Here is a 227,956-nt window from a genome sequence, read left to right as displayed (position 1 = left end):
CCTGATTGTCCCGTCTGCCCCCACTGTCACCAAGACGATGCGAAGCAGACGGGGTCTGCAAACTGCTCATCGGGGCTCCAAGCTTCAAAGCATTCCAAAGACCTCCTGCCTGGCCCCACCGTCGCAATACACAATCACGCACACACTTAAAACATATTGTCTGTATCTTGTGCTAGGAATATGTGATTATAAGTGGATCCCGTATATGCACGCGTTGTGTGTACGTTCCCTTGTATGAATTATACTAGTTACAACTTTCTATTGTACATTAGGTAAACTTTAATTACCTATAATTAAGTGTATAAGTGTATCTCTACTTTCCTACCTCCTAAAGGTCCCTTTCTTGGTGTCAGAAGGAACTTCTCTTTACTACTGGAACAGTGATGCATACCATGTGATCACAAAATACATCATACAATTCCTATAAGGTAGAAATTGTAACTGCAACAAACTACAGTCTCTCTCTGGACCAGCCATAAACATTCCGGTCAGTCGTAAACCCAGACAAAGGGGAACTTCTCCCGCCAAAATGTCACACTTGTGATTGGCTATTCAGGCCACATGATGGGCGTGCCAGAAAACATTCAAAAAGGAGCGTCACACAGGCACGAATGCTCAGAACTTCTCTTCTTCCTTCCGAGACACCTTTTCTTTCAACACTTTGTTACTCTTTGGCAATATTTACCTTCAAGGAGAACCTCCAACGCCAGACCTACGGATCAAGGATCGTGACCCTACAGCATCAGGACTCTTTGCATGAAATAAGGACCAATGCAAGTAACTATGCACGTCTAAACCCCTTTTTAAGGTGAACATAAGAATTCTCTGACGATTCTCATTAGGCTGTGGTTAATTGATGTGTAATACTGCCATTCTCTTTTCATCACTTTCCTTTACCCTGTATGTATATGTTTGTCTAATTGTTGTATGTTAGCTATAGCCGTGTTTATTAAAATCTTTAAATTCACAATCGTTTGTTTCTGTGTGCTGCTCACAGCTGAGTCACTGAACGTTGACCTTTTAAGCTACATGCTAAGTTACTGCTAGCACGCAGAGTCAGGAAAGCTACCTTTCCTGGCCAAAGGGGGGATAATCGTTCCCAGAATTGATAGATAATTAATTTATCTGCTCCGTGAACGGACAGATCAAGTAATTGTAACATTAATTCTGCTACAGCTTATCCCCAAATCTAGTCTAAATGTCTATTATTAATTATAACCAGTTATAATTAATTCTAGATATTTCCTCTTGAGCTAATTCGTTACATTTGTTTTTACTTTATTCACCCTGTATTCTATTTTATTTATTCTATAACTTTGTAACTTTAACACAGCTAAAAACAGAGCTGTTCAGGGTGTGTTTCACTGAATAAAGATCTTGAATCTTGTGCAATGGGTGAGAGTCGTCCTTAATTATTTTTCTGGCTCTGTTGTAGCAGCAGTCTGGAAAATGTCTTTCAGTGCGGGTAGGGGCACACCGGTGACCTTCTCAGCTCCTCTCACTTTCCGCTGTATCTGTTACCGTCTGAAACATTACAGTTTGGATGCAGCTGGAGAGAAGAATTTCAATGGTGCTGGTGTAGAATGTCAGAAAGTGTTGATGTTGATAAGCACCTCCGGAATGCTGAGATGTAGTTGGTCTTGATGAAGCCACAGTCATGTCATCTGCATCGATGGCCTAGCGGTTAAGGAATCAGAAGGTGCCGGTTCGAATCCCGAATCCGCCAAGGTGCCACTGAGCAAAGCACCGTCCCCACACACTGCTCCCCGGGCACCTGTCATGGCTTCCCACTGCTTGCTTAGGTTGATGGGTTAAATTCAGATGGCAAATTTCACTGCGTGCATCATGTGTTGTTCTGCTGTGTATCACATGTGACAATCAATTCACTTTTTTTTTTTTTTTGCAAACCTAATGACCTGATTTGAGTCAGCAGCAAGAAGGGCAATGGGCTAAGCACACAGCCCTGTGGTGCGCTTGTATTCAGTATGATGGTTTTGGAGGAGTTGGTGCCAGTTCACCAATGGGGTGTTTAGGCCCAGCCCACTCAGTTTAGGTGACAGTCTCTGAGGGATCATGGTGTTAAAAGCTGAACTAAAGTCAATGAACAGCATCCTAAAATTGGGAGGTGGTAGTTGCCTAGTGGGTAACACACTCGCCTGTGAACCAGAAGACCCGGGTTCAAACGCCGCTGTAAGAATGGACATCGCGGGAGCCTTCTTTGTCTTGCATAACAGTTGTCTGCAGGGGGAAGTGTAACATTCCTGTGTCGACGGTTGTGGGTGAAGATTCGACACCCCGGTTTTTACATGTCTTTTGTCCGACGTCAACGTGCGAAGTATCAGCCGTCAGGACCGCCCACCCTCTTTGTCTTCACCAAATGGGAGGCACCGGGGGCGTGACATCAGAAACAACAGGTTCTGATTGGTCAGTGACAACTTCCTGTAGGCCAGTGACAACTTCCTGTAGGCCAGTGACAACTTCCTGTAGGCCAGTGGTATAAATGTCTGCACACATGTGGAAAAGGGACCTCTGAGCTATCTTGCTCAGGGGGGTTTTTCCCTCAGAAGCCGGAAGGCTTCTGGGACTTTTATCTTCCCTTCTCTTTCTCTTCTCCCTCTTTACTCTTTCTTCTCATGTTTACTTTCTCTATAACCTTGGTACCTTTTTACATTCAATATTCACATGTAACTACAATAATTATTTACCGGTGTTAATAAATTAGAAACTGTTCATTTTTAACCTCTGTTGTGCCATGCCTCTTTCTGCCAGGTAACATCAAATTGGAGTGGTTAAATACAGTGCTCTGTGTGGAGGGAGAAAGAGTTTTGTCTTCACACTCTATTCTCTTCTCCAACACCACATGGTCTTCATGTGTGGCTTTTTACAAATGGTGATCCCGACGTGATACCTTTGCTCGGATGTGGATCTGTGACCGTAAGTCTCTTTTATCTGAATTTTACTGCATAGGGAGGAATAGAATCTATGTGATTTAATTTAAATAAAAAGGATCTACATATCCTAAAAGCCCGGGACCGTAGAAACCGAGGCATTTCTAAATCCAGATCCACTCCGACAAGGTATAAAATGAACATAGACTAATTACTGTATCACTTACAATGTGGCATGTAGATATGGCTGGCACAATAGATGAACCCACAAACCAAACTGTAACCAGTAATAACCAGGATTTGTGACATTTTAGATTACTGGTATCACATTGAACATCATAAACCATGTCCCACGGTGAACAATTTGATAATAACTGATCAGGGATTGGAAATTGCACTGTTAAACTTAATTGTTTTTATTTTAAATTCATGTTCAGTATGATCAACATGTTTAGGATCAGAATTTAAATTTATGTGAAACTGTTTCTCTCTCTGAACACCTCAACAATGCCATAATCTCAAATAATAGCTTTTAGTGATAAAGGTGTAATTCTCTAATCACATGGCAACAAGCGGGACTTTTTTATTTATTTATTTGTATTTATTTTCCCAGCCACTGTTGTTGATTAGACTTGATAAGCCGATGCAAATTCGCAGAGTTATGAATTCCCTGATATCATTTTAAGCCTCCCACTATATTTACATGTTTTTGCATTACAGTATCTGATCATTGTTGTCATTTGTTTTCCTGGTTTGGTTTTAATGTACGATGAACACTGTTTTTCTACATGCACAATCTGTATGCAAACCTCATCACACTCCAGACAAAGAACCCAACCAAGTGTGAAAAGCCCTGGATCAAGTTGAATATTCTATGTATGCTGCTGTGTTTGATCTATGCCAAGAAGACAGGTTTCCCTACAAGGGTGACCTCAGACGCCTGAGGATCACAAAGGACACAGAACCACAACTATCGGCTACATTTGAATTCCCGACTGACCAGGAAGCAAGCAGATACACAATCATGACCCAATTGTGATCCCCATGGACCCTGAATACTCGAGTGCCCCAGGGGATCAACCGGCCGTCTGTAAGAATGGACATCGCGGGAGCCTTCTTTGTCTTGCATAACAGTTGTCTGCAGGGGGAAGTGTAACATTCCTGTGTCGACGGTTGTGGGTGAAGATTCGACACCCCGGTTTTTACATGTCTTTTGTCCGACGTCAACGTGCGAAGTATCAGCCGTCAGGACCGCCCACCCTCTTTGTCTTCACCAAATGGGAGGCACCGGGGGCGTGACATCAGAAACAACAGGTTCTGATTGGTCAGTGACAACTTCCTGTAGGCCAGTGACAACTTCCTGTAGGCCAGTGACAACTTCCTGTAGGCCAGTGGTATAAATGTCTGCACACATGTGGAAAAGGGACCTCTGAGCTATCTTGCTCAGGGGGGTTTTTCCCTCAGAAGCCGGAAGGCTTCTGGGACTTTTATCTTCCCTTCTCTTTCTCTTCTCCCTCTTTACTCTTTCTTCTCATGTTTACTTTCTCTATAACCTTGGTACCTTTTTACATTCAATATTCACATGTAACTACAATAATTATTTACCGGTGTTAATAAATTAGAAACTGTTCATTTTTAACCTCTGTTGTGCCATGCCTCTTTCTGCCAGGTAACATCAAATTGGAGTGGTTAAATACAGTGCTCTGTGTGGAGGGAGAAAGAGTTTTGTCTTCACACTCTATTCTCTTCTCCAACACCACATGGTCTTCATGTGTGGCTTTTTACACCGCTTACTACCATTGTGTTCCTGAGCAAGACACTTAACCCTGAGTGTCTCCAGGGGGGGACTGTCCCTGTAACTACTGATTGTAAGTCGCTCTGGATAAGGGCGTCCGATAAATGCTGTAAATGTCAAATCCTTTTCTAGGTGGGTCAGTGACAGGCAACGTACATTTACAGCATTTAGCAGTCGCCCTTATCCAGAGTGACTTACAATCAGTAGTTACACAGTCAGACGCTTGGAGACACTCAGGGTTGTCTTGCTCAGGGACACAATGGTAATAAGTGGAGTTTAAACTGGTTAATACCACCCTCTACCACCCTCTAGCGGCCAGTCAGTGGACCAATTGTGGCGGTCGATAAGCTGGAAGGGATCAAGTGAGCTGGGAAAAGCATCTTTGTTGTGACTCATGACTCGTCTTTCAAAGCTCTTCATTATGATTGGTGTGAGGGCCACAGGCCGGTAGTCGATCAGGCAGAGTTTTGATACTGGGATGGTTGTGCTGGTCTTAAAACACTCTGGAGCAACCGCCTGACTCCGAGAAGTGCTGAAAATGCTCATCCGGCAACTGGTCGACACACGCCTTTCAGCACTCGTGTTGATTTTACTGTTTAGACTTAAACAAACTATAAAGCCATTCTGGCTTCTTCAAATGGTAATCAATAAATCATTGTGCTGTGCTCTTTTTTTGTTGTTTTTTTTTACTCATCCCATTTTGTGCATTCATCTAGTTTCTTGGTTTCTACTCCTTTCACACTGTAGACAAAACTGTTTATACTTTGTCATACTTTGTCCAAATATGATGTGATCGTATTTGACTGATTTTTAATGACTAAAATAGAGTATGGAATTTAGTTATTTTTTATATTAAAAAAGTATTAAATAAAAACTATTTAAAACTGTTTATATTACAATTTCATGGTAGCATGTTCCAGAAATGATGATTGTTATGGTAAATCTATGTGGTAAATGACAACAGGAGGCCATCAATTAGAGGAAATTTTGTGCATATTTTTTTACATGTTAAATGAACAGCAAAGTGCATCAGAATGAATGATTTTACACACTTTTACTAATAGCACACATCTAATGACAAAATGTATTATTTGTGAAATGAAAGGAACACAATGCCCCTGAAATGTCACAAAAAAGTTTTAGGCAATTTAATTTTACCTAAAGGAAATTAAGATGAATCTGTTTAAACTCCAAGAACAACAAAAAGGCTGCTGTGAAATACACTTCAGTACCTGTAAACTGGCTGTTGATAACGCTAGATGTTAACCTGACCGGGAGAGTGATGTGTCAGACTGTGCTGAACGTCATGTGAATGTCAAGGTTTCTGACTTCAGCTGTCTGGCCCTGCACATAGTGTTCACCTCGGCCACCTCACAATGTACTGACACTGGTAGCAGCAGGCCCGAGGGTCTGTCCTAAATTGATGAGGAATGAAGAGATGAGTGTGTCTGTCTTCATTTCTATTGTGTGCTTGAAAAGGCAATCAGAGCCAGTAAATCAAAAACTTGCAAGGCCTCCAGTCACATTTCAGAGACATAGCCCCAACTTCAACACACAAAAACAGCAAACTCTTTTTTTCTATTCCTTGAATTTAGAAATAAATTATTTGCACAAATTATATTTTCCTCTTAAAACAGCAGGATATTTGTGATTCATCATGTACTCTGGACAGTAAAAAAAATAAAGTACAGGCTGGGTGGCAGAAGCTCAGGCTGGCTACAGTAGAAAATTGGGCCCTCATTTCGTTCTCCCGTGGGCTCAACCAACTCAAACATTTAGGAGGGGAGACCATCCTGGGATGGTAGAAACCATACAACGCAGGGGCCGTGCTGTCAGATGAATGGATAACGCAATTCATATGAAGATTTTTTATGTATAATTATCGATTTTTTTCCAGTCGGAAATACGAGGTGAATACGAGATCCGGCCGGTCGCGAATCCCCCCCCGAACGTCCCGGTCAGTCGCGCCGGGCCGAAGAAGACTGACGGTGGCGTCACTGTCAGCAGGCCTGACCTCGGCGGAGCTGGCCGTGGTTCTGAAAGGGCAGCATTTTAATTTAAAAAAGCGTGAATTATTGAACAGCTGAGCAACTCTGGTGAACAACGCTGACGTTCTAAGGCCTACGGTCTGGTTTTCTGGTTTGTTTTAGGTGACACGCCTCGGGCTGTCACCCTTCCACGCCAGTCTGGACGGTGTTACCGGTTCCGCGAGGGAACACGACCTGCCTGCTTTCGTTTGTCACCGTAATTATCCGCGTGTCGTGGCTGTCTGTGCCTTAAAAGCCCTGCGACGTCAGATCCCGTATCGTTGGGCGGCGCTCGGCCATTGTTCTGCCAAGAAGCACAATGATGCCAAAATTGCTACTCAACGAACTGTTACTATTAAAATGAACGAACAGAAAGCTTTCTATGAACTAGTTCTAATTTTGAACTCGTGAGGTACTTTTGGACATTGTTAGTTATTAATACTGTAGTAAATAATGTAAGGAAATTGCGTCTGTATAATATTACGTAATACTAAAATAAAGGAATCCCTGGAACGCAGGCTGTGGGTGTCAGGTCGCTCCCGTGTGCGCATGCGCACTCGGGCCAGCACTGCAGACAGCGGCCGCCGCGAAAGCTGCTCGTGATCCACATGCGTGTCCGGTAAGGATGCTCCCATATCGGCTTTCCCTCCTGCCCAGCCGAGCCAGCGGGCGACCGCACCGCCATCGACGGGCCCCGGGGCGCGCATGAGGAGGTCGGCTACGCGGCCGCACGCCAGCAGAGCCGAGGCGATGTCGTCCTCGGCGCCGAGCAAGGGGGGCGACAAGTGCGGGCAACGCAAGCACCTCTCGTTCCTCTTCTACCAGGCCGTGCGCGACCTGAAGCCCGTGTGGAAGCTGGAGGACATGCGCACCATGGAGACCTTCTACTGGGAGGAGAACGCGAGCCAGAGGACGTACAGCCCCTCGGAGGCGCTGCTCTACGCCATCGTGCACGACCACCAGGCTTACGCGCAGTACCTGCTGAGCCACTACTCGGACGGCGCCCTGGCCATGCCGGGCGAGCGCTTCTGCTGCTGCCAGACCTCGGCGCCGCACCTGGCCATGGCGGTCCGCTACGACCGGAGGGACATCCTGGGCCTGATCCTGCAGGTGGCGCATCGGCTGCCGAGCCTGCGCACTTACCTCAACCGCGGCGGGTGCTTCCATCTGGAGGACGGGAAGACCCCCCTGCACGTGGCGTGCGAGCTGCTGCGCTCCGAGGCGGTGGTCCTGTTGCTTGGCAACGGAGCCTCTCCTCAGGTGGAGGACCACAATGGCATGACCCCTCTGGACGTGATCCTGGAGCAGCTGTGGGACTCCAAAGTCAACGCGGCGGCTAAGAAGGTGTGCCTGGACCACCTGCTCATGTTCATGCCCGAGGTCCACTTCAAGATGAAGGGCGAGCTGCAGAAGGATCCCGCCTGCTGGTCCAGGCTCCTGGGGGAGGACAAGTTCAACTACCTCGTCGGAAAGAACCCGGCACCGCTGTTCCTCATGGCTATGCAAAAAATCCTCCAGCAGCTGCCACCGGAGCAGTTCCCCAGGAGCCTGGAGGAGTTGCCCATCCCGCCTGCCCTGAAGCCCCTGCCAGGTTCCTGCGGCCAGCCGGGCAAGCGGAAGGTCTTCTAGCGCCACAGACACCCTTCACATGACTCTTTTTAGCATGAAGTATGTATTTAAGGCATGAATTTAATACCCTCAAATCCGCAAAGATCCACTTCCCAGGGGTATGTGGCCAATACTGAATGAAATAGTCCGTTTTTTAAATCGATCTTCATAAAAGCAGTTCTAATGTTACTGTGTTTAATTAACCCTCAATTAAAGAGCATTAAAATTGCAAAAGTAAGTAGATATGCCTACAAAGATATGATTAAAAATAATAAATTGGGAGGGAAAGGGGTCAGAAAAAGGCTTATGCAACAAAACTAAAACGAAAATGCAGGTCAAGTGTCAAAGGTCATTCTAAGTAAAGAGCAGGTCATGCTAATACTCCCCACCTCCCAGAAACCCCCCATGAACCCCTTTTAGAAATCATGAAGCAATGTTCTCTAGAGGAGAAAACCTCACATGGTCAATTATCAGTGTCTTTTTTTATAATGGAAATGCAGCTACTGGTTCACCTTTGATCCTTGATCAAATAAATCGAATCAATGTTTAAAAGCTCATCAACATGCAGGAGACTGTTGAGTAATATATGGTTTACATTTGTGTGTGTGTGTGTGTGTGTGTGTGTGTGTGTGTGTGTGCGTACGATAGGGAGGCAAATCTAATGTTTTAATATATTTCTAATGTAATATATGCAGACTGTGGGAATACTGTGGGAACAGTCAACCTGAAATGTTTTAAAATAAAGAAACTGTAACTAAATGAACACATGTAATAACTCTGCCATGGTGATGTCTGGGCTCAGTGACTGATTTATCAATAACACAATCTATATAGCAATCTGCCTGTGTTTACTGATTGATTGATTGATTGATTGATTAAGTGTATTGGACATCATTACCATAGAGAGCCAGTCTGGTCCAGCAGACAAAGCAAATGGGATTTCACTGGGTTTTGTTTGAGTGTGATAAATATACATGTAAAAATAAATTTATTATACATGCATTTCGCCAAACATTCCCATGACAGTGTATTGCTATTGTCTTGGTAAGTGACAATATTTCCAGTTAACGACACTTCCAGTGTATGTGTACCGATGTAAACCTGAAAAACTGAGGGGAAAAGTAGGAAGAGAAATGTTTCTGAAACTGAAATAGAAGTGCATGGCAGTGAGCGGCAAAAGGTAACGGATGCTGTGAATGAAGTGAGTGCAACAGACTGCACGGCACAGTTCGGCACATAGCTCCAGTTCAGCACATAGCTCCAGTTCGGCACATAGCTCCAAAAGCACACATCCAGGTATTCTAAATGGGTTTATGAGCCAGTCATCATCATGGATCAAAAAATCTTTATGGTCCTTTAGCATGCATTTTCTTCTAGTTCTGCCATCGGCATAATCTTCTAACAACAGCAGCGCATCAATTGCGTCACATTACGGGTGTTATTGTGTTATTGTGGTGTTTGTAATAATCACAGCCACAACATATCCTTCAACTGCAATGCAGAGATTAAAAGTGTAGATTAAGTTAAGATTTCATTCAAAATATATATTTTACTTATATATTTCATGTTATAAATATGCGACTAAATAAGTTCAATTAAATGTGCAGGGTATTACTTCACTAGCACAAGGAATTATTATACATAATTTTGTCATGTTTTTATATACATCACAGCATATGCATAGAAAGAGCCGTCCCCACCCTCACTTTCCATGACAGCTTAGTCCTACACAAGGTTGCAGCTGGGTCGCTCAGGGAAACCGGAGAACCCAGAGGAGACCAGTGCCGACACAGGGAGAGCATGCAAACTCCACACATGGAGATTCAAACTCACAACCTCTCCATGCTCTTGGGGCATGGGACAGGGAGACAAACTTGTGAAGATTTTATTATTTTGGTACACGCACATTATGATGTTAACATATATATATATATATATATATATATACACACACACACACACACACACACACACATATATATATATATATATATACACACACACACATATATATATATATATATATATATATATATACATACACACACACACACACACACACACACACACACTTATACAAATTTTTTTTTAAATATGTTAGTGTTTCCATAGACAACTGGAACATTGAGGATCAGTAAGGTATGATGCAGTTTTGGCAACCTCATAAAAACAAGTGACAGTTTGTACCTTGCATGTTGACCAGTGATTGTAGATAATCCATCACTTCATTAAATGAACAGCCCAGGTAACGTAAAAATAACTCATGATGTATAATTGGATAATCTTTGACTTCTGTGCGTCGTTGGTATGCTATTTGGCTTTTTGAGCATTTTACTATTGTTATTTACTACCACCTCGTAAAATGGTAGTCCCCGCCTTGTCCTGGGTTGGGCTCAGCAGCAGTGGGGCTCAAGTTGTTAAAGTGAGTGAGTGGCTCATAAAATCTGGGCCTTGGTGTCACTGTAACATGTTGCTCATTGAGCTTTCTTGTTTCATCAGCAGAGGGAGACACACGCACTGAGAAAAAAACAGTCTGAGTCTACAGTCTGGGATTTACTATGTCACATGCCAGCTGTATTGCACTTCTGATGCACCACTTGGCTTCTGATCTTCTGATTGGTGTTTCATAGCATTTATTAATGTCATTTCCTGGCGTGCGTTCTGTCATTGACTGAAGTCATCTTATGTTTCTCAGAATGCTTGAAAGCTGCTAGTCTACATGTCAGACATTCAAAACATGTTGTAACTGTTTTGTAAGAACCATACAGGAAAGCTTTTTATATTTTAATTTTTTTCCTGTTATGGGAAATTATCTTAAAAACACACGATCTCACATCCAGTTTTGATGAGAGACTTGAATGCTTTGGACATACTTAATGTGTAAAACCTTTGATTAATAGTAAGTAAAGGTTACTAATATTTACCTATTTTTATACCAAACAAAAACTACCCTTCAAAGGTTTAAGGTCATATAGAAAATGTTCTTGTTTTGCATGAGAGAAAATGTCATTGTTAACCATACTTAAATAAATAGGGCTTGTATGAAAAATGTAATTAAACTATAACTTGTAGATTGGTGTCACGCCGGAGTCTTGCTTGGGAAAAATGACGGATGGCGGGGTGACAAGGGGAAAACAGTTTATTTACAAAAACAAAAGTACGTCAGGGAAAAAAGGTCAAAAATCCAAAGAACAAAACCACGGCGCCTTGCGCTGAACCGAGGGAAGGGGCGGAGTCCCACTCGACCCTCGGGCTGGTGCGGCGCGCGTCGGCGGGGTCCTCCTCACGAGCGCTCCTGCACAAACGGCCAGGCAGGTTCGTGAGACTCCGCAGGGGTCTGGGGCGTTCGTACACACGAACACACTCGACGAACACACTCGACAGACACAAAGGGGGCTCAGACTCCGGTAGTCGCGTTGGAGAATCGCTCTGTAGACTCTGGATCACACGGGTCTTTTATAATGAGGCGGATTAGACTAAACCAGCCGCACCTGACGCTCGTTAGCCCGTGAGGATCACTAGCCGTGCCGAAGGAGCCTGGAGAGGGAATGTGTTGAGGAACCCACGACCCAGGACTGTGATAAGGGACACGCCCCGTGCACACTAGGGAATTGGGACTTACCCGGGCACCCGCGGCTACACGACATGACACGCAGACACGGACACACAGTCTAATACTCTGGGGAGGGTGAGCGTGTTGGGGGGGGGGGATCCGGCACGGACGTGACAGTACCCCCCTCTCCAGGCACGCTTCCGACCCGGAAGCGACGCCCTCTCACTGATCCTGGGCGTGGGCGCGAGGACTGTGATGAACCGGGAGGTCGGCCCCTCGGCCGCGGGGCTGGGCGGCCGGGCCGGGCTCGATGGAATTCTTCCACCAATCCCGGATCCAGCACATCCCCGGCTGGTACCCAACTCCGCTCCTCCGGACCATAACCTTCCCAGTCCACCAAGTACTGCAAGACCCCTCCCCGCCTCCGAGAATTTAGGAGCCTCCGGACCTTGTAGGCAGGGGCACCAGCCACCTCTACTGCCACTGGGGGAGTCACGTCCGCGTCGTCCGAGTGCAAGGGTCCCCTCGTGACTGGCCTAAGTAGGGAAACATGGAACACAGGATGAATGCGAAGATCTGAGGGGAGTTTCAGTTTAAATGTTACTGGGTTTACTTGGGACACAACAAGGAAGGGGCCGATAAATCGCGAGGTGAGTTTGGTGCAGGGGAGTTTGAGGCGCAGGTCCCTCGTGGAGAGCCAGACCCGGTCACCTTCTCTGATAACAGGCGCAGTCCGCCGCCGACGGTCAGCTTGGACTTTGAAGCGATGAACCGCTGACCGCAAGGCAGTATGAGCTCCTTCCCAGACCTGCTCAGCCCGCCGAAACCACTCATCCACTCGAGCCACCCCAGACTGTTCCCCATCCCAGGGACACAGAGGAGGCTGGCGTCCAAGCAGGCACTGGAAAGGAGTCAGACCCGTGGCAGAGTGACGCAGGGAGTTCTGGGCGTATTCTGCCCACACGAGGTACTCTGCCCAATCGTGTTGGGTGTACTGGCAGTACGCCCTTAAGAACCTGCTTAACTCCTGCACCATCCTCTCTGCCTGTCCGTTGGACTGTGGGTGATACCCCGAGGTGAGACTCACCGCAACCCCCAGCCTCCTAAAAAATGCCTTCCACACCCGGGAGGTGAATTGGGGGCCTCGGTCAGAGAGGATATCCTCCGGGATGCCATAGACCCGAAAGAGATGTTGGAAAAGGGCCTCGGCCACCTGGAGGGCAGAAGGGAGGGAGCGAAATGGTATAAATTTACACCCCTTCGAGAATCGATCCACGACCACCAGAACCGTAGTGTAGCCTTTCGAAACCGGCAGATCCGTCACGAAATCCACTGCTATGTGGGACCACGGTCTTTCTGGTATGGGAAGAGGCACTAATTTCCCGGCGGGTAGGCTACGTGGACTCTTTGTGGTGGCACAAACAGTACAGGAGGAGACACTGGTCTGCACATCTTTCTGTAACGAGGGCCACCAATACTTCCTGGCCACCACTTCTCCCGTTCTGCGAATGCCCGGATGGCCAGTAGCTGGTGTCGTATGGGCCCATTCTATCACCCTCCCACGAAAGCGCTCCGGTACATATGTTCGCTCTGGAGGACATCCAGGAGGAGCCGGGTGATTCCGGGTCTCCTGAATGATCTCCTCGTCAAGGTCCCACATGACCGGGGCAACAATCATGGAAGGGGGTAGAATGGGGGCAGGTTCTTTAGGGACCTCGCCTGCAGAATACTGCCGGGAGAGTGCGTCCGCTCTCCCGTTTAGCTTCCCGGGCCGGTAGGTAATTTTAAATGAGAAACGGGAGAAAAACAAAGTCCACCGAGCCTGACGAGAGTTCATGCGTTTCGCCTGCCGGATGTATTCCAGGTTCCGGTGATCAGTAATAACCTCGAAGGGATGTTGCGCTCCCTCAAGCAGGTGGCGCCACTCCCCCAACGCTGCCCGTACGGCCAACAGTTCCCGGTTTCCCACATCATAATTAATTTCGGCCTCCGTCAATCTTCGCGAATAGAAGGCGCACGGGTGAAGCTTCCCGGGGTTACCATGATACTGTGACAGTACCGCCCCCAATCCCACCTCCGAGGCATCCACCTCCACAACGAACGGCTTCGTCGGGTCGGGAATTTGTAGAACCGGTGCTGTGACGAACCGCTCCTTCAGGGCGCAGAACGCCTCTTTTGCAGCACCGGTCCACTGTAACGTCTTTGGATGCCCCCGGAGGAGGGATGTGAGCGGCGCTGCCACAGTACTGTAATTTCTGATGAATCGACGGTAGTAATTGGCAAACCCCAGAAAGCGCTGCAGCCCTTTGATAGACGTGGGCTCCGACCACTCAGTCACCGCCGTTACCTTAGGTTCCTCCATAGCGATTCCCGCTGAGCTTATGTGATACCCCAGAAATGTCACCTCCTTCATGAAGAAGGAGCACTTCTCAGCCTTCACATACAACTGATGCGTAAGCAAGCGGGAGAGGACCGCCCTCACATGCTGGAGGTGTTCCTTACGGGTTTTGGAGAACACCAAGATGTCATCAATATACACTACTACAAACCTATCCAGCATGTCTCGGAGGACGTCGTTCACGAACCCCTGGAAAACGGCCGGAGCATTCGCAAGTCCGTAGGGCATCACCCTATACTCGTAATGCCCCGACGTGGTGCTGAATGCCGTTTTCCATTCGTCTCCCGCTCGAACACGCACCAGATTGTAGGCACTCCGGAGGTCGAGCTTCGTGAAGAAGGTCGCCCCCCGGAGTCGCTCGATGGTAACGGGGATCAGTGGAAGAGGGTAGGAATACATCCTCGTGATCTCATTAAGCCCACGATAGTCAATGCATGGGCGCAGACCCCCGTCCTTCTTCTTCACAAAAAAGAAACTGGCGGAGGCGGGAGAGCGTGAACGCCTAATATAACCCTGACGCAGGGCCTCGGCAACATATTCCTCCATTGCCCGCTGTTCAGGTTCAGACAATGAGTAAATACGAGACCGAGGAGGGGTTTTCCCTGGCAGGAGGTCGATCGCGCAATCCCATGGACGGTGCGGCGGTAGACACATCGCCTTATCAACAGAGAAGGCCTCGTGCAAATCCTGAAATTCGGGGGGAATGGCGTGCGCTTCCTGTGCCCGCGGGCTTTCGACCGTCGTCGCGTGCACAGGGGTGGGTGGAACAAAACACCGGGACGTACATGTAGGGGACCATGACAAAATGGTGTGAGTGTTCCAGTTTATGTGAGGGTTGTGTGTACGTAACCAGGGCAGACCTAATATTAGTTGGTGGGGGGACTGGGGTAGAACCATAAATGACATTTTCTCTACATGAAACGGGGGAATGGAAACAAAAAGGGGGTCGGTTGCTATGGATAAGGGTTCGTCCCCTAACGGTCGCCCGTCCAGGGCTTGTACCGAAACAGGGGACTGCAGAGGATGGGTAGGGATATGACAAGTAGACACAACAGACCGTGCGATGAAATTACCCGCTGATCCGGAGTCTACAAGAGCAGGGAGAGAAACACAAGGATGGTCAGGAACACACACAGACACTTGTATAAGAAATTGTCCATTGTCATTGGGGGAGAGAACCTTTCTTGCTTGCCCCTCTGATCGGGGGCGCTGTGGGCAGCTGTCCCTCCAGTGAGCTGGACTCCCACAGCGAAGACACGCCCCTGTCCAGAGACGCCGCCTCCTCTCCTCCCGCTCCACACTGGCCGTGGCGACCTGCATCGCCTCCGGGGATGGTGAACGCCTGTCACCTCTCGTCGCTCCGAACCGGGACCTGACTGTGCCCTCCTCCCGGACCACTGCAGACCTTGGAGCACGCTGGGGGGAGCGCCTTGGGCGCCTCTCACGAAGGTGGGCGTCCAGGTTGATGGCAAGGTCTATAACTTCATCCAGGCCCCGCCCAGCGTCCCGACACGCCATCTCTAGCTGAATCTCGGGCGCCAGGCCGGCCCGGAACATGGTCAGCAGCGCGTCCTCCCCCCAACCACTCTCTGCTGCCAGGACCCGGAATCGGAGAGCATATTCTCTCGCGGTAGACCTGCCCTGCTGGATGGTGTGGAGGCGCTGTCCCACGGACCGCCCCTGCTCCGACTGATCAAACACCACCTTAAAGTGGTGTATAAAATTCTCATAAGTCCTCACCTCTTCGCCCCCCTTTCTCCAGAGGGCCCCGCCCCAATCCAGAGCCGGCCCGGATAGTCTTTGCAGCATGGTACTAATCTTTTGATGGTCCGTGAGCCCGGTGACGTCCGCAAAGTATAAGTCACACCCCAGTAAAAAGTTCTTACACTCTGCGGGGTCACCGGAATATCGCTCTGGAAGACTAGCGACCCGGCGAAGGGGGGGCTCTGGAACCCGAGGGCCTTCTCCTGGAAGGTGGGGGGTGGGAGCTCCACTGGGGGGCTGGGCCAGCAGCTGCTGGACTGCTGTGGTGAGCGCCGCGATCTGATCCCGCTGTGCCACCACTTCTGCCAGGGAGTGGGTTAGCCTACCCAACTGGTGGTGATGTGCGGCCACCACTTCCTCCAGGGTGGTGGGGGGGGGGGTAATCCGGCGGCAGGGGCACTGATGAGCCATCCATCATGAGAGGGAGAGCGATTCTTCTGTCACGCCGGAGTCTTGCTTGGGAAAAATGACGGATGGCGGGGTGACAAGGGGAAAACAGTTTATTTACAAAAACAAAAGTACGTCAGGGAAAAAAGGTCAAAAATCCAAAGAACAAAACCACGGCGCCTTGCGCTGAACCGAGGGAAGGGGCGGAGTCCCACTCGACCCTCGGGCTGGTGCGGCGCGCGTCGGCGGGGTCCTCCTCACGAGCGCTCCTGCACAAACGGCCAGGCAGGTTCGTGAGACTCCGCAGGGGTCTGGGGCGTTCGTACACACGAACACACTCGACGAACACACTCGACAGACACAAAGGGGGCTCAGACTCCGGTAGTCGCGTTGGAGAATCGCTCTGTAGACTCTGGATCACACGGGTCTTTTATAATGAGGCGGATTAGACTAAACCAGCCGCACCTGACGCTCGTTAGCCCGTGAGGATCACTAGCCGTGCCGAAGGAGCCTGGAGAGGGAATGTGTTGAGGAACCCACGACCCAGGACTGTGATAAGGGACACGCCCCGTGCACACTAGGGAATTGGGACTTACCCGGGCACCCGCGGCTACACGACATGACACGCAGACACGGACACACAGTCTAATACTCTGGGGAGGGTGAGCGTGTTGGGGGGGGCGGATCCGGCACGGACGTGACAATTGGGTCCAAGTGAAGCAAATGAAAGTCATATTTGGAATTAATAACTTTTGTTGTAATAGTTATTTTATTCAAAGAATCCTCCAAGATAATTACAATAACTTAGTTAATTAATTAACTCTTACAGACTTGCGTTAGTGGATACAGTATCCCACTGGAATGCAACTACAATTGTTGCCTCACTATGTTCCATATAGTAACAGCCATTTAAAGCAATAGTTATAGGTCCCCTATTATGAAATTTTCACTTTGTTAGTTTATTTAACATTAATCCGAGTTCCCCTAGCCTGTCTATGGTCCTGCAGTGGCTAGAATTGGAGATATGTATAAAGAGCATGCTTTGTCTGGCCAGAAATTTCCCACCCCTCTTCTAAAAAAGCATCTCCACTGTTCCTCATGGTTTGTAAGGCATTGCAGTTGCTCGGCTAAAAGTGTCTGTAATTCTGCACTACGCCTAAACTTCGGAAAGATACATTTCAGATACATAGAAGCAAAACAAAACATTCATAATAAGGGACCTTTAACACATTCTGGACAAATCAATTAAATTGTTTTATTTTACTGAACAAACAAGTAAAAAAACAAGTAAATTAAAGTAAAGGACCCTAACATTTAAATGGCAATGAACATACAAATACATTAACAATACATTCAAAGTAATTTTCCATTCTTCCTAAGAGAAGGATATACAGGATTCAGTTTCCAATGGAAAACATACATACATTATTGAAAATATGTACCAAATATAGGCAATTATGGCTCCTGGTTAACTACCAGCATTTACATATGAACATAAATGTATGTATATTATACATAAATATACAGATTGGCCAAAAATGTATGTATCCTCTACTGCAGTTAAAAACACATGACAAACCACAACAATTTTAATAGCTCTCAGATGAAGCCATGTGCATCTAATGGGGCAGTGGATGGTCTAGTGTGTAAGGAAACAGACCCATAATCAGAAGGTTGCAAATTCAAGGTGCCACTCAGGTGTATCAGGATTCAAACCGGCAGCCTTCTGATTACGGGGCCACCACTGCCCCAATTTACACTTCACTTCGCTCCAAATAAAATTTCAGTTATTGCTAAAGCTGTGTGGCCACAACTTCATTATTAGGATCATTGATGACAGGATGATGTAAACCGATGGTGTGATTTTGGCAGGGTGATAGTTTTGGTGTTTCAGTCTGAGCAGCAAATGTGGTCAAAATGTTTCTGAGGTGTGCAGAGCTGTCGCAGAGAGCTCTGAAGCACTTTGGCACTAAGTGGCAGAATATGATGCCAAAATTGGAGACCAGAATGGCGGAGGCCTGCACTACTGGCCGCGACTCATTCCTGGTGATGTAGATGGGGATGAAGCACAGCCACACAAATAGGTGGATGAGCATGCTGAAGATGATGATGCCTGTCTCATTGTAGTCTTGTGGAATCTTTCTGCCTTTGAAGGCCAGCAGGAAGCAGATGAAGGCCAACAGGGCAATGTAGCTGTGCATCACTGCAAAGCCAATGTTAGATCCCCCAGTACATTGCAGCACATGGATCATACTCTGGTTTGATGGGGGTGTGTTGTCCACATCCGGGGAGTCATAAGTTAGCCACAAAGTACAAATGAGGCCTTGAAAGGAGGTGACAGTGATCATGGTGACAAACGGATTGTAGAGTTTCCCCAGTCGTTCCTGTCTTACAGGATCAAAGGCCATGAAGGCCAGGAAGGTGCGGAAAGCCTTGACCAGGATACAAGAGACACAGAGAGTGAAGCCCATGGCATACATGGTCTGCTGGGCACGACAGAGGTGAATGTTGGGCTTGTCCATGAAGGCAATGACGCTGCCGAAACTCACTGCCAGTCCAAGCATCATGAAACAGGACATTTGCAAGTTGGCTGCCTTTATGAAAGGGCTGTCCCTCTGCACGATGTAGCAGGTCAGCGATAAAATAACAAATGCAAACCCTATTAGTGCTGCCGCCAGCAGAGTGATGGGGTAGGGTTCAAACCACTGCAGATATTTTACAGTGCGGGGTGCACATTTAGTAGTTCCCTTCAGAGACCAGGTACCAATGGGACAAGTCTGGCAGCTGCTTTGATCTGAGGGGGAATTGGTAAAACAATGGTAAAAAAAAAAAACATTGCTTACTGTGCCATTTTGTAAATTACAGCTCACCTTCACTGTTAGTGTAGGTTCCTTCGTCACAAGGTATGCAGGTGTAGCAACAGGAATTGTTGTCTGATTTCCGGGTGCCGGGTTTACAGGACACTGCGCACCTGGACACGGTTATCTGCAGTAGATCTTTCATTAGATTGATTAACAAATCAAAGATTCTGTTTTTATTTTCTTTGGGGTTTTGTGCTTACAGTATTGTTGGGGTTATCCCAAGTAATCATGTCCAAGGAGATGGACATTTGTCTGTCTTTTATGCTGTATTTTCCACGAGTTTTAAATATTCTCCTATTGCCAGATCTTTCCCAGTTAATGAGATCGTAACCATCATTAAAGTCGCCATTTTGGTCAAAGAACAATGTGTTGTTGTCGAGTGTAAAATTAAGACTTTTCAGTTTCGCAAGAAGCTGTCACATGGAGGAAAATGAAGAATGACATAAAAACATTTAATAAAGAATTTCATTGGAATAATATTTTTTACATTTATTGTATTATTGGTTATCATAATTACCTTCCATGGGGGAAAGTTCATCTCTCCGGGGCAGCTGCTGTCATTACACTCAAGTTGTTCTTTCAATGCATGAGCAATTGCCCAGATAGCCACGCTCTCACTGTAGAGTTCTGACAGTTCCACTTTGTTCAACAGGTAGTCATCATTAGCTGATAGTGGGTCTGGGATACTGCAGGCTAGGGGTGACTGAAAGGGACTGGAAGGAGAGGAGCAGTTGAATCTGAGCTGCTTGTACTCTTCAATGTAGCTGTTGGTCTCTCCTGGACCAATTGTCAGGTTCCTCAGGTAGTTTTCCAGCCCTTCAATCCTCCCTGTCGTGAACGTGAAACCAAACACGTCGCCCACTTTGTTGATGTCTTTCATGGTGGCCAAGGGTCCATACATGGACCAGGCATCACTGGCAATCCAGGTGCGTGTGGTGTTGGTTTGGATCGCTTCCTCAAACAGGTTCTGTACCAGCTCTGGACGGAGAATCAGCAAAACAACTTGGGCATTGGAGGCTCGGACCTTCGCTACCACCTGCTTAATCTTCTGTTTGGTCTCCCCATTACCCAGGTAGTAGGGGATGACCTCCTGGTAAGCCACACACACATGAGCCTTCTCCGCATTCAGAAGGAAGCTCTGAAGAGCTGATTTGCCATAGTCATCATCAATTGACACCACGCCAATCCAGTCCCAGCTGAACTGGTCCATGAGTTTGGCCAGAGCTTCTGTCTGGTACAAATCACTAGGGATAACCCGGAGGAAACTGAGGTAGCGCAGTTTATCACTGAGTATAGTTGCAGAAGCAGTGGTGCTTATCTAAGAATGGTAACAACGCATTGTTATTCAGGTTGCCATGTGATTGATTCTATGCCTTTGTGTAAATTGTTGTAAAGTGACCAGAAGAACTCCTACCTGTGGGATCATGTAGAGACTGAGGAGCTTGGCCACAGCGATGGAAAGCTCGGAGTAACGGGAACCAAGGAAAACTTTCACATCTGGTCGGAACTCTGTATAGTCACACATGACAGGCAAAAAGTTGTTCTCAGACAGCATGTCCACCACACACTGCAATGATTTGGTAGCATCTGCACATGGATCGCACACAGTGTAGCCAAGACGGACGCCAGGAAGGAAGCCGGAATCATTGATGACGTTGATGGTGTAAATATCAGCGAGCATCCGGGCAAAGGACACCAGATCAAAACTGACAGACAAAGGAAAGCACAACAATTTTTCCTTGGGAACACAATCCAGAACATATTTCAGTTAATGAAGTTACTTACTCTGTGCAGATATACTCTTCAGGACGGGTACGGTTGTAGAGATCAAGGACCTTGGTGTGGCTTGAGCTTATGATCCCAATTATGATGTCTCCTGGGGCATAAGCTTTATTGAGAGTCATTTTACAGTTGGACTGGACCCATGAGGCGAGCAGCGTACATAGACCGAAGGTAAGGAGACCACGCTGTGATGCACGGAGCCACATACTGGACAGAAATGAACGAGGGTTGCATTTCCAATGTTTTATGCAGACAATTAGCATGGGGAGGTGCATGAATATAGGGGAGGAGGAATACATTTTAATCCAATTCACAGCAGGGATTCTGGCGGCACAAATGGAATGTGTTTTTGCACTATCAGCAATGGAATGAAGGCCCAGCAGGACTTTTTTTGCTACAGAGGAATTTACGTGAGTGAGCTTTAACCGGAATAAAGCTCAGCAGGACCTGGGGGAATAACACACTTCCAGTTTTCCCATTTAAATTACACCAAGCATAAAACAGACTCTCCAGATTTATATTTAATCAGTGTAAATCATGGGACTAAGGAAAGAAAGGATGAGGCTGACAAAGACACATACAGATTTTGACAATAAGGTAAATAAATAAAGATGCTTCCAACAATACTGGTCTTTATAGTGGGCACACTTATTTTTTCCCATTAACATATTTGTTTGTTTTCAAGTGAACTGTACGTGTTATAGGTCACATTAAAGGTGATTTATTATGGTTACGTTTTTGCGCCACAAAAACCTGCCATTTCATCAGGGGAGTCAATGTAACACTGACATGTTTCAATAAGAAAATAAAGAATTTACAATGAAATTACAGCTGAACATAAGAGACATCTGGAGGAATTAATATATTTTATAAAATTGCATTGATTTGCACTTTGCACCTCATTCCAAGTACATAATGGACTCTAAGCTATATAATTTCTATCAACAGAATTTAAAACAGCAAATGTTTATTCTAATGCATTATAATGTAAAGTTAATTGAGTTAACATTTGTATAAAGTACTGCTCCACATTTGTTTATATATATTGTATGCAATTGAAGGCACACATTCAAACACAACCCCATTTGTCCCATTGCTCATGATGACTTTCTTTTTCATTAATGTGCCCATTCCAGCAGAGCTCTTGAAATACCGGAAAGACGCTGAATGGTGAACATCCTGTCAGTGCCTGGAGCTTCTTATTATCATGGGGATTTTTTCTTACGTTCTATTTTTTAATGCTTGAAAAGTTTTTTGGATGCTTAATACAAAGAATTCTACAGCCTGATTAAGCTACAATGAAATACATCCTCAATTTTGCCAAATCCATGTGGCTTTGCTTTGTTATCTATTCATTTGTTACACACTTTTTTTATGATTTTTATTAAACAATCCCAAGGCACTAAATCATCACAATTACAGTCAGCATACGTTCACCAGAAACTTTAGTTATTGCAGTATAATAAAATCATTGAAATGAAACTGACTCTATGAAATTTAACCAATTTCTGATAACGTGACAGCTCCCAAACAGCAGAGCGCTGACAAAGATCTCCTCGAGAGTAGCGTGAGTTGCTCCACACGCTCTAGTAATTAATGGAATGCTGCCACTACAGGTTTTGTCCACAGATTAAATGTGTAAGAGAAAGCACACACCTTATTCAGGTAAACAACCATTCGCGCAAATTGTCTTATGACGCTGAACCAGAACGGTAAAAGCAGATGAAGGACAGTAAGATAAAGAGAACTATGCAAACTATTTTCATTTGAAAGAATTGTTTGTACTTGTATTCATGCTCGTGCCCCTGTCGACGCGATAAGATAGATAACAATAAATGTAAAGATACAATGATGTTACTAATTATAATGCTAAGCAACAAAGTATACCCAAGATAATTATAACACTAACGTTGAACACAGGGGTTTAAAATGTAATCACAGCCCATCCAGGCTGAAGCCCCATTCCAGTGGCAGGTATCGTGTCTTTTGCCAGCACCTGACATGGTTTTCACTTTCACCAAGGCTTCATATGAAGGGTTAAATCATTAGCTGCGCTACTCACAGACCCGTGCTCTCGTTCACAGCTGCCTCCCGGCCACACCCAGAACTGACCCGAAAGCACCGGCACCATGGTTTCTCTTCTTATCTTCCGATGCTTCGGGCTTAATTACACACTAACAGTAGTAGATGGCAAACTAACCACGTGCCACTTGCCTCTCTATTTATTCAAAGATATTAAACTTTGAAGCAAAACAGAAGCTTTGAAGCTTCAGGATTTTCAGGTCTATCAGTCATCTGAGCGTTTCTTTTCTCTGACGTTTCTCAAGCATTCCAAGGAAACTCAATATCCTCATTACTTCTCTTCAAATACTTGACAAATGATGATAATTTAATTTTTGTTTGGCTTTCTCTTGTTAAGGTGTTTATATATAAGCCCATTTTCATTGTAAATTCAGTGTACGTTCATTACTACATAAACATTATTACATGTAATTAAATGTAATAATGATTGTTGCTTCAAAAATTGTTTTGGCTACACTGGTACTCTGTGTGAGGTTTTGTGATTATTCACTTGGTTTACAAAGTACAATCGACATCTTTACTGGGGTAGAAAGGGACTTTCCCACAGGTTACCAGACGTCATCTCCGTCTCTGCTGAACAAAGGTGCAAATTCCCACACCCTGTGCCAATATATAAAGCTGGTCACAGCGCCACATATTAGGTTTTCAGTTTGGCGATGTTGCTCAACCACTTACCGCTTCTCTTTGGGCTCTGCATGTTGGGTACCCGAGGAGCCCAAGCTGATAGGAAAAGCTCGCTATGTGGGGCTCAAGCTGATGGGGACGTCCTGATTGGGATTCTAAGCTCATGCCATGCAAACGTTAATAGCCTGTATAACCGTACACGTCCTCAAGAGTTTGTCTGCAGTAAGTAAGTAATGGCATTGTGTAGTGTTTCTTGATTGAGTGTCTGTGTGTGTATTGTGTTGGTGATTTCTTTTTCCTTTTTCAGGTTTGATCTCGTCAGCTTTGTCCGAATGCTTGCAGATATCTATACCATTGACGTGATCAATGATTCCGGCTTCCTTCCTGGAGTCCACCTTGGCTACATTGTGTGCGATCCGTGCGCAGATGCCACCAAGTCATTGCACTGTGTGGAACACATGCTGTCCGCCAACGACTCTCTGCCCATAATGTGTGACTATTCAGAGTTCCGACCAGATGTTAAAGTGTTCCTAGGATCTCGTTACTCTGAGCTGTCCATTTCTGTCGCCAAGCTTCTCAGCCTCTACTTGATCCCACAGGTAAGAGAATTTCTTACAGTTCATATACGTTCAAGTATAACCTACAGTACAGGCCAAAAGTTTGGACACACCTTCTCATTCAATGTGTTTTTTATTTTCATGAACATTTACGTTGGTAGATTCTCACTGAAGGCATCAAATCTATGAATGAACACATGTGGAGTTATGTACTTAACAAAAAAAGGTGAAATAACTGAAAACATGTTTTATATTCTAGTTTCTTTGCTCTGATTACTGCTTTTCACACTCTTGGCATTCTCTCGATGAGCTTCAAGAGGTCGTCACCTGAAATGGTTCTCCAACAGTCTTGAAGGAGTTCCCAGAGGTGTTTAGCACTTGTTGGCCCCTTTGCCTTCACTCTGTGGTCCAGCTCACCCCAAACCATCTCAATGTAAATGGTCATGAAAATAAACAAACCACATTGAATGAGAATGTGTGTCCAAACCTTTGGCCTGTACTGTATATATAAAATTCTAAAGCAATTTCAATTCTAAAATCGCTTTAGTGCTTTTTTAGATAAGCACCACATCTTCGTCACCAGCACTTAGCGATAAGCTACGCTACCCATCTTTTGGACGTGTAATACCCAGCGATGTGCATCAGACAAAAGCATTTGCAAAACTCATGAGCCGATTCAGTTGGGACTGGATTGGGGTGGTGTCAGCGGACGATGAGTATGGTAAGGCAGCTCTTCAGAGCTTCCTGCAAAATGCGGAGAAGGCTCAGGTGTGTGTGGCTTACCAGGAGGTCATCCCCTACTACCTGGACCATGATCAGAGCAAACAGCGAATCAAGAAAGTGGTCACGCAGATCAAAACTTCCAAAGCCCAAGTTGTTTTGCTAATTCTCCGTCCAGAGCTGGTACAAAACCTGTTTCAGGAAGTGATCCAAACCAACACCACACGCACCTGGATTGCCAGTGATGCCTGGTCCATGAATGGACCCCTGGCCAACATGAAGGACATCAACAAAGTGGGTGAAATATTTGGCTTCACATTCACAACAGGGAAGATCGAAGGGTTTGAAGACTACTTGAAGAACCTGACAACTAGGCCAGGAGTGATCAATAACTATATCAAAATCTACAAGAAGCTGAGGTTTAACTGCACTACAGATTCCTCCCAAACATTCCAGTCCCCTCAAGCTTGTAGCATACCTGACCCCCTGGAAGCTAATGATGATTACCTAGTAAAGACAATTGACCTCTCAATGCTCTACAGTGAGAGTGTGGCGGTGTGGACCATTGCCCATGCTATAAAAACTTTACTAGAATGTAATGAGACTGAATGTCCAGGAGAAAAGAACTTTCCTCCATGGAAGGTAAAGTCATATTGTTTCAATTGTAGTGCAATAGTTAAGAAACTTTTTGGATCTTAAGGAGATTTTTTGGGTTGTTTTTCAGCTTTTGGAAAAGATAAAAACTGTAAACTTCACCTTGAACAATCAGAGCATTTTCTTCAACAAAGATGGTGACTTTGATGATAGTTATGATTTAATAAAGTGGCAAATAAGTAATGAGAAGACAATTTTCAAAGTGGTGGGAAGATACAACTTAAAACAGAGTGAAGTGGTGATCAACCCAAATGCCATTCTGTGGGATTTGACTGCTGATAATACTGTAAGAACAGAAAATAAATATCATAATAGATTTTCTGTAATACAGCATGTAGAATGTTGTAATCATTGCTAATGAGATTTTGTGAACTCTGCAGAACACTCCTGTGTCCAGGTGCTCTGACTCCTGTAGTCCTGGGACATCGAAGAAAGTTGATCAAATTTCCTGTTGCTATACCTGTATACCTTGTGATGAAGGATCCTACTCAGACAGCATAGGTGAGTCTTGCATTGAGGTATAAATTATTTGTGATATACTGCAGTGTTGCCAGATCCTAAATGTTGAAGTAATATACCAGCATCTTAAAATGACCGTATATTGGGAAAAATGATTGTACTCATGCAATTTCCATTAGGGGGCGGATCTGCGGATGCACTCATTCTACGCTGCTATGCATTAAATGAAAGCTTAGATGCACATAAACAAGCCAAGTACGTCTGCATAGCCAGATGAAAACAGAGATCTGTACTTTGTCATGCTAATGGAAGAACTGAAGGGATGAAATTATAGAACATTATGGGCTTTTTGGAATTATTTATCATTCAGAGGTTAACATTATCATACAAATATGATCATTATCATACATCTGGCAACACTGATGTACTTTTAATGATATGAAATGGCACATTTGGATATGAAATGCCTGTATTTTAAAAATATTATCAGTTTTATTAAACCACGGTTTCACCATTTTCCAGATCTAAACACCTGCCACAGTTGTCCCAATGGTACTTGGTCTCTTAAGGGAGCAAGTCAATGTGCATCACGTACCATAAAATACCTACAGTGGTTTGAACCATATCCCATTGTTCTGCTGGTGGCAGCAGGAATAGGATATATGTTAATCATCATAGCAGCAATATGTTACACTGTACACAGGGACAAGCCAATTATCAAATCGTCAAATTTTGAAATGTCGTGTCTCATGATGCTCGGACTGGCAGTGAGTTTTGGCAGCGTCATTGCCTTCATGGACAAGCCCAACATTCACCTCTGTCGTGCGCAGCAGACCATGTATGCCATGGGCTTCACTCTCTGTGTCTCTTGTATCCTGGTCAAGGCTTTCCGCACCTTCCTGGCCTTCATGGCCTTTGATCCTGTTAGACAGGAACGACTGGGGAAACTCTACAACCCGCTGATTATTGTGGTCCTTGGCACTGCAGTCCAAGGGATCATATGTATTTTTTGGCTAATTTATGACTCTCCAGATGTGGACAACACACCCCCATCAAACCAGAGTATGATCCATGTGCTGCAATGTACTGGGGGATCTAACATTGGCTTTGCAGTGATGCACAGCTACATTGCCCTGTTGGCCTTCATCTGCTTCCTGCTGGCCTTCAAAGGCAGAAAGGTTCCACATGATTTCAGTGAGACAGGCATCATCATCTTCAGCATGCTCATCCACCTATTTGTGTGGCTGTGCTTCATCCCCATCTACATTACCAAGGATGAGTCACGACCAATAGTGCAGGCCTCCGCCATTCTGGTCTCCAATTTTGGCATCATATTCTGCCACTTAGTGCCAAAGTGCTATAGGTCTGTATGCAGTAAGTCCTTAGACTTCAGGTCCCGGTTACAGACATTTGTCCGTCATCAAACAGCAACCAATGTACCATCAATACCAAGAACCATCCAGGAACCACCTCAAACTATGGGCAATGGAATGTAGCTGAAGGCATCTGTTGAATAGCAGTTGTTGCTTTATGTGTAACTATACAGGTATGAAGATCAGATATGGACTACAAAGCACTGATGCCATAAATGTTCCTTGCTCTTCCTCCACTTCTTTGACTGTTAATGCCAATTAAGTGAAAAAACGTATGCATTTAATTAATAGAAATAAGCAATGTAGGTAAATGCATGAAAAAATACAGTTATGATACGGTGACATTCAATGGGATGTCTTAAATTGTTCTATTTATGAGAGCTTTTATTTTTAAAATATAAGTATTGTTTGGACATGACTAATTTGGGACAAATGTAATTCATATTTACTTGAAAATCCACTAGAATGTGTGCAACTCCATATAACTATTAAATTACCTATATACTGCTATAAAAGCAGTTACACTCAGCAACATCACTAATATTTATTTATTTGTTTATTTGCTTATTTGTACAGTGAACTTTTATATTATACAGTCGACATAGTGTCTGTGGTATTGTCTTATGCTTCTCTTATCTTGTACTGTCAACTTCCTGCCGTGACAATGTACATTTACCACTTGTGAGACTAATAAAGGATCATCTTATCTAATAATTGAGCATTTTACACATTTTTAATCAATCTATTCATACTTATATAGCCATGCAGCCTTCGACAAAAACTATTATGGCCAGAAGTGTTCTGTGCACAAATAACAATAATTATCACAATACAAGAATATTATTAAACCGTGCCATAACACTGGTAGCTTACTGACACACGGTCATCAGTTGTTTTTTTATTGTATCAATAAATTTGGGTTTGTACAATTTACTTGTTAATGAAAAGTTATATCTGAGAACATAAATAAAAGGGAGGTTAGTATCAGTCTGTCCGCATGAAGTCTTAAAAAACTCAGAATAGCTTATTTAGTTGCCACTAAAGCTTTCCCTTAATCACATCAGCTCACAAGCTTCATGTAAAGTGTTGGATTGTATGTAAAGTCCTGTTTTGAAAAGAAATATATGAAGAGAAATGAAACATACTGAACAGATTTAAAAAAAAAAACTTCACTGTCTACACATTTAGTGTAGCTACATGTAAACTCTTTCAGACAGTCCAGAGCAGCATGCTGACAGACAGAGCTATCAGAAAGGCCAACTGATTACCTTGATGGGCTTATGGTCTTATGTGGGTGTTTTATTCTCCTGACGTGACCATCTGTTGGTAAAGGTAAAGGCTTTGAGGGAGGAGAAGGGGATCTCCAATCCTCTTTGTGCACTCAGCTCCTCTACCTGGTGAGGCAGGCCGTGTTTCGACAAAACGTCTCGGTTCATCATGCTAACACCGAGGAATACAACAGAAGATTAGGCACACCAACTGAATCACGTCTCGACAAGGCAGAGTTCGGACTGAGATGAGCATTCTTTACAAGAGACTTTAAGCATCTGTAACCAAATGCAAGGACTTCATCTACTACATCCACTGCCAAATGAAAAAGACAACCACAATGGGTAAATAGTTTTTTTTTTTTTTCCCTCATTTGCTGTTGTCCTCTTTGAAAGCCTAAAAAGCTTGGACAATATATTTTCAGTTATTTCTTGGTAACCATACTACTGGCTAAAATGGGCTGCTCCCCTTCCAAGGGTCAGCTTTTTACTGGAGTGAGCAAGAAGGCTCTTATGCCAGCGCCACCAAAGTCTGATAATGATTGTGCACTATCAGAAGAGAAAGATCATGCACACACTGAAAAAACAGCAAGTGTTTTGCTGGAGGAGCCTTTATTGTTAGATGAGGGTGAAATTCATGAAAACCTTCAAGAAAACTTTGATGAGGTACTCTGCAAGACATCTGCAGTTGTTTGTGAGGGTGTTAAAGATGAATCTGGTGAAAACATGGCTTCTCGGTATGAAGTTCTTCAAGAACAGTCTCAACCACAACAAATACTACATGAAGAAAAGGTGGACAGAAGAAAGAAAAAAGTAGGGAGAAGGATGAAACTAAGAGAAAAAAACAAAAAGACATTTCAGGCTAAAATTGACCTTCCTGAGGACATGGTAAAAGCCCACCAAGCAGCATATGCTTTCCTGAACCCCAACATCTCTAGATATGAGGCCCTCCTTCATCTTCTGGACCAGGCAGCTCAAACCCACCTCTCCTTGCAACCTATGGTAGCCATGGTAGTTATGCATTATGATGAAATCAACCAAACCCTAGAAGAAATGGCTACAGAAGGTGAACAGATGTTGAGATTGCATGGGGACCACATGGCATGGCCAGCGATCCTGAGAAAGGCTCCTCTGCGTCATTGTGCAAAGACCAGTAGGGAAGCTCTAGGGCCAGCAGAGCCTCCACATCCAGACCTGCTACAGCAGCTTCTTCAACACTCTACTGAAAAAATGGGTCTCGTTGCAGACTCTGTGACAGGCCTGAGCACTACTGCTCTAGAAGAGGCAATTGATTACTTTGGTTCCCTTTCTGTGATGCTAAAGGAGAAACTGCAAGCTAAAAGGACTGCAGAAGGCAGACTAAAACAGATTCTCATGCATGTAGAAGGAGCAGCTGTGCGTAAACTCAATCCAGAAGATGCAGCATTGCACAGTGAGGACAGTGGGATTGGTGGCGAGAATGAAAGCTTGACCGGGTCGGAACGACACCAACGGCACAGGGAGAGCTGTGGATCCACCAGTTCCAAAGCACAGAGTCCCCCCAACAAGTCACCTGATCAGGTAACCCTAAATGGTGAAGAGGAAGATGAAGATGGTGATGATGATGACGAGGAGGAGGAGGAGGAGGAGGAGGAAGATGAGGAGCATGTTAGCGTTGATCAAACAAATAGAAAATGCTCAAACTCATTTGTGCCATCCCCTGGTCAGATGTGTATTACTTCAGCTCTCAAACAAAGACAGAAAACCTTGAGAAAAGAGAAATTGCTCAAACGCCCCCAAACTGCAGACAATGGCAGTAAATCAAAAATGAGGCACATTCATTTGCGTCAGTCACGATCTCTTGAGTCTTTACCTTCCAAGGTAGAAGACACCTTGTCATTGAGAGACAATATGAGGAAGATAGAAACGGCCGGTAAATGCCTGGAATCAGAGAGAGCAGCTGGAGGAATAGGGATGATAAAGGCAAGGCTGCGGCGGCATTCATCCGGGGGTCCGAGTTTGGAGAGGGGGCCCATGAGGGCCAGCCAGCCATCCATGGCATTTCAGGTGTTTGCCCCTCAACCACCTGGGCGTAATGCTGTAAAGAGGCTAATCAACACTTTTAGCCAAGGGCAGGACAATAAATCCAATCCTGGTTGCTCAAGTGTTCCCACCCATGTGAGAATTCACAGGAAGAGTCGTTTTCCTATGCTGTCAAGTGCTCAGCCCAGCCTGGTGAACAATGGCAATAATAATAACAACCGCATTGCGGGCCAGAACAGAATTCTTGACAGGTCTGAAGACATGGATATGGACAGCCTTCCACCACCTCCACCCGAGGTGTTGATGGACAACTCCTTCGAGAGTACAGAGGACTGTCCTGGAGATGGTGATGAAAGGGAAGGTTTGAGCAGAGGTCGCGCCGCCATGAGAAAGAAAGGTGGTGCATCACAGAGATTACAGATGTCAGTGAGGTCCATGATGGCACTGCCCAACCGAGGCAGCATCCGGCAAGGCTGCCTGAGACAGGATGTTGTTGTAGGGCTACATGAAGACCAGCCACATGGAGCAGACCCTGAAATGGTAGAAGCTGAAACACTTTATCGTCAGTCACGGAAGATCATCCACTTACGTGATGCTGCCGCATCTCCTGCAAAGAAAAAACAGGACAATTTCCAGAGATCCTTGGCCAGTCAAGGGGCTGGTTCAAGACAAGGAAGTCATGACACTGCTGAAGGTGATTCCTTGGCCCCACGCCCCTGCAACGTCCCACCGACCACACCTCCTGTATCCCGGGCTCGACTGCCACCATCTTCATCTTCCGTGTATCACAGTCTACCCAACCAAAACTTCTCATCTGGAGGCCAATTCACAACGCCCTCTTCCCCCACATCACAGAGGTGGATGAATGAAGAAAACGTCCCAATTCTGACGTCTGTCTCTTTTGCCAGTGCCCGCTCTGTGTTTTGTCAAGACTCTCAGTCAACCCTCCAAAATAGAACTCCCTCCTGCACCTCCACACTGCCTCGGCCATGGGGGGAGTCATCCCGTGGAAGACTTTTAACCTCTCGCACTCCCCAGGCCTTTATCAAGCGCGGCTCATCAGGCAACAGGGAACCAAGTGACCAGACCTGCAATGATGCAGTCAGAGAAGAACCAGCGGAGCACAAGACTCCAACTGAGATGTAAGTTTCATACCAATTTAGCAGATGACCTTATCTAGAGCAACTAACAATCAGTAGCATCTCAAAGTTAAGTGCCTTCCTCAGTGAAGTTTGAACCTGTGACTTTGTGGTCTTCAGGTTGAGTGTGTTATCTCTAGGCTACTACCACCCTTAAACTGATTTTATTACAACTATTGAGGTAACTAACAAAATGTACGTAATTCCCTGAGAGAGAGAGAGAGAGAGAGAGAGAGAGAGAGAGAGAGAGAGAGAAAGAGACCGCATTTGGTACAAGTCAGATGGCAGATTGTGGTGGCTTCAGTCAACCTGTCTGTCGGAGCAATAAAGCCATACGTCATCCATCAGTTGTTTACTTAACTTCTTGAATTATCAGCTTGACCCATATCTGACCATGATGTCAGATCTGAGTACACAAGGAATGGGTATGGCTTGGATATATTATTTCCTGTACCAATTTTCATATTGTTATTATATGGGGGAAAGTTTCCTTCTAAAAACTAAAATTTATGACAAATGCACTTAAACACTTATCACACTGATAAGTGTATTCTAGTAGTGTTTGAACCTGACAAAATGAATATCTCCCTTTTTACCTTTTTGTACACCTAGTCCTTGTGTAAATAACACTAGTTCAAGTTAACATTAGCATGTAAGCTTTTGTAAAGTAGAGGTTCTTGCAACGCACACCTCATTTTGATCGAAAAGCTTCATTTTCAAAATATAATTATCATTTTTTTTACACTTTATATTCAGTTTCATACATTTGTTTTAAAATGAAGACAACAATTACACACAAACTATGTAGTATGTAGTTCTGTAGACATAAGTCCATCAACTCTCTGGCTTTAAATCTTCTTATGAGATATACTAAGAGAATGGCCAACACTAAGCTTAATCCCGCTCAGATTTAGCCTTCCCCTGTTTGCATCCCACAGGTTGTTTGTGATTGGACAACCTGTTGCTTAGCTACAGTAACTGGCCTGATGCCCTAGTTCACCTTTTCTTATACTTAAGACCTGCCCTCTCTGCCATGTGACAGGACGGAGTCTAGTCCAATGACAGAAGAGGTATAGCTGGACAGCCAATCGAACCACAGGGAAAATGAATCCCACAACAAGCCTTGAGGATCAACACAAGGAGGAGGAGAATTTCCATAGTGTGTTATCAGGTGAAGAGGTGGATCCAACGCAGATTATGGATTAACAGGGCCTTCGGGTTAAGACTATTTCCCGACTTTCACTCCATGTGTGGAAGCTGTTCCTGGAATATTTCAGTAAACCTGTTAAATTTTCTCCTGTTTGTAACAGTAAATAGGCATCATTACATAGACATTCTTTTTATACTGCCTTTTTGTGGTTACTTAACTTTTTAAGAACCTTCATACGTTTTTTTTTCCCAGAAGAGATGGTGGAATCTCATTTCAGTGAATCTTTCTGTGGAAAATTAAATACATTGAAATGAAAAAAAGAAGAAATTCATGTTTACATAGATTTAATGTTATAGGAGTAATTAAATGTATAAATAAATATTGATGAAATAGCCGCATATATAATTCATAAATAAACTGTAACTTTTTAACAACAAAATCATAAATTATCAAATTATAATATTAAGTGCTGTGGTCTTTTTTAAGTGTTATTATTAAATGTTTATTTCATGTTCATCTTTGTGTATTCACATTAATACAATTAAAATTGTGTGAACTGTAAAAATTCTCATCTGAATTATTTTGCTGAGCATCTACAAAGAAAAGGTTATTCTTGTAGATTATGATATATTATTTAATTCTAATTAATACATCATATATTCCGAGCTAAATAAAGCACCAAATCAGTCTGTGAAATCAGTAATTTTACTACAAAACAGGACAGTCATTCATCAAAGTAGGCAAGTGAAAACAAAAGGTGAAGAGACAGATAAAAGGGTGGTATGTTAAATAAACTATAGCTACGGAGTTTGATTTTCCATCTAAAATTAGATATAGATTTGGTATGGAGAATCTCTTATAGTGGTAATTTAACACATTCTAATGTGCTTTTAACTGTATGCTGGGACTAATGCTCTGTGCTTAGTTTGTACTAAATTACTATCCTTGAAAAAAGGAGGCAATGGAAATAGAAATCATGGCAATGCAGTGGAGTAATTTATGCCAAATGAGTGTGTAATAGTTGTGCAATTTTCAAAACTTTTAATTTGCCTTTTGTTTGTTCAGATTTGATCTTATACAAAATCAGAGGCAAAGTCTTGTATTGAGTAGACTTAATCAGGTGTAAAATGTGGTCCGTAAGCAACTCCTGAAGTGGTCCGTAAGCAACTCAGGAATAATGTATAAAGTTGGATCAAGCCCAGTGTCAAATTCACGATACTGCACACTATTAATAATTTAGATCCACTGTAATCGATATGCTACACTTCTTACTCTAGGGAGTGAAGTGTTAAAGCATGAGTTTGCATTTCAAGTATGAGCATCATAAACTATTAATGAGAGAGCAATGGACCAACCTTTATAGTTTGATTAAATCAATTGCCAAATAACTCCTTAATATAGTAAACTGTCAGAGTGCATGTGGTTGGAGTTCATCATGCATATTAAATCCACAAACACAAACTAATAAACACAGACCACATCTTCTGCACACAGAAAAAATTAAACTATTATATTATATTTAATGTCATATTTAATGTTGTATTTCAGTTTCAATGCTGACAAAAGGCCATTAATTTGCCTTTTAGAATGTACACTCAGTCACGCCTGCTGAAAGATTTCCACACACGAAACAAAGGTGCAGGTAAGTGGGTTCTATTGGGTGTAGGGTTTAAGATGTATTGTGCATGGTGATTATACTGTGAAGCTTGAATGGTGCATTTGAATTGGTTTTATTGGCTTGTGTTCTAGAGCTTAGGGACGAGGAAATGTTCCACTCAGATATTTGCACTCATTTGTTTCACTGCCAGGCACATTATGTGTACCTATATGTATATACACTAATAGATAGATGGATGGATGGATGGATGGATGGATGGATGGATGGATGGATGGATGGATGGATGGATAGTTAGATAGATAGTTAGATAGATAGATAGATAGATAGATAGATAGATAGATAGATAGATAGATAGATAGATAGATAGATAGATAGATAGATAGATAGATAGATAGATAGATAGATAGATAGATAGATAGATAGATAGATAGATAGATAGATAGATATCTTGCACATCCTGAAATCAGCTTAATAAAAAGCAATCCTTTAGAAGAGGAGGGTTTCTAGGTCCCCAAAACACAGACTCAAACTTCCCTGCCCAACTTCTCCTCACACACTCTTTTCTTCTTTCATCCTTGAGATTGCAAAAAGCAGCAAGGTGGTTGTTGAGCCTGTGAAGCTCTTGGAAAGCAATCTTCACATCCAAGTTCTCCTGCGAAGCCTTCAGTGTGGCATCATTAAAAGGAAATGTCAGTATGAAGTCTCCCACCCTACAAGGAGGGACACTCACATCTTGGGTTTCAACCCATGTAATTATTTGTCGCTGATATTTGTGAATTGAGGGTAACTTGCACATATTAACAGTTTTATGTCCCTCCAGATTTGAAACACACCTGTTCTTGGACTTTGGCATCAGATGTCTGCTCTGAGGACAATATAAGGGTTCCTGTGCACAAGAGGCAAGGAGTGTCCTTTGACAGGTCTCTGAATAGCATAGCCCACCCGATTGGACCAGTTTGTCCTCATTCTTCTCAAAGCTGGATCTTGGTTGACTGTGACTTCTTTTCTGTCTAGTGAAACCAGGTGTGTGTTTGGGTATCAGGTACACTGGAGAGGTTTTAGTCTGCAAGGCCTGACTGTAACAAAGGTTAATGAATCTCTTTGTCAGGTACCCCCTCTGTCTAAGGCCATCCATCTGGCTGTAGTTCATCAGATCAATCAGGTCATGGATCAAAGCCTTCTTCACAGTATTGTCAGCTGGACAGTCCAGAGACAGAGCAGGACTGTAGTTCACTTCCAACAGCCATGGCTTGAAGTTTTCGTCTATCAGGACATCAAACCCCAAGAGCTCCACACAGTTGGGACTGAAGGGTGCTGAAGGGGTGGCTGCAAGTAGAGTCAGAGTGACAATGTTGTTTATCTGTTGCCAGAGGAGGAGTTCATTAGAGTTTTGGCTACGAAGAAAGCAGCGGAATTTGTTCAATGTCCACTTACAGCCTTGTCCCACATGTTCCTTATCAGTACTATAGCGTGGGCCAAATTTGTTAATGCTCGTGTTGGTCAGGTGAGCAAAAACGTTGTCCAGTGAAGTAAGGCTGAACTTCTCAGTGGCAAAGCGAACCAGGCCCTCTTGGTGTATGTAAATGATAAGGGGACAAAAGCTCTTCACACAGACATAGATCCGAAGGTCAAATTTGTAGCCTGAGATCAGAAGAGGGTTGCTGATGTACTTCTGTACGACAACTGGGGAATCATACACCAAGTCTTTGATGTCCCTGAAAACAAATATGCCCCGACCTCTCGATAGATCAACTGGCTTGCAAATCCAGTATGTGGCCCTTCCTCCATTAGCAAGATGGTGCACTGTGTAAGCCTCCAAAAACCTTGTGTAATCATTTGGTAGGATAAAAGCAACGGGACTAAAATTGTACAAAGCGGACCCAAATGCACCCTTCATTCTCCTCAGGTTTCGTGCCAGGCTGTCCTTCCGAGTGATGCCCACCACCTTCGGGTGGTGATTGAGCCTCTGCCATGGCTTTAAGTTCTGATAGTCAGAGTTGTGAAAAGCCGACACTCGCCAGTACAGGTTCCAGTCATCTTCCTTGTGCATCTCTTCATCATACTCCTCCCATCCCTGCTCAAGAAGGACCTTGCGGACAACTGAAGGAGTGCCCGCATGAAGTCGGAATACCAGTGGGGCACTGTCAGACATGCTGGATGTCATTTCGAAGCCACAAACTGCAATAAATTACCAAATAATTACCAGATAACATATCATACAAATAGTCATAATAACTAAAATATGTTGATTTTTATCCTAATATCAGCACTGCTGGTAGTTTTCCTGGTCAGTTCTTGTAATACTGATTAGTACAGTGGAGATGATGACGCTTTATTCTGTGCACTATTCCTTATATGCAAGCAATAAATATATGATTAGTCATAAAGTACGCGCAAATCTTCCCCGGAACGGATAACGCATTATTGCACGGAGAATGAACATGGACAAGAGTTTAAGACAGCTTTATTGCTATCACGTGACTACCGAGTCCCGAAGCGTTTTTTTTTTTTTCGATTAAAATAATAAGCAGTCCATTCTTCAACATCGCACTGTACACCTTTTTTTTTTTTTTAATTCTGAACAAACGAAATTGAGCTCAGAGTATCTTACCTCGATCCGGGCATGCGCGCGCCTCCCGGCTTTCACCTCGCGAGGCTTTCGTCTCGTTGCTAGGCAGCGCATCGATGACCCCTGCGCGTGCAGGTCACCTGTCTCCACGTTTAAAGGCGTGGCCTACTCAAGTAATAGTTCAAAAGTACTGTCAAAGTGTACTATTTCGATATTGTTATTACTTAATTGTTCAAGATTTCGGACGTAATTGTTCAGTCACTGTTTTTTGGTGAAAAATATATAGAGTAATTCTGCTTTATTTTAATCAGGTTTTGAAGATACCCCATATATTGGCACATAGACAGACCGTACTGTACAACTGTTTAAGGCATCAATAATGAAAAATGCAATGAAAAAAAATTAAGTTTGAATACTGATTTAATTTTGATTTATCAAAAATTCCCCTTTTTCATTGAAATACATTGTATTTAAAGATATCTGCAGATGTTCGCAAAGGTGTGACAGTGCAACATGCGACATAAAATAAAAACAACATATACCCTCTCTGCCACTGTTAACTATGACTTTTTCTTTCTGAAGTTACAGACTCGTTTGGAATTTAAAACATCCCATTCAGTGTGCATAGATAGCACAAGACTTTAAGGGAAATTGTTCAAAGGAAACACACCACATTTATAGTCTTGATAAAGCCAGCTGATTCAGGTTCCACAGGCTGGATTAATAGACGAGAACATAGGGGAACAAAGGTGACATTAAAACAAGGCAGAAATTAAAACCATTAGCTGGCCAACTGACAAAACTCCCACTCATGCTGACCCAGTTACGGCAGGCAAATCTCCTGAAGCACCTGGGTGTCATCGAGGAATCTGTTTTGAAGCTGAAAAAGCGTGTTAACGCTTTATCAACAGCAAAGACAAAGCTGCCAAACAACATGTCACCTGACATAATGGGGTGAAAGGTTGCAATTTTTGCGTCCCACAGCATATCCATACCACATGCTGCTGGTTTAATGCAATTTGAGATAAATGCCTTTGTTTCAATATACTCATTTTTGCTCCTTTGGTGGAGTCTGGCAACATTTTAACCAACTAGGACAAATGAACAACCGTTTGCAACCAGTTCCAGTCTAAACTTCACTTGAGTGACAATGCTGGTACATAATACTCTTATGAAATAATAATAAAAAAAATTAATTATTTAAAATTTGAATTAAAATGCTGTCAGTTGTCAGGCACAGGGAACTGGCAATGAGCTGAGAAGACAGACAGGTTTCAGGGGTAATTCCAGTACAACGTCCTCCTTCTAAACAATGCTAATGGTATGTACTGGTGCATTCCAACCTCAGCCACTAGTGTGCCTACCACATAGTGGAACCTTCCAGAAGATCATTAGATTTCACGGGATGCATTTCTCTAAAATGTTAAAGAAACATAAGAGTCTGTTGAGAAGAGTTAGTCTGCGGCAAATCGCTTCTCCAATTTTCCTAAGAATGGGTGAAATTGTCATAATACCAGGCAAAACAGTATACGATTGTTTTCCCAAAGCCTGTCGGGACATACTGTGATTTTAGAAATAAACGATATTCAAGAAATCAACCTTATCTTACCCCACTATGGAACATCAGCCAAAATATTTGCACAAGATGTCAGTACCTATAAAATTAATACAGTTTTATAGCAAATCAGACTCTACTGTGGCAATGATGGTGAAAGGCACATTAAAACATTACATTTACATTTACATTTACATTTACAGCATTTATCAGACGCCCTTATCCAGAGCGACTTACAATCAGTAGTTACAGGACAGTCTCCCTGGAGCAATTTAGGGTTAAGTGTCTTGCTCAGGGACACAATGGTAGTAAGTGGGATTCGAACCCGGGTCTTCTGGTTCATAGACGAGTGTGTTACCCACTAGGCTACTACCACCCTGTAAAAATGTCTTGTATTCATTAACATTTTATGCTGTGATGCAACACCAACATACTATTTTTGCAAAAGAAAAATTGTCCCAACATTTTACTAAATCTATTTTCTTATTATGGCTAATGGTAAAACTAGCTTGATGTCAGTTTTTGTCCTAATCAAACCACACTTTATCATTTACAGCATTCCCAGATTCTCTCCTGAAGTCTGGATCCTGGGGTCAGTTTTTACTTTTTCACTCCTTTCCAAAATTTCCAGTAAGCTGAGGCCTACCACTCCGAGCAGGAGAACTGCGAGACTAAGGTACAGTCTGACCTCCACACAGATGGAGCCACACATAGCGTAGGACACTGAGGAGGCCACTCCTTTCCACAGGAGATAATTGGCAAATGCTGCCTCCTTCTGGTCACCAAACAGAACAGCATAGAGTCCTGGAATTGGAACGGAAAATTGAGAACAATTTCCTGGCAAGCTAAATGACAGGCCATCCAGTCTATATCTTATCTACATTAATCACTAAAATAAATTGAGGTATATTTGCATTTAGTACTATAATTGAAATACATGGGTAGAAACATCCTTTAAGTATGTGAATTGAATGCAGTTGCATGATGGTCTTTGAGCTAAGACATCCATATCATGATCATGAATGGTCCATGTAAATGACAAAAAAATTGTTTATATATAATAATGTTACTATAATGTTACTAATAATGTGACTATAGATTTTGCATTATTATTCACATTTAGTAAACATGTTAAACGTGAAATTCCATCATGTGCAAACCTGCCAAATTAACAAATGCGTAACCAAATAGAGTGATCTGGATACTGTGTCTATTTATTTATATACTTTCCAAAAACTTTGGCCTTTTAATTATTTTATGTCTCATTGACTTCATTTATGACAAACATTATTAAACATGCATCATGATGAGTGATACTGTGATGCTGTAAAGTGGTGGTTGTAAAGAGATCATCTGCTCATTGTGGTTACCAGGCACTGTAAATAGAATTGCTTTAGTACATCAGCAGCGACGGTGAAGCGTCTATAAAGCATGTGCCACATAGACAAGCGATACAAAGGCCACTGAATTCTTTTTTCTGCATTTGCCTGTTTATTGATTTTAAAATGTTCCATTGTTCATCCATTTTTTTTCAAATATCTCAGACAATGTCAGACAAAAACACTTTTTTGTTAAAATAACAAAATATATATGTTGTGTACATATTGTGTACAGAGCAGCGTTAATACTATAAACTAAATGTGTTAATAGAAAAACTGAAAATAAATAATCCAGGGATATCAAATGCCTGAAACCACATATGAAACATAATATATTTACCAAATGAAATGTGAGTAAAATATATGTTTAATCTTGGAATTACTATAATTGGTGAATATTTTTTCATAATATTTTATGAATTACTATGCAAGTATTTATGCATTGGCAAAAGAACATATATCAGAAGATTAGAGATATTGAAACATTCTGCTTTTGTGCTGTACAAGAAATTGTTGTTATTGTCTCTTAAAGGATTTACTCCATAGTAAGTACATATTTGGGACATATTAAACATCATAAATTATGAATGCATGTATTGTGCTCTACAGTAAAGACTTTACAGACCCAAAGGATCATGAATCCGAGGTCATTTATAAGCAGTTCGGCCAAACTTCAGGCCAGAGTGTCGGTTTGTAGAGTGTAGGATGGCTGGGATGACATTTTAAGAGGACAGAAACATAAATGTGATGCTAGTGAGTTTAAGACTGAATTAAATGTAGCCATTTATGTTGTCTCAAAACACATACAACACACAACGTTAATCAATATCTATTTTGTGAATCAAACTCACAACTTTCTTATCACGTATAATCGTGCTGTGAGCTGTGGCCAGCAACAAGGGGAAATATTGAGCAAAATTCATATTAAAGTACCAAATCTTACATCAGAACCTAAAAATAAATACACTTTGAGCACAGACTGATGCTGGATGCAGCAATATTAGGCTGACATGGCACTTTCATGGTAGTGACAACGTCTCATGATTCTGAATCTAAATAGTACCTGCACCCTTGGCCAAATAAAGCTGGATGTCCCTCATCTCAGAATGTACCGAGCGTAAATGAATGCCTGAATCAGACCACACATTGTTTTCTGCAATTGTTCTGTAGCATGTCAGCTCTACAACTTGGACTGCGCCACAATAACGGTGTCTTTGCCGAGCTTGTCTTTGAACTCCTCCTGGTTTGCGTGTGTTTGATAGGTGGCCGGGGCCTGGGACTTCTTGTGTAACTGATACTCCACCCAAAGGTACGTTATCATGGTGAGTATGAGAACAGAAATGAGAATGTAGAGCTTGGTGGACAGGCAAATGTAGGTGCTGTACGCGAATGCTATGACAAACCCCAGGGATTCCCACATGCGATAGTTGGCAAACGCCGCCTCCTTGTGGTCAGGAAACAGAACTCCATAGAGGGCTGCAATTTGAATGATCGGCTGTTATTTCTGTCCTCTTCAACACAAATTTCCTTTTTCTTTCTCTCAACAACAGGCATATGCGGGTGTGCTGATTGAGGGTTTTTTGTGTTTCGGTTTTTGCTTACCATTAGTTTGGGTCTGCCATATTGCATCTGACATGCCCCAAAGGGCAGGGTACACAAAGAACACTGCGAGCTGGTCTGGATGTGGCCTCCAAAACAGCAGACTGATTATGCAGGAAAAGTTTGTTACAGCAGCTACGAGAGAACCAAAGAACATAAACCGTGCCGCAGTTATGGGTTTGAATGTTGTTTCATTAAATGTAAAAAAAGAATCACATCATTACCCAAACAGAACAATGGCATTCTTCCTGTGTAGCGTGCCAACTTTCCGAATGCAATGGAACACACTGAATTTGTGGCACCAAAGCAAATCATTGCAAAGCCAACATAATGTATGCCCAGCGCGCAAGTCACATAGTTCTGTGAAAAGAGGGAAATGGTACATGCATGTTTACTTAGATGACATTGCAGCAGCTTATTACATTTACACTTTACTTTTACAGTGTCTTGCTCGGTGACACAATGGTAGTAAGTGGGGTTTAAACCTGCGACATTGTGGTCTTCCGGTTCATAGGGCAGTGTGTGACCCACCAGGCCACAACCGCCCTATAATTAGCATTCTTATCTCTGATGCCAAACCCGGGAAAGGCGTAAAAATACTTGCAGCCTAGTCCTATTCTAAACATCACAATGGCAAATTCATGTTCTGTCAACTGGCAGCAAAGGAAGTTCTGCTCCGTCTGATGGCACACAGGACATGAGAGTTGGGAAAGATGATGATTCAGCATTACTTTAACAGGGCATGAACAGGCCCTCCAAAAGTTACTTGGAAAGAACCTTATGTGTATATATATATATAAAAGAGGATGTGTGACTAAGTAATGTGCAAAATGTGCACAACCCAGATAAGATGCTGGTGGTGCCCCATGAAAAGCAGCCACAAGAAGCCGTCCCATCACAGGAACACAAAATTTGAAGACGTACGTTAAGATTTGGGTTAGGGTGTGTTTCAGGCTTGGTATTCATACCTTGGTGTATTCTCCAGAAAGGAAGCTCTGCTCAAATCCACTGTACATAGTCAGTGGAATGAGGAGTATCAGTGTTCTGTTCTTCAGGAGCTTGAAGGTGGCTAAGAAAGTTGGCCAAAATGAGGTTCTGTTGCTCCTGAAATCCTTGGCCATGTCCCTGTCTATGTTGTCCAGCAACACAGCCACCAAGATGATGGCTAAAACCCCAACGCCTGTTAAGAACACGAAAAGAAACCATGATATCTACTACTCTTACAACACCATGATGGCTCACTTCAGTCTGTGCCAGTCTATGGTTGCTTCAGATTTACTGATAATCAACAATCTATCAGTCTATTTTCTATCGTTCACAGTTCCTTGCATCTATGATGTGTTGTGAAATCTAGTGGTGCACCCATCTGCTCACCTATGTAGGCACCCAGGAGCGTGTTGATCAGGTTCTGCGCTGGTCGTGTGGTATTTGCTGTGGGGATGAAATCCTCCTCACATGAACCTGCCCCACAGTACTTCAGATTCTCCTCTGGGATTTCAGCTACAAACAACATCATAATTGAACAATTGAACAATAAAATGAACAATAATTCAGTTTGGCAACATGGCAAATCATATATTTCAAACCAATGAATTGAATTACTTACTTATGTTAGCATCTTGACCAAAAATGAGAGACGACATGAGGTTTCCCCACACGGCAGAGGACTGGAAGATGAAGAAGAAGATGCCAAAGTACATATTAATGACATCCTCAGCTTTTTTGCTTTCTTTCTCCGCCTGCCTGTTGCCGCTGATGGTGAGATAGGTGCATTTGGCCGACCACAGGGGAGACCCTCCCAGCCCCAGTATTGCAGAGGTCGGGATCAGAGTGGCCCTGGGACACAGAGGGGTGGAAGGTCACAGTCTGGTTTTATTTTAGAACTTTCCCTGAGCAATAGCAGGTCAGGTCAGCACTCAAGATTGTCTATTCTTAGGCATGATCTTGGTGGGGTCATTCTCGTGACACACCACTTAATCATTTTGTTAAGGGCCACAGTAGATTAGAACATAATCTTACTCCACCACACAAAACACACAATTTAAGTATTTATTATTACACTTAAAAAGGGTTTACATTATTTATTTACCAGCCTGGGTAAAGATTCCCAAAGGAGTATGTGACATAGCAGCCCATGGACACCACGATGGTCCACTTGCAGCCAATGTTTTTAATGAGAATGTGTGGGAGGAACATGGAGGACAGGATGAGTGCTCCGTAGATGACACTCAGAGAAATCACACCCATTCCTGCCTCGGCATTCAGACTGCTCTGTGGAGATGGAAATAAAGTTACAAAACTGTAATGTGCTCATTTACAGATTCTTAACTAAATGTAGATGCCTTTTATTTCTTCCATAGTGTGTACTGGACTTTCAAATTCCCCATGTTCAATTTATAAATAATGTATAATATAATAATAATATAACAAAAAATCTGCTTATAGAAATACATCTTTATTAAATGTAATCATTTATTTCTTCTCCAGTGTAAAATAAAAGGCTGTATTATGATGTTTTAATCTAAATAAAAAATTCCATATTATCTGAGAATAAATTTTATACCATTTATATTTTGCTATCATGACCTAGTTGTGTTCTTTTTTAATCACTTATTTTATTTTTATTACTATGATTTGTATACTTTTTCTAAAGGTGTGCATTGTAATTCATTACAATTCATTACAATGCAAAGATACATAAAAAAAACTTACCTGCAAACTTTGCAGACCCCCATATGCCGTGAACAGGGATAAAAATCCAAAAGATACAACAAGGACATTTTTCAGATTTCGAGAAATCATTTTTCTCACTGTGCTGTGTTTTACTGAAGTGCAGTAGAACCAAATGCAGCTGATCTAAAAATGTCTTCATATACTCAAGCCAGCCGGCCGTGGCAGTCAAAGTTCACTGCGCGGAAACCATAAAACCGTCAACATGAGTGTTGCCGAGCAAAAGGTTTCTTATCAAAATGTCTTTTTTATCAATCATTAAATGCAGAGTCAATATCGATGTTTGACCTCTCAGGAACGTGCCGCTGTGGATCACTGGACAGGCTGCTGTGACTGTGTGTGGTGGAGTTACTGTAAATAGAAGGTCAGGATCTGGGACCCTGACACAGTGTCATACGCCGTTCTTCTTGTCAGACTCGCGTCTTTATGACTTCTTGGAGTTTATCGGTCCATGTTGAGGATGTCTTGGCATTGACCTCCTAAGATATGCTGAGCAAAGGTTAATACACATTCTGTTGTTATGGGGTTTGCAGGAAAGAGATACGGATCTGTCATGATTTCCAGAACATTGTCCCTTTCCAGTTTTCTATGAATGTTTTTTAATTTAAACATACTATACTGTCTAATTATTTATTCAACATTAGTGATACATTTCAATTACAGAAAATGAACAATAATAATAATAATAATTCTGATAATGTGTCAAAACCATTGTGTATAGCTCTTTAAATTGTATATACCCAGACATCACAATTCTCCCAGAATTTCTGTGAGTCTCCTTCATATTGATTATACAAATTTAATAAACTAACCCAGAAACTAGAGGAAGCAAACAAGAGAATGCAGACGAGTAGCATGTGCATCACGCACTTGAGAGAAGCGCGCCCAAGATGGAATGAGAGAGAGAGAGAGAGAGAGAGAGAGACAGAGAGAGCTTATGTGGATCACTGCATGTGTTGCCTGTTCATGTAGCCCATGCTAGACAAAGAGGATCCTAATCAGTTTACTTAAAAAAGATTGTGATTGGTTGAAAGGACGAATCTTTGATTGGTTAAAGCATTTGTGAAACTAAGAATGTCAGGACTGTCAAAAATAACAAAAGCAAATCTGCATAGAGAACCAACAATTTACAAATTAAAACATCCACACAAGAATTTAATTCTAAAAAATATGTTTGTACAGAATACAATACTACATTGCTCTCTGCATTTCTGGATTTTGGTTAGTGTACGTTTGATTAATGGCAGTGATCTGATTCCATAAAAATAACACAATCCGATTTCAGTGCCGGCAGGATTTTATTCTTGTTATGACCTATGTTATCTCTTATAACAGTTATGATAGCTGTTATCAGTTCAGTGGAGCATCGTGGCAGAGGGAATATATATATGAAACTCATTTCACCTCAGACTTAATAAAAATGTATATTTGTTTAATGAGAGTGAAAATAATGACTGTGGGGTTGGGTGACATTGCAAATCTCTGGGGGTTAACTTCCCTGAAATGAGTCTTTGCAGGTTGGGGTGTCTGTTTATCTACCTCTACCTTAAAGCCAACTGAAATCTATGTGGGACGGGCCTAGGTGTAACTGCTTTCCTTCATCAGGCTAATGAGTGTTCTGTACAACTGAATCAGTATATTAACACCAGTTAAGGTTTAATCCAACGCTCACTATATCTTGTTAGATAAAATATTAGTTTGCAATGCAAGGGTGATTAAAAACAACAATGCAGAATTTATAAGCAGCTCAGAAGATTTTTCCTGAAAAGGTCATGCAGCAAGACCAAAGATCACTACTGCACGTTCTTTTAATTCACCCACAATTACAGTGATTGCAAATGAAAATGATAAGATTACGTTGTGGCTGAATGGCCGAGGAGTGCATTGCCGTGCCAATACAAAATAAAAAGATACATCTTCTTTTCTTTTTACAGGCACTTATCATTGTAAAGTTATTCTCATACACTTAAATACATTCTTTCAAGGCTATTAAAGTGTTGAATGGGTGCTCCACCCTACAACAAGGAAATAATCCCTACAATATGTTAATGGATGTCATTTAAAAAAACCTTTCAACTTTACTGTAGTTTATGGCCCACTATTTTAATCACAGACAACAGTGAAAGTAGAAGCAAAAAGTCCGGCCGTTGACTTTTTTGATTTACCCAAATTTTTCAAATAGTCCTTTCAGTAGTTCATTTTAGCTCAACTGATTGTTGCTTTTTAAATTGTCATTATTGTAGTTAGTTGTTGTTAGATGATTTCAAAGTTGTCCATCGCATTCACTACTCTCATTTATGTGGTATTCTGAAATACTTGACAGCAATAGCAGAATTCGTGGAAACTGAAGTGAGAACTTGCTTTTATCTCATTATATGCTGTCTTTTAATGTCCTTCGCCAGAGCAGGAAGTCAATCAAGCCAGAGTGCTGCATCCACTGTGAGGTGTGGAGCTCTACAATAGACAGAAACATGTGACCTCCACAGTAAGTTGAACTTAATTCAGGGTTAGGGTTAGGTTTAGGGTTAGTGTCAGTACCCAAACTGTACCCCTTGCTTGATAGGTTCCACACATCCATGAGAATGCATACTAAACCTAACCCCACCCCTAAACCTAACCCTAACCATTGGGCATGTGTTCGCATGCATGGAACGGATAGGGAAAGTGGCGCGGATTGGGCACTGACAGTTAAGTTAGTGATAAGGGTAGGTGTGGCGATCACGTGTTTCTGGCTACGTGTTGGGAAGAAAGAGAAGTCAAGATCAAGCAGGGTTGTCTGATCAGATGTCAGTCAAGGCAGAGGTACCATGCAGGGAGGGTCAACGAGAGCAAGTGGGCCTCGTATCGAGAAGTCAGTGTAGCAAACCAGAGGTTAATCCAAAATGCAGTCGTCCAGGGAAGGCAAGTCGCAAGCACGGGAACCAATCAGGGATAGCGGCAGTAGCACAGAGTATAAACCATCTAGTGCCGAGAATGTATTATCTTCTTCTTTGACTTAATTAAAGCAGTTATCCAAAGAAACTGCAATAGAAATGGGTAACACACTTTTCCCTCCCAACACTTCTGTCAATCACAATTGCCTGTATTATATTTTCCTCTAAATACTGTTCAGCCCAGTGTGTCCAAAATTAAGTCAAAATTAAGATTCCTCCCGCACTCTCATCTCATCATATTTTTCATTGCATTTTATAAAACCGTTGTCCTTTCCTTTCTTCACTTTCTGAATATGCAAGTTTTTCATTTAAGCTTTTCATCTAGCCACATTCCCCAAAACTTGAAACATAGGGTGGTAGTAGCCTAGTGGGTAACACACTCGCCTATGAACCAGAAGACCCAGGTTCGAATCCCACTTACTACCATTGTGTCCCTGAGCAAGACACTTAACCCTAAATTGCTCCAGGGAGACTGTCCCTGTAACTACTGATTGTAAGTCGCTCTGGATAAGGGCGTCTGATAAATGCTGTAAATGTAAATGTAAATGAAACATTCTGATTGTAAAGTTTCATTGTAAAGTTTCAGTTTTAAATTACTGTTGTTACTTTTCATTGTAAAAAAAATAAAATAAACATACTTACATTTCGTCGGCTGAAAATGTAACACCCCACTTGTATAACCATTTCTCTGTTTTGTAATGGCCTCTTGTAGTTTCCTTACAATAAACTCTACATTCCTTCCTCTTTTTAGATTGCACCATCACCTGCAAACCCCAACACATTCTCAGCATCATTTAGCCTGAGAAGTTTAATTAACAATTCCTCCTTTCACATCATATCGAATGATTACCCAACGTCAAAAAAGACAGCTACAACACTTTCTCAATTGAAAGTGATTGTCATTGTGAAACACTGCAGCACAGCCCATGGTGACACAACGAAATGTGTCCTCTGCTTTTAACCCATCACCCTTGGTGAGCAGTGGGCAGCCATGACAGGTGCCCGGGGAGCAGTGTGTGGGGACAGTGCTTTGCTCAGTGGCACCTTGGCAGCTTGGGATTCGAACCGGCAACCTTCTGATAACTGTCTGCTTCCACATATTTCATGTTCTAGACACACAGGTGATCCATGGTGTTTTTTCTTTCCTAAAACCACATTGATATTTGGCCATATATCCTTTAGCTTCCGTATAATATGTGAACCTATTATTTATCTTTTGCTCCATTACTTCACAAATGTTAGATGTTAATGCTGTCACGACTCAGGGTGTAAAGGGGAGGAGCCACAGAAGCTTGAAATAATAATGAGAAGGGGATTTTATACAAACAAAACAGGCCAAAAAAGGGGAACAGAAATTAACCTAAACTAACCCATGGGCATGTGACAGGACAGGACAAACAATATGTTTATGCTATTGTGTCATTATCTTGCAAAACTTGGTATCCATACTTTCTTTTAATTCCTTTCGTCTTTTTTCTTAATTATACCTTTGACATTTGAGTGTGGGCCCGAACTGGGAAACTCAGACACCCTAGCCAATCTAGGCTTTGTCCAGTAAAACCCACAACTTAAACTCCAGAAGCACAGACATGCTTTGTACTCTTTGGCCAAACATTTGTTTGATTCTGCTCACTTCGTCTCCATAAAATCTTCATTTGAGCTTTTCCAAGTCCTGAGCAACCGGAATGCCTGTTATCATTCCTTGTGGTAACTCTATGTCTTTCACACATACATTATGTCAATATATATAGTTATCATGCATAACCTTAGTTCTCTGCTTTTTCATTTTACATACTATCAACAGCTTCCCATCTCTTCCCAAGAGTTTTAGCCATTTCCACCCTTCCATCTTTTTTAGACAACACAATTTGACCAACACTCATCCTCCATTCTAAATCTTAAGATTATTTTGATGTCCTCCATCCTCCAACCTTTGTACAGACAGTCCTGCCTCTTTCATCTTAACTTATTTCTTTCCAGCTACTCTGGCTAGCAATCGGGTTGTGTCTCCTGCCACCTGCCAGTCCGGTCACCAAAGTTTGGGTTATCACCCTCGTCCTACCCCCTGTTCTGTGGTGGAGGCCACAGAACTGCCAAAGTACCATCCCCACACACTGCTTCCCGGGTGCCTTTCCTGGCTGCCCAAGGCTCACTAAGGGTGATGGTTAAATACAGATGCAGAATTTGCAAAATTGCATTTTGTTTTGTGCTGCAGTGTTTCACAATAACAATCACTTCACTTTCACTTCTGCCATCCCATTCCAGTCACAAACCAGTTTATGCCAACCGCAGACTCCCTTGAACAGATCTTCAGCACTCCTGACTGGAGACCAGAAAACATTACAAGATTACAAGACCATGGTGGTCTTCTTCTGAGCTCGGTGGGGTTCAGGATTCCTCGGGGGGTGTTCATGTGACAATTTTCTTTCTCTCATTTTGACTGTATTGCTGCAATGCTTGTTGAGTGCCTTACATGTTGTTATTTTAAATGATTGCTTTCCACTTTTCTGATTATATATGGTTTAATTGTGTTAATGTAAAAAAAAAATTACAATTGTATATATTATTGAATAAGAATTGTTTTTAATGTGTAAACAAATACAAGAAAGGCAAAGGCAATGCTGCTAAACAGATTATTATGCAAATTAGACCTTTAAGCAACTACAAAATGGAGATAGCCAAGGTTGGTGGGCAATTAGGATGGCTGTCTTTATTAGTTCACCCCTATGTATTGAAGAAATCTTCCTATGAGTTGCCATGCCCATGAGATGCTTTTGCACGTCCTGGTTCACATTTGGCCCCATGCTATGTGATGCTTATTATTATCCGTTTGGTATGCATGACCTATTCCTGTTAACATTCACTGTAAATTAAGTGTAGTATGTGCATGGGTGTATTTGCATAAGAAAAGAGGTGTGTGCGTGTGTGTGTGTGTGTGTGTGTGTGTGTGTGTGTGCAGACAGACATTCCAGAAACCTAATATTAGAAGTGCACAAGACCATGCAAATCTAATTGGATGAGTCCATACAGCTCCAAGTACCAATGCTGCCATTGCAACAATCACCATGGGAACCATGGTTTCCAGTCACACAATGGAAAAGGAATGTTCATCAATTAGACCCCCCCCCCCTCCTTTTCCCACCCTTGCTTCTCAACGTTCATCCCATTCCTTTATAAAGAAGCTCCGACCCGGTCTGGGCCCCTCTGTCTGCCCCTCTGAAGTGGGCCAGTGCAGCTGGTGATATTGTATCTTCAGAGCCAAGATGGTTACTTTCCTGGCACAAGCACTGCAGACAATCTGAAAAAGACTGGTGAGTGGTGAGAGGCGGCTGGCTGCATTTCTCAAATTCGAAAAAATACTTCAGTGCAATAACTGGAAAATGTGAAGAAAGTAATAAAGGAATGCAGATGAGCTTTCATATTACGCATGTCAGAAAGGATGTTAAATTAAAATGTTCCTCGAATCCCCTGCAGGCTTTCACTGAGTCACAATGACAGGAGACAGCTTGTCCAGGCAAACCGCTGAGATTTCTTGGCATGATCAGCAGGTCGGGATTTCATCTTCAGGCTCTGCCCCCACCCCACCCCACCCCCCGGCACAGATTTACCTCCACAGACAGAATTATTTAAAAAAAAATCACAGACATACAGCAAGAGGGCAAAGAAAATGTCTCCGGCCAAAAGTTTCCAAAAAAGGACAGCAGAGGATTGTCCCTTAAATAGTTCAAAAATAATAATAATATAAATAATATTTCAAGTAATCTAAGTATTCTAAAGAGTATTGATGAAAACAGTATTCATGTGTAAAAAATATGAGAATATGTTATTAGAATGTCACAGTTTTGGATAATTGAGATTATCCTTGGATTATTAACGATGTAATAACTATGGGCTCCAGCAGCCACAGCGCTATTTTAGGATTAGTAAAAAAAAAAAAAAAAATTTTAATCTAAATTAAATCTGGTAGACGTTATATCTGTTTATATTTTATCTGTGGATATTTTATGCAGCTGATGCTCTTTTTTTTTATTCTAGGGCTCTCAAGGCATTCCCATGGGGACCTTCTTGGAAGGCCCTGGATAGTTAAGATGCCGGCCGTCTTGTGGAATGGCGGAGAGGGGGGCAGTCGGACCTTCTGTCCAGCACGCGTCTGGAGACCGAAGTTCTCCCTGCGCGGTCATGGCTGCCAGCATAAACAAGCACAGAGAGTTCATCACCTTCCAGCGTCCTCCCCAACTTCCCCGTAGCTCGTGAGCCTTAGACATGTTGCAGACCGCCAAGTATTTACTCACAAACTGGAGAGGACCCCGGGGGGGCTGCCCTGACTCCCGCCTGTTCATTAAAACCGGCTAAAGTGTACCTGTCATGGTGGCTCAAGCTCATTTTCCAAGAAAAAAAGAAACCCTCCGAGTAGCTCCGTTTCCTGAAGGCTTTTAGATGCAAATCTTCGTATCCACCACTAGGGGTGGGTGTTGAACGGCAAATGTTAAATCTTCACTGCAAAAAAAGTTCTAATCAGCAGTCAGTCATGATTCTTTTACATAGTCATTGATGGGCTTCTAATGGGTTTTCATCAAAAGCTGTTTCATTCATGAAAGTTGTGTATGCAGCATGGTAATTGCATCCCCCATACTATCTTGAGAAAGCAAGTTTGCTGTAAACTCACTATGGGGTATGTTCTAAACATACCCCCCCCCAGTAGATTGCTGTTTTCCAGCCTCACATGTTCCATGGGAGCAGAAAAGTTTTTCCCTTTATTCCGACCTCCCGCTCCCTCCAAATCCCCTGCGGAATCTGAGACACGCAAAGACCTGAGTGGACGTCTAATCCGTCGGGGGCAGGAACACTTTCAGCCAGCCTCTGGGTGTACTCAGGCCTCTCATGGAACTGGAAGAAACACTTAGCAGAATCTGATCACTCCACAGACAGATGCTGTCTTGGGCTCTTGCCCTGTGCCTCGCCCTCTTGGTGTCACCTACTTAGCATCTAAAAGCAGATGGCTGCGCTGGCCTTTGCCTTGTGTTTCACTGTCCCTCTGCAGCTCAAACAAGCACATTTTAGGTGAACTGGCTGTTAATTTCATTAGTTTTGCAGCAGAATTACACATTTCATCCTATACTAAACGACATGACATTAATAACGGCAGATGTTCTGAGACATCAGATACTAGCTGATTTGAAGATCATATAAAAATAGTTTAAAACTTTTTATGCTTCTAAATTCTTTATAACTGTGCAACTTTGTTATGTGAAATTTGATATCTTAAGTCATGAATCATACAGAAACTCTGATGCATCCGATAAACCAGCTTGGAAAACAAATTCATTGGTTCTCATTTGCTCGTTCTGTGTGTGTGCAGCGCGTAACGCGTGTACAGTGTGGTAGAGCGGGTGAGACGTGTTTTTCCTGCCAGTAGCTTCCCGTCGTGCACTGTGACTCACTCTGGGCTTGCCCATTGTTAACTGTTTGCTGATCTCAATCTGGATCTGTAGTGCATTTTCTGTTGCTGCTCCCACACAATGGACAATGGTCGAGAGGTGCTGACACCCCACAAAAATGCCTTTATTTGGCATAACTCCAAACCTGAAATGTCAGTGCTGCATAGACACAAGGGGCAAAGAAATGGAATGATGCTGTACAGTTATCTGTTTATCATTTATCACATATTAGGTTTCTGCTGCACTAATAATACATCTCCATGCGATGTATAATAATTAAATAATAAATAATGAGAAACAATAACATGCTATACTTCATGGCCTTGTACTTCCGCAATGAAATTCATACATTCACAGTTCCAGCTGTTGCTAAGCAACCTCAATCCAACAGCAATTGGATCGTGAAAGTTGTAAGTTGTGATCATTAAAAGTAAAAAAAAAAGATATGAATTGGGAAAGAGCTTCTTGTCTACACTCCACATTCATTTGTTCACATTTTCAGAAAGCTTGCATACAGAACCATAGGAAACTGTGGGGACAGTATAACCAATTGTTCAAAAGAGCCTCAAAGAAGACATGATGTAACTTTTCGAAGGGACGTTGTACGACATAATCACATAATCACAAGTTGGAAGCTTCTACATGATGTCACTTATCTGCCTCTAGTGGATGTATTGCGTAACATCAACCTCAGCAGAATCATGTTGTTGGATGGTAGAAATTATTGAAATTGTCCTTATTCTTGTCTGCAAATGAGACATAAATGTCCATTTATCCAATTACAATGGGATATCTGTGCCAACTTTGAAGTATGTGTCGTGCTTTGAGATTTGTTAGAATTTTTAAAGTAACCAGTGTCATCACGTCACTTCTGGAAACTTCACCCCACAGCACTGAACCTAATTAGCCTCCTGGTTTTCTCGCTCTGCCTGCAACAAATTATATTTAACTGTAACCATGGAGACATAATGAAAGGTGCGTATTTTTGTAGCTGCCCGTTTTCATTTCCTTCCTGTGCATCCTCACCATTACATAATCTTTAAATCGAGGTAATGCCGAGGCCGCTGTGACCACACTGCACATTGCAGACAGCGCTCTCATCCGATGGTCCGAGGCCGTAGAGGGACACGGAAGCACAGTTTATGCCTCATAGTGTCCCGCACTGCTGTAGGTGCCTGTTTGTAATAATGTCTTTTCTTGACACCCCTCAATCAGCAGTTACAGAGCAGACAGTAGTGTGGTTAATGGCAGACTTGTGTGTCTGATGCAGTGAAAAAGGAAGCACACCAAGGTCAAAGTTTGTGTGTGTGAGAGAGAGAGCGAGAGAGAGAGAGAGAGATAGTAGGAGTTTTCTGTGCCAAAACTAGCATGAATTATTCAACTCGCCTCCTTTGTCTCTTGCTCTTCTTCATTGCTGTGCTAAAGCGCGCCTCTGACAGGTTTATTCTCAGTCCATAAATCGCATGCCAGCGTCGCCTTCACACTTCTCAGAATGGCTTCTTAATTAGTGGGCAAATTACAGGCAACGAGCACTGTCACTGCAACCGGGTAATGTGGGTAGTGTATGTGTCCCAAGCATGCCTAGGACAAGTGAAAAGTAAAGTGAAGTGATTGTCATTGTGAAACACAGCAGCACAGCACCCGGTGCACACAACGAAATGTGTTCTCTGCTTTTAACCATGACCCTTTGTGAGCAGTGGGGAGCAGTGTGTGTGGACGGTGCTTTTCTGAGTGTCACCTTGAAGCTTCAGGGTTCGAACCAGCCACCTCCTGATAACGGGTCCCGTCAGGCCAACCACTACCCCAATCATTTTTACAAACATTTTAATTGACATGTTTCATTCCAGGAAACCACTTCCATTATTAGATGCATTTTGTGAATGTAAAGTTTGTGAATGATTAAAATATTTAAAACAGAAGAGGCAATAGAGGTACTGAAAGATCAAGACTACTGCATGGTCAATCAGAGTGATCTCTTTTGTGCATGTGGGAAGTGTCCTCTGCTTTTGACCCTTCACCCTCGGTGAGCAGGGGGCAGCCATGACAGGCGCCAGGGAGCAGTGTGAGGGGACGATGCTTTGCAAAGTGGCACCTTAGCAGCTCAAGGTTGTAGCCAGCAACCTTCTGATCATGGGACCTTCTGATTACAGGACCCCCTTAACCACTAGGCCACAATTGCTTCTAAACGCACCGCATTGCCATGAGCTCATCGCCCCGTGAAAAGTGATTGGTGGATGGTGTAAGGATCACAGCTTCAGCTCTGGGGTCACCATGCTTGGACACCCACCTTCCCAGGGACGGTATGCCCCACAGTCACCAGACAATGACTGACAGGAATCTATCCCTTTTTGCCACTATTAAAGTGCTGGAAGCCAATCTCCAACCGAGACGGAACATTTGCCAGGTAACTTTCTGACCAAGATGCTGTTAGGGTGTGATGATGTTGTTCACAGCACCTTTAATTGTTATTTTAGAACAAATTAACTTTCTCTCAAGTAAATTGCTGAAACGTTGGTCAGGCCAATGAGGTGAAGAAAGTAAAATATTTACTGAGTCTGTTCACCACAGTGTTTGCATCTAAATTCGGTGTGCAAAGCTGTGTAATTATTAACGCTGTGTTAAGCTTATGATGAATGGAGGAGCTTGGACCTCCTCCACGTCCAAGCCTTTCTGGCTACATCCAGAAACGCAGGTGGGGAGGGGGCTTCTCCGCACCCATCGCCCCAAGAACCTGTCCACCTTCAGCCCGCCTCATGAAAACCAATGAGCCACGAACAGTCAGATGTAGCTCCCAGCCGAAAGCGCAACATCTCTCTGCCGGGCAAGTTGACGTACACTCGCATGAAGCCCCACACCCCTCATCTGCCATGGGGTGGCTGGAGTTGGGACTTCTGGATGGCAACTTTTTATAAAAGATGTGCCTGTGGAAATCTGGAAATCATCCTCTGCTGCCTGAGTGCGCACCCTGACACTCTGCACGCAACCCCAGAAACTAGAGTGCGGCTTGGGCAATTAGTTTCGCATGGTTTTGCTAGCAGTGTGTGTGTGTGTGTGTGTGTGTGTGTGGGTGAGTGCATGGCATGTCTTCACTAGGTGTACCGCAGACGCAAACTCAAGCAAACCGCCATAGTTACCATGAAAAATGTAATTAGCAGGTGTCATTTCTACGGTAGATGATTCCACTGCCCAAGGCTTCGTAGGAGCAGTGCATGCTGGGACGTCATTCAGCAGCAGGAATGCACTGCATTCGCAAAACATCACTTAAGTGCTGCGGTTTTTAAACAACAGGCCTATTTTGGTCGGCACGATGAGCATGTCGACAGGTTCTGCTTAACAGGCGCTGCTGAGGCTGAATGAGGTGAAGCACTCGCCCCATGCCAAGCCATTGCCACGGAAACGGCACTCGGTGCCAAAGCACATCCTCAGGGGGAGTGTGGGCGGGCACACCGGCCGCCCACCACTTCGCTCTTCATTTAATCAGCAGACTCAGACAGGAGCTCTCCAGAGTGGCCCTTTTTCTGGGCCCTCCGGGTGGTTGAACAAGCGAGTGAGTGTAGAGTCGGGGGGCGGGGCCGCTGACGCATGGCCTGGCCTATAAAAAAGCACTGATATCAAGCACAGCTGGGCCCACACACCGGTGGCCCACAGTTGGTTGATGGTGGAGGTGCGCAGCTCCACCTCCTTTGCATTGTCAGACCCCACCAGATTTTCAAGCCAAGGGACGGATATAAGTGAATCACAATCGTGACCCTACTCTGGAGCAATTTGCAGACTCATTATTACAGCAACAATGGGAGAAGAATGTCAGAGCAGCTGTGGTTTATGTGAGCAATAAACACAGTTTAACACAAAGACCTGGGGTGGGAGAAAGTGTCTTCTTTATGAGGTATTTAACAGGGTACGAGCAAACCAAGCAAGTCAAGAGTCTGAGTGTGTCTGTGTGTGTGTGTGTGTGTGTGTGTGGGACAAAATGAATAGTTCACCAGGAATCATGTCCCTGAAGATATTAGTAGTGCAACAACGTAAAAATACATAGTTATTTTATTCTTTATTTATCATTGAGGAGTGATATGTAACTGAATCCACATAATAAATCCAAAGCGTCATCATAACAACTTAATTTATTTAAATTTCAGAATACCAAAAGGTATACAGATGGCACAAAATAAATAAAAAAGAGCAGTATCTTTGTCATTTTAAAGGTCCCTGACATAAATATAATTTTTTTTGCTTTTATATCGGGCTTTGTTGTCCCCTAATACTGTGTCTTTCAGAAATTCCACCGTAGTGCAGAATTACAGCCAGTCCCACAATGAGAAATGGTAATGGGTCAGATGAAAGGCGGGACAAGGAGGACTACGACCTGTGGTTGAGAAGACATCTCCAACACCATTCACCAACCACATTGTTTGGTGTAGGCAGGAAGTCCAAAACAAAAAAATCCATTGTGACCACATAAGGGGACAAATTCCAGATCTGTCCGTCTGAGTTGCCACTCTCTGAACGGTGAAGCAGAGTGACCAAAGCACCAATGCCACCTATCACCATTTCTAGCCACTGGAGGACCATAGACAGGTTAGGGGAACTCAAATAATCTCACAAAGTGTAATTTTCATGTCAGGGCACTTTTAATATTTCATCTATCAGCTCTGTTGTATAGGCAGCATACGTCTGTATATTTTTTGCCTCTATACAAGCTTCTACAGATCTAACCTATCTATCTCTTTATCTCTCTATCTATCTATATATATGTATGGAGGCATAAACTGACATTAGTCCTGTGTGCATCCTAGGTGAGTTTTGAGCATGCTGGCTTTTGGGCTCTGACCTGATCCTTTTGTCATTTCCTTATTATTTATTATTGAATATCACTACCCAATCTGCAATCTGTTACTGCTATGGCTAAATTGGTCATTGCACAATCAATGCACAATTCACTTTAGTTGGAGTCTCTACACTGTAAATCATAATTTTATTTGATTTTTACATTCAAATACTGTACTGTGTGAGTGCAGTAACCATAGACACAGCCAAGTGATGTCTGTGTTTTTTTGCATGCATTTTAGCTGGCTTACTCTTTCTACAAGTCTTTTCCCTTATTTATTTTTATTTTATCTAGTTTATAACAAACCTATCTATGCACAGTCAAAAAATACAGCGGATCAGGATGCATTTCACTGTGTGTCCCCTACAGGTATAACTATGCACATGATAAATACAAATTCTTAAAATCTACTGCAGTTAATACAGCTATTTGAATGACCTGTACAGCCTTTGAATGACCTGATTTTATTAGTGCTTTATTGTTACTTTATTGAATTAGCTCCTGTGTGTGCAATTGAGACAAAATGCTCACATCTCATTTTTCTATATGAACTTGCAGATAAAATGTGCTGTCTATAGAACCTATTAGGTCTATTTTTAACAGCATCTGCTCTCAGGAAAAAAAAATAGATCAGTTCACACTCAGACATATTTGCCAAACTTGGCGATGATATGGCAAGAATATGCATGTCTCAAAGCTCTGGATTTCTCTGCCTGTGAAATAGGATTTCATCACATTACAAATGCATTAAGACAGGCAAGTGTGAAATATCCTACGGTGTGTCCTTATTAGCTGACAGGAACTTAAGTCCAATGGTTAGGAATGTGATGTAATCAAAGGTAACTGGAAATATTTGAACATGCAGTGCATTCGGAAAGTTTTTGCAATGCATCACTTTTTCCACAGTTTGTTATTGTTGTTGTTGTTATTGTTACTTAAGTGAAGTGAAGTGATTGTTATTGTGACAAGTGAAGTGATTGTTACTGTCTCTTCTGCTTTTGACCATCACCTTTGGTGAGCAGTGGGCAGCCATGACAGGCGCCCGGGGAGCAGTGTGTGGGGACGGTGCCGTATTCAGAGGATTGGAACCGGCAACCTTCTGATTATGGGGCCCGCTTTACGGCCAGGCCACCACTGCCCCTTTCCGGATGCACTGTAATGTCACCAGAGCTTTACTGCATTATGTTCTGCTCCATGGTTCCTCTGCTGTTTTTTCACTCTTCCTTTACAAATAAAGTCAACATGTGGTTTCATGTTTTAGCCAAATATCAATATGGATACAATATCCTGTAATTTCATGTATTGTTGATTTACTTGATCTTAAACTGGTTACCTCTAATTTTATCAGGCATGGGAAAGTTTTCCTATGGAAATTTGAGTCCACATCCAAGGCCAGATGTTTCTATCGTAATGGGATGCACACAGGGCCACACCTAGAATGTTCCTGAGGCAATCGTCCTTTTTGTGCAACAGGGGATCAATCCGTTCAGCAGGCTTGTGCAACGATCCATGTTAATGACTCTTCGGGGGCAGCTAATCTGTTGAACGCCCAGCAGACGAAGGCGGCCTCCGTCCATGATCCCTGTGAAGGTCAGCCAGTGAACAGGAACCTGGAACAGCTTTCGATTGATACCAAGAGAGCTGTGGTGAGGAGAAAATGCAAAAGAAAGAAGTAAAATGTTTTTTAATGGCTCACCCTGGCCACGCCTTATTTTTGGGAGAGGACCATGCCTTCCTTTCTGTAATGGAACTCATCTTACCCAGTCAAACCCTTCTCCTCTCAAGCAGAATGCGTGGGTAGTGTGGAGCGAGGGTGAGTATGCTTGGCTGGTAATTAGTCTCCCTGGGCTTCCTGCTCTATGGCTTACAGATGGCAGGGGAGGCTCGAGGAGACAAAACAAAGATGTTCCACTTCGTACGCCGTTTTGTTTTTTCGCTTTTTTTGTTTCATCCTTACTTTGGTCGTTACATGCCTCGTCCCATGGTAATGATGCCTGTCGTGGAATTCAGACAATGGCAGGGAATTGGAAAGGTCTGCTCATCTTAACCAGGGTGACTTGCACATACTCACACATGCAGACACCAAGCAAATTCTTTATTCTCTCCGCTGATGTCAGTAGCCGCCCCAACCATCGTGATACTGGCAGTGACAGAAGATATTCAGTGTCTGAAAACAATGGCTGCGCTGTATGTGCCTGTAAGTTCAGGAATGAAAGCACCTCATACCCAAGAACAGGCCTGATTATATGCTCAGAGTGCAAGTCACATGACTGATCTAGCAGCAATTGGTAGATGATAAGTAGTCTGGCTGTCCTACAGCATAGAGCATGTCTCATGTTATGTTACTATCAGTGGTTACAGGGTCAGTCCCCCCCCTGTAGTATCTTGGTCAGGGACACAATGGTAGTAAGTGGGGTTTGAACCTGTGACTTTGGCAATGATATGGCAAGAATAGGCTATTCCACCCCCAACCAGTATAAAAGTGACACCCTAATGCAATAACAAGTTAGTAAGATTTACACTTTGGAGGATTTGGAAATGGAACTCTGAATTCTGTCCTTCCTCACATGGACTTGGAGGCCACTCTGCACAACAGCATTCCACCATTTTATATATATATTATATATAGGCCAAGGCCAGGACATGGACACAGTGCATGGGAATATATATATATATATATATATATGCACCTCGATGTGTGTGTGTGTGTGTGTGTGTGTGTGTGTGTGTGTGTGTGTGTATATATATATATATAGAGAGAGAGAGAGAGAGAGAGAGAGACAGTATCAGCACATGTTTAGTGATTTACCTAAGCAACTATCCAGATAAGGTTACATGAGCTAATTTCATGCTTCCTGTTCATTTGAAATGGTCTGGCTCAGTTAAAACCTGTGCAAGGGAGTGTTTTAGGATGAACAAAACTGACACTGATGAACAAAAAACAGTTTTTTTTAAACTGGTGAAAATTGTAAAATGTGTATCTGCGTGCATTTTGTATTCCACAAAGACCTTGAATTTGAACAACACAAAGGGCTCAGCCTGTCAGCACTGGGCGGGGGAGAGCTCATTGTTCGGATCTAATGAAAATGATGGGACATGACGGCCACCGGCCATCGTTAGGAACACTGTTCTTTGTGCTGTCATCAATATGCAGACCCCTTATCTGTCTTTATTAGTAGCTTGGACGGGTTGGCCCATGAATTTCCTCTTTGTGGTCTGTGATTGATGTCTGTTTGTCCACCCTGGTGCCAGTGAGATAATCTATACAAGGCGTTTAGGGCAGACAGCAGGAAATTCTTTTTCTTTATTGCAAGCCTGGGCCAGTGTAACTTCACATCACTGATTCATGACTTCTCAGTGCTCGGCTCTTATTTCTGTTGAAAAGTATTTTGAACAAACCCCCCCACCCTCCCCACATTTAATAATCTTCTTTCAAAAGGAGAGCCTGCTGACGAAGTACATTTTTTTCTGTGGTTTTAGCGTGACATGGTTTAACCTCATCTTGAAAGCGAGCTGCCGAGGTTGCATGGAAGTTGAAGATAAGGTGAACTTACTGTATGCGAGCAGAAACTTAAACCACAGCAGGAAACAATATTACCAGTGGCCTCAACCTCTTCCTGTTTCAGCCGATGCTATCGGCACCTTGAACTCTGTGATTAACTTTGCGTTCAAACTAAATCTCATTTTACGTGCCGCAGTGATGAGGCCACAAAAACTGTTTTCTTTATTAAAAAAACAATGGAATATTATAATGGAAGTTAAACATTTTTGGACACTTTCATTTCTATTTCGCATTTATTGTGTGAAGTGATGCTTATATCCAGGGTGAATTACACTCACAGGTCTGGTCAGGTCTGGCTCCTTTGAGATGCATATAGGGGTATAATCACGTATGTCATTACCTCACAAACATCCCAGATGATGTGAAAAAGATGTGCATTGAGATTTAGGCAACTGTTGAAATACAGCTAAATCTAGCCAAGGTGCTATTCCACATGATTGAACCTAAATAACCTCTACAATGTTATATGCGGATATATGGTCATAGGTGCTCATACCTTGTATTTTCCCATGTTCTGACACTTCATTTCTAGACCCATTAACCTCTGTATCTGTTTCTTTACAGCAGTTCCATGTTCCCATGCACTATGGCCATGTCCTGGCCTTGGTCCTACAGAAGAGCCTGACCTAATGAGCCTGGAGGCAAGGATTTATTGAGCATCTCGTGTTAAAAATCCACAGCAAATATTTACAGTGTCCTGCCTGGACACCTTGACTGGGGCAGATTCAATTCAGCATCTTAAGTGTGACACTGAACAGGATGGATGGCAGGAGGACCTGGGAGGGGTCTCTGGGGATAAGTCACTGTATAAATAACACAGCTTTGGACGTACAGCTCGGGCCACACTATCACCTTGAGTGTGTTCTTCCGGCTGACTCTGATGCTTGATGCCAGTACGTTGCTGACAGGCATAAGTCTACTGTCCCGGTGGAGTTGGAATATTATCCAATTGTCTGGATAACATTCAATGTAACATTCAATAACAATTAATTGTGTTCCACATAATGCAACAATAGAGGAATTCAACAGATCCGAGTGAGGAAATTATTATTTCATTATGTTTCTGGGATCTTCCACTAAGACCTATCCGGTTATTATTTACCTCAACTTATCATGCAGTTTCTTTTTGAATAACTGAGGTCTTGACACATTGCATCGGTGTGATATTAACATTTTGTAATGCAGTGGGTATGCAAAGACAATCACAATGATAAATCATAACACTTTATCATCCTGTAAGGTCAGTAGAACATGAAGTGTTTACTCACATGGTTTAAAGGAGGAGGCAACAGGGCTGAAGTGAAATCTGTCCCATTCTCTTTTACAGCAACAGTTTAGTCATTGATCAAAAAATTTTACAACTCATTACAACTTAAAAATAGGCTGGTTTAGCAATATGACCATATGGAGAGTGTGAAGGAAGTTAACACCAATGCATCTGCCAAGTAAGCCTTCTGTGAAAAATGAGGCAAAGAGTTTAAGAATGACAATGAGAGTTTACTGCACGGCTCATGCAACCGTAAGAACCTTGCTGAACGTGGTGCTGTGCCGAAGGCAGACTCCACGCTGAGGCCTCACTTGGATGACAGTGGGTGCAGATGTGCACAGCTGGGCCTAACATAATGCTTGGTGACTGGACCGCAGTCACCCCGGGGCGGCAACAGCCTCTGATGACCGATGCACAATTACCCTGTCCTGCATTCACGCTGAACAAAGGCTCCAAATACGACACGGCTGCATTTAACTAATGCCATCAATGAATGAATGACTTACCTGAACAATAATTAATAGATTTTTAATAGTGCACATTTAATGGAGCGTGAATCAAAATTCCAAATGTGGAAATGAATGCAAATATGGCACTGCATATTTGCTCATGTAAAAAAAAATTAAGAACATTTTAATGATTTTTAATCTTAATCAAATAGGAATATGATACTTTTTATGATACTTTGTAAACAGTTAAACCTATTTAAAAATGTTTTTATGAAGTCTTATCATGTAGCACAGATCTTCGAAAAATATACATTGAACAGAACTATACACAAAACAATATTCCTTATCTGAAATTAGATAAGAAGAGTCTTCATTGCAATTTTAGCTGTGATGACGCCAAAGGAAAAACCCACTCTGTATTTCGAGAAAAAGTACCGTGAGCAAGTCGTATTGTCATTTTACTGTAGTTTGGTCATTGCTGAGAGGTAAATAGCAGCTGGGAAGTCATGTCTGGCACTAGCAACCCTCATTTGTTAAACGTGCAGTCTACGGGGAGCCAGGTTGCCAGGTCTTCGTAACACATGCAGCCCAACACAAACAATCAAACCACGCCTTTCTGTGCATGGCATTACAAGAATGCATAATGATAAATTCCCATTCAACTGCATTGTTTATTGCAGATACAGCAGTACTCAAGGTCGTGTGCCTATTATACGAGTTTTTGGCTGCGGTGTAATCATTCGTACCAACAAATACAAGTGAGATTGAAATGATTTAAAGTGAAGTGAAAGAATGATTGTCATTGTGTAACACTGCAGAACAACACACGGTGACACAACGAAATGTGTCCTCTGCTTTTAACCATCACCCTTGGTGAGCAGTGGGCAGCCATGACAGGCGCCTGGGGAGCAGTGTGTGGGGACGGTGCTTTGCTTCGTGGCACATTGGCGGTTCGGGGATTACGGGTGCGTTTCTTTACCCGCTTGGCCACCGCTGCCGCCACTGAGATTTGCATGCTCTCACACCTTTCTGTAGAATTTTTTTCAGCAACTTGGGTGGAATTGGATTTGAGTGTTTTTTTTTTTTTATTCAATTTAGCTCCTTAATTTCTTCCACGGTCAAACTCTCTAAACCAAAAAGCATACCGTCAATCGATTATCCCATATCAGCATATGTCATTTAAAAATGGATTATGCAGGATAAACTGCACACTTGGCAACACCGACTGAAAGAGGCACACATCATCGTGCGCGTGCACGATGAATAGTACGTGGTGCTCTGATGAATCGGATCACCTAAAAGATTCGGTACGGCTCCTATTCGCCGCCAATTGTAATTGTATCAATAACATACACACGCACATAAACATGTTTAAAGTCTTTTTATTTGTTTTGGTCGATGACCAAAAAAGAATAGTAAATAAATATTTTAGTAAATATTTTAAGTAAATATTTTACTAGATTTTGGCGCATCATAATTAGCTATGTTAATAAAAAAAGGTCATATTAAAACAGAAAAAAATCAAGCTACAACGTTATTTTGCATACAATTAATTTCCCACTGCAATTTGTCCAAAACGAATTAGTTATTTGAGCATAAATTGAGTCCAATAATACTTTGTGTTGTAAGTATGCGCAGGTTTTCAAACAAATATTTGAGATTAAAGAACAGTTCTCCGAGTCGGCTCAGGCCATTCGTCAAAACGATCCGTTCCAAAAGAGCCGTTCTCTTACGAGCTACACGCCGCTAGCCTCCACCGGGAGAGAGAGAGAGGGAGAGGGAGAGGGGAACGCGGAAACAGTAGGAGCGGCCGCAGCCAGACAGGAGGTGCACCCGACCGGCTATCGGCGAGGACCAGCACTTTCAGCCCGGAGGCCGGGTCTAGCGGGTTTCCCTCCCGATTTAACACATTTATATCTTGAGGGAATTAAGACGCCTTCGTGTGGGACGGAGGGATTTTTTTTTTACCGCTCGGAGAGGACTCCTGCAGAACCGAGAATGGGGAGTAGGGAGGAGGAGCGGCGGAAGCTCGCCGACATCATTAACCACTGGAACGCCAACCGGCTCGACCTGTTCGAGATCAGCCAGCCCACTGAGGTGAGCCCGCGGAGCCGCTTGTGCGGCGCAGGCCGCGCCCGTCGGCATGGGCGAGTTGTGCCGCTCCAGACCCCGTACCCGGTCCCAAATGACGGCCGGTATCTGCGGACCGGAACCTCGATACCTGTAGCGCCCCGGTTCTGCACGCCGCACGAATGTTCTGGTCTCTCCGCATGTCTGAAAACCAAGGTTATCCGAGCCGCTGTCCTGACGCCATGCGCAGCTTTTTGTCACATTTCTTCGCTACCGGTAGAGCACAAGACCCCACGACAGTGACCCAAACCTGCTGGTGTAACTTTTTTTTTTCTTTACTCCACCAAACGTCTGGCTCAATTAGTCTTCAGGCAAAACACTTTCTGGGTCTGTGTGAATTCATTACATTTTTCAAACGAGTTGAACGTCAATATATATGTATTTAAAACAATAATAAAAAACGACAAAATAAAATGTAGGTATATCGTAGAGGTGGAATGGTGTTTAAAAACCGGCGTTTTACCCCAAGCCCTGAGAAGCCGGTGCGAACAACGCGTCGCTCCGCGCAACGTCGTCGGTGATCCCTCGAGTCTGACATGGCCGCAGGGGTTATTTTTACCCCCACCCTTTATGTCACGTTTCGGCTAAATGTGTGCGAATTTGCCACGGACGTGCGAACCCCGACCGGGGCTCCTCTCCTGTCCGCGGTGGCCGCGCCGCAGCACTGCTAACGCGGGCTAACCGCAGCCTTGTCGGCTCGTAGCCCGCGCAGCCCCCGGTCCCGGACGCAGCCCCCGGTCCCGTTACTGCGGTTGGAAATTAGAAGCCGGGCTTCTGCCGGACCGCGACTGCACCGTCTTCGCCTCTCGGGAGACGTTGTTTTATTCCTGAGTGAACGGTGCCGTTAATTGTTAGCCGGGGTGTTCGAGCTAGCCGGCTAGCAGTCGCCTCACGTAGCAAAACACGAGACACGGACAAGTTCTGTATTGAAATGGTTTAATCTGGCGTGGGACTGTCTTGTAACAGCGTTGTTATTGACAGGACAGTTTAATTTGCCCGCGGTGTGTAGCTGTGGATGCTCAGCGGGTTTGGACACGCTGAGGTACGACGGGATTATTATTATTATTATTATTATTATTATTATTATTATTTTGTTCCACCTCGCGGCTCGGTTCGCGGGGAAAACGGCACAACCCGAGGCGTCGGACCCTCTTCGTTGCAGCTAAACAGCGGCACGGAGTTGGCCGGCCGCTGTCCGCCACCTGCGGATGGGCATTGTGGTTTAGGCGCGCAGCGGTCAATGGATGGGGGTGGGGAGAGGGGATTTGTAGTCTTTTCAAACTGATAAGCCGCCACTCACACACACACACACACACACACACACAGACAGACAGAGTGCTCAATTTTTAGTTCTTCAGCACTGCCGTGCATGTGTATGGTTCCCCCTTTTCTGTTTCTTGGGGGGGGTGGGAGCATTTAGCTCCTGATTTGCTGGAGATGAGCTCACGGGGTGGGTATGCGCCGCCGTCCACGCCCTCCTCCTCTCCCACACGTCAAAATTTCAGCGTCGAGCCGTCGCAGCACCACCTTGTTTGTCAGCCCCTGTTATCTGCCCATCATCAGCTGTCTGCCTTCCTCGCCGGGTAAACGGTGCCAATTTTGTGCTTCCTGTGCACGGCCACTTGAAATATTTGCTTCAGTCCCTCGTCCCGGGTTGCTTTACTCGGTGTTTTGTGAAGGAGGCGTAAAGCCTGTTTTACGATCCCTTTTTTATGCCTTAAATTGACATAAAAGCGCTTGTGCAGTTGATACCTAATAGATCTGTGTTTTGTTTTAAAGGCCCTAGAAAGTTTTTTTTTTTTTTTTTTTGGAGTGTGAATTTTTGTGAATGAGCTTAAAAACCCTGCCAGACACGTTGACCACTTAAAGATCTCGGGTTGCTGTGAATGATGGCAAACTCATTAAAAGCCTTTAGGGGATTACGGGCTATTTTCGTGCTTTAGTGTGTATGGCAGCGCCTCGATTATGGACATAAATGTATTGTTTGTAACAGTGAGGAAGGTTTAGGCCAGGGGTCCTTATAAACAAGTCCTCTGGCCGTAACTGCTGACTGCTTCTGCTGGAGTTTGGTCAAATAAGCTCAGAATTAAGGGCTCGGGAGGGAGCCGAACAGCGATTTTTCTTTCCGCCTGGGTATTGATCTTCATTAAGCAGAGGCGCGAGTGGTCGTGACTGTAGAATACGGCCTGCTGCTCTTTTTTTTTTTTTGTCATGTACTTTTCAAAGTGCTTATCATCTGCAGAATTCCGTTTTTCGATGTCCACGGCCAGGATGAAGTCAAGCATCTTATGTCTAGAAACATTTTTATGGTCGTCTTGCCTTCAGTTGAAGTAAAATGGGTAGCGGCATCCTACAATAAGATCGAAAATGCTTTTTATTAGGAAACCAACTTTAGTCATGTGACCAATCATGGTCGAGTGATCTCTTATGTCCTAAACATTTGAAATTGTTTACTTGAACCACATTTGGAATTTGCACCAGAATTTCACATATTGGTTATTGTGTGCATTGTTTTGCTTCAAATTTGGCAAGACTAGTAGTCTGTGAAATTTTTTTTTCTGAAATGAATTTGTATTCTATATCTATTGAGTATTAAGTCCAAGTTGGCGTTTAACATGCAGAACTTGCAAAGAATCAAAAGCACACAACATAAATTCCAAGCGAATGCTGGAAAAAAAAATCTCCCATCTCCACTGCTTTGATTGTTCATATCCACACTGTCGTGCGTGTGTTCACACTACATCTGTAGGAAGTGAGATTGTAGCGGCGGTCCCCGGGGGGAGGAGTGGTCGGTCCGATTGGGAGGGATGACCTCTCCCCGCTCCGCAGTCCCCTTTCGAGCATGTTGGATTTCTTTTGAAATGCTTGCTGTTGATCAGTCACAGGCATGACTGAGTCCACGTTTATCAGACAATTTTTCACTCATTAGCCAGATCGTTAAAATGTCATTTGCATGCTGAAGGTGTGTATGAAGATTTGTTGTGGTCAGTGATCTACTGTGTAACATTCATTCTTTTATTAACATTTTTTTTTATCTGCCTGAACTGGTTTGATTAAATTCTGAGATTTTGCAAGGTCAAATAAAAAAATGGATCTAAAAACGGCAGAATCTGACTGTTGATAGGGTCTACATTAACGTTTTGGGTGTGTGTGTGTGTGGCTCAAAATATACTTCACTGGAAATGCCTGTTAGGTACTTGTAAAGAACCATGAGTTCTTAAGTAAATTTTCACTTTTGTTTATTAGGCTTGTCTGTGCTGGAAAAAGGTGTCCGTTTGTCTCTCGCATTAAAATGGCAGCTTCCCATTTCTGGTGTTTTTAAATAACTTTTGGTTGATATCAGCAGAGTAAACGGAATAATAAAGTTTCAAAACACGGTGGGCCAAATCTCGTAAATGCAAACGCTGGCCTTCGATAAAACGGCATCTAATTCAAATCTTGTTATGCTGAACTTACCTTAGCAAATCTTATTTCAGCTTGTTTATTATATTTCCCCCTGTGGCCATTGTGAAAGAAACCAATTGTATTCCAGGCCACATCCCACCCTGCCCGTCCTCCTCCACATCTTTTTTTTTTTCTCTCCTCCATTTTCCAGGATATGGCTGTAGCCATACAAAGTCCACTCAAACTTGCTCAGGAATCAGTAACGTCCACAAACCTTCCTTGCCCCTAACAATTTTATGAGAATTAAGGTTTAACAACAACAACATTTATTTCTTATATAGCCCAAAATCACATACAGTATGTCTCAATGGGCTTTGACAGGCCCTACAGTTGACACCCCCCCCCCACACTTGACCCTTCTGCACACAAGGAAAAACTCCACACAAAAAAAAAACTCTAGGAGAGAGAAAAGAAAGAAAGGAAGAAACCTTGGGAAGGAGTGATACAGAGAGGGACCCCCTTCCAGGGTAGAGTGAGCCTGCAAATGGTGTCAGTGCAGGGTTTGATATGATATAATGATAAGTCCTACGGTTGTAGGGTTGGAGAAGTCCAGGATGTATTCAGTGTCATGGTCTAGATTACGTGTCCATAATGATGTTACTGGTCCATTTGAAGATCCCTGAAGCTGTAGTTGTAACGGTGGTGGTGGCTGTGGTGACCCTCTGGTTTGTTTCATGTTTTGTCCTTGTAAAGCAGTTGTCAGGAACCAGGATTTATTTGCTGGTCTGATCACTGGGGTCTGCCAGTAGTCTAGGCGCTTGATTCCGTGTCTCGGAGAAAAACAAACAGAAACAGCGGCAGACGGTTGCACTGTACGACCGATACTGAAATATGTGGTTATAGTGGTATATTGGTGCTACAGTGGCCCGGTACCCTAACTAGGACAGCCTAACTGGTGAATTTAACTTTGTCTGTGATAAACAGGTTTAACCCCCCTTCCCCTTCTCCAGTTTTCTGCTGTTTGATCGATCGTACATCCAGACTAACCCTTCATATGAACATGTGTTACTTAAATGAGTGTTGATGATTAAAGATCTCCGGACACTTTTAATTTTGCAGTAGGTGGCTGATATTAGGCCTTCCTTGTCCGATTAAACAATTTTTAAAAATTATGTTGAAAATTGCACGTCGTCACACTGCAGAGGTGAGAATGATGCCACTATCATGAGACACAACCTATGTCCAATGGGAACCGAACCTGTGCCTTCACAGGTCACACAATATCACACAAAACATGTCGAGACTAGATCGCTTTTTACTAAAATGTGTTTCTCTTTCCCTGTCTGTTTTGATATTACAGTTGAGTTGCAGGCAGCTGATTGGAGTAACTACATGCAACCAACTTCCAAAGTAGTAAAGCAGCAGTATTGGAGTAGTAACAATAACTGAATATCTTGATATTGATGTGTTATGTGCAGCCCTAGCTAAATTCATGGAGCTATTTCCTTTCACACAGGGAAGTCACACGAGAACTTTCCCTCTCTGCTATTGTCTGCAACAATGACAGTAAATACAGGAGTTGTATATTCTGTTGTGGACTACTACATGTTTATGTGAACTCGCGCATCAGACCACTGCACTTCCTGACGACCCCAGGTTTGTGTGCGATTCGCAGGATGTTGAGTGTACCAACAAAATAACTACATCAAAATGTACCCATAATTCACTCTTCGCTGATCATGTGATTCATAGCATTTGGTCTTGTTTTGGTTTGTCCAGATTTTGTTATTTGATTTGGATGGGAGACCACACACCCCCCTCCCCCCACACCAGACATTGGACCGAATGAACCGCACCAAGGGGGGAAACCAACTTGAGTTCGATTCAGATGGACTAATGCCTGAAGGTCACTGCCCTGTAAGATGTGTCTTACAGGGCAGGGTGTTCAGATGGTGGGCGGCGTCTGCAATTGTGGTGCCTGCACTGTGTCAGATCTGGAGGTGTTACTCCCCTGGAAGACGTGTGATTAGGTCTGTCACATCTCCCTGTCTCCTCCCCTGATGTGTCCCTGTGTGCGCATTGCAGGCAAAGCTATCTCCATGGTGATGATTCTTACTGCTTCTAAATGTTTGCATGCTACACACACACACACACACACACACACACACACACACGTTAACACACAAAGTTGTCTTGATGTATCTCAGAATAGCTTGGGGTTCCTCTAAACTATCCGAAAAGCTCTAATTTTAGAGTTCACACCAGAAATCCCTAATCTGTGAGTGCTTGGATTAGTTGCGTCTGACACTGGGAGTCTCTGATATATTTTAATCTCAGAGATTCTCCATGGTCTCATATGCTGATGCTCATATTGAGACTACAGCTGGGCTCAGAAAATCCGTTTTGGGATTTATAGAGAACCGACTATGTTCCGTATGTTGTGACCCGTCTTAATGCCCTAATGTGAATATATTGCCCAGTTGTAAAATTTTGTTGATTTTATGAAATGTTCTAAATGCTACTTAGTATCATCAGTCAGAAGTGTTTGGCTAATATTGGATTCTTTATTATGAATCATTCTAACAGTATTAACAATATTAATAATAGTTTGTGATTTAATAAGGATTATCAATACTATGCTGTAGCCTTGCTGTTCACGCAACAGTTTAAAATTTTGCACTCTCATTTTTGCATGTACTGGGGCTGTATGGTATCTTGTTGACCAAAGGAAATGCAAATAACAGTTACAGTAATGGGGGGAAAATAAAGGTCAATTCACAATGCAAACAGCCACCTAGGTTCTGATGTCCAGGATCGAATTGGTCTACAGAAGCAACAGGCTTCTTCTCTAAGCATCTCAAGGCCCTGCGTGTGAGAAATGTCTGGTCATTACTGAGTCCATCACAACAAGAGACCAGAGATGACCGCTGCATTGTCATTAAGGTTCATGAGGGTTGCCAGATGTGCCTTTTATTAAATCAAGGCTCATATCAGCTACAGTGCTGGGAATCCTGTCTGCAGCATTATTTTAAAAAGTATTTATTAATCTTCATTTAAGAAGATTTGTTGGTGGGTTGCATCTATAGCCTGAGGCAACAGGGTGACCGATGCACCTGTGTGGAGGGGGGAGGTATTCTGTCCCAGAAGTTTTGTGTTGGAGCTATGTCCCTTGCAAACAGGGCCTGCATTGTAGAGATGCAGAGATAGATGAGGAGCTGGGGGAAGGACAGACCTTGTCCTGTCAGAACCCATTAATTTCCAGGGAGGCCCTGCTGGTCACTCTGCTACAGCTACCTCCTACTTTCCACCGTCTTGCGGCCCCACAACTGTGTGAGGGCTCCGATTGGCCATCGCCGCAGGCCCAGGTCCTATCGGGGCCCTTGCGTGCAGTCGCCTGCGTGACCTCGGGAGGCTCAGACAATGTTCTCTCCTCTTGTTCCTTGTTCTCAGCGTGCTCCATTCCCTCTCTCTAGCTTGCATACTTTCATGTCGTTGGCTGTTTAGACTATAGGAAGTGGTTTAGGGATGGCTTTTAAAACGAAGGGACCGGTTCTCCGATGTCAGGTGTGTTGTTTCAGCCGGCGCTCTCATGTGAAAAGCCACAGCGCTCGTGTTGCCCTGGCTGATTAGCAAGATGAAACGCGAAACCCACCCCGACTGCCTCTCATGGCTTTATTACTGGAAGATTAGAAAACGGCCGGCTGCATTTGCACACGTTTCTCACACTTGACTGCCAAAAATGAGTTTGCGGTGCGCACATTGCTTTTTGGAATCTTCTTTCCCAACCTCCCCTCCTCTTCTGGTTTTCCACAATAAGCTTATTTTGGAGCAATGTTGGTCCAGGGGTAGGTGGAATGTTTTCTGTGCGGAGAGGCCGAGAGCCTTTTGCTTGGTGACTTGGGTTTGGGTGTCGACAACAGTCAATGAAACTGTCAACCAATCATCATTCCAGAGCAGTCCACCAATTTAGCATCTTTTCTCTTGTTTGTCATCAGCCTGTGGACTGCTGGGCCATCTGCAACCATGCAAACATCTTAATTGACTGATGCAGCATAAGTCAATTCAGTTCTATTCCAATACACCATTATACATATTGTCATGGAGCTCGAACTGACATATTTTTGATTTGTTCATGTTTAGTGTTGAAATTATTGTGTTTTCTTTGTGTGGATGCATTGATTTTTTTTTACAATTTTTTTATAAACGTTTTTGCCTCCTATATGTGTTAATGTTGAGAGAATTTAGTTTGCAAAATTAAAGCCCTGCCTGACGAAAGTTGTGGACTTAAATGTTTATCATACACCCTCATCCTGACCCACTTAAAATCAGTAGGTACAGGGACAAGTCCCCCCCTGGAGCAACTTAAGGTTAAGTGTCTTGCTCAGGGACACAATGGCAGGAAGTGGGGTTTGAACCTGGGTCTTCTGGTTCATAGGCGAGTGTCCTACACACTAGGCTACTACCAAAAATATTGCGAATAATGCTTAGCATTATGTTGTTTGTTTTTTCTTTGCATAGCTCTACTTTAATCCCACAGATCATGTTTTCCAGCAAGTGAAAGTGTAGTGATTGTCATACACAATTGTGATACACTTCAGCACAAACGAAATGTGTCCTCTGCTTTTAACCATCACCCTTGGTGAGCAGTGGGCAGCCATGACAGGTGCCCGCGGAGCAGTGTGTGGGGACGGTGCTTTACTCAGTGGCACCTTGCTGGATTGGGAATCGAACCGGCAACCTTCTGATTACGGGGCCGCTTCCTTAACCGCTAGGCCACGGCTGCCCCTGCAAATTAGTGTCTTATAGTGCTGCTGGAAATAAAGCCTGTTTTTTATATATCTCAGTACCTCCGGTGCAATCTTTTTATCGTCTTACCATGCAACATTTTTACAATATTGCTGTGTAGTCACACGCTTCTTTTGAGGAACGAGAGTTTTGAGAACAACTCCGCTTGGAAAGCAAGTTGTAAATTCTAAGCGTGGAGAGGTGGGTCGAGGTGATAATCCCACACTGCTTAATTTTTCTGTTCTCAGCCTCACATGATTAGGAAAAAAAGGCGGCGCAGGACAGGAAGATTATGGCCTGAGACTCCTGATGCGTGTGGGGCCAGAGAGCTGTTCCCATGAGCCAACGCTGCTAGTTGCTGTTTTTAGAGCAGTTGCTGTCCTGTTGTGCCATGGCCCTCATTGTATTTGCTCATTAGGCTGTATCTCCAGGCCGAGGCGCTGTACATTAATGGGCTTTTGTGAGCCGCTTTTGTTTCCCTCTCTATGGTTTGCTGAGTGTGACCAAGAGTTTATTTCATGTTTGTTAAAGCCATAGCATCAGTTCATTGTGCTTTGTGAACATATTCTTGTGTTGCATTGTGCTCTGGTATGTAGGTTTGTGTCGAGGTGACGTTATCAGCACAGTGTCTTCATAAATTGTATGGCAAATTTAGAGTAAATTTAAGTGAATCTGAAACATCAAACTGAAGTGGTCCAGCCAGATGAAACTCTGCCTATTGTGATCATCTTAGCAGTCTTATGATCACACTGCTGCCCAACATCCCTGCTGAATCCCGGAAACGGCTGGATGCGGACCCCAGTGGCCCCGACCGGCCTCCGGTCACTGCAGCAGGAAGAAGGAAGGACTCTGTCACAGGGAAACAGAGTGGGGGGCAGGGATGGTGAACACAGGGCCGGCATGCTGTTTGCGTTGGACTGAGGAGATAAGCACAGTCATCCTGTGTGTGTGTGTGTGTGTGTGTGTGTGTTGGGGGTAGGGCTATATGTTGGTTGAGGCCTGGAGATAATGATGGAAAAGGAACTGCTGCCTCAGCAGAAAGCAGACACAGTCCCTCTGCGACTGGAGACCCCTGCCTGCAATCTGGTGGGGGCTTCTGCTAAAACCTCAGTGACCCCAACTTAATCTCTGTCCTGCACTGTCAGCTGGGGTAACTAATGCATGTCGGGGGCAGAGCTGTGCGATATGGCATAAAATTCATATTGTGATATAAATTAAAGCATAGGCCCCGGACTGTATATACTGCAGTATATATAATTTGAAGTGATTGTCATTGCAGAAACACTGTGTCCTCTGCTTTTAACCATCAACCTTAGTAACCAGTGTGTGGGGAATGTGTTTTGCTCAGTGGCACTTTAATGACAACTTGGCTGTTCAGGGTTTGAGCCGGCAGCTTTCTGATTACGGACCAGCTTCCTTACTTTAGGCTAGCACTGCCCCATTTGATAAGTAAATTTTAATGTAACATGTCCATAGCAAAGTCACTGTGGCAGGAAGTTGTATAATATACTTTTTACAGATACATCAACGTAGAGCATAACCATATACCAGATAATACGATATATGACCAATTTTACTGAAAGTGGACTTTGTTACACCCATAAGGCCAGTGAAATACCAGCCCTGGTCATTACCATGTGTGCAGTCGGTAGCACTTGCCCGATCGGTTCCACACATATCAACACTGTTGAAGACTACTTTTTTTTTTTGTGTGTGCGGTATGATTAGTAGGCCTAATTCAGGTGCTTTATTTGGTGTGTACCTGGGTCTGGGCTGCTCTTATTACATTTGTGTACTTTGTTGTGTAAGAACCAGGAAGCGTATGCTTCTCTTCTCTCTTCCCCAAGTTCCTGATTGTGTGTGTGTGTGTGTGTGCATTTTAGAAACTCCTCTGCACACCTGATCAAGCAGAGATTGGGTGTATTTTGGCAAACGGGGCTCCTTTGCTGTGATTTACGGCATCTCTGTGTATGTATGTGAGCGTGAGGTGGTGCTCAGGGATACCTCTGGCCAGGAGGAATAATATTATAAGAAGCAGGCATAAGAGTCTGACTGATGACCTCTGTAGGGTTCACCCTCCTAACATAACATCATGTTCTCAGATCTCTGTTAATCCAAGTCACCCGGTCCAGCCCACCCCCCTCCAAAATATCTCAGCATGAGGGTGTGTCCCCCCTCTTTTGGCCCCTTGCTGTTTCTCTATGCTACTCTCTGTTCACACATCTACAAGTTAATGTTAACACAGTTTTAGCACAATTCCTGCATTTGTATAGACTTTCCTGCATGTCTGTGGATCCAGAAAACAAGGAGAACCTATACTGACGCTAACCAGGCTATAAGTGCACACAACAAAATGTGTCCTGTGCATTTAACCCATCACCCTTGGTGAGCAGTGGGCAGCCATGACAGGTGCCCGGGGAGCAGTGTGTGGGGATTGTATTTTGCCTAGTGTCACTTGGCGGTTTGGGATTCGATCTGGCAACCTTCTAATTACTGGTCTGTTTCCTTATCCACTAGGCCAACCACTGTCTGTAATAACCTGAGTGAACTGTTAAGTTGTTTAATTGTATTAAAAAGTAGGTCTGGATTCAGTATTGTTTAGCCATTAATCACTCAGTCATTGTGACATGGTGCAGAAACAGGTGCGAATGCACTCCTGACCTCAGATAAGATTTGAGACACGTGGATCACAGGCAGATCTGCAGGTATCTCTGAGCCTCTGGTTGATTTCTAGTGAAGACAGTTTTACACTTTTTTTTTTGGTTAAGAACTTACTCCTGTTTTTTCTATGTTTTTATGTTTGTGTTTGTTTTGTAGACATATTTGTCATACAACATGCTTTTAAAATGTCTCTCCTCCCAGGTAATATATAGTGTGGACCAGGCTGTGTAAACATTTACCCTGCAACCATAAGCTGCCTTTGCACGTTTCAGACTTGCTGTATGCGACAAGCAAAATCAGTCTTATCGTCACTAGGTGGCTGGTCAACGGTCAACATGTTTATAACAATGCAAGCTTATGTAAGTGCGTCAGCCAACAGGGTCTGCATTGATTTCCTGGTGAAAAGTTGTCCCAGGGTGCTCACAGATGCTTAACTTTTCAAGTTAGTCAGCATGGTTAAGAGCAAAACTCACATAACCGAACATATTGTTTATTTTACTTAAAATACTAACTAAGTGAGTGTCCTATACACCCAATAAGTATACTTATTGACTGCCAGCATTCGGTTTAAGTAAATAAAACTATAGTAATATAAGAATTGACCTGCCTACCGCAGGCCTCTGCATTGTTCATTGAGTCGTGTCACATGCCATGTCCGGCATTGTTTCGTGGCCGTTTCACACGGGTGTGCATGAGTCCTGCAAGGTTAATAGTTTACAGTGTTTGTCCAAGCGCCAATTCTGGGAAGTGTGCATCGTTATTTATTACAGTTGAAACAAAGTGTTGAAGCTGTATTACCCTCGACTGGAATGTCTCATCTCTTCATGTCCTGTGTGATCTGCCTTGAAATCAAAGAAAGATATCGAACTGCAGACGAGTGTAAATCTTGTTTAACTGGCCAGTTTTACTCTACCGGTGGTGCAGCGTCTCTTTATGATTAATGAGCACTTCGGTGAGCGAGATCCAGTCTCATCAGGGCTGGTGGCCTTGTGCACAAATCCCAGACCTGCAGTAAATGACGTTGCAGTGGGAGCACACAGTAAATATCACCAGCCATACAACATCCTCCGTCTCCCGGCGCTACCGGTGTAACAGCCTATCAGCGGCCTTGATTTGGCGCGGGTAAGCGCTTGTCGTGGCTGTTGTGCTGCATGTGTGCGGGGCCCTAGTGCCCTAAGGCTCTTCCTGTCCTGAACAGGTTGGTCGCGATCTGCGTGTTGCACCTGTCTGTTTTGTGTGTGTGGTACACAAAGACCAATTATGTACCCGTGTGCCCTCGGGGACTTCTGGTGAAGGCACAGGTTCTCAGCGGCCCGGCTCCATTTTTGAGTGAGTGTTTTATTTGAAAGCGTGGGGGTGGGCGGTGTAGTAATCCATTAGCAGCGTAAAGAGTCGCCCGACAGGCAGAGACTTTAGGTCTATTTTTAGGTCTGCAGGTGGGAACGTTTTTGCTGAACTCAGAAAATGGAATCAAAGGGTGAGGCCACCATTGAGCGTCAATGCGGTGCTACTTTCGGCCTCAACGTGAACTCTGAGATCATGCATGCTACACCAGTATTTGCACAGAAAAGGGAAAAATCTCCTGTACTCTTGAACTCTTGGCAACACATGGAACAATGTAGAATTGAAAGAATTCATTGAGCAACTGATTTTAAATAAAAAACAAAAAAAATCCTCAAAAGCTTTGTTTAATGCACCGTGAATCTATAAACACCTCCTTTTATTACTCATGGAAGATTATTGCTGTTGCGCAATGTGCTCATGCGGTGGATGCATGAGTAGAACGAGTGATTCAATGTCAAATGTGAAATGGAAGGGAGATGATAGCACATTACTTTGTGGAGAATTCAAAGTGCAAAATTTACATTTGCAGCATTTTATCAGGCACCCTTATCACAATGAGCAGTTTACAATCAGTAGTTACAGGAACAATCCCCCTGGAGACACTCAGGGACACAATGGTGCTAAGTGGGTCTTCTGGTTACTCACTAGGCTACTTCCACCCAAATTTACTCCATCCCTCGTTTAGTTATTCTCTGATATATTCAAGGTGTGGCCAACGCCCAAAACTGGAATCCAACCCAATAAAAGAATCTAGAGGTGTGGTTTATCACCACTTGGTCATCATAAATGGTTTTCTTGTCACATGTGGCTATATCCATCTATATCCAACTATTATCTTTTGGGTGCCAAGACCCTGCTAGGCCTTCCCCTTGTTCTAGGTTCTTCCACAATAGTTAGTAGAGGTGTGAACTGGTCTCATGATTTAATTCTATAATGATTCTCGAGTGTCTCGATTATCAATGCATCCCATACATTTTCTACATTACTTCACATGATTTTCAAATACAATAGTTAAGGTGTCATTCACCCATGTGGACGCTTTGATTTTCTATAATGAACAGAAAAATAATCACTGTTCAGTACGTGCTCATGTGACTCCAGAAAAAAAGGGAAAACACCTGCTTCAGATGATTGTTAGGTTTGCATTTTCACTCAAACAGTCGTGCTCAACAAGCTTGCCGCAGGGCTTAGCACAAAAATATACATGGGTTTCAAAGCTCCTGGTAATACAGTGATGTGTTGTAGATCTCAGGACATTCAGAGACTGATAAGACCACCTTTTCCTCCATTCCTGCTTTGTGTGTGTGTTTCAAAGGGGCAGACTGAACACTAGCCCGCTTTGAACCGCCACCAGGAGACATGCCAGTACATCAGGAGACGTTTAGGAGGCCGTAGGAGGGCAACAACCCAGCAGGGGGATCGCTACCTCTCCCTTTGTGCAAGGAGGAACAAGAGGGGCACTGCAAATGGCCCTCCAGCAGGCAGCAAATGTGCATGTGTCTGCTCAAACAGTCACAAATAAACTCCATGAGGGTGGTATGAGGGCCCAACATCGACATGTTAGGGTTGTGCTGACAGCCAAACACTGTACAGCACATTTGGCATTTGCCAGAGAACACCATTGGCAAATTAGTCACTGGTGCCCTGTAATCTTCACAAATGAAAGTAGGTTCACACTGAGCACATGTGACAGATATGACAGAGTCTGGAGATGCCATGACATAGTCTGGAAATGATTTAATTTCACTCTGTTGTAGTTTTGTCTTGCATTTTGTCACAGTATAAGAAAGTTACAAGGGTTCTCTAAAGAGGAAAGTCTTAAGCTGCCTTTTGAAAATACTCCGCGACTGTGCTGTTCTGACTTCAAGGGGAAGTCCATTCTACCACCTAGGGTCCAACATGGACGAGTCTAGATGAGTGTCTTCCTTGTACCTTCAGTGGTGGAGGGACCAGGTGAACAGCTACAGTAATTCAGTCGTGAGATCATTGGGGACTGCACAAGTATCTGGGTGCTCTGTTATGTCTATTGATAAGGGTGGATACGTATGATATTGTAGAGTAGCAATCTACATGAGCGGGAAAGACTTGTGATGTGAGTCAAGAAGGAGAGTTAGTTGTCAATAGTTACTCCAAGGTTGTGTGTAGGAGGAGAGATCTGTGAGCCATGACTGTTCTAATTTCCAGACTCTTTCTGCTGTGTGCTGTACATTATGTGCTCCTGATGTGCTGAAGAATCTGCTGGAATGAATATTAGTTCAGTTTTTGGTGGGATTGAGTTTTAGATGACATGTCAGTTAGACATGAACTTGTGTCATCGGCTTGTGTGTCATCGACAGTGGTAGGATAACCCATGTAAGGAAATGACCTCACCAAGTGACCTCATGTAGAGGGAGAAAATGAGAGGACAGAGTACTGAGCCCTGAGGGATGCCAGTGGAGAGTCTGCATGAAGCAGACAAGGATCCTTTCCAAGTCACTTGGTAAGACCACTCAAGGTAGGAAGCAAATCATTGCAATGGTTTGCACCCGAATTCCAAGTTTCTTCACAATAGACAGAAGTGAAGTTATTGTCACATGTGATACACAGCAGCACAGCACACGGTGCACACAGTGAAATTTGTCCTCTGTGTTTAACCCATCACCCTGAGTGAGCAGTGGGCAGCCATGACAGGTGCCCAGGGAGCAGTGTGTGGGGACGGAACTTTGCTCAGTGGCACCTTGGCGGATCGGGATTCGAACCGACAACCTTCTGATTACGGGGCCGCTTCCGTAACCGCTAGGGATCCTAAAGGGATAGTTAGGAGAGTCTTGTGGTTAACCTATTAAATGCTGCAGATAGGAGCATAAGGAGATTAAGAACAGATGATAGCTTTTAGGATCTGGCCGCATCTAGCTTGTCAGAAACAGCCAGCAGGGCCATCCCGGGGCAGTGGTGGCCTAACGGTTAAGGAAGCGGCCCCGTAATCAGAAGGTTGCTGGTTCGAATTCCGACCCGCCAAGGTACCACTGAGAAGGTTGCCGGTTCGAATTCCGACCTGCCAAGGTACCACTGAGGTGCCACTGAGCAAAGAACCGTCCCCACACACTGCTCCCCGGGCGCCTGTCATGGCTGCCCACTGCTCACTCAGGGTGATGGGATAAATGCAGAGGACAAATTTCACTGTGTGCACCATGTGCTGTGCTGCTGTGTATCACATGTGACAATCACTTTCACTTTCACTTTCAGTTGAATGACCTGCTCTGAAGCCAGACTGATCTGGGATCTAGGAGGTTGTTCTGAGACATGATTGTAGACAGAGAGCTCAGTGACTTTAGAAAGAGAAGAGACACTGGTCGGTAGTTGTTTGTCTGCAGGATCAGCAGGATTCTTTAGAATTGGAGGAACCCTGGCTGTTTTAAAGACAGCTGGTACATGACCAGGTGTAATTGAACCATTTATGATGTGAGAAATGAAGGGGATAAAGTCAGAGGTCAGATTGTTTGGAGTATTGTGTAGGGGATTGGATCCAGTGGACATGTGGTTGGATTTCCTGTAGATATGATCTGGATGATTTCATCTGATGTCAGCTTTGAAAATTGTTCTGCCCAGGCATTGTAGGGAGGTCCTACAGGCACATGGAGGCCACACACACTACAGAGTCTCATTTTGACTTGTTTTAAGGATATAAAATTAAAGTTGTGTCAGCCTGTAGTGTGTTTTTCACTTACATTTTTAGTGTGATTCCAAATCTAGACAATGTTCCGTTGTTTAATTTTTGTGTGATTTTGTTGTCTGCATATTCAACTAGGTAAAGAACGAAGTATTCAATAAGAATATTTAATTGATATTTAATTTAGCAGTGTACAAAATGCACATAAAATATAAAATACAATGAATTGAATAATTAATTGAAAGTGAAATGATTGTCATTGTGAAACACAGCACAAATAGGGCCCTATGAAATCTATTTTTAGTTTTTTTCTGAATTTCATTATTTTTTGCTAAATTAATTTTTTCCATTTGAATTCTTCTGAATTCTGAGTTTCTGTTATAAACATATGTATTTATTTAAAAAACTATGTGATTATGGAGTGGGTGGGGAAGAATAACCTGCAATATGACATTTAATCACTGTTCAACAAAGTGCTTGGGTATTTACTGTTGGCTTTTGTAAACCCTTTACGTGTAAATAATATGTGGATTTCATGCAAAGAACTATATCACAATATTACATTCTTCCATTTGTAATAATAAAAAAAAAATTCACGTTTGACCTCAACATAAAAAAAAACAGCAAATAAACAGACATGGAATATAAAAAAGTTCTGCCCACTTGCATAATGAACCATGTTAATAAAATCTCATTTTGAATCAGCTGATTTGTTGCTTGACTGGCTCGCACTAGATTGCTTCTTTTCTGTTTCTGAAATAAGTTATTAACTGTAAGTGGTCGTCACATATGTTGTTACAAAAGAGTTGTTTTTCCGATTCATAAAAAATAGTTAAGGGTATTGTTTGGCTCTAAACCGCATGTGCGGAACTGATCGGTCCAGATTCGGGACTGAGAGCCTCTTTCTCAGTGCTTCCTTGCTTTTACATTGTACTGCACAATTCCACGTTTCATAGTGAATGCCGTTTTATTGGATTCCGCGATTCCGTCCGCATTTTCTGTATTGTGGAAATCATAGGGCCCTACGCAGCACACTGCAACACAACAAAATGTGCACTTTTAACCATCACCCTGAGTTGAGCAGTGGGCAGCCATGAAAGGCGCCCGGGGAACGTGTGTGTGTGGGGACGGCGCTTTGCTCAGTGGCAAACATACCCGCTAGGCCACCACTGCCCCTGGGTTAATAGAATTAAGTTAGTGTGTTAGACTTTCATTATGCTTTCAATATGAATGATCATTCCTAACAGTACTTTTTTACCGCAACGCACTCTGTCATTCCTGCTGAAAAGCATGTGGAAAATGTTTTGTTGGAGGATATGCTGGCAGCTTGCATGGCGGTTAAAAAGAGTAGACATTTCTGGAGTTTCTGCGTAATGTAGCTTGTGCTTAACTGTTTTCCGGGTCTGCAGGGAATCTGTCATCGCTAATCTGCCGAATAACTTCTGTCTGGAATAATCCCACTGTCCCTTATGTCCCTCTGGCTTGTGTTATAGCAGCACAGGTTTGACCAGGGCTTGAAAGGTGTGTGATGTGTTTTGATGTCTTTAGGGCCATGGAGGTGCTTGAACATGGATGAGAAGTCTCTACTTCTGACTTTAACAGAGATCAAAGTCAGCACGTCTTTTGAGATTCTTCTTTTAAGTTTTTTTTCTCCTTCTCTCTCTTCTGTCAAACTCGTCAGTCAAACTTGGAAGAACATTCTATTCTAGAGTTGAATGTTGCCTTATGGACCAGGAGCAGGTGTGTGCGTGTAGGAATGTGTTGGACAGCACTTTCTAATATGATCTTTTAAAGTAGAGGAGAGGTCTGCCTTCCCAGATGGGTGATCCGAGTGTTTGACTGCAGAGCTGATGTTCTGATGAACCCAAATGTTGGGTTACTCCGTTCAGCATTTGCTGGCTCAGACGTTTTTTGCAGGATGTGGCCAGCAGAATCCTAATTATAATTAGCATGCAAGTAATGGGATTTAAGGCTCAATTACAGCTATTCTCCACAAGGCATGATGCAAACGAAAAAAAATCTTCATTTGTGTTCTCATCACTCTAATTTGTCACACTGTTTCTATTTCAGCAACTGTACATCTCCAAAATGCTGTGATTGTCCAGATGAGCAATAAATAGGCACATTTGTGTTGTGAAATTGGAGCTACTGGGAATAAAAGGTTTGTACTAGATTTTTTTCCCACATGGTCAAGTATAAATATTATGTTTTTGTATTTCTATCTTTTTCCTTTGGTTCATTCTGCAGTTCAATCAGGTTAGTCTAGATCTTGGACATTTTTGTTGCAGCTAAGCATGCGACCTAATGACCTTTCAGGCTGCCTGCAGTAAGCCTGTTTTTCTACCATACTGCTGTTTAATGAGAATCTGAGGGTCAAAGGTTAAAACTCAGAAATGTCAGTGCCCGCTTTAGAGAGTCCTAGCAGGAGGCGCCCTGTGTCCAAAGCTCTTTCTGGTTTGCTTGATGTTAAGTCATCAAGCACAGTCGCTACCCTGCGATCTCTCATTAGCCTGGGTCTCTCTCCATTTAAAAATAAAGTAGTACTTTGCAGAATGTTCTGGCACGTACCTCCATGGAGCTGTGAATCCAGTCCTGCCCCTCAGCCAGTGGAGTTATCAGACTTCACGCTGAGTGTTGGTTCTGGTTTGACTCTCCATCACTGATAGCTAGGCCTGATAATGGCCAACTGTGGGTAAGGTGTTGTGTGGTATGATAATCTTTTGGAGATAACTTGAGCTCTTGCAGGCCATGGCTAGAGTGGAAAACTTCTTTCACCACTATCTTTAATTTTTTATTTATAAAGGTAACCTAGCTTTTAGGTAACCCTATGTTCTGCAAATGCTCTACCTAGATAAATATTTTCATCTTTGACTTTTCAACATCTTTGTTGTAATGCCAATGTTATTTCTTATTTTCTTAGTATTTTGCTATTTTATATATTTACATTGTTGGCTTTAGCATGCTGCTTCAGTGGGACAGACCCTGCCAGTTTCCAATGGTAAATTCTGTTAATGTCAGTATGTGATGAATGATTTTTGTTTGTTTGTTTGTTTGTTTATTTATGTGTTTGTGTGCGTGTCTCCTCTTCATTAAACCCATCACCCTGAGGGCAATTCACTGGAAAATGAAACCAAAATGTTGTGTAACATTTTCACTTTTACTTGTCCTAATATTTAAGATGGGTACTCAGATAATGTGGAACATTTCATTTCAATGTATTAAAAAAAAACTGAAGGCTTTTTGAACCTCTCTAAATTTTCAATGAAATTCAAAGCAAATTATCATAACCCAGACATTCAGTTTATATATGTTGTATTGAATAGTGCATCAGGCTTAATTAAAAAAATCATTCAATGAACCACATTTTAACTCTTAGCACTGGCTATCATGTGTTAAATTTAACAGCTCATGTGTAGGTTTTAGACTAGTGTTGTCCCGTGCATCACACCATCTTGGTCATTTGTGTTGCATATGTTGGTATGGCATGAACATTCTTTTATTGAAGTTTTGACACCCGTTATTCATTGAAGTATTTAGTTTTTTCTGAATGCTTATAGAGTTCACAGAATGTTATAGTGGAAGCTTGTTTTAACAAGTGAGACTAGTTTTCAGTGTCCCTTGCAACACATGCACATGGCAAGTTTTCAAACTGCTTTTGTCATAACTTTATATTGATCTAAGGCACAAGTAATACATATGTCATACATGTTCATAGTTCTGACCAGTAGTTATAAGGATAAAGGAACTTATGTCCCTGTTGTGAACAGTGGGCAGCCATGAAAGGTGCTCGGGGAGCCATGTGTGGGGACAGTACTTTGCTCAAGGGGACTTCAATGGTTATGAAAAAATTACAAGTTCACTTCCTTACCCGCTTGGCCCCACCACATCCCCTTTTAGTGGTCCTTTAGTGGTTCCCTTTTATATGCTCATAATGTATATATTACATTGGCCAGGAAAAAAAAAGTCATTACAGTGTTGAGCTCTGGTGAGTTTCTTTTATTAGATAGGTTTAAGGTGCCCCTTCTTAAGCAGATTGGTTGATTCCTGATTCCATGATTGGTTCAGGTTGGCCTTTCAATGGAGACTGGCATTATGTTCTTTTTTTTTTTTCTCCCGGTGGTTTTGGGAAATTGGTATTCACTCTCTGTTCAGCTGTGGCTAGACCAAGGCAGAATGTCCAAGGTACTATTTCTTTTGGTAGTTCTGGAGTCTCAACTGTGCTGAGTAAACATGCAGTGATCTGTGGTTCCTTTAACTTTTTGGAATATATGCAGGTTATCCTTTGATAGCAGTTTAACGAATGTAGCAAGTGAACCAGGTTGCTAGACAGACGTCTGAGCTGATTTGCTCCCTGTTGTGACTGAGAGGACAATGTGTGTGAATGATTGAACAGGCGTGTAAACGATGTCCATGCCAGCCAGTCCCCTGCTGACTTCGTTCTTCGTTATCCGGGTCTTCAAGCCCTCTTCCCTTTTGTTGGACGTTTTCTTCTGCTTTGCTGTGGAACTTCATGTCCACCTTCTTGGTGTTTAGATAGTTATGGATTTGGAGAACAGTAAATGTCTGAACACTGAGCTCAGAGAGTGACGTGGACCAAGCTTCTGTAAAAGGCTGCAATTGTAGGGTGCGACTGGCGAATTAGGGTGCAAAGAAAATTCTCAAAGTAGACATGTAATTTTAGCCAAATCCATGCTCACATCTTGATTAAGCGGGGTTCTCCAGTTCTGCTGCAGTGCTGAGAGTTTGGAATTTTTGGCAGAAGTATCTAATATATCCCACAAGGTTCTCCATGTAAGACCATCTCCTTTGCTCCTTTACCTGTTCTTTTATCCATCCTTCTCCTATGAACTTTTGCTCACCCCTTCTCTTTTAAACCTGATGTATTTTAAATCACCCCTCGTTCCCGGTTTGCAGCATTTGAGATGACGAACGAGGTGATGAAGGAACGTAATGCAGGAGCTCGATGCAATGGAATGAGATGATGTCATATGCTGTCTCCCACGGGCAGGCCCTTATCTCACCTTTTCAGATAAACATGGACATGAAACCTGTCCCACATACTGAGCTGAACTGTGGACCTTTTGAGGTGAAGTGAGCACAGCAGTGAACTAACTGCAGTTTATTCAAACGCGGTGAGCGGCTCTGGCACACTTATCCTTAATACACTGACCCATATGCTTTTAATACAGAACATACGCCAGTGAGCTGGCATGAGCTAAAGCGCTGAGACATGCAGACAACTGCATACAGGCATCAGAATTAGACCTGGTGTACCCAGCTGCCACAGAAATCAGGGTTCAAATCATATAATACAGTTCTTACAGTCATTACAAATCTGGAAAAGAATTTTCCAGCTCTTGAAAAGTTTTGGAATATGAAATAATCATAAAGTTATGGAAAGTTCATTGAAATGTGATTGACACATGAATGTATAAGTACACTTTTCTCGTGCAGTCTTACAGGAAGTGTTTTTCTATGTTTACGAATGCAATGTTTAAAACTAGCACATGTATTTAGTACCTTTGCTAGTGTTACGTAGTGAACCACATTGTGGTATTGTGTGCATTGCTTCCATACTCCAGTACCTACGTGTCTTTGGCAAATATGACAATATTTTGGTATTTTGGAAATTTCAGAGAACTCAGAGTAAGTCATGAAGAAGAACCCTGATTAAATTATAGTAACAATTTCTACATATTTTAGTGAATATTTTATTTCCACGAACACCTAGGAAAGCTATTATTCAACTTCAGACAAACTGGCACAATGAACAGGAAGGGCATTCATTCACCCAGTTAACACAATGCCCTGGCAGGGGCTAACATTGAAAAACCTGACATAAACATGGCAACTGCGAACATAACAAAAAAAATGTGTGAACACATTGATAAAAGAACTGCTTTCTGGAACAAATTGTTGCGCACTCAGGCTAGCCTTTTATGGTGCTGTTTGCCCACAGTGTTGCCGGGGAGGGACGAGCGAAATGTCTGACTTCTGAATCACCTTGGTCCCACAGGGCTTTTATCAGTGGGGCTACACGAGATATGTTGGAGAGGAAAACTCTTACACCCTGCCCTGGTGTGCCCTACTTAACTTTTGGTATAGTCCAGAGTACAGTAACGGCAGGGGAGTCCTGGTTCAACCTCGACTGAAAGCAGACAAGATTGTGGACAGTCGAAACGAGTCATTTGATTGGCCTATCTATCAACTGTAGATGCAGTGGATGGTAATTGCTGATAAGGCTTCTGTTGAGTCCTTTTTTCACTCCGTATTATCCCAGTCTCCCAGATTATTGATCCTGAAAATGACGTGAAAATTAGTGGAAATCTCGCATATTTCTAAACTCTAGGGCTATTTAAAATAGATTAGGCTATTAAATATATGCTATTAAAGAGAGTTTTATCCTAGTATTGTAGTGTTTTCATGTATTGTCCTACTGTTGTGTTTTCCTATAACACAAATGCCCGGTTTAATACAGATTATGTTTAATTAATTTGGAAAATGTATGTCAGCTCGCTAATATTAAGGTTTTGGAATGACCTGTCATAATCCTTGCTCAACACAAAATGTATCACAATTTTTATTGCACTGAATTTAGTTATGTTTTTGAGACTACAGTTAATGGTTAACATGAGCGTCCCTGAACTGGTGAGGCATGGTTTCTTCCTTCCTGTTTTTTTTTTTTTTTCCCCTTTCAAATAAAGAGCAAAATGAAATGGCGTCAGTGCAAATCACATGCAAAATTTTCCACAATGTTAGAAATGATTATGCAATACTTCTAAGTGAGTAGATGCTCTGAGGAAAATTTTTCTTTATGGCGGATGACCTAGCCCTAATGTGGGACTATCAAATTAACATGTCGTTGTCTTATTTCTCGTGGAACAGAGTTTGCAAAGAACATCAGTTCTCAGTTGTGTAGCCTGTAATTTAATAGTTCACATTGTCTGAAATGACTTCATCATGACTTTATCATTTAAACAAAACAAAGCGTGTTATAAGTGTCACAAGAATGTGACTGGAGTGGATCTTTATTCATTATGGAGGCATTCTGACCTCAGATCAGTGTAATTGACTCCTGTGGTCACCGCTGTTCCATTCTGAAGGCCAGTATTTGCATATTGAGGAGTAAAAGTAGTTCCATTGGATTTCCTGAGGCCAGCCTGTCAAGTCAATTTCTTGTAACATAAGGATTGGGTGATAAATTATTACGATGATCTTGGATTGGAATATTATTTAGTTTATTTTTTAATATTTTCTAGCATTTCTTAGTTTGTGTGTTGCAAGATTTGTCTTTTTTTTCTTTCTTTTTTTTTTTTTTTTCCTTTTCCTCGTCTTGTGTTACTAAAATCTATAAAAATTCTGGCTATTAAAGCAGAAACAACATTTGTTGTGTGTTTAATATGTGTATGTCCTCTGGAAAAAATGTTATCTTGGTAGTTTCAGGAACATGTCTGAGAGAACCCACCCCTGCTGTAACCTGGCAAGTCTGTGCCCGCCCAGCGATGGCCCACTTGTTCAGTATAGAGCCTGGTACCAGAGTCTCGTTGGGGGGTCTCAGCAGGGCACAGAGGAACTGGCACACTCACGTCTGTAATTAAAGCCTTTAAGGACACAGCGGATGTTCAGAGCGACAGGAGAAATCAGCATCAGAACAACCGAACCGCCAGTTCCCCCATTACTGCCTGCCCCCGACAGGGCATCAGGGCATTAGTGAGCAGAGTGTAAGCGTACCCTGCTTGCCCATTCAAAAAAATTTTTTTTAAAGAAATGTTCTATTTTGTTGCCCTTTCCTGTGTTCATTTTTATTTTTCCACCTTTCAACTGTTGCCATGATGCTGTTTTTTAATGATCCTGCTACTTTAAGGCACATCCATATTAATTGTCTTTCTGTTGATTGGTCAACTTATTGGGGTTTGAAAGGAAGCCTTGCACACAGTTGTTATTGAAGGCTGTTTGGCTTGTAGCTTCAGAAAACTTTCCACGTTTTTTTGGTATCACTTTATTATTTCATTTTAAGCACTTTGCAAATCAGCCTTTTTTCCAGACTGTCATCCAACTCTGTAATCATCTCACTTCTGAACTTCCTAATTGGACCCTTTCCTTCTGAAATCCGAAAACACAACGTTTGCCTCAGACGTCTTGAAAGATTAAGCTGTTTCAGCTCAGGATCATTAAAGTGAAACAAAGTTGGTGTCTGGAGAGATGAAATAGAACTTTTTTTTTTTGATGCTGAAGTAATCGTTAGATTTACATAAAGGTTTCTTGATTGTTCAATCATCTGAAGTCTGTAGTATGGGAAGATTTGGAACTAGCATAATAATGTGGAATTTAGGAATCTGTTCTTTCTGATCTGATTTGAAATGAGTTTAGCAGGTTGGGCTGAAGCCTCTTCTTTTACTAGGGCACAGGGCACTCTCGCCCCTTTGACCCTTCCCGTAACTTCACTCTGTCATTTTAGCACCCCACCTGCTCTTGTCCATAGCCCGGGAGAAAAGCAAAGGTAAGACCCCTCCTGGGTGTCATAAATAGTCTCACTGCTGTTGAGAATTTTAGTCATGGTGGAGGATCACCTCTCATCTCTGCTAGGATGTCTGTCCAACTCGTGCCCATGGCTGTAGAATTATGGCTACGTTTTCTGTCCCAGGAGAAAAGGTTTTGAAGCTCAATGTTATGTTCAGAACTGTACATAGTCACATGTTCCTTTCTTAAAAACCTGGAAGGTAATGAGTGTTGAGGTTGGTTATGATTTTATGCAACTTCTGAGGAAAATTCCAGTCGCTTGTAATAACCAGAATGGGTACATTTAACATCAATCGAAATGTTCATTGAATACAGTGTCTTTACAGCAGAAAACAAACGCGAGATCATGAACAGTAGAACAGAAATGTTTTAATGGTTATAGACCATGTGTGTACTATATATTGCATTAATACTGCATTTATATGATTGAGTTCTGCTTTGTAAATCATGAAATTGTGGATAAATGCTCAGCAAAATATTGCATAATGAAGAATCATCAGCATGATTATGACCTCGCAAGTGTATTTAATAAAATATAAATACATGCAGAGTACAGTCGTTCTCAGACCAGCAGAGATATTTGGACCTGGCCTCATTATAGTGTGGAGTTTGCAGATATTTATGTTCCAGAGACCTATAAATCCTTTTACCAAAATCCCTGTGCAGGATCAGTCCAGGGAAGAAACCATCCCTCACGCCCCATTATTGTGTAGGAACGTTGCTTTTGAAGCTCGTTGTGATGTTCCGGTTCCTCCTTTCTGTTCGTCCTCCACGTTTTTAACTCACTCACTCACTCACTCCCTCCCTTTGGCCAGGTCGAGTTTTGTCAGATCCCACATGGTGCATTCTTCTGGCTCTACTGTGCTGGCTCTGCCTGGTACAAGGCGAGCAGACACACACAAACACACACACACACACACACACGTTGTCTCTTCATCATATAGTCTGTTTGCAGTCCAGCTGCATTTATTTATTTTTTTTTCCAATTTAGCATCATCTCAGTTTCTTTTCATATTCAAATAACATGATCATATTGTCTTAAAAATAGTCCCTCCAGCTGCATTATTTAATATCCTTAAATCGGTGATCATATTATGGAGAACAGAACAGGACAGGAGAGATATGTTGTCGTTCAACAACTCATTAAATCATAATGGCGATTTAGAAATTACAAATGATAATGTTCTCCATGCCTGGCTATTTTTGACTAACTTTGCGAAGTGCGATTTAATATGATTTTAGTTCGACAAACATGTTTGCATCTTTTTTTTTTTACTGAATGTAAAATGTCTTTCCTGTTTAGTTTGCTGATTGGAGATTTTAGTTGCACTTGCTCCTGCTGTAGTGTGTGTGTGTGTGTGTGTGTTTTAAGGATTACTGCAATTTCTTCATTCATTTTTTTTTTTTGATTGAGGGAAGCAACCTGATTTTCCGGCATGATGGACACGCTTATTATTACTAACCAGCCTGAGCAGAGTCATGTGTTTTTCTCTCTCTCTCTCTCTCTCTCTCTCTCTCTCTCGCTCTCTCTCGCTCTCTCTCGCTCTCTCTCGCTCTCTCCTCCCTCAACACTGCAGTTATATCTGCTTCTCTTGGACACTCTCATAAAGAAAAAAAAAAAAAGTTACATTGAAAGATGGGTTCAATGATCTGTTAATTTTGCCGCACTGTGTGTTAGACTAGGATTGTGGAGTTTTTTTTGGATGGGTCAGGTGTTTGAGAGAAGGAGCGGAAATGGGCATCTGATCTGGGAGGGTAAGTGCTTCCAGGTGGCTGTGGTGGGGGGACGGGTGGCTTCACACTGGGCTAATAGAGCAATCAGCTGCACTGCGCCGCCTCGGTAGCAGCCGGCGGATGCATCTTTCTCCACATGTCTGGAATGCATCAGCTCTAACCTGTACATTCAGGATTCGACTTACTGAACATGTTCAGCAAAAATAACATATAGATAAGGGAAAAAACAAAAATGGGATAAAATTCTCTGAAAAATGAGAAATGAAGTCACCAGAAAGACAAATACAATAGAAAAAGGTGAATTTCAGATGAGTAGCAGAAAGAACAAAGTCTCTGATCTGCTATAGAACAACTTATTTATTTGTTCATTTCTTTTCACGCAGGATAGATCATTATAATTGTGGTATGGGACTTGTCTGTGTTTGGGTAGTGTTAGCAGAATTTCTACAACCCAAAATGTCACAATGTGTCATGGACATGTCACAGACAAGACCAATATTACTGAACATAACATGACATGAGCATTTATCTTAACTTGTTTTAAGAACAGTGTGACCTCAGGCCAAGTCATTTTTGTAGTCCTTTTTTTGTATGAGTGGTGTAATTTAAATCTGCCTTGGCGGTTCCACTGGTTTCACTGCAGTAGTAGCAGCTGAGTGCAGGGTTACTTCGGGGTGACCGTGAATGAATAGGAAGAGTTTTAAAAGTGACCTGGGTTCTGGTTCAGTAGGCGCTGAATTGAATTTCTTCGTAAGTAATGCCAAAGGAAGGTGGTCATGTTTCCCGCTGAATCACTCTTCTCTCACCAAGATGTCTCTTTTTGGGTGTGTATGTGTGTGCGTGTGTGTGTGTGTGTGTGTGTGTTAGATTAGTGAACAGCGCAGTCATGTATAGCCAGCTGCCAATATCTGCATTGGTGGAATACACAGTCCATGTCTGTGTTTGTGGGAACAGTTGTTTTGAAGTTTGAGTTTCTCGAGATGAATGAATAATTCAGTGTTTTAGGCTCCCAGTGAGTACCTCTCTGTAGATCAGGTGACCAGAGAGACATGGTCCTGAGGATCACCAGACATCAGTCTAGTGACTACATTGACCCAGGGGCAGTGGTGGCCTAGCAGGTAAAGAGACGGACCCGTAATCGACTGGTTGAATCCACTGATCATGGTAGAGTCCCCACACACTGCTTCCCGGGTGCCTTTCATTGATGCCCACTGCTCACCAAGGGTGATGGTTAAATGCAGAGGACATATTTGTGCAGTCACTGTGTGCTGTCTTGCTGTGTATCACAATGAGAATCACTCCACTTTCACTAGTGTTTATTTAACTTGAGAAAAGTGGAATTCACTGTCATATACATACATATACAATGCAGTCTGTTATATATAAAATAACAACAGGCTGCATTGCGCCATTCAGTATCAGCAGTGGTCTTGCCTGTACGGTGGTAGTAGCCTAGTGGGTAAGACACTTGCCTGTGAACCAGAAGACCCGGGTTCAAATCCCACTTAATACCATTGTGTCCCTGAGCAAGACACTTAACCTTAAGTTGCTCCAGGGGGGGACTGTCCCTGTAACTACTGATTGTAAGTCGCTCTGGATAAGGGCGTCTGATAAATGCTGTAAATGTAAAATGTACCCGCTCAGCTTACCAGTGCTGATATTCAGTGGTCTAACGCAACCTTCTCGTTGCTGAAATATTTATGATTGACTGGTGTCAGTTTTAGCTTCTACGATTTTAAAAATAGTTCATTCTATGCCTTTAGCTGTTGGTGGTGTTGCCTAGCAACGTCTTTTGGTCTACTTCATAACAACGTCAATAAGGTAGAACACACTCCTAGAACTCCCTTTATGCATAATTAAATCATTTAAGTCATGATTTTGGTTTGGGAAATACATGGATTGTAAATGGAAGTCCAGGGTTCAGTTTTCCTGTTGTGTTAAGGCTAGTCCTGTAGACTGAAAGAGAACTTCAATGAAACTGTCCATTCTGAAATGCTGTTCATTTGGGACTAGTCTTCACCCATGAAAGGGAAGCTGATTGAATGTAAAATAATCCCTACAGGTATAAGGTATTGATTTTACTTTCCTATTACTTTTAATAGAATTATCATTAAAAACTAGAATATAGATTGTAGCTAATGTCGGTTGAAGTTTAGTAGCACAACACAGCTGTGCTTTACATCTAAGAAATCACAAATAATTTCAAATAAAATATTTCAAAATGGGAAAAAAAATACTCTGATTAGTAAAAAGCAACATAGGCTCAGGTAAGATTGCAAGCGAACTAGCATAATAAACAAGTCCAAGTAAACATGAGAACTTTGATATCTGGATTGGCCCCAACAGAATGATTTGCAGGACTGGACTGCTGAAAAGCCTGCACTGTTTTATTCTGAAAAATAATAAAATATACATTTCATTGCAGCTTTACTATTGTCTACTATTTGTTGCTGTGGTGGTAGTAGCCTAGTGGGTAACACACTCACCTATGAACCAGAAGACCCAGGTTCAAATCCCACTTACTACCATTGTGTCCCTGAGAAAGACACTTAACCCTAAGTTGCTCCAGGGAGACTGTCCCTGTAACTACTGATTGTAGTCGCTCTGGATAAGGGCATCTGATAAATGCTGTAAATATAAATGTAAAGGCTGTGTATCAGTTTGCAGTCATCTGTCTCGTGTGAAAAAGGCCCTGTCGACTCATCTCAGCCTAATGAAGCTGGCTTGTTAATCACGTCTGTGTAAGTGAGGCTGTTGAGTTTCTATTTTACACACGCATTAATTTTCCTTTGTATTTTTTCCACTTTTGAGTGACATGCCATCCATGCTGACCTTTTCTTGTCTTTGCTCCTTGCTGCTCCACCATGGCACCGTCCTTTGCACTTGTCACAGTGCAAGTCTGATTTTACAGCATGTGTCATGCTACTTCCTGTAACATAACTCCCTGGCCATTCCTCCAGAGAGAAGCAATTGTCCTGTTACCTGACCGAGAGGTTTTTAAACACAAAAAAAGAGGGCAAACCGGCTAGACCAGCACGGGCCGAGTCAGAGCAAGGTCTGTCACTGAGGCGGTTCTCTCACTCTGTGTGTGTGTCTCTCTCTCTCTCTCTCTCACTCTCTCACACTCACACACACACACACACACACACAGGGAGAGAGAGAGAGTTATGTGTTTACAGACAATGCCTGGCCTTGTTTTAGGAATGAATGGCATGGTGCTGACTGTACAGGGGGCATCTCTATGGATGGCAGGCCTGTAGATTTTCAGCTTTCAGTGTGTGCAAACTCCTTACAAACCATCTCTCTGCCACGATACATTATCACTTAAACATGTTATCACTATGCCTGTATGCATTTTTAATAAATGTGAAATGAGCATGGATATACACTAGAGGTGCATAGAGGTGAAGGTACACTTCACTGGTCTCACGATTCAATTCTGATTTTCAATGCCTCGATATCGATGCATCGTGATGCATCCCATGAATTTTTTTACGTGGTCACATGATTTTTTTCAGGTACAAGTTAAGGTCTTGTGTATCTGTGTGGACTCTTTGGTTTGCTACAATGAGCAGAAAAGCTCTGCATGTAGTCCGCACTCCCCTTGTAACAGTCATAATAACTGGTGTACTTAATGCCAGTATATAAACTTAACTGCACGCCTGGTTCAGATGTCCGTGGCATCAGGGACTGAACACAACACATTTTTCTGCCCCTTGGAGAAAAACTAAAGCAGCTCATTACCCGGAGCATTACCCGGAGCAGCGCTGTACTCCGATCAGGCTCGTAGTGACTGTACTCAGTCACTACCAGCACTACTTTTTTCATCGCGCCACCAGAAAATCACCAAGCAACGTCATTATGATCTAATCAATTATGTTCTGCAGTGCACCAATGCAGAATCATCTGCGTCTTCATTGCGATGCATCAATTTTGATTTATTTCAAGTGCTTAAATTGCATTTTTTTTATAATTAAGGCCTTAAATAAAAAATGACTAGTAATCCTTAATTGCAGAATTGAAAGGTCTTAAAATACTGCAGCCTCAATAAATCAAATGAAACAAGCCTTCAATCTGCCAGTAATCCACGGTCACCGCGCACTTCCGGGTCTAATAAGTGCATCACGCGTATGGGAATGACCTAGCTTCTTTGGTGCCCTGTGCAAGGGCATTTTTTGGGCATTGTCCATCATGCTACGTCCATCCAATAATGCTACGTCCAAACAATAGAACATTTTTGTAATAATTATATATTATTCATATATAAAACTATTTTAAAATAGCATCTGGCACTTAGATTCTCGAGAAACAGACCCTTTGACAAATTTAGTTGACCCTGATGCAAGGTCTTTAATTTGATGAAAGGTCTTTAAAAAAAAAAAACCTTATTTGGGCTGTGTGTTGCCCAGCCTGATTTATAAAGTGTGTGTTTGTCCATTTAATAATATAATTCACAAGGCATGTCAGTTGCAATGCTCCAGCAGTGTTTTTTGGTAACTTTTGTAACTTCTGCAGTTCTACTGTGCTTATCTGATGCAGGTATTTTGGTTGTTGTTGAAGTCTGTGTGTGTGTGTGTGTTGCTGCTTCCGAGACAATCTTGCATCGCATTTCACACACAGGAAACAATGGTCGTTCTTGATTTCAACCAAATGCTCTGTGATTGGCAGAGATAATTAGGTTTGTCAGCTATTAATTTCCTCATTCATCGGCCCGCATTCAAAAGCATGACTAATCTAATCTGATCTTATCTCAGTAGTTTCATTATCTCCATGCTCCATTTGAACCACCTGTCACCGCTCCCGCCTTTGCTTTTAAGTGAACAATAAGCACAATACTAAGATGTTCTGGTTAAAATAACCTACTTTAACAGAACAGTGCAGGGTGAGGGTGGATGTGGATGCAGCCCCATCCACACTGTTTCAGATCATGACTTCTGTTCCAGTGAATTTTACAATTCAGTGTTTACTGTGGCTTGGTGAAATTGCACTAAACAGTAGAAGAAAAAAGGACAGCAAGACAGATTCACCAATACTGTAATTATTATTCCACAAAGGAGACAATCTTTATGGAAGATGATGATGAAGTGGACTGCTTTGTCCATTTAGTTATTCTACTTCAATACAGGCCATAGCCCATAGGCAACAACTGAAGGCTGTGGATCTTTTTGATGGAACGTTCACACAGAGCCGGCACCTGGTGTGTTGGGAGTTTTTCTGGTCTGCAGAGAAGTGTAGACGTCCAGGAATTAGTAGGGTGCTCCAGCTGATGGGTGACCTGATAAAGCAATGCACACACTTTCAAAGGAGTTATTCTACATTTTGTTGTTTTTTTGGGTGCAGGAGCAGGTTCTTTCCCCGGTGCAGACGGAGCTCATGTTTGTGTTGGAAGTGAACGGGCCTGTGTGGTTTTGAAATGTGGGGGGTATCTATGTCTTAGAGGGCTTGCTGCGTGTACTTGCGGTTGAGACTCTCTGTGTGTGTGTGTGTGTGTGTGTCCGTGTGTGTGTCCCCGTGTGTGTGTGTGTGTGTGTGTGTGTGTGTGTGTCACAGATTTCATACTGACTGTGTGGGTGGCTATGTGGGGGTCTCATTTACTCGCTCTGTGTGTGTGTTTTGTGTTAGTTTTGGTTCTGAACTGGTGCTACATGTTGGTATCAGGTGTTGTCTGGAGGTCTTTGTGGATGTGGGCTGTCATGTATGTGTTTACTTAGCCTGGGTGGGGGAGTTAACGGGTGGCCCCCATCTCCCCTTTCCTTAACGAACCGTACAGGAAATTGTCTTTTCCTGCACGTGTTTTTGAGGGTCGGCACAGTCATTCCTGCTGGCGTCACACACACCTATACTGTAATCTCACTGACCTGCGTTCCTCTGAGTAATCTCAAATGCGCACACACACTAAGAGCGGAAGGAGTCGTATAGCATAGCTTTGTTTGTAGAGCAGGTTAGAGTCTCCTTATCTACAGAGGGATCTGACTCGCTTTGCATATTTTTCCTCCTCTTTAGCCAAAATTCCTGATTGTAAAGTGAGATCAGACACATTCCTGTGTGTGCATGTGTAAAAAAAAATTTTTTTATTTTTTTTTCATGAAATCATTCTCATCGTAGAAAACTTGGGTAGCTTTACTATTTGTGATAGGTCCCTGAATTACTCTCATTGTGCCATTTACATGTGGTAATTATGTCCTGTGCCCCTCATCACCAGGGTGGCTGTGGCATGGAATGACCCACATTCCAGCAGTGGAGGCTGTGTGTGTGTGTGTGTGTGTGTGTGTGTGTGTGTGTGTGTGTGTGTGTGTGTGTGTGTGTGTGTGTGTGTATTAAGAGAGCACACCGAAACTGCTCTTCAGTAGTCCGTGGTCGATACAGAGGGAGGGGGGGAAGCCGGAGCAACAAGTGTCCCAGTGAAAGAGCCCCTTTGTTGGACTATGAGTTGACTAATGCTCCCCTGGTCGCCACCAGCCAGTGCTTGTTCTGTCCCAGCCTGAGTGCAGAGACCAGCTCTGGACTGTGTGCACACACTTTCTGATCTACACATAAACAGCCTCGTTATATGTCTTTGTACACTTTAAAACTGATAGGTTTAAAATGATTGGTTTGGTTTGTTCTGCCTGGAAACAGATGAGACTCTTCTCATGGAAAACTATATGTGTATTTGCTAGGATCTCATGAGACAATACACAGGTCACAATATCACAATATATTGTGATACTGTACACATTGGGATATTCTACAGTTCACTGAAAGTGTAAAAACAGAGCTGAAATGCAAGATGCTGTGACAGTTTGTCATGTTTTGCGATTTCACTCTGGAGGTTGTAGTCACCTCTGCTGACCTGAATAAAGAAAAAATATTTGAAGTCCATGTATCGATACAATATCGCCACATATATTTTGAAACACCCCTATTACTAGAGTGACCTGAGCATCAGTTGATGGTTATTAATACTGTGGCGTTATATTTGCTGCAGTGTGTGTGTGTGTGTGTGTGTGTGTGTGTGTGTGTGCGTGCTTTTTTACGAGCCCCTGAGTGTTTTTTTTTTTGGTTGACCATAGTGAGGAAATCCAGTCATCCTGACTGTCCTTGGCCCTCCTGCTGGGGAAAATAGTCTGTTCCAGAGTGAGTCTCCACCCAAAGCCACAGAGTCAGGAATCTGTGTTTGTGGGAGGGTGCTGGTGTTGCTTTTGCACATTTGGTTTGGGTTTTGTTTCTTGTGCTAAACACATACAGATGGCAATAATCATGACTGAGCTGAGGTGTGTGACCCTCATTAATAAAAGTTGACTTTGACATATTATTTAGAGTTTGTGTTCTACAGCATTACTATTTATTTTATCATTATTTTGTTAGCATCATGTTGCATTACTGTTTTGTTGTTTTCCCTGTAAGGCTTATTAGAGCAGGCTCAGGGTGCCACCCCCTCCCTACCCCCAAGAACGGACCCCTCTGATTGGTTTAAAGTCACTGTTTGAGGTGTGGTCAGCTGCGTGTCATTGATCTGCAGTCGGTTATTGCTCAGTCTTACTGCGGCGTTGCGCGGCGGCCACCGCACCTTCTGCCTCTGCAGACACTGGGCCAGACTCGAGGAACCATAATCCCTCCACCCAACACAAACAGGCCTCTAATCAGCTTTACTGACTGTCCCGTGGGTTTATTTCCCCCCGTCATTCTCTACTCTGCCCCAGTAACTTCAGACGGCGAGGTGAGCAGATCAGTCCAGGCGCACCTCATTGGCTGGGCTCATAGCCTGCTGCCTAATCTGATTGGATGAGTAACAGGTGACTGGGGAGGTGTGGCAACACCCGGCTGAACTCTCTGTGCACAATTTCACGGTGTACTTTAGGTCAGTGTTCAAAAACAGAAACATGCAAAATACAAACTACACAAGTCTTTTTTCATTACAGATGAGTTTTACTTATTATATCTGCTTTAGGTTTAGTATTAAAACTTGAGTGGTTGTGTGCATTTGTGTGTGTGTGTGTGTGTGTGGGGGAGGGGGTGCAAAAAACATGTCACAGACAGCGGGCTTGGGGGAGACAGGTGGTCTCTGGTGAAGCTTGTGGAGGGGAAGGTAATTACAATAGGATTGTTTTAATAGCTCAATATAGCCCCCCTCAGTCCTGTTCGTTAACTATGAGTAATTATCCGGTTGACCTGGTCTGCTCATTCCGGGTGAATTTAATTACCTCCAACTTAAGACAGACTTGTCCCTGCCAGGACATTCATTCATTGCAGCGTACTGAAGGTTTTATAGTCGGCTTTTTCAGATACGTATTCATATTCTGTATGTCTTGTTCTTTTCCCTTGAAGGATGACAGAAAAAAGTGTGCACGGATCGCTTGTTTTTCCTTTTTACTGTTTCGATTTAATCTTAATCAGCTTGACTTGCATTTGAGGCACTGTTCCAGGGGCGTGTCGCACATGCTTTAACTTTGACGTAGTGTTTTTCACTGCTGTGGCTTCTTGAGAATATAACGTTCAAGGCATTGGACTGAAACAATACATTCAGTTAAAGATTATGTATTATTAATCTGTACTGAAATTTTATTTTTACTTCACCGTGTAAAGAAATTGGGATGTAAGCACACGCATTTATGTATGATTGCCTTATGACTTTTATGCAATCCTAGTTGTGGTGCTGGTGCTGGTGTGTGTGTGTGTGTGTGTGTGTGTGTGGGGCCTGGATTAGGCTTCCTCTCAGCACACTCCTGGCTGGTTCTGACAGCTGCCGACGGGCTGTGGGCGGGTGTCTGTGTGTTGGGTGGACAGATGCTAGCTTGATCAGCTATTTTTGGTGTGTGACTAGGGCGTATGTCGGTTCCCATCAGGGTCGTGGTCCATCAGACGACTGGACTCCTAATTCACACCCACACTACTTGTGGTCATCGTGTGGTCAGTGTGTTCTCCTGCGTTCCTTTAGTACATATCTGGTGGGGCAGAACATGGATTGGTGAAGGGAGAGGCTGACGCTCACTGTGTCGTGACCTCAACTTTCTCTAGCGTTTATTAAAAGCCGCTACATTCTCCCAATCTGCTCCGGCATACAGGTATCTAACTGTTCTTCAATATGGACAGTCAATAACGTCTTAACCATATGTTCAGTTTTTTTTATATATATATTTTAGCATCCCGCTTGAAATTGACCTGGTAGCCAGTAAAATATTATTTATGTATCAATATTGGTGGTTGAAAAATCAGTACAGAATTGCACAAACCAATACTGGTACACCCCTTCTTATAAATACGGATTGTATTGTGATGTGTTCCTGATGTTACAGTCCTGAAGACAATGTCAAAAGCTAAATAAGGTGGAAAAACTGTGTGAAAGTGAAACTAAACTGTTATGTATACATGCTACATCTGTCCATCAAAATTTGCCAAGTAACGCTGCACACAGACGAGAACCTCCTTCCATGTTAATTTTTTGCTAGAATTTCACCGAGGTCTGTGAGTGCCTGTCACACAGTAGAAGCGGTTAACAGCAGTGCCGTTGATTTTGCTGAGTGTCTGGCTGCCGTATTTGTTCATCGGCCAGGGAGACTCATGAATGGAGGTTATTATGCAGCTTTGAGTGTTTGGTGGAATGATTCAGGCTGGCTACAGTGGTGACAGCTGCATCGCGCAGTAATAGCCGATGGCGTTAATTCTACATGGGGAATTGACCCAAGGTGTTCACATCTGCACTGTTTAGTGGTGAGATTGGGATTAGTTTAACGTGTGCATTTAATAAGCAAACATTCCAAGGAGCTTCTCTTTTCCTATCCCGGTCACATGGAAAACACAAAAAAAACGTGTGATGGTCACTCCTTGGTTAATTTACACCTTTGACGTCCCATTCTACCTTTAAACTCTGCTGTCTCACTGCCTGCTCAAATTGAGCTGCCTAATTATTAGGGTGGTGACAATAATGAGTTTTTTCAATCACTGCTACAGAAAAGGTACTACCTGAGTGCTCTCATTGGCCAAACATGTTTCTTCAATTATATATATAACATGCTCCATAATTACATCATGGTATCTCAGTATACATATGTATATTGTATATTTATCTGATTATGATTGCAAATGTGATTCATGGGACATTCTGATAACACTTTATCTCCATAACTAGTGGCCAGAACTATGAACATGTGTGACATGTATGTAGTACTTGTTGTGCATTCAAACAAGTTCAATTATAAAGTCATGACAAGCCATACAAGCAGTTTGAAAACTTGCCATGTGATGCACGGGACACAGAAAACTTGTCTCAATTGTTAAAATGAAATAAAAATACCCATTAAAATACCCAAGAAAAAGTGCACATTTTAACATTTTAGGTTTCGTTTTCCAGAGAATCGCCCACTATGTTCCCCAGAAATAATCCACTCTGTGCTAATCAGAATCTTTTTTTTAAAATGTCTCTAATCAACCCCTAGCCTTTTCTCTATTTCTACAACTATTTCTGCAGGGATCAATACTCCAGGCTTTTTTATCATGTGACATATTCTCAGTTTTGTGAATGGATCTATTATTGCCACCTTTATGATGGAAATGACCTCGTCCATGCTGCAGTGTGTTACTACGTTATAGTCCTGATCCTGCTCAAACACTCTACTTCATTTATCAGCCTCGGCCTCAGGACGGCCACGTGACGTGCACAATATAATCTGCTATGCGAAGTATGTCGCACATCTGATGATGCAGCGGCAGCGTGGTAACGAGATAACACGCGCCTGTCGAATTTATCGAGTGAAAAATCAGCCTGCTATATTTATATTCCGCCAGCACTGGTGCTAATCTCGCTCGGCTTTGAGGCTTAGTTTGATGGCCAGAGCGGAGGTGTATGGATGGGATCGCTCGGCCCCACGCTGGGATCTGTGCTGGGGGTTCGTCAGTTTCATAAGATGGCAAAAGCAGGAATACGTTCACGTGGCTGAATCGGGGTGTTTAGCATGTGTATGAGACCCACTTTTATTTCATCTCAGCCATAATTACATTTACATCGGCCCTCTGTACCCAATTTGTTCATATCTGATTAAGGACACTTCGGAAATGCCTAATTGGAGAGGTGCGTTCTGGAATGCACTTGTCTGTTTTCATCGGCAAAAAAATCTGCTTCTGGTGTGTGTGTGTGTGTGTGTGCGCGCGTGTGCGCCACCAGCTTAAAGTAGCTGTGAGCAGAGTGATGTAATGTTTACTGTTCCTGGGTCACATGAAGTGGAGCAGTGAGACGGATCGCTGCCAGCCAATCCCGTCCTACCGTCTGATGGACTGGCTTGTGAGCGCTTCTCTGTTTGTGTTAGCATTAGCTTAGCTTAGGTTTAGCCCTGTTACTGTAATATAGGATTTGATGTTTCACATGTTTGAAGAGAGGTTTGTTGTTGACCTTTATGCGTATTTGTTGCTACAGGCAGTTTTTAATTTTTTAAAGCCCTTGATTCTTTTATTTTTGCTGACAAGGTCGGTATTGAATAGTAATGAAGTTGCATAATGAAGTCGTAACAATGTACACGTGTGTGTGCACAACACACACGCACAAACACACACACACACACACACACACACAGCGTGAGCATTGATTTCCCTTAGAAGGCCAAAGGTCTTTCCATTACAATTCTGCTCTGCAGATGTCTGTTTTATTATATCGTTAATCGTTAATTTACTTCATTTTGCATGATAAATGAACAGAAAATATAGTTATCTATTGATGCCTGTATGCACTTTGTTTTCTTTCCATATCTGCTCGTAAGTGTGAGGTTTGTGTGTGTGACCATCAGTTGTGTTCAACCATGTGTTAGAGGTGCTGGCCAGAGCTCGGCGGTAACAGCCAGCTCCTTACGTAGCCCGTCGGAGTTATTAACACGCTAACGGTAGCGGCGCTAAAGCGCTGCCTCAGCGCTGCATCGTTAGCGTTTTACGCGGGCGGCTTCTGCTCTGCCCTCTCTCTCGTCAGTCAGTCACTACTCCCCTCCAACTCATTCCTTTCCGGAAAGACTTTCTCCCGCTGGTCGATTTATTAGGTTCCGTTTATATGTGCACTGTTAAAGACCAGTTATGAAGGGATTCGCAACAGAGGGATGTAATTGACCTTACAAAGAGCAGGACCAAAACAGGACTGAAGCTAAGCATTTAAAAATATAAACTACAGGGTGGGCCATTTATATGGATACACCTTAATAAAATGGGAATGGTTGGTGACATTGAACACATTTTACAAGTGGTCAGAAACTTGTAAATAACTCATGAAAGAATCCTGTACTCTAAATATATGTAGTTTGTCATACATCCACGCTTGCAGAAAAAAAGAGAATATTAATATATATATTTTTTTTTTTGCTTCCTAAACTATTGTACTCAGAACACTGAGAATTCTTCATCTTTTTGGAAGCTGGTTTGCTCAGCCGCATGTGTTCAGACGTCGGACGCAGATGCCTGCTGACTGTGAGAAGACTGTTGCTTTTTGGAATCTGCTCTTCTCCCCATGTTTGGGGTGGGAAGCTCATCTGTGCTGTGGTGAACAGAATGGCCATGGCCCAAAGGGAAGGACATTTGTTATTCATGGCTGTTGCACAGCATTTGTGCAACATAATGCATTTTTAGTATACTGATATGAATTTTGATAAATAGTATACATGGCAACTGCTGATTATTAAATAGTGATTATTATTTAGCGAGCAGAACCAGAGGGATCTATGTGACCTTTTGGGAGGGGGTTGTTTTTCTTTCATCTGAAATGAAAGCTTGTTTAAGCTCTTTCTACCAGCAAAAAGACTTCAGTAGTCATAATACCAGGATTTTCTAGAATATTTATATATTTATATTGCGTAAACCCATCAAATTAAATATCTGATTAGGGTTTGGCATTCATCACCTGTTCCCATGTGCCTAATGAAATGCCACTGCCACCTAGTGTCGAATGACAGTACTACATGCCTCTAACAACTCTCAGACCCCAGGGTCGCAGGAGTCTGATTTAAACTCTGCTGCGTCGTGAAACTTGAGACTATGGGACTAGTGAGGGTTTCTGAGTACCTCCGTAATTCGCGGGGAGCTTAATCACCTTGTCGTTTATCGTTCCGTCCTCGTAAACACTTCCCACGCCGGCTCCGCTTTATCTGCCACACGTGTGTTTTTACAGGGGCTCAGTACAGAGGCTGGCATATTTACGCTTCTTAGTGGAGCTCAACGCTAATATTTTAGAAAGGAGAGAGGCTAAGTATCGCCCCTCTGGTCTGGAATGCAGGAATTCTGGAATTTTGATGGGTGAATGAGAGATGAAAGGCCATCTCTCTCACACATGGACGGAGGCCTTTCGACAAGGTCATAAATGTGTGTGTGTGTGGGTGTGTTGAAAACTGACAAGACCCTCTGAGAGAGTGTGTGTGTGTGTGTTGTTCATAAGTCTCCTGCAGAGAGAGACCCACACACTGATTTAATATGGAGAGCCCCACCTTATCCCAGCTCTTAGTGGTGTCTCCCTGGTCTTCAAAGAGGGCGCCTGCGCGCGTGTGTGTGATGTTTTCCAGTTGTTTCAGGACGGATGTCTGGGTGGAGTAGAATCAAACTGGCCAAAGCTCATCTCTCCACACTGTTTTAATGTGTTATTGGTCAGACATAAAAAAAAAAAAAAAAAATCCGTCTCTCTTCCTTTAAGCACACACTCTCTTTCCCTGCAGGATGGGCAGACTCTGTGCATTGAGGAAACACATGGTGGTGCTTTTAACATTCATTGTTCCTACTGCCCTGTTGGAGCCATTGTTTCTTCTTCTGTCTGATTCGCTGCCTGATGCCTACATACTGTTAAAACTGGCGAAAAGCACAAATACTGGACCCGGATCCCCCAAAGCCAGTTTCTATGGCACAAATTATTGGGTCAAAATGATGTAGCCACAGTAAAGGACACAGGCAAAGAAGTGGTTTATTTACCCCTCGGGGCATTTACGTTAAACCTCTGTGCCCGAGGTACGACTGGGATTCGTTGTTGCCCGCTCTTGTGTTGCATGAGTCTCCTGTCATGAGGATCTCTCATCTGATTTTGACACCAGAACAAGCAAGAGAGTCATTTAGAACAATGGACATGTTTGATCTGAAGTTTCTTTCCTGGTTCAGTTTCATGTCATTTAATTGCTTTTTCATGAAATTTGTGGTGTTTGTGTTTTTTTCCCAGAGAGTAAAAGACTCTGGGAAAAGTCATTGTAATCAGTTCCATGTGTTACTGGTTTATATTTATTATAAATGTCACATTACATGGCTTTTTTGCATGTTAACTATGGCCTTTTTTGGAATTTCTGAGGTTTATTTCTATAGCCGGGTGTGGTATGGGGTGTGGTCGGAAAAGTCCCTCGGAGCATGATTTGTTCAGCTGCAGTTTACATTCGCAGCAGAGGACACTGGTTGCCATCGACCCCGGTCATATTCCTGCGAACGAGATCGGAATACCTCAGCGTCCTGCTCGCTAATGTAAGCCCAACAAAAACGACCGTTTTTTTTTCACCCTCCTATTGTTTGAGCTTGTGAAGTGGAACCAGAGCTGTCCTGAAGGCCATACTCTTCTCCTCCTCCGTTGTTATCCTCTTGTGTCCTAGAAAAAAATATCATCCCTTATTGAAATGTCGTACCCTGCTGCGGGGTGTGAATTCTATTTTGAACGGTTGCGCAAAGAATCAGAAACATCCTGGGCGCTGCGGTAGGCTGTCATTCCTCAGTACACGTGAGCATTGGCTGGGAAGAAAATCCAAACTGATGTCTTTCTCTTTTTCTCTCTCATTTCGTCCCCTTTTCCTTTTAGGACTTGGAGTTCCATGGCGTGATGCGGTTCTACTTCCAGGACCGGGTGGCCGGGAACTTTGCCACAAAGTGCATTCGCGTGTCCAGCACCGCAACCACGCAAGACGTCATTGAGACTCTAGCGGAGAAGTTCCGGCCAGACATGAGGATGCTGTCCTCGCCCAGATACTCCCTCTACGAGGTGCATGTGAGTGGGGGTAAGTTCTGGAGACCATGGCCCCACTCACAAGAATGTTGGTTCTATTGCAAGAATAAGCACAGTCCTTGTTCACCTTGCACATTCTTTCAAAAAAAAAATTCTTTCAATTTTTCTGGTTTTAGTCTGACTAATACCAACATATGTGTGAGAAAAACATTTTATAGCAGAAAAGCAAACGTAATTACTGAAGTAATTCACCAGAGAAGAAAATGCCTCACAGTTTACATTATATTTATGTTTATGGCATTTAGACACAATGGTAAGTAAGTGCTGTACCTAGGCTGCCTCTGCCTTGCGGTGTTGGTTACCAAGTGATAACCTTCAGACAGTTGTGGTACTTTGACCCTTAAAGCATAAAGGTCATTGTTTATTTGTGTGCCACAATGGTGGAATGTTTTAAATTGCCTGTCCTCAGATGGACTATCGGGTGACATGGTCCTAATAAGCGAAAGCTGCTTTGAGTTTCATGGCCGTGTGACGACGGTCCCAGTGGGAATTTGTGAATTAAGTTCAAGCTGACCCTCCCATCAGCAGGTGACCCATGGTGCGTAGCCTTTTGAGGTTTTTTCTTCTCCATCTGGTTAACTGCTTCTCTCACTCTCCCTGACAGAAGAACGTAAGCTGGACCTGGACGAGAAGCCACTAGTGGTGCAGCTCAATTGGAACAAGGATGATCGCGAAGGCCGCTTCGTCCTGAAAAATGAGAATGACATTGTCCCAAAGGTGAGTGGTGGTTCCTTATCTTTGTTTTTTCCTCTCTGCTAAATCCACATTCGGTTTGGTGTCCAGGCTGTTTCTAACTTATTTCTCAGTCCTGGGTAAATGTGTTGACATAATCACCGTATTGATTATGTAAATGTGTGTATGGCGTCCGTAGACTTGACTTGTCAGCATTTTGTGAGAGTGCAAAGTTTTGAATTCAAAATTACCTGTGTGACTACAGCATAGAGTATTACTGGACTCAGCAAGAAAAAAAAAACTTTCTTAGGAAAGTTCCTAATCTCCATTAGAGATTTCTACATCTGTGATGCAGTGACATGCTCAAGATCCTGCCACGTTTTAAGATATGCTGTAGTCATGTATTTTATTCTCATGAGATTATTTCCATGTAATTAAACATGTCTATTTTCTAAAAGGTGTGAGTACAGTAGTAACAATATTACTAATATAATTAATTGATAGTTTAATACATAGGTACATTGTAGATAAATGCATTTTAAAAAAATGTCATTAGATTAGATGTCTCTTTCACAAATGTCTAATATATCAGGATGGGTTTCTGGGTTAAAGGTGTATGGGGTAGGGCAATTTACTGATGCTTCACATACTTTAAAGGTCCCCTATTATGATTATTATAATTTTTTAATGTTTTTATTTTTTTAGTGGTCCCCTAATACTATATCGGAAGTCTCTTTCCGAATTTCAGCCATGGTGCAGAATTACAGCCACTTTTAACCAGTCCCACAATGAGTGGGACTGGTTAGCTTCTGTGTGTAGCTGTGAGAGCAGCCTATAGAATTGAGTGGCTATTCGCCGAAATGACGTTATCAACACCATTCATCAACCTCAATGTTTGGTGCAAACAGGAAGTAGTGTCTGTGTTTTTTTCAGAAAAAATACAATTAACCCATTGGTTAATCAGTCTCGCTCAACTGAAAAAAAATACAAAATTTTGTGATAATTTTCACATCCAATCACCAAGCAACTGCAAAGCTAGTTGCTTGGAAGCCATGACAGTCAGTGGAGTTCCTTTTTTAGGCGAGGGGCCGGAAATTCTATGGGCGGGCGAATTTCAGATCCAACATTATGAGCTGCCACTCTCTTTGAACGGTGAAGCAGAATGGCCTAAGCACACTGTACACCTATGGCCATTTCACACATTTCAGATTTGTTTTTTTATATATCTGTGTGAATGCTGGTGGGTAGACGTAAGGGTGTGAGAGAGCCAAGAGACCGCCTGTGATGGGTGGCTGCATTCTGATGGACCGGAACGTTACCACTTTCGTGTGCGGAGTTTTAAACATTTTGCCTGTCAGCTGGTCACAGCTGCCATGGTAGAGCAAACTCAGCAAAGGTCTGTCCCAACTCACGCACACGCCTGCTGTGTTGCAAGTCTTCCTGAGGTGCAGATTAAGGAGTTAATGTCTGTGAAATTTTAGGAATGACTTGGAGTGTGTGTGTGTGTGTGTGTGTGTGTGTGTTTGTGTGTTTTTGGACATCTCTTTAGTCTTTGTGTAGATGTAATCTCAGGGAATATCAATCAAAGTAGGCAGGGTACCAAAATGTTTATTTCAAAATAAGACTGAAATATTTAGGTACATGTTGACAATGGTGAACTTCATGATAATGCATGAATACTCTGCCATTTCACAGAAAGCACAGAGTAACGGCCCAGAAAGAGAGAAGGAAGGAGTGATCCAGAACTTCAAAAGAACACTGTCCAAGAAAGAGAAGAAGAAGGAGAAGAAGAGGGAGAAGGAGGCACGCATCCCAGACGGAGATGAGAACACGTTGAACAGAGAGGATTGGTACTTTGACTCAGCCTTTTGTCTTTGTCTTCTCTCCTTGTGTCCTCTCTCATCTTTTTTTATTTCATTATTACTTATGATATGAGTCAAAAGTTTGGACAGACCTACTGTTGTGGTTATGGAGACATTTTGATATAATACAATGCAAGAAACAGTACTGCTCGCCTGGTCCCTCCATCTCTGAAGGTAAAGGGAAGACACTCATGTAGACGCTTCTCTGTCTTGGCCCCTCGGTCATGGAGTGAACTTCCCCTGGAGGTCAGAACTGCACAGTCACTGAGCACTTTCAAACGGCAACTCAAGACCTTCCTCTTTAGAGAATATTTAGGTTAACTTGTAACCTTCTTATTCTCTTATTTATGCATAAGAACTACAACAGAGTGAATAAAACGATTTTATTCATAGTTGGGGGTCCTAGTGAACCAGAATTGACCACTTCATTGATTGTAACACGTTGTAAGTCGCTCTGGATAAGGGCGTCTGTCAAATGCCTTAAATGTAAATGTAAGAAACACATTAAGTATTTTTTCTATGAGGAGAAAGCTCAGCTTGGGGGAAAGAAGAATGTTTGAGGGTTTTTCAGAGTTGCTTCTTTTTACCTTCGTGGCTGCTTTGTTTACTATTGTCATCATCAAAAGGCGCTTCATGAGATGCTCTTTAACATGAGTGAAAGATAAGAAAGTTTTTAGCATAAACCTTCAGGACTGTTGGAAACCATCTCTGATGGTGGAGAGAAGCCTAAAGTGTGAAATGCCCCATCACAGCAAAAGCTCCCTGCTTTGGAGAGACTCAAATGTTCAACTTTTGACCTTGTTTGCTCTTTTTTTTAATTACATAACTTGTAATAAACGTGTGTTATTTCATAGTCTTGTGCTTTCAGTTCTCTAATGTAAAAAATGCAAGGCCCATAACGAGTAGGTGCGTCCAAATTTTTCACTGTTAGCATAACAGTATAATCAATAAGTAACCATCACTTCTCCCTCCTCACTCTGTATTTGCCTCAGTGAGAACTCGCGGCTTGCTGCTGAGGTCTACAAGGACATGCCGGAGACAAGCTTCACACGCACCATCTCCAACCCGGAGGTGGTGATGAAGAGGAGGAGGCAACAGAAGTTGGAGAAGAGGATGCAGGAGTTCCGCAGCACCGACGGTAGGCCTGATTCAGGTGAGGCATTCAGTGTATGTGTGTGTGGATGGATTCTGGGCTTCAGTCACATGTTCATGTGTTCATTCAACTGGTTTATTGGAACAGGATCTGTAATGCTGACTTCTTTAGATGGATATTCTCAAGCCCAGCTCCCAAATGTGGTATTATAATTTGATTCTTCAGTATTTTCCGTATCTCGTCCATTGTTTATAAAATAAAGTGAAACATAAGAGACTATATTAATTGTGTTAATACCCACCTGATATTTCGCCTCAGTGGTTTCAGTGCTTCTAGTCGCATGACACATGGCACTGATTCCCTCCTCACGTCACTTAAATCTAAGGGCTTTCTGCTGCTGCTGCTGTGTGTATAAAAAATTGTAAAATAAATGTGTGTGCCTGTTTTAGTTGTTCGTTTGGCTCATTGTATTTTAGTGTGCAACAAGGGACCAGGAGCTCAGTGTCATCATTTATTCTGGCCTTTTTTCTTTTTCTGAGGAACACATTCTGATCTTTTTCTTTTTTCTGTCTAATGATGAGCGTCTCCATAAGAACGTATTGTCCAGTGGCAATACAGAGGTTTGCGATTTCACAAGGCAAGAACCTTGCTAAAGGGAGCTAAACCTCGGACGCTCAGCCTCCTATACCCAACCCCCGCCCTCCACACACTGGCATCACTGGGGCAGACATTGTGTTCCCTGTGGCTTCAGGTCCCTCTGCCAAAGGTTGAGGCCAGGGCAGGGAAATCGACCGCTGGCTGGCAGATGTTAAAAAAAAAAAAAAAAAAATAGTTTTTTCACCCCATATGTAAGATGTTCTGAAAGAGATTGATGCTGCTGTTTTTTTTTTTTCCTGACCAGATGACCTCAGATGGGTGTATTTGTGCAGACGTTATATAACGTGATTCATCTTGGGCCTTTAGAAGTGTGTTTATATCCTCTACAAAGCCCTGGTCTGACACCATGTGTATATTAACTACTGCACTTTTTTTCCCCGCTGTTAATTTTTGCGTGTGCGTTTAGGGGGTACACTAAGGATCTATGCCGACAGTTTGAAGCCCAACATCCCCTACAAGACAATCCTGCTGTCCACCACAGACATGGCGGACTTTGCGGTTGCAGAGGCACTGGAGAAGTATGGCCTGGAGAAAGAGAATCCCAGAGATTACTGCATTGCCAAGGTGAGGACGGGTCCCCAGACAAAACACTCCCAAAATATCCACAGCCTTCACTCGAACCACGACCAGATAAGAAGCTACTTAAATTGCCCTACATTTAATCAACAGGAATGGTCTAACTGTGAGTCACTAGAAAATCCCTTGGAACACTGGACTCAAACATAACAAAATCTGATAATGCAATGCCCTTAAAAAAAAGAACACAAAAAGCAGAACACACTTGGTCCATTCCAGCACCTTAATTTAGTTTGTATGTGAACATTCCAAACAAACTCGGACTGAAGTGACACAATCTCAGGTTCTGGACCCTCTTTGGTTTTACATTTCTGTTGCTTATGTTAATTTTTTTTGCCCTTTGGCCTTGCCATGGACCAATTTAGCCCAGAGCTCCTGATGAAATATATTGGGTTTTAAATTTCCTTACTCACAAGCCAAAAACAATTAGTGTCACTACCATTAATGTTACCCCTGCAGAAGATGAGACTTCCTGCAATGTGACACAGATAACGTACATAGCGAGTACAATTGAAACATTAACTAAACAAAAGAATATTAATTAAGAATCAATTATTGTTCAGTGAAAAAAGGATCAGCAAATATTTACAAGACTCGTATTAGAGACTCTTATCTAATAGCGTGCTCTCGGGTACAACCTCCAATTTAACCAAAAAGAACCGTTCCTTAGATCAGCACTCGTTACCTGATCAAATTGTCTGAATCATTATTTGACCGATACATGAATCGGATTTGTGCGTCCCTAGCGCAATTCTAATAGTGAAAGTCAAATGTTTGGCACACTGCACTGGTGCCCCATAAAAATAAGTGAAAGAATTTTCATTTGTTTCATTTCAATGTGTCAGATTAGTCCAATCTCTGCACACAAGTTCCACCAGCAATGTATTGGCCTCTGTCTTCCACATGCCCCGCCCCCAACAAACAGTCAGGCTTTTAAGCTGATTGAGCCGTTACCATGGCGTTCAGCATGATGCACTGCTGTGGCCTGGACGCGTCCTCCATATTTCATGTCCTTGATGAGGATGCTGTGGACGTCTGACCAGACTGGATTAGAGGATGCGCCTGACTTTCAGTGCCAAACCAGCAGATGCCATGTGAGGAAAGATGGATTGTGAGAGGAAGTAAAAGACTGGGGGGAAGAAAAAAGGCAAAGGAGGGATTGAGGGGGTTCGGTGGCGGTGATGGGGAGCTAATCTGCCTCCCTCATGTTGCCGGGCCAACCCATGCTGACTGATGCCTCGACTGACAGCTGCGCTCATAGCCAATAACATTAAAAGCCCCTCACAGTCCTGCTGCATCCTGGCAACTGTTGGTGCGGCAACCGCAGCATGCGCTTCTTTCTCGCTCTATCGCTCTTTCTTTTAATTATGCATCGGAGTCGTTTATAACAGCAGGAGTTAAAACGCCAGCGTGCAGAGCGCTGGAGGAATTTGCAGAGGCAGCGTCTCTCCGCCAGACAGTTTCTGAAATATGAATGAGCCGCCATGGCAGGAGGGATGCACACTCACACTCTCCTGCTCATCCTTTCCTGGAGGGTTCATTACAAGTTCAGGGTCTGCTTAGCTTTTGAAATTCACTGTGCTGAACCTGTTAAAGTCTAGACCAGCTGTGCAGTTTAACAGCCAAACTCACACAATAGGTTGTAGTGTGTTACATTGCCTTTGTCCACGTTTCAGACCCCAGTTGCATAAATAAGGCACAAAAATGATTTTTCTGCAAATTTGCTCTTAAGGCTTTGTTACAAAACCAAAAGTATGCTATGTGACCTAAGGTCTTGATGATTTGTGATTTTTGTGCATTTTAATGCATTTCAGGTTGTACATTCAGATGATAAACCAATGAAGGAAATTATCCTGGATGATACAGACTGTCCACTGCAGATCTTCAGAGACTGGACCAGTGATAAAGGTCTGATGGAGGAGGATTCCTCAGCCAATGAGAATCAGTTATGCTGACAATTATACAGAGGATTTTCATACTTCTAAAGCTTTTGTGTAGAAAAACCACATTAAATGTTAACTATTATGATATTTGAATATTTGAAAACAATTGGTTGCATTTGGTGCTGATTTATGGTAATAAACGTTTAACCTCCTGGCTCTTTGCCTATAGAGGCTTTAGTGTTTCAGCTGAAGAAGAGACCCCCAGACTACGTTCCTAAGAGGAGCCGTAAACCCGACGAGAAAGGGATGCGGGGGTCCCTGCCACCTGAAAAACTACCTTATCTGGTGGAGCTTAGCCCAGGTAAGTGAGACAGACTTTACCCTCTCATCCATGCTGTTATTTAATCATAAAACAAAGAAAAATACATGGCGCTTAATACACTGTTCTGAATGCAATGTTTACTGTGTTCATTTGAACCACTAGAGAGAGCTATTTATACAGAGAGTTGAGAGGCTAGAAATATTGACCTTTTTAACCCTTTAATTTACACATAAGGGTATTTTTTCACACTGAGAGCGCACGGCCCTTCTCGTGCACAGAGCTAATTGCTGCTTGGCTACTAACTGTGTGTGTGTGTGTGTGTGTGTGTGTGTGAGTGACAAGTGACAAGTTGCCCATAATGTTATCCCTATAACCACTAACCAGATTTAATAACATTCGAATGCTTATGTCTGAGGGCATAAACTACTGGAGGTGAGGACTATGGGAAGAAGAATCTGCAGGGGATGCTTGGATTGTGTGTGTGTGTGTGTGTGTGTGTGTGTGAGAGAGAGAGAGAGAGACTGGTTTTTGAAGGGGCTTCTTTTGTTTTCAATTTTCTCTTCTGCATTTTCACCCTGCTTTTTCCTGCTTTTCTCTCTCTTGCTCTCTGGCATGGTGTGTGTGTGTGTGTGTGTGTGTGCGTGCGTGCTACACTGTATGCATTTCCTGCTTCTGCTCCTCTGCATGTATCCTCTCCCAGGGCGCGGGAACCACTATGGCTACTACGCCTACCGCCATCATGAAGGTAACCCAACCTCCCCAGAACCCCTGCTGACCCGGTCTCGATCAGTGGTACCCAGAGATCTCAGCTAATCATGGCACTTTAATAACTTTGACTAAATAATGTCTTAAATGTAATTCCACCTTATTACGTTGTTTGATGTTGCAATATGACTTAAGTAATGAGACATTATCAATGATTTATTATTATTATTGTAGATATGATAAACTCTTTAGAGCAATAAAGAATTAAGAAATTATAAACTGAGATATATTGTATGAAGGGGATATTATAGCATTCATAGCTAAATAGCCAGGGCACCTTGTATTACTGCAGTGTATTCAGTTTTCACTCACCCTTTTCACACATTATTCTTAATTTAAATAATTTATGTTGGTTGTTGGACATCCATTATTTCTGAATGGATATCTGCATTTCTCAGAACTTAAAATCTCAGAAGAGAATACATTTGTCAGCAGTCAGCATCAGATAGGAACCTCTGAGCGGTGTTCTCTGGCGAGGCCGGGGCTTTTCTCCCCTTCTGTGTTGCTTTTGCGTTGTCTGCAAAGTCATTTTTACTAATCTGAATATCATTTAAATGAGTCTCGCTATCTTTAAAGGTGGTTTGTTTACTTTTTGTTTTGCATGTTTTCCCATATTTTGTGCAGGGATGAGTCTGTGTATGTGGTTAATGTGTTTTCAGTAGAACACATGTGTACATTTGATTTAGCTGTGTGTGCTTTGGTCTGTACTTTTTCGTGTATGTATGTTGTGTATGTGATTTCTTCATGCTGATTGGCTGTTGGCTGTCCCAGATGGCTCAGACTCTAGGGACAAACCCAAACTGTATCGGCTGCAGCACAGTGTGACTGAGGTTGGCTCTGACAGCATGGAGGATGGAAGTATACAGGTGAGGAAGAGGCGCTTCCATAATGAATAGCAGTGCTGGAGTACTTTTCCAGGTTTATAGTCATTCACTTTCACTTACTGTGTTCAGCTCTTCGGTCCGGGCATCATGCCCCACCATTGTAATCTGATGCATGCTGATGGCTTGGTGACGGTGACACCTGTGAGCTTGGATGCTGAGACGTATGTGGACAGCCAGCGGATCTCAGACACCACCTTGCTGCGCAGTGGCATGACTGTGCAGTTTGGCTCTGCCCACGTGTTCAAGTTTGTGGATCCCAGCTATGACCATGGCAAAAGGGAGCCCGCCCCCATGATGAAGAGCAGGCTCAAATCAGGGTATTGCAGCCATTTGATCCATAATTGGTGTGACATTTTGCTTCTACTAATATTTTGAACATATTAAAACATGGCAGGTTCTGTAGACCTTAAGTATGAATTAATTATTGTCTAAATGTAGAGTTTTATAATGCCTTTTTTGTTTTATTATGATTACTATTATTAATAAATGTTTTCAGTGACTCAAAGTGCACTATATAGGATGAGAGAAGTTCAATTTTACATGGAATGATCAATAAAATAGATCTTTGTGTGGTAGTAGCTAGCGGGGGACTGTTCCTGTGACTACTGATTGTAAGTCGCTCTGGATAAAGGCGTCTGATAAATGCTGTAAATTTAAACATTTCCACGAGTCTGGGCACAAACATCACAAAAATAGACTCAAATGAACTTCATTCGTAGCACATAGCCATGTGTTTTTGCAACCCCAATCAGGGGCATAAAGATGTTTTCAGCCTCGGACTATTTTTGTGCATCTTGTCTGGATCTGTGAGATCCTAGCCCAGTCTGGTGTGGTCAGGCAGTGGAAGTTCTCTGTTTTTATGAGATTGGCCCTACAGTTGGTTTCCAGGGCTACTGCGCTGCCTTTAAAATCATTTTACAAAAACAAACAAGGCCCAGGTGATCACTGTTTACAGAGACCAGAGCCATCCTACCAGTTCATTTCAAATGTATTCACATGTTCTCATCTAGAAAAAAGGCAGCCGTGGGTGCAAAATTATATATTAACTACTTTGCTTTAGGGAAAAGGATGTTCGTCTTATATTTGGGACAGTACGGTGTTTAGTTTTCTTAGGTCAAACCAAGTTACCATGGGAAAATGTAGTCTCTTACATTCTTTTATCAGAATATCACATCAGTCAAAATTTGTGTTCCTTCAGCCCTTTTGCACCTTTACTGTCATTGCTGTACTGATGATGACATTTTTAACCACAACCACAGCTGTGTAACTTCTACTGCAGAGACATGAAAAATAATTATTAATAATTTTTTTTTTTTTAATCAGCATACTGTTTTATGCTGATCTCATACCTGCTGCACAGGTAACAGAACAAATGTTTGTTCGGATATTAGTGTCTTTGACGCTCTGCTACCATGGCGGCAGATGCCACACAAGGCACACAGACAAGGTTAGGACCCATGTAGGTCAGGGTTGTCCTCTCCATTGCCCGTCGGTGTGGGGTTGTAAATCGATTTCCGCACAGACAGTGAGAGTGTGTGCTAGAGAGGGGTTACGGCAGGCTCCACTCTGAGGCCGAGCGACTCTTTAATCTTATGAATGTGTGTGACTGCTGGGTTGGGCTGTGTGTGTACGTGTCACTGGGAGGCAGTACTCTGGCAGAACACGCTACAATCAAACACACACACACACACACACACACACATCCCAGTGGCTTAGGGTTTACAGCAGCAGCCTGGTACGCTCTTCATCAGGGCGGAGTAGGAGCATACAGCTGTGGTAAGTTCTTACTAAAGACGCTTTATTAATACCATGGGACCTGTGCATGTGGTTAGTAGCTGAAACTGATTTGTGTTAACGTCAGTAACACCCGGCCGCTGCCGGTGGAGAGGCGTAATCTGGAGTAGATACGGCGGCCTGATCCTGCAGGATTACATGTGTGGGAGGAGAGGAACCAGGCGAAAAGCTGAATGTAGTGGAGATAGATGGAGAGGAAAGCAGGAGCATTTTGGAGCTCATGAGTTGTAGGTGGAGTTGGAGCTGCGCTATTTGTTGACTTATTTAGGCTGGGTGATATGATCCGTGTGGTGGGTTTTGTGTGGGCAGAGATGCTTTTGTCTGAAGCAGCCTGCGTAGTTCAAGTTGTAGTTTTGTCTGTGGGGTTAATAGGAAACGTGCGGCTCCTGTGTCTGCAAAGAGTAAATTATGGGACTGTGTGGGTGGGTTTGCATCAGTCTGTCAGAGGGTGCAAGCTGTTTGGCTCTGCTGAAAGTGGCTTTTAAACTGTGTGTCTGTGACTACAGCAGCATTCATTCATTTGGTCAGTGTACCCAGAAGAAATTAATTGTAATAAAATAATTTGAGCTTCACTTCCTTTTCAGTTTGTATACTCATGTGAAAAATGTCACCTGATTATAGGCTCAGAATGTGTAATGAACTCTATAGTAAGTACAGAAAACTTGGATCACAGTGAAATTCACTTTTTTGGAATGTGGATGTAGACCAATTTACAGCTTTTGGGCTAAAAGTTTAAACTGTTCATTTTCCATTTTGAGCGTAATGTAGAAGGTTTCAGATGATCACGTTGTTGGGAAGCAGTTGACCTCTGACTTGGTGTTTCTACCACTCCCTCTTTGGCAGGAACATCCCAGACAGCAGCTTTGACCACAGCAGCGCCATCCTGCCCGCCAGCAAGGTACCATTTATTCAACCCTTACCTTCCACATACATTCCTTTGTGTTCATGCTGTGTGTTTCTGCCTTTACACTTAAAGTGAATTGAACACAATAGTTTTTATTCAGGGATGTGTTATTTGGTCTTTAATGAACCATTATTTTTGATAATGTATTTCATTCTAATTGTTAATGTTGTTATAGTTGTCTGACAATTATTATTTTGTTGTAACACTGCACAATAAAGAAATGCATTGTTTCTTATAAAGTGCTTAGTTTTTAATGGAACCTTATGCGCATACTGTGTGTGTGTGTGTGTGTGTGTGTGTGTGTGTGTGTGTGTGTGTGTGTGTGTGTGTGTGTGTGTGTGTGTGCGCCTCTGTGCAGAGCTCAGGGAAGCTGGACATGGATCGCATGGGTAATGGCAGTGAGAGGGGGATGGTGAAGCCCATGATCCGTGGGGAGCAGCAGGATTTCAGCAGGCAGGATGGAAGGTGAGCTGCCTGCAGGGGTGCAGGGGTGGACCTCAACCGTTTTGGGGACTCATGTCATTTTCTTTGTTTTAATCTAATAGCTCTGTGCAGTCCTGACTTAGCTAGACTGTTAGAATTATGGCCTGCCTGTTAACATACTCGCTTACACTCTCACACGCAAGGAAACATGAGTATTTACATGCAACTTCAGAAACCTGACCCTCCCTTCAGCTCTTGACAATGACCCCAACCCTCACACTTCATCAATAATACAGCAACACATGGCCTGAAACACACACACAGCACACTCACACACTCTCTCAACCATCTTTCAGTTATTCTCAAGTAGGTCCTTCCTCACACACACACAAACACACACAGACTTCATGTTATATCAGCGTGGGTGGGCGTCGGTGGACAGCGGCACCAATGCGGCCTTTGTCTCCTGGTTCTCCAAGTGTCAATACTGTCCCTGCAGGTCTCTGGATGGACTGGGCCCTGAGCTCACCCTGCCAGCCAGCATCGAGTTCAGGGAGAACTGTGAGTGTTCCAACATTTTCTTCTGAATCCAACAAAACGTAGATGGTGCTGTGCAATGTGAACCAAAAACCATGTCTTTGATTTGCAGACTAAATAAAGTCAAAAATATGCTTGCTGTGAGCTATGTATGAGTATCTGTAGACTGTTGCATTATTAACATTTGTGGTGATGTATCTGCATCCATACGTATGTAGCTAACAAGTATATTTCTGCCATTACCAACCTGTTTTGTGGGCCGCATCTAAATAGAAGGTAGTGAAATTAACTCTTGAATCACATTGTTTTAACACAGGAGTTCCTCACTTTAAGAGTAGAATAAAAATGATTGTGCTTTTTATGTGAAGGATATGATAATTTATGATCTGATCAGTCAGTGTTTGTATGTATGTATTTAAATTCCTATAGTATTAATCTGGGCACAACTTAAAGCTGGATGCAGGTTTTAAACCTCTTGTGCTGGTTGGAACCTGTTAGAAACACCAGGTAGGTCTCATGCACTGGTCCCATTAACACCAGGCAGTCTCCCTCAGGATCAGTGAGCCCCTGCTTTCATTTCAGTCTATTTTAAAATTCAATATGAAACTTGTTAAATTATTTGGAGAACTTATTTAAATCTCCAAACCGGCAGAATTGTCTTATGGCTTCAATACCTTTATATAGATTTTTTAACACTTTTATGGTGCTTTTGTTGCAAATTTCTGTAATAAAATGTTCTGAATCAAATTCAATTATTCAGAAATTCAAAAATGTCAGAAAATGCTTTTTAACATTTTATTACATACATTTGCAACAAAGGCACCATAATTAAAAATGTTTAAAAAAATTTATATAAGGTATTGAAGCCATAATCTGCATTGTTCTGTCAGAGACTCTAAACAACATTTCCTTCAGGTAAATTTTGGAAAAGGCGGCTATTTGTATAATAGCAGTGCTGCGTGTGCAGTACCGTACTGAATCCAGCAGACAGTTTATTGGACTACTTGCCCGACCTCTCACCCATCTTATTTTCCAGTTAGTTTCAACAGTGGCGAGACGGTGGGTTCTTGTGGAAAGCAGGAAGCCATTCTCCCACAGACCAAAACAGATGTGTAGCTGTGATGATGCTGGTCCATTTGCCTCGGGGACCTAGTTTGAACTGATTTGTTTTTTTCTTTTTTGGGAAGATCGATGCATGGAAAACTAAAACATGGAAGCTTGCATTCAACACTCCTTTGTTCATCATGAACTGAAATATAGTGTGTGGATTTACAGCAGCATCAACTTTAGGTTTAATAGGTTTTAATTTGCTCTTATTACCATCTCTGCTCACCACAAGGTGGCACCACTGGGGAGCATTATTGTAATGACACAAGTCTAATAAATACCATGCTGGCCAAATTAAGTGTTCAAGGACTGCTTATCCAACTCTGTAGTCTTACTTTAGTGAAGTACTGTGTTCCAACCCCCCACCAGCCCATCTGTTTCTCAGCCACTGTATATTTATTTAGGCAGGAGATCACACGGGGGGCTGGATTTGCGACTCTTTGATTTTAGGTTTGAGTAAAGGCTCCTTTACACAAAGCTGAGGTACCAGAACCCCGCTGAGTGCCGGAAGTAGGAGATGTGGACAATGTTATCACAATGTGAAAATCCACGCTCTTAAATAATTGTTTTCTGTTTTTTTTCCACCTTCTCTGTTTGGAATTCCTTGTGTTTTATTTCAAAATGTTCTGTTTTTGGTTTCTCTATAGCTGAAGATGCCTTTCTGTCCGCCATCATTAATTACACCAACAGCTCCACAGTCCACTTCAAGCTTTCTCCCACCTATGTGCTGTACATGACCTGCCGCTATGTAATGTCCAGCAACTACCGGCCTGACATGAGCCCCTCCGAGCGTACACACAAGGTCATCGCCATCGTCAACAAGATGGTGAACATGATGGAGGGAGTCATCCAGGTGAGTTCTTAGTCCTTAGTCCTTTGGAGCATGCCACGTAATTTTGCAGATTGTGGAAGTCCCCAAATGGGGGTTTCCCTTAGAAGCTCTGTCCAAAATTATTCTCAACCCTCTCCCTTCATACACGCCTGCTGCCGTCACACCACCGTTCTAACTAGCACTGCTGGTAGTCCCGCTGAGTACAGTCATTCTAGTCATAGTAGATGCATTAGGTGGCTTTAGTCCTTCATTGCAGCCACCTTCATACCCACACCACACACGCCAGCACTCCATGTCCTGTGGTGAGTGTTTTAGTGTCTGTCTGTCTTCCCATCTGCGCGTGTCCACCAGTAATCATTTATCATCATTAGGAAGGACTCTTTAAACTGTTTTAGACAAAAACAAGGCAACGAAGCAGGCAGTTTAACCTCATATCTCCTTGAGCTCAGACAGATGATAAAAGCCTGGCCTGCTGTATTGGCATTCCTCTGTTATTGGACTGAACTGCACTCTCCTGGGTGGCCGATGTGTCTGGTCTGTGTGGTGTGGTTAAACAGCCCATGCTCTGGGCAAGTTACACTTAAATGGGTTGAGTCAACAGGGTTCTTTCAACAGTGGCTTTGCACTTTTAACTACTGTCAGGTTAGAATTAATCACACTCAGGTAGACACAGATAATCACTTATATGTGATTAATTAGAAGTAAACTATATTGATATAGTCTTCCAAGATTACACAACCCCCATTAATGGTTAATAAATATGAAAATGAAATTATATCTAAAATTAATCCTAACCCCTTAGTCACCAGATTTTACAATCAACACCTATTTGACCAAAGGGAATATCTTTTTGAGGAATGTTGAGATTCTCTGTTGAGAAACAATTAAGCCTTTTGTATTTTGTTGGTCTCTTAATTTGTAATACACCTCTCATGGACCTCCTTCACTGAACGTTTGTTTCTAAAATCTGGATTATTTCAATTTAGAGCGGGTTTTTTCATCTCTTGCATTTCTGGAAGTCCAAATTCTTAATCCTGCTGCTGCCCTGTAATCCGCACAAGACATAGATTACACACACAGCCCTCTGAGGTTCTCAGATATCTAACAATGTCAATCCAGACTGTTTGCTAATCAGTCTGGCAGAGGAATAAATGCATTTTCCAAAAGCACTGAAAAGCATTTTCCAAAAGCACTGATAAATTATTTGTGATTCCTTGAAGTAAGTTCAGCGAGGTCCTGATCCAAAATCCATAATACACTGATCCAAACTGTACAATACAGACATTTAGCAAATGCAGTTGGACAGCATAATCTACACTTTGTACTTAAAATGCAAAACACTTGGTTTTCATTGATTTAATGGTCCCCTATTATGTTGTTGTTTTTTTTTTGTTTTTTTTTTTTTTGCTTTTAGTAGTCCCCTAATACTATATCTGAAGTCTTTTTCTGAAATTCAGATGTGGTGCAGAAGTACAGCCAGTCCCCCAATGAGATTTCCCCAGGACACGGCGTTTCTGTGTCTTTAGCTTTAAATGAGGAGGAGAGCAGCCTATAGAAGTTGGGCATTCACCATTCACCAACTACAATATTTGCCGTAAACAGGTTGTGTCTGTGTTTTTCCAGAAAAAAAAAAAAAATTAACCCACTGGACGGAGCTATAAAAATACGTTTTCAAGCCTTGACATCAGTGGAGTTCCTTTTTTAGGGCAGGGGTGGGAAATTCTCTGGGCAGACAAAGCATAAGAAAAAGGGGAGGTGAATTTTCCCTTTATGATGACACAGGGGGCCAAATTTCAGATCTGACTGTCTGAGCTGCTGCTCTCTGAGAAGCGCATCAGTATGGCCAAAGCATTCTTTATACATATCACCATTTCTAGCCACTGCAGGACCACAGCTAGGGGACAGGACAGGCTAGGGGAACTCATATTAATGTTAAATAATCTCACTAAGTGACATTTTCATAATAGTGGCCCTTTAAACAAAATGCTTTATAAAGTCCCTCTCTTTTGGGTTGGTAGCAACAGTTCTCAATTTGGTTTCACCTTGGCTTCTCTTTGGGGTTTATAGCAGGGCAAAATACTTCAGGGCCAGGGAATTATGAGCAGATTATGGAATGCCAAATTCTTCACAGCTACCCCTAATTTCTACTTATTTACATGCTCTGTGCTTTTTCACAAAATTAGTTTTTCTTCCAGCACATAATGATCCCTACTGTACGATCAAATTTTGTGTCTGTTTCTCAATTTCTCAAACCTTCTGCCCACTTGTTCATGTGACAAATGTATAGAGTATCTGAGAGCAGAGTTTCTCACAAACATTTTATGGGGAAGAAGCAAGCTGGCAAAACAATGCAAGCATTGTGGACAAACTCTGCTCTTTGTAGTGATTCCACTTGTGCCAGTGGGCAACCTTTTTGGTACAGAATGAATACAGAGTTTAAGGAACAAATCCTTTCATGTGCTGGAAACACATTGACTGGGCGTAACCACTGCAAACAGGAATGTGATTTTTGAAACACTTGGCCCGCCCTAATAGAGTACCAGTTTAGGTAGGCCCAAAGACAACATTGACTCGATATCCTCTAGCGCGGATTTGGGAACTTAGGTATAGACTTGTGTATACATCAAAGTGTCTGTGTGTGTCTCTCTCTCAGTATGTGTACATGTGATTTGTCCATTCCATAGCTGTTGTTGACAGTCTTTCTCTGTCCTGTGTGGGTGTGTGGTGGTTTTGTGTCTCTTTCCCTCTCTTCCTTCTCTTTACCTCACCCCCTTCCCATGAACTCTCTCACTTTCCGTCTGTCTTCTTCTGTCTGTCTCTTTCTCTCTCTCTCTCTCTCTCTCTCTCCCTCTCTACAGGAGATTGCTGAAGGTGAACAGGTAGGCTCAACATACTGCCGGGGGGGAGGGGGCTCTCTCCCCCTTCCCTTGTTCAGTCGGCTTTGCTCAGACTCCATGCTTATTTTCTCCCCCCTCCTCCCATAACAGAAACCAAAACTACCAAACCAGCCGCCAATGTTTCTTCTCCAGCAGTTGGATGTTTTGTTTTCTTGCCATCAAAAAAAGAACAAACTGCATATAACCCTCATTCAGTGCAACTTTGGAACATGTGGTACTAAAACCGCTCCAATAATAATATCAATAATACCAATAATACTGAACTCTTGATTTTAATTAAGGCATTTCCATGTGACTTCTGCTTGCTGCTTTTCAGTGTGGGTGAGAGAATCCCCCAAATAGTTTTATTGTTTTGTTTATTTCATTTTTGCATTTTTTTTCTCTCAACTGGGCAGTTCCACAAATGTGGTCTCATATCAGAAATTAGATATACATTTTTTAGCTATTCCTCATTAATATAACCAATGTAATTCCTTAAATTATTGGAAAATATAACATTCACTTTTAGATGCTTTTCAAATCTTTTCAAGACTTGTTTTTGATGTTTTTAATTCCTCATTAATTACACAATAAATGCTCAGTATGTACATTAGGCCAGAGATTATAGTTATTGTTTGTTGAAAGGTTAGATGTCATTTTATATTTTCTCCTGCCAATGTTAACACTACTTGGCAGGAGAAAAACCTGCCACTATGTGGCTGCTGAGCAGTATCTTGGTAAAAAACCATTAAAAACTACAATCCATTCAGATATGGTGTGTTAGTTATCTTGTGAATGGTTTAGATCCTTAACTAACCATTTGTAATGCAATTGCCAAGCGCCTTACTATGTTGTTTGTGAAGAAAGGTTTTCTCAGTTCTAATCATAGGTAGAAATTGGAAATTTTTCGTTTAAATGTGACACTGCATGCTTGAAAGCTTGTTTGGTTCCTGTGGAACTGCCCCTTTGTCCGTGGTTAACAACGCTGCTCCTTTAATGTGTTCTGACTGGGGTGGGGTGGGATGGGTTTAGTCTCTATTCATTTATATTTTATTTAATTTTGGTTCGTTTCTGTAATGGGGATAGATGAGTGTGGGGTACGCATGGGCCAGGCCAGGAACTGCAGCGCCTGGACCGTGTGTATCTCTGTGCGTTTGGGGCTATAAACTCAGCATCAACCAGACACTGCTGTCCACTTCAGTTCATCATGCAGTCAGCAATTCTGTCAAATCTGTGGATTCCAAATCATGCTCTACGTCATAGAAGTGTCGGATTAAAAAAATTAATCCTTATGGCCTGTTTACTACCTAATATTTCAACATGGCCTGACTGCCTGGCAGCCTTCTCTGCATGGAGCCATATGAACCATACCCAGTCAGGGACAGCCACAGATGTTTTACCTCCCTGGCGGAGTCAGTGTCTGGTTGTAGGGTCCTGGGGATGGGATGGGATGGGCTGGGCGGGAAAGGGTGGAGGCACGAGTCTATCCCCGAAGTTCGTCTGCTTCTCATGGCTGAGTGACCCTTTATTCTGTACCCAGACCCATCAGCCACAGGGCAACCCTGTCAGGCGTGTCTCCCCACCTGACCCTGTCTATCTCTGTTCTGCTGTGTTACAGAAGCAGAAGAACATAGCTGGAGCTCTGGCCTTCTGGATGGCCAATGCCTCGGAGCTCCTCAACTTCATCAAGCAGGACAAGGACCTGAGCCGAATCACGCTGGATGCGCAGGACGTGCTGGCCCACCTGGTGCAGATGGCCTTTAAGTGAGTGTGTGTGTGTGTGTGTGTGTGTGTGTGTGTGTGTGTGTGTGTGTGATTAGTGTATGAACATGTGAGGAAGTACAGGTAATGTGAATCACATGCTGGTTGGGAAATGATGGAATTGGAGCTAATGGGATAATTGGGAAGTGATTAAAGAATTTGCTACAAAATTTTCCATAGACAGCACAACTAGGATCAGGCTGTGTGTGTGTATGTGTGTGTCCATTTGTAATTTAATTTAAATGAACAGTAGCCTTACAAAGAAAGGTATGTTTGAATTAGATAACATTGATTTCAAAGTGGCTAAAGATTTGCCTAAAAATCTGATAAGATAAAGTCAGGTCTAATTTAGATGTAGGGTTAAGTTTAGGTTACCTATAGAGTGGTAGTTCCAATTAATATAGTACGTTTTGATGAATTTTGGCTGTGGGCAGCATGTAATGTTATTGTTTTTGACTCGCTCAGCAGGGTGATGTAAATGTGTAGAATGTCCTGGCCTGGCTGTTCTGTGTTTCAGAAGTTTGCTCTCGTGTGTGTGTGTGTGTGTGTGTGTGTGTGTGTGTGTGTGTGTGTGTGTGTGTGTTCATCTTTCAGAATTAGCAGCCCCTGTGGGTTGACTGGGTCTTCTGGTTTTGAAGGTCTACAGTATTTCTCTATTTGTTTGTGTAGGTACTTGGTGCATTGTCTGCAGTCTGATCTCAACAACTACATGCCTGCCTTCTTAGAGGACCCAGAAGAGCAGAATCCACAAAGACCAAAAATAGGTAACCGACACATACACAGAAGACTAGAAACAAGATTTAACTAAAAAAAAATCAGAATAGAGAAAATTACATAATTTTCTAGTCACTTTGTAGTCACACCTACCTTATTGCATGCTGACAGCTGGAGCAGATATAATAACATTGCGTGTGTCTTTTCTAGATGACGTCTTGCACACATTGACTGGTGCCATGTCCCTGTTGCGGCGTTGCCGTGTCAATGCAGCACTGACCATCCAGCTGTTCTCGCAGCTTTTCCACTTCATCAACATGTGGCTGTTCAACAAGCTGGTGACAGAGGCCGACTCGGGGCTCTGCTCACACTACTGGGGTGCCATCCTGCGCCAACAACTCAGTCATATCGAAGCCTGGGCGGAGAAGCAGGGCCTGGAGCTTGCCGCAGACTGCCACCTCAGCCGGATAGTGCAGGTACACCACATATCCCAACTGCTACCAGTGCCAAGGGACAGGCCCCGTAATCAGAAGGTTGCCAGTTTGAATCCCGATTCACTGAGGTGCCACTGAGCAAAGCGCGTCCCCACACACTGCTCCCTGGGCGCCTGTCATGGCTGCCCACTGCTCACCAAGGCTGATGGTTAAAAGCGGAGGACACATTTTGTTCTGTCACCATGTGCTGTGTCTCACAATGACAATAACTTCGCTTTCGCTTATCTAGTTATTGTCAAACAAATAAATAATTAAAATTATTTGAATGCCCTTTCAAGAAGCAATGCTGCCTTTTCCCAAGAGTTTTAAACTAAGTGATTACTTCACATAGTTATTTTACTCCTGCTTATGAATGTATATTGATTTATATCTTGCGTCAGTATATTTATGTTTAAAATGCATTCATTTTCAATTTTGTGCAAAGAATTATTTTATTTTTTTTGCAGCGGTATTTTGATAAAACAACAAACAGGTTTTTCCGCTTTGTAAAGACTTATAAAATGCATTAAAACACAGGGAACTGTGTGTTTTTTTTCTTTTTTTTTTTTGTGGATCATCTTGTTATCTGTGCACGTTTTGCGCTGTGTGTGTTCTCCTGCAGGCCACCACCCTGTTGACCATGGACAAGTACTCCTTGCAGGATGTGCAGAACATTGCCAACACCTGCTTCAAGCTGAACTCCCTGCAGCTAAACGCACTGCTCTCCAACTACCACTGCGCTCCAGACGAGCCCTACATCCCACCAGTGAGTCTGGACACGCCTCTTCCTGTATTCCAACCAACCGTATATAATAATTTTACTCAGTCGTTTGTTTTTTTTCTCACTTATCTGAGGAACCATGTTCAATAAACAAAAGTGAAAAGGAAAGAATAATAATTGATAGTGATCTGACCTGAGACTCCGCCCTGCCCAACAGGAGCTGATCAATCACGTGGTCGCTGTAGCAGAGAACACGGCGGATGAGCTGGCACGCAGCGATGGCCGGGAAGTCCAGCTGGAGGAGGACCCCGACCTGCAGCTGCCCTTCCTGCTGCCCGAAGATGGCTACTCCTGCGACGTGGTGCGCAACATTCCTAACGGATTCCAGGAGTTCCTGGAGCCCCTCTGCCAGAGAGGTATGCACCAACATCCATATGCACCTCCAAAAACATCCTCATGACTGATCAAAGTGTTGAGTTCAGTGGATTATCTCAGTTTAAGTTAGACTGAGAAGGAAAGAAGCAACATTTTAATCAGGCTTGGGTGCTTCAGGTGCTTCAGAGCTGGAATCCTGTATGAGTGTTCTCTGGGCGTTCTTTGGACATTCTTGGAATGTTTTGTTGTCTGTGTTACAGTACAGTCTTGTTTTAGAAGCCAGTGTGTTCAGTGCATGGGTAGGTACGCTCGGTTTTGTCCACTGGGCTGCGTGTTGATAGTAAATTAGAGGTGTGTGTGTGTGTGTGTGTGTGTGTGTGTGTGTGTGTGTGTGTGTGTGTGTGTGTGTGTGTGTGTGTGTGTGTGTGTGTGTGTGTGTGTGTGTGTGTGTGTGTGCGGGTGTGTACTTTATCCTGACCTGAAACCAGAGGAATGTCTCATAGATACGACTGTTTGCTCTTATCCTGTTGATGTGTGTTTGGGCAAAAGCTGTGCAGTTCTGTGCCACATCCATCATGTCTTGTTCTCTCTGCTGCAGGTTTCTGTCGTTTAACTCCACACCCACGGTCCCCTGGCACCTGGACTGTCTACTTTGAGGGAGCTGATTGCGACAACCACTTTTCCACTGACAGCTCTGACATGGTGGGTTCTCTTTTGATGTAATTACATGATACACTTTCTCTTGCATGTCACAATCTTATTTCTGTCCATTTTGTGTATTTTCTCATGTAGTTTAGAATAGGAAGGAACAGGGAGAAATAAGGATGACCAGTCTAATGAAATAAAATTATTGTAGAATGTTGACTCTTAATATATGAGGTTAAAGCACGTCTATTACCAGTTAAATTATCAAACACTTTTGCCGAAGACCGATGAATCACAACAGTAAGCTGCTCTTCATCAAAGTAAAGTAAAAGTTGCTTATTCATACTGTGAACCTCAGGTCTTATTTAAAACATACATTACCCGGCCGCTGTTTGAGTGCACAGTTTTTTTTTTAGCTTCGTGTTTGTGACTGTGTTTGTTGGCTTGTGTCTTTTATGAAGGACAAAGTTTAAAAAAAAAAAAAAAAAAAAAAAAAAAAAAAACTGTTTGTGTATTGTGAAACCACCCCAGCTATAAAACTTAGCCTACATCTGCTGGTGTAACAGACCTCTCCTCCCTGCCGCACACACCCAACCCCAAACATGTTATTGATTTCAATTTGACACCAATTACACCACCAAGGCCAATTAGTGGGCAGAACACTGCAGCTCTGCCTCGCTCTAATCTCAGAGCCCTGAGGACGGGTAATTGGCCTGTTTTTCCCTGACTGGGGCGCACATTGTGGGACCCCCTCATTAACCAGAGACTGAAGTTTGTGCCAGACAGCCCCACCTCAATTCCATCTGGCCCCACCCACAATCTCAATATCTCTGTGCCTGATTTCTCTGAGCACTGGCATCAGAACGCTGCCCTCCCTTGCTTCGGTGTCGTTTTGCAGTCGTGTCAGAAATGACGCCCTGGCCTTTCCGGCTGCGGTCTTCGGCCTTATGGGGGAAAATTGTCTTGTGTCTCTGAGAGGGTCAGACGGTGACGTTAGCTGTGGTCCGCGTGTTCCGGAAAAATCTCTGCCACAGTTCAGCTCATACAATCACACCACACCGCCTCACTCACCCTTTTCTTTTTATTTGCATGTAATTTCTCTTTCCTTCTATTGAATTATGTGTGCTGGTCTTTGTTTTCATACTCTTATATTAAAACTGTGATCTCATAACAGAAACATTCCGAAGTTCTTGGTATGTACAATGGCATATATATATTTTTTTATTATTATTTTATGGTCTTAGATACAATACAACGCAAAATACTGTATTACAAAAGAAACAATGATCATTGTAATATACAGTTAATAATGTAAAAAGTGTGCAATTGAAATTGTATATGGCGATGTACGAATTTGTTCAATTCGTTTTTTGAAGATGTGGTGCCGGGAGTAATTATTCCTTCAGTCCACCCCTCTTTTAATCTGAGACACTTCTCTTCGTTTTACATTCTCACACACTACTCTTTTTGTGTGTGTGAAGTGGGTGTCTCTCTCCCTCTCTCTCCCTCTGTGGCTTTCATTCTTGACTCCTGTCCAGAAGCCACCGTTCCTCTCTGTGGTCGGGGCCCCAGCTCTCTGAGAAGCCCGGCGGCCGCCACAGCTCCTTTACCCTCATCCCTCCTCCAGCGCCTCAGTCTGCTCCAGGCACGGATGAGAGACGGACAGACTAAGGGGTAGACAGGGAGAACACAACGGAACAGTTTTCTTTGCCGCTGTGTTGTGTAACTCTGGGTTCTGCTCTCTCTGCTCAGCAAATGCGGAAGGAGCCAGAGGTCGTGACCGTCACCCTCAAGAAGCACAATGGGATGGGACTCAGCATCGTGGCCGCCAAGGTAGAGTGTGTGTGTGTGTGTGTGTGTGTGTGTGTGTGTGTGTGTGTGTGTGTGTGTGTGTGAGAATTACGTACCCATGTCACAGAGACATGGCTTTCATGTGTGTGGTTGCGTGTCCTCTCTAGCATAAATGGAGCATGTGTGCTTCTTAGCATCACTAGGTTGCAATGTTGTGTGCATGTGTGAGAGTGTGTGAGTGAGTGCAGTGTGTTCTGTGTGAACAGCTTTGTTTATGAGCCTCTCCTGGAGAATTGTCTCTGTGGAGGATTCACTGAGTTCCGTCAGGGGGCAGCATAGAAACTTGTGCCACACTACTACTGCTGATATCTCATCATTCATTTGAACATCTCTTATTCAACCTTCTACTGTTGTGGTATTAGCACCTTGCATGCTGCCACCTATGGTAGATACTGATACTGCAAGATCACCCGAAGCTGCGCTTCAGAGATCCACACGCAACCAGGCCTATAGACTTTTCTGACATTTCTGAATTTCAATTTTTTGAATGATGATTCTGAAAGCAAGCATTTGAATGTAGATTTTAATTTGGTTTGGTTAAATTTGTAATAAGAGATTGTATACTTTATTGATTGCACTGGCTGAATCCACTGGCTCCTGTGTGCAGGAGCTGCTGTTGGTTCAGATGACTGCACACAGATGCAGTTATTGGGAGGTGTGGACAGGCTATGGGTGTGGCTTTTGTTTTGTGTGTCTCCCTTCCTCAAGCTACTCCACCCTCTGCTCGGAGTTTTCCTCTGTTTTTCTTTATTTTTTTATGTGTGTGGGTGTATGCAGTAAGATGAACATTCAAATCAGTATTCAAATACGACCTGTAAGCAAATTCATATGGCCACTATCTGTTTCATCAAAGAGAGAAGATGAGGATTTGTTGGTCTGTTTTTCCTCCTCTTTGAGTTCCTGGTGTGTGTGTCTGCTCTGTAGTCTGATAAAGTAGTTAAAGCCACAGGCTGTAGAGTTTCTGCCTGTCTGCTGTACAGCTGTGAGCAAATGAGCTGTTACATTCTAATCTGCGTGTGTGTGTGTGTGTGTGTGTGTGTGTGTGTGGTTACCGATATCTGAGCACCAAATGTCCAAAAACACACTGAAATATCACTGAAAGTGAGGACATGTTGATATAAAAAAAATGTGCCGAAAGATAAAGGTTTAGACTCCAAAAACTGTTACACGTTTACAAAACGTACATGTTGCGTAGTTATTACTCTTGATCTGTTGTAGAGGAAAAGAAGGTGTCTGAGCAGTGTGTGTGTGTGCGCGCATGTGCGTGGGGGGGCATTTATTTAAGTGCTGTCCAAGACTTTACAGTCAGCCTAGGACCACCCCACTGTTATTACAACTTCTATTTTCAAACTCCAGGCTACGTGTGTGTGTGTGTGTGTGTGTGTGTGTGTGTGTGTGTGTGTGTGTGTGTAGGGAAGAAATGAGCCGAGAGGGGCGGAGGAGTGCGGAAAGAACAAGGGAGAGGGAGGTACAGGAGACTGAGGAAGGAGTTAGATGAAGGGTAGGGGTAATGATAGGTCTGGTTGTAGGTAGAGACAGACCTTCAGACTCTGGAGTTTCTCATCCGTCTGCTGAGTTTCGGACCCTGCCGCTCAGGACGCGGGGTTTCCTGCTTGCCGTCTAACGTGCGGTGCTGCGGCATGTAGCGCCCACCACACCCACCTCTCACTCCCGTCCCGTGCCTCTCCTCGCGTTGTGGAAGTGAGGTGGCGAAAGCGACGTGCCTCTCCTTCCTCCTTCCTCACCCTTGCGCTCTGAGTGTGTGTGAGGCATCCAGCACCATGTGGTTCTCTGTGGTCGGCAGGAAGGACCAGTCGGTAAGTCTGGGTTGTGTCTATACGTGCAAATGTGTGTGTTAGTGTAAAGGAGAGCACCCTGCGGTGTCCAGGTGTGTATTTGGCGGCATGTTAGTGATTCTCTCTCTGTGCCCAGTGTACAGTAACAGACCAGGTGCTACCCCCCTGTCCTTTTTGCTGCTGTAGGGCTGTAGACTGCTTGTGTGTGTGTGTATACATGCGTGTGTTTATGAAACTGGTGAAGTGGTGAAACGTGTTTTGGAATCGGTGTTATTAACACGTCGCTTATTTCTCATTTTGCATGAACGGACATGTCGGGATTCACCTTCCAGCGTATTCTGTGGTGGGCGGTTGTGTGAGAACGTTTAATGTGGCATGTTTGTGTTTCGGAATGCCGTTGTCTTTGTGTGCATGTGTGTGGTAACATTGTTAGGGCTCAAGGTCGTGTGAAAAAGATTCATTAGTGACAAGGTGCTGGACTGGCAGGATGCAGGGAAGAAAGTTTGGTCTGAAAACATTTTTTGTTAATGTATGTTTTATTTGTTTGTTTATTTATGCACTAAAGTCATGGTGTAATTATAATGTGTTGACTACTGTTGCGCTGGTGGATTTTTTTGGTGACTATTATGACAGAAAATTACAAATCCAATTATCTCAAATGATTAGAAATTTTTTTTTGATCAGTCACAAAAGTCAATTTTCATTTTTCAATAAATTTCTAATAATAATAATAGGGTTGGAAGGACCTTTTTATTGTATTCATCAGTTATGAACTCTCTTCCCAAAGGGCATCTGGTTCTGGGCCTGTAGTGGTCCAGGTTCAGCCCGTTCCTTTAGGCCGCAGGTGCTGTCGCTGGCCCTGTTTGTGCTGGTGGGGGAAATCCTGACCCCCCCACCCCCTCCCCCCAAAACACGAGGGAGTCCCGCTCTCATTGTCAGTGGTTAATTCCCTTCCAGCCGGTTCTCTCTGCTCTTTATCTTTCCCTGACTGCACTGTGAAGATGGCTGTTTGGTAGCTCTGGCTTGTTTTTGTTCTTGTTTGCATTTCCTTTTTCTTTTTTCCCCATTTGTAGACGCCCTCCCCTCCATAAACAGCCCCCCCCCCAGCCGTTCTCCACTGTAACAATAGGAGGATGTGCTCTCAGTTTCCTGTCAGCTCTGAGCTGAGGCAGCGGAGCAGCTGGGCTACGGTGATACTGTGGAATGCAACCCACTGGTGGCTATCATTATTATCAATCAGCTTTTTGAACCGAGCTCTCAATCAGATCGGTTCGCTTTTGGGCCAGACTTGATCTGCATGTGTATGATTCTTCAGTCATATCCTTTGGGGATAGTTAATCCCCATAATAACTTCTAAATTACCCACACAAAATTTACAAGAAATAATGGTTCAATGTACATTAATACAACCAATCAGTGTTTCACTACAATTGCTGCATTACTGGATTTTTTGCAATACTTGTCCCCTTTAATGCCACTCCCTGCTTTTCTGACAGAATATCCATAAAACTGTGGTTTGCGTCTGGATTGTGATTGTGTGTCTGGCATGATTGGAATTTAGACCTTGTGCTTGTAGTCATGATGCTTGGCAAGGAAATTAAAGAATAATAACAAAAAAATTACAATCTCACATCAAAATAAAAATACTTTTTTAAATCCTGTATTCCAGTTTTATGAACTGTTACTATGGCAGCCATGGTTCGCACCTGAAATCGTTTCTTTAGGGGAGAATGTTGTGGTTGTCCTGTGTCGTGTCTCTTTGAGTTTTTACCTAAGTCCTCCATAAGATTCTTGTGTCCTCAGACAGACGGGCCTACGTTTCCTCTCTCAGCTCCCAGGAGCTGTGAACAAATTGGATCTGAAGTGGAGTGAGATGCGGGGCGCATGCTGCAGCTCTCCTGGGTGCCGAAGTTCCACGTGGCCTTGTGAACTCTGCGCACCACTTACAGCCCCAGACAGGAAGCGGGAGATTTAGAAGGTCTGGGTCACCCCCTTCCTATTTTTGGGGCGGCAGACAGAGCCTCCTCTGTACTTCTCCCCATGGTCTGCTGCGACTGTAGAGGTGGGGGGGACCCTTGTCTGAGGGGGTCCTCATTCCTTAGCAAGCTTCTAATTTCCTGTGTATGTAGTGCAGGCTTCCAGAAGCTTCCAGAGATGGGAAGTGGGAGGCGGGGTCTGTGTAGACTCAGGCTGGATCTGTACAGCTTCATCAAATTTGTCCTTATACGCTCACTTAATAGTAACTAGTGCACATGTAATCATATTGGTCTTAAATATAACTCATCCAGCACAATCCTACAAAACTGTATAGAAAACTGCACTATAACGTTGTATCCGATTTCTCTGCTTGCTACTTTGCTGCCCTTAGATAAATTTCACACAAATGTTTTGATTTTGATTAGATTTTTATAGGCATTTTATTAACATGAACTTGCCCATATTGTGGTATTGTGAGACAGTATTTTGTAGGGTGTGGTGAGAACAGCAGCTTCAGGATATTTGGAATACAGCACGCTGGTGTTTTATGAGCTTTGAGCAGGTTTGTGAAGTGGGTGGATGTTGTGCTGTTGCCTCGGTGTGAATGTCTGAAGAGGGTGATGACTGGGCAGAGTGATGGGGTCTCAGCTCAGTGGGGGTTTGTTAACAGCCTCATGATGAATGTAATCTGAGCGTGTGAGAAGCAGGCCCTCTGTCGCCCCAGAAACATTTTGACTCTACGAGTTTGAAACCTCTAGGAAATATTTCAACTCGTGACTGTATTTCCTTGTTTCTTGTCAGATGATGGAAGTCGGTGGGTAGTTGTGTTGCGGACCTTCTTAAATCTTCATGTATGTTGTCTCACAGGCTCCCTTAGAAGTGTGTTTCCACCTGCTGCTTACTATAATCTGGAGTAGTTACACACACACACACCCCCCATTATTTTGCCTTGTTCCTTGCCTGCCCTGCGCTACAGGAGAGGTGTGATCACACTGCATGAGGTTGATAATGAGTGTTATTCACTAACCACCACCCCCCCGCACACACGCAAACACACACACACACACACACACACACACACACACACACACACGCTCAAGAGACGGTGCATGTCTGTAAGCAGCAGTAGCTCTTAAAGCAACCGCACGCACACGTCTGAATGATTAATGCCGTTACAGACAGACGCTGTCCCGTGCCCCCCACCCAACAATCCTGACCCTTACATGACCCCATTTGTTACTGTAAACTCAGTCTCACAAAATCTCAAAACCACTACTCACTCACCAGTCACTACTGACGAAACTCTGTCCACTCCCACTGAAACCCACTCTCAATCACTCCCACTTACTCACCACACAGTTATGTATTTCATCACATGGAAAGGTTGTGTGTTTATCTGTATATCTGTGCATTAGCATATCCCTTATAATTTATACTAGGATGATTGTGGATATGAAGATTGATCCTGCTATAAAGCATTCTGATCACATCAGAAAGAAAAAAAGAAATTGGCAACTTTAGCATAATTGATCCTAAATTGAATTTCTAATATGTAATACACTTTGTTTTAATATATTTATTGCCTCTTCTTATCTCTCTCATGCAATCACTGCATTATTTCTTTTCTACTGCGTGGTTGCCTCATCATATCTGCTTTATGGCCACATTTGTTACTAACTATTTAATTTCTTTGTCTGCTCATATGTAGTATAAGTTATTGTTGGTTAAGATGAGTCAATAAATGTTATTGTGTCACCTCATCGCACTCCCGGTATCAGTACCACAGACAGCTCGTCTTTCGTTGTTCAGGACACGTTAAGTACGTGGCATGGCTGTTTGGTTTAATTGTGATATATATATATATATATCAATCAATCAATCACAATTATATATAGAGACAGTGTCAGTATACTGAACACCATGTCAAAGGAAGCATCAAATACTCAACTTAGCATGAGGCCAACCCCTGGACCAGGATGCGTCTCAGAATGCTACCACCTTCTCACTGTCTCCAGTCTCTCCTGGGTCCCAGGAATGTGAGGTGAGGTCCATTGTGAGGTGGAGCCAGAACGGGCGAAACATCACCAAGTGTCAGTGTAGAGCAGATGAGGCGAGCGAGTCTGTACCTGATACCAGACAAGGTAAAACAGGGCTTTTAAGCTGAAACTCACTCATCAGTCCCTGGTGATGCTAGTAACTGCAGTTTCCAACCTGTGATTTTATAAGTCAGGTTGGTTTAATGATCACTCATTTGATGTGATTTTCTCTTTTGAAGTTCTCGTTGGCCGGTTCTGATTGGCCGAGTGCAGGATGTAGAAGTTAAATAAGAATAAGTATTGAATTTTAAATGTAAATGTAAAATATGGTTAGCCCTTCTAACATCTTTTCTTTTTTAAATAAATTCCATATTTCCCAGTACATCTGTACATGAGTGAAAGCTGATGCAGGCCAGTTTAGCGTAAATCTGTCTGTCATCTCTGGTGTACTGTTGAACGTCTCTCTCTCACTTGTTGATGTGGTTTGTGACGCTGGTCCAGCGTGCGTGGTGGTGGTGGTGGAGGAATCGGGGACTGTTGAATGGACTACGTGTGTGGCTTGTGGATGTGAAGCGCGGGTGGCCGCAGCAGGAGAGGGAATGAGGGTGTTTGGGTTTCCCAGGCGGATTGAGTTACCGTCTGTCTCACTGGCTACTGAGTGCTTAGCGCTTGGCCGACCGGCCACAACATTAAATGCTGTTATGCTGGACATCTGCACCAGAGCATCTCCAAAACGGCAGTGTGTAGTGGTTGGTGTCATCCAAACAGTCCAAACAAAGACAACAAGTGTCACTCAGATGTTTCGTAATGCACTCGATTGGCTACCTCACATCAAGCCCAAAATATTTGCTCACAAATTTGTGAGAAAGTTGAACAGTTACAGCTGAACGTGTGATTTAATAGCACCTCCAGATGGAGCACGTCTCTCCATCTCTTGCTGCGTTTTGCCTGCTCGCCTTGCACTAAATCTGCACCCAGATTTTCAACTCAAGGGCCTTAGAGCAGTAAATTGGAGATGTAAACATTGTTGTCTGCATGAAGTGCAGCGGTGGCGACATTAACAGTTTACAGTTGGCTGCTGTCGTTGTGCTGTCTTTTGGAGCTGCCTGAAGTGAACAAGGAGCAGGAGAAACCTGTTTGTTCTGGGCTGGGAATGTTTGGTGAAGCTGATTGAGTCTTGCTGTGTGTGTGTGTGTGTGTGTGTGTGTGTGTGTGTGTGTGTGTGTGTGTGTGTGAGAGACAGGGTGATTTATTTCTGTTGAACAGGTGAATCAGGTCACATCAATTCAAACAGAAAACAAAAGGAGTCATGTGATCACACAGAACTCACAGAAATTATGCAAATTAATGCCAAAGACGTGTTCAAAGACAACAGTGGCTGTTTTTGTCTAATAGTAACATAAAACAAAAAAGCTTCTGGTGAAATGTTTTGTTTAGATCTGAGTTGACTGTCATAGATAAAGGTAAAAAGTGTTTTTGTGAGCGAACTGCTTATTCTCTACTTATGCTAGGATAAAAGCTTGTATAAAAAAATTAAAAAAAAAAAAAAACACCTTTTTTGGTCTGAAACTTTTGCACACAGATTGTCTTCTGATTTCACAGCTGGGTTCAGTCGGGGGATTTTGGGAGCTCAGTGCCTCTAGCCACAGGAAAAACACTTGGATGAGCGAAAGGGGAGTTCAAACCTTAGAGGGTTGATATTACTGGCCTCTCAACATGGAGGGATGGAGTGTAGACAGGATGGTCTAGGTAGAGACATAGTGCTCAGCCAACTACCACTTGTTTTCTTTTGTGGTACTGTATCAATAAAAAAGAAACAAAAACGCATTAATTAACAGTTTGAAGTATATAGTTTTGCAGTATTCATGGTCAGAGATGTGTTTTTTGTTTTTAAAAATGACTTCATGCTGTACATCTTGTACTATACATCAATAGTTCCAGCCATCTAATGCCTTGAGGGAACTTCACATTTGGTGCAAATGTTCACCTGGAATCAACGATCAACAGTTTAGAACTTGGTGGTCAAGGTTGCTGGTAAATATCTACTGAAAGCTCAATTTGTTTGCAGACACAGGGAACTATGAGGTAGTTCTAGTTTATATTGATATGCATTTAATTGTTTTGGAGACTGGGTGTTCGTTCATCAATATAGTCTTGCGTTCAGTATTACAGTGTATTGAATCGTATCAATACTGAGCCCAAGAGCTGAAGCTGAGAGGGTCGGATCCAGTAATGGTGAATGCGAGGAGCTCTGGACAAGATGAATGGACTGAGCGCTGTGCAATGGGACTTTTGGGAATGTATAATGGAAAATTATCTAGGGCAAAGTATAGTCTGTTAATCAAAACGTCCATGACAGGGTACTTTGTGCGATTTTTCTAAATGTCTTGAGTGGCTTTAGGGTGCACTTTCATGCGCATGTGTGTGTACATCTGTTAAATTGTTCTTGTTCGCTCTCGTCACCTTTGACCTCCCCGCACACTTCCTTCCCTTGTGCTGCTCATAATGGGACATTTCTAGCCAAAGTATGTGGGGAGACTGAGGGGCTCCTCCAGTTCAGAATGAATGGACCCCTTCATCCTGCCATACTGTGGCGCTGTGAATGAGTTATAAATGTCCCAACTGGCGCCTGTTACTGTAAGGGTCCCGGCCATCTGGTAACTGATGTTCTCTCTTGAGGGGGTTACTGGGGTGTACATGGCCTGAGATGGTTTGGGAGGGTTTTTCAGCTTTGAGAAGTGATCTTTGGCCATTTCATCTTTTCATTGTGGTTGCGCAGGGCGCTGGTCAAGACAAGCTGGGAATCTACATCAAGTCTGTGGTGAAGGCAGGAGCTGCAGACATGGTGAGTAATGTGCAGGATGACCTCATCAGAAGCGTATGTATGTGACCTGCGGATAAATCTGGCGCTTCAGCTGTACTCTGGTGAACAGGAAAATGTATTGAGGCATCACTAAAGCACGCGTGTGTATAACAGAGCTTTGTGCATGTTTCAGGATGGGCGCCTGGCTGCTGGAGACCAGCTGCTCAGTGTCGATGGGAGAAGTCTGGTTGGTCTTTCACAGGAAAGGTAAAAGATAAAGATTTATCACTCCACTGTGTCACAGCCCTACTGTTTAAAGCTGTAATCATGCCTGCATACTGTTTAAAACAATAGATAAATATCTAAGGCATTTTTTTAACACAATGTACATATAAGGTATATGTACATATATTTTGCAACTGACAAAAGCAGATTCCGGTTATTTACTCAATGACCCCAGTGGTACTGGTCATGGAAACTGTTCAGCAATCTCAGTTTTCTCAGCTGAACTTCCCCAAGATGAATTGTTTAAATTAAATGGTTAGTCCTTCACAGTAAAGCAAACAGCACCAGAGGGGCACATCGGGATCTCCCATTTCGATCCTCGTGGGTTTAAAAAAATTTTTTTTTGTGGTTTCTTAGAGAAGGCAGTGATTGCCAGAGAAAAATCCACTAGCACTAGCTTTCCAAACCAACGTCTTATAATTTGCTGTTGTGTCATGAACTTACCCACTAATGAGTTTACCAGAAATTAGATTCCAAAGAGCAAGGTTCCTGACCCACCTGGCTGTTTGGTCAGGAGGAATGCTAAGACTCCACTTTACAGCTATTTTCCTTTTTCATTGTAGGGCTGCGGAGTTGATGACGCGAACCGGCTCGGTCGTTACATTGGAGGTGGCCAAACAAGGCGCAATCTACCACGGCCTGGCCACTCTCCTCAACCAGCCTTCTCCCATGATGCCGAGGGGTAAGTGAGGGAAAGACGCTTGGATGTGAGCCCTTATTCCATTACGACATGCACTCGCCTCTCAGCAGGGCTAGCCCCAATCGGGAGATTCTTGCCAGAGGACTGCACACGGTGCGCTGAACCAGTTGCGACCGGGTGGCTGTGGCAGGATATGGCACTCTGGACGCCCCTCCCGGCCACGGCGATAAAACGCAGTTGGCATGAGGGGCTGCAGATTCCTGGCTAATGACTCAAGCATATTTCACTTTGTGATGCTTTGGAGACTGGGGTGCTATTATGAAGAACAGGGAGCTTTTTCTCAGTGAGCCATGCCCTTGAATAGCTTTTGTTCTGTTTGACATTAAAGACGTTCCAATAGTAATGATCGTGGGGCGCTTTCCCTGCACCATTGTCACGAATCTCCATTTTATTTTAAGCATGTAGAGGACTCCTAACCATAGAAGAAATTGACCTTAGATAGCATTTTACCTCCCAAAACTTGCATTTACAAGTTTTTAAGTTTCGATAAAAAGCATTAAAAGAAACATATCCTACTTGTTATTCAACATGTTATTAGTTATAGCCCACTAGTTTTGGCAAATAAGTTGTGTTTTTTTTTTCCCCTGAATTCCCTTTCAGCACTGGACCGTGGCCGGGATAAGGGCAAAACTAGACCAAAGAGCGAGGGCTTCGAGCTCTACAACAACTCCGTGCAGAATGGCTCGCCAGAGAGTCCACAGGGTGCCTGGGACTCCTACCCCGAACCAAAGATAATCAGTGGTGAGGACCGTCTGCTGAAGAAACGCGCCGACCACCGATCCAGCCCCAACGTGGCCAGTGAGTTACCTAGAAACGCTGCTGGAAGAGTATCCAAAGCACAATCAATGGTCATAGGCTTACTATAGTTTGAGTCGATTGAAAGCAAAAGTTTTTGAATCACATTTTTGGTCCTAGTTGCCATATTGTTACAACCCTAGTAGGAACTTCTGCAAGGTGCAAGTTGAACTAATTTTACAGACATAGAAATTAGAATGGATTCCTATTGGGTACATTTTTCCTGATTCCTCTACCCCGTCTGCCCCCAGACCAGGCCCAAAGCCCTGGAGGAAAACCAGTCTACCCAGGAGGACCAGGAACCAAGATCACGTCTGTCTCCACCGGCAACCTCTGCGCTGATGTGAGTACACACATAATCCTCCACAACACCTCAGAGCAGAATTTCTCAAGTAGTCTCAAGTTTATTTCTCAAGTTTTTTTTTTTTATCCTTTACAGTCTTTTAGACTTTTAGAACCAAATGAATACAATGGTTCTGTGTAAGCATTAGCTATTCACAAACATACGCCACTGTGTAAACGGAAGAGTTTTCAGGCTATTGGACTCTTTCCATTGTGCTAAACTGGCTGATGTAACCCCTGAAGGTATCTCCCTTTTAATCACCCCTTGAGTTGGGTTATTGAGCTTTTTCTGTTTGCTTTTGCCACACTGTTTATTCCATAATGGTGTCTAAAAGCATGTAACTTCCCTGAAAATAAGAATCTCTGCAGGTTTTAGTTTTTCTTTAAAAGCATTTACCCAAAAACTGTTCTCCCAAGCACGTTTCGTTTCTGACTGGAACATCTGACTTGGACTGCTTTTGCTCTCAAATCGTGACTCCAGTGAGCTGGCACTAACCGTGAGCTACTTGAAGCTGTTATCTCATTAATGCAATTTCATCTCCAACTTCAGGAGGAACCTTCTCCCCCACGGCCAGAGGCATACCCCATCCCAACGCAGACCTACCCCAGGGAGTACTTCACCTTCCCAGCCTCCAAATCACAGGACCGGGTGGGCCCTGCACCCGGCCAGGTCTGGCAGAACAGTGACGACAGACCACCTATGGAGGACCATCATCACAACAACATGGCCGTGCAGGTGTGTGTGAAATTTACTAGGCTAAAAATGTAAGTGTATCAGATTTTTTTTTCCTGTCAGTGTCGTGAATCTGCATCTTTCATCTGTTTGTCCACGCAGAGGGGAGCCCACTCTCAGGAGGAGCTTTGTGATGTTCCGGGCGGATACCCGGCCGATCGGCTGAGGCACATGGAGCCCCACCCAGATATGGATTACCAGCGGTGTGTTGGGGAACCCTGGAACCAGCAGGTGTCTTCATCTGTGGAGTCTAGCACTTCCAGCCAGGAGCACCTTAATTACTCCACAACCTCCATCGCTTCCACCAAGATCGGCAGCAACCACAAGAGTGGGCCTGGCCGCTGGAAGACCCCTGGCGGCCCGCCAGTCGGAGCACCTCAGCCCACGCGTTCCGACCTGCCCCCACCACCTCCACCACCTCCCCCAGTGCACTACGAATATGAGCCCCAGACCGACTTGCCCCTCCCACCTCCTCCCGGGGTCAGCCAGCAACAGGCCGCGGCCGCTGCCGATCGCAAGAAGCGCGAGGAGCAGCAGCGCTGGTATGAGAAGGAGAAAGCTCGGCTGGAAGAGGAGCGTGAGAGGAAGAGGAGGGAGCAGGAGAGGAAGCTCGGGCAGATACGAAACCCGGCCGGACCTCCACTCCCCCACAACAACGGCCAGCACGGTCCCTTACTCCCTCCACCCATGCAGAACCAGCAGCCACAGGTTTCCCCTCCGGCCGTCCCCAACGCCATGCAGATGCCCCAGCCATACCTGCCTCCCCAGCAGCCCCCACCTCAGCAGCAACAGCCCCCGCCTCCCCGACCTGAAAAACTCTCCACCTTACCCCGGGCGCCCCCTCCACCCCTGGGGGACACGGTGATCCGGGAGCTGCTCCCTCAGCAGCAGCCCCGTACCATCGAGCGCCGCGACCTCCAGTACATCACCATCAGCAAGGAGGAGCTGTCCTCCAGCGACAGCCTCTCGCCCGACCCGTGGAAGCGCGACGCCCGCGAGAAGCTGGAGAAGCAGCAGCAGCTGCACATCGTGGACCTGCTGGACAAGGAGATTCAGGAGCTGCAGTCCAAGCCGGAGCGCACGGCGGAGGAGAGCGACCGGCTGCGCAAACTCATGCTGGAGTGGCAGTTCCAGAAGAGGCTTCAGGAGTCGAAGCAGAACGAGGAGGACGAGGAGGAAGAGGATGACGAAGAGGTTGACACCACACTCCTCATGCAGCGGCTAGAGGCCGAGAAACGAGCACGGGTGAGCGAGATTGAGGAACTGCAGTTGGCACAATATTATTTAAATAAGATATTGCCACAATTATAGATATTGATCACAATTTAGATTGCACTACGTCCATGTTTCATCAGGTAGCATTTAACTTTGCCTTCATGATTACCGTAGATACTTTGAATTGTTTGGCCGCACAAATTCCACCCCTGGCGCGCTGTGGGATTTAGCAAAGTATGTACAATAATCTGAAGTTACCTGCTGCCTGGTGTGACCCGAGTAACGCGTTTTTAACATTGGACCTCCAAAGCCTAGAAGACTTGTTCCTGCAAATTGCAAGGATTGTTCGAGAAGTGCCATTGTGTAAATTTGCACTAGTGGACCAGGATGTTGTTACATGGAATGTTTTTGCGATGTTCACTTGCAAAGCGCTGTCATTTGCTTCTGCCATGCTGACTGCTGTTTTTTTTTGGGCTACAGGAATGGTTGGGTGGGGCAGGGCCACAAACGTCTCCAAATGGAATAGCTACTGAAGTATTCTCGATGTTGAATTTGCAGCCCTCTAAGTGCTGATCTCAAGCCATTGCAAAACTTGTCAAATCTATAAAATATTGAATTGTCCGTTCTTGCCAAACCAGTCAGGAGTTCAGCCTTTTGAGTGCTTCACATGCTGATTAGCTGAGAAAGGTAATCAAGTCTGTGTTCCGTATGTCTTAAAGGATACTTATTAGGGTTAAAAGAAAGAACAAAGATGGGCTTGTAGACAGCTGTTTTACACTAGCTTTCGAAGCAGCACAGTAGCAGGAAGTCACCTTATATGGTGCAATCTCTCCCAGATGAGCCGACTGGCCAGGGAGTCTGGGTGAAGGGGAGATATGAGGGATTCTGTGGAATGAAGCGGAGATTCCTGGTCAAACCTCAAGTGTTCCTCTCGCTCCACGAAAGTGTAGGGGGAAGTGGGCCACTGACTCTAATCAATCCCACGCTGCTCCGGAATGTTCCTGGCAGCACATCACTGCGTCCGAGCCCAAACAGTGTTTCACTTTTATCTTCTCTTCCCCCCTCCTCCTCCTCCTCTTCCTCACCCTCTTGTCTTACTTCTGTTTCTCCTTCCCTTCTTCTACTGTCTCCTGTTTTATTTCTGCACAATTTCTTTCTTTCCCACAGCAGACTGCTGTCCCAGCAATCTCTGTTCTAGACTTGGTACGTTCTTTATGCTCGTAACTTCCTGTTTGGGGGGATGGGGCTCCACCTGTGAACCTGTGACTTCCTGTTGCTCATTGTCCTTTACCATCTGATCCGGTGAAGTTTTGTGGGGGTGTCATGGTGCAACAGCTTCAGGGGTATCTAATGCTGGAATGCAGATGGCTGTGCTACCCTTCACTTCACTAAACTGCTGATGTTGAGCCAGACCACAGTCCGAGTTTAAGAATCTGTCACATTTTAGGAGCCGTTCATGTAAAACATTTATAGAATCTAATGATCCAGGGAAGTTTTTTTTTGTGTGTGTATATCGTAATTTACTTTAAAGGTGCAATGTTCAATACCCTCATGTTCCTCAGGGGGCGATACTCATAACGGGGAAAAAATACTACCAGTTCCTTAACCTGTCTACAAGGTAAAGGTTCCACCTTTGTGGAAAAATACAAGCGCAGATATAGTCATGTAGCCACTGGATATACCAGTTAAGCTCTTTGATTTCAAAAGTGTTGTTTATTTTTTAAGCTGCGGTTGAACCAACTTAAGTGAGAGGGGAGAATCAGTTCTTTTCCTTGTTTCTTATAATGGTGATGGACAGATGAAGTATAAACTAGCTGTCCAGATCTTATATGTTGCACCTTTAATCTTGACGTGATTTAAATAAACCCCTTAAAGTAGTTGTTGTTGTCGTTTCCCTTCGGCTTCTCCCGTTAGGGGTCACCATAGAGGATTAACCGGGCTGGTTGTCCACTTATGTCATTTGGGATGAGTTTTATGCTGGAGTTTCCCCATGTACCCGGGCTTGGATCCGGCACCTAGAAATACACTGTCACCAGTGGCCCCTTAAAGTAGTATGAGGGTCACAAAGGACACAGCTGGCCAGCAAAATTAACGCAGGACAGTGAGACAGGGGACCACGCATCACAACAGGCCCTCCCCAAGCACTGACCACCCTGCCAGCATGCATCTTCATTGAATTAGTCATCATCATCATTGTTGCTATGTGGCTTTTTGCTCATTTTGGAGTGTGTGTGTGTGTATGTGTGTGTATGTGTGCCATTTTTGGTGTTGCTCTGTCTGTCTGGTTTTCGAATTTTCTGAATATCCGTAGAATGGCATTATTATTCTGAATACTTGCTCGAGATATTTATGCTTGGTTTGGCTTTGAATGGTTGAAAAGGATCAGGCTCATGGAATTTTTTGAATTGCCAACATAGTCTATGAAATATCCAAAGCCAACAATGACTTTCCTTCCAGACCAGGAAGAGAGAGAGCCGTTGATGAGAATACATATTTATTTATACATTTTTATATTTAAAAAAATTAATAATAATAATATGCCTATGTTGGTAATACAAGAAAAGCCTTGTTATTATCATGTGTGGATCTGGTTGGCTCTTGCTTTTCTGTGCATGCTCTGCATGGCTGTGTGTTTGCGTGTGCGAATGCCTGCAGTGCACAATATTATTTCAGAACTGTGGACAGCTATGAAAATATCCACAGTGAAATTTAATTGGCCCATTTTACCCTTTGGCCATCATGGGTTCTTATCTGACATTTTTTTATGTGTCCCATATAAACAGAAAAGAATGGCAGTCCATATGCATCCATTCAATAGCTGCATTCACCAGACATTACCACTGTACCATTGCACTCATCCATTTTAGTTTGTATTGATATTAAATCTTCTGGATTTTTATCTTTTTGGCAGCACATCACTTGGACGGGTGTAAATGGTTTGTTTGGCACATGCTCTCAGTTACAGGACGAGGAGCGGCGAAGGAAGCAACAGCTGGAGGAGATCCGCAAGCGTGAGGCCGAGGAACGGGCCAAGCAGGAGGAGGAGAGGCGCTGGAGAGAGGAGGAACGGGCCAGACGAGAGTCTAAGGAGAAGGTACTTCAGTTCGACGGGCCGCTGATCACCAAGATTCCGCTGTAGATTATAAAGAATGTAGATGGATGTTTTTATTATTATTATAATTTTTTATATATCATAGAAGTGGATATAATTAGCAATGGAGGTCAAAATAAGTTCACAGTGTGTGTAAGTGTGTGGACAACAGATGCCTTTGTCTTAAAATCATTTGGAGTTCATTTTTGTGGCCCATGCATAACAGCAGCATTCATTTTATTCTCTGTACTCAGATTGTGTCAAGCTAATTGTATTGCACGGCCTTTGTTGTGGAGAGCAGCACCAGCAACCCTCCTACCCTCTTTAGAGGGTGCTGTCCACATCTGAGAAGAAAGTGCATTTGTTTCTTTTTCTGGTAACATTTAAAGCTTTCCCAAGGTTGCTGCAGAAGTACGTAGGCGCTCTCGGACCGAGGCGCTCTGCAGAAGGTCGTCCGGCGGCCCCCTGTCCCAGCGTTGTTTTGAGTTCACCCTTGAAGGTTGATCTAATATCAGTTGAAGGAAGTAGTCTGCAGAGCAGGAAGAACTGTCTGACCTAGTCGACGGCAGATAGAGGCTCCAGAGCTGGAAACGAGTGTCAGAATATGTTGTGAAGTATCCTCGTTCCCGGATGTATATTTATGTATTATTTTGTTCCTCAACAGGGATGTTAAATTACCAGTGGTCTGAACGGTCTGGTCATTCATCTTGTGTTTGTATTTCTGCACCCAGACGCTCTTGTTGTCACTGTGTGGCCCTTCATTTGTGTCTCATTTGTTGTGGTTGTAATTTTACTTTTTTTTTTTTTTTTTTTTTCAGACCTCCGGTAATTTAGGGTCCTGTTGACTTTCAATTGCATGTTTTCACAATGCACCCCACTCTCTGTTTTGTATGTGATGTGAACCCCTCAACAGCCCCACAACAACAACAACAAAAAGCATGGAAGTCACTTGTCATTTATCAGATTTCAGCAAATCCAACATTTGTTTTGAGGTCATCCTCATTCCATACAGGCATTGCTTTGGTTAGCTGTTGTGAGTGCCCCCCCCCCTCCTTCATGGTGGCTGTGGTTTGGCCCAAGTCGCTCATATACCCCATCCATGACATCTCAACGACACATTACATTAACCGGGGGGGTCTGTGTAGAGAAACCACAATTCGAAGCTTGAACTGCACCAGCCTGAATTCATGAAGACTAGACAATACACTCAAATGATTGACCCCATCTGACACTACGAGCTCCCAGCATGCTTCAGTCTCATTGCGGTGGCCCTCAGGACGCCCAGTGAGAAGACTGGAGACGTCCGGAGTACAGCAAAACAACGCAGATCTTCCCAATTCCCTATAGATCACTTCCTCAAGAGCCAACTGAATAATGATAATTGTTCTTGCCCAAGATACAGAAGCTTGATGCCCCCCTCCCCCTCAAAGATTGTTATTCTGACATCTTCCACGTCACAATGACTGCTGTGCATTCCTTCGGAGGCACAGCCAGTGTAACACCTGAGCTACATGGTATAGTGTAGCCATTAGCCGCTAATTCCAGCTGCCACTGGGATTTATATTCACTTGAGTGGGTGAGCTGTAAATGTTAGTAGCTAGTTAAAATGTTTTTTTTTTTTTTTTTTCTTAGCTGAGTAACACTTAAAAGCCTCAAAGGAACCTTTTTAATATTACCAGAACCTAGCGACACCTGGCTGGTTAGCTGCTAGTCTCTAACCGCTCTTCCCATCCCCTCCAGAGGAGACAGGAGGAGGAGTACTACACTCGCCTGGAGGCCGAGAGGCGCCGGCAACACGAGGAGGCCGAGCGCAGGCTGCTGACCCCCGACGAGCCTGGTCTGTACAGACCACCCCTGCCCAGGGACTACCAGCCCCCCCCTGTCGCAACAACCCCACCCAGCACCTCCACTAACAGCAACAACGCTCCTCCGCCCCCGCCTCAGAGAAACACCTCTTACCTCAAAACCCAGGTCGTCTCCCCCGACACCCTTTACACTGCCAAGTTTGTCTCGTACAATGATGATGATGATGATGAGGAGGAGGAGGACGCAGGCCCAGCAGGTCAGGTTAAGCTGTCCGCTACCCGGAAGTCATATGGCGACCTGCCGCCTGCCGCGCAAAAGCCGCAGCCGCCGCCCCCCGCGCGAAAGCCCCGTCCAATGTCCGACGGGATCTTTCTGTCCAGCTCATTCCAGCTCCCCGCTGACAATGCCAACAGTACTGCGGCCCGGACGGGCCAGCAGCCGCCACCCCCGCCCGCCAAACCCAGCTTCATCCTGCCGGCCGGTAATAAAGGTAGAGATGAGAGAGGACAGAGGAGTAACGCCCCCCAACCTTCCCTCGTTCTCCCCGACTCCTCATGCTCTCGTTTACTTATTCATTTATTTTTATTCTAGCGATGTTCGTCTTCCTCGCCCATTCTGGTTTTTTTTGGTGAATGGGGATTTTTCCATTCCATCACCCACCTACTCTCTCTCTAGCTTTCTCTCTCACTCTCTGACGTCATCTCACCTGTCTGTCAAAATTTAGTAGCTTGATCTCTAGACGTAGCCAATCGGTTTTCGTTTTGTTCCGTTGTTTTTTTTTTCCCCCGTGGATTTTGGTGGTGGGGCATGTGTGTGTTCTTTTTTTAATTCTTTATCATAGATTTTTTTTTTCATTGAATTTTTTTTATTTAGGTTGATTTTGTTTTGATTTTCCCACGTAATTCCCACCGTCCTCCATAATTCCTCTTCCTCTGCAATCATCCTTTACAAGTAAAAGCAATCGAGAATAATTACCAAAAAGAAAATTTAGAAAATCATGATTATCCACTGTGCACTAGAAACATTTAATCAAGAAGTACTGTTGGTGTTGCCACCCGCCCATGTCTGTCTGGTCTCGCTGTGGGGTGGCCACGCCTCTGCCCTGGTTTTGGCAGCTGATTGGCCGAGCCGGTTGAGGGAAGGATGCACTGGCTTGCCGATCATGGTGGTGGGGTCCAGAGCATTGGTCTTCTCAGTACTGATCTGACTTGGCAAATGGGGAACTGAGCTGACGAATGAGGCATTGCGTTGTGCGTGGCTGTTGGGTAGATGTGGAACTTTCTCACCAAGGTGGAACCGGCCTAGTGGGTAAACTCACACATGAATGGTCATCATTATGGGTCACACAGCATTTCTCTACCACTGGTCCCCAACCCAACTAGTGCCATGTTGTAAACCCCATATGTAACTCATAAGCACAAAAACTAATGTTCTTATAGGATCATCAATGTGATACTGACATAATATTCTGTGGCATAAGGATGATTTGTTCACCTAAAACCTGTAAACCTGTTTTACCTGTATTTTAATAGTTAGTCTGTTTATTAGCACACAAAGTAAAGAAAAACTAAGATGGGCGGGTACCATATAGAATTGGCCATTGTACATGCTAATGCATTTGTGTTTTTCTGGTTTTATTATATATATAGCTAATACTATATAGTAATCACAATAGTAATTATTGGTCTGTAGTGACCCCTGGTGGAATGAGCTGAAGTATAAATTTACGTCATTTATCAGACCACCTTCAAACCTTATCCAGAGTGACAATCTGTAATTACAGGGACAGTCCCCCCCAGAGTAACTCAGGGTTAAGTGTCTACAATGGTAGTAAGTGGGGTTTGAACCTGGGTCCTCTGGTTCATAGGCAAGTGTCTTACCCACTAGGCCACTACCACCCACACCCCTCAATAAACTAAGTGTTTTTTTCTTAGCACTGCTAATCACTGGTCATATCTGGAGTTACTGTACAGATTTTAGCCAAACAGATTTGTCAGTGGGCGTGAAACAGCCGCGCACAAAGAGCAACGCCAGTAATGCAACCAGTCAAGTGGAGTCCCTTTAACCCCCGGCCTGCATGTCACACCTGCACAGGTGCCCTGACGCCCACCCCCTGCTGGACCGGCTGTGATCAGAGTTGCATTATTAATCATTCAAACTGAGGACCGATCACTAACCTGCATATGCACCAAAAAATATATATAATTCCTGCCACCCAGCCCCGCCCTGTCCTTCTGCTTTTGAATGACCGCTGACGTGAATCGGCCCAGAATCCATTGCTCTTTACTGCCTCTGCTCTGCCTTGCTCTCTCCTCCTTTCCAGTTCACAAGTTTACTCCTGTCTGTCAGTAGCCTGGGTGAAGGACACTTGATTCCCCCCCCCATCCCCCCCATAATATAATATCCTGACAGGAGTACACCTGCACCACCAAATCCAGTCAGTCGTGTGTGTACAGGCACAAGCGCTTGAGCCCTTCACCCTCGCTGACGTCCATCTGTCAGTCTGCTTCTGCCTTTCATGTCTGCGTCATTTTCGTTCCTGTCTATGGCTTCATCTCATGCACCGCACCCCTACTTCAGGTCAGCCGGGGCTTCAGGTATCATCAGTCTGAAGCTCCGGCCAAATCTGGAAAGACCTCATCCAGGACTGGCGCCCTCCACTGGCAGGAGAAGGACATGCAAGTGTTTCAGTCTGGGTTTAGTGATTCTTAAGCAGCCCTCAACTATATATATATATTTTAGTCCAGGGTCCTGGGCAGGTTATTTTGGCACAGCAAGCAGCCAACTTTTTGTCTGGGTTTGCACTCTGGGAACAGAGTCATTTTAGGACCTGAAACATTTGCACTTTCCAGCCAATGGAAGGCATTTCTCCGGTTCACACTGGTCAATGTGTTTGTGGCCCTTCCCCCTCACCCAATTCATTATCATTATTTTAAATTGATATATACAGCTTGTCTGCAAAATTTCATTTGTTTATTTATTTTACAAAACATGCATTTGGATCCTGGTTGTGCGTTTCTATTCAGGCAGAGAAACGAAGTCAGCACAACCAGGTTTGATTTGAAGAGACAGTTGGAAGTTTCAGGTTTTTGCCCAGTCGGACGGCTGCCACAGAGCCGGCAGACACTCTTGACAGACACAATGGACACGTGAGCCACTGGTTCTCAAAAGGAGCAGGGGTAAGAGGTGGAGGGAAGACTGAGGTCACCAAGAGGTCAAATGGTGCTTTTTGTATTTAGATTTCACCTCCCTAGCTAGGGAGGAAAAACGGAAGCCATTCAGTTACGTCAAGAGTTTGGTAGCGTTGGGTTGCACTCATGACCTCTGCCCTCCACTTTTGACCCCTCCCACTTGATCCACAGACCTTGCTTCAGGCACGCCTTGGAATGTCTCTAACGCTAACCCACCGAACTTCTGTAGCTGCTCTGCTTTTTGTGGTCTGTGGGGATTTAATGAATCCTGTCTGTGATGCTGAAATGTTAGTGAAAAGTTGCTGGGTTGGCCAGACATTGGGCGTGGAACATAATCTTATCTGAGCTCTGCTGTGGATAAGCTGCAGAGCGTTTTAATTGAATGTTTTCTTTCTTTATTGCAGACATCCATCCGCTCTGTAATCTCAAGGTTTAAATAAAAAAAAAAAATGAACCCAGCAGCTTTTTTTGGTTGTTCGTTTGAATTGTATTTAAACAGTTTCTACATTTGCATGATGTTCAATTCAAGACTTTTTATCTTTCACCATAAAAAAAATGCTAATAGGATTTAATTCGTACACTGGAAACACAACGGGAGTTGTAGGATCGGGAGAGGGTTTCAAGGACCTGCGAGAGAGATGGACGAAAAGGTATGTTTACAGCAGACGTCCATCCAGACGTGGTTTTCACTTTTGGGTTTTGGAGATTCTTGACACAAACCTGTCGTTGCAGCGGTCAGGATCAGGACATCGCGGTTACCGGAGCCCCGGAGAGCCTGACCTTCAAGGAACGGCAACGGCTTTTTTCTCAAGGGAAGGAAGTGTCCAACAAAGTCAAAGCCTCACGGAAACTGATGGAGCTGGAAAACGAACTCAACACAAAACAGTAGATTTGCAGCCTTAGCAAGGGACTGAATGCCAATCTTGGTCTTGGCACCAGGGTGTAGCTGGAGCTTCCCAGTTTTTTTTTTTTTGTTTTTTTTTTTGTTTTTGTTTTTTTCTCAAAACTGTTTTTGTTTTGTTTTTTTTATTAAAAATATATACATATGAAATAACTGGACCATTAAGTACTATTTAGATGCATCACTGCAATAAGAGAAACAATACTGCATAATTTCCCTTAAAACTATGAAAGATATATTATTAAAAAGAAGCACTGTTAAAAAAAATAAAAAAAAAAGAAGCTAATTATATTAATGAGATGACTTTGAAATCACATGTTGGGGGAAGGTTATATTTTGGTTTGTGAAATTGTTATGGGAAGAGATGTTATTTCTTTTCCTCTGTTTTAATTTCTCTCAGTCTTTTTTTTTTTTTTTTTTTTAATAGTGTTCAGATGTGGGATATTTTATGATATGCTGTTTATTTTCCCATGTTACATCCTTCCGACACTTTCTCATGGAACTAAGTGCCCATGCTAACAGATCTTTTATTTCTTACTGTAGTTTACACCTCTTCCTGGTCTGAAGCGCTGACTCTTACTCTTAAAAGCTGGGGCTGTGAGACACAAACACAAGTTACGGACGTTTATTGTCGTCTGTGGAGCGGATTTACACTGTACATCACCACACCTGTTTGGATAGCTGCACTGTGAAAGCAGACACTCGTCACCGGGGCGTTCACTGGTGTGGGTTAATCCTCTGAAGGAGAAGAAAATGCAAGTGTTGGACTTCTCGACCGGAACATTCCTTTTATGAGAGACGGGTCTCTGTTTCTTTTGGGGTTTCACAGACAGAATTTGCCATTTTGGTGGAATTTCTTTATATATATATATATATATATGGACCCTACTGTCAATTTTTTTGCATGAGTGTGTATTTAGGCAATAATAACAGGAATCAGTAGATGTTTCACACTTCAAGGGAATTCAGTTACAATTAACACCAAAACATTGCTTAGTGCATATTTATTTGACCCTCATGTCACTAATCTCTCTCTCTCTATTTATAAAGGTTGTTTAATAATAAAATAAATACTTTTGGGATTTTTTTTTTTTTTTTTCTCTCCCCAAGCCTCCAGTTGGCCTGTGTCTCCCATTAATAAGTTCTGAACACTGCAGTGTTGGCCGTGCACTAATGAAGACGTCTCGCCCTAGGGAGAAAAACACATTTCTCTCTCGCTCTTTATTATTTTCTTTTTCACAATGTCTAGACTTTACTGAAATATTGTGTGTAAATAATTTTCCAGACACCTTCCTTTTACATTGTACATTTTAAATACGCGTTATAAGGTTATAGTGTCTGTGTCCTTCCTCTCCAGCTATAAAAGGTGTAAACTGACATGTATACACATACTGTTTTTTGTTTCCCTCATTCTAGATTACAGATTTATTTGAATTTTTTTTTTTCCATTTTAATGGTTTCATGTTTAGGCTTTTTGTAAATCATAAATAAATACAGATTTTACAAAAAACATGTCTAGATTTCTAATTTTCTTTGCACTCACAACATTACCATTTCCAAGACTGACGATCCAAGAGATTTCTTTATTTGGTTGGCATAATTTCACAATTTATACAGTTGGTTGTGATTCTTCCTGAAACTCCTGCACCGCTTTCTCTTGATCCCTGGTCTCGATCGACCCTGGCCGCATCTTCCTGATCTGCGCTATGGCTTGGTCTGCAGAGATTTTCTTCTCCTTCACCAGGTAGCAGGCCAGCATGGTCCCGGTCCTCCCGTGGCCGTGCATGCAGTGCACACCCACGCCCTGGAAAACCAGTTTGGCTTAAAGCAGTAATCCACGCAGTATTACACCACCCGCCGTCTCAGCTCGGATGGAGCTGAATGGGAATACTTTGACATTGTCCATGCTCACCTGCCCTTTGGAGTTGGCCTCGGCTACAATAGACAAAAACCGCCTTATCTGGTCTGGGCTGGGCGGGGTGAAGTCCACTATGCCGATGCGGTGGACTTCAAGCGCCGGGCAGCTGTTGTAGTTCTGAGGCAGCGCCTGGCACAGACAGACCAGATGCTGGATGCCGTTGTCCAGCAGGAACTGGTAATGTCCAGGCAGCGATGGACAGGCCAGGCCGGCCAGCTTCTGCGGGTCCACCCAGGAAAAGTTTGGGGGTTGACGAGCCGCCATGGCTGCTGTCGAACAAGTGAAAAGCAGTTCCTTACATGCCTCAAACAATCGGACTTTTTGTTTGGTGATTAGCCAGGTTGGAAAGTTACTAATACAACCTAAAACGTGAGAGCTTGTTTAAAGAGTAACGCAGACAAGTTAAAACTGCAAATTGTAAATTATGATCCATTTATTTATTAAGTCCTTTTAACCTGACTGGCCTAGAAGATCTAATTTGATCAGTAAGATCAGAAACCTGAAAGTCCTACAGCAAGTTATTCTTACAGCTGCATTATTATTAATAATATTACATGCATATTAATAGTTCACTTACACTGTAAATCACGGGCAGCGTGAGGCTCAAGCCGGAGAATTTACTGTCGCGGGACGGAGACTGGCGCGGAAGTCAGTGTGACGTCACGATTACGCGAACTCGTGTCGTCACAGTCTTAGTGAAAACAAAGATGTAAAGCGCTGCTTAAAAATGTCTGTAGAGTAACTTTTAAAGTAAAAAAAAAAAGGCACCAAAAATAATTATTCAAAAGTGAAAGTTATTTTATGGTGGCAGGTACTGTAATGCTGCTCAGAGCCACCTCTCTATACACATGATGTCACTGATTAATAAAAACGAGAAAATTCTGCAATAAACGGTTTAGGCAAAGTAATATTTGATTAGTTGACATATGTTTTTGCTACGTCTTAGATGTAAACACATCTTAGATGTGTGGTTTTTTTACGGTTTTGTGTTAAAAGTGCTTAAAATATCTCAAGTGTATAAATGCCTGAAAATAAAAGTGTGAATATAAAAACGTTTAAAAACATGAATTGAGCTATTTCGGAATAAGCATATTCGCAAATCTAACTGTTTCACCAATGAGCGACATGCATGTTTACTTTAAATGTGCAGAACATTAGCAGTACTATATTGTAAATGTACAGCGAACGGCGTTAAATCGCTCTTCGATTTGACCGCCAGGCGGCGCCCCGCCTCCGCCGGTGTGACGTCACACGTCACGTCACCAAATATTTTTCATCTGCGGGGGGAAAATGGCGGCCGCGGCTGTTGCCGACACGCACAGGATGGAGGAGTTAAAGTTCCAGTATTTCTCCTCCATCAACTCCATGGCGAGAAAGATCATGGAGGAGCGGGAGAAGATTAAGGAGCAGCACGGGTCCGACTGGGACAAGATGACGCCGAACGAGCAGGACGCGGCCATCGACAACGGGATGATGGATCCCCAGGTCCGGGCCCGGTACGCACTGCACAGGGTGGACCGAGAAGAAGTCGCCTGTTACCCGAAGCTGCTGCTCCACACCGGGCAGAAAACGGTGCACTTCGGGGACGAGGTAAGGACGCCGGACTCGGCTCTGTGTTCTGTACCAGTCCGACTCTTATCTCGTGTTTGTTGGTTGAATCCCAGGACCTGACCTGGCAGGACGAGCACTCCGCCCCGTTCTCCTGGGAAACGAGGGTAAGAGCGACGTCACGGGTCGGGTCACGTCACGTCACGCCACGTCCGTCTGTCTCCTGTTCCGCCGTGAACGATTCCCGAAGACCCTTCGCCGTCAAACAAACGTCACTTACGTGCCGAATGTCCCGAAGGGGGCGTGGCCTGATGCCTGTGAAGTGCATGTCGGGATGTTTGGCTTTTTAAAAGTTTCTGTCCTACTTCTCGTCCGATGGGAACCGTCGATTCTAATATTCATTTAATCTCAGTAACTGAAACGCATTGTGATTTTACTACGATCATTCTCAGGTCTGCTATAAAGCCAGTACACACACACACACACACACACACACACAAAATATACACAGTGGTGGGAATCCCAGGGTAAGATACTGCATAGATACTGAATATTATTCTATGCCCAATTTGCAACAATCCCTCCAAATAAATAAAACATATTTGCTGTTCATGTTGAAACTAAAAGAAAAATGGCAGCTGGGATCTGACTGCTGGATATGGGTGGTAGTAGCCTAGTGGGTAACACACTCGCCTATGATCCAGAAGAGCCAGGATCAAACCCCACTTACTACCATTGTGTCCCTGAGCAAGACACTTAACCCTGAGTGTCTCCAGGGGGGGACTGTCCCTGTAACTACTGATTGTAAGTCGCTCTGGATAAGGGCGTCTGATAAATGCTGTAAATGAAAAATAAGGTATCGCATTTTCTTTTATTGGAACATAATGTTAGGTGTATGTGAGTGTAATTGCTTTTCTTGTTAACAGAGCCAGATGGAGTTCAGTCTCGTTTCTGCCGCTCCAGACCAGGCTGTCTCAGCGCCGTTGTCCGAATCCAAACCGAACAAGGTCCCCCAGGGCGCCCAGCTGAATAAATCTGCCCCGAGTGCCAAGGTCTCTGCCAGCGATAACTCGGGCAGACGGGAAGAGGAGTCGTCCTTCTGGAAGATCAGCGCAGAGAGGTCCAGACTGGAGGGCGAGAAGGCCGACTTCCAGTCCCTGACGCCCAGTCAGATCAAATCCCTGGAGAAAGGCGAGAAGCCTCTCCCATCCTACCGCCGGCAGGAAGCCGAGGAACCGCCGCGGCCCACCAAACAGAGAGCCCACAAACCCCCTGCGCCACCTCCGCCCATTCCCATCAGCGTGACTCCCGCCGCCATCAGCGCCACGCCCGCCCCCATCAGCGTCTCGTCCTCTGTGGCCGGCTGGGAACGCGCTCAGAGCACCCTGCCTTCCGTCAGCCCCCTGGAGGACGTGTTCAGCCCAGGACTGGCCAGCAGGACCGAGAGGTCGGCGCCATCCCCGACCTCCAGCCCGACCTTCTCTCAGGTGAGCTCCGACTGACATTCCCGTCTCCTGGAATTTCTTATGCTGCCAAGTGATCTGCATGTGTGGTTCAATGTTGCAGTGATCTGTACTTCAACCATATTTTACATTAAAAAAATCCATATTCCACTCGTGACTTTACTAACCACAGTCAGGAGGAACATGGCATATTCTGTAATGCTCACGAAACTAAGTGAATATCTCTGAGACGTCATTAACATAACTCCAAATCACGCTTGTTGATCTATTTATATTTAACAGTAAAGGAAATGTGAACAATTATAACAATAATAATAATATCAAAATCGTGCTCGGTTGCCTCTTTTCATTTTCAGTTTAATACCAGTAGCAACATTCTGAAGACGGGTTTTGACTTCTTGGACAACTGGTAACAGCGCAACAGACCAGTGGATGAACCCAGTGGTTCCAGGCAAACCCACCTACACGAATGGATCCGACCCACGAGCAGCTGGACTCATCCTGCCTTTAGTGTTTAGTTTGTGCCACATTGTCTGCTTATGATATTTATAATGTTTCCTTTGCCATGTTAGTCTGACCTCATTCTATCACTACGCCAACGTACTATATACAGTTAGAGGCCAAAAAACTGGTTGTATTAGTAGACTAATACTAGTGGCTTTGTATTTGAATGACTTGGTGATATTACACTAGATCCTTCTTTCTTATTCCTTTTTTTGGTAATCTTTATTATTTGTATACTTTGCTATAAGTTTAAGTTTAATGCACCCATTCATTTGGAAGTAAATAATGCAAAAACTAAAATAAAGGTTAAAATACTTTCTTCTGTGCCTTAACCTTCATTTGGGTCTCTTAGCTGTGGGTTCTCGACCCCCCCCCCCCCCACCACCCCCCCGATGGAATGTTTCATTAACAACCCAACAGCACACATTGGTGGTTGGAATGAAAACATTCCGCCAGCAGGACCTCCAGCGACAGGGTTCGGAAGGCCTCTGGCTGCCCACTGTGTGCCTGTAATGTATTAGAGGGCCTTTGTGCTTCTTTTCAGCTCTTTGCCGTCTCTGTGTATTAAGGTACCTGCTTCATTATGTAGAGTTAGACTCCGTCTCCATCGGGGGTCCGATTCTCAATGCACGAGGGCAGGGGGACACTTTCTGGCCAGCAGTGAACCTGGCGTGTGAATATGTGCTGAAAAGCACCGCTATGTTGGTGTCACTTGATCCTCCAGTTGTAAATGCAACGCTGGCTCATCCTAACATAACGGGGCTATTTCTATATAACTGGTCCGGGATAGAAATAGCTCAGCGGTTAGAACCGACTTTTTGAGGACTGGACTTCACAGTCATCTGTGCAAAATCTGGCACAAGGTGTTACGTAATACACTGAGCACGGAGAGCCAAGGCTCCTCCCCGTACACCCCAAATACTCATCCCAAACGGAGCACAGAGGCTTCTTTTCTGACTTTCCAGCTGACTGATGGGAGCCCTGCATTTTTCCACATGCACTTCGACCACAGATTCTGCTCCACAGACTGGTTCTTCGCCAGACTAGCGTCACACGGTGGACTAATGAGGCTCCAGATGTGACCGTAAGCGAACCTTGGGTCCGCCTCTGCCGAAAAAGTGCAGTGTTAACACAAAGTGTGGAAGTGGGAGGTGGGAAAAAGAAACAGACTTTTCCTGTTGTCGGTGAGGCCCACGCAGGACGAGTCTCCAGGAGAGAGAGAGAGAGAGAGAGAGAAACCAACAAGGACTGGCCGTCCAATAAGGTTTAATTGATCGAGAGGAAAATGGCTAAAATAGTGCTCATGGTGGGGATTTTGTGCATTTCTTCAGTGTCCCTTGGAGACCATGAGAGTGATGGTGCTCAGACCGTTGTGGGTTGGGACAATTCAACAGTTGCACAGGTGAGTTTTTTTTTTTTTTTCGTTTGTTTGTTTTCTACTGAAATTTCAATGTCTTTCTTAAAGCGATAAACCATCGTTTGGTTTTGTCAAATGAATATCATGACTCTCACTGTGTGTGTTTTGATGGTTGAAGAAGGTACATGTCATAAGGCAACTTGTGTGCGATGGCATGATGGTGCCATTCATCGTTCTCAGGGGTGTCTTCATCCTCATTGGTGCAGGTATGTCATTTATTGATTTCACTCTTCAGAAGTCAGATGCTGAAGATGATGGGAAGGCCGTTGGAGGAGATGACGAGCCAGCAGAGCCGGAGCCCACATCTCCAGTAACCGACTATGACAACACGTATAACTACATCCGTAAGCCTCAAATGACCTTCATTGACCCTTACACGTGTCTCTGGGCCAGGTTCTTTAAATCCCATGTATCGGGATGGAGACAAAATTCTAAGCTTCATTTCATTTTAGGGAATTAATATTATTCCTCTATATTTTATAATGCAAGTGGTACATGCAGTGATTTGCCAAATACATTACTGGGGGTATAATGTACCTTAGTTTTGAAGTGACAGTTTGGGTCTGTATAGTATGTGTTTGGTTCGGATAGGGTAAAAAGAAACACAATATTTAAGCTTTTTATTTATTTTATTGTGATTTAATTAACCAAAGTATGGTTCTTAAAATGTGTCAATGCTTTGTTTTAGTATCAAAATAACACTTCTGAGATCACGTAAGAGGTCTAAGAATCCGCATATACATTAGTGGGTCAGAGTAAATGAAAACGGCACACTTTATGCAAGAATTTAACATTGTACTAGTTACTGTTTAAATAACATAAAATTCAGAAATGTTAAAAACTGGAAAAGATAAACAATAAAACAATGCAATGATAATCAGTGAAAAAAAAAGTGTCCTCTGCTGTGCACCTCTGCTTCTCATATGCAGCCTGCTGTAGTCATGTCACTGTTAAGATGGGGAAAACTGGTCACTGCTTTGGTCAGTTTGAATAGCTGATACCTCATCTGAAGGTAAACAGTTTCAGACACCAATGACAAGAAACCAAACAGAGTTGGGAGGACAAAGGCTTTAAATTGCTTCTCGTTTGTTGCCATTTTCTTGGTTCAGCCTACCCAGAAGCTGTTGTGAAGTTTTTTATTTTTTTGCTGTGTTTCTGAAATGCATTGGCAAGGGAGGCTATGGCAAGATATACAAGGTCGGGCACTGGCAGACAGTAGTGTTCTGTTTTAAGTATTTTGGTTGCAGTAAAGATCCAGGACCCAGCAGGAGCCATACTAGCATGTGACATACTGCTGCTCTTTGACCTCAAAATGTCCTCAGAATAGTGTGGAAATGCCACTGGGAGAACCAGACCTTTATGTTCACGGAACATGTTCATGGTCAAGGTGATTTGTACACCCTCTTGTCCGAGACTTTAAACCAACGGAAATTGCATTTGTGGCCAAAAGGGTGCTTGGAGGTCTTCACTACCGGGTATGTGCTCTCCGACAATCAGTGAACTGGTTTTGGCCATTCCAAGACTTAGTATTAGAAAAACTAAATACTAAAAACAGAACAGTACATTTCATATAATATACAGAATGTGTCATTTGAGGAACTGTAACTATATTGATAGATGACGTCTTTCATCAGTCAACAGGTTGGCAGCTATAGACCAGGCCATTCACCGCCTGAACGTGGGCCACTACACTTTGGATGTGAAGCTCACACAGCTGCTAGAGAGACTCTCTCGAGTAGATAACAAAATTGCCGAGACAGAAGACAGCTTGACACAGGCGTCCCTGTTCAGCAAGGAGAACCGCAAAGAGATTGGCCGTCTGGAAGGTTTGCTATTTTCTTTTTTTTACAGCACTGCCCAGATACAGTACTGATACAGTATCAATACTTTACAAATTTTTTTTTTAAAGAATGTGGGTAATTTTTAATTAAGATTGGCTGAACAATGCACAAATCTAGGCCAGTCACTAAATCACTTGGTTACTTGATTGCAGTTTCATAATTAGAAATTCAACTGACTGGTCCCATACTGCCCATCAGCCAGGGCGTGGCCCCAGGCCACCACAGATGCACATAATAGACGCCTAACCACGTTTTCCAGGCTGTCAGAAGGGTCGGCGGGTGGGCTACAAGTGTTTCCTGGTGTACCGGACATATGAGACCTACGCAGGGGCTGCCCAGAAGTGCCAGGAGAGAGGCGGCAGGATGGCCATGCCCCGTGACAGGAAGGAGCAGGAGGCCCTGGCTGAGTACGTCCGGGCGGCCTTCCACTCCAGCAACTGGCCGGTGTGGCTGGGCATCAACGACCTGCGCTCCGAGGGGCTCTACTTGTTTGAGGACACCACGCGCGTCACCTACTTCCAGTGGCGCAAGCACTTCCTGTCCAGCCAGCCCGATGGGGGGAAGAGAGAGAACTGCGTTGCCATGACTTCAGATGACGGAGATTGGTGGGACAATTACTGCGACCGCCGCATGTCTTACCTCTGCGAGTTTGAGGCCTGATTTCAACTCTTCAATTAGCAAAAGTCTTGACCCTCTGGTTTCTAATGGCATGTCTTTATTTTCAGTAATATTTGAAATTTAATCAACACAAAATAACATTTAATTGTATTTTTATTTAACTGGAAATTCAATGTGTACTGTATAGGATGCTCGGAAGCAAATAGACATTAATTTAATTCTGGATTGAAATGGTTAAATTACAGAGATCTTTTATTTCTGTCACAAATAAGGTCATTTATAAGGTGGGTGTAAAAATGTGTGCAGTATAGAATATGTGCCATTAATTGGTGGATATTTGTAATAAAGAGATTTTTCCTTGGCTGTCATGAAATGCATTAACTTATGAGAATACACAGGACAGAACAGAAAATGCGTCTTTATGCGTCTTGAACAGAATTGCATATAGAAGCACAAAATCTTTAGGGCTTTCAAATACAAATGAAAGTCATTAGTGGAAGAACGTGATTCTAATTGAAGGGTAAATAAAAGTTACTTCAAGGTGGTGGTCATGTAATCACCCGAAAGCAGGATCACCGGAGATCTCAGACTTGTGAGGCCACATCCAACAAAACCCCTCATACAGTGTGAGTTTGGGCCGTGTCATCATTCACACAATCCTGAGACAAACTGGATTCTGATGTCGGGGGTGACCTGTCCCACGCAAGAAGACAACCTTAGGAAGATCCTTCAGAAATGGCTGCTAGTAAATCTGTCATTTTGGGCCTGTCGATGGGGCTCTTGCTGCAGTGGGAGAAGATGACTTTGCCATCCTCATTCAGAAGGAAGTCACCACCCAGCTGAAAGAAACATTATTAGGTGGTATCAGTCTGAAGCAATTAGCTGAGGCAGATCGTGGGCTTCATTAATCAGACACACACACACACACACACACACACACACACACACACACAGAACTTTCTGATAGATGGTAATGCAGGAAAAGGATTGAGAAAACTCTGGTTTCTACGATATCATCCAGTTATCAGCGTTTTGGATTAATGTGCATTATGGTGCATACCCCACCTGATACACATCATCAATGAACTGCGGAGGAACCTGTGGCAGCTCTCGTTTTAGTACCAGGTATTCTGAGTACTGAAGCATGCAACCAAACTTCAGCACTTTCGCATAAGAGCAACCCAGACCAAACGCTTTGTAAATCTGCAATAGACAAGGCCAGCTGGGTTAACATTTACATTTATGGCATTTATCAGAGAGACAATCAGTAGTTACAGGGACAGTCCCTCTGGAGACACTCAGGGTTAAGTAGCCTAGTGTGTTACCCCCCAGGCTACTACCACCCAACATATAATAGATCCGGTAAGTGGCTTGAGGAACAAAACATTGAAATGTTGGGTCCGTGGCCAGGAAACACCCTGGACCTTAATCCCATCAGTCAGCCTCAATCCTCAAGAGGCGGGTAGACAAACAAAAAGCCACAAATTCTGACAAACTCCAAGCACTGATTATGAAGGAATGGGTCGCCATCAGGATTAGACCCAGAAGTCGATTGACAGCACGCCAGGGTGAATTGTAAAGGTCTTGAAAAAAGGGCAAACACTGAAAATACTTTTGGTATTTACCAAATTTGTTTGGTAATATTTATTACCATTTTTTTTTACTAATGTAGTTATTTGTTGTTATTACAACATGCGAAAACCTTTAACCAATCACCAAAATAAATTTTCAAGCAGCGAATCAAACGGAGAGGATAGCAAGTAAAGACTGGAAGTTTGTGTTTGACGTCCAAGAATGTACCGCTCGCGCTCGACCCGATTAAAAGTTAGAAGTTAGTTTACCAAAACGCTAAAGTCAGACTGGAGCGTATGTGGAGCAGATGGCGGCCCGTCCCCCAAAAATCCACCGATTAATAAACTCTATTGGGAAAAACTGAACAGGGTTGTAGTGAAGCGGCTCTTGGGTCGAATAAAATCAAAACAGGACATTCACCTCTCTCAGTGGGTCAAGCAGCATCTCAAACTTGCAGCCTGTCTGCTGGAGCCAAAACTGTGCTCCTTCCTGACACCCAAAAGAGACCACCAGCACCCTTATGGACTGAGCATCAAGAAGACTCTGGAATGCAAAGATACGTGGAGAACCAAATTCAAACTCGTGACTTTCATAAGGGAAGTCGCCTTCAAGTCATTGAAAACGCGACATGTGATATGTCAAGGAATCTTAGGTGTAAATTATAATAAATTGCAGCAGTTGTCTCTTGGTAAGCAGTCACATGAGTCCCACAAACACCACACAAGGTTTAAGTAATATCTTCTCGAAATGACAGAACGTCCAATGTCCAAAGTGTGGCTGTTCGAATTTTTACAATCACACACAAGGCTTGAATTTGGCAGGGTTACCAAAATCAAAACCATGTTTTTTTTGTAAATGGTTTAAGTTAATATTTTCAGAATTGTGTTTCTAAATGTGCACCTTAATTTTTTTTTATTGACAATTTTCAATACAGTTTTTCTAGTAGGCCATATACCATTATACCCCTACTTCCTACTGTTTGCAGCAATTGTCTCTTGGTAAGCACTGGCATGGGTCCCGCAGAGCAAACCGGTGCACAAGTTTTAAGAATGATCTTTTCAAAATGACAGAACATTGTGATGTCAATCACACACAAGATTTGAATATGGCAGCAATACAAAAAAAAAAAAAAAAAACATGTTTTTTTGAGTAAATGGTTTGTGCTTCCAAACCTTAATTATTTTTTTCCCTTATTGGCTATTTATCTTGGTTTTATTTTTTCTCTTAGTAGTCCGTGCACTGTTATACTTCCTACGGTTCCAACTATAATTACCTTCTGGGCTTCGAGCTCAGTTAGGTGGTCTCGTCAGGGTAGTCATCCAAAGTGTCTGATTAGAACAAGAAGTAAGTTCTTCCCCTGGCCAAAGTAATGTCCCAGAGTGACATCCCTACACGTTTAAAGACAGTCAAAACACTGTATGGTGGCAACATAACATAGGAAACGTCAGGACTTGTTCTCACTCTCCACTCCTGGCACTTGTGAGGTGCATGTCTGCAGATAGGCTCTGCACAGAGGGGACAGCAGCCAAGAGTTCATCGCTTGTCTGAAGTCCAGAATCCAAGCGTTCCAGGAAGTTGTCCCACTCAACCTGTGCAAAAAAAGATCAGCTTAGCTCCGATTCGCACGGCAAAACATTAGAAAAGCATGACGCTTAGTGAAAATGTGCCGTCTGGATGAACTGACCTCCAAGCTCAAGAACTCCTCCACCTGTTCACGGACACCAGAGTCCCTGAATGAGGGCAGAGCATGAAGTGTGTAAGAATGCACTTCTACAATGACAATGGAAGTGGGAAACTTGGACAGAAGGGGATTTCCTACTGAAATGAATTCTTCCACAGGTCTTCAGCTTCGCTCATGTTCTTCACGGACAAGCTGGTTTAAAAAAAAAAAAAAAAAAGATAATGTGACCAGATACTTTAACCAGTATTTAAGTCAGAATGAAATATGCCTCACCTGTTTAGGAATGCGGCACCGGCACCCATCATTCCAAAGAGAAAACGAATTTTGTTTGAAACAAAATCATGCAGGGACCCTGCAGGAAACGGTCGTAAATTATACAACAGTTCGGGACTTAATGTAACATTCCGTTCCATGTTCCATGTTTATTTAATTTTGAAGACTTGAAGACAAGCCTTGAAGACTTGAAATCCCCTTCTGGCGTTGCCAGATCTGCTTAATTTAAGCGAAGTCGCGTTGGTCATAACTTATCAAGCACCCTACCATTACTGCATGCGTTACATTTTTTTTATTTCACCAAATATGTTTGTTAGTTGAAACATATGTGTGTGTGTGTGTGTGTGTGTGTATATATATATATATATATATCCGAAGCCGTGAAATTTAGTTTCCATTCTGGGATACAGAAGTTTTGCTTTGCGCGTAACCTGGCAACTCACGTCACGCCGTGTTTAACGAGGCTGTATTTACACTGCGCGCTCGGCGGTGTTTTAAATAATTTCCATTTAAGTCATGAATTCATCACACTTCGTCAGTTGTGGCACGAACAGGAACGACAGCGCGGCCAAAACCAACTGTTTCGAGTTGCTAGGCAGGTCGGCTAGTTTCAGCGCTAGCTTCACCTCCCTCTCCCATCTGGAATTCGTGACATGGCGCATGTCGCGTTACCTTCAGCGACCTGCTTCTCCGCGTCCTCCAGCAAACCGCGTCCGACCTTCACCAGGACGTCCAGCGCCTGGACCAGAGCCGCGGTCCCCTCTCCAGCCATGTCCCCTTCCCAGCCGCCACCGTGGCCGCGCAGCTCGGGCGCGGGGCAAAGGTCACCAACGCGGACAAATCAAACACAAGGCGGGCGGATTCCTCTCATGACTCTTTATTCTCTCTTTTTAAAAACGTATTTCGTAAAAGACATTTACCCAGTGCAAAACCATCATAAAACAAATCCTGCTATGTTTGTGTCAAATTCAGAAAATAACTCTCTAGAATATTTTATCGAGCAATTGCCAATATATTTCTAAAGAAAAATTGTTTATGCTGGTCACATCAGTTTTTTTCCTTAATTAAAATAACTGGGAGGGCAAATTTAAAAAAAAAAAAAAAAAGAAATATGGGAACAATATGCTACATTTCAGAAAAGTTGCTCAGTGCTCAAATACTCCCTGATGAAAATGAAACAAAAAAAACAAGCCCTGAAAGGAAATTAGTGCTAAAACACTCTTGAAACCACATTCCCTGCTTTCAGGCCAAATTCTACATCTTATAATGCTTTTATGCTTCTTCCAAAGCCCTGTAGTATTGCTCCTGCAATTGAACATTAAAAATACAATTAATTTAGCCTTTTTGTGTGTACATCTGGGATCTTTATGACTTCTTTGGACAATGTGGCGATGAGTCTGTGTTCAAGACTTCAATCATGGTTCTTGTAGTGGGGAACGTCTCGGCTACGGATGGAAGACTCTGGTACCACCCTGGCAAACTACAAAAGTAAGAACATAGTTGGATCAACAGTCCTGGAAGCATGAGAGTCGGGTTTGTGGTGTCCTGCCCACCTCTTCAGGTTCATCCAGCTCTTAGCAATCTTACTGAAGCGATCGGGACTGGGTGTGGTCAATGCTTCAAAATCCACAAGCTGTGAAACAACAAGTGCAGCAGATCTACATTTACAGAATTTATCCCTTATCCAGAGCAACATACAATCAGTAGTTACAGGGACAGTCCCCCCTGGGCAACTTAGGGTTAAGTGTCTTGCTCAGGGACACAATGGTAGTAAGTGGGATTTGAACCTGAGTCTTCTGGTTCACAGGTGAGTGTGTTAGATAGGCTACTACCAGCCTATCTAAAATATCACTTCCAAGGCACTAAATGAAAAACTGGAAAAAAAGGAAATGCAAAACGTGCTATTAAACTGTTAAATCTAGTGAGTGCAGCCAGAGAGATACAAGACAAAATGAGTCTTTAGTGCTGGCGCCAGAAGCCCCCTCCTCACAATCTCCCACACTGCTGTGCGGTTCCCAGCTATACCCTAAAATATATGGATATGATATGTCCTTATTTCCCATGAATGGAATAAAACTGGCATCTAATTTGGCACTTTTGTTTTGTATCATTACCTTTCCTGGAGGAATTCGACCAACCACTTCCTTCCCACTTGCCATCAGCGCTCCCATGACAGCAGAGTATGCCACAACACTTTAAAGCAGCCAAAACACAATTAAACAAAACGAAATAAAACACACAGGCAGAGAAATCATTTCATGTGCCACACCATACACTGGCTCAGGTTACCAACAGGCAGAAAAGCAAAACTCTGTAGCTCCGAGCGGAATGGAAAGCGTTACTGTATTGTAGATGGGATGTCTACCTGGAGCCTCGGGACAGCGGCATCAGGTTGCAGAAGTAGTACACCAGGGAGAGGATTAAGTTGCACACGGCATCTGCATCCTGGGAGGAAATCCATGCAAAAGAACAAAAAGCCAGTGAGGTGACACATACAGTTGAGGCTAAACTAGCTGTGGCCTTGGGGAGAGAAAGAAGAGTTGCAGAACAATAGCCTACACGTCATGTGTAGGCTATAATGGCCTTTTCAGCAAGGTTATGCGAGCTACAGAGAATAAGTGGGAAAAAAAAATCATGCTATCCATTTGCTATGTTAGACGGAGAGCAAACATTGTGAAAGAAGAGTAGAATCCCAGACGACGAACGAGAATTTAAGATGGGAGGAGGCTGCAGGCCTGAGTTATAGCACTCACCCGCCATAGTCCTAATTTCTAGATGAATTAAACCTGCTCCTGTCTATATGTTAACTGGGCACAGACACAGGCTTAATGAAACATGCTATGCTTTAAAGCCCAATAGCCGAATATGTCTTTAAGGTGAGAACCGGAAGCAGAGAACGTACCCCAAGCTCAGTGGACAGCATGAGGGCCTTGCCCTTTGCGGTCAGGTCTTTGTAGAGGGACTCGATTTCTGACTGGTACTGTTGTGTACGCTCCTCTGTGGTCTGGGTCTCCACTGAAAACAGCATGTTCCCCACCCTGGATCACAAAGAACCCACCCCAACACAGACACAGCATTTGCTTATTGAACAGATCTAATTTTTGAGCAGATGGACATTCCAAAATATGCTGTTAATTATTATGGGTTGGAATGGAGAAAAGTTAATTGGCTGGACACTACTTCCATTCATTCCAGATCTGAAGTTTTTGAAGGTCACTGATTTACTGGGCAACTGTAACATTTAAGCCAGAGACAACGTCTGTGTCTGATTTGCACCGTCTAGGTTATTCTTAAATGACATCGTCTTTCCAGACAAAAATCCTTCAGAATGTAAACCCTAAAGCACTCAGTTAAGTTGGTTTCTGTTCTAGTGCAACAGCCGGAATATTTTATTTCCAGACTGTGGACACAGATTTTTTAAATATACAATTCTGTCACGAGACCCATCAATCTGCACTGCCAAGAGACAATGCGAAGGAATCTGGTGACACTGTATAGAGCACCACCGACAGAATGGTCACATAAACCAAGAGACTTCACTGTGCTCACCTGTCCCCAGTGATGGTGATGGTAAAGCCATCGTACTCTTTGTCGGGGTCCTTTAAACTTGGCACCTTGGAGTTTACAGTGAAACCATCCCTCGTTTTACTGTTAAACTGCTTCAGAAAGATACAAAGAATACATGAGTTCATGAAGGACTTTAGTTAACTAAATTTTTTTATAACAATTCTTTCTAAAAGGCCTGGTTGAATGATTTAGGTTCCAAAATCTAAAAGCAGACCCAATAATTCTATTTTACAGTGCCAAACATCTTCTTCTGATATGTTGCTAGGCAACGGTAAATGAGAATGACCTACATTACTTTATGGAATAACTGTACGTAGTTAATATTATAAATCTTAACTGTGCTTCAAAAACGATTTCATGAATTCATATCAACAATTAAATGCAATTAAAACACAGCAACACACAGCCTCTACTATAAATCAACAGGCCTAATTATTATAAAATTATATCATATCACACATCAGATAGTAACAGGCAGAAATGTTGACTTGAGCTGTTTTAATACCTTCATAATTGGCAGGAGATCTTCCACTTGGTTCACATTTTCCAAAGCTTGCCTGACTTCCACTAGGCCCCTGGGGTTATGTGTCCTTAAGGTGTTAAATAGAGGTTTTTAAAAATTAACACTGCGGTATGTATTGCACTTTTGCCACCCAAATATCAAACGCATCTTACCTGTGATAGGCCAGAATTCTTTCTTTGATAAATTTGAGTATGCTGTCAAAATACTCAAAATACCTTATATTTATTATCTGTCCCCTGGGAATAGCAAAAGGCAAACATTTGATGTTAGGTGACCCAAGGCACATAACAAAATTAGTATAAAAAGCCATACCTGATTAGATTGATGTGGTTGTTGAAGCCTCTACTGAGGCTTCTAGCTGGCATCTGGTCCAGCCAAAGCACAGGCTGGTCTGGATCTGCAATTCTTTATGTCCAACAACATGTCAGAAAATCATAAAGTTGCATGTTCCAAATTCCATATGTTGTTTTAATTATTTATGTGTGTGTGTGTGTTACTCCAGACCTCCTTGCCTACCTCCTCCATTTCACTGCTATGTCGAACATGTCTCTCCACTGCATCTGTCTGGTTTTACCGTTGACGCGCACTTTCGAGTTGCTCCATGTCCGCTGCATGGCCTGCATGACCTCTATCGTGGCCATACCCATAGCTGTGGGATAAAAACAATTTATCTATGTGCCACCAATCCTTCTTTGGGCCATTCTCTGAGAAGCCGCCTCCAAGTGAACCAACAAATTCAATTGAGGTTACATTAAAGGAATTTATCAGACGGCCTTATCCAGAGCAACTTGGAGACCCCCTGGAGACACTCAGGGTTCAGCGTCTTGCTCAGGGACACAATGATAATAAGACATGCGTCTTTGTGCTTCTGGTTCATAAGTAAGCGTCTTATCCACCAGGAACGAGAATTTGAGGATTTTGGTGAGTGTCCGAAAGATAGCTCAAGGGTCAAGGAGGGTCAAGGAGCTCTTCCATCAACAACCTCAAAGCAGAAACATCAGTTTGAGATATACCAGATTCTATATAATCTAGTGGAGTCCAGGTTAGGCTTAATATGGATTATGTCTTCCAGTTTGGATTGAAAAACCTGGGAATGGTCCAAGTGGAGCTTGCGAATGTTGCTTCGAACTAGTTGAACTCCTCTGGTTCCTCACTATGGGTGATGTGACCCAGAAAAATCTAAACAGTTTTAATAAGGGTAGATATACATTTATGAAGCCCAATTGAACATTTACATTTATGGCATTTATCAGACGCCCTTATCAAGAGCGACTTACAGTCAGTAGTTACAGGGACAGACACAATGGTAGCAAGTGGGATTTGAACCTGGGTCTTCTGGTTCATAGGAAAGTGTATTACCACTAGGCTACTACCACCGCGAAATGTGAGGGTAATGGTTTGGTTAGATGAAGGAACTTCTACTCGACTGTGTGATATTAGCAAGGAATGAGACATCAGTAACACAGACCTCGGTGAATCCTGAGATTGGGTAGAAAGCTGGACGTGTCGTATTGCGTAAGAGCACCTAGGTGATCGGCCGTGCAGATGAGCTTCTGAACTTCAGTATTGTAGCTCTCAAAGTTCTGTGGTAGAACATCCCTTTGGCAATTGAACAAGAACAAGAATGAGACAAGCCCCTTGCCTAGATGTGCTTCAACTTTTGAACTAGACTCACTTTATATGAGGCTGTAGCCCAGGCTGTTCTTCATAGTCCTCTATAAGGAAGGGGAGATTTTTTGCCCAGTGGTTCTTAAAGTTTCCTGGAAGATCCTGATCCACGTTATATTCTACCACAGGTATGTCGAGGTGCGAGTGCAAATAGCGAGAGTATTCTGCCAAGAAATTGGAAAGAAAAGAATCTTGAGGACAAATTTGCGTCAAATGCTTTTTCCAGCGTTGCTTTTTTCCTAGTCGTTGTTCTCACCTCTGAGGTATTTCACTTTGAGGTATTCTGAGCTTGCCTTCTGGCCCAGGAGAGGGTCATTTAGCATGACTTTCGTCTGGGCTTTGATGCCCTCATAAAACTGTCCCATTGCCACGTGGCTGAGACCCTTCATGTACTGGCAAACCTCATTGTACGGCTCCAGCTGAAGACACCTCTGGAAAACACATAGACAGCAGAACTCTTGTTCAAAATCTCAACTGGAACTGAAAAAAAAGAAGAGAAAAAAATTGGCCCCATAAAATAATCTTTTCATACGTGACATATTTATAATAACAGGTCATTTTTCATTCTGAAGGTCAGTTTTATATTGGTCACCCTTTCCCAAATGTGTTCAAAAGCTAAAAGACTCACCTATACAGCAGCGGTTGATTTTATTCAATAGGATATAATACAATATAATTAAATTTTATTTAAATATATTCTACTATTAAATTATTAATGAGGCACCCACACCTTGGTGTCCCTGAGCAAGACACTGAACCCTGAGTCGGGCACTCTTTTGTTCATCGTGTACGCCATTTAAATGCCTTTACCTACTAAAATAAACTTCAAACGTTTCAGCCAACTCCAACATCCATCAACTACATCCAACTCAATCATTTACACTGCTGTCAGTGTTAATCAACGACAAACATGGCGATGGATGAGGCCGTAATGATGCTGTTCTCCAGCTGTTCTGCAGTGGTTGGACTAGGAAATGGACCCGTAATCAGTAGGCTGGCAGTTCAGGTCCTGATACGCCACTGAGCAGAGCACCATACCCACACACTGCTCCCCGGGCGCCTGTCATGGCTGCCCACTGCTCACCAAGGGTGATGGTTAAAAGCAGAGGACACATTTTGTTTCCACTTTACATCATGTGCTAAGTGATCGTACAAATGTTTCTAACTTTTTACGACGTTACATAACCAAAGAAACGTTTCCTCTTCACGACTTCCAGTGGTATGGCACTGTTCCGTCCGAAAGCTTTCCGCACACAAGCAAAAAGTTTAGACTGACAGGGATTTATCTGCATCAATTTTTGATGCTGAGCATAAACAGGCCTTCATAATGACATGGAAATTTTGACATCCAATGAAAATGTCACTCATTACACTTGATGTTTCAGAGTGAGTCACTAAGCCTGAGGGGACGAGAGGGCGGGGGCAGCATTCAAACCGGCTCTGCGGTCTAATGGGCCGAAAGGGCTGCCACAGGCTCTCGTCGCCAACAGGATGGTTCACAGCCGCCGAGCTCCAGAACAACAGACCGAGTCACACTGTCGCAGACAGCGGCGCCTGAAACAGACCACTTTCTTGAATTTTTTTCTTTTGGCCATTATCATCTCATCAAAATCCGGCAACATCATTCAGCATTCCTGAACGTGAAATCCGCACCCATTCAGACAGCCATGCTAGTTCCATATTACTCCTCCAAAAGGGGTTCTCCGTACGCTGCTCTCTCCGCTTCCCAGCTCACATTTTTGCCCAGACGAAAGAGCCACGATTACCTTGAAGTTGCCTATAGCCTCCTGCAGGCTGCCATGGTGGTAGAGCATCATCCCTCGCAGCTGCAGAGACTGGATGTGGTTGGGGTTCAGCATTAGCGCTTTCTGGAAGCTCTCCATGGCCAGGTCGAAGTCTCCGAGTTCCCTGGAACGTGCATCACAGTGACTAACGTTACCAGGCTGCCGTGATTATGTGCTCGGCATCATTTCACTTCATGGCGCTGGTGTACCTGTAGGCCTGTCCGAGGCTTTTGTATGCGTCTATGAAGTCCGCTTTTAATTTCAAGGCCTCTTTGAACGTTTCTATGGCCTCCTGCGTGAAGAATGTGACAGGACGGTTACACGGAGATCTGGAGGGGATGAGCGATCGTTTAAAAAAAAAAAAAAAAAAAAAAAACTCGTCTTACCTTCAGCATTCCCCTGTGGAAGAACGTGAGACCTTTGTACAGCATGGCAATCGGCTGGTTCTTTTTAAGTTCCAGGGACTGCTGAAAATCCTCCATAGCAGCAACATAATCCTACACAGACCAAAACGGCACGTGCAGAAATAAAACATCCAGATACTGAAGGCTGCTGATCATTCACACGTGATTGACGTAACGACACTAATTAAACCTTTATAGCACAGTTAACATTGCAATAATTCAACATGGAGATTATGTGGGCTGAATCTTTATTTGGAAAAAGGCTATGCAAGAACGAAGTGGAATTCTTGAACGGAAGTGCTGTGGCGTCCTTGAACCCTCACCTCGGATATGAAGAGCAGGGTCCCTCTGTGCCTGTACAGGCGAGCGGAGGGCTGCAGCTGAATGGCTTTGGAGAGGTCGCTCAGGGCCTCGCTTATTCTCCCCAGAGGAGACAGAATCTGCAAGAACGCCACAGCAACACTTTCAGTTTCCCCTCCAAACAAGCAGTGTCAGCCTAGACGGCAGACCATCACCTCTGCCCGCTGCTCGTACACCTCTGGGCGGTCAGGCTCCAGCGCAATTACTCTGCTCAGCTCGTACAGCGCCAAGTCTGCACTTTTGATGTCCTTGAGGAGAGGGTGACGAATGAACAGACGGAGGAAATTTGTATTAGAACAACATCCACAGCGAAGTCCTATTACTAGACACACACCATGTTTACCCCACATACCTGCAGGCTCTTCTTTCTGTAGGCGATGCCTCTTCCATAGATGGCGCTGACCAGTTCAGGATCACCCTACAAAAGAGGGGGGAAAAAAACATGCCGGTGTGGTGATGTGCGGAAGTGCATTCCGATCCGCTTCCTGGAGGAACCCCAGCCAGAATGTTCCATTCTAACTACATTCTACTATCTGACCGGAATAAAAGCATTCCTGCAGGAGCTCCTCCAAGAGCGCGTCCCTTCGGTCACTTGAGTCACATCAAAAAATCCAACCTGTAACAGCACGGAGAAATGTTTGATGGCTTCATCATTCAGTCCATTGCCTATTAGCACGTATCCTATGGCTGAAAAGAAAGAGACAGAAAGCTCGGTTCATTCAAATGGCCGTCCGTTGTACCTGCCAGCTGAGGACGAACACAACGTACCCAGCTCTTCGTTCATCTCCTGGTCGTCCACTGCGAACGGGAACCTCTTCTGCTCAACAAACAGCTTAGCCTGACTCTGTTTCGGTAAGCAGAAGATGGGCGAGTGAATATATTTTCTTTCCAAAGCACTGCCGCTGAAAAATCCCAGTGTATTATCTACACAGTGCTCTGTATGTGCATTGACATAACACTGTTCATAACATTCTTCCATCTAGCCTTGCAGATTGCACATGATAACTTTTCTTTCCTTCTCGCTCATATTCAAATTGCATTTCACCTGACAATACAGCCACAGCCGGCAACACTTTTACGTTTCTACAACTGCATTCAACTTTGTTCGCACCAGCGTGAACGTAAACCAGGGTGCGTGCTCCTCACCAGGATCTTCTCTGCGTTCAGAGAGAAGACGGACTCGCATGGTGGGCTGCCTCCTTCTTCACATTCTGGGTCCTCCAGGTGAAGCATGGAGGACTCTGCTCGAAAACACAACCAGGCGTAATTAGTTGCCGGGACATGGCACGCGTGGCCTTCCATATTAAAAGCTTTACCCGCGTGGTACAGAGTACAGAGCATAGTCGTGGGACTATGAAACGCGATTGTCACTCCAAGGTCTAGAAACCCAGCAGAAGCAGCTGAAGCTGAAGCACATGAGCAGCCACGCATGGAACCGTGGTCGCCGCCTGGCATTGTGTATATGAACAGCCGACAAGCTACAGCCAGACTGCAGACACATGCACTGTCACAGACAAAATCATAAGCAGTTACGAGCGCACGTTGGTTGGTTAAACAAACGTTCTGAGTAGCTGTCAGGGTATTTGCAAAAATCTTCTCCGTCAAACGAGGACGATCGTGTTTAGTTGGGTCGTGCCCGGGTCATTCAAACGACCATCTTAAAGCTTAAAGCTTCCCAACATGCAGTGGATGCGGAAGAGAGCGACAACACTGCAGAGTGACAGCACAAGACGTGGCAAAAACAGGCGATAAAAGCCGATACCGCAGTCAGACGCGTAGTCCTCCCACTCGGGCGGAGAGCTGCAGCCGTGCTTGTTAAGTTCTCCATTAAAGAACGCGAGCGTGGAAAAGAACTCCGTGGAAAAAATTGCAGGGCTTAAATACAGCAATGACAGCGCAAGCAGAACACCAGCCCGGCCGGCAGGTGCCATGTTGTGTTGAACGCTGGTTGGAGGGGCGCATTGAGTTATGGGTAATGTAGTTTTCAAACTGAACGCTGAATCGGAGCTGTGAAGAACAAGTGCCTTCGTGAAAACTACAATCCCCATCCAATGATCCGGCAACGCTAAACCGCTGCCCGCGGATTTCTGAGTAATGTAGTCTTTCAGGCAAAACAACAACGCAAATTACTACGATTCCCAGTTAGCGGACGTCGCGAAACCAGGAAGTGGTTTGATTCGAACGTTTTCAGAATGGCAGCGGCGATGTTTAGATGCATAGAATGTAACCAAGACGCAAATGAGCTGCACCGTGATTACAAAAATGGGATTTTGAAAATAACTATATGTGTAAGTGATTTTTGAAATGTATATTTTTGGTCAGAGCGGCTTCGAAGAGATGTTTGCTAGTGTGGTAACCTACGATTTAAGTTGCATTTATGATTTTGTTTTCTGTAAATACAAAAAACAGTGTAACAAATTAGTACATAATCCGACTTTTTTCATTCTTTCTAGGAATCGTGTAAGAAGCCTGTGGACAAATACATTGAGTATGATCCTGTCATTATTTTGATTGATGCCATTTTATGCAAGATCCAAGCGTTCAGGCACATATTGTACAACACTGAGATAAATGTAAGTGTCAGTATGCTTGGTTTGTTAATGTTCAACAGTAAAACGATACTACAGAAATGAGCCATGAGCGTTTTGCCCCTCAGATCCACTGGAAGCTGTGTGTGTTTTGCCTGCTGTGTGAGGCGTACCTGAGGTGGTCCCTGCTGCAAGATTCTGAGCCGAGCAGCGACCCAGCAGATATCATCAGATACACCAAGGAGTGGGATTTTTATGCCATGTTTGGCCAGGCAGCCCTCGGTAATGTGTTGGAATATTTGCTGGTGTAATGTGTATTTGAATGTTTCTCGTAAGTCACTGTGACCAAACCGAGAAAACCTACTCCCATGTGTCACTGATTTTCTACAGAGCTGGCTATGTTCATCACTGGAGTGCTAGGGTTCTTGTGGCTGATTCAGTGGCTCCGGGGACATCAGCTGCAGACTAGATTCTTGCTCAAGGCCCTGCTGCTGTCCAGCTACGGCAAGGTGCTGCTCATCCCGGCCGTCATATGGGAGCATGACTACTCCCCACTCTGCTTCAGTCTCATCAAGATATTTGTCCTGACCTCCAACAGTCAGGCTATCAGAGGTACGTGTTCTAAATAATAATGAGTCAAGCTCCACTGAAAACAGTCTGCAATCATGCATGCATGTTCTAATACATATTGCATGCATCACGACTGAATGTCATTTCTAAAAAGGGATTTAGACTAGGGATTTCAAACTCGCTGCCCGCACAATCACTTTATATAGATCTATTATTTTGGCCCGGCGATATGAAGTGCTGATAACACACAAACTACAGATCCCATAATGCAGTGTTTCACTTACCTTGCCAAATGCAATCTGTACACTGCAGCTGATTCTGTGCATGAGAAGTTTGCATGTTGACATCAAATGGGTTGTAAAGCAGCTTGAAATTCACCAAAGCGCCGGGTGAACTCAGTGCATAGGGTGCTCATCTTATTAGCAAAGTGTGCGCTGCATTATGGGATCTGTTAGGATCAGCACTTCATATTGACAGGCCACAATAATAGATCTAAATAAAGTGATCTCGCAGGATGTGGCCCGTGGACTGAGAGTTTGACATATGTGTGGTAGACAATGGACTATAGGACCAGTAGGCAGGCATGTGCGGATTGATCCTAAATATTGATACTATCAGTACCAAGTTGGTATCAGTATTAGATTGATACTAACATAATAATATCGATATTTTCACTCTTCTAGGAAAGGAAAACTGGTATCGCACATCTCTACCAGTAGGTGGCAGCTACTACCTCAGAGCTAAAAACCTTTTTTTTAATTTTATATCCTTTCAATTAGAGTTTAAATAAAGTCCTGAAGGATGTTGCTGCTAAAGCAAATCACTGTCGTTCAGGGCAACACAGAGTAACCAGGCTGAAGGGGTCTATTTCCTCTCTAAGTGGATCATATCTAAATCTAATTACACAAGCGACGGAAACATGTCGTCTGCTCCGGCTGTTAATTTAGCCCCAGCTCATGTTTCATTTGCTCCCTGAGCCTTGATGCGACACCAGCTATGATTCAATATTATGCTTTTTTTATTGGTAATGCACAGATTTAATATTGGTCCTTACAGTTCATGTAATACTTAACAGCAGTCTGATGTATTAACATTTTCAGTCTGTTTGTGTTCAGGCCTATTTGTGTTTCTTGTTATTTCACCCACTCTGTCAAAGACTGATCATTTTGGTGCTTCAGTAAATACACCACTGTGCCCTTTCTTTAGTGCAGATATCTTTCAGGTCCTCAGTTAGATTAAAATTTCAAGAGGAAAGGGGGAAAAGTTCTTCTTCCTTCGGCTGCCCCCATTAGGGGTTGCGGATCAACAGCGGATCAGCGGTTGTCTGCACAATTGATATGGCACTGGATGCCCTTCCTGACGCAGACATCCCTGTTTAGCCGGGCTTGGGACCGGCACCAAGAAATACACTGTTACGTGCATCTCAAGTGGCTATGCTATCTCTTTAATTATTACTGAATATGCTCCAAACCAATGTCATTTTTTTTCTTTTGAATGCGCATGTCATAAGATCCAGATTTACTGGCAGTAAGGGGAGTGGGGATTTTGGGTTACTAGTTTAGATATGCAAAAGTTGTGTAATGGGGCGTAATAAGAAAGCAAAGTCCGATATTGCCGCAACACATCATCAGTTACTAGGTGAGAGCTCAAAGTCAGTGCAGGCCATATATGATCCGTGTGTGTTGAGACTTTATGTGACCCTCTCATGTACTCACAACATGAGCTCAAATGTGTAAATTAAACCAGGTTAAGACGTCACCAACCACCAACCTTCAGGGGGTTACAGAGTGAAGTAAAACAATACTGGAACTTTATCATTTTTTTTTTTGTGTGTCTGGTGTTGTTTATGAGTGTGTATGGGTGGGTTGATGGCAGTGTTGAGTCCAAGATAAAGATTTTAAAAAGTATTACCGTAACCAGGCTGAGGCAAGTTTTTACCTGTGACAACCACACAAATAGAAAAAAAAAAAAAAAAAAAAAAAAAAGAATTTAAAATCTTTCAGTTTTATTTATTTATTTAATTAATTAATTAATTTTCACTACTCCACAGTAATTCTGAACTGCGGCAGACGTCTGTCTCTCATGGCCATCGCAGTGGGGCTGCTGCTGGAGACCTGTGTCACCCGGTCCCTGCAAAATCTCCACTGGCGCGCAGAAGACATCATGCCGCTCCAGTGACCCAGTCGTGACCCTGGATCAGTGGGTTCGCCTTAAGGCTAACATTCCAGCTACCTGGAGCAGTTCTGACGCCACGGGCTAAATGCAGTCGGCAGCAGCTGCAGTGATTGACAGGGGATGACACAGCATGCCCTCACTGTTTGGAGAAGCATTAGTACGGGGGGGGGGGGGGGGGGGGGGGGGGGGGGGGCTGCTGAAGATTCCTGGGATAATTCGGCAAATTCTTCCTTGTGAAGACCACTGAAGGCTGCAGCGGCATAATTTACCCAGTGCCTTCTGGGAGCACCGCGAGTTGTAATGTCCGATTGTGTGCTGAGAAGAACACATTTTACACAATTTTCGACCTCTGTGATGGAAAATGTGGGATAATATTCCCTGAGGAATGGGCTTTGTTCTGGTAATGCAAAACAAGATTTTGTTTCAATTAAAAGGCCGAGTTGTCTGCCTGTGGTTTGAAGAGAAACAATGCTGCTATTTTGGTTGGATTGTGAAAGAAATATCCAATGACAATTAGTCATGGATTTGCACAATAGGTTATATAAGGCACTTTTTGTGCCATGAATATATATATTTTAATCCCGTCTTACTGATGTTTTGGCCTTTTGTGCTTGGGACTGCTAGGCATCAGCATCCATAGTTACTGTGCGTGTCGTTACAGGCCTTGGGAAGTTTGAGGGCACATTCTTGCTTGCATGTTTGCTTCAAGCGTCTGGGCAGGAGACACCGACTGATGCCGAATGGTTAACAGCATGTCACTGTCCCACTTCTGCCGACGATAAACACTGCATTACCTAGATCGCGGCTCATCTTGATAGGCTGAGCCTTCTGTTCACAGCAACGTCTGGTGCGTCACCGATTGTGGGTTTCCGACTTTTGTCATTTTGCAAAATGTTCTATTTATAATATTTTTACTTCATACATATTTATACATCATTTCTTTTTGTAACACTTTTACATTCAGGATTTGTCTTTCCTTCTGAGAAATTAATCAGGATTACAGCACAAACTAATACTAACACCGTTCCGCTAACAAAGTCTGATTGGACCAACTCGTTTTAACCCATAGTAAATATGGAGGAACATTACTTGACTGATGTCGTTTTGTGCCCATTGGTGTCTTTGTTTTTAGCCGATTTGTTCCTAGGAAACCTGTGAATGACCTTATTGTTAAAAATAAGGTTTTTAATATTTTCTATATGTCTGTACTTCTTTTTGCTTGTGTCGCAAGCACATAATATAAACAAGAGTGCGATTATTGACCTTGTGGTGGATGTCGAGATGAAAATTGGGTCTGTTGCGCCCAAGCCCTCGTCCTTTTGGGCCCGGCGGAAGGTAATTGTAGATGTGTGTTTTGAGAGACATTCCTCAGCATGGAAAGTTGGCCTTTCCACATTCAAGACATGACAGGGTCAGGGGACAGGGGCGTGAACCCATTCAGACTGGTTTCTTCCATTCCAACAAGCCCCCCTGCAGGCTTGATGACCTTTTGCATGCACCTTAAGATTGACAAGCGGTGGGCCACATATCTCAATAATCAGACCCGCTCTCTGCTCCGGGAACAGGACACGTGCGGCTTTGAGGGAAATACGTGGTCTGTGCACATGCAAATGGATGACATGGTGAAAGTTCACTCTTGTTTACTCTCTGTGGGTTTGGGTCGGTTTCAACTGTCTCATTTTCACTGGTCCTGGAACAGTGTTTAGCACAAAATGTTTAGAGGGGAACTTTTTACGCACTGAGCACCTCCCAGTCAGTTTCTAGCCACACAAGCAGAATGGAACTCTAATAAACAAGCACAGGTGTGCATATTTCAACATCAAAGTCTATTGTCCAGTCATTTACATTTTTACATTTACAGCGTTTATCAGAGCGACTTACAAGCAGTAGTTACAGGGACAGTCCCCCCCCCCCGGAGACACTCAGGGCTAAGTGTCTTGTTCAGGGACACAATGGTAGTAAATGGGATTTGAACTTTGTCATTGGGTAGGCCCAACACCAGGCTAAAACAGTCTGGGCCCTCCAGACACATTCTTCACCAAGCAGGATCTCTTAAAACTAGAAGACACAATTGCTAATGGATCTTGTGGCTTTAAATGATCTTGCTAAGTGAGAAATCTTGTTTGGTGAGGAACATCACCTGTTGGCCACCACCACCACACCCAAGTGTGACTTGAGAACAGGCCAAACCAAGCAGCTGTTCCACGGTGATGGCTGCGGGTTTCTAGGTCAGCCTTGGCGATACGTGTGGCTCGACACGGTTTGACGTCATAGGCATTTATGACTTGGTGTCACGCCCAACAGTGAGAAGAACATGTCTAGTCGGTCCTGAAGGGTGGCGCTCATCCACTGCAGCAGTAATTACCTGGGTGCTTACGCTGCGCCCCCACAATGCTTAAACGAAGAACTGATAACGTGTTCACGTGTCCCAGACGCAACGTGATGCTTACCTGGGATAAACTTTTCAACCAAGATTATCCTAATCCTGCACACACCTCCACAACAGGTGCCTTGGCCGAGGCCCTGAGGTGTTCAGGCATCGCTAAATGTTGGGACTTTTCTTAAACCCACAGCACTGAGGCTTGAACCTTTTTTTCCACAAACATTTGGACTATAGCAGAGGTTTCAGTTGCCAAAACTGGATCTGAGCAAGATCACAAGGCAGCCAAGAAAAGCCCAAGAGGGTTTGCTGCTCGTAAACCCTCCAGAACAGATAAGGGAGCATTCTGTTCTGTGCAGAACAGTCAGTGTGGATACTCTGGCGCCGTGTTATACGTGAAAAACTGTGATTTACTGAGAGTGATGGACAGACAGGGACATTTAAGGGTTTAGTTATGAAGAATTCAAAATAGTTTAGACAATTTTCAACATTTGATGGATTCTGATGTTTCCCCCCCCCCCTTGTACTGGTTGCACAACACACCACATGGGTGGTCAAAATACTGTGCTTTCCTGCAGAGCAAAACCTTCACTCAAAAGAAGACAAAAAGTGCTACCTTCATTTCTGAGACGAGCAACAAAGTAAGACTTCCCACTGATGCCATTTTAATATTTTTATTTAATCGTTAATTACGCCTGTCACATGTAAAAGCATATAAAATCTTCCAAAAAGTACAGTAGTATAGTCATTAATGTTAATAAAAAGAAAGAGAAACATCTTTTACTAAACCCAAAGCAATCATCCAAAATTGGTCGAATAAAAAAAAAAAAAAATCCCATTACTTTTGAGGTTTGCCTAATTTGCCCTGGGATGGCAGATATGAGTGCTACATTCATACATTCCCACTGTGTTGTTTCTATTGCTGTAGTATTGTTGTTCGTTTTTACCCTTGGACACCTTGTAGACTAATGAAGAGGAACAGTACTTGCATATCCAAAGGAGCGATGGGCATTGATAAAACTGGTATGCCGATACGAAAACCGGACTGAGCCAGCTGGACCGCACGGTTGTTGCTGGTGAACATGCCGCAGAATTTTTTTTTCTAATTTCTTCCACTTTTTGCAGTTCAAATCAAAAGACTTGTACAAAAATGCTGAATGAATAAATGGGCAAGGAAAACCTGCCGTAGCCAAAAAAAACGAGCCCATGGCATAAAAGGCACAAAGTGAATAAACTGACAGCAGAGCCAGGTCAGTCTGGAAACAAGTTCACAAAACTTCTCGCCAATTAGAAACTCCAACTCAAAATATTCTGCCCAAGGAGTCTGTGGATTTCAGACTCTGATAATTCACTGTTTATTAAAGAATAAGCCCAGGAGCTGTTATTGGAGGAACAATTCCTGGATCTGATACCGCAGTGAACCAGGGGTCTTAAATCCAGTTCCTTGATGGATGGATGCATCACATCTTATTGTTCCAAATTAGGCCACGGATGATGTGAAAATTAGGTGATCAAAGCAAAACTGGCAACCAGTAATCCAGGAATTCATTTTTTTGATGTAAATATGATAATTACATAATTACTATGATAATTACATAAAAATATGCCCTCAGAGCACAACTCTGCCAGATGTAAAAAAAAATAAATAAAAAAAAATGTTTACAGACAAATAAAAAAAAACTGACAATTAAGTTGTACAACAATCCTCTATCCTGTAAACTGAAGTTAACATTTTCTTTGGTAATCGTACCCTAAATTAACGTGGTAAATTTTGATCTGAAACACTGTAACATGCAGTACAATCATATCCCTTCACATAAAGTTACTTATGTGAATTAGCGTGTTTGCCAGGAGGGCAGCTTTAGCGTAATTAAGCTCTTTTGAGAAAGCAGAGCACCGAAGATGCGCAGCAGCTCTGGTGTGAATCACAAGTCTACAGCGTTAAGCACCATGTAAGTGGGTGTTTCTTCTGAGCAAGATTACAGTCTCTTTCTCTCTCTCTCAAAAAAAAAAAAAAAAAACACTCCAGACGTCGATGGGGGCGTTGTCCGCCTCATTTAGTTGCATTAAGTTGAGACGAAGGTCATGGTTGACCAATAGGACGGCTGCTTGGCAAAAATTTGTACTGGCTGTTCATTTTGCAATGCATTTAATTTAATCACAAAAAAAAAAAAAAACACTTCAAAACTGAAAAGGAGAAAAATGATTCTGTTTTGCATTAAGATGTATCAAAAGGGGACAACCAAATTCGCATATTTTCATAATCTAAATGTGATATTTTAATTATTCTGCTAAGTTAAGAGGGTTTGCTCAGCTCACTTAGGTTTAAAACTAAACAGTGCAAACATCACAACGATATGAATATGAATGAGTCGGAAGCAGACATTTTCTAATGCAGCTTGGGGGGGGAATGCATGATCAAATACACTGTATATAATACTCCACACACAATGAATCTGTTCCATCCAGTTAGAAAATGTTGAGACCACGAGAGTGAGCTGGCGAGGGAGAGCAGGAAGCACGCTGCTCGCAAAAGTGCTGTGTACCCTGATTGGAAAATACTTGATACCTCCAGAACTTCTTGTTCACATTTTGCCCCCTTGAAAAAGGAAACAGCACTCCCGTTCTGCACAAGATGCAAGTTACAGTAGGGGACACTGATCGCGTCAACGCCACTGGGAACGTGAATACTGTCCAGACACTGCTGTCCTGACACGGACATCCTCTTAGAGAAAAAAAAAATACTATATTGTAATAATTTCATGTAATAAATAATCAACTGCATATATATATATATTTATAGAAAAGACTGCTAAGAAAAAAAAGGCGGCCAGCAAATTCCAAATGCAGGCACAGCTTTTTACAAGAAATAAAAGGAAAGAAAGAAGCTGGTAGGTAGATAGTAGATCTCATCTGCAGAGTCTCTGGCTGAAGCGTCTCTCAGATAGCGATGTGGAGCGAGCCATGCAGCCACTTCTCTTTGGATGTCCCGTTTTGGGGGGACGTGTCGCTCCCGTCTGCCGTCTGCTCCGTGGGGGTCAAGCCAGACTCCTGGTAGTACTCCTCGTCTTCGTCAAAGTAGCCGTTCTCGTACTGACCATCAGCGCTGGAGCCAGCGGTCAGGTCCTGACAGCTGCCCTTGTATTCCTGGATGGACTCGTGGAGGGACCAGAGCTGACACAGCAGAGACATATCCTGCTGCCGCAGGCCCACCTGGAAAAACAGCCGGAGTCTGAGAAACTTCCCAAATGACAGGAACAACACAAAACTGGGCGGGGCCATTAAAAAATATGTAAGCAATGAAATTATCATGAAATAATATATATATATATATATATATATATATATATATATATACACACACACACACACACACACACACACACACACACACACACACACATTACAGGCCAAAGGTTTGGAGACACCTTCTCATTCAATGTATTTTTTTTTTCATGACCCTTTAAGTTGGTAGATTCTCACTGAAGACATCAAAACTATGAATGAACACATGTGGAGTTATGTACTTAACAAAAAGTGGAGACCTGACCTCCACAGTCACCGGACCTGAACCCAATCCAGATGGTTTGGGGTGAGCTGGACCGCAGAGTGAAGGCAAAGGGGACAACAAGTGCTAAACACCTCTGGGAACTCCTTCAAGACTGTTGGAAAACATTTCAGGTGACGACCTCTTGAAGCTCATCGAGAGAATGCCAAGAGTGTGCAAAGCAGTAATCAGAGCAAATGGCGGCTCTTTTGAAGAAACTAGAATATAAAACAGGTTTTTAGTTATTTCACATTTTTTTGTTAAGTACATAACTCCACATGTGTTCATTCATAGTTTTGATGCCTTCAGTGAGAATCTACCAACGTAAATGGTCATGAAAATAAAGAAAACACATTGAATGAGAAGGTGTGTCCAGACTTTTGGCCTGTACTGTAAATATATCTAGATATAAAACAATCAGAATGTATTAGAGTATGTTTTAACCCGTGGAGTGCAGGTGAAGCAGGTCTGTCCGTTGCGGTGAGACTCACCATCTCCTTCCTGAGCAGCGCCAGAGCCGCGTCGAGGTTGGCCGGCTTGCTGGCCGCCAGGCTGTCGGCGTGGCTGCGCCCGCGGCTCAGGTCGTCCTGGATCATGGTCTTCTTCGCGTACACCCGCTCCATCTCCCGCCACGAGCCGCCGCTCGAGTTCAGCAAGCCGCTCAGGCTCTTCGGCAGCGGGGGGAGCCCGTCGATGCAGGCCGGCGCTCCGCTTGCTGTGCCGTTCGAAGACTTGCCGTTCATCTCCAGCGAGCCCCGGAAGAAAGAGACGTTTGCTTTGTGTGTTTAGTTTTTTTAACCGGTGTGAGCGTATGAAATTTCGGTCCCAGTCCGCTACAGTCAACCTCCACAAGCACAAGCAGCTTAACAACGGCACTTCCGGTCTCTTTAACTCCACTCCAGCCTGATTGGGCGGCGCCTCACGTGACGGGGTGGGCGGTACTATGAATATTAATGAGCTCCGTCCAGCGCCTCTGCGATGTTGGACTTGACTCAACATTGACAGGCGCGGAGAATGCAAATGATATTCGCCCTTGTTAAATAAAAAAAAAGGTTTTGTCAGCAAAATAAGTTTCACTATAACATAAAAAACAAAACTTGTTTCATTGCATACTTAAAAACATAGAACCTTTCATAGTAGACCTATGAGAATAAAATTGATTGGCTTCTGTGTGAAGAATTTGCTTAATTTTTTTAATTTGCTAATCATTTTACGGTGTTACTGGTGTCATGGAACTTAATATCATGAGCCCTGCCTGCAGTGTTGGTATCGCATATTGTTCTCATGTTGCTTTGTAAAAAAAGAAAGAAAAAAAAAACGCATTCTGATTAAACAAGTAAGACATCATGAGGTACGTCATGAGGAAAAAGACCCCAACTCTGCATTTACCTAAAACACTGAGCATTCTTCCCTCCGTTAATGTGAGTAACGTGGTATGCGCCTGTCTGGGGCCTAACTCGGAGCCAGGAATAAACTGAGCGAAATGACTTAAAGTGGGGTTGTGACAGGAATGCAGCAGCAGGAACAAAGGTGTCAGTGTGAGGCGCAGATGGTGCTCTCGCCAGCTCCGGGGCCGTGTCCCCTTTTCCCGTACGCCCCTCACCACAAAGGGAACAATGGCCCCCTCGACAGCATCACATGCGGACATTAAAACAGGCAGCTGACGCCGAACGTGCCACGGCTCAGCAACTGCCCCTTTGAATTAAACATCACCTCGCTTGCATGAACAGATGCTTTGAAATAATAAAAGGTCCCCCTGTTGTAAGACAAGGGTAAAAGAAGCCCGGCGTGCAAATTACACTGAGGCTTGTGTGATAAACCTAAGTGTGAAGTTAAATGGTGACACATGCTGAGTAACTGCTCCAAAACGTGGAAAAGGTTTAATTGTGGTGCGACACTTGTGTCGGTCCAGCTCGCCACTTGCTCCACCCTTTGTGTCCGAGTCGGAATCAATAAGCTGCACAGAAGATGGAGGATTTATTCATCCAAGCATGGGAGAGCTCTGAAGTGCGTGTTCAGGAAAAAAAAAAAAGATTTTTTTCACCCAATTTGGTAAACGGTGACTCAACAAGGCAGGTTTTTACAGCACCGATTAGGGGTCAAAGCAGTAATATAGTATACTAAAATAAAAAAGTAAAAAAATGAATTAAATTACAGTTCAAAATGAAATAGTGTTTTTTGTTCAGCATGTAAGCAATGAAATGGAAACACCCCTTATTAAGGAACAGTATTTATTCGTATCAAAGCAAGTAGGTCTAAAAGACACATGACGAACAGTATTGAACATTAAAACGTTACACACAGAACAAATACCGAATGTGCATATGTTGTGTGTGAGGTAGCACCTTTATTATACATGACATGAAACAAAAATGACCTCAGTGTGTAAAAACTGAGATTTAAAGGGGGGGGGGGGTAAAATACGTCTATTAAGTCTAAGATATAAATGTGAGCGCGCACACACACACACACACACACACACACACACTCTCTCTCTCTACTGCCAGCATATCGTTGTGTACACGAGATTTACTGACAGTGTTGGGGTGAAACCGCCCTTGCTCCGATTAACCTTGCCACAAGCAGAAGTATCACTTAAAAGCCGAGCCGAACGAACAAACGGCAGCGCGTGTGAAATTCAATACAGTCCATTCAGCATAAAATGGAGTCACTTCTCCGTCCCCGAGGCCGCGGTAACTCTATACACGACCAGTCCGCTCACCGCCGGGCAGAACCACTGCATTCTGGCAATCTAAGCGCCGAACCATTTCAACACATCACTTCAAACATATTACAAAAATGCACTTTTTTTCACCATTACAGCATAAAATCGATATTAGTCGAAGCCTAAAACTGACTAAAGTATCCCAGAGGAGTCTTCGTGCAAAAGACACGTACACCAAGTACGTTAACTGCGCTTCAGACATGAAGGGGAAAAGCCAACCATCCGGAAGCACTTCCTCCTGCAGTTACATGTTCATTTCAGGAAACAAAGTTGGTGATAAAAAAAAATAGGGCCCTGAGCCGGCGAAGATCGAACAAGTACAGGCTGACAGGTCTCCCCACATCAGGCCAGACACGAGTCCAGATGCGCGTTGATTTGGGCCTCGGAGACCTTCAGGTGGCACACGGGGCAGTTCACGGTGACGCTGGCGATGCTGACCGAGTGGCTCGGCGGCACTGCCGGCGCCGGCTCAGGCGGCGTTACCGTCGGCACCGAGGCAGAAGCTTTGCCCTCGCTGTTCTTCCTCGGGGACGAGAAGTCGCCCTTCGTCCTCTGGAAGAAGTCGAAGATGTGCGCGGCGCTGCGGTTGTCCCACGATCTTTTCTTCTGGCCAGGAGCGCTCGTCCCCGCCTTTTGGGGGCTTTTGAAGTACTTGGACTGCTGGCCGTCAGCGGAGCCAGAAACGGATCCCACCGCGCCGGACGTTTTGTGGCTGCTGGATGAACTTCCTGCGGAAGTGGACGGAGCTGCAGCCTTTGAGTTGAGACTCCAGCCCGCACTGGACCCGCTGTTGTTATTATGGGATGCGCTTTTGGTCTCAGTGGCGGTTTTAAAGGCACTGCTGGTTTGCTTTTCTGGCGACTTGAAGCCTTTAGCTTGAAACAGATCTTGAACAGATCTCTGTTTCGCCCCAATAGAGTCTGACGGGCGGCCGGACGACTTTAACAAGTGTACGTTGGCTTTGGAGATCCTGACTGGAGAGCCGTTGATGTTGATGAAGGCTCTGGTGTTGCTCACTGACTTTTTAGAAGAGCCGCCTGCGGTGCCGGTGCGGCTATTCCTCAAACCGGAGTCAAAATCGAGGGCTTTACTTTCGGACGTCTGAGACGACGGCGGCGACACCTGAGTTTTGGGGGGGGCCGTGGGGATTATGGTGGGGGGTTTCTGAGAGGACGCACCACCAAGTACAAACCCTCTGCCGGTAAATGGGATGATGTTCCTGATGTCTTGAGAACTGGAAACAGCTGGGAAAGAAAAGAGAAATCTACTTGAAATGCTTCCTGACCTACTCAATATTTTATTAATATATAATATATGGCTAATAATACAAATATAGTGAATATCATTAAAAAACAGAAAGATAAAAGTATCAGGTGAAATGCATTTTTTTTTTGTTAAGACCACAGACATATGGTACATAATATTGCACCAAACACTGGCCACTAACCCTGTTAAAAATATCTTCGGTCTCTAGTGGCGTATTGATTTGTGAGCGTAACGTTGCAGAAGGTGAATTACCTGCACTGGGAGCCTTGCCCTTGTCTGAAGGTCTCTTGGCTTCCTGTTTGGGCTTCTGGTCTTTGTCACCAGCCTTGTTTTTCTTCCCACTGGGCTCTGGCTCTTTGACTTTAGTGTAGGTGCCTCCACAAGTCCGCTGGTGGTCCGCCCACCAGGGGTCTCGTGCCGAAGGGGCGCGATTCATTGCTCTCTTCACATAGCCGAAGTACGGCTTACGGTTCTGACATGGACCATCGCAGCGCCACCAGTGCTGCCGGTAAACGTCCACCTCATCATGAAAGCTGTGATAAACCTGAGAAGAGACAAACGGAGGCGAGTGAAGGCCGCGTAGTTCGGCTTCCATCATCGTGATGTGGAATGAGATCAACACCGACCGAGATTTTGGTCCCACTGGCTTCGTTGATCCTGTTCATGTGCTTGCAGAACTCTGGCCCATGACCGTCCCGGTCTCTGTTGTTTTGCGTCACGAAAAGCAAAGCGTGGATCATTTCATGCAAAAGGGTCTGCAGAAAACGGGACCGTATCCAAAATCAAAATATAAAATAGGCCATCAATTCATAAGAAACTGAAGTTGCTGTGACAAATATGAACGAACCACCGACTTCCATTTAAAAACGTTCTTACCTCCACCAAGTCTCGCCGTGGCCGGAGTTTTAAAAGAGGTTCACTGAGGCGGATGGAACACAAACCGCCCCGGCCTTCGTAGGAGCACACGCCAGCGCATCTGTAACGCGCACAGAACACAAATCAGTGTGGCAAACACACACACACACACACACACACACACACAACCACCAACTCAGCAGCAGCAGCATCTGGAAAAGTGCTGCTTTCATTCATTCAGTCCTTCTGATGCCATCGTGGAGGTTCGCATTAACAGGGGTACAGGAAAAGCAGCAGGAACTGCTGGAAATCCACTCGCCTATGAAGCAGAAGACCCAGGTTCAAACCCCACTTACCACCATTGTGTCCCTGAGCAAGACACTTAACCCTGAGTGTCTCCAGGGGGGGACTGTCCCTGTAACTACTGACTGTAAGGCGCTCTGGATAAGGGCGTCGGATAAACGCTGTAAATGTTTACGACGTACAGCGTCATCCTGGCGCTCCACTTGACCTCCACGCCGCTGAGTTTCCCCCAGAAGAACGTGTCGTTGAACTGCAGGAAAATCGCGCGCACGTCGGGACTGGGGTCCAGCGTCTCCCAGGACTCGTCCACGATCGACACGGGCCTTTCGGGGCGGAACGCCGCCGGCCGCCAGCGCGGGGCGACGTCCCCGGGGGCCGCCTCGACTTTGCGCTTCTTGCTGAACGGAGAGCGGTCGTCGGGCGAGGCGGACGCGTCGCGGTCAAACTGTTCTTGCAGCTGAAGGGCGAGCAGAAAGTCCTCGTCCTCCATGGTCGCCCAAAAACACCCGGCTCACATCGTAACTCTTCTGGGTAGCACTCAAGCTAACGCGACGGCGGAGATGACCGGGGCAGCTAACAAGCTAACTAGCGTTCGGTCAGTTTTACCGATAGAATTAAATGCCATTAAACGGCACGTTGCCTTTAAACATAAATAAATAAATTAAACAGAGTAAAAGGTGCCGATAAAAACATCCCCGGTGCTATCAGCCGGGAATTCAAACACGTAAAAAGGGGTCGGCGCTGCCGAACAGAAGTCTGGGATATGTTGTTCCTCGAGGCAAGTTATTCAGAAATGTCCAACCATAATAAACCCTGGGTTACATATATAATAAAAAATTCCATTAAACATAGTTCATATAAAGGCGTAAATAATTTAAATCGTTTAAAGTTAATGTGCTGTTTTTTTAAATGTCCTGCACTTTGAGGAGTTTGTGAAAACAAACTGTTTTTGTTAAGATTTTGGTCGGCCACGGCACTTCCGGGTCCCGTGACGTTGACGGGAGTGGACCCGTTTCCTGTTGTCCGAGCGTCTCCTACACGCGAGAAGAAACATTTCCCCGCGGATCTTTCCCACCCCGCCGCTTCTCACAAACGCCGCCGAAAAGGACACCGGACGAATGGCCGACGCGGGAAGCAGACTGCGCAAGCAGCTGGAATCGTCAAACTTTGACCCGCAAAATTACGTGAAGCAGCTCTCGCAGCAGTCCGACGGCGACCGAGACCTGCAGGAGCACCGCCAGAAGATCCAGACCCTGGCCGACGAGACCGCGCAGAACCTGAAGAAAAACGTCTACAAAAACTACCGGCAGTTCATCGAAACCGCCAAAGAAATTTCCTACCTGGAGAGCGAGATGTACCAGCTGAGCCACATTCTGACGGAGCAGAAGAGCATCATGGAGAGCATCACCCAGACCCTGCTGTCCACCGACAAAGACGAAACCGCCAAGGAGATGATGGCCGCGTTCCCGAAAGAAACGGAGGAGGTCAAGCAAAGGACGCTGACCACGCTGCTGGAGAAAGTCGAGGGGTGTCAGAATTTAATGGAGGCCCCTGGGAGGTACTTGGTGTACAACGGGGACTTGATCGAGTATGATCTGGACAACATGTGCCAGATCCAGAAGGTCCACGCTTTCCTCATGAACGATTGCCTCCTGATTGCTACGTGGCTCGCGAACCGCCGCGGTCCGGTCAAGTACAAGTATGATACCCTGTACGACCTGGAACCTTTGGCCATAGTGAATGTGAAGGACAACCCCCCGATGAAAGACATGTTCCGAATCCTGATGTTCCCGGACACCCGCACCTTCCAGGCGGAGAACAGCAAAATAAAGAAGGAGTGGCTTGAGATTCTGGAGGAGACCAAGAAAAACAAGGTTGCCAAGGAACGACACACGAAAGAGGAGGAGGTGCCCAAGTCTCCTTTGAGGCCAGAGGTGTCCACCAACCCTTTCGATGAGGAGGAACCGCTGGAATCAGAGGAGGTCGTGGACCTGAGCCCGGAGTGGATTCAGGATCTGCCAGAGGACCTGGACGTGTGCATAGCGCAGCGGGACTTCGAGGGCGCCGTAGACCTTCTGGACAAGCTGAACGAGTATCTGAAGGAGCAGCCGGCGACGCCGCCGCGCGTGAAGGAGCTGCGGGAGAAGGTGGACGAGCGGGTGCGGCAGCTCACCGACGTGCTGGTGTTCGAGCTGTCCCCCGACCGCTCGCTGCGCGGGGGCCCGAAGGCCACGCGCCGGGCGGTGTCGCAGCTCGTCAGGCTGGGCCAGTCCACCAAAGCCTGCGAGCTCTTCCTGAAAAACCGCGCGGCGGCGGTGCAGACCGCCATCCGGCAGCTCCGCATCGAAGGGGCCACGCTGCTCTACATCCACAAGCTCTGCAACATTTTCTTCACCAGCCTGCTGGAGACCGCGAAGGAGTTCCAAATGGACTTTGCCGGCAACACCGGCTGCTATTCGGCCTTCGTGGTCTGGTGCCGCTCAGCCATGAAGATGTTCGTGGACGCGTTCAGCAAGCAGGTGTTCGACAGCAAGGAGAGCCTCTCCACCGCGTCTGAGTGCGTGAAGGTGGCCAAGGAGCACTGCGCCCAGCTCAGCGAGATCGGCCTGGACCTCACCTTCATCCTTCAGTCTCTGCTGGTGAAGGACATCAAGGCGGCTCTCGTCAGTTACAAGGACATCATCATCGAGGCCACCAAGCACCGCAACTCGGAGGAGATGTGGCGCCGGATGAACCTGATGACGCCGGAGGCCCTGGCCAAGCTGAAGGAGGAGATGCGCAGCTGCGGCATGGGCAGCTTCGAGCAGTACACGGGGGACGACTGCTGGGTCAACCTGAGCTACACCGTGGTGGCCTTCACCAAGCAGATGATGAGCTTCCTGGAGGAAGGGCTCAAGCTGTACTCCCCTGAGCTGCATATGGTGCTGCTGGAGAGCCTGAGGGAGATCATCCTGGTGGCCGTGCAGCACGTGGACTACAGCCTCCGGTGCGAGCAGGACCTGGAGAAGAAAGCCTTCATTCTCCAGAATGCCTCCTTCCTGAACGAAACCGTGCTGACCGTGGTGGAGAAGAGGTTCGAGGAGGGCGTGGGAAAGCCCGCCAAGCAGCTGCAGGACTTGAGGAAAAGTTCAAGGCCGATGCGCATCAATCCAGACAGCCAGATGTCGGTGGTCTAAAAAAAAAAAAAAAAAAAAAAGCATTTAACCTGATACTTTAATCGTTCTCTTCACTACCCACAAACCATCTCACCCACAGCGTAGAAACCACAAAGTGCCCATAATCTGTGTAAAATAAGTTTAATAAGAGTACATTGTGATTTGCTTTAATGATGTTGGAAATGACTGTTCATGTGTCAACAGTGTTTGGAGTAAATAAAATGCTGTCGTTCTAGTGTACAATCTTTTATACGTCACGTTTCTGGTATCAAGGGATCTGCCTTTTTACTGGAAAGTATGAAGATAAAGAAAAAATAGGAGATGTGCCAGTTAGGGGGTCAGGATTTTTTTTAAAATTTAATTAGAGACAATGCCATTGGATCTGTAAAACTGTCAAGATCAGAAGAGATTTAAAATGTTTGACAAATCTTCTCAGGTCAGTCTTTTTGGCAAAACCATGAACCTCTTGACTGAAAACTAGTACTTTTTTCTAGTACTTTACAAATAAAGCCATTAAGGCCTTTGGTTGTTGGTGGAGCCCCCAGTCTGATGTTTAGACGAGATATTCAGCTTCTTCTGCCACCCCGGTGTTTTGTGGCTCCTGCCAGAGTCTGAACGGGTCTCTTGCCCACCTGGGACAGAGCGCCTTGTGTTTACTCGGGAGGGTGAATGGATAGAGACGAGTAAATACCATGCCAGTGGGAGCCACCAGGACATGTCTTTTGTCATTTGTTTGTCACACATCAGGTGACGTGTGAGTTAAATGAAAGTCATGTCCTAGACTCTAGTGCTGAGCAAATGACTGAATTAATTTTCCCTCTGTCTCCACCACAAACTAATCTCGGGAGTAGATCAGAGCGCATCTAAGATCAATTGAATCAGCTTCAGTGGTCTGAATTTCTCCATGCGGGCAAGAAACAAGTCAGTGTCCAGATCGATTAAGTTAATGTCTGGCAATGACAGACCCGAGTCAATTACAATGTGTACAATTCTTGTAACTGGGTCTGTTCTCTGTTCAATTATTTTTTTCTATTTTATGTGACAGTGTCAGCAGACGTTTTTATCAGGCCACTGATTAGCAGTTATCACTTGACAATTAATTATTTATGATCGTATCTTAATTATGGGGGGTTATACTATTAGGTGTGTGTGTATGTATATAATACCATAAAATAAGATTATTGCATTTTTTATTATCTCAAGGTGGTCTTAACACATTTGCACACAACCCCTCCATACACTTTACACATATATTTGTGCTCGCTGTAAACAGTTTGTTTATTTGTATATTTCTATTTAAATGCCATCATATTGAATCCACCTCGTTGTCATTGCCTCATAATGGATATTAGTCATTATATTCTTACCGCTGAACAGGCGTTGGCTAAAGGGATTATGGGACCTGTAGTATTCCGGCGCCGCGCCGTCTGCGCATGCGCGCAGCTGGCGAGTCGGCGCTGTCCGCGGCTCGCAGTGCTGCTCCGCCGTCACTGATCGCGGCTCCTGCGCTGTGCGGCCGGACAGGATGGACGAGGAGCTGAAATGTCCCGTGTGCGGCTCGCTCTTCAAGGAGCCCATCATCCTCCCCTGCTCGCACAACGTGTGCCTCGCCTGCGCCCGCAACATCATCGTGCAGACGCCGGAGGGCGAAGCCCCGCAGCCGGGTCGCGCCTCGGCGAACTCGGACTACGACTACCTGGACATGGACAAGATGAGCATGTACAGCGAGACGGACAGCGGCTACGGCTCCTACACGCCGTGCCTGAAGTCCCCGAACGGCGTGAGGGTGTTCCCCCCGGCGCTGCTCCACCGCCACTGCTCCGTCACCTGCCCGCTTTGTCACCGCAGCGTCTCGCTGGACGAGCGGGGGCTGCGCGGCTTTCCGCGGAACCGGCTGCTGGAAGCCATCGTGTCCCGCTACCGGCACAACCGCGCCGCCGCCGTCAAGTGCCAGCTGTGCGACCGCAACCCGGTCGACGCCACCATCATGTGCGAGCAGTGCGACGTGTACTACTGCGCGCCGTGCCAGCAGCGGTGCCACCCTTCCCGCGGACCCCTGGCCAAGCACCGCCTGGTGCCCCCGGCTCAGGTGCCGGCGGCCGCGCAGCAGCAGCCGCCCCAGCCGCCACCGCCCGGCGCCGACGCCCGCAAACTGACCACATGCGCGGAGCACGAGGCGGAGAACTACAGCATGTACTGCGTCAGCTGCAAGAACCCCGTCTGCTACCAGTGCCTGGAGGAGGGCAAGCACGGGAAACACGACGTCAAGCAACTGGGCATCACGTGGAAGCAGCACAAGGTGAGAGGAGGCTCGAAATCACCAAAACACAAACCAACCTGCTGTTCTATCTATCTATCTATCTATCTATCTATCTATCTATCTATCTATCTATCTATCTATCTATCTATCTATCTATCTATCTATCTATCTATCTATCTATCTATCTATCTATCTATCTATCTACCTGTCTGTCTGTCTGTCTGTCTGTCTGTCTGTCTGTCTGTCTGTCTATCTACCTGTCTGTCCGTCCATCTATTTGTCTATTTGTTTGTTTGTACTGTTTGGCTTTGGTCCGCCCCTCCCCCAACAAACCCACACACATATACACACTCACAGTCAATGTATGTGTAAATGTATGTTTGCCGAGTTCTGGCATAGGAAGTGGCGGGGCACAGTAGATGATCAGTATATGACCACTTTTCCAATGCCAGCATGTTGTATGTTAACGTCTGTTCCATGCAGTTAGATGAGTGGACGTTACTGTACGAACCTCTATTCAAATAAAACAAGCTGGCGAACCAGCTACTCACTGTAGCTGCTACCCGCTCATCTAAGCACTCGAATGCGAGATAAGTTACAAACGTGGAAGTAGGATCTTACAACTGAGGACAGCATTAGAGTTATTGATTTTGTCGAGCAGTTTTTCTAAAAGCTAGATGTTATGTGTTATAAGTGTATAATTACCTCTGTATAACAAGACTTATCCAGGCCTAAACCTAACCCTTCCCCTTTAACGCAGCATTCATAATCTAAAGACTCTTAAAAATTTTTTTAAATTTATTTCACCATAAAAGGCTCCATTGGCAGATTTTGATGCACACACATACACACACAAAGAGACACATATACTGGTTGAAAGCAGGTAGAGAAAGTGACTGCCGCACCACCCAAGCGTCCGTGGTTTCAACTTGGCCGCCGGCACGCTTCAGTGATGCTAATTTGTGAGTAGGTCACCGGCGCCCACGTTGGACGTGCTGAGGCGGCCGGGGAAGACGCAGAGTCGTCCACACCACGTGACTCGGAGCCGCACGGCCTCCTGCTGGGCCATTTTCATGCATTCGGGCCGGAATCGCTTCAGGCGCAGCATCTCGGCGCGTGCGGCACAACGGCTGCCGACGTGAAAAATGGAATTAAAAGTCGTTGCACTCCCCGGCAGCACAGGCTAGGTCCCCAAATCTCTCTTATTTCCTGACGTGGAGTGGCGCGAGCCAGATGGAGCTCACCGGCCAATAAAACGCTGGTTCGTGAGCCCACCCCCCCTCCTCTCTCTCGTCCTGAAAATGGAGAGGTCGTGTAAACCAAAAAAAAAAAAAGAAAAGAAAAGGAGGAATCGGCGTGAAAAGCGTGTAGCGCTCGGCCTCCTCCGCGCTGGCGGGTGTGGGAGGCCCGAGAGAACGAGCGGTCACATGACGTGCGTCTGGCTGCTGGTGCGTGTGGAGGAGGGAGCCGGGTGTGTTGGGGTGTCATTTGTGGCGAGCGCGACTTGACGTACGGATGCTCGACGTGACGTGAAGGGACGGGGCGTGTTCAGAAAAATCCAGATCACACCGAGTCTGTTCCACATGCGACCTGTTTATTCCAAAAACACCGCCTGCTACGTCTGTGTCAACGCTTCTCGCGTTGGATGATGCATATCTGCATGTTATTAATTCAATTCTGCAGTTAATCGCATTTCACAGCAAATCGTGTGCTCGTGCTTCTAGAAAGAAAAACTACATTCAGATTGCGTTCATTATTTCGTTCATTATTTCGTACATCGTGTACAGTGTTGTACATGTACAGTATTCTAGAACGGAGTAGAACATAAATGCTTTATTACATAAAAAAAACAGACATTTGTCTCACATGTGTAAAGAACTGGGGTGTATAGGGGTGGTGGTAGCCTAGCGGGTAACACACTCGCCTGTGAACCAGAAGACCTGGGTTCAAATCCCACTTACTACCATTGTGTCCCTGAGCAAGACACTTAACCCTGAGTGTCTCCAGGGGGGGACTGTCCCTGTAACTACTGGATAAGGGCGTCTGGTAAATGCTGTACATGTAAATGTAGCTGTATATAATAAGAGTGCATGAAAGAAAAGCTAGTAAGGAGTGGATCAAGAAGGGAAATATATTTGTGCTTCATATTCACGTATCTCATATTAATGTCCACAACGTTCATGCTGGTGACGGTATTGGGGAACGCCCCATTGCGAGCCGGGGCGGACAGCCGCTTTGGTCGTGGCCCCTCCCCTGCCAGGCGGTTGGACGGCGATGACCGCAGATGGGTGGTCGCTCGGGGGACAGGACCTGTCCGTTGGCGAAGGAGCTGAGTCAGCAGCTGACGGACGACCCTTGGTGACCTCGCCAGGCTGACCGCCTTCCGCTTAACATCAATTTCAGTTCCAGGTAGTTTTTGTCAAATTACGACAAGCTGCTGTACTGTCAGGGTTCTCGAAGGGAAAACTGTGCAGACACAGTGGAATGTCTTCCCAGCTGGAGACGGTTCAGTTCTGGGGTCTTTGAGGGATGCTTGCCGTGACACAGATTTTTGAGCAGCGGAGCGGAAGCGCAGTAGAGCGTCTATTTTAAGCGCCCGAGCGAGACCCAAAATCTGCAGGAAGCTGCAGGCGCCATAACAGACGCTCTGTATACCGTCCTGCCGTGGCCGGGCGCCTACTGAGAAATCTGAACCCAGAGCCGTGAAGCTGCAATCTGCGGGTTCAAAGTTTACTGCCTAATTCTACAGGGTGGGCCGTTTATATGGATACACCTTAATGAAATGGGAATGTTGGTGACATTGAACACATTTTGTAAGTGGTCAGTTAAAACCAAGAACACCGTTGTTTTTCTTGTGAAATTACCAATAAATTTGATGTGTCACATGACCCTCTTCCTATTGAAAAAACAAAAGTTGGATCCAAGATGATCGAGTTCAAAATGGCCACTATGGTCACCACCCATCTTGAAAAGTTTGCCCCCTCACATATACTAATGTGCCACTGACAGGACGTTAATATCACCAACCATTCCCATTTTATTAAGGTGTATCCATATAAATGGCCCACCCTGTACATAGTCAGTGTGGCTAAATGACCTTCTGTAGGCATCTCCGGAATGCCTCTTCCATGGCTCTATTCCATGTAGTTGCAGCAATAGTTAAATGAAGTTGTTACATGATGAAGAGAGGCCATTAATGGCAGTGAAAAAGGTGTGTTCCGTAAAATTCGATTGCGATTGGGTGTCTGAAGTTCATGTCGCTAAATTTAAAGCTTTTTCATGCTCGTTGTGCAATCGGTGACGTTTGTGTTCAGTGGATGTGTTGAATCATCATCCCTCCCGTTGGGATAGGAATGATTCATCACGGAACAATAGAGCAGTGGCCTCTGTTTTCTCCATCCCTCCATTCCCTCCACAGGGACAAGTGGACCAAACTATGTCAACGGAATTTCCCAAGAATCCTCCCATTTTGTGCCACAAACTGGTGCTGATGGCATCTAGGTTCGCTTTTTTTGAGAACCGAACCTAAACGGCACTGACGGGAATAAACATTCACACCGAGCCGCCGTTTCCAAGCTCAATGCAAGATTGCAAGATTGAGATATATTTTTGAGAAATTCAAGGTCGAGAGCAGGCACACAGATTACACATATTACAAATTACTACAGAAAACTAGTTAATTAATATGAGAGACAGGGACAGGGAGGGGACGAATGTTGTCGATGGAGGGGCTCTGATTCCGGCAAGAGGCAGGACATTAAGTGAAAGTGAAGTGATTGTCATTGCGATACACTGCAGCACAGCACACGGTGACACAACCAAATGCTTCCTCTGAATTCAACCCATCATGCTTAGCGAGCCGTGGGCAGCCATGACAGGCGCCTGGGGAGACGGTTTGAGGACGGTGCCTTGCTCAAGGGGACCTCAGTGGCACCTTGGCAGTTCGGGATTCGAACCGGCTACTTTTCGATTGCGGGCCTGCTTCCTTACAGCCTGGGCCAAACACTGGAGCAGAGCAGAGCAGAGCAGAGCACCAGTCCTACAGTTACAGAGGGTGTGGAGAGAGAGAGAGAGAGAGAGAGAAAGAGAGAGAATGTAGGTTAATGTACCCAAACGAGCACAAGCGCTCAGAAGCTCTCGCCCGCTCGCTCGCCCGCTCGCCCGCTCGCTCGCCATCTTGTTATTTCCCGGGGAAAAAAGCAGCGGAGAAAACAGGAGCGTCACGTAACGCCCTGCTATGTCCAGCAGGAGCAGCGAGCACCTGCACCCGCACAGAAACTCCGTCGTATGTGGACTTCGCCACCAGGTTGCCATGGATACCACCGAGTCTTGGGCTAAATTAATATTTCCCCCCGTCATCACAGATTTTCCTCAAAATAGCAAACAGCTTTGAGCGAAGGAACATATTTATACGTTTGCTTGGTTTTGGGAATGTTGTTTGTTTACATCATGTTTACGTCTCTACTGCACGCAGTCATTCACTTATTAATGCTGCAAACGCTTTGAATATTTAATGGAATGTTGAGGCACTAATGTAATGTTCAGCACAGTGAATCTTTTACTGTAATCATTCCCATGAGGTTTTCATCTTTTTCTATGAATTTAATCTTCCCTGGCTTTGCTAAGGCTGCCAAAACAACCTGCTGCTGTTAAAAAAGAAGAAGAGAAGTAGGAGGAGAATGGAGGTCAGCTGGACTAGAAGTACACACACACACACACACACACACACTCAGATTGACGTCATGTGTCTATCAGGGAGATCAGGGTCCCACTCGCCTCCAGATGTGGAGCATTAAGGACCCAGCTGCTCAGGAGAGAGAGGGATGGCGATGAAATCCCTCTCTCTCTCACCCGGCACTCCGCCCGGATCGGCATTGTCTTACAAACAATCCCGGCATCCGGAAAATCTCTCTGCCCACCCCCGTTTCCCGCTGGTGACATTAACGCTGCAGTAACGCGTTGGATGATAAAATAATGCCCGTCGCGATTTCTTTTACGGGTTGAACAGGGTTTTTTTTTTTTTTTTTTGTCCGAGAGAAGCAGGAATGACACTTGTGCCAGTGTTGTTTCCCATCCCTGCCACGTCTGGCGGGATCTTGGCCAGACTTCACTCCCAGCAGCTGGCCTGGCCTCGCGGTCCCTGCCAAAAACAAGATAGAAAAAACAAACCCCATCGAGCCTAGAAAGGCCGCGCCTGCGTTCCGCACGAACTCTGCCGATGACCTTGGGGAAATCCCTCACTCGCCGGGTCCGGCCCGCACACGCGCTCACAAGCTCCACAGAAATGAGAAGCGGCCCTTGGCCCTGCCGGCCTTGACCTGCTGCTCGGCCCTGACCCGTGCAGGCGCGGACGCAGCGTCCCCTCATCTAGCCGGCCTCCCATGAATGAAATGAAAGGGAAAGCGGGGACGAGGGGACGAGGGGAATCACTCATCCCTCTTGTTAGCCACGCTGACAGCTTGCTGGGCCAGATGGCACATTAGTGGGGCGTGGAGGGGCTGGCTTGAGTTTAGGAGCTCCCGATAGGGTCCGGGCCGGGAGGAAGTGGAGCAGGTGGGAGAGGGAGGTGTAAAAGCCCGCCAGATTGATCTCGGTGGGGGGAGGGGCCTGTTCGACAAGATCGCTCATTGCTCATGGCCCTCGAACCTGGTGGCTCATCTGAGGAAAGATAAAAAAAAAAAGGAAAAGGATGAGTTCTTGACCTCCAGATCGAGGGGTTGGTTCGTGAGGGTGGAGTGCTGTGTTGGCATGGCCACTGTTCACTTCTCTACAATGAAAGCTGTTTGGGGTGTGAGGGTGTTTTTCTTGTTCTACGGACATCTTTATATGAATGGGTGTAGTACAAAGCAGTGGTAGTTGTCCTCACCTATGAACCAGAAGAAGACAAAAGTTACAGGTTCAAACACCACTTACTGCCCTACTACCCTGAGTAAGTCACTTAACCCCGAGTGTCTCCAGGGGGCTTGTAAAGCAATGTAGGTATGATTGACAGTTCTAATTGTCATCTTATTTAAAGAACAAGACAATAAAATATTTGTCATATTTTAATAAATAGTTAAAAAAAATTAAATTCATCCATAATATACACATATTACACACACACATTCACATACTGGGGCAGTGGTGGCCTAGCGGCTAAGGAAGCGGACCCATAATCAGAAGGTTGCTGGTTCAAATCTCCGAACCGCCAAGGTCCCATCTTAGGTGAAGGGGTTAAAAGACACGTTTCTTTGTCAGCACCGTGTGCTGTGCTGCAGGGTTTTACAATCACTTTCATATTGTCGTTTTTTTTTTTTTTTTAGGTCCACAGTCATTACGTCTGGCACTCTAGATTTTCTTTTTAGAACACCTTTTAAAATGACCTTGTTCTCTTTCCTCGTCCCACAGTGTCAGCTCTCGCAGGCCTTAAATGGAGTGTCAGACAAGGCCAAGGACGCCAAGGAGTTCCTGGTGCAGCTGAAGAACCTCCTGCAGCAGATCCAGGTGAAGCGTCCCGCCGTTTACTGCTTTGTTGCAAACCATCCCTTCAGATCACGTTACTCTGTGCGATCCGTGATCGTTGCCAAAATCCTTTCTATATGGGATTTAATAAGCAAGAAAACAAAAGGACGTAAAAGGTGTCACTTTTGTCACTCGATTGACTCAGACATGGCTTCTGAGTGCATGGCATGGCTTCGTTTCACTAGGAGCATAGGACTATAGGAATAAAAAACGAATAATCTTGGTCACCCTGCTGATGCGCAAATGCACAGAATGTTTCTTTTACTGTCAGTACACTTTGCAGAAGGACCTACTGGATTATGGGGGTCTTTTTTTATTTTTAGCCTGGCACTGCATTTAAAGCCCTTTTCTCTGCCCAGCAGGCAGAAAAAGAACTTTTTTTTCCTCCTAAACCCACATTCTCAGCTTTAGCTGACCAGAGAGCCGCCTCCCTACAGTAATCAGCGGCGAAGCGCCGTCTGCCAGGACTCTCTCGGTTTAGGCTTTTATGGTGTTACCGCGCCGTCGTATCTTATCAGCTCTGAAAATGTGTGCAGAAGGACTTTTTTGCCGGGGGTGTGTGGGAGTTCTTTATTTTTTTGAGGGAGGACATTTACGACACTTTTTTTCAGAACAGAAGCCTCCGCCTGGCCACAGTTTGCCTTCCCTTGTGCCATCCTCCATTAGAATAACGTCCGATAGGTGGCTCTGTACTGCAGAAACGTAAGTGAGAAGAAGTGACAGAAAATGACTCCCACACATCCGCCTGTTCGTTCACTGCTTTTGCCCCCAAATCTACATCCATGTAGGTTTTTTACCCACCTACAAGCTCTCAGTTACTTCCTCAGTCCCTCAAAAAAAGATGTTCCTCACGTTCTCTATTCTCTTCTATCTATACACATCAGTAAAGTGGAAGTCAAAGCGATTGTCCAAATGCGTCCTCTGCTTTTAGCCCATCACCCTTGGTGAGCAGTGGGCAGCCATGAAAAGGTGCCCGGGGAGCAGTGTGTGGGGACGGTGCCTTGATCAAAGGGAACTTAATGGAACCGTGGGTTACGGGTCCACGTCCTCACCCGCTAGACCACTAATGCTCCACAGTTGTTCTACTGTTGACGTCTCAGCACTGACAATATATTCTGTGCTGGAATTTGACCAATAGGACACACAACTCTATAAACAGCAGACGTGGACGCTTGAAACCTTATCAAACCAAAAGGACATAAACAGAAGATCTGACCCTGGCACTGTGGTACTGCAAGCTGGCACTGACGGATGTGTGTGTCCTTGGTAGGAGAACGGCGTGGAGTTTGAGGCTTGTCTGGTGGCCCAGTGTGACTCCCTGATCGAGGCCCTAACGCGGCAGAAGGCCAAACTCCTCACCAAGGTCACCAAGGAGCGAGAGTACAAGTTGAAGGTACGTCACTCTTGGGGCACTTGTTCTCCGAGGGACTCGGACCCAACTGAAACCCACGTGGCATCATGTCATCTGCGTCTGGAAATTTGTAAATGCAAAAACGCACGTGGGTGCAATCCATATGCAATGTAGCCGTGGCGTCCTCAAACCCGAACGATAACATGCATGACAGCCACATGTGTAGGCATGCAGAAACAAAATGGCGCTTATTTTATGCACGCCGACAGCACGTTCCTGGCTAAATGGCATGTACGCTACCAAACACGTCTATGCATGAAGATCAGGTGGATTTCGTTTGCATTTCCACGCAAAAAAAATAACCCGACATGCACAGGGGAAATGTACAAATCACACTGCCGATTTGTCCAGATGTTCATATTCAAAATATGCAGGCAGGGCTGTAAATAGGACAATTTCAAGTCAGCCGTGAAGGGAAAAGAACGGATCATTCTACGGTTCACTGTAAGACGGCAAGGTTTTCATGGCAAAAAAACAAAAAGAACAGTGAACCTAGCGACACGTTCCGTGATTTGTCAGGTCTGCCGAAGGAACGGGACAGGAACCCGATTCTTAAACCGGTTTGGGGGTAGAAAAGAGGAGATCGTGTGGCTCTGTAGGCCCGGGCCTGAGCCAAGATCTGGGCAAATAGAGGCTGGCAGGGCCTTTTTTCGCAAAAACCTCGGCGGATCACATGGACGCGTGCGCGCCCGCAACGTGGCGGCCGGAGGATTATGGCGTGTGAGGCAGCTGTTGTCATTAGCTGAGAGTGAGAGCGAGTATGTGTGAGTCTTTGTACACAATCGAAAGATAAATGTGCCCCGCCATATATAAAAATATACATTTGAGTAATATACATTGAGTTTCTGCTGATTGAATTTAGCTGCTTTGCATAAAACACAATGCCTACAGAAATCGAACATATCGCATTTTATTTTTTACGCCTGCCCTCCCCCAGCGTTGGCCTTGAAGTGTTGTGTTTGCATTGAGCCGTACAGCGCAGGTCGTTTTCTACCCTTACTCATTCCTTCCCAGCCAGCAGTCCCTCGGCAGGATTTACTTCTTTATTTACGCACTTTTAATCATTGGCCTCTTTCGCCACGCTACACATCCTTCACGTGGCGGCCACGCTGTCTGTCTGTTTCAGGCTGCAATCAGCCCAGCCCGGTGATTTCGGGGATTACATTAAACCTTAAAATGTCTCTAATCACGTACTGCAATTCATCAAGATTTGGTGGAACATTTTTAAGACGCTCATGCCTCTATTCATTTACGAGACTCCTGTGCGTATAATTAATGAATGAATGAATGAATTATATGGATGGTAATTACAGAGTTTCACGGCTGAGAAATTGGTGATTATGTAATTGATGCTTGAGCGAACGTCCCGAATGTTTTAAGACAAGTCTTCAGAGCGTCATTATCTTTTCAGCCAGGCGAAGGTCCGTGTTTTAGTCTTACTCAGGAAAGATGCAGAGTGCGCAAAAAGAAAAGCCCCTCATGAATATTCATTCAAACTTTCAAATATTTGCTCTTTCAAGTGTGACTTATTGAAGGCAGATTTCACAGGCAGCGGCCCGCCAAAGCAGCCATTATAAATGGTGGGCAGAAGACAAAGCCATGAGTCAGTTGCATTCTAATTAGCTGTTAATTAAATGGCTTTGACAAGCGCCCAAATCACATGATCTCCCAGAGGACCCTGACTGGCACGCTTGTGACATGAATTAGGGACTGTATGTGTGTGAGTGTGTGTGTGTGTGTGTGTGTGTATTATATGGAATTTTCCTGTATTGTGTACTTCTGTGTTATTGTGGCAGCGGGCTTATGGCACGTAATTAGTGAAGGGACTAAAACGGGAGCGTACGTGCGTTTATGTGATTCTGGTCTGCTGCTCTGCATGTCGCCCAGACGGTGCCTGATCAATTTGACTTCCCTTCAGCATGTACACAATCACAGGTTAATGTGCGGTGCAGCAAAATCAAATCAGTTTTATTATCACGTGACATAGAACATGTGACTGAAAGCCTTTTACAATTTGTTGAAAAATATAACATTTGACAAGCATGCATATGCACAAAAATGTATTTTAGAGCAGCAATCTGTATATTGTAGTGCAGCCAAAATTAACACATACTTGACCCTCTTTCACACACTTGTTTCTCTAACAGTTTTAAATATGCATTATAACAAGATTTAGCCTTACAAATGAGTTACAATTGATTAATGGAAAAATGTATGATTTTTTTTTTGGAATCGACTAGTTCACATTCACAAACCAGGGGGGGTGTTTCAGGGTGCATTTCATTGCATGTTGTACTGCTAGAACCATACAGGTGACAAATAAAAAATCTTGAATCTTGACGTAAACCATTAGACCTGACTGTCCAGTAGGAATGTAGGTTCTTATTGATTAACATTATCCAGCTAACTGAGAAATCCTGGTTTGCCAAAGAAAAACCTTCACGGGTTAAACTATTGGGTAGGAAATGGTACAGAAAGGTAGACATATTCAAACACAGGTTTATAAAGTGTATAAACACTTTGTACAGGTATGGATGTGATACCCAGGTATAATTAAATGCAATATATGAAGATAAATATATCCCATGTATATGAATATTTTAACATAAGCATAGTTGCTGTGTGGAATTTACTGATCACTGAAATACATATGTACAACGTTTGCAAATCGGTTTTGAGATCTCAAATTTAACATGGTGCAGGTTGTTCGTGACCAGATCACTCACTGCACAATGAAGCTTCGTCAGACCACCGGCATGATGGAGTTCTGTCTGGAGGTGATCAAAGAGAACGACCCAAGTGGCTTCCTCCAGGTACGTGCTCTCCTTGACGACTGACCCGAACAACACTTAAAGACCCTGAGTGGGGTGAATGAAGCGGCTGCTGTGCTGAATATGCCTGTGTAGCGTGAGGTGATAAGGAGGAGGGCAGGGTTCTGAGATGGGACCTGGGGCTTCTTGTCTGCTTGTCTGAGTGTAAACGTTCTGAAATATGTCAGTGAACAGAAAAAAATGGAGCAGTAAAAATTTTATATTTTAGAAGTTTCGGGCCGGGAGCAGGGTTTAATGTTTTTTTCTCCCTTTTTCCCAGCAATGGCAAAATGAAATATTAATGCAGTTCTAGCTTTAATGTCACAATACTGCCTGCCAATGAAATCCGAAGGAGGTTAATTGTGCAGAGGGTCACGAGCCCTTTTGGTGATAATTATTTCTTTTGACGTGTGGTCCTTCACACCATGGCTGATAACGTAAGGGATTGATCCTTTAATGCGCATGATCTGGTTAGGCGAGGAAATTGAGATGAAAGCGGATCTTTGGAGCGCCAACGCTTCCCCTCAACGTAAAAGTTTCATGAAGTATTGATTCGCTCCACATTCATAAAAGCCTCAGACAGACGCCATATGAAAGTCTCTGAGGTGTAACAGAAAAGGGCTGCGGAAGAGCTAACCAGAAGGCTGAGCCCCGGCAGGGTCGTCTCACACTGAGAGCAAAGACCAAGATCTTCACTGTGATCAGCCCCATCATGAAGGCTCCTCACACCCTTCCCATCTTGTCTGTGACAGATTTCGGACGCCCTCATAAAACGGGTACAGTCCTCTCAGGACCAGTGGGTGAAAGGAGCACTGGAGCCCAAAGTGGGACCTGAGTTTGACCTGAGCGTCAACACAGATCCCCTGCTGCAGTCCATTCTTCAGCTGGACTTTGTCCAAAGCCGAGGTGAGTACCTGCTGTTTGGCCCTAACTGCGGACGTGCTGACGTGGCTCAATGAGAATAGACCTTTGCTACTGTCATATGTATTCCATTGAATTTGATGATACACGCCTGTATAAAAAGACTAATTAAATGATATTATTTAAGTATATTTATATTGAATATAATAACAAATTTATATGTTATAATTTTGCGTTATGATTCTCCAAGAACTGGTTCATCGCTATTTACTTGATGTTGGTATGCCATTTTTATTTTACACTGTCCCTTCGTGGTGTATAATACTTACAGTAATGTATTTAGGTCAGGGGCTGAAAAGGATTCGACACTCAGCTCACTCAGTTGCAGACCACTCCAAGTAAAACAGAAATATGAATTTTAGACGAGACCCGAGAACATACGCAGTAAAACAGTGGCTGAAAATGTGCTTATAAGTCACATGTGCAACGATATTCTGTTCCAATATCATATTTCAGATGTACAGGAGACTCCATTATTGAAACAAATGCATGCAGGTGACCAGAAAGAGACGGAGAGCACGGGAGGTATTTGCAGAACTGCTATAATTAAAAAATAATAATAAAAAAATAAAACACCGACCAAAGATCCTCAACCCTTCTCACTCTGAGAAACCTGACCACTCTACTCCTTAAAGCTGGGTTACAGAGGTTCATAAGGACCCCTCGTCCCATGCATGTTTTTCCCCGTCCTGCCACCCCCTCACCTCCTTCCCTCCCCCCACGAGTTGCCGGTGTCAGACGTGAGGTTGCCTGCTGTCTTCCAGCAGAAATCCTCACCGTGCCCCCGGCCCCCCTGCTGCAGCTGGAGAAATGCTGCACGCGGAACAACAGTGTCACCCTGGCCTGGAGGATCACCACCGCCCCGGTGCTGCCGGTCGAGGGCTACGTCCTGGAGCTGGATGACGGCAACGGGGGCCAGTACCGGGTCAGTCGGCCCAGTTCTCATGCCGCTGTATAGAACATAGCGCAAGGGGCATGTTCGCTGATGTCACAACAATGATGTCTTCAGGATTAACACATGTAAACAGGAAGGACTGTCTGTAACTTGTTTGCCTTTTTCTTGGTGTGAAAACCATCTTCATTGATGTTTTTTAAATAGGAGGAACCCATTCCTCCAAAAGACCAAAAGACATCCCAATCTCTCAACAACGCCTGCAACTAAATCAAACGTGTTTTAATAAGAAAAAAAAACTGATCGCCAAACTAGCGAACATGACCTCCGTGCCAAATCAGCAATGTGGCCTAGTGTTATTTATTAAAAATGAACACTGTTTAGTGGCAGGATAACAAATCATCAGGTCAAAGAGAATCAAGAGTACCGAGACTGGGCAGTAATTTTATTTTTTTTACATATAGATGTATAGAGGACACGAAATGCTGGAATGGTAATGCTAACATTAAGTCTATTAGCATTAGCACATTTAACATCTCAGCTGTTATATTAGCATTAGCACATTTAACATTTATCATCTTTATCATCAGCCCTTTAACTGGATATAATGGAAAATTTTATCTTTTATTTATTAAGCATTTGAGACTCTGGGGCTATGCATGTTTATTAGTAGACAAAGTGTTTTCTGAGTGTTTTATCTGTTCCGCAGTTCTTCATAATTTTGTGCGCTTCTATCTCTTCGTTTTTGCTTGCTTCATGTTCAATCTCGCTGTAAGCTAAGCGGAAGCTGAGGGACGCCTCAGAAGGGTCTCACAGCAGATGGTCCTGTTTCACCCTCTTCCTGTGTGGTAGGAGGTGTACGTGGGAAAGGAGACCGTCTGCACCGTGGACGGCCTGCACTTTAACAGCTCCTACAACGCCAGAGTGAAGGCCTACAACGCCAACGGGGTTGGCGCCTACAGCAAGACCGTTGTCCTGAAAACGTCAGACGGTGAGGTCTTCTACTTCCCTGACCCCTGCTGGGCACATGATACAGAATGAGTCCCAACTGGGACGTTTGTCCTAATTACTGCACGAGTGTACTTGCTTTGTTGTGTTTCTTGGGGCGCTAGTTTACTCGTCAAATCCTTTGGGGGACAATGTATGTGTCTAACAGAGCTCCTCCATGAGCCTAGCATTTGTCTCCTGGAATGCTGGCAACTGTAATGAGCAGAGATCGTAAATTTTAGGTGTGCACAGCCTATGCAGAGACTTTTAAAGATGCTAATGACAGACCGTGAAATCCACAGGAGGTGGCGTTAACATTTATGGACATAGAACATAGGTCCGACTGCCTGGATTCATTTGCAAAATGTCACTGCAAAATGGTGACTTATTTTCTAATACTGCATCAATGGAAAGAGCATTTAGTTGGGCGTAGTCCATGCTTTTTCAGAAAAAAACAATAGGGACAAAAATAATGTACCACAAATATAATGTACTACACATAATGTACAATGTACTATACTGAAGTAGTACTGTATGTACTGTACTGCATGTTTTTTATTAGAAAATACATGGATATAAATATGAGTCTCTAATGTCAGCATAACTCTTTCAGTAGCCTTGTGGACATTGTTCATCGCCAGAGGTACAATAAATCCTGCTGATTGATCTAATCACGCATAATTAATTGTTATTGTCAGGGAGATGAGTTTGATATTAGCTGGGGAACCGGATTAGTGTCATTTTTAGGTATTATAGACAAAAGCACAGCGTGACTTTTGCTAACCAGCAGGCACTGGGCACGAGCAGCCGGTTCTGAGCGCTGTGCCAGGTTTCCTATATGCTTCCAAAATGGCTTGTACCTCTAGAGGCTCGGAGTTAATTAAAGCTGCACAGTAGTAGCGTTTGATTCAACACAGATGCCTTGTGGGCAAACGCCGAGCGGAATCTGTGGAAGACAGAAACACGGCCGCTCGACTTTAAAATGAGCGCGTCGATTTTAATATTTCATCAGAGGCGGCCTGAATATTTCATGTGTCACCTCGCGCTCGGTGGCGCAGTGTGTGGCGCTTGTTGATCAGGCAGCTTTACTGGCACCGCAGGGCTATTTCCACACTGATCTCCTGAAGAGAGCCGCGCGGCTTCGTCCGTCCCCCCGCTCGGTCAAAGCGCACGGTCAGATAAACAAACGCAGGTTTGATTTCGTTCATCGGATCCTTACAATTTTCATTTGTGTCACCTCAACACGTTGTTTTTACAGGTCTGGGTTTTTTACAGTGTGTCTTCAGCCTGGACAGATAAACTGGACCACGTTGAATTTTACACCATTCTTGATGTAAAAATGTCTAGACAATCGTCATTATTCTGTTGAGTGTGCAGGACACTCAAACATGGACAGTAAATTTGTTGGTTGTAGCCTAGTGGGTAACACATTGGTCTATGAACCAGAAGACCACAAAGTCACAAGACCACAAAGTCACATTCAAACCCCGCTTACTACCATTGTGTCCCTGAGCGACACACTTAACCCTGAGTGTCTCCAGGGGGGGACTGTCCCTGTAACTACTGATTATATGTCACCCTGGATAATTATGTTAGCGAGACACTTAACAATGAGTTGCTGTAACTGTTGAAACTTCTGATTGTAAGTGGCTAAAAGTAAATATAAATGTACATTTATATTCCATTTATCATTTTAAATGTAAAATTATATTTACCTGGGGCAGTGGTGGCCTCGCAGGTAAGGAAGCGGACCTGTAATCGGAAGGTTATGGATTCGAAGGCTGCTCACTAAGGGTGATGGTTAAAAGCAGAGGACACGATTCTTTGTGTGCACCTGGTGTTGTGCTGCAGTGTTTCACAATGACAATCAATTCACTTTCACAAATTGGGTTTTGGGGTAGAATCTTCTGTCTTAAAAAGTGCTGCTTTCCACGCCACACGTGAGGAAACATGAGGATCTGTGTGCTTGTTGTTGTTCAGAATTTGAATAATGTGAACAGCTAAAGCATTAAATGTGAATTGTGAACATAAACCGGACAGGAAGTGGAGTACGTGAGTTGGTCTTGCGTGTTCTAGATCTGTGGTATGACGTGCTGAGGAGAAGTCAAGGCACAAAATCTCCACACTCTTTTATTCATCATTCTCTGTCCCTGCAGTGGCCTGGTTTACCTTTGACCCCACCTCCGCACACCGTGACATCATGCTAACCAACGAGAATCAGACGGTGTCATGTAACAGCTACGACGACCGCGTGGTGCTCGGCATGGCCGCCTTCTCCAAAGGAGTGCACTACTGGGAGCTGAGTGTGGATCGCTATGACAACCACCCGGATCCAGCCTTTGGGGTGGCCCGGATCAACACCATGAAGGACATGATGTTGGGGAAGGACGACAAAGCTTGGGCCATGTATGTGGACAACAACCGCAGCTGGTTCATGCACAACAACTCGCACACCAACAGGTGAGGCGCGCAAGGGGGGGCGGAGTTAAAAATAACCCTGAGCTCGCTCCCAGCATCAGACCGCCTCGTGTAACCCACCTTCTGGTCCCAATTAAAACGGTTCTGTATGGTTTTTGACGCGTTTTCCGTCCTCGTGTTTGAGAGAGAGCAGGGTAAGGGTTGAGGGAGCATCGATTCTGCTACTTTCCTCTTCTCCCCCGTTTATATATTTGACTTTAGTCCTTGAGCAACCGTGTCAAATACTCAGGTACAAGTCATTTCAAAAGCTTTAAAAAGAAGGACAGTCATGAGACAGTTATCAGTCTGCGTTGACTCATGTCTCACTGTTATTTTTCATGGTACGAAACATGGTACGAATAAACTGTGCCTTTTGGTAAGAGGGCTTTAAACAATCACTTAAAATTTCATCAAAATGCACATGACCACAGTATCCCAAGTTTGTGTCTCTGTCTGTCACACTCAGTTTATGGATGTTTCTCTTTGTCGAATATATAGATGATTTGTAGACTCGTAGATAGGAACATTTTGATCCCAGTGGAACTCCTGACTTACAGGATGATAATGCCCAAATCTGTAAGACATGTCTGCATGCTTGATAACAATAAAACATGGTTTCCACAAAACATGTCTTCACAGTTAGATACATAATTGAAGGCAAAAGAAGGACTGTCCAATAGGAATGCTCCTTAGCTTTCTTCTTATTAGACAGTAACCGGAGATGTTATGTGGATTAGCACCTACAGGATGTTTTGGTGAGATTGCCTGAGACAGCATCTCCACCAACAACATTGCCAGGCAACTTTACGGGGAACTGTGTCCATCCGAACAGTAGAGAAACTGCTTGATGGCCTGACCCATTCACAGACCACCCGTGTTCTTCACAGGGCTGAAGGAGGCATTACCAAAGGCTCTACGGTGGGCGTCCTGCTGGATTTGAACAAGCACACCCTGACGTTCTTCATCAACAAGGAGCAGCATGGCCCCGTGGCCTTTGAGAACTTAGAGGGGGTCTTTGTGCCTGCCGTTAGCCTCAACAGGAATGTCCAGGTCAGTCATTAAGCCGTCTGAGATCTTCATTCACTACCAATCACTGACAATTTTCAAATGGCGTAGGCAAATGTTGATGGTAACTCTCCATGTTTTCTCAGGTTACCCTCTGTACAGGCCTGGAGGTGCCAAAGAATTTGAAGCAGTAACAAGAGGTTCTGACCGATGTCAACTAAAAGCACTGTAAGACCCCAACCCCTTAATGTCTTACGCTGCCTGCTGTCAGACGGTACAGTTTTTAATTTCCGGTATTAGCATCTCAACCCAGTGTGTACAATCCACTGCTGCGTTTACAGTGACAGCTCGCCACAGGGTCCCCTGATCAAGTGCATCGTTACTATCAGACCTCTACTGAGCACAGCACACTCAGAAAGTGCCCGACGATCCTCCTGTTATTATCTCAGGTTCTTTCCGACACCGCATCTGTCTATCATTCAAACCACTTACAGGTAGTGGCCAGTCATTTTGACCTTTAACCTCGAGTCAGACACCGAATGCAGCACAAAATCGCCTCTCCAAAGCTGTGTTTACATAGAAAAAAAGACATTGCCAAAAATATTTCTCAAGTACAAGAGAGGGTCATTTTAGATGTATTTTTTTTTTGCCGTTGTTTTAGATTGCATTTCCATTCCCAGTAAAACTTAAAGCCTATAAGCGATCCTGCCCCTCTGTGGATACCACTGACAAGGAGCCATACTCTCAGCCGTTAACGAATCATGAGCCAGCATTTAGACATCAAACATGTCTATGTACACTGTGACACATGCGATTGAGAAATGTAACATTCCACGGGTTTTGTTAATAATCCCAATATTATGGATCATTCTTTTTAGTAATTAAGTGAAAATATCAAATGAATTTTGGTTTAAATTGTGTAGGTGTGTAAAGATATTGAGATGAGCACCATGTTTGCATGAGGCGCTGATGTAAATATCAACGTGAGAGGTCAAATGAAGAGTCCCAAGCATGAACTTTTATACGATGTGATGAGAAAATGGGGACAAACGAGCTGTACATAGTGTAATGAAATGTTATTTGAAGGTTTTGAAAATGTTCCTGATGATTCAGTTCGCCCCAAGACCTTTCCTCCCCCTCATTTTATTTTTAATGTGGCACAATGACTCTATACCTCACATACGAACATTCGTGTACAGCCCATGAAGCGGTTGTCACTTGACATCTCGGTATGTGTGTAATGCAGTTAAATGATAAACGACTCATATAGAAACAATGCTATTACACTGGGCATTTTGGCCTGAATTGTATGCCTCTGTATCAAATCTCATGATTAAGATGACATTATTATGTACAGTTGTGTCACTGGATGCCGATCCCTGCTTTTTGTGTCTTGAATACTTAAATATACATATATATTTGTAAATTGTTTTGCAATTAACTGCTTTGAGATGTACTGAATTTCAAATCCATTGTGTACATGACAACATAAATGTAATATTTATTTATTTATTTATTACTGATTTAGTCTCGGCTGTGCGTTTTTTGGGGGAAATGCTAGTCTTAAGCATGCCAAAGTTGCTCTCTTGCATAGGGGACTTTTGATCAGTGTTATACTCAGCTCAGAGATACTGCCCAACAGCTGACCACAACTGCCGTGGAGTTCTCACATTAGTATCGAGATGTGTCTTTTTGGGGTCGATTGAGATGCTTGACAGTTCTCAGTCAAGGACGCTTCCTTGATAAGGAGAGTCCTTCCAAAGTGACAAAAAGGATCCTTTTTTGACCTTGAGGAACACCCATTGGACAGCGAGAGACATATAGAGGTGTATTTATACACATGTTTATAGATTATAATGTAGAGCCAGTGTAGAATAGATCGTCTTTGCTTATGGACCTGCTGTGTAACGCTCCTATGTTGGTGTCACCCTCCCTCAAATAAAAACCTGTTCAGTTCAAACCTTTACCTGTGCTTTATAAACAGGGGTTCAAATCCTTGTTGTGCCTCTCAAAGTCACCCTAAAGGGGGAGACTATAGGGACAGCAGGAAGTGAGGCCTGTTGATCATGATTCAGACCCATGTGTGAAAAGATGTGTTTGGTTGGCATTGCCTGATTGACACTGGAAACCCAATTGTAAAGAATTTGGGTAGAAACACATTCTTTACTACCAGGGGTCACCAGCCCTGTACAGCTTAAAAGTCCTCTGATGTGGTCTTAGTGGTCCCCTAATGCTGTACCCAAATTTCAGCTGTGGTGCAGAATTAGACACAGTGAGATTTCCCCAGGTCGCGCCCGTTTAAATGCTAATGAGGAGGACCGCAGCCTGTAGATGCCCGAGTGGGCATTCACGGAAATGATGTCATCAACACTACTCACCAACCACAACAATTGGCGTGTCTGCATTTTTCCAGTAAAAAATAAATCCCTTGTTAAATGGCCAAAGCACTCTTTTGCTGTTTCTAGCCACTGCAGGGCCATAGACAGGATACGGGAACTCGTATAAATGTTAAATAGTCTCACAAAGTGAAATTTTCATGTCAGGGGACCCTCACACCTACTTCAACTCATGAACTGCGTGGTAACATGGAGCAAGGCTGAAGCAGACATGCTAAATGAGGGCCAATACAAAGGGCAGAATGGGTCGGTGACCCCTGCCTTACACGAAGGGGACCATCAAACAAGTGCACAACGGACCACAGGCCTGCTGAGCACATCGTATTCGGGCTGATCGTACATGTTCAGCAGGCTGCTTCAGAATGTCCAAGGGAAAGAGAAGCGATTACGGTGCTAGAAACACACACATTTCACACAAAGTTCTAAAAACTGCTGCTGAATCAAAGCATTTTGGACGTGTTTATGCATATGTTCCTTTTTATACACGACATTGTCCCCACCCTGATGCCTCTAGTGTTGGACAGATATCCAAGGGCACCGTCACTGTGGCGCCAGCGGCCAGAGAAACAACGCGGTAAGCTGAAATAACACGGCGTCCCGAGGGGAACATCCGATGTCGCTGTGTCTCGTCAGGCCAGCGTTTCACAACGCTTACCCTCCCTGCATCGGTACCTTTTTTTTTTTTTTTTAATTATTTATTGATCCCATGAAAATGTGAAAGGATTTGTACTCCTCTGTGGTTTGTATACTGCTCCGCATTCTGTCTTCATGTAAAGAGTGTAAATGAAAAGCAATGTCTCCTCCTTCTCCTTTTCAATAAAGAAATAAACTGTGATTAAGGAAATGACTGGAAATGCTGCCTCCTCATTTCGGTTACTGCGAAATTTATGTCCACCATTCCCAATGCTCCGTGAAAGCCGATTATAAAACAGTGCAGAAACGGCGGTTATCACTTCTTTGCTTTGGAGTTTATTGTCTGTATGTCTTTGGAGCTCAGGACCAGCATGCCGTTTTTAAACCGCCCCATCTGGCCCACGTGCTCGGAGGTGGAGGAAGGTTTCCGCTTCTCTTTCCTGGTGAGAGAAGGCAGAGGGACGAGTCACTTTTTCATCTCACACATTCAGAGGAGGCGGTGAATAAAAAGACCTGCATCTAGAAAATATGACTGGCAGAGAAATCAGGGTAATGTGTCCTTTTACAGTTTTGAAAAACATCATTATAAAATGTGGAATGAACTGCTGTGTACAGTAAACTCCAGTAGTTATGTTGTTTCAGTAAAACAATAAAAAAAATTGTCAGTTGGAGTGGCTGTTTGATCAGTCAGACCAATGTGCATTATAGGGTGTATAACCTCAATTTAAGAAGAAAATAAAAGTTATGGGGCTGTGTAATAAAGTGAACTTAGGGGTATGTTTTTTTTCAAACTGAGCACTGATAAACCAGAGGCTCCCACTCAAATTTTTCCAAATTAAATAAATAAAAAAATTCAAGTTGTCGGACCACAGAACAATTATATCACTTTGCCTCAGTTTATTTTAGATGCGTTTTGGCATCTGTTGACATGAGCTCTCTACGTGTTCTTGATCTATAAAATGTTGCCAAATAATTTCACAAAACTGTTAAATTCAGTGGTCATGATGGCAATGTTATGAGAGGGCTCAGCATACCTTTCTTTAGTGGGTTTCTTTTTCTTCTTCCTTTGCTCCTATAAGAAACATTAGAAAAGTTAGGCGATGTACATAGTAAGTAGTTGAAAAAAACTGAAACCCACTCACCAGTTTAGCCTCTTCTTTTTCTTTCTGCTTCTTCTCTTTTATCGATTTTTGATACTCTTTGTAATTCACATATTCCCTTTTGAGAGGCTGAAGGAAGATGGGAAAATGTTTCATGTAATAAAATGTTGTGTGGATGGAGACAGATAACAATTCAGCCTCTGTAGCCATGACAACACATTTGGTTTGTTTCTGTTGAAGACGTACCTGTGCTCCAAGCATTATGGCTCGCTCTTGTTCAAAAATCCTTTGTTGATTTTTCTGGAAGCCCGTTAGGCCAAACCTGTGCACCTCCAGTCGTGCCTAAGGATGGAATTGGGCATTTTACCACAACTGTTTAATAAAGAGGTCACGCAAAATGCAAGAATAATATGCAAGAAAAACTGAAGCATGTTTGTTCCAGAGTTGCCTCTTTTTACCTTCATGACTGCATTTCATGAGATGCTCATAGTGAATGATAAACTGTTGGGCATAAACATTCAAGACTGTTGGAAAACCATCCCTGCTGTCTACAGTCGTGGTTTTGAGAATGACACAAATACTGGTTTTCACAAAGTTTGCTGCTTCAGTGTTTTTGGATCTTTTTTTAGTCGTTTCTGTGGTCTATTAAAGTATAATTATAAGCATTTTGTAAGTTTATGCAAAGGCCCTTTTTTTCCCAATACCTCTCCAATTCGCCCCTGACATGTTGTCAATGTACTTCTGGGCCAAATCCTGCCTGATGGCGACCCATTCCTTCATAATCAGTGCTTGGAGTTTGTGGGTGAGCCCTTTGAGCCAGCATTTAGACATCATTACCGTTGGCATGAGACAGGACTGATGGTGGCGCTCACCTTTTCTTCTCCGTACATTAATTTTTACAGATGCCCCAAACAATCAGAAAGGGACTTCTTCACAGAAAATGACTTTTCACCAGTCCTTAGCAGTCCAATCCCTGTACTTTCTGCAGAATATCAGTCCGTCCTCGATGTTTTTCTTGGAGAGAAGTGGCTTCTTTGCCTCCCTTCTTGACACCAGGCCATCCTCCAAAAGTCTTCATCTCACTGTGCGTGCAGATGCCCTCACACGTGCCTGCAGCCATTCCTGAGCAAGCTCTGTAATTGTGGCACCCCGATCCTGCAGCTGAATCATCTTTAGGAGACCTGGTGCTTGCTGGACTTTCTTGGGCGTCCTGAAACCTTCCTCACAACACCTGATCCTCTCTCCTTGAAGTTTTTGATGAGCTGATAAATGGTTGATTAAGGTGCCCATCTTAGTAGCAGCAATATCCTTCCCTGTAAAGCCCTTTTTATGCAACGCAATGGTGACTGCATGTATTTCCTTACAGGTAACCATGGTTAACAGAGAAAGAACAATGATTTCAACCATCACCCTCCTTTTAAAGCATCCAGTCTGCTATTCTAACAAGATGATCACTGAAATGATCTCAGCAGATCCTTATGTGGCAGGGCTGAAATGCAGTGGAAATATTTTTTTTTGGGGGGGGGGGGGGGGGGGGGGGGGGTTAATTTAATTTTCATGGCAATGTGGGATTTTGCAATTCATCTGATCACTCTTCATAACATTCTGGAGTATATGCAAATTCCCATAAAAAAAATTGAAGCAGCAAACTTTGTGTCATTCTCAAAACCTTTGGTCATGATTTCAATTTATGGTGGAGAGAAACCAAGATTGAAATGTTGCCATCAAGCTCCCTGCTTTTGTAGAGACTCAAATGTTCAACTTTTTTTTTCTTTTTTTTCCACACACATAACCTCATGTGTGTTATTTTATAGTCCTGCGTATTCATTTAGTTCCATAATGTGAAACGTGCAAAACCCATGGATGAGTAGACATGTAAAATTACTTGCATGGCCATAGAGAGGGCATAGTGTGCTTTGTAAAGTACATCTAATCTCAGATGTTCCCAAAAAATACTGTTAAGATAGTGGCAGAAAGAGCTAAATTCCATAATTTAACCATGAAACCGGGTCTCTAAAAGACATAACTGTCTGGTTGTAATGAAACATTAATATTCTGAATTACGTCTTAAAACGTTTTCTGAAACTTTCTGCTCCTTAAACATTGAAGGATCAATAAAGTAAGATCTAAATGGCCTTCAATGTTGTTACCTTCTCTATACTGAATTCTTCATCTTCCTGGTTATTTTTCTTCTTCTTCCTCTTCTTCTTTGCATCTGGAGGCTGATCAGAGAGAAAATAAAAAGTTCAATGTCCAGCATGGACAGAAACGAACACCACACACATAAGAAGTGACGAGTTTACATAGTGGGCATAATAATAATAATTATTATTATTTTTAAAAAGGGATTTCTGGCTAAACGACCCGGCCCTGCAGCACCCAGACGCCACTCAGATAGTGCAGAAAAGCGGAGGCGTATTCTACAAAGCAATTCAGGTTAAGACAGGATTGGAGATGATCCAAGATGATCCTATACGAACCTACAGCATGATCTTGACTTTAGGTTTTAAATTAGCCAGATTGAGAAATGAGAATTTGCGCTTTATGGATTATGTTCCCAAGGCAGAGCACACAATCAGACTCGAGCCTAATTCAATTTTGCGAAAGTGCGGTGATTACAACAACCTAAGCCACATTTCATGATACTGTACTAGTATGAATTGTATTGCTTCTTTAATCAGTGGTCAGCTAAAATAATTGAAAATGGTTATTCAATAAAAAATTAAGCGTTTAACTTGACAGTCTTGGGTTCACAAAAACAGAATCCACTTGTCTCATTTTTGCAGTTTAATATGCAGATATTCCATCATTACAGATATTACAGAGATATTTACAGCATCTATCAGACGCACTTATCCATAGGGACTTACAATCAGTAGTTACAGGGACAGTCCCCCCCCTGGGGACACTCAGGGTTAAGTGTCTTGCTACTACCAATATCGAGACAGGAGTTTTCTAATAAACGCACAATGAATTGGGATTTGCCACAGGTGTAAAATAATTCCACGACATTAACGAGCCCACTAACACACCTTGACCTCAGGCGCCTCTGTACCCTGCACGTCTTTGCCTTTCTTCAGCGGGTCCTGGAACACGACCACCTCCACGCGTGGGCCGCTGCTTGGCCCCGGGGGCTCTTCCACGCCGCACGCTGCCGGCCGGCCGCGGTCATCCCGCCCGGCGCGGGCCGCCGCGTCGACTCCCCGCTCTCTTTTCCGCTTTTCACCCTTCGCGTCTGGGTTTTTCTCTCCGTCTCCTGAGTAGCGCATGTCGCGGTGTGCGGCGTTGTTATAAAGCCGCTGCCACCATATAACACACGGCTAGCCGGCGGCTAGCAAGATGCACGCTTACCAAAATCGTAAAGCCCACGGAGCACCTGGTCCAGAAAAGTCCGATCCGCGTCTCCTTCCTCGCCGTCTTCTTTAATACGACCCATTTCAACAAGTCACAGCGTTAAAGCTGAAACGATAAATAAATACGAATCACCAGCGCCGAGAACACGGGAGGCGGAAATAAAAACGCGAAGTGGGCCCCGTCGGCCGCCGTCGCTCTCTCGCGTTTTTTTTTTTCTCGAGCCGGAAGTGGCCAGCGTCCTCGCAGAATGGCACCACCACCCGTGTGAATTTCGCCGTCAAAGTTCCTCAGCCTCGGCGGCGCGTTTCTCCTGCTCCTTCGCCGGTGGACCGATGGCGTCTAAAGCGCTGTACTCGGTACGTGGACGTTCGCCGAGCGACATTAACTTGTTTTTGGGGTGTCATCAGACGAACGTCAGCCGTTCTTTACCTAAAAACAGAGTTTTTATGTGACAGTTGACGAGCGCTTGTGCTCCGTTTTAAGCACAGAGATCCAGTCCTGAAGAAGAGGGATGACTTCGAGGACATCCTGGAGGAGCGGAGGAACTCCAGCGACCTGAGATATGCTTTCAAGTGCTACACCCCTGTGCTGTACAGGGGTCTGACCCCCTGCAAAGCTGCAACGTTGAAGTCCATGGTCCTGCAGTCAGAACAGCTCCTGCATGTCATCAACCAGGTAAAGTACAGTTTTTTAAGTGATTGTCATTGTGATACACATCCCATAACAACCTATCACAATGCAGGCGTGACAGGCGCCCGGCGAGCAGTGGGTTGGGAGCCAAACCGGCAACCTTCTGATTACGGGGCCGCTTCCTTAACCGCTAGGCCACCACTGCCCCACTTTTTACTCTGATGCATCTTCAGGACACTAAAATGACATTTCTGTACTAAATCCATGTTACATGTTACAAGGCAGGATTTAGAGTAGAGTGGAAAAAACAAGAAAAAACTCTTGTGTTGTATGCTTTGTTCTAAATCATAAGTTCACAAAATTTGGTTCACAGACACCCTCTAGCAATACAAATTATGACATGAGACACACAGATACACACAGATTTAAAGGTTTTGTTTTTTAGCTTTTATATAGGTCTCGGTGGTACTGTATATGAAGTCTTTTTCTGAAATTCAGCCGTGGTGCAGAGTTGCAGCCACATTTAGCCAGTCCCACAATGAGATTTCCCCAGGACACGCCATTTTGGTGTGTGTGTGTGTATCTTTACATTTTACGAGCGAGCGTGTTTCCCACTATGCTACTTCCTCCCACTAGGGCTGCAACTAACGATTATTTTAATAATCGATTAATCTGTCGATTATTTTATTTTTTTTATTAATCGGATTAAAAAAAAAAATAATTTAAAACAAGAAAAGCATTCATTTCCAACCCTTTACTCAAAAACAGAACTAAAATCTTGCACAAACATCTTTCCTCTACCTCTGCTCTTTTTCTCCTCCGTCCTCTGCAGGCCTCAGTGCGTGAGAGAGACTGAGTGTGTTCCCTCCGCCTTCAATTTTTATTATTTTTAAAATAATCAAATTTCTCCTCGTTGCGTGACTCATCGAATTGATTATGAAATTCATTGACAACTCTTTTAGTAATTGAGTTTTATCGATTTAATCGATGCGTTTTTGCAGCTCTACCTCCCACTATCACTTTAAATGATAGTGCCTGTAGAAGTGAGGGGGCATTTGCGGAAATGACGTAATCAACACCATTTACCAACCACAATTTTTTGACGAATAGGGGACACCGTCCAGATCAGGCTGTCTGAGCAGTGAAGCAGAATCGGCAAAGCACTCTTTTAACACCTATCGCCATTTCTAGCCACTGCAGGACCATTGACAGGCTAGATGAAGTCGTATTAATATTAAATAATCTCACAATAATGTCGGTCCCCAGGTTTCTGCAGAGTCGGGGGAAAGTACAGACGTTGTGAAGGACGAGGCCGCGGCCATCCTGGAAGAAATGGCCCATCGTCTGCAGCTCCGCACCATCCGCTTCTTTGCCTACACCCTCAGCAAGGCCTTCAAGGCTCTTTACCGCAGTGTGTGTGTAAACGAGGAGGGCATCCAGAGGGTGGGTGCTTTTTTGACGCAAGTAATCATAAGGGCATTCCATCCAATGTGACACAGTTGACTTGTTTTTATTATTTTTTTACTCTGCATTATTAACAGTATGCAGTATGTCTACATAACTGCTCTATTTTCTGGAACAATTTGTCACAAGTTGTTTATGTGCACCTCTGCAGCTCCAGCAGGCTATGCAAGAACATCCGGTGGTGCTCCTGCCCAGCCATCGCTCCTACATGGACTTCCTGATGATGTCTTACATCTTGTATACGTATGACCTCTCCCTGCCCGTCATCGCTGCAGGAATGGGTATGTATGGTTTTAACCTATTATTTTATGTCTTTTTCATTATTACGTTCAAATTATTAATATAATTATGTTTATTGTTGTACCTACCTAATTTCTTAAATTTAACATTTTAAATTTCTGATATTTTGTATTATATTAGTATATGTGGTACTTTCTTTTTTGTATATTTATAGATGCCTGTCCGGCTCAGGGACTGCATGTAATTCCGTTGTACTTGTTAAAATGACAATGGAAAAAAGTTCTGGTTCTGGTATTTGATCTTTAACCAGAATGGTTCCTCTATTATGCAGATTTTCTCGGCATGAAGTTTGTTGGCGAAATGCTGCGCATGTCGGGAGCCTTTTTTATTCGACGCTCGTTTGGAGGAGACCAGCTTTACTGGGCGGTGTTCTCAGAATATGTAAAGACAATGCTCAGGGTGGGACCGTCTCTCTGTGGTTATAGATTTTTATAGATTTAATAGATTGCTGTCAGTTATACATAATTTTTTTTGTCCATTTAGAAGGGATATGCTCCCATCGAATTCTTCCTGGAGGGCACACGGAGCCGCACTTGTAAATCGCTCACTCCAAAACTCGGTAGGTGTCCTCTGACTCCTATTTTTGTGGAGCGATTCTGCTTCACATCATTTTTATTTCCCATAATATATGTTTAGTGCATGGCAAAATGGCCTTTTCACACTTCTTTAAAAGTCCCAGACTTGATGCTAAATACTCACTTCACTTTTACTGATTTATGACGTCTGGTTTGGCATTAAACCGAATCTCTGTTTCATTGATCAGATTTATTCATCTCCCCTCCCATCTCTCTCCTTCCCAGGTCTGTTGAACATTGTGATGGAGCCCTTTTTCAAGGGGGAGGTGTTCGACGTAAACCTGGTGCCGGTCAGCATGAGCTACGAGCGTGTGCTGGAGGAGTCGCTCTACGCCCGCGAGCTGCTCGGTGTCCCCAAACCCAAGGAATCGACATCAGTAAGCGCAGCCCAACAGGCACACCCGCGTCATTTCCGGACACCCTCCAACCCATCTTCTAAACACTCATATCCAGGTCAATGTTTGAGGGGGTTTGAACAGGTTTTTGACAGATGCAGCAATTAAAAAATTATATTAATAATGAATGGTATTCAATTCATATGCAATGTATTTGTAAGCTGTTTGTGAATTATTTTCTCTGAATATTTGATGGAGAATTTTGTAAATCTGATTATTTGTCTTAGGAAGCGGTGTGTGTGGTTGTAGTGCTTGTAAGCAGTGTTGAACCCTCTGTGTCGGCTCAGGGGCTACTGAAGGCGAGGAAGATCCTCAGCGAAGACTACGGCAGCATGCACGTCTACTTCAGCCCACCGGTGTCGGTTCGCAGTCTGGCCCAGGGCCGGATCAATCGATCGCAATTTAACCTAACACCAAGGTGTGGAGGCTCTGGGTACAAACATCTCCTAATGAGATTTCGTTTTTTAAACCAGCATATTACATATTATGTGCTTTTACAGGGTAGCTTTCATTTAAAATCGATTTGTGTGTTCTAATATATATTTGATTTCTGTTTCAGACACGTAGCCCAGAAGCCCAGTGAGGAGACGCAGGCCTTCGTGAACGACGTGGCCTACAGGATAGTTCGGCTGCAGCAGGAGAACATGGTGGTGAAGCCCTGGGTCCTGGTTGCGACGCTCCTTCTGCAGAGCGTGGAGGGGATGGAGCTGACTGAGCTGATGGAACAGACGTCCTGGCTCCGGGACCTGGCTCGAATGTTCGGAGCCTTTTTAGACTGGCCAGGTACAAGACCCCTTAATAGTAAAGTGGTACTTGGTGGCCCCGTAATCAGAAGGTTGCCAGTTCACATCCCAATCCGCCAAGGTGCCACTGAGCAAAGCACCATCCCCACACACTGCTCCCCGGGCGCCTGTCATGGCTGCCCACTGCTCACTTAGGGTGATGGGTTAAATGCAGGGGACAAATTTCACTGTGTGTGCCCTGCTGCTGTGTTTCAGTGACAATCACTTCACTTTAATATGCCATAAATGAGGCCACCCTGTTTAGAAGTGGCTTTAACTCAATGGCTTAACACTCCTTTGTCAGGACTGTGTTGTCTGGTCTGTTTGGGGAGTGGCGTTGACAATACAGTGTTTATGTGGCCAGCAGCCATGATGTAACATGATGTGATGTGATGCTCTGTCAGACTGGGTGGGAACACCGCTTGGGGGGCGTCACAGGGCTGTGGGGAAGGGGGGGGGCACACTATGCTACTCTCTGCTGTTTGGTCAGCAGTCGCCCTGACAATGGCCCAGCATCATGCGTCACTGTTTAACAACCTCTTTGTCTCCAGATCACACTCCCTGCAGTATGGTGGTCTCCTCCAGCATCTCTCTGCACAGGAACCTGGCTTGTGTGTCTGGCAGCCGCATCAGCCTGGTAGTAGAGGGCCCGCAGGGCCCCGAGACCCCAGAGGAGGCGCTGTTCAACCGGGCCGTGAGCGTTTTGTCCTGCGCCTCCTACAGGAACCAGGTCCTGCACGTGTTCCTGCGGCCCGCGCTGCTGGCCATGGCTTTGAGCAACGCCAACTCTTCCCGGAAGGGTGAGGGAGGTCTAGGGCTTTTTTAAATACAGCATGTCATCTTTTAATGTTAAAAAAACGATGTTTCTTACGGTAGAGGACATCTACAGCTGCTTCGACTTCCTGCGCAACGTGTTCTCTGACGAGTTCATCCTCTCTCCTGGAGCTTCTGTACAGGTGAGATGATGTTTCTGCAGGAATGAGTCATTTACCTCAGTCACCTTTTTGTAGTCCTGAAATATTAGTACAACCCTGTTGAAATAAAATCCAAAGTAACACGTTTAGTTTGGAGTTCTCGTCATCACTAGCTATGCGTCCTCCTGCAGGACTTCGATGAGGCCTGTCACCTGCTGGTGAAGTGTGGGGCTGTGGAGCTCCTACACCAGGATGTGGTGATGGCAGAGAGCGGCCGGACTGTGCTGTCCTTCCTCACGCTGCTCTTGGAGCCCTTCCTGCAGGGGTATCAGGTATCTTGTTGTTTTTAGTTCTTCTACCCCAGTTAAACTGCCCATTGCATAAAATCAGTCTGCCATTCTTGATGCAGGGTATGAGGTTTGTATAGTCAGTATACAGTGTGCCTGTCTGTTGAAACATCTCAGAAATTCTGTGTGTGTGTCTGTCTAGGTTGTGTGTCGTTATCTGCGTGAGGAGGCTACAGAGAACCTTACTGAGAAGCAGTTCATCCCTGCAGTTCGGAGCTTTGCTGTCAAACTCCATTTATCAGGTGCCTCCTCTGTTCCTTGTGTGTGCTTCGGTGTGCGTGTATTGCCAAGTCAAATTTAAAAATTTGAATCATTTTGATCCTGCAATAGGCAGGTACTGACCTCTTCTGGTGCGTATTGGTAGTGCAGGTGATTTTCTGGATTTTTTAAACATTTTTTTATTTCAGGCAGTCTGAAATGCTACGAAGTGCTTTCATCCGACTTGCAGAAGAACGCTCTCAATGCCTTAATCCGACTCAACGTGGTCAGGAGAGTCAGAACGTGAGACGCCATTTGCAGTTACGGTTCAGTTTGATTACACTCCACGCATGTAATATGAAATGTTGTTTTTTTCTTTTTTTTTCTTTCAGCAATGAACAGGTCTTGTTCAAAGTCAATAAGGCTGCAGTGAACTCCGTTGAAGACACTCTAGGTAAGGATGGCCTGATGTCTAATCAGGTTGCTATAGTTTCTTCTATCCATGGAATGCTGATACACTCAGCATTCTCACTTGAGAACTAGAAAAATCGTCTAATTTCGAAACTTTCTCAACTAGAAAAAGTGAAAGATTTATTTTCAAATTAAGCACTATATTGTTCTGATTTTTTTTTTTTTAAGATTCCAGCATTTGGTCCAAACTCCTTTTGTCTGCATCAGTACAAGTTTTATTTACTTCTGGTGTGGGTCTCACCTATGAGACAGATAGCGAGACACCCCCTATATAAAGGCGGAATTAAGTTTTAGGGCTTTTATTCTCCTTGTCTGAAGCTACACTTGTCTCTGAAGTAGTTTTATGCATTATAGCAAGCATTAGCCTGAAGAGCTAATGCTTGCTATATATATATATTAATCGCAAAATACATGATTTTTAATTAGTTTCAATTTTTTAATCATACAACCGATTTACAACCATAGTGTTAAAGTAAAATTTTGTTTTGAACGGACATGAGTAAACCTCAGAAAAGTAGAATCCTGTGAGAGAGACTTTGCTCTACTAGGCAGATATTTACTATTGAAGTGTGTGTTGTAAACGAGTAAAAGTATGACAAGACTTTTGATGAGCACACCCTCTCATATTGAAGAGAAATATGATTTTGAAAGAGTTGCTGCTCAGTCTGCCAGCCGCCGCCCGCCCCTCACAAAACAGCGCCTGTGTTCTCATAAAAAAACATCATTACGATGCAGCATGCTGGCCTACATACGGATCGCTTTATTTTCTTTGCCTGATATTCCTGTCCCACTTTATATCTCGCACCGGCGCTCTGCTGCTGCTGCGGCTGCCATTCGGCGGAAAAAAACACAGAGATGCTGATCCTTTCAGGCGGCGTTCACTCTCTCCTCCTCCGTTTCTCGCAGGAGGAAGAATTCCCACCCAGAAATCCATCCTCGCCCGACTGTGAGTGTCTCGCTATTCCATGAGAGTCCTCTCCCGCCTTCATTAACGTAAAGCGACCGGCTGCGCAGCGTCACCGACTACAGAGGCCGTTTCTGCAGTTTCGGAGGTTGTTGAAACATGCGGCCTGTACAATGAAACCATTTTGCTACGGTTCTCTCTGCTTGTCATTGGTACAGTAGGGGGCGGCACAACAATATGCAGACAGTACAAGCTCTGTTGTTACAATTACCGTAATCTGGAATTGAGTAAAATTTTGGAATATGAACGTATTGGATTCCCATTTGTCCAGTCCAGCCTGGTACTGTATGTTTCTACTTGTAGGCTGGGAGTAGATGCACAGATGATGATGATGATGATGATGGTCAGTTTTGCCAAAAGGGGAATTTTTGCTATGATTGTTCCAGCTCTCTCGTAATCGCATGCCCGATGCCAGACTGTAAAAAGCAGTGAGCATTTCTGGGTGTTTATTTTGTTGCCAAATGCATTAAGACACATGCTTGATCTATGCTTTAATTATATAAGTATATATTTTTGCTTTTTCCTTAACACATGCACTAAGGGCCTGTCCTTTTCTGACTTTTGTCTTTTTACATTTGTGATTCTGCTTTCTGTTATTTATTTTCTTGCTCCTTCCCTTTTGTTTTGTGGGGGATTATGTCTCTTTTTTTAGAAGTTTAGAATGGAATATGTTACAAGAAATGGGTCATGTTTCCCCGCCCCCCCCCCCTTCTTTGTGCATTCTTTGTGATCATAGATTTAAAAAATAAATAAATAAAATCCGGGTTTAGTGGGGAGCGGTGCTGAGGGTTTTACGTGTTGACATGCCTCCCTCAAAAGAACAGAGTTTCCAAGTGTAAGCCAACAGTGTTCTGTCGTCGTGCGTTTACATTTCTATCACTGCCACCGTCCGCTGGTTTCCTGTGCAATACTTCTGTGTGGGTTGAACCAAGTCAGATTTATTTAACATGCAACAGCGAATGTGCGTTTGTAGGATCTGGTACCGGTTCTAATTGCCTAATTTGGGGTTTTATTTCCCATAATGTGTTATGCACCTATTTGCCAAAATCCAGTTGGAAAACGAAAGGCTGAAGGTGGCGTTCATTTATAAAGGAAATGTCCCTTCCATTTTACACTCTGGTTCTTTCAGTGATGTGCTGAGGACAAAGGTCTGTAAACCTTTTAAATGAAGCGTCATTGCCGATGAACCACAGCTTTGCTAAATTGCCAAAGTATCTGTTGAATTAACATTGTTTGCTGTGTGTGTGTGTGTGTATTTTGGGGTGTGTCATAAGTAATCACTGTACTGATATTATCAGGTTGGTTTTGAATATAAAGAGCTTGCGAGCAAATTAAATTACATTTCTTCTATAAAAAAAAACACGTTTTTGTTTTTTTTTTATTTATTTGTTCATTATTTGTCCTAATTAGACACATGATTGTTGTAAATGGTGTGTTCATTTATGTTAAAGATTATGGCTAATTGATTGTCCATTATCATGTAAGTAATGGATTTTAATATATACAATCAAAATAGTATGGAAATATTCATCATTTGAAAAGTTTGTTCATTAACAGTCTTTATTCTATTATTGTTTTGGGGCTGAAGGTTTGAAGGATTACTAGTTTAATTACATTAACGAATGATTATATAATCATTTTTTACATTTTTCAAAAAAAAAAAAAAAAAAATTCTGGCCACTAGATGTCAGACTTGCTTCTCGAGGCTTCGGTCACGAGTGTGCTTTCCACTCTGAGGGATCAACATGAGCTACTTAGCAATTCACCGGAGAGACGAAGCGAGAAAAACAAATGATAATAGAAATATCAAACTCTTTCCGTCCCTTTTAAGTTGTTGTTGTGAAGACGTTTTCTAACTGTCACATATCACATGAAACCTCCTTCGCTGCCATGTGCAGAGCGTCTGTAGAAATGTGGGGGTGGTGGAAAGGAC

General features: G+C 43.9%; 19 protein-coding genes and 1 long non-coding RNA gene across 51 annotated transcripts; 11 read left to right on the top strand and 9 right to left on the bottom strand.

Moving 5' to 3' along the window:
• Nucleotides 1–6,538: 6,538 nt before the first annotated feature.
• Nucleotides 6,539–10,318, top strand: LOC114763403 (ankyrin repeat domain-containing protein 9). Its single transcript, XM_028953070.1, has one exon. It carries the CDS (start codon nucleotides 7,416–7,418, stop codon nucleotides 8,337–8,339), a length of 924 nt encoding a protein of 307 aa, XP_028808903.1. The 5' UTR covers nucleotides 6,539–7,415; the 3' UTR covers nucleotides 8,340–10,318.
• Nucleotides 10,319–17,653: 7,335 nt separating this feature from the next.
• LOC114803329 (G-protein coupled receptor family C group 6 member A-like) lies at nucleotides 17,654–21,305 on the bottom strand. Of its 3 annotated transcripts, XM_029002827.1 has the most exons (7): nucleotides 21,067–21,305; nucleotides 20,888–20,987; nucleotides 20,696–20,790; nucleotides 19,799–20,599; nucleotides 19,482–19,694; nucleotides 19,291–19,405; nucleotides 17,654–19,214 (listed from the first exon to the last, which is right to left on the bottom strand). In XM_029002827.1, exons 3-7 carry the CDS (start codon nucleotides 20,705–20,707, stop codon nucleotides 18,214–18,216), a joined length of 2,142 nt encoding a protein of 713 aa, XP_028858660.1. In that variant the 5' UTR covers nucleotides 20,708–20,790; nucleotides 20,888–20,987; nucleotides 21,067–21,305; the 3' UTR covers nucleotides 17,654–18,213. The 3 variants fall into 3 exon arrangements, with proteins under 3 accessions (XP_028858660.1, XP_028858659.1, XP_028858661.1); XM_029002826.1 differs by having other exon boundaries at nucleotides 20,696–20,987; XM_029002828.1 differs by lacking the exon at nucleotides 20,888–20,987.
• A 1,446-nt stretch (nucleotides 21,306–22,751) lies between these two features.
• LOC114803258 (G-protein coupled receptor family C group 6 member A-like) lies at nucleotides 22,752–28,213 on the top strand. 2 transcript variants are annotated; one of them, XM_029002697.1, is made up of 6 exons: nucleotides 22,752–23,995; nucleotides 24,077–24,368; nucleotides 24,885–25,688; nucleotides 25,771–25,986; nucleotides 26,081–26,201; nucleotides 26,682–28,213. In XM_029002697.1, exons 1-6 carry the CDS (start codon nucleotides 23,802–23,804, stop codon nucleotides 27,653–27,655), a joined length of 2,601 nt encoding a protein of 866 aa, XP_028858530.1. In that variant the 5' UTR covers nucleotides 22,752–23,801; the 3' UTR covers nucleotides 27,656–28,213. The 2 variants fall into 2 exon arrangements, with proteins under 2 accessions (XP_028858530.1, XP_028858531.1); XM_029002698.1 differs by having other exon boundaries at nucleotides 23,852–23,991; nucleotides 26,682–28,212.
• Nucleotides 28,214–28,856: 643 nt separating this feature from the next.
• On the top strand, nucleotides 28,857–33,676 carry pcare2 (photoreceptor cilium actin regulator 2). 2 transcript variants are annotated; one of them, XM_029002696.1, is made up of 3 exons: nucleotides 28,857–29,145; nucleotides 29,278–31,964; nucleotides 33,004–33,676. In XM_029002696.1, exons 2-3 carry the CDS (start codon nucleotides 29,314–29,316, stop codon nucleotides 33,035–33,037), a joined length of 2,685 nt encoding a protein of 894 aa, XP_028858529.1. In that variant the 5' UTR covers nucleotides 28,857–29,145; nucleotides 29,278–29,313; the 3' UTR covers nucleotides 33,038–33,676. The 2 variants fall into 2 exon arrangements, with proteins under 2 accessions (XP_028858529.1, XP_028858528.1); XM_029002695.1 differs by lacking the exon at nucleotides 28,857–29,145 and having other exon boundaries at nucleotides 29,152–31,964.
• A 1,034-nt stretch (nucleotides 33,677–34,710) lies between these two features.
• Nucleotides 34,711–36,893, bottom strand: ttll2 (tubulin tyrosine ligase-like family, member 2). The gene is made up of 3 exons (XM_028953432.1): nucleotides 35,672–36,893; nucleotides 35,283–35,461; nucleotides 34,711–34,716 (listed from the first exon to the last, which is right to left on the bottom strand). Exons 1-3 carry the CDS (start codon nucleotides 36,891–36,893, stop codon nucleotides 34,711–34,713), a joined length of 1,407 nt encoding a protein of 468 aa, XP_028809265.1.
• Nucleotides 36,894–40,514: 3,621 nt separating this feature from the next.
• unc93a (unc-93 homolog A) lies at nucleotides 40,515–48,293 on the bottom strand. Of its 5 annotated transcripts, none has more exons than XM_028953338.1 (9): nucleotides 44,850–48,277; nucleotides 44,544–44,739; nucleotides 43,921–44,102; nucleotides 43,438–43,667; nucleotides 43,206–43,331; nucleotides 42,800–43,011; nucleotides 42,056–42,191; nucleotides 41,835–41,966; nucleotides 40,515–41,708 (listed from the first exon to the last, which is right to left on the bottom strand). In XM_028953338.1, the coding sequence occupies exons 2-9, from the start codon at nucleotides 44,631–44,633 to the stop codon at nucleotides 41,413–41,415; spliced, it is 1,404 nt and encodes a 467-aa protein (XP_028809171.1). In that variant the 5' UTR covers nucleotides 44,634–44,739; nucleotides 44,850–48,277; the 3' UTR covers nucleotides 40,515–41,412. The 5 variants fall into 5 exon arrangements, with proteins under 5 accessions (XP_028809171.1, XP_028809174.1, XP_028809172.1 ...); XM_028953341.1 differs by having other exon boundaries at nucleotides 44,544–44,550; XM_028953339.1 differs by having other exon boundaries at nucleotides 44,544–45,050; nucleotides 48,137–48,241.
• Nucleotides 48,294–50,671: 2,378 nt separating this feature from the next.
• LOC114763754 (uncharacterized) lies at nucleotides 50,672–52,363 on the top strand. The gene is made up of 3 exons (XR_003742376.1): nucleotides 50,672–50,805; nucleotides 50,969–51,042; nucleotides 51,530–52,363. It is a non-coding gene; the product is annotated as an uncharacterized LOC114763754 (long non-coding RNA).
• Nucleotides 52,364–64,820: 12,457 nt separating this feature from the next.
• On the top strand, nucleotides 64,821–151,907 carry afdna (afadin, adherens junction formation factor a). Of its 18 annotated transcripts, XM_029002161.1 has the most exons (36): nucleotides 105,388–105,681; nucleotides 105,807–105,907; nucleotides 106,010–106,205; nucleotides 106,818–106,930; nucleotides 108,581–108,735; nucleotides 109,740–109,900; nucleotides 110,904–111,061; nucleotides 112,888–112,981; nucleotides 113,186–113,317; nucleotides 113,979–114,023; nucleotides 114,815–114,909; nucleotides 114,997–115,244; nucleotides 117,565–117,619; nucleotides 117,984–118,090; nucleotides 118,548–118,609; nucleotides 120,340–120,545; nucleotides 123,383–123,403; nucleotides 125,019–125,164; nucleotides 125,831–125,925; nucleotides 126,086–126,351; nucleotides 126,971–127,114; nucleotides 127,287–127,485; nucleotides 128,043–128,146; nucleotides 129,842–129,922; nucleotides 138,529–138,594; nucleotides 138,746–138,819; nucleotides 139,401–139,519; nucleotides 140,138–140,335; nucleotides 140,584–140,675; nucleotides 141,225–141,410; nucleotides 141,510–142,652; nucleotides 143,790–143,825; nucleotides 145,582–145,716; nucleotides 147,454–147,775; nucleotides 151,276–151,360; nucleotides 151,443–151,907. In XM_029002161.1, the coding sequence occupies exons 3-36, from the start codon at nucleotides 106,031–106,033 to the stop codon at nucleotides 151,597–151,599; spliced, it is 5,475 nt and encodes a 1,824-aa protein (XP_028857994.1). In that variant the 5' UTR covers nucleotides 105,388–105,681; nucleotides 105,807–105,907; nucleotides 106,010–106,030; the 3' UTR covers nucleotides 151,600–151,907. The 18 variants fall into 18 exon arrangements, with proteins under 18 accessions (XP_028857985.1, XP_028857986.1, XP_028857992.1 ...); XM_029002152.1 differs by lacking the exons at nucleotides 105,388–105,681; nucleotides 105,807–105,907 and adding an exon at nucleotides 64,821–65,132 and having other exon boundaries at nucleotides 106,821–106,930; XM_029002153.1 differs by lacking the exons at nucleotides 105,388–105,681; nucleotides 105,807–105,907 and adding an exon at nucleotides 64,821–65,132 and having other exon boundaries at nucleotides 109,740–109,885.
• Nucleotides 151,908–153,181: 1,274 nt separating this feature from the next.
• On the bottom strand, nucleotides 153,182–154,213 carry dusp23a (dual specificity phosphatase 23a). Of its 2 annotated transcripts, none has more exons than XM_028953367.1 (3): nucleotides 154,107–154,213; nucleotides 153,524–153,795; nucleotides 153,182–153,415 (listed from the first exon to the last, which is right to left on the bottom strand). In XM_028953367.1, exons 2-3 carry the CDS (start codon nucleotides 153,791–153,793, stop codon nucleotides 153,221–153,223), a joined length of 465 nt encoding a protein of 154 aa, XP_028809200.1. In that variant the 5' UTR covers nucleotides 153,794–153,795; nucleotides 154,107–154,213; the 3' UTR covers nucleotides 153,182–153,220. The 2 variants fall into 2 exon arrangements, with proteins under 2 accessions (XP_028809200.1, XP_028809199.1); XM_028953366.1 differs by having other exon boundaries at nucleotides 153,524–153,798; nucleotides 154,107–154,171.
• Nucleotides 154,214–154,793: 580 nt separating this feature from the next.
• c14h1orf198 (chromosome 14 C1orf198 homolog) lies at nucleotides 154,794–157,363 on the top strand. The gene is made up of 4 exons (XM_028953189.1): nucleotides 154,794–155,119; nucleotides 155,194–155,244; nucleotides 156,004–156,564; nucleotides 156,897–157,363. The coding sequence occupies exons 1-4, from the start codon at nucleotides 154,820–154,822 to the stop codon at nucleotides 156,951–156,953; spliced, it is 969 nt and encodes a 322-aa protein (XP_028809022.1). The 5' UTR covers nucleotides 154,794–154,819; the 3' UTR covers nucleotides 156,954–157,363.
• Nucleotides 157,364–157,819: 456 nt separating this feature from the next.
• Nucleotides 157,820–161,283, top strand: clec11a (C-type lectin domain containing 11A). Its single transcript, XM_029002970.1, has 4 exons — nucleotides 157,820–158,446; nucleotides 158,697–158,805; nucleotides 160,096–160,287; nucleotides 160,562–161,283. Exons 1-4 carry the CDS (start codon nucleotides 158,330–158,332, stop codon nucleotides 160,960–160,962), a joined length of 819 nt encoding a protein of 272 aa, XP_028858803.1. The 5' UTR covers nucleotides 157,820–158,329; the 3' UTR covers nucleotides 160,963–161,283.
• On the bottom strand, nucleotides 161,146–165,345 carry selenol (selenoprotein L). The gene is made up of 9 exons (XM_029002969.1): nucleotides 165,119–165,345; nucleotides 164,447–164,525; nucleotides 164,312–164,365; nucleotides 164,177–164,222; nucleotides 163,954–164,081; nucleotides 163,766–163,880; nucleotides 162,913–163,035; nucleotides 161,986–162,123; nucleotides 161,146–161,759 (listed from the first exon to the last, which is right to left on the bottom strand). The coding sequence occupies exons 1-9, from the start codon at nucleotides 165,216–165,218 to the stop codon at nucleotides 161,637–161,639; spliced, it is 906 nt and encodes a 301-aa protein (XP_028858802.1). The 5' UTR covers nucleotides 165,219–165,345; the 3' UTR covers nucleotides 161,146–161,636.
• Nucleotides 165,346–165,575: 230 nt separating this feature from the next.
• Nucleotides 165,576–174,683, bottom strand: ttc13 (tetratricopeptide repeat domain 13). The gene is made up of 23 exons (XM_029002968.1): nucleotides 174,515–174,683; nucleotides 173,899–173,993; nucleotides 173,521–173,596; nucleotides 173,369–173,439; nucleotides 173,105–173,170; nucleotides 172,908–173,000; nucleotides 172,716–172,832; nucleotides 172,375–172,485; nucleotides 172,198–172,280; nucleotides 171,971–172,112; nucleotides 170,461–170,635; nucleotides 170,212–170,368; nucleotides 170,005–170,135; nucleotides 169,053–169,185; nucleotides 168,849–168,941; nucleotides 168,689–168,772; nucleotides 168,519–168,603; nucleotides 167,996–168,105; nucleotides 167,349–167,484; nucleotides 166,812–166,891; nucleotides 166,561–166,639; nucleotides 166,000–166,079; nucleotides 165,576–165,926 (listed from the first exon to the last, which is right to left on the bottom strand). The coding sequence occupies exons 1-23, from the start codon at nucleotides 174,681–174,683 to the stop codon at nucleotides 165,812–165,814; spliced, it is 2,481 nt and encodes an 826-aa protein (XP_028858801.1). The 3' UTR covers nucleotides 165,576–165,811.
• Nucleotides 174,684–174,872: 189 nt separating this feature from the next.
• arv1 (ARV1 homolog, fatty acid homeostasis modulator) lies at nucleotides 174,873–178,172 on the top strand. Its single transcript, XM_028953371.1, has 5 exons — nucleotides 174,873–175,040; nucleotides 175,206–175,325; nucleotides 175,409–175,562; nucleotides 175,671–175,892; nucleotides 177,901–178,172. Exons 1-5 carry the CDS (start codon nucleotides 174,945–174,947, stop codon nucleotides 178,026–178,028), a joined length of 720 nt encoding a protein of 239 aa, XP_028809204.1. The 5' UTR covers nucleotides 174,873–174,944; the 3' UTR covers nucleotides 178,029–178,172.
• A 2,891-nt stretch (nucleotides 178,173–181,063) lies between these two features.
• On the bottom strand, nucleotides 181,064–184,800 carry fam89a (family with sequence similarity 89 member A). The gene is made up of 2 exons (XM_028953180.1): nucleotides 184,444–184,800; nucleotides 181,064–183,618 (listed from the first exon to the last, which is right to left on the bottom strand). Exons 1-2 carry the CDS (start codon nucleotides 184,693–184,695, stop codon nucleotides 183,346–183,348), a joined length of 525 nt encoding a protein of 174 aa, XP_028809013.1. The 5' UTR covers nucleotides 184,696–184,800; the 3' UTR covers nucleotides 181,064–183,345.
• A 1,498-nt stretch (nucleotides 184,801–186,298) lies between these two features.
• Nucleotides 186,299–191,168, bottom strand: sprtn (SprT-like N-terminal domain). Its single transcript, XM_028953614.1, has 5 exons — nucleotides 189,284–191,168; nucleotides 188,820–188,919; nucleotides 188,570–188,698; nucleotides 188,196–188,487; nucleotides 186,299–187,921 (listed from the first exon to the last, which is right to left on the bottom strand). Exons 1-5 carry the CDS (start codon nucleotides 189,589–189,591, stop codon nucleotides 187,020–187,022), a joined length of 1,731 nt encoding a protein of 576 aa, XP_028809447.1. The 5' UTR covers nucleotides 189,592–191,168; the 3' UTR covers nucleotides 186,299–187,019.
• Nucleotides 190,078–192,318, top strand: exoc8 (exocyst complex component 8). 2 transcript variants are annotated; one of them, XM_028953613.1, is made up of 2 exons: nucleotides 190,078–191,210; nucleotides 191,412–192,318. In XM_028953613.1, the coding sequence occupies exons 1-2, from the start codon at nucleotides 190,220–190,222 to the stop codon at nucleotides 192,275–192,277; spliced, it is 1,857 nt and encodes a 618-aa protein (XP_028809446.1). In that variant the 5' UTR covers nucleotides 190,078–190,219; the 3' UTR covers nucleotides 192,278–192,318. The 2 variants fall into 2 exon arrangements, with proteins under 2 accessions (XP_028809446.1, XP_028809445.1); XM_028953612.1 differs by having other exon boundaries at nucleotides 190,078–192,318.
• Nucleotides 192,319–193,701: 1,383 nt separating this feature from the next.
• Nucleotides 193,702–213,019, top strand: trim67 (tripartite motif containing 67). Of its 4 annotated transcripts, none has more exons than XM_029002270.1 (11): nucleotides 193,702–194,555; nucleotides 200,904–200,999; nucleotides 202,288–202,410; nucleotides 205,131–205,241; nucleotides 205,991–206,144; nucleotides 206,616–206,684; nucleotides 206,924–207,084; nucleotides 207,904–208,042; nucleotides 210,195–210,498; nucleotides 211,383–211,545; nucleotides 211,647–213,019. In XM_029002270.1, exons 1-11 carry the CDS (start codon nucleotides 193,782–193,784, stop codon nucleotides 211,692–211,694), a joined length of 2,142 nt encoding a protein of 713 aa, XP_028858103.1. In that variant the 5' UTR covers nucleotides 193,702–193,781; the 3' UTR covers nucleotides 211,695–213,019. The 4 variants fall into 4 exon arrangements, with proteins under 4 accessions (XP_028858103.1, XP_028858104.1, XP_028858106.1 ...); XM_029002271.1 differs by having other exon boundaries at nucleotides 193,782–194,555; nucleotides 206,927–207,084; XM_029002273.1 differs by lacking the exon at nucleotides 206,616–206,684 and having other exon boundaries at nucleotides 193,782–194,555; nucleotides 206,927–207,084.
• A 1,313-nt stretch (nucleotides 213,020–214,332) lies between these two features.
• On the bottom strand, nucleotides 214,333–219,181 carry fsaf1 (40S small subunit processome assembly factor 1). The gene is made up of 7 exons (XM_029002276.1): nucleotides 218,981–219,181; nucleotides 218,662–218,885; nucleotides 217,780–217,851; nucleotides 215,876–215,971; nucleotides 215,672–215,758; nucleotides 215,564–215,601; nucleotides 214,333–214,969 (listed from the first exon to the last, which is right to left on the bottom strand). Exons 1-7 carry the CDS (start codon nucleotides 219,063–219,065, stop codon nucleotides 214,846–214,848), a joined length of 726 nt encoding a protein of 241 aa, XP_028858109.1. The 5' UTR covers nucleotides 219,066–219,181; the 3' UTR covers nucleotides 214,333–214,845.
• A 30-nt stretch (nucleotides 219,182–219,211) lies between these two features.
• gnpat (glyceronephosphate O-acyltransferase) lies at nucleotides 219,212–227,339 on the top strand. 2 transcript variants are annotated; one of them, XM_029002274.1, is made up of 16 exons: nucleotides 219,212–219,339; nucleotides 219,467–219,658; nucleotides 220,880–221,056; nucleotides 221,229–221,358; nucleotides 221,649–221,776; nucleotides 221,861–221,936; nucleotides 222,178–222,329; nucleotides 222,635–222,780; nucleotides 222,907–223,130; nucleotides 223,681–223,929; nucleotides 224,006–224,085; nucleotides 224,235–224,375; nucleotides 224,533–224,632; nucleotides 224,798–224,891; nucleotides 224,981–225,042; nucleotides 225,966–227,339. In XM_029002274.1, the coding sequence occupies exons 1-16, from the start codon at nucleotides 219,316–219,318 to the stop codon at nucleotides 226,007–226,009; spliced, it is 2,019 nt and encodes a 672-aa protein (XP_028858107.1). In that variant the 5' UTR covers nucleotides 219,212–219,315; the 3' UTR covers nucleotides 226,010–227,339. The 2 variants fall into 2 exon arrangements, with proteins under 2 accessions (XP_028858107.1, XP_028858108.1); XM_029002275.1 differs by having other exon boundaries at nucleotides 222,635–222,765; nucleotides 225,966–227,338.
• Nucleotides 227,340–227,956: the final 617 nt, after the last annotated feature.

This window comes from Denticeps clupeoides, chromosome 14 (assembly GCF_900700375.1).
Source record: "Denticeps clupeoides chromosome 14, fDenClu1.1, whole genome shotgun sequence".
Taxonomy (NCBI): domain Eukaryota; kingdom Metazoa; phylum Chordata; class Actinopteri; order Clupeiformes; family Denticipitidae; genus Denticeps; species Denticeps clupeoides.
This window is presented reverse-complemented; position numbering and strand designations above follow the sequence as displayed.

Coding starts and splice junctions, on each gene's coding strand:
- LOC114763403 (XM_028953070.1), top strand. CDS start 7,416: ATGAGGAGGTCGGCTACGCGGCCGCACGCCAGCAGAGCCGAGGCGATG.
- LOC114803329 (XM_029002826.1), bottom strand. CDS start 21,269: ATGTGGCTCCGTGCATCACAGCGTGGTCTCCTTACCTTCGGTCTATGT. Junction 19,695..19,798: donor TGAACTTTCCCCCATGGAAG/GTAATTATGATA, acceptor TCCATGTGACAG/CTTCTTGCGAAACTGAAAAG. Junction 19,406..19,481: donor GGGATAACCCCAACAATACT/GTAAGCACAAAA, acceptor GATCTACTGCAG/ATAACCGTGTCCAGGTGCGC.
- LOC114803258 (XM_029002697.1), top strand. CDS start 23,802: ATGTTGCTCAACCACTTACCGCTTCTCTTTGGGCTCTGCATGTTGGGT. Junction 23,996..24,076: donor CAAGAGTTTGTCTGCAGTAA/GTAAGTAATGGC, acceptor TTCCTTTTTCAG/GTTTGATCTCGTCAGCTTTG. Junction 24,369..24,884: donor GCCTCTACTTGATCCCACAG/GTAAGAGAATTT, acceptor GTGCTTTTTTAG/ATAAGCACCACATCTTCGTC.
- pcare2 (XM_029002695.1), top strand. CDS start 29,257: ATGGGCTGCTCCCCTTCCAAGGGTCAGCTTTTTACTGGAGTGAGCAAG. Junction 31,965..33,003: donor CACAAGACTCCAACTGAGAT/GTAAGTTTCATA, acceptor GCCATGTGACAG/GACGGAGTCTAGTCCAATGA.
- ttll2 (XM_028953432.1), bottom strand. CDS start 36,893: ATGACATCCAGCATGTCTGACAGTGCCCCACTGGTATTCCGACTTCAT. Junction 35,462..35,671: donor GGACAAACTGGTCCAATCGG/GTGGGCTATGCT, acceptor TTGAAACCCAAG/ATGTGAGTGTCCCTCCTTGT.
- unc93a (XM_028953338.1), bottom strand. CDS start 44,633: ATGATTTCTCGAAATCTGAAAAATGTCCTTGTTGTATCTTTTGGATTT. Junction 43,332..43,437: donor TGGTCAAGATGCTAACATAA/GTAAGTAATTCA, acceptor TGTTGTTTGTAG/CTGAAATCCCAGAGGAGAAT. Junction 41,967..42,055: donor AATGCCATTGTTCTGTTTGG/GTAATGATGTGA, acceptor GTTCTCTCGTAG/CTGCTGTAACAAACTTTTCC.
- afdna (XM_029002150.1), top strand. CDS start 65,034: ATGGGGAGTAGGGAGGAGGAGCGGCGGAAGCTCGCCGACATCATTAAC. Junction 128,147..129,841: donor CCACTGACAGCTCTGACATG/GTGGGTTCTCTT, acceptor CTCTCTGCTCAG/CAAATGCGGAAGGAGCCAGA. Junction 140,336..140,583: donor ATCCAGCCCCAACGTGGCCA/GTGAGTTACCTA, acceptor GTCTGCCCCCAG/ACCAGGCCCAAAGCCCTGGA.
- dusp23a (XM_028953367.1), bottom strand. CDS start 153,793: ATGGCGGCTCGTCAACCCCCAAACTTTTCCTGGGTGGACCCGCAGAAG. Junction 153,416..153,523: donor AGGCCAACTCCAAAGGGCAG/GTGAGCATGGAC, acceptor CTGGTTTTCCAG/GGCGTGGGTGTGCACTGCAT.
- c14h1orf198 (XM_028953189.1), top strand. CDS start 154,820: ATGGCGGCCGCGGCTGTTGCCGACACGCACAGGATGGAGGAGTTAAAG. Junction 155,120..155,193: donor CGGTGCACTTCGGGGACGAG/GTAAGGACGCCG, acceptor GTTGAATCCCAG/GACCTGACCTGGCAGGACGA. Junction 156,565..156,896: donor CCAGCCCGACCTTCTCTCAG/GTGAGCTCCGAC, acceptor TTTCATTTTCAG/TTTAATACCAGTAGCAACAT.
- clec11a (XM_029002970.1), top strand. CDS start 158,330: ATGGCTAAAATAGTGCTCATGGTGGGGATTTTGTGCATTTCTTCAGTG. Junction 158,447..158,696: donor ACAATTCAACAGTTGCACAG/GTGAGTTTTTTT, acceptor TTCACTCTTCAG/AAGTCAGATGCTGAAGATGA. Junction 160,288..160,561: donor AGAGATTGGCCGTCTGGAAG/GTTTGCTATTTT, acceptor CACGTTTTCCAG/GCTGTCAGAAGGGTCGGCGG.
- ttc13 (XM_029002968.1), bottom strand. CDS start 174,683: ATGGCACCTGCCGGCCGGGCTGGTGTTCTGCTTGCGCTGTCATTGCTG. Junction 173,001..173,104: donor ACAGAAAGAAGAGCCTGCAG/GTATGTGGGGTA, acceptor CCTCTCCTCAAG/GACATCAAAAGTGCAGACTT. Junction 170,136..170,211: donor GGGCTACAGCCTCATATAAA/GTGAGTCTAGTT, acceptor CAATTGCCAAAG/GGATGTTCTACCACAGAACT.
- arv1 (XM_028953371.1), top strand. CDS start 174,945: ATGGCAGCGGCGATGTTTAGATGCATAGAATGTAACCAAGACGCAAAT. Junction 175,326..175,408: donor TGTACAACACTGAGATAAAT/GTAAGTGTCAGT, acceptor TTTGCCCCTCAG/ATCCACTGGAAGCTGTGTGT. Junction 175,563..175,670: donor GTTTGGCCAGGCAGCCCTCG/GTAATGTGTTGG, acceptor GATTTTCTACAG/AGCTGGCTATGTTCATCACT.
- fam89a (XM_028953180.1), bottom strand. CDS start 184,695: ATGAACGGCAAGTCTTCGAACGGCACAGCAAGCGGAGCGCCGGCCTGC. Junction 183,619..184,443: donor CGCTGCTCAGGAAGGAGATG/GTGAGTCTCACC, acceptor CTGTTTTTCCAG/GTGGGCCTGCGGCAGCAGGA.
- sprtn (XM_028953614.1), bottom strand. CDS start 189,591: ATGGAGGACGAGGACTTTCTGCTCGCCCTTCAGCTGCAAGAACAGTTT. Junction 188,488..188,569: donor CCAGTGGGACCAAAATCTCG/GTCGGTGTTGAT, acceptor GTCTCTTCTCAG/GTTTATCACAGCTTTCATGA. Junction 187,922..188,195: donor GGGCAAGGCTCCCAGTGCAG/GTAATTCACCTT, acceptor TTTCTTTCCCAG/CTGTTTCCAGTTCTCAAGAC.
- exoc8 (XM_028953612.1), top strand. CDS start 190,220: ATGGCCGACGCGGGAAGCAGACTGCGCAAGCAGCTGGAATCGTCAAAC.
- trim67 (XM_029002270.1), top strand. CDS start 193,782: ATGGACGAGGAGCTGAAATGTCCCGTGTGCGGCTCGCTCTTCAAGGAG. Junction 205,242..205,990: donor ACCCAAGTGGCTTCCTCCAG/GTACGTGCTCTC, acceptor TGTCTGTGACAG/ATTTCGGACGCCCTCATAAA. Junction 206,685..206,923: donor AGAGACGGAGAGCACGGGAG/GTATTTGCAGAA, acceptor GCTGTCTTCCAG/CAGAAATCCTCACCGTGCCC.
- fsaf1 (XM_029002276.1), bottom strand. CDS start 219,065: ATGGGTCGTATTAAAGAAGACGGCGAGGAAGGAGACGCGGATCGGACT. Junction 217,852..218,661: donor CAGAGGCGCCTGAGGTCAAG/GTGTGTTAGTGG, acceptor CTCTCTGATCAG/CCTCCAGATGCAAAGAAGAA. Junction 215,972..217,779: donor AAGAATTCAGTATAGAGAAG/GTAACAACATTG, acceptor TTCCATCCTTAG/GCACGACTGGAGGTGCACAG.
- gnpat (XM_029002274.1), top strand. CDS start 219,316: ATGGCGTCTAAAGCGCTGTACTCG. Junction 219,340..219,466: donor CGTCTAAAGCGCTGTACTCG/GTACGTGGACGT, acceptor CTCCGTTTTAAG/CACAGAGATCCAGTCCTGAA. Junction 221,359..221,648: donor CGTCATCGCTGCAGGAATGG/GTATGTATGGTT, acceptor TCTATTATGCAG/ATTTTCTCGGCATGAAGTTT.